Source organism: Aotus nancymaae, unplaced genomic scaffold, assembly GCF_030222135.1.
Source record: "Aotus nancymaae isolate 86718 unplaced genomic scaffold, 86718_ANA_hifiasm-v0.15.2.pri h1tg000036l, whole genome shotgun sequence".
NCBI classification, from domain to species: domain Eukaryota; kingdom Metazoa; phylum Chordata; class Mammalia; order Primates; family Aotidae; genus Aotus; species Aotus nancymaae.
In genome coordinates this window covers 51,067,831-51,356,188 of record NW_026988450.1, presented here as the reverse complement: position 1 = coordinate 51,356,188, position 288,358 = coordinate 51,067,831, and the positions used below count along the sequence as shown (strand labels likewise).

The window sequence follows — 288,358 nt, the reverse complement described above, 5'->3', positions numbered from 1 at the left end:
ATGGAATAACCAGCTGGAACTTTGAACTGTTCATCTTTGCAAGTGGAAGGGGCAGTATTCTATGTGTAGAAGGAAAAATGAAACAAATATTTGGTTAGCAGAGGCAAATATTGGCTGTTCCCCCAACACCTATGCTTTTATTTCCTTGGCACACCAGTACGCCATGCTTTCTTGTTCCTTTGTGTCCGAGTGGGGCCACGCGACTGTGTCCTGTCCAGTAGCATGTATGCTGTCCAACAGGATAGGATGCACTTTCAGCCTTGTATTAGTCCATTTTGCATTGCTATACAGGAATATCTGAGACTTGGTAATTTATAAAGAAAAAAGGATTATTTGGGTCATGGTTCTGCAGTCTGTACAAGAAGCATGGCACCAGCATCAACTTCTGGGGAGGGCCTCAAGAAGCTTGCTTTCTTTTTTTTTTTTTTTTTGAGACAGAGTTTTGCTCTTGTTACCCAGGCTGGAGTGCAATGGCGCGATCTCGGCTCACCGCAACCTCTGCCTCCTGGATTCAGGCAATTCTCCTGCCTCAGTCTCTTGAGTAGCTGGGATTACAGGCACGCGCCACCATGCCCAGCTAATTTTTTGTATTAGTAGAGACAGAGTTTCACCATGTTGACCAGGATGGTCTCGATCTCTTGACCTCGTGATCCACCCGCCTGGGCCTCCCAAAGTGCTGGGATTACAGGCTTGAGCCACCACGCCCGGCCTCAAGAAGCTTTCAATCATAGTGGAAGGCAAAGGGGGAGTAGATGTGTCACATGGCAAGAGAGGAAGAGAGAGCAATGGGAAAGAGATCCTAGACTCTTTTTGTTTTGTTTTGTTTTGTTTGTTAGAGACAGAGTCTCTCTTTGTCATCCTGGCTGGAGTGCAATGGCACAATCATGGCTCACTGCAGCCTCCACCTTCCGGGGTCAAGCAGTCCTCCCATCTCAGCCTCCCAAGTAGTTGGGTCTACAGGTGCACGTCACCACACCTGGCTACACACACACACACACAATTTTTTTTGGAGACAGAGTCTCCCTCTGTCACTCAGGCTGGAGTGCAATGGCATGATCTCAGCTCACTGCAGCCTCCATCTCCCAGGTTCAAGCAGCAATTCTCCGCCTCAGCCCCCTGAGTAGCTGGGATTACGGGTGCATGTCACCACGTTCAGCTAAGTTTTTGTATTTTTAGTAGAGAGGGGTTTCACTGTGTTGGTCGGGCTGGTCTCAAACTCCTGACCTCAAGTGATCTACCCTCCTCGGCCTCCCAAAGTGCTGAGATTATAGGCATGAGCCAGCATGCCTAGCCTACATATATATATATATAATATATATTATATATATATATAAAAAATACATACAGTATATATGAGATAGACCTCACTATGTTGCCTAGGCTGGTCTCTAATTCCTGTGCTCTGATCCTCCTATGCCTCAGCCTCCCAAAGTGCTGGGATTACAGTCATGAGCCACCATGCACTGGCCCCAGACTTTTTTTTAACAACCAGATCTGTGAATTAAAAGGGCAAGAACTCACTCATTATCTCTAGGAGAGCACCAAGCCATTCCTGAGGGATCTGCCCCATGACCCAGACACTTCCTGCCAAGCCCCAACCCCAACCTTAAGGATCAAATTTCATCATGAGATTTGGAGGGAATAAATATCCAAACTATATCAAGCCTGATCCCTAAAACCTCTGGTGCAATCATCACCTGCCAGCAGATGCAAACAGTGCAGTGGAACTCTCCCAGGCTCTAAAAGGCAGCAGAACCACAAGATAGAAGGAGCCTGAAGTCTACTTCATTGAAAGTAATACATCTGTGAAATGCAATGTTATAAAAAGTGGTGTCAGAGATGGGCTGCTGGGGACAGACAACTAAGGCATTTGGAGAATTAGAAACTTTAAATCTTGGCTGGGTGCCATGGCTCACACCTGTAATCCCAGCACTTTGAGAGGCTGAGGCGGGCAGATCAACTCAGGTCAGGAGTTCAAGACCAGCCTGGACAACATGGCAAAACCCCATCTTTACTAAAAATATAAAAATTAGGCCGGGCGCGGTGGCTCATGCCTGTAATCCCAGCACTTTGGGAGGCCGAGGCGGGTGGATCACGAGGTCAAGAGATCGAGACCATCCTGGTCAACATGGTGAAACTCCGTTTCTACTAAAAATACAAAAAATTAGCTGAGCACGGTGGCGTGTGCCTGATCCCAGTTACTCAGGAGGCTGAGGCAGGAGAATTGCCTGAACCCAGAAGGTGGAGGTTGTGGTGAGCCGAGATCACGCCATTGCACTCCAGCCTGGGTAACAAGAGCGAAACTCTGTCTCAAAAAAAAAAAAATTAGTGTTGGGCACCTGTAATCCCAGCTACTGGGAGACTGAGGCAGGAGAATTGCTTGAACCCAAGAGGTGGAGGTTACAGTGAGCCGAGATTGTGCCACTGCACTATAGCCTGGGAGACAAGGGTGAGACTCGGTCTCAAAAAAAATAAATAAAATAAGAAAAACATTAAATATTATTATTGTTAAAACAAGTGCTCTGAATGAAGAGAACCCTCCAAAACAGGCTTTGTGTGAGCAAATGGCTATTTATTCACCCTGGTGTGAGCGGGCTGAGTCTAAAAAGAGAGTCAGCAGTGGGTGGTGGGATAGGAGCTGGTTTTATAGGTTTGGGGTAGGCAGTGGAAATTACAGAAGTTACAGTTTAGGGTGGTTTTTGCAAGCTGGGAGGGGGTCGTAGGGTCTGGAGTCATGAGGTTGAGCAAGGTTGGTTACAAAGTCCAACTGCCTTATTAGTTGAGGGGGGAATAAGGAACAGTAGAAGAATGTCTCAAGTTAATTAGGTGCCCCAGGGGTTGATCATTCTTCCCCTGTTCGTGGTCTTCTAGTTACTTCAGACTTTCTAGTTCCAGGAGCTCATCTGGAGTGTCCGTGCAGGTCACAGAGGTTACCACGGTATAGTCCATGGTGCAGTCAGTCAGCCTTAAAGACCTTACATTCCTGTCTTTTTATATCAGTAATGTAAAGGAAAAAGAAATGAAGAGTAGAGGGCAGTGGAGTATTAGGAAGACCAGCACAGAGGGGTGATGGGGCACTATTTCTCAGGGCTTCTTCAAGCAGGATTGGGGGCGGCGCAGAAACCTAAAAATGGGAAAGAATTTACACTGCTGGGAAATCTCGGGGCAAGGGGTGATACTGTGAGGTTGTTACAAGGAGCATTTGTCGTATTGAATGATTGGTTATCTCTTGTATACAATTTTGTAGGAATTGAGAGATTAATCAGAAAACACAGGGTCCAAATAAGAGAAGGAGAAAGATAGGTATCAGAGGACTAAGGATTGGAAGAAGCCATGATACCCAGTTAGAGAGTGTCCAGCCAGTTCAGCCAGGTCCAGAATAGCCATCTGCCTGATTAGCAAGCTTTTGGGCTCTGTCTTTTAATTTATTGATGGTATCATATACGAGGCCGGACTGGTTTACATAAAAACAACATTCTTCATTTAGAAATAGGCAAAGACCTCCTTTTCCAGCAGTCAGTAAATCAAGACCACTGTGGTTTTGGAGGACAGTTGCAGCTAGGAAATTTACTTGAGCTTGAAGAAGGGATAGTGATTGAGTTAATTGTGCAGTGCTAGCAGAGAAATCATTAGAGAAGCTACGGAAGTGGTAAAGCCTGCTATGCCTGTGCCGAGCGCAGTAGTAATTCCTAACCACAAGTAAGGGGATCAATGGAATGACCCGCTTGTGTCATGTCGGGACCACAAGGGGAACAGGGAGGCTTTTGTCTCCAATGGCAAATTGAATTTTGGGAGTAAGGAAAACTAGGGTACAAGTGCCTGTCCAGTTAGTAGGAAGGCAGATGTAAGAAGAACCACAGAGGGAAAAAGTCCTTGGCTTAGACAGAACTGGAAGTGTAAACTGAAAAGATGAGAAAGTGTTCTGAGGGGGCTGGGGTCTTGTACCCAGATGCCAAGGGAACCAGCAAGGGCTGTGGCGGTTAAAGGTTGTAGTGGGGTTTGTAGGGTAACTGTGGTGGGAGAGCTTTTGTTTTCATGGTGTATGAGGAAGCGTGTGGTATCTATAAGTAACCACTCACTTTCATTAACAAGACTGGGTATGGGCAGAGAATGGGAGCAAGACTAAGAGTGAGTATAAAAGAAAAGAAGAGGACTTTATTGGGGTGGAAGGACTGGAGAGTTCTTTGCCACTGAAGATCATCTAATCACTCTAAAAGAGAGTCGAGGGTAGCAGCCTGGAGATAAAACCACGAAATATTGACTGTAATTGCCTGGAGGAAAAGAGTAAACCAGCAACTTAAACAAAAGCAGGGCATGTAAAAGTAAATGAGTACAGTGAATCTGAGCACAGTTAGACAGAAACTAATAGAAACAGACTTTCAGGCCGGGTGCGGTGGCTCATGCCTATAATCCCAGCACTTTGGGAGGCCAAGATGGGTGGATCACAAGGTCAAGAGATCGAGACCATCCTGGTCAACATGGTGAAACCCCGTCTCTACTAAAAATACAAACATTAGCTGGGCATGGTGGCGCACGCCTGTAGTCCCAGCTACTCGGGAGGCTGAGGCAGGAGAATTGCTTGAACCCAGGAGACGGAGGTTGCGGTGAGCCGAGATCGCGCCATTGCACTCCAACCTGGGTAAGAAGAGCGAAACTCCGTCTCAAAAGAAACAGAGACTTTCTGTGGTGTGGTTTAAGTAGTAAGGGAGATGGCATTAAATAGTGGTGTTAGGAAAAAGATGCCTAATGAAAATAAAAGATATATTAGGTTTATATAGGGTTACTCTTCCACTTTGGGGATGCAGTGAGTTTAAGAGAAGTCAGGGAGAGAACTTGTAACTTCCAGGAGGAGGCAGAGGAGTCAGGCAGATTGTCCAATGGACACAGCATTATCCTGGAATGATGGACCCACTGAGGAGGGTCTTGTAGACGGACAGTGGTTGAGGTGCTATAGATGACCAGGAAGGGTCCTGTCCACCAAGGTTGCAGAGACCGAGGGGTTAGGCTTTTAACCAGGACTGACCTTCCAGCTAGGGTGCCTTCATATGGCCAGGTATCTGGAGTGGGTAAGAGGAAATTAGCAGCCTGGTGGATTTCATGTCTCACCTGTTGGAGGACTGGAAGATAGTCACGATAGTCACCAAGAGGACTGGTGTCTGGAATAAGATTAGGCCAAAGCAGAAAAGTGCAGCCATATAGGAGTTCCAAAGGGCTATACCCTGTGGGTTCTTTAGGAGTGGCTCGAATCCTGAGTCCTCTGCAGTGGATAACTCTGGCTTTGGCTGGGAGGAGAGCAGCCTTAAGGAGAGCCTTTATTAAGGGGGCACTGATAATAGAGGACCCCTGTGTGGTGAAAAAACGTCTTTCTGCCCATATGGCAGCATGGTGGTGTAGAATATGGAAGGTGTGTTTAGAGTTAGTATAGATATTAACATGTAGTCCCTTGGCAAGAGTAAAAGCATGGGTTAAGGCAATCAGTTCAGCTTGCTGAGACGTGGTGGAAGAGGGGAGTGTGGCAGCCTCAATAATAGTTGAGTGGGATACAACAGCATAGCCAGCTTTGGCCGGTGCCAGCCGACTGGGCTTGGAGGAACTGCCTTCAAAGAAGCATGTGTGGTCTGGGTCTGGAATAGGAAAAAGAAAAAGATGGGGAAATGGGGAGGATGCTATATGGATTAGGGAAATGCAGTCATGGGGCTCCAGGTTTGTGTTGGGTATTAAGTGAGAGGCTGGGTTCAAGTCAGGTCCAAGAACACTGGTTACTCTGGGGGTTTCAGTAAAGAGCACATAAAGCCGGAGAAGGCGAGGGGCTGAATGTAAGCGTGTGAGGTGTGAAGAGGGAACTAAACTTTGGAGGTTGTGAGAGCTATAGAGAGTAAGTGGAGCATAGCCTATAATTTTACAGGATTCCAAGAGTAAAACAGCAGTGGCTGCCGCAGCATGCAGACACACTGGCCAACCTAGGACTGTAAGATCAAGTTGTTTAGACAGAAAGGCTATGGGTCGTGGGCCTGGTTCTTGTGTAAGAACTCCAACTGCGCAGCTTTCACTTCTGCCCTGTGTAAGGAGAAGGGTTGGGGGCAGTTGGGAAGCGCCAGCGTGGGAGCTGTTTCTAGGGCTTCTTTCAGAGGATGAAAAGAAGAATGAGGGAAGGATTTAGGGTCTATGGGGTCAGCCAAGTCCCTTTTTGAAAGCTTATAGAGTGGTTTTACCAGTAAGGCAAAGCCTGGTATCCAGGGGCAGAAGTATCCTACCATGCCTAGGAAGGAGAGAGCTGCTGTTTAGTAGAAGGAGTTGGGGTCTGGGAGATCAACTGGACACGGTTAGCTGGGAGAGCGCATGTGTTCTGTTGGAGGATTTTGCCAAGACAGGTGATGGATGGGGAAGAAATTTGGGCTTTGGAAGGGGATACATGATACCCCTTTGAGTATAAATGCTGAAGAAGCAGGAGGGTATCTTACTGGGGAGATTCATAAGAGGGACTGCAAAGAAGAACGTCATCCATGTATTGAATAAGGTGAGAAGCAGATGGACAGAAGGAAAGTAGGTCATGAGAAAGGGCTTGACTAAAGTAGTGAGGGCTGTCTCTGAAGCCTTGGGGCAGAATGGTCCAGGTGAGTGGCTGAGACTGCTGGGTGTCGGGATCAGCCCAGGTGAAGGTGAAAGGAGGCTGAGAGGAGGGGTGTAAAGTGATGGTGAAAAAGGCATCTTTGAGATTAAGAACAGAACGATGGGTTGTAGAAGGGGGTATTGAGGATAGGAGGGTATAAGAGTTGGGTACAACTGGGTGGATGGGAAGTACAATCTGATTAATGAGGTGGAGGTCTTGGACTAGCCTGTAGCATTTGTCTGGTTTTGGACAGGTAGGATAGCGGAATTGTAAGGAGAATTAGTGGGAACTAAAAGGCCATGTTGTATTTGTAGTAAGCGAATAATGACAGGCTTTAGACCCTTTAAGGCTTGTGCTGGGGTGGGGTGCTGGCGCTGGGCAGGATACGAGTGGTTAGGCTTTAAGGGGAAGATGAGGAGTGAGTGACTTGTAGCAAAGGATGGGGAGGTGGTGCCCCACATCCTAGGGTTAAGGTCGGGGACATATGGGGAGCTGTTGAGGGAGGTATGGGTTCAGGGAGGAGGGCGGCAATGAAGTGTGGCTGTAGCCCAGGGAGAGTTAAGGAGGCAGACAATTTTGCTAGGATATCTTGGCCTAACAGGGAAACTGGACAAGTGGGGATAATTAGGAAAGAATGTGGAAAGGCATGCTGGCCTAATTGACACCAGACTTGGGGAGTTTTGAGAGGCCTGGAGGCCTTGCCGTCAATTCCCACAACAGTTATGGAGGCCAAGGAGACAGGTCCTTGAAAAGAAGGGAGCCTACAGTGGGTGGCCCCCATGTTGATTAAGAAGGGGATGGACTTACCGAGTTACCCAAAGTTTGGCGTCCATGATGGTCCCGGGGGCCTCCAAGATGTTTGGGTAGTGTCAGTCTTCAGCCACTAAGCAGAGATCAGGGAAAGAGTCAGCCTGAGGGCTACGGGGTTGGGCTCCTGGAGCCTTAGAGACATCGGTTTGAGTTGGGCAGTCTGACTTCCAGTGGGGTCCCGCACAGATGTGACACGGCTTAGGAGGAATCCCAGGCTGCAGGCATTCCTTGGCCCAGTGGCCAGGTTTTCGACACTTGAAGCAAGGTCTGGAAGGGGTGGCTGGACGCCGCAGTCTGGGCACCTTGAAGTCTTTGTGAGCCTGTGGTGTGGCTGGGGTTTGTCTTACAGCAGAGGCAGCATCTGTAGTTCTGAGAAGTGCTGCCGGAAAGCTGCTTCCCTATTATCGAAGGCGAGGTTGATTAATTCCTGTTGTGGGATTTGAGGGCCAGATTTTAATTTCTGTAGCTTTTTGTAATGTCAGGGGCTGATTAGGTGATAAAATGCATATTAAGCATTCTTCAGGGGTGAGAGTAGAAGGATGAGATTATAGGACTGGATTAAGTATTGGAGCTCTTGTATATATTTAGTAGGATCTGATGAAAAGGAGCCTAACTGTTGGCCAATTTGGGAAAGGCTGGATAAAGAGAAAGGAATGTGCACCCTAACTATGCCTTCAGCTCCAGCCACCTCTTGAAGGGGAAATTGTTGGGTGGGATGGAGGAGTTAGCCGCAGGACTAAACTGCAAGCCAGACCAGGTATGAGGTGGGGAGGTGACAGGAGGGGCATAAGGAGGTGGGTTGTGGGCAGAGGAGGAGGAGGGAGGCTCTGGGGTGGAAGGGGGTTAGGGCCTGGATTGGGGTCTGGTTTGGATGGGTGGGGAGGAGAAAGGTTGGAAGGGTCGATGGACAAGGAGGATTCTAGGTCACCAGCAGAGGCAGGAGGGGTGGGTGGAAGGGAGAGAAGGAAAAGTTGGGACCGGTTGCCTTCAGAGCAGAGATTAGAGAGGGGTTGGAGCGTAAAAGAAATGCCTGGACGTCAGGCACCTCAGACCATTTGCCCATTCATTTTGACAAAAATTGCTTAGGTCTTGCAGAATAGAAAAATTGAAAGTGCTGTTTTCTGGCCATTTGGAACCATTGTCTAATTTGTATTGAGGCCAGGCTGTGTTACAGAAAAAATCAGACATTTAGGTTTCAGATTGGGCAACAGTTGAAGAGGTTTTAGGCTTTTTAGGATGCAGGCTAGAGGCGACACAGAGGAATAGAGGGCGGAATATTGCCCATAGTGAAGGACATAGTGTAGAGACGAGGAGAGAGCAGCTACCAGGGTTTTCAGTAGGCATCCCTGCCTGAATCCTGGGCTGTAACCTCGGTGAGTGATCAAGGCACACATCCCTGCGATTGACCAGACACCAAGGGAAGACTGTCTTCTCAAGCCCATGACCAATGTTGGAGTTTTTGAGCAAGAGGGAGAGACTTGTCTCCTCTGCCTCTACATGGATAAAGAGTGTCTCCTTTGTCTCTACTAGAAGGAGAAAGATTTAAAGGAAAAAAGAGAGAGAGAGAGACTTGTCTCCTTTTCTCTACCTAGAAGGAGAAGGATTTAAAGGAAGAGAGAGAGAAAGAGGGAGAGACTGCTTACCTGATCTGAAGGTGGCATGCTGAGCACGAGCTGCTGGGCTGCTCTGATGTGTTGAGGTCTCAGGTGGGTCTCTTTCCAGAGGGGGAGCAGGGACAAGGGATTGGTCTCCCAAAGGAGTACCCTGTCCTGAGTTTCGGCACCAAATGTTAAAACACACGCTCTGAATGAAGAGATCCCCCCAAAACAGGCTTTGTATGAGCAATATGACTGATTATTCACCCACGTGCAGGCAGGCTGAGTCCAAAAAGAGAGTCAGCAGAGGGTGATGGGATAGGAGCTGGTTTTATAGGTTTGGGTAGGCAGTGGAAAGTTACGGAGGTTACAGTTTAGGGCGGTTTTTGCAAGCAGAGAGGGGGTCATAAGGTCTGGAGTCACAAGGTTGACCAAGGTTGGTTACAAAGTCCAATTGTCTTATCAATTGAGGGGAGAATAAGGAACAATAGAAAATGTCTCAAGTTAATTAGGCGCCCCAGGGGTTGATCATTCTTCCTCTTTTCTTGGTCTTCCAGTTACTTCAGACTTTCTAGTTCCAGGAACTCATCTAAAGTGTCCGTGCAGGTCACAGAGGTTACCACAGTGTAGTCCATGGTGCCGTCAGTCAGCCTAAAAGACCTTACAGTTACTGTCACAATTAGTACTTTCTAATTCTTTCTCTCAGTTACAAAAGGCTGTGCTAATAATGCCATCTATGATTGTGGATGAAATCTTCGTGTGTACCAGCAGGTTTTCCTGTTCTAAACCAAGGATAAATGCTGCCTATGCAGATCACAGACTGGTATCTGTTGCTAGATCAGCACTAAATAGTCTCTCCTACAATTAAAATAATATCTCAAAGCACATGTATTATTGATAGTATGTGGGTAGTGGTGCCTTCATCTATGAAAGACTGTTTTTGCATAATAAAGTTTTTTTCAATAGATGAGTCAAAGAAGTGATTTTTTATTGAGCTTGCTTTGAAAGAGTTTGGTCATTTTCTGTATAATAAATAAGACTTACCATATGCTTTTTTGGAACTCTCTATCTCTGTCCATCACTTTTCATTAAAAATACATCACAAAATGAATAGAGCTGTACATCTTAGCTGTGTTTTGCTTTTACTTAAAAGTAATCTTTTTTTTTTAATGAGACAGTGTCTTCAAAAAAAATTTACATTTAGTTTTTATTTGTTTATTTGGAGACAGGATATAGCTCTGTCACCCAGGCTGGAGTGCCTTGGTGTGAACATAGCTCACAGCAGCCTCGAACTCCTGGGCTCAAGAGATCCTCCCACCTCAGCCTCTACTACAGGCACATATCACCACACTTGGCTAGTTGTTTTATGTTTTTTTTCCTAGAGAGCTCACTGTATTGCCCATACTAGTCTTGAACTCCTGGACTCAAGTAATCCTCCCTCCTTGGCCTCCCAAAGTGCTGGGATGGCAGGCATGACCCACTGCACCTGGCCTAAAAGTTGTCCTTAATGCTACTCACCCATTTAAATTAAACAATATGAAAGTGACCTAAGATCTAAATAAAATGTTCTTAAATTCCCTAATCACTAATAAAAAATAAAATCAAACTTACTAAAATCTAGATGGTAGGAGAGGAAATGAAAGATGTTTGGCATTGGTGAAAGTAGGTATCAATGGGTGCGGGTGTTCCCACCCAAAGATTTCCAAAAAAATCAGTCTTGATTTTTACTTACATTATGAAAACTAAAATGTAATTTTCAATTCTGTCTATGGTTCAAAATATTTCTTGAGTTATGAACCACTCTGAGAGTCTAATGAAAGCTATAAACTTTACTCCCAGAAAAATGCATATAAATACATACATAAAACTTGGCATATGATTAATCGTATTGCCTTGGAAATGTTTTTCCTTCTCTTAGAAAATTATTTAAAAAGTTATCCTTTTTTTATTTGGTTTTTCAAGCAAAAACGAATGACTACTTTTTGAAAATTAAAATAAATTTTAAAATTAAATGAATGTAAATAAGTTAAAATACATTAATTTTAATGTTTAATTAAAATTAAATACAAGTGCACAAAGAGAAAAATAGAACAAAATTTTAATTTTGTTTAATTTTAAAAAATTTTAATTTTGTTTAATTAAAAAAATTTTAATTCTGCTCAAAAGTAATTTCAACAAAACAATACTGACCTTTTGGTTTAATAAGTTGTGGGGTCTTTTAAAAAATAAGACAAATATGTTCCTTACCATAGAATTGACTTTAAGTCTTGCTTTGATGGAAATGAGTGTTGAAACCCTGACTCATGATGGTCTGTGTTAGCATATGGAATCTGTGGTCCAGTGATCAGCTGAGGATGGGCTTGGATTAAGAAGCCCATGCAGAATTGGCCAGGCACAGTGGCTCACGCCTGTAATCCCAGCACTTTGGGAGGCTGAGATGGGTGGATCACCTAAGGTCAGGAGTTCAAGACCAGTCTGACCAATATGGTGAAGCCCCGTCTCTACTAAAAATACGAAAATTAGGCAGGCATGGTGGTGGCGTGTGCCTGTAGTCCCAGCTACTTGGGAGGCTGACACAGGAAAATTGCTTGAACCCAGGAGGTGGAGGTTGCAGTGAGCCGAGATCTCACCACTCCACTCCAGCCTGGGCGACAGAGCAAGACTCCATCTCAAAAAAAAAAAAAAAAAAAAAAAATAGAACACCAGGATCCTCTCCAACTCTTCAAGTTCAATTCCTGTTGTTTCAAGTCAATGAAGTCATTTTTGGCAGTACTGGCATTATTACTGCTGTCTTTGTCAACAGGGAAGGAATTACAGATTCACTTTGCACCTGAAGATTGTTGAAACAGAAGTAACACTGCAAAGTATTCTGAGGGTTTTCAGGTTACCACAGTTTCCTGACTGAAGAGAAATTAAGAAAGTGTCTTAGTCACACTCAATTCCAGCCTGCAGAAGAATCTGCTTCAGTGATTAAAAGATTTGAAGATTTGTCCTTCCAAGTTATTCTTCCAAGTATATGGGCTTGGCCAAAAAAGCTTGTAGTTCTGGGGTTTTTTTTGTTTTGTTTTGTTTTTTTCCAGCAGAAATATGTTTGTCATTCCGGGACCTGAACTGGAAGATTTTATTTTTTCAGTACAACCAAACTATCTGTTTAACAAACCAAGCATTAAATGAACTCCTCCCAGAATGGTTTGGAAAATTGGCATTCCTTTTTCTTTTCTTAAGTATACTCACAAGCGTCTCTTCAAGTTCAATAAGGACTTCATCACCTGTCTTACTCTGTGTGGTTGATGATATTGTGCTACAATTACTTGACGAAACCTCTTGGAAAGATGGTGATTCGAGGATCTGGCTTGGAGGAAGTTGAAGATACTCACAGCAGTAGACAATATGGCTAAGGCTGTTGACAGGATCTTTGACACCAATGCATGCCAGCCAACATACAGAGCTGCTTTCCTGTAAAAGGCAGTGTGGGACAGGCACAGTGGCTCACATCTGTAATCCCAGCACTTTAGGAGGCCAAGGCGGTGTATCACTTGAAGTCAGGAGCTCGAGACCAACCTGGCCAACATGGTGAAATTCCATCTCTACTAAAAGTACAAAAAAAATTAGCCAGGTGTGGTGGCATGTGTCTGTAATCCCAACTACTCGGGAGGCTGAGGCAGGAGAATCGCCTGAACCCAGGAGGCAGAAGTTGCAGTGAGCTGAGATCATGCCACTACACTGCAGCCTGGGTGATGGAGATAGACTCTATCTCAAAAAATAAATAAATAAAATAAAAATTAAAAACTAAAAGGCAGTGTGACTGGATGGGCTGGCCAGTCTCAAAGGGGTGCTTCCCAGGACCTGAGCCGGAGTTTTCTTTCCATCAATGTGTACTTGGCAAAGGCTTTTCACAGTTTTGAAGAAGTTAGTGGTATCTATACTTTCCAAAATGGCCTCAGAAAACATGGTTTTGGTTTTTGTTTAGAGGGCATTGGCAGTATGCAAATAATGCATAAGACCCAGAAAGTCACAAACAAATATTTGTAGTTTTGTTCTTTTCCATGCAGCAGGGAAAGAGTATTACTTTCAGTTATTCAAAGATCTTCTTCAAAACATAAGAAATATTATAAAATTTAAAAATATAAGAAAGGAATATGACACATTTTGAAGCGGGTGACTCCAATGGAGATATTCTGCCTCAGCTTCAAGCCCTCAAAGAGACCAATTTCAAGACATGTGCCTTCACCAACATCTCTCCAATCACATGGAGATTATTTGGCTTGGTAATGGGATAAGAAATCTTATAAGATGTGGCCGGGCGTGTTGACTCATGCCTGTAATCACAACACTTTGGGAGGCCGAGGAGGACAGATCACCTGAGGTCAAGAGTTAGAGACCAGTCTGGCCAACATGGCAAAACCCCATCTCTACTAAAAATACAAAATTAGTGGAGTATGGTGGTGTGTGCTTGTAATCTTAGCTGCTCAGGAAGCTGAGGCAGGAGAATTGCTTGAACCCTGGAGGCAGAGATTGCAAAAAAAAAAAAAAAAGAAAGAAGAGAGAGAGAAAGGAAGAGAGAGAGAGAAAGAAAGAAAGAAATCTTCTAAGATACTTCCAAATAAGGTTCTTGATTTGGGATGAATCCATTTGACAAGATTCTAGTCTTCCCCAAACAGGATCCTTCTCATGAATCCACACTGTCTGAGATATATTTCAGGATATGGAGATGTCAGCTGTTTTTTCAGCTTTGTTGGCGTCAGGTTCTCATTGGCACAATCTTCCCTCATTAGAACCACTAAGAATTTGTACCTGATTGCGTTAGCAATGAAACATAGATCATAGGCCATGAACATTTGGTCATACTGTACTTTCTTTTTTTTCAACATTTTTAAAATTAAGCTAGATCCAACAAAAGCAAAGGCAGACATTTATATTCAAAATAATAGAGTATACTTTATTTAATTTTCATCAATGGTAAACTATCTTAGAAATCTTAACGTGGCAATAGTAACAGTTGTGTATTACCCAACCACACACTTACTTGTCATGTGATAAAGACAATTTAAGTAAGCAGAAAGTCAAATTTGAAAATCTATTCCAGCAAACTGCTCAATTCACTAGTTACCTGTGTAATTAAAGAGCTGATTGCAAAAGCTTGGAAGTCTTTGAATAATCTCTAGAAGTTCCCCACAGTAGTAAACTATATAATGAACTATTATGACCAATTCTGTAGGTTTAGAAAGAATTACACATCTTCTAGTGTGTTACACTTCCAACTACATGAATAAACTATTTTATTATATTTATTATTTTATTTTTTGAGACAGATTCTTGCTCTGTTGCCCAGTCTGGAGTGCAGTTGTGTGATCTCAGTTCACTGCAACCTCTGCCTCCCCGGCCCAAGCTATTCTCCTGCCTCAGCCTCCTGAGTATCCGGGATTACAGGTGCGCACCACCACCCCAGCTAATTCTTCAACAGTCTTGACTTTTCCTACTTACACTTGACTACAGCACTCTGTTAACTTTTCACTCATGTTAGCAGCAGTATCTTAGGCATAATCTTATGTTTTATTCATATTGACTCTGATCTCCTGCAAATAATTCTGTAACCCTGGATAGCTAGTCTTGACCATGTCTTCATCATCAATAAGACATTCTTTTTTTCTGTTCTTTTTTTTTTTTTTTTTTTTGAGACAGAGTCTCACTCTGTCGCCCAGGCTGAAACACAGTGGTATGATATCAACTCACTGCAACCTCTGCCTCCCGGGTTCAAGTGAGTCTCCTGCCTCAGCCTCCCAAGTAGCTGAGATTACAGACACGTGCCACCATGTCTGGCTAATTTTTGTATTTTTAGTAGAGAACAGGTTTCACCATGTTGGCCAGACTGGTCTCGAACGCCTGACCTCAAGTGATCCACCCACCTCAGCCTCCTGAAGTGCTGGAATTACAGGCGTGAGCCACTATGCCCGGCAAAAGACTACTTTTAAAAAGTGTCTTGGCCAGGTGTGGTGGCTCACACCTGTAATTCCAGGACTTCAGGAGGCTGAGGTGGGTGGATAGCTTAAGCCCAGGAATTTGAGACCAGCCTAGGCAACTTGATGAAACCCGTCTCTACTAAAAATACAAAAATTAGCCAGGTGTGGTGGTGCATACCTGTGGCCCCAGCTACTCAGGAGGTTAAGGCAGGACAACCCCTTGAGTCCAGGAGGTCAAGGCTTCGGTGAGCTGAGATCACAGCATTGTACTCCAGCCTAGGCAACAGAGCAATACCCTGTCACACACACATACACACACACAAAAAAGTAGTTTTTGAGGAAAGGGAATCAGTTTATCGAAGAGATATCCGCACCACCCACCCCCATGTTTATTGCAGCATTATCACAATAGTCAAGATAGGGAATCCACCTAAATGTCCATCAACAGATAAAGGGATAAAGAAAATGTGGTATATAGACACAATGGAATACTATTCAGTCGTAAAAAACAAAGATATTCTGTCATTTGCAGCAACATGGATGAGCCTGGAGGACACTATGTTAAGTGAAATAAGTCAGGCACAGAAAGATAAATACCATGTGTTCTCACTCATATGCGGGAGCTAAAAAAAATTGATGAGCCCATAGAAACAGAGAGCAGAACTGTTATTAGAGGATGGGGAGGGTAAAGGAGAGGGGAAGGTAGGGAGAGATTGGTTAACAAGTACAAAATTCCAGATAGAGAAAAGAATTAAGTTCTAGTGATGAATAGCACTGTAGGGTTGGTATGGTTAAGCATAATTTATTTTATTTATTCACTTTAGTTATCATTTGTTTATTATAAAAAAGAGACATGGAAACTATTTACATGATGAAAGGTTTCAGAACTTCAGTGGAATGGGCAGCTTCATGTTGATGTCTTTCAACAGTTACTTATTTCAGCCTACATACTTTCCAAGAAATAATCCGGCCAGGTGTGGTGGCTCATGCCTGTAATCCCAGCACTTGGGAAGGCCAAGGTGGGTGAATCATGACATCAGGAGTTCAAGACCAGCCTGGCCAAGATGGTGAAACCCCATCTCTACTAAAAATACAAAAAAATTACCTGAATGTGGTGGTGGACACCTTGTAATCCAAGCTACATGGGAGCTTGAGGCAGAGAATTGCTTGAACTCGGGAGGCAAAGGTTGCAGTGAGCCAAGATCGTGCTGCTGCACTCCAGCCTGGGCAACAGAGCCAAACTCTGTCTCAAAAAAAAAAAAGAAAAAGAAAAAGTCCTTGGCAGGGCCCAGCATGGTGGCTCATACCTGTAATCCCCGCACTTTGGGAAGCCAAAGGGGTGGCTTGAGCCAAGGAGTTCAAGACCAGCCTGGGCAACACGGTGAAACCCCATCTCTACACAAAATACAAAAATTTACTGAGTGTGGTGACATCCACCTATAGTTCCAGCTACTTGAGAGGCTCAGGTGGGAGTATTGCTTGAGCATGGGAGGTTGAGGCTGCAGTGAGCTGTGATTGTGCCACTGCACTCCTGGCTAGGTGACAGAGTGAGACCAGAAAGAGAAGGAAGGGAGGAATGGAGGGAGGGAGGGAGAGAGGGAGGGGAAAGAAAGTGAAAGAGAGGCTGTTGTAGCTGGAACTACGGCATGCACTACCACACATGGCCGGTTAACAGTAATTTCATATATATCTTCAAAAAGCTAGAGGAGAAGATTTTGGGGCAGGGCACAGTGGCTCATGCCTGTAATCCCAGCACTTTGGGAGGCTGAGGAGGGTGAATCACCTGAGGTCAGGAGTTTGAGACCAGCCTGGCCAATATGGCAAAACCCTATCTCTACAAAAAATACAAAAATTAGCTGGGCATGGTGGTGGGTGCCTGTAATCCCAGCTACTCAGGAGGCTGAGGCAGGAGAATCACTTGAACCCAGGAGGCAGAGGTTGCAGTGAGCCGAGATCATGCCACTGCACTCCAGCCTGGGCAACAGAGCAAGACTCCATCTCAAAAAAAAAAGAAAAAAAAAAAGAGAAGATTTTGAATATTTCCAGTACCAAGAAATGATATATATTTGAGGTGATCTATATGCTCATTATCCTGGTTTGATTGTTACACATTATATACATGTATTGCAATATCACTCTGAACCCATAAATTTATACAGTTATGTGTCAACTAAAAGGAAAAGGAAATAATGAAGGATGCTAAATGCTTGCCCAACCTATCTTGTAGCATTGATGTCAGTATCGATTAGATTACATAATAAGAAAACATCTTGTAACCTCTCGAGAAAAGAAATAGTCTTTGATATTTTCTGTGGTCATCTTGCATAAATCAATAGTTTTTTCTTTGTACTATCGGTCTTATAAGAGCATTGAATAAGCCGAGGAAAATAATCTTATTTATGATGTCCTGCAACTATCCTGTCTTTATCATTTCAATGATTGTAAATTTGTATATTTATAGAAATCAATCCATGGACACTAAAAAGTCATTTTTATTATCAGATGAAATAAACTCTTAAAAGCAAGTGCTGGCTGGCCACGGTGGCTCACACTTGTAATCCCAGCCCTTTGGGAGGCTGAGGTGGGTAGATCACTTGAGCCCAGGAGTTCCAGACCAGCCTGGGCAACATAGTGAACCCTGTCTCTACAAAAAATAATAAAAATTAGCCAGGTGTGGTGGCACCCACCTGTAGTCCAACATACTCGGGAGCTGAGGAAGGTGGATTGCTTGAGCCCAGGAGGATGAGGGTGTAGTGAGCCAAGATTGTGCTACTGTACTCCAGCCTGGGCGAGAGAGAGAGAGAGAGAGAGAGAGAGAGAGAGAGAGAGAGAGAGACCCTGTCTCAAAAAAAAAAAAAAGAAAGTGCTGTTTTCCTGAAATACTTTCACTTAAGAATGTCTTACTCTTTTCAACTTGTCTGGAATGAGTGAATGTAATCTATTGGCAGTGGTTTTACCACAAAAATCAGGCCCAGTGCAGTGGCTCATGCCTGTAATCCCAGCACTTTGGGAGCCCAAAGTGGGTGGATCACGAAGTCAAGAGATCGAGACCATCCTGACCAATGTGGTGAAACCCCATCTCTACTAAAAATACAAAAATCAGCTGGGCATGGCATGTGCCTATAGTCCCAGCTACTCAGGAGGCTGAGGCAGGAGAATTGCTTGAACCCAGGAGGCAGAGGTTGCAGTGAGCCAAAATTGCACCACTGTACTCCAGCCTGGCAATAGAGCAAAACTCCATCTCAAAAAAAAAATAAATAAATGTGCACTCTCAAGTTGCAGTGTTTTAAAATAAACTTAAATTGTTTCATGCTTTCTGAAAATTTTCAATGCTTCCTAAAAATTGTCAGAACAATTTTCCATCAGGAATTTTTTTTAAGTGGGAGAGAACAATAAGTATAAGTAACAGAATATTGCTTCTTTGCAGTCCATATGCCACCAAAATTGTATTCTTAAAGCTTTGCAATTTGTAATTTGCAGATAAGTTTGCATTAATACTGTCTTTCACATAATTTTATGAACTTCAAGTTATATGCAGCTTCCCAAGTGGAAGCTGAATCATTCTAGTGGAAGCTGAATCATTCTCTGGTCAATAGATGAACTCTGATTAATTATTATTAATAAGAAAGCTCTTCACTGCCCATTACCATCATTGGGATCATTCTTTGATTTACAATGAAATATTAGCACATTTTATAAAAGATAATAAAAGACTTTTGTTTTGACAATGTTTTAAAATAGTGACGGTTCCAAAACAAACAAAACTCACATAGGTATACATGACTGACAACAGTTGAAAAAATCAGACACTAAAGGAGAACAATAAAACAAAACTGTATGCACCAAGCCTTGCAAAACTGTGCGGTTGTTGACAGAAACAAATTAGACCACGTGGGGAGTGCAGGCAAAACACCAACTGGAGGACAATGCTAGGTTCACTATCATTTTAGGTGAGATGCTCAGTAATGTCCCTAGTTTTTCTTTGTTTTAAAATTTTGTCTAGATGAAAAATGGGATATTTTTGACCTGGAGCAGTAGCTCACGCCTGTAATCTCAGTACTTTGGGAGGCCAAGGTATCACAAGGTCAGGAGTTTGAAAGCAGCCTGATCAACATGGTGAAGCCCCATCTCTACCGGGCATGGTGGCATGCGCCGGTAATCTCAGGTACTCGGGAGACTGAGACAAGAGAATCACTTGAACCTGGGAGGTGGAGGTTGCAATGAGCTGAGATTGCACCACTACACTACAGCCTAGGCAACAGAGTGAGACTCTTGTCTCAAAAAAAAAACAAACAAATCAAAAACAAAAATGGGATATTTTTATGTTTTCTCAAGGCAAAGAGAACCATGACTTATATTTCATAATTTGCATAGCTTGTTTGAGAGGTGTAATTATGGTTATGCTTCTGGGATGCAGAGCAGGCCCATGGCAATGCCTCCCCAATCTCTACCACTATTCATGCCCCTCCCTACATTGACACCATGCAGTTCTTCCAGAAACCAAATAACCACTTAGGCATAAGCCTGGTTTTTAGCATATGATAGTTTTCTAAAACCTTAAGTACTTTATTATCCCATAGTTGAGAAAAGGGGGTAGTGGTGTTCTCCTTTGAGGTAACAACCAGTTAAGATTTTATTTTGTTTATTTTTTCAGACAGGGTCTCAGTCTGTCGCCCAGGCTGAAGTGCAGTAATATGATCATGGCTTACTGTAGCCTCCACCTCCCAGGCTCAAGTGATCCTCCCACCTCAGCCTCCTGAGTAGCTGGAACTACAGGCACAAGCCACCATACCTGGCTAATTTTTAAATTTTTGTAGGGACAGCGTCGCATTGTTGCCCAGGTTGGTCTTGAACTCCTGGACTCAAGCTGTCTTTCTGCCTTGGCCTCCCAAAACGCTGGGATTACAGGTGTGAGCCACCACGCCTGGCCCAGTAAGATTTTAAAATGTGTTTTCAAGTATATTTGACAATGATTTCAGAGAAAAAAGTGACAAGATTACAAAAGGAACTGGAAAGGATGCGAAGCCTAGTAGCAAAATATCAAGTGTCTTTATTTGCCATGAATGTGCAAATAAGTGACAGGGATATCACAGGGGCCCAGAGAATGGTTTCATGAGCAATTAAGGTAGTCCATGAGGAGTTCAGAACTTCCAAAGATGCCCTGGGGAATACACAAAATACATCGCATGCAAATCAAGGGCTCAAAGTCAATAAAATTGATAATGTGTTACAGTTTATAGAAAAACTGAGGACGGCTGGGCGCGGTGGCTCATTCCTGTAATCCTAGCACTTTGGGAGGTTGAAGCAGGCAGATCACAAGGTCAGGAGTTCTAGACCAGCCTGGCCAATTTGATGAAACCCCATCTGTACTAAAAATACAAAAAAAAAAAAAAAAAAAAAAAAAAAAAAAAATTAGCTGGGCGTGGTGGTGCATGCCTGTAATCCCAGCTACTCAGGAGGCTGAGGCAGGAGAATCGCTTAAAGCCGGGAGGCGGAGGTTGCAGTGAGCTGAGATCGTGCCACTGCACTCCAGCCTGGGCATCAGAGTGAGACTCTGTCTTTAAAAAAAAAAAAACTGAGGACAAGCCAGGCATGGTGGCTCATGTCTGTAATCCCTGCACTTTGGGAGGCTGAGGCGGGCAGATTACCTGAGGTCTGTAGTTCGAAACCAGCCTGGCCAACATGGTGAAACCCTGTCTCTACTAAAAATACAAAAATTAGCCAGGCATGGTGGCAGGCACCTGTAATCGCAGCTACTCAGGAGGCTGAGACAGGAGAATTGCTTGAACCCAGGAGGCGGAGGTTGCAGAGAACTGAGATCACACCATTGCACTCCAGCCTGGGCAACAAGAGCAAAACTCTGTCTCAAAAAAAAAAGAAAAGAAAAGAAAAGAAAAACCGAGGACAGTTGGATGTAGTAGCGCACGCCTGTAATCCCAGAACTTTGGGAGGCTGAAACAGGCAGATTGCTTAAGCCCACGAGTTCAGGATCAGCCTGGACAACATGGCGAACCCCCATGTCTACAAAAAATACCAAAAACTTAGCCAGGTGTGGTGGCATATGCCTGTAGTCCCAGATACTCAGGAGACTGAGGTGGGAGAGTCACCTGAGCCCAGGAGGTTGAGTCTTCAGTGAATGGAAATGTGACATTGTAAGCGGCCACTGCGATTTGCTAATGACACCTCTTTCTAAAATGTTGTGCATGTAGGTGAGGACTAGGAGCACAGTGATATACACTATGTCATATGTTCCCAGGTTCTGAGCAAGAGCTCAAAACCAGGTGGTCTTCCTTGCCTCATAGAGTCTCAGTGACCCTTTGGGCCTGGGCATTCATTTCTTGCACAAATGTTGTGCAATTAGTCTGACCAATAGTGCATGTATAGAGCAACCAAAGTGAAAAGCAGAGATCTTTTTTTTTTTTTTTTGAGATGGAGTCTCGCACTATTGTCCGGGCTGGAGTGCAATGGCGGGATCTCGGCTCACTGCAACCTCTGCCTCCCCGGTTCATGCGATTCTCCTGTCTCAGCCTCCTGAGTAGCTGGGATTACAGGCGCACACCACCACATCCAGCTAACTTTTTGTATTTTTAGTAGAGATGGGGTTTCACCATGTTGGCCAGACTGGTCTCAAACTCCTGACCTCGTGATCCGCCCACCTCGGCCTCCCAGAATACTTGGATTACAGGTGTGAGCCACTGGGCCCAGCCAAGCAGAGATCTTAAAAATAGACTGATGAATAAAAGAATGTTGGCCAGGCGTGATGGCTCATGCCTGTAATCTCAGCACTTTGGGAGGTTGAGGCAGGTGGATCACCTGAGGTCAGGAGTTCAAACCAGCCTGGCCAACATGATAAAATCCTGTCTTAAAAAAAAAAAAGAATCTTTTACAAAAAGTTGACAAACATAGAAAAAGAAAACTAAATTATGAAAGAAACTAAATTATAAAAGAAACGACATTCTGAAAAACAGAATTAAAAGCAACAGAAATATAATTTAGATACTATTTATAATAAATTGTAAATGTTCTTTGCTTGTTATGGTTGGTTTCTATTTGTTGCTATGGTATTCAAGAACATTATAAACATTCAAACTGTATTTAGACTGTCCCCGAATAAAATCTTTTCACCTCAGTAGGACACCCCAAGAAGTCAGGATGGTGGTTACCCATGAGGGTGGCCGTGACTGAAAAGGGGGCATCAAGAGGCCCTCTAGGGTACTGGCGACAGTCTGTTTCACCTTGGGCTTTTTGCATGGATGTGTTCCAATGGTGGCTGCAGTCTCTGCAAACCAGCTCTGAGAGCCAATTGTTTTAATTTTCGGAGATGTATGAATTGGTTGTTAAACATTGCCATCATTCAAAATTAAAGTATAAGGTGAGGCATGGTGGCTCATGCCTATAATCCCAACACTTTGGGAAGCTGAGGCAAGAGAATTGCTTGAGCCCAGAAGTTCAAGATCAGCCTGAGCAACACAGAGAGACCCTATATCTATTAAAATAATTTTTTTTTAAATTAGCTGGATAGGGGGCATGCACCTGTAGCCCCAGCTACTTGGGAGGCTGAAGTGGGAGGATCACTTGAGCCCAGGAGGTTGAGGCTACAGTGAGCTGTGATCATGCCACTGCACTCCAGCCTGGTCTCACAAACAACAAAAAAAGAAAAATTAAAGCATATAAACCTACAATTAAATAAAATATGCTAAAAAAGATATTCAAACCTTCCTGATTATTGATATGAACTACTATATTGAGTATATGTATACTAGATTGAGGTTGTTTATGTGTCTTTTATCTACATGATGGAAATATATAACGTATACAGGTATGTGTTTGTGTGTTACTGCATGTCTCTTCTCAACTTCTTATTCAGTGATGTCACGTTGGTAGTCTGAAATTGGCCATGGTGGGAGTATTTGCACCATAAAAATTGACAAATGCTGCAAGTCAGGGCTTGAGTTATTATTTCCTTGATCTTCTAGACTTAGGAAAGTAATGGAGAAAATGTTAATAATGCAGATTAAACTTTAAAGTATGTCACATCAATAGCTGTTACATTGTAATTAGCACCAAAAAATGAGGCCATGTTCTTCCAGTACTTGCAAACTATTATCCAGTTCAGCAAATAAGTTGCTTACATCATTGACTAATGAGTTGAGTTCAGACATACCTCTTGGTTGTTTCACTTTTATCTTATTAATATAAAGAAAACTATTAACAAATATTTAATTTGAAATTACATTTGTTAGTTGCAGCCTTAGGTTGTCTGAGGATACAAGGAGTTGGCAAAAATCAGTTCTTCTTCATGACTTCATTTCTACCCCTTTGTTTCTGTTCTCTTTTCTGTAATTCTAATTAATGAGATAAAGACTTCATTACTGTATTCTCACATTTCCATCCTCTGTTTATTTGTTCTACTTTCTGAACTATTTCTTCAACTTTATCTCCCAAACCTTATATTAAATTCTTTTTTTTTTGAGACGGAGTTTCGCTCGTTACCCAGGCTGGAGTGCAGTGGCGCGATCTCGGCTCACCGCAACCTCTGCCTCCTGGGTTCAGGCAATTCTCCTGCCTTAGCCTCCTGAGTAGCTGGGACTACAGGCGCGCGCCACCATGCCCAGCTAATTTTTGTATTTTTAGTAGAGACAGGGTTTCACCATGTTGACCAGGATGGTCTCGATCTCTTGACCTCGTGATCCACCCGCCTCGGCTTCCCAAAGTGCTGGGATTACAGGTGTGAGCCACCGCGCCCGGCCTATTAAATTCTTAAAATTTAACAATCATTTAAAGCCAAGTGGTGGATCACTTAAGGTCAGGAGTTCGAGACCAGCCTGGTCAACATGGTGAAACCCCATCTCTACTAAAAATAAAAAAAGCCGGATGTGGTGGTGGATGCCTGTAATCCCAGCTACTCGAGAGGCTGAGGCAGGAGAATCACTTCAACCTGGGAGGCGGAGGTTGCAGTGAGCCAAGATCGCACCACTGCCCTTCAGCTTGGATAACAGTGAGACTCCATCTCAAAAATAAATAAATAAAAATAAAATTGTCTAAATTTCTCTCTTGTTCTTTAATTCAACCATTTTTCCATCTTTCTAGTTTTTAGGGTGCAATTTTTATTTCCCAACTGTTTCTGAATATACAACCGGGTGTTATTTTTAAGTTATCCAATGTTCTCTGAATCATTTGTCTCTTCTTGGGCCAATTTATCTGTTTAATTTGGTCCTTCTCTTTCTTGCTGTAGCCTTTTCTTAATGTCTGGTGATCCTGGGTTGCTCACTGATATTAAAAGTGAGGCAATCAGAAAGCTGATTTATTGGGAGCTTGACAACGTGGATAAGCTTGTGGAATGGAAGGCTTTGATTTCAGATGAGTAATTGGGAGTCAGCCAATTTACTCAGGGACCCCCAAATACTAAAATGTAGAGTTCCTACACTGTCATCTAGTTCTCTCCAGAAAGGCTGGTTTCTTAGAGAAGAGTCTTCCTATTTAATTTAGCCTCAAGTGTAAACATTAGGCACCCTGACATTCTTTGAGCAGAGGAAGGAAAGGTGACTGGCCCACAGGCAGACTCTTGTTTTCAGGAGTCTGGTTCACACTTTACATCTGCCCTATGTTATACTTGTCATTTTTGAGTCTTTGAGTCTTGAATGTCCCTGAGTTTCCACAGGGAAATTAGCCCCCTCCTCAGTTGAAGGCCACACCTGAAATATTCACTATACACTTTCCAGCACTGTGCTGTGTCAGCTACCACTCCATCTTCTGCTTTCTGTCTCCAGAAATGTGGAGGACCTCTCCTATCAGCTCACCATCTTGAACAGAAGGCTCATTTTTTTTTTCTTTTTTTTTAATTTTTAGAGGCAGGGTCTTACTCTGTCACCCAGGCTGGTGTGCAGTGGCACAATCATGGCTCACTGCAGTCTTGACCTCCCAGGCTCAACTGATCCTCCCACCTCAGCCTCCCGAGCAGCTGTGACTATGATGTGGGCGCACCGCTATGCCCAGCTAAATTTTAATTTTTTTTTTGTAGAGACAAGGTCTCACTATGTTGCCCAAACTGATCTCAAACTCCTGGCCTCAAGCAGTCCTTCTGCCTTGGTCTCCCAAAGCACTGTGGTGTTACCGGCGTGAGCTATCACGCCCAGCCTTTATGCTATTTTTTACCTAAATTCTATTTTGTTAGATATTAGGATTGCTCCCAGGCCAGGCGTAGTGGCTCATACCTATAATCCCAGCATATTGGAAGGCCGAGGTGGGTGGATCACTTGAGGTCAGGAGTTCAAGACCAGCCTGGCCAAAATGGTAAAACCTTGTCTCTACTAAAAATATAAAAAATTAACCAGGTGTGGTGGTGGACGCTTGTAATCCCAGCTACTTGTGAGGCTGAGGCAGGAGAATTGCTTGAACCCAGGAGGCGGAGGTTGCAGTACATTGAGATGGCACCAGCCTGGGCAACAGAGTGAGACTCCATATAAATAATAATAATAATAATAAGATTACTCACTTGGCTTTCTTTTAATTTCTTATGACTGCCTGGTGTGAATCTGTCTTTCTGTTTTAAATGTGTCTTTTATATAAACATCTTTCTTTGAATTGAACATAGGTATCTGTGTTTTTAATTAGTAACTGACGATTAATTTTATGTGTAGCTGATTTGGACATAGGGTGTTTGGATATTTGATCAAACATTCTGGGTGTATCTATGAGGATGTTTCTGGTTGAGATTAACATTTGAATTGGTAGACTGGGTAAAGCCAATCACCCTCCTCAGTATGGGTCAGTCTCATCCAATCAGTTGTTGGCCTGAATAACAAAAAGGCTAAGAGGAACACCTGCCATCTGATTGCTTTATCAAGGGCATCATGGGTATGGCTTATGCAGGAAAGACAACTCAGAATCAAAACCTATTGATCCATGCTAAAAGATTTCGCTCTACATTTAAAGACTGGTGTTTACATGTTATACATACTTTTATGTTTTAAGTTAAAATAAAATGTATCTGGTATATCTATGTGTCTTTTTTTTTTCCCAAAAACTCCAAGCTGTAAGCAAGTCTTTTGATTAACAGGCAAACTATCAATCTTGATTGCCTCTGAAAAGATTTCCTATAAAATAGTGAATCATCAACTGCTTTTCGAAAGCTCTAAATCCCTGTTGTCCCAGGCTTGCGCAGTGGGGTCTTTTGCTTTGTGCACTTGATGGAAAGGTGCCTGTCATGGTGGGGGAGCTTTCCTTACCGGCTGACCTGTAGCTCTCCAGCTACAGCTCTCTGTGTTGTACCTGTGAGGAGGTGTGATTTGTTGCCATGAATTTTCACAGAAATTTTTTGTTTCCAGGTGGCGTAGTATCTGAAACGGTCTCCCCACTGCATAAAAGTCCCTGAATCACTGAGCTGATTCATTCCTGTCTTCAGTATCTCAGGTTGTTATTGTTTCAGGTGCTGGAAACTGAAATGTTTTAGGGGCAAAGCAGGTAACCTGCATGAGAAAAGTGGGAGAAAGGGGCCAGGTGTAGTGACTCACGCCTGTAATCCCAGCACGTTGGAAGGCTGAGGCGGGTGGACCACCTGAGGTCAGGAGTTCGAGACCAGTCTGACCAACATGGTGAAACACTCGTCTTTACTAAAAATACAAAAATTAGTTGGGCGTGTTGACGGGTGCCTGCAATCCCAGCTACTCAGGAGGCTGAGACAGGAGAACTGCTTAAACCCGGGAGGCAGAAGTTGCAGTGAGCCAAAATTGCACCACTGCACTCCAGCATGGGCAACAGAGTGAGACGACTTTGTCAAAAAAAGAGAAGTTGCAGAAGATAGAAATGAAAAATAAGAGCAAAATAAAAATTTTGAGAGGTGTGCTTGCTTTGGCAGCACATATACTAAAATTGGAATGATACAGAGAAGATTAGCATGGCCCCTGCGCAAGGATGACATGCAAATTCGTGAAGTGTTCCATATTTATTTACAAAAATTAAAAAAAGAAAGAAAAAAACATTTTGAGAGGCAGTACAAAAATGGCCTTTGAAATTTTGATAATTGACTCAGAAAATATAGTTTTCTAGATAGTAGGTACACAGTCCACTTCAAAGTAAGTTCAAAAATATTCAATGATTTTTTTTTTTTTTGAGATGGAGCCTTGTTCTGTCACCCAGGCTGGAGGGCAGTGCCATAATCTTGGCTCACTGCAACCTCTGCCTCCCGAGTTCAAGCGATTCTCCTGCCTCAACCTCCCAAGTAGCTGAGATTACAGGTGCCTGCCACTATGCCTGGCTAATTTTTTTAGTGGATATGGGGTTTTACCATGTTGGCCAGTCTGGTCTCAAACTTGTGACCTCAAGTGATCCTGCCGCCTTGGCCTCCCAAACTGCCAGGATTACAGGTGTGAGCCACCACACCCGGCCCTCATTGACTTTTTAAATACTGTCTTATACTCTGCAGAAGTCATGAAGATTTTCCATGTGCTTTTGAGAAATTTTCTTGAGAGATTCTTCTCTGCTCATCAGTGAGGAATTAATTTTGAGTGACTTCCGAATCTCTTTGATAAAAAATTGTGTATATTGTTTTCCACTACTCAACTGCATTAGAGCATTAGCATGAAGATTTTTGGCAGAGCAAAAATCGAGTGTATTATGATTATTTAAGTGTTAAAAGTTTTAGAGCAATGTTTCATTTTGTCTACAAAGTCTGCCAAACTCTGGCTAAAACAAAGCAAATAGGCCAGCAGTATAAATTTAGACATCCGTTACATGCCTTTTTTAATGAAACCTATTAGAAGTAGATAATTGAGTAAGAAAATTAGAGTTGTAGTAATAAGAAATTAAAAACTAACTAAAACTCATCAGAACCAAACACCCAGAAAGAGCTCTGCTTTATGATTCAAGCAATCAATAATCAAAAGGTGTAAAAGTTAATTCTCTGATAACGTATATTTTGGGAAGTTATTGAAGTTGCTGAAGGTTAAGGATATTCAAATGATTACAATTTTGAAGGCTGTCTTATGATGTTACCTTTGAACCAGGATGTGATAATGAGGTGGTTTGTCACTAATAGGAAACAGGCAGCAGCATCTAGAAATAAAATTTGGAATAATTGCAAATCAGTTACAACTTGTATAATTCATGGGTAAATTATTAATATTAAAAGTAAAAATATTTGATATTGTAACCTTAAGTAACTAGATAAAATGAAATATAACACATAGTAGGGGACTTTAGTTTTTGACATTTTATAACTTATGTTCACTTAAATAAGACTGTTTTGCCATAAATATTGAGTTTTTGAATGATTATTTTAGGCAATAATCCAACACAGGAAATACAAGATTAGTGTCAAAGTCAAATGCCTACGAGGGTCAGATAGAGGACACAGTAAATGAGGGTGGCCTGGTATGAGAACCCAGAGACAGGGACCAACTGGGAGTGTAAATTCCATTTGAAAGAGGCAGTTGTTGGCCAGGCACACACTTTGGGAGGCTGAGGCGGACGGATCACCTGAGGTTGGGAGTTTGAGATCAGCCTGACCAACATGGAGAAACCACATCTCTACTAAAAAATAAATAAATAAATAAAAAATTAGCCAGGTGTGGTGGCACATGCCTGTAATCTCAGCTACTTGGGAGGCTAAGGCAGGAGAATCACTTGAACCCAGGAGGCAGAGGTTGCAGTGAGCCAAGATTGCTCCATTGCATTCCAGCCTGGGCGACAAGAGTGAAACTCCCTCTTAAATAAATAAATAAAACAAAGTTAGTCTGGGTGCAGTTGTCCTCACCTATAATCCCAGCACTTTGGGAGGTCAAGGCCAAGGGATAATTTGAGGCCAGGAGTTGGAGACCAGCCTGACCAACATGGCGAAACCCCATCTCTACTAAAACTATACAAATTAGCTGGGCATGTTGGCACACTCCTGTATTTCTAGCTACTCAGGAGGTTGAGGCAGATTTCCTGAATCTGGGATGCAGAGGCTACAGTGAGCCGAGATCACACCACTGCACTCTAGCCTGGGTGACAGAGCCAGACTGTGTCTCAAAATAAATAATAAATAGGTCGGATGCGATGGCTCATGCCTGTAATCCCAGCACTTTGGAAGGCCAAGGCAGGCAGATCATTTGAGGTCAGAGTTCGAGTCCAGCCTGGCCAACATGGTGAAACCCCATCGCTACTGAAAATACAAAAATTAGCTGGGCATGGTGATGTACACCTGTAATCCCAGCTGCTCTGGAGGCTGAGGGAAGATAATCACTTGAACTCAGGAGGTGGAGGCTGCAGTGAGCCGAGATTGTACCACTGCATTCTAGCTTGGGCGACAGAGCAAGAGTGTCTCGAAAAATAATAAAAAAGATGAAATAAAATAAGTAAACAAACAAACTCTGCGAAGCCAGCAAAACCCATACTGCCTGGATTCAGTTTGCCGACCATCTCTAGATTACCAGAAGAAGGATGACATTTATATTAATTAAATACCAGGTTATATACATAAAATAAGTATATTTTGCCTGGTGCGGTGGCTCACGCCTGTAATCCTAGCACTTTGGGAGGCCGAGGTGGGTGGATCACCTGAGGTCAGGAGTTCAAGACCAGCCTGGCCATCATGGAGAAACCCCATCTTTTAAAAAAAAAAAAAAAAAAGTATATTTATATTTCAAGTAACTCAGTACAATAGGTACAATCATCTCTACAATGAAATGATGAAATTGAGACTCAGGGAGGTTGGGATACCATTGATAATCACTTCCGTAGGTAGCAAAATGTCTCAAAAGAAAAATAAACAAATCAAGTGATAAAGGGACCACAAATGACCTAGCATAGAACTGCTGTTTAACTGTAGTAGGGGGGAAAATCAGTATGAATTTGAAATACTTGTATGTAAGAGAACACGCTTAGAGAAAACCGCATGAACAATGTAATGTCTCTATTTAGCTTTTCCTTGTGTGATTTGGACGTGGAAAGGCACTCTGCATTTGTGAACCTGGTTTCCAGTTCAAAACACTCAGATTTTACTGAGATGGCCAAGCTCTTCCTCTGAGTTATGACCCTTTGTTTTTCAGCTTTTCTACTCACAATGGAGGTTGGGGGGCATCTCCTGGGATAAGGAGAAGTTACTGCAGGAATTTCCTCTCTCACTGCATTTGAATGCAAAGTTCCACAGGAGGTAGTTTTCAGGACACATTGCTGAGTTGCGTAACACTTAAAATATAGTAGGATGCTCGAACCATATAATTACATTAACAAGTTGAGTTCTTCTTTGTACTTTCTGAATTTCTAGAATGTTCTATATTTGGTATATATTATTTTAAAATCAGAATTAAATGCTACTTTTGAAGTGTAGTAGAAAATAGTAGATAGCACATACATTTCAAACACTAATTGAAGGAATGTAAACGGGTTGGAGAAACAGCTTTCCTGGACAACCTTAGTCATTAAGTGTTCATTCATCCCATGCTTAACTCCTGAGCTCAAACATTTGTGTCCCTATTTAGGCTTCTTGAGTTTCCTGGAATTCCAATGACTGGTCTCTCGGAAGACCCAGTCTGGATGCATTGTCATTTAAAAATAAGTTTCCAGCCTGGGTGCTGTGGCTCATGCCTGTAATCCCAACACTTTGGGAGGCTGAGGCGGGCAGATCACGAGATCAGAAGTTCGAGACCAGCCTGACCATGGCAAAACCCTGTCTCTACTGAAAATACAAAAAGTAGCCAGGTGTGGTGGCAGGCACCTGTAATCTCTGCTACTCAGGAGGCTGAAGCAGGAGAATCTCTTGAACCTGGGAGGCAGAGGTTGCAGTAAGCCAAGATCGTGTCATTGCACTCCAGCCTGAAGGACAGAGTGAGACTCCAGCTCTAAATAAATAAATAAATAAGTTTCCCCTCTTCACAGCCTGGACTCATCCACATGCACTGGCCAGTCTGGGTGTGGAAAATTCCTTCCAAATCTATCATGGTGGAATTCTTTTTCTCCTCTCTGAAACCGCCATCTATTTTCCTCTCTTCTAGTTTAGAAGCCATTCACCGAATTTCTATTATTTTTGTGGTTATCCTTAAATTTTTAAGTAAGCACATGTAACTTGACAAAGTCTAAGTTAATCATCATTGCCGTATCTTTACTTCTCTCTGAAACCATATGAGACTGTAGAGTAAGTTCACTTGAATTATTTCCATTACTGCTCCATAGTTAAGTCTCACTTCTTCTACTTTTCAGTTATGTGGTTTTTATTGTTCTTGTTTTCTATAATCAATACTTGTTGAATTTGCCCAGGTGTTTCCTGATTTTTTTTTTTTTTTTGAGGCAAAGTTTCACTCTTGTTGCCTAGGCTGGAGTGCAGTGGCATGATCTCAGCTCACTGCAACCTCTGCCTCCTGGGTTCAAGTAATTCTCCTCCCTCAGCCTCCTGAGTTGCTGGGATTACAGGCACATGCCCACCATGGCTGGCTAATTTTTATATTTTCAGTAGAGACAGGGGTTTCACCATGTTGGTCAGGCTGGTCTTGAACACTTGACCTTGTGATTCACCTGCCTTGGCCTCCCAAAGTGCTAGGATTACAGGCATGAGCTACCGTGTCCAGCCTGTGTTTCCTGATTTCTTTGTTCATCATTGTTTCTTGAGTGTTATGCTCCCCTGAGTTCAGTGTCCTTCTTCTGAATATACCTCTGTTAGTAGTCCCTACAGTGAGGCTCTCTTGGTGGTGAGCTCTCTCATATGCTTGAAATGTCTATACTTCACTGTTTCTCGACCATGATAGATAGAATGGCAGTTATTTTTTTCTCAGCACTTTGAAGATATTATTCCATTAGTTTTGGTTTGTATTGTTGCTTTTGTTGTCACTCTTTGTAAGTAAATTGTTCTCTAGCTCATACTTTTTGGTGTTTTGAAATTTTTTATAACATGTCAAGGTGCAGAGTTAATTTTATTTATTCTAGGCTGGGTGCAGTGGCTCACCCCTGTAATCCCAGCACTTTGGGAGGCCAAGGCAGGCAGATCACTTGAGGTCAGGAGTTCAAGAGCAGCCTGGCCAATGTGGTGAAACCCCTATGAACCTGCAATCCGAGCTACTCCATAGGGTGAGGCAGGAGAATCGCTTGAACCTAGGAGGTGGTGGTTGCAGTGAGTTGAGATCACACCACTGCACTCCAGCCTGGGCGACAGAGTGAGATTCCATCTCAAAAAGAAAAAAAATTATTCTGCTTGGAATCTAGTGTGAATACAAAATTTCTGTTGTAATTTCATCTTCAGATTCAGCAGGCTTTTACCTGCTGTGCAACCTGAGTTGAAGGTATATTTTTCAGAAACGTGTGTGTGTGTGTGTCTGTGTGTGTGTTTGCTTCTGCCAGAGTCTTGTTGTGTTGTGTTTTGTTGTGTTTAAGACAAAAATTTGCTATGTTGTCTGGGCTGCTAGTGGCTGGTCTCAAACTCCTAGGCTCAAATGATCCTGCTGCCTGAGCCTCTTATATAGAGGGATTACAAGTGCACACCACCATGCTCAGCTCCATGCTCTATATTACTGTCATAGCTTGAAGATTTGCGAATCAGAGAAGTAGAATAAACTGAGCTCCAAACTCATGTGAGGGCAAGCCATAGTGAGAAATTATCAGATGTGACTTTTTAAAATCCCTATCTAAAGACTGAGCTGAAACAGACATGCTTCCTTGTCATCTCCCTGTGTTAGTATGTGGATGTTTTCTAGTTCTTCCCTTCCCTACAGGCATAACCATTCAAAGTTTTTAGCTACAAGCAGGGGTCTCATTTCCAACTCTATGCCTACTCTACTGTCCCCTTGTGGTCATGAAAACCCAAGTGCCCTGATGACCTAGACCGAGGTCAGTACCCACAGCCAAGCTGCTGCAGCCTTAGCCCTGCTGTCTCTAGTTTCCAGCTTCAGCTTTGATTTTGGCCTTTGGATATTTCCCTCGCTTTCTCAGGGGCTCAGCTACACATTTAAAGGGATGTTTGTTGTGTTTTATCCAGCATTTAAAGAAGTTTGTAGCAGGAAGTTTTTTGTTTTGTTTTGTTTTGTTTTGAGATAGAATCTCGCTCTGTCGCCCAGGCTGGAGTGCAGCAGCACGATTTTGGCTCACAGCAAACTCCGCCTCCCAGGTTGAAGCGATTCTCGTGCCTCAGCCTCCTGAGTAGCTGGAATTACAGGCACCTGCCACCACACCTGGCTAATTTTTGTATTTTTAGTACAAAAAAATACATGTTCACCATGTCGGCCAAGCTGGTCTTGAACTCCTAACCTCAAGTGATCCACCCACCTCAGCCTCCCAAAGTGCTGAAATTATAGGCATGAGCCACCGGCCCAGCTGGAAGATTTTTATGTTATCCCCTAATAGTTCTAGAAATGGAAATTCATGCAGGTCTATTCTTTTGTTTTTGTTTTTTTTTTCTCTTTCTCCGTATTCAAGATGTGGGAGTCTTTGGATTTTTCCAAATAAAGACTCCCCTATCTAGAATGTGGACAAGAGTTCCAAATTTGGTTAGCATCCTTCTGACACAATAAATTCCATCACAGATCTCCTGGATTAAATATTTTATTCCACTTACAGTTCATTATAAAGTACAAGAAGTCACCCCAAGAAATAGATTCCAGGGAAAACACCCCAAATTGCAACCATAATAGGATCTGTTGCCCGATGCACTCAACAACTCAACACGTGGAGACACCATGTTACAGCTGAGAAAGAAGTTTCATCCTAGGGCCACTGAACGAGGCAACAAAAGGAAACCTCAGATTCATCTTCCCAAGAAGTTTGGGGCTAGAGTGTTTAAGAGTTTGAGAGTGGGCTGAAGAGTGCAGGGTGAAACTATGGGACAGGGATGAAGAAACTGTATTCTCATGCTGATTTCGTTCTATGGAGGTCTTCAAACTGGCTGGTGTCAGCTGTTTGGCTGGAATTCAGGATCTGTAAAACATCTTAAGCAAATATTATTATTATTTTGTGTGTGTGTGTGAGAGATGGAGTCTCGCTCTGTCACCCAGGTTATAGTGCAGTGGCGCAATCTTGACTTACTGCAACCTCTGCCTCTTGGGTTCAAGTGATTCTCCTTCCTCAGCCTCCTGAGTAGCTGGGATTACAGGTGTGCAGCACCACACCCGGCTAATTTTTTTGTATTTTTAGTAGAAACAGGGTTTCACAATGTTGGTCAGGCTGGTCTCGAACTCCTGACCTTTTGATCCACCCACCTCGGCCTCCCAAAGTTCTGGGATTACACGTGTGAGCCATCGTGCCCAGCCATTTTAAGCAATTCTTAAAAGCCTTATGATTCTGTCAGAGATCCTATCCATAGGAACAATCAGGATGCAATTGGGCAGTATTAGTGCAGCTTGATTCATGCTTAATTATAAATACATTTTGTCTGGCTGGGCTCGGTGGCTCACGCCTGTAATCCCAGCGCTTAGGGAGGATGAGGTGGGCCAATCACCTGAGGTCAGGAGTTTGAGACCAGCCCAGCTAACATGGTGAAACCCTGTCTCTACTAAAAATACGAAAATTAGCCGGGCGTAGTGGCGGGCACCTGTAATCCCAGCTACTCGAGGCTGAGACAGGATTATTGCTTGAACTCGGGAGGTGGAGGTTGCAGTGAGCTGAGATCACGCCACTGCACTCCAGCCTGGGCAACAAAGAGCAAAACTTCATCTCAAAAAAATATATATTGTCCAGAATTTTTATTTGTTTGTTTTTTGGGGGTTTATTTTTGGTTTTGTGTGATTTTATTTTATTTTATTTTATTTTATTTTATTGAGACAGGGACTATCTCTGTTGTCCAGGCTGCAGTGCAGTGGCACAGTCTCAGCTCACTGCAACCTCTGCCTCCCAGGCACAAGCAATCCTCCTGTCTTAGCCTCCTGAGTAGCTGGGACTACAGGCATGTGCCACCACACCGGCTAATTTTTTTATTTTTTTGTAGAGTTGGGGTTTCACCATGTTGCCCAAGCTGGGGTCAAACTCCTGGACTCAAGTGAGTCACCTGCCTCAGCCTTCCAAAGTGCTGGGATTACAGGCGTGAGCCACACAATTTTTGTTAATCCTGTAAGGACAGATTCAAAGTCTCCTTTTATTCTTATTTTTGCAAGTTCATTTAGAATTTAAAAAACAATTTCAGCCAGGCACAGTGACTCATGCCTGTAATTACAACACCCTGGAAGGCTAAGGCAGGAGGATCCCTTGAGCCCAGGAGTTTGAGACCAGCCTGGGCGTTATAGTGAGATCTTGTCTCTACAAAAAATAAACAAGATTAGCCATGTGTGGTGGTGCCCACCTGTGGTCCCAGATATTCAGGGTGGGAGAATCACTTGAATCCAGGGGGTGGAGGCTGCAGTGAGCTGAGATTGCACCACTGCACTCCACCCTGAGCAACAGAGCAAGACCTTGTCTCAAAAAAATAAAAAAATAAAAATCTAATGTAAATGACCCTGATTGAGATTAAATCTCACCCATATTTTAGAGATTCCCAGGCACTGGGGGAGACAACGACTCCTTTTATTGTATCTATTAAAATGAGAGGCAGGCCTAGTTTACAAGGCTGCCTTTAACTCATTGATTTGATTTGCTTTACATTTATTTTGGATGAAATTCACTTCAAAAGCAGGCCTGACAATTCTGATAAAGGGGATTTGGTTGTTGTTGTTGAGGCCAAGAAACATTGCCTTCATTTGGTACACATCAGTTGAAATGACCCAGCTTAGTACTAAAGGAACTGACAAGGAAAAAGATGAGCTTTGATTTTTGTTAAATGAGAAACAGAGGAAAGCAGGAGGAAAATGAGAGAGGATCTCAGGAAAGGGGTGGAAGGTAAACACAGACAGGTTGAAGCTTTGAGATGTATAAGAGTTAAGGACCTGGTTCGGGCGCAGTGGCTCATACCTGTAATCCCAGCACTTTGGGAGACCGAGGCGGGAGGATAACCTGAGGTCAGGAGTTCGAGACCAGCCTGGCCAACATAAGGAAACCTACTAAAAATACAAAAATTAGCTGGTTGTGGTGCTGCGTGCCTGTAGCCCCAGCTACTTGGGAGGCTGAGGAGAATTGCTTGAACCTGGGAGGCGGAGGTTGCAGTGAGCCAAGATCATACCATTGCACTCCAGCCTGGGCCACAGACTCCGTCTCCAAAAAAAAAAAGGGGGAACTGCCTGGAATCAGATGGCACTCTTAAAAGAGGTAACTGAGGCCAGGTGCAGTGGCTTACACCTGTAATCCCAGCACTTTGGGAGGCCAAGGCGAGCAGATCACAAGGTCAGGAGTTCGAGACTAGCCTGGTCAATATGGTGAAACCCCATCTCTACTAAAAATACAAAAATTAGCCAGGCATGGTGGGCACCTGTGGTCCCAGCTATTCAAGAGGCTGAGGTAGGAGAATCGCTTGAACCTGAAAGACAGAGGTTGCAGTGAGCTGAGATCATGCCACTGCACTCCAGCCTGGGCGATAGAGCAAGACTCTGTCTCAAAAAAAAAAAAAAAAAAAAAGAGGTAACTGAATAAAATTTAATAAAGGGACTATTTGAAAAAAAACAACAAGGATTGGTGAAGTTCCCAGGGGCAAAGGCAGTTGCTAGAACCTGAGGAGAACCATAGCAGTGGCCTTCAGTCTGGAATGCACTCTTTGTGAAACACTGGCTCAGCAGGGAGAGCTGGGGGAATGAAAACCTGATCTCTCTCTCCTCCACCCATTGGGCAAACACCACTAGAATCCAGAGGACAAGGGACCCTCACCTATGCAGTCAGGAGAGGTCAGCCTCCCAGGGCAAGAGCAATGTAGAACGGATCTGAAGAGGCAGACAGCACAAGTGGGGCCTGCGCCAGTGGTTGGGGGCTGTGTTAGTATGGGTACAGGGCAAACACATAAAACTTAACACTTGTCGATATCTTCTTTTCATTTTTCACAGTCTTGTTTTCACACTGCTTCCATTAGTGACTTGGCATGTCCATGCAGGACCTTAATGATTGTTGAAAATACACTAGTTGGACTGGGTACGGTGGCTCAAGCCTGTAATCCCAGCACGGTGGGTGGATCACGAGGTCAGGAGTTCAAGACCAGCCTGGCCAACATAATGAAACCCCATCTCTACTAAAATTACAAAAATTAGCCAGGCGTGATGGTGGGCACCTGTAGTCCCAGCTACTTGGGAGGCTGAGGCAGGAGAATGGCTTGAAGATGGGAGATGGAGGTTGCAATGAGCTGAGATAGGGCCACTGCACTCCAGTGTGGGTGACACAGTGAGACTCTGTCTCAAAAAAAAAAAAAAAAAGAAAAGAAAAAAGAAAGAAAATACACTAGTTTTGGAGACTGTCTTCAGAGGATGTAAATGCTCTCTCGATTTTCCACTTGCCCTACCCAGGTATTACTTCTCATGGAAAAATGACAAAAATTAAGCCTATTGCCTGGTCATGTCTAGTATATTATAGTTCACTATATACAGAGAAACCTCTGGGTTGAACTTAAAATATGTAAGGAGGCAGCTTTAGGCTAAGCTTAATTTAACAATGCTGAAGTTCCAAGACTCTAACCCCAAACTGAGATGTTTATATGACCTTCTCAGAAATCAGGAGAGAGAGAAAGATAATAGCCAAATCCCCAGAGAGGCTGGAATTAGCCAGCAAAATAAGGGAGTTCTTTCTGCTTTAACTTTATAAGAAAAGTCACTTTGAAAGGACAAAACTGCTCTTTGTTTTCTATTACTGCTTTCCTCAGCCCTTTTCGGTCTATAAAATTAAACTCCAGGCCAGGCGTGGTGACTCACACCTGTAATCCCAACACTTTAGGAGGCAGAGGTGGGTGAATCACCTGAGGTAAGGAGTTCAAGACCAGCCTGGCCAACATGGTGAAACCACATCTCTACTAAAAATACAGAAACTAGCCGAGCATGGTGGTGCATGCCTGTAGTCCCAACTACTTGGGAGGCTGAGGCAGGGGAATCACTTGAACCCAGGAGGTGGAGCTTGTAGTGAGCGGAGATTGTGCCACTACACTCTAGCCTGGGTGACAGAGTAAAACTCTGTCTCAAAAAAAAAAAAAGAAATCAAACTCCTCTTCTTGGTTCCTTGGAACGATCATTCTATTTTATAAAATGAGGTGTGTTGCCCGATTCCAGAATCATGAATAAAAGCTTATTAAGATCTATAACTAGGCCAGGCACGGTGGTTCACACCTGTGATCCCAGCACTTTGGGAGGCCAAGGCGGGCAGATCAAGAGGTCAAGAGCTCAAGATCATCCTGGCCAACATGGTGAAATCCCGTCTCTACTAAAAATACAAAAATTAGCTGGGCACGGTGGTGCGCCTGTAGTCCCAGCTACTCAAGAGACTGAGGCAGGAGAATCACTTGGACCCTGGAGACAGAGGTTACAGTGAGCCTAGATAACACCACTACACTCCAGCGTGGGCAACAGAGCGAGACTCCATCTCAAAAAAAAGATCTATAACTACGTTGGGCATGGTGGTTCATGCTTATAATCCAAGCACGTTGGGAAGCTGAGGTGGGCAGATTACCTGAGGTCAGGAGTTCGAGACCAGCCTGGCCAACATGGCGAAACCCCATCTCTACTAAAAATACAAAAATTAGCCAGATGAGTGGTGGGCACCTGTAATTCCAGCTACTTGGGGGCTGAGACAGGAATAATTGCTTGAACATGGGAGGCAGAGCTGAGATTGTGCCATTGCACTCCAGCCTGGGTGACAAAAGTGAAACTCTGCCTCAAAAAAAAAAAAAAATCTATAACTAAATTTGTTGCAACTTTGTCTTTCAACAACCCCTTCCAATCTTGTGTCTCCACTTAACTGTTGACCTTCCCTCATTGGGTAGCTATAGAGAAAAGAGAGTAAAACAAGGAGAAGGAAGAAGTAAAGAAAAGATAAGTGTGTGCCTTTTTCCTCTTCTTTTCATCACTGAAATCATACACCACTGATTTTCCTATGCATGGGAACTTCAGAACTTGAGCCAGTTAAAGGGAGGTGCCAGAGCCAACTTTAATCATTGGTTGATTCAATAACCATGACCTGTAATATTATTCTCAGCATTTGACAATGACATTACTCATAATGATTGGTGTCTCTGTGTGAACATGGCTTAGAGACCAAGGCTAGGCTAACGGTCCTTTATAGACTGCACATATAAAACTGATTTTCTAGTCTGTGGAAACAATCACTCAGTCACTTCCCTTTTGCAAAACTCATCATCCACTTCTGATTACAAAACACCAGGTTAGTCTGTCTGCCCTTGTCATTTCCCAGCTAATCACAAGTATGACATTCTGATTCTGCTAAATACCAGGAAAATCAGAAATACAGAAGTCATAGGCTCTGATCACAGTGATGACTATAGGGTTTTACACATTAGGTACTGAAAAACATCTGTTGAATGACTAAATACGTGTTCTTGAGAATTGTGTTTACTACTCCAAGGTAAAAGGATATAGTGATAATATGACAGAATTTAAAAGCAATATTGGCGCCAGGCGCAGTGGCTCACACCTGTAATCCCAACACTTTGGGAGGCAAAAGTGGGCGGATCACCTGAGATTGGGAGTTCAAGACCAGCCTGAACAACATGGAGAAACCCCGTCTCTACTAAAAATACAAAATTAGCCGGGCATGATGGCACATGCCTGTAATCCCAGCTACTCAGAAGGCTGAGGCAGGAGAATCACTTCAACCCAGGAGGCAAAGGTTGCAGTGAGCCGAGATTGCACCATTGCACTCCAGACTGGGCAAGAAGAGCAAAACTCTATCTCAATAAATAAATAAATAAATAAATAAATGCAAGCAATATTGGGATAATTAATAACATTATCTACTTGCAGATGTTGCTGAAGATGGAATGAACTAATACTGTGAAAACTCCCAGTAAAACTTTAAAGCCCTGGCCCTGTGAGGTGGCTCATGCCTGTAATCTCAGCACTTTGGGAGGCGAAGGCAGGTGGATCACCTGAGGTCAGGAGTTTGAGACCAGTCTGGCCAAAATGGTGAAACCCCATCTCTACTAAAACTACAAAAATTAGCTGGGTGTGGTGGCAGGCACCTGTAATCCCAGTTATTCGGGAGGCTGAGGCAAGAGAATCGCTTGAACCCGGGAGGCAGAGGTTGCAATGAGCCAAGATCCTGTCACTGTACTTCAGCCTGGGCAACAGAGTGAGACTCCATCTCAAACAAAACAAAACAAAACAAAACTTTAGCTCTTTTTCTTCAGCAAGGCAGCCAAGTTGCAGACACAGAGATGCAGAGCTTTGTGAAGACCCTCACAGGCAAGAACATCACCCTTGAAGTCGAGCCCAGTGACACCACTGAGAATGTCAAAGCCAAAATTCAAGACAAGGAGGGTATCCCACTTGAGGAGCAGCGTCTGATATTCGCTGGCAGACAGCTGGAGGATGGCGGCACTCACTAAGACTATAACATCCAGAAAGAGTCCACCCTACACCTGGTTCTGCGCCTGTGAGGTGCCATTATTGAGCCTTCCTTCTGCCAGCTCACCCAGAAATACAACTGTGACAAGATGATCTGCCACAAGTGCTGTGCTTCCCTGCACCCCAGTGCTGTCAACTGCTGCAAGAAGTGTGGCCACACCAACAAGCTGTGCCCCAAGAAGAAGGTCAAATAAGCCTCTTCCTTCCTTGAAGGGCAGCCTCCTGCCCAGGCCCCATGGCCCTGGAGCCTCAACAAAGTGTCCCTTTGGCTGACTGGAGCAGCGAAAAAAAAAAAACCACCAAAACCTTAAAGGCCTATACACATGTTAATTAGTATCAGTATATGGGAAATAGATAGTATGGATAACTAGTGCAAAGATTAGAAGTCAAATATTCGTTCTTCCCCAATGGTCCCTAACTGTGTGACCTTGGGAAAGTTACTCAGAGTTGCTCTCTGAGGCTTATTTTTCACACTTGTAAAGTGGGGATATTCATACAGTTATTTTCCTTCCATGTATAGCTCAGAGAGTCATTGCAAAATGCTTCGGGAGTTGTAAAATATGCTGTAGATGTTGATTTTGGTTTGTTTGAGTGATGAGTACCACATGATCCAGTGGACAGAATATCAAGAGGTTACACACTATTACCCCAACAGTGACAATTTAAAAAAATACACTTCTCAGAAAGCATATCATTCTGGGTCAATGCATATGGTTGTTGAATCTGTGGACCACTCAAGGGTAGACATACCACAGCCTGGCTGCCAAAGTGAAATGTTCCAGCCACTGAGGCAGATAGAATTAAATCAACCTCATTGTAAGTATCAGGAAACCCAATCAGCTCTTTCCATGACTTCTAATGGATAGCAAAATAGGAAAATTTGCATTCCTCATGGATTTGATAGTGACAACACTGGACAGAGAATTATGAGCTGGTTTCTAGGCCCAATTGTACTTTCTGACTGTGTGATCACAGACAAATCATTTATCACTGCTTAGCTGTAAAAGAGAATAATGCAATCTACTCTGCAGGACTTTTAGGAGGCTAAAGTAAGTTTGTGCATGAAATGTCATTTTGTAGACTGCAAAACACCAAACAAATGTAGTATTAGTATTCTTCCCAGACACAGGGAGATGTTACTGAGCACTAAAATTTCCTCACACGTAAACAGCAGAAGTAGAGAGAGCGTGGGGGCAGCAGGGCGGCAGGGGGTGGGCAGTACGGAGGTAAAAAGCAAAAGGCCTGGATAATTCACAAACTGGAATAACCAATTCCTGAGTGATACAGACTTGGCCAACCTGGGCCCAATGTAGAGCTCTGGGCCAACTTCAGTGGCTGGAAAATGGGGCCTGTCAGGGAAAATTGAAGGGACTGTTTCTTTTACAGAAAAGATAGATGAGGCTGGGCACAGCAGGTCATGCCTGTAATCCCAGCGCTTTGGGAGGCCAAGGTGGGCGGATCATGAGGTCAGGAGTTCGAGACCAGCCTGACCAACATGGTGAAACCCTGTCTCTACTAAAAATACAAAAATTAGCTGGTTGTGGTGGCATGCACCTGTAGTCCCAGCTACTCAGGAGGCTGAGGCAGGAGAATTGCTTGAACCTGGGAGGCGGAGGTTGCAGTGAGCTGAGATCGCACCACTACACTCCAGCCTGGGCGACAGAGTGAGACTCTGTCTCAAAAAAAAAAAAAAAAGATAGATGAGAGGGAACCTGCGCTTTCCAAGTACAAACAGGCAGCCTTGGCAAATGTGGCCAGCAGCTGTGCGCCATTTCCAGAGAAGAGCCTGACAGGTGGCCAGTGAGGATCTGTTCGGATAGGCAGAGTGGGAGTTTTCTGTACCATACAGCAACTGGGCAGGCCAAAGCCAGCGCTAGAGCTGCTGTGAGCTGGTCACATACTCAGCTGATAGCCCCTGGCAGGCTGAGCGAAGCAGAGGATGCAGTAGCACAGTGTTTGGTCATGCTGAATAAACAGGCTGGCCCCTCAGAGTGAAAGTTTTGTCTCTGTGAGATGGCGCTAAAGATGTCCCCTCAGACAGGGACCTTACTTTGGCAGGTAGCTCACCCCAGAACTAAACTGCACTTTAATCCCTAAATTCATTCCTTGTGACAATTTACTACAGCCTTGCATGACCCTAAATACACAGCAAAATTCTAAGCTGGGCATGGTAGGGCATGTCTGTAATCCCAGCTACTTGGGAGTCTGAGGTGGGAGGGAGTCTAAGGTGGGAGGATCAGAGAGCCCAGGGGTTTGAGTCCAGCCTGGGCAACATAGTGATAATCTCATTCATTCGTTCATTTCTTATCTATTGAGCTGGTACTAGTGAGAGTTACACACTGGTAGAAAAACCAGGGTGAATATCACCTCATTTTTTCCAGGAGGAAGTACACTGAACAAAGACAAGCTTAGTGAATAACTTGGTATAAAGTAGAGGGATGGGAAGCCAAGGCAGGGGGTGGCTTGAGGCCAGGAGTTCAAGACCATTCAGGGCAACATAACAAGACCCTGTCTCTGCAAAAAATAAAAAAATTAATTAGGCTGGATGCGGTGGCTCACACCTATAATCCTGAACTTTGGGAGGCCAAGGTGAGTGAATCGCCCAAGGTCACGAGTTCGAGACCAGCTTGGCCAACATGGCAAAACCCCATCTCTAGTAAAAATATAAAAAGCATTAGCCAGGCATGGTGGTGGGCACCTGTAATCCCAGCTGCTCGGGAGGCCGAGGCAGGAGAATCACTTGAACCTGGGAGGTGGAGGTGGAAGTGAGCAGAGATCATGCCACTGCACTTCAGCCTGGGTGACAGAGCAAGACTCCGTCTCAAAAAAAAAAAAAAAAATATATATATATATATAGCCAAAGCGGTGGCACCCAACTGTAGTTTCAGCTACTCAGGAAACTGAGGCAGGAGGATGGCTTGAACTCAGACAGTGAAGGCTGCAGTAAGCTATGATTGTGCTATGGCACTCCAGTCTGAGCGACAAGAGCAAGACCCTGTCTCAAAATAAAACAATAATAATAATAGAGGAAAAAAGGAGAACTATGAAGAGTGAGCCATGGAGTCAGGGTTAGGAGGCATCTCTCCTAACTGTAGAGGAGAATAACATCATAGAGGAAGTAGCATTGGGGTAAGGGACTGAGGACAGGGAGATTTTGGCAGGGCAACCAACAGCAGGAAGAGTGTTTAGGGCAGTGGCTATAGCATGAATCTTTGTGTGTAAGTGGGTAGTTGATTTTTTATTATTCACAGGTTTTACCATGTCTTTAACAGAAGTGTAGGCTTGTTAAGAACAGTGAGCGTGGCCGGGCGCGGTGGCCCACACCTGTAATCCCAGCACTTTGGGAGGCAGCAGGGCGGGGGGTGGTGGTGCGGATCACAAGGTCAAGGTCAGGAGTTCAAGACCAGCCTGACCAACATGGTGAAACACCATCTCTACTAAAAATAAAAAAATTAAAAAAAAAATAGATGGGCGTGGTGGTGCATGCCTGTAATCCCAGCTATTCAGGAAGCTGAGGCAGGAGAATCACTTGAACCTGGGAGACAGAGGTCAAAGTGAGCCAAGATCACGCCATTGCACTCCAGCCTAAGAGACAGGGAGAGACTCTGTCTCGAAAAAAAAAAAAAGGAAGAGCGAGTATGCACTACACTTCTTTCATGAGCTGTACAGCTCCCAGCACAGTGTTCCCTCCATATCCATGGAATGAATGTCCCATTCTGCCCTGCTTTCCTGCTTCTTGACCATAATTTCTCCTCAGAGACACTGCTCTAACCATATCCTTTGTTTAGGCTTTTATCCGTCCTTCACATGTTCAAATCACATCCATCTTGTGAGGCCACCTTCCTTTTTTTTTTGAGACAGAGTCTTGTTCTGTCACCTAGACTGGAGTGCAGTGGCACAGACTCGGCTCACTGCAGCCTCCACCTCCTGGGCTCAAGTGATTCTCCTCCCTGAGCCTCCAGAGTAGCTGGGATTACAGGCACGTGCCACCACGCCAGGCTAATTGAACCAGTTCGAGACCAGTTGGCCAGCTGGTCTCAAACTTCTGACCTCAAAGTGATCCGCTGGCCTCGACCTCCCAAAGTGCTGGGATTACAGGTGTGAGCCACTGCACCTGGCCAACTGCCTTCCCTTTTTATCTGGGGGATAAAGGACTGAATCTCTTTTGCACACCTATTTATAAAGCTGAATCACATGAAATTGTTGTTTCTGTAGATCAAAAATGGCCAAACATTGGCTATTTTATGAGGTTCAACCTAGTATACTCCCTTTTGCTGACTTGGCGCTTGGTCTTATTTTGTAGTACTTTCTATTACTAGAATAACCATTTCTTTCTTTTCTGGCTTTCTCCCTGCCTCCTACTCCCACCCCCACCAAATGGAAGCCCCATGAGGGCAGGACCTGTGCTCTTATTCTTTGCTGTGATTCTAGCGCCCAGCAAACTGCATGGTACCTGGTAGGAGATGGTTATTTGGATTATTTACAGTTTGAGGCTTTTACAAAGAATGCTGCTATGAACATCTTTTTCTGTGTCTCTTTTGTTCAAGCAATTCTCCTGTCTCAGCCTCTCATGTAGCTGGGATTACAGGTGTGCACCACCTCACCTGGCTAATTTTTGTATTTCAGTAGAGATGAGGCTTTACCATGTTGGCCAGGCTGGTCTTGAACTCCTGACCTCAGGTGATCCGCCCATCTCAGCTTCCCAAAGTGCTGGGATTAAAGGCATGAGCCACCTCACCCATCCTATTTTTTATTTTTATTTATTTATTTATTTTTTTGAGACAGAGTCTCATTCTTATTGCCTAGGCTGGAGTGCAATAGCACAATCTCAGCTCACCGCAAACTCCACCTTCTGGGTTCAAGTGATTCTCCTGCCTCAGCCTCCTGGGTAGCTGGGAGTACAGGCATGTGCCACTATGCCTGGCTAATTTTGTATTTTTAGTACAGACAGTTTCTCCATGTTGGTCAGGCTGGTCTCAAACTCCCAGGTGATCCGCCTACCTCGGCCTCCCAAAGTGTTGAGATTACAGGCGTGAGCCACTGTGCCCAGCCCCTATTTTTTATTTTTAAAAATTGAAAAAAAAAATAGAGATTACGTTGCCCAGGCTGGTCTTGAACTCCTGGGCTTAAGTGTTCCTCCTGCCTCCTCCTTCTCCCAAAGTGCTGGGATTACAGGTGTGAGCGATCATGCCTGGCCCCTCCATTTATTTAGATCAGCTTTAATTTCTCTTTTTTGGGGGGGTTCTTTCTTTCTTTCTTTTTTAGACAGAGTTTCACTCTTGTTGCCCAGGCTGGAGTGCAATGGCGTAATCTCGGCTCACCATAGCCTCCACCTCCCGGGTTCTAGTGATTCTCCTGCCTCAGCCTCCCGAATAGCTGGGATTACAGGCATGTGCCACCATGCTCAGCTAATTTTGTATTTTCAGTAGAGACGAGGTTCCTCCATGTTGGTCTGGCTGATCTCAAACTCTCGACCACAAGTGATCTGCCTGCCTCAGCCTCCCAAAGTGTTAGGATTATAGGCGTGAGCCACCACGCCTGGCCCATCTTTAATTTCTCTTAAGAAAATATCTTTTTGGAATAATATAATTTATTTAAAGGAAGGGAAGATCATTCAGCTTGGGTAGATGTAAGGAGAATCGATATCAGAAAAAGTCTTGGGTTAGTCAAGAAGAATGCCATATGAGCTGAATCTTGGGAAAAAAAATGCAGGAGTAAATTAGGTAAATAGGACGAAAGAGTATTCCAGGCAGAGAAACAACACAGGCAAAGGTATCAAGAAACCACGTGATTTATAACTCTAAGTAGCTGGAAATCATTGATACATAAATGTAAAGGGGAGAGTGGCAGGGGTGACTGATCTAGACAGGAATCACTACTTGGGAAGCACAGAATAGTCTACCAAAAACTTGGGGATGTGGGTAGACCTTCTAGTTGCTGACAGGCTCACCATCTTCAGGTCCTCTGTGCTATCAACCTACTAACCCATGTTACAATGGAATTCAATATAGTTGAAGCTTTTGCTCTCTGTGTAGCTTTTTTTTTTTTTTTTTCTTAAGAGACAGGGTAGGCTGGGCACGGTGGCTCACGCCTATAATCCCAGCACTTTGGGAGGCCGAGGCGGGTGGATCACAAGGTCAAGAGATCTAGACCATCCTGGTCAACATGGTGAAACCCTGTCTCTACTTAACATACAAAAAATAAGCTGAGCATGGTGGCACGCGCTTGTAGTCCCAGCTACTTGGGAGGCTGAGGCAGGAGACTTGATTGAACCCAGGAGGCGGAGATTGCGGTGAGCCGAGATCGCGCAATTGCATTCCAACCTGGGTAACAAGAGCGAAACTCCGTCTCAAAAAAAAAAAAGAGACAAAGTCGGCTGGGCACAGTGGCTCACACCTGTAATCCCAGCACTTTGGGAGGCCAAGGTGGGTGGATCACCAGAGGTCAGGAGTTCGAGACCAGCCTGGCCAACATGGTGAAACCCCGTCTCTACTAAAAATACAAAGATTAGATGGGCATGGTGGTGGGCACCTGTAATCCCAGCTACTTGGGAGGCTGAGGCAGGAGAATCGCTGGAACCCAGGAGGTAGAGGTTGCAGTGAGCGAAGATTGTGCCATTGCACTCCAGCCTGGGTGACAAGAGTGAAACTATGTCTTAAAAAAAAAAAAAAAAAAAAAGAATAGGCCGGGCGTGGTAGCTCACGCCTGTAATTCCAGCACTTTGGGAGGCCGAGGCACGTGGATCACGAGGTCAAGAGATGTAGACCATCTTGGCCAACATAGTGAAATCCCGTCTCTACAAAAAAAAAAAAGAGACAGGGTCTTGCTTGTTCTGCTTCCTGGGCTGGAGTATAGTGGTGCGATCATGGTTCACTGCAGTCTTGATCTCCAGGGCTCAAGCAATTCCCCTGCCTCAGCCTCCCTATTAGTTAGGACTACACATGTGCACCATTATGTCAGGTAATTTTATTTTAATTTTTGTATAGATGGGGTCTGGCTATGTTGCCCAGGCTGGTCTTGACTCCTGGCATCGAGTGTTGGGAATATAGATGTGAGCCACTGCACCCAGCCAATGTGTTGCCTTTTTTGACTTCTCCTGGTGACATTTGAGTACTTTTAGGGCATTCTGGGCCTATATACATACATTTCTGTAGTGGTCGTTTCAGTTGTCATTGACACATCTATGCTCAATTTGTACCATGAGGTGTAGAAGAACATCCGCGAGCTCTTGTCTTTCAGAGCTTCCTTTTTCTTCATGAGGACATCGCATTTGTATTTTCTGAATTCTTGGCTTGGACTTAGTGCTGTTTCATGAATTCCCTCCAGGAAATATCCTTGCTGTGTACAAACAGCCTGCATAGGATGCAAAGCAGGGCCAAGAGAGTGTGCTAGATCTTTAGAGAGGATGCCATCTCAGTCACCAGGGCCCCCCATGTAGATTCCACATTCCGCTTCACTGGTTGTAGTGGGGATCAGTATACGGATCTGAAGAGCAGAATGTGTCCTCCTCCTTCTCTTAGACCCCAAGAGGTGTTTACCAGATTACTCTAATGGATACAACCCAGGAACAGCCAGATGCAAGAGATGTATAGGACTAGGTATGAGAGAAGTGTGAGGAGCTCCCATGCCTTCTGTGGTTGTGCCACTCTCCCAGCACCTCCATGTAGTCAGCAGTCTGGAAGCTCCTCAAAAATGTTTTTTTTTGAAACAGAGTCTCTCACTATCTCACTATTGTCCACGCTGGAGTGCAGTGGTGCGACCTTGGCTTACTGCAACCTCAGCCTCCCAGGCTCAAGCAATTCTCCTGCCTCAGCCTCCAGAGTAGCTGGGATTATAGGCACCTGCCACTATGCCCGGCTAATTGTCTTGTATTTTTAGTACAGACGGGATTTCACTATGTTGGCTAGGATGGTCTCGGACGCCTGACCTCGGGATCCACCCGCCTTGGCCTTCTGAAGTGCTGGAAATACCGGCGTGAGTCACAGTGCCCGGCCCAAAAATGTTTTAAACCTGTGTACAGGCTTTCTGCATCTTTCATTGGTTGTTCTTATATATTAGATATTTAATAGTTCTTAATATTATTTTAAATGGTATTTGTGGTCAGACAAGGTGGCTAGCTCACACCTGTAATCCCAGCACTTTGGGAGGCCAAGGTGAGTGGATCACAAGGTCAGGAGTTCAAGACTAGCCTGGCCAAGATGGTGAAACCCTGCCTCTACTAAAAATACAAAAAAATTAGCTGGGCATGGTGGTGCATGCCTGTAATCCCAGCTACTCAGGAGGCTGAGGCAGAGAATTGCTTGAACCCAGGAGGCAGAGGTTGCAGTGAGCCGAGATCATGACACTGTACTTCAGTCTAGGCAACTGAGCCAGACTCTGCCTCAAAAGAAAAAAAGGTATTTGTTCATTTCCTAATGCTTTTTTTGTATATAAGACAATGAATTTTTGTTGGACATTAACCTAGCTATTAACAGCTTAGCTAGTTAAACAATCCAGGAGCAACCCTTAACTACTTTGAGATGGAGTTGATGGATAAATATCCCTAGCTTCCTCCCTCCTTAGTAGGTTAATTCTCAGGTATGTCCAGGTCTCTCAGAGGGTTCCCAGTGGGATTGGGTTCCAGTTGCCTGTGGTAGTAAAACACTTATCAGTCTGCCTTTTATTTGTTTCTCCTGTCATACATTTCTCCATTCCCACACAGTGCTTCCTGCAATCACCTCCTAAATCAATGATTCACAGCCAAATCCTTGTCTCAAGGTCTGCTTTTGGGAAAACCAAATCTAACATATGGCCTGTTTCAGGGATGGGGTCCTTCAGGTCTGAACACTGAATAAGAGGGGTTCGTTAGCACTCCCCACTGCACTGGGGGAAACTAGACATCAATCCCTGTTGTCTTAGCCCCAAGTACCTGTTAACACCTGCTCTACCGCATCTCACTTTGTATTTCTGGAATTGACAAGCATCCCAAAAGAAAAAGTGGCTCCAAACAGAGGACTCACTTGGGTCTTATTCATCCCTTGGACCTTGGTTTGGTAATCCATCATTTTGTTAGCTTTCTTGTGCCACTGAGCAAATTTGAAGAAATACTTTGCCTAACTTTTCCAGTTGTCCTCAAAGGGAGAATTAGTTAAAATTATTAGAAAAGAGCTCCCCAAGTCTATTTTCTAAGGTTGTATTGCACTTTGACTCTTCAAAGAGCTTCTGCTGACCCCTGCTTATCTCCATTCTCTTATCTGTATTTCCTCACCCCCCACACGTGATGGTCTTTCACAACTCCACGCCTTTACTTGTTTTTCTCTGTTCAAAGTGTGACCCACCAAGATGTTAGAGCCCTGGGAGAGGGAAATTCTTCCTAATATGCCATCTGGGACAACAAAAAGGTAGCAATGCCAAGATGGTTCTCAAAGACTAGATAGGTAGGTTGCCAAGAGGCTGTCTAGAGGGAGCAAACCAACTTTCAACCAGGAGAGAAAGTCTCAGTTCCAGGAAACTAGGAGTGGGTAAATCAAGTTGAAAGCAGGATAAAAGCATTATGAAAAGACCACTAGAGATTTGGAAGAAAGAGAAAAGAGGCAAAGTATGGGCATGGTGTGGTCTGTTGCGGCAATTCTAAAGAGACTAGATTTAAGCCAGATATTCTATTTGTTCAGAACATTCTTGAAAGCTCAGCTTGGCTGGGCGTGGTGGCACACACCTGTCATCCCAGCACTTTGGGAGGTCAAGGTGGGTGAATCACCTGAGGTCAGCAGTTCGAGACCAGCCTGGCCAACATGGTGAAACTCTGTCTCTACTAAAAATATAAAAAATTAGCCGGGCGTTGTGGTACCTGTAATTCCAGCTACTCGGGAGGCTGAGGCAGGAGAATCACTTGAACCCAGGTGGTGGAGGCTGCAGTGAGCTGAGATCATGCCATTGCACTCTAGCCTGGGCAACAAGAGTGAAACTATCTCAAAAAAAAAAAAAAAAAAAAAAGCTCAGCTTAAGTGCTTTTCTTAATTCTCTTGGCTGGAATCACTTCCTCCTTCAACCTCCACAGTACTCTTCTTCCATTTATCATATCATTTTTTTTCCCTGTTGGCTTTGAATAGTCTATTCCTTCTTAATTATTAACTTCCAGATGGCAGCAGTGGTACAGTGGAAAGAACAATGGAATCCACGTCAGAAGACCGGGGTTTCAGTCTCAGCTTCAGGACTTACCTCAGGTGTTTGAGCCCCGGTGTCCTCATCTATACAACAGGGATAATATAATTTACCCTACAGTGTGATTCAAGTATTAAGAGGTATAAGGTGTAAAACTTGAACATAGATGGGAGGCCGAGGTGGGCCAACTGCTTGAGCCCAGGAGATCGAGACCAGCCTGAGCAACATGGCAAAACCCTGCCTCTACAAAAAATACAATAATTAGGACGGGTGCTGTGCCTCATGCCTGTAATCCCAGCACTTTGGGAGGCCGCAGCAGGCAGATCATGAGGTCAAGAGACCGAGACCATCTGGCCAACATGGTGAAACCCCATCTCTACTAAAAATACAAAAATTAACTGGGCTTGGTGGCATGTGCCTGTAGTCCCAGCTACTGGGGAGGCTGAGGCAGGAGAATCACTTGAACCCACAAGGCAGAGGTTGCAATAAGCTGAGATCACGCTACTGCACTCCAGCCTGGGCAACAGAGCGGGACTCCATCTCAAAAAACAAAAACAAAAACAAAAAAATAAACGCCAAAAATTAGTCAGGCATGGTAGCCAGTGCCTGTAGTCCCAGCTACTTGGGAGGCTGAGGCAGAAGAATTGCTTGAGCCTGCCAGGCGAAGGCTGCAGTGAGCTGAGATCATGCCATTGCACCACAGCCTGGGTGATCGGAGTGAAACCCTGCCTCAAAAAAACAAACAAACAAAGAAAACAAAACAATGAAAAAGAAAAAAGAAACAAGTGGAACACCAGACAAATAAATGTTTCCATTTGCTGAGACTACTATGTATATAAACTGCCCTAGATGTCCAACATACATTATCTTATTTAGACCTCACTGTGTAGACAGATCTATTACTGCTGAATATTTAACAAACTAGAAAAAAGATGCAATGATAGGTTAAATCTAACTAATTTTTTTTTTTTTTGAGACGGATTCTCACTCTGTCTCCCAGGATGGAGTGCAGTGGTGAGATCTCGGCTCACTGCAACCTCTGCCTCCAGGGTTCGAGCAAGCAATTCTCCTGTCTCAGCCTCCGGAGTAGCTGGGACTACAGGTTGCACCACCATCCCTGGCTCATTTTTGTATTTTTAGTAGAGACAGGGTTTTATCATGTTGGGCAGGCTGGTCTCAAACTCCTGACCTCAGGTGATCCACCTGCCTCAGCTTCCCAAAGTACTGGGATTACAGGCGTGAATCACTGTACCTGGCCAAATCTAACTAATGTAAATCTAAGTAACGCCACATAGTTAAGTAGCAGAAAAAGGATTCAAATTTAGATCTGGGCCTGGCGCAGAGGCTCATGCCTGTAATGCTAATACTTTGGGAGGCCGAGGCAGGCCAATCACCTGAGGTCAGGAGTTCGAGACCAGCCTGTCCAACATGGTGAAATCGTGTCTCTACTAAAAATACAAAAATTAGCTAGGCGTGGTGATGGTGCCTGTAATCCCAGCTACCCGGGAGGCTGAGGCAGGAGAATCGCTTGAACCCAGGTGGTGGAGGTTGCAGTGAGCCGAGATCTCGGCACTGCACTCCAGCCTGGGTGACAGAGCGAGACTCCGTCTCAAAAAAAAAAATTTTTTTTAGATCTGTTTGGCTTGAAATCTAGCTGTGTCTACTGGTCTACCCTCCTTCCCCAGGGCTCACAGGGACTTCTAATAGTGACCTTGAAATGACTTTTTAGTCTAAACTAATCTGGGCCAATGGTGGAGCTGGCGACCTACAAAAGTGTTCCATTATCTGCCTCAAGGATTACCTGGTCTATCCTGATTTATAAGTAATTTTTCAAATATTTGGCTCAAAAGAACTTCCTAAGCAAAACTGTGTGTGTGTAATTCATTAACATACCACCTCTGTAGAAGGAACTTCATGTTCTCAGTTTTTGGTTTCAAAGAGGTACTCAGTTTTTTAAAGGAGGTCATAGAAACCTTTGAGAAGAAAGCCATGATTTGGTTCCTTAGGAAAAAAACCAAACACATTTATTCGATAATTTTTTTTTGAGATGGAGTCTCGATCAGTTGCCCAGGCTGGAGTGCAGCGGTTCAATCTCAGCTCACCGCAACCTCCCAGGTTCAAGTGATTCTCCTGCCTCAGCCCCCTAAGTAGCTGGGATTACAGGTGTGCAACACCACGCCTGGCTAATTTTCGTACTTTATTAGTAGAGATGGGTTTCATCAAGTTGGCCAGGCTGGTCTCGAACTCCCGACCTCAGGCCTGTTCAAGAATTTTACGTTTTGGGCGGGTGCGGTGGCTCATGCCTGTAATCCCAGCACTTTGGGAGGCTGAGGCAGGCGGATCACCTGAGGTCGGGAGTTCGAGACCAACCTGACCAATATGGAGAAACCCTGTCTCTACTAAACAACAACAACAAAAAACAAACAAACAAACAAAAAAAAACATAGCCGGTAGTGGTGGCGCATGCCTGCAATCCCAGCTACTGGGGAGGCTGAGGCAGGAGAATCGCTTTAACCCGGGAGGTGGAGGTTGCAGTGAGCCGAGATCGCGCCACTGTACTCCAGCCTGGACAACAAGAGATAAACTCCGTCTCAAAAAAAAAAAAAAGAAAAGAAAAAGAATTTTTTGTCCTGATCCCACTAAGTTGACTCCTTTATGGAACAGGTGTACCATCTTTCATTTAAAAGTAATAAAAAACCACGAATCATTTGTATCAGGAAATTAGTGGAAATTTCCACATTTCCTGTGGAAATCTGATGGTGGTGGTGAGGAAACTGGGGAGGCCGGAGTGATAACAGAAGCTGCCACAAAGTCAACTCCACTATCTCTGGAAAGGCCCTTACATAACTACCTTACTTTTCCAATAAAAGGCTATATATATGTCTTGCCCCTTAACTAATTTTACCTTTCCACTTTAAATACAACTGCGGATGAAGGATGAGAAGCAACAAGAAACACCTAAAGGTCCGCCAAATAATTACGGCTGCCCCAGGGAATCCGGGCGAGAGCACGCAAGAGAGCCTCTTCTTTCCCACCTCCTCCGGGACACACGCTTACTCTCCCTCCTGGCGGGCTCGCCCGCCGCCTCCTCCTTTCCTAACACGTGCTCTCCGGAACACTCTGGAGCCATCCCACCCCCGGCGGGGCTGGGCTCGGAAGCCGAACGGACCAATCGGCACGCGCCTTACAGCGTCGTGGCCCGACGACGTTGAGCCGCCCAATCCAGGGGGCCTTACCGCCCGTTTCCCGAAGCCCCGCCTCTCGCCGCCGCGCCCCCGCCCGCCGGTCTCCTCCTCCCTCCTCCTCCTCCTCCTCCCGTTCGCCCCTCCCCCGCCGCTCCGGAGCGGAGCCTGCCAGACGGAGAAACTGGGGCAGAAGTGAAGATGGCGGCGGCGGTGTTGGTGGCGGCGGCGGCGGCGGCTTCTCGCTAGTGACGCGCGGTGCGGGCTCGTTTCCTTCCCGACGTCCCCTAGTCCGGACCCCGTCCGCCGCCGGGACCAGACTGTCCCCTTAGCCCGCAGCCGGCAGCCACCCGTCTCCTTCTCGACCGGGCGCCCCTCTCCCGACGCCCGGCTGCGCGCCTCAGGTCCCGGCCGCCAGCCTCGCACTCCGCGCTGTCGCCGGGGGAGCGGGTGGCGTGTGGATTCGCCCTCCTGCCCGCCCCTCCGGGCCGCGGACACACGCCCGGCAGGGAGGCGGCTGCGGCCCCTGCGTATTTGCTTCCCTCCATTTGGGGACTGGGAGGCGGCGGCGGCTGTGGGTTTTGGGGAGGGGTAGGGGGCTGGGGGGCGGGCGAGAGCGGGAGGGGGCCGCCCTCGGGAGGAGGACGAGAAGGAAAGCACCATGACGTCCATCCATTTCGTGGTTCACCCGCTGCCGGGCACCGAGGACCAGCTCAATGACAGGTAATAGGGCTGGCGGGTCGGCGGGCGCGGGGGAGGGGCGCCCTTCCTTCCCTCCCCTCCCCCACGGGCCGCGTCGGGCGGGTGCGGGTGTTTACGCGCCGGCCGGCTAGCTAGGGTGGGGTGCGGGGGTCCTTACTGCCTCCTGCTAGGCTCCTTCCGGGGCAAACTTCTGGTCCCGGGGGCAGGGGGTCGCGGGGGGAGCGCGGTGTAGACCGGACCCGCGTTGTAGACCGGAGAGCGCACTGTAAACCCCCTCCCCCCTCCCTCGAGGAGCAGCGTTGAACTCGGCGGAGATGGGGGGGCGGTTTCTGGCTCCCGGGGGGCAGGCTGTAATTACTGCCCGGCCCAGGCTCGAGGAATCCATATTAGTCAAAGTTGAATTGAGACAGACAATGCGGATGGGGGATGGTGGAGGTAAAAAGAGAGGGAAGAGGGGAAGTGGGGCAAAGGGCCCTGGGGTAGGCTGGGCTGGGCTGGTCCGGGCCGCCGGCAGCTGTGTCCGGTGGGGTGGTCTGGACCTGGGGATCCCGGGGTGGGGCGGGGGGTAGAAGCAGATTCCCGGCAGATCGCTGGGGGCGGGCGGGAGGTGATGGTTGTGGGGAGGGAGTGAGGGAGGAAGCGCCATGATTATTGTTATTATTATTAAATTTGAGCCCCTGCAGTGAGGTTTGCCTGCCCCGGGAGGGAATGGATTCTAGCGGGGGTGGGGAAGTGGATTGGATTCCCTTTGCTCTCCTCCTGAAATGGTGCTGGCAGCTCCAGCTACCAGCCCCTGTGGTGCGAGCTTTTTTGTTTCCTTTTCTATTCTAATGATAGTGTTTTCCTGAGTTGTAATTTGACAGCTGAAAACCGTGCGTAGAGTGTCAAAGGAAAAACTCTTACGTTTGCAGTTCGCAATGCTGCTTTTCTTAACACGCTGTAAATTTCTGGGTTGGGCTTGCTATGGGCGGAGGATGAATTATGATTTTATTTTTTGTCTTTTATAAGAAGGCTGTTTTGGTTTGGATTTCTCCCTTTCTTCCTCCACTATTCCTTGCCAGTTTAGATTGAATTGCAGTGCCGCATGCTCTCAGGGAACTGAGATAAGGCAGGAAAAGTTCCTTCACTGTTGCAAAACAGACTCAGGAGGTTGAGGGAGGCCTCCATTAAAGCGTGTCTTAGAATCTAAGACTCAGATCTAATGATGAAATGTTTACAGGATCAGAAAGTGGAGCATTTTACGTCTTCCTCTCCCCGAGTACTTCACTGCTCTCTACATTTCTTTTGCGAATAGAAGTTAGATATAATTTTTGCTAAGTGACCGGGTCACTTAAGTTGCATGATGCCCTGTTGTCATGCGCTTCCCGGAGGAAGAGGCCTAACTTGCTGCTAAGATACTGACCTCTGTCTCCGTATGTCTGACCGCCTCAAGTGGAGCAGACAGCTTTTAAATCCAGAGCTTGCGGGTTAGTTTCTGCACTGGGTTTGGATTTGCTAATCTTTGCTGTAGCCACATTGTGTTGAACACGTTTGGGAACCTTTTGAAATACTGAAAATACTAAACACTCCAGTTGTCACATGGTTCCTTTAAATACTGAATTAACTTTTATTTAACATTTTGTTAATGTGGTTCTTACTCCGACTTTACTTCATTAAAGATCTTTTGGGGACATTAACAAAAATTTTTGGTAAAATTTAGAAACAGGCTAGCAGTGAGGATAGCTTTACGGTCATTAATGGAACCATGTTGGTAGTGCTTGTCTTGTAACTTAGAAAATTGCACCAGAGAGGAGAGAAGTAGGGCATGTTTTCTTTATTAGTCCTAACTTTTATGTACCAAGAATCCTGACTGGCTTACTCAGTTGGCTGTGCATGCCAAAACCTATTTTGCAGTTGTGTTGGGCACTTTGATCCATTTTTGAGCATTCCTTTTGCTTCAGCTATTTGAGAAGTTTACAAGTAATGTATCTTTTTAAATGCTAATTCTTTTTCCATTCCTAGTATAAACAATCAGCTTTGTTTGATTCTTGTGTTATTATACAACATTAAAAATATTTAGATCATTGCGACTTTTCATTTCATGAAATTAGGAAAAAGTTAAGTGGACTTGAGTCATAACATGTGCATCAAGGTGGCAGGTAATTGAAAAATAGAAAGGTGCTGTAGGTGAAATTATAAGGACCTATGTGGTTGTATCTAGTAGTAGCGGTAAACATGTCTTGCCTGTTGAGATTTGTGAAGTCAGCGTTTAAGATAGTCACACACTCTTAGTTTTGAAGTAGTTGATTTGTGGCAGGAGCTGTTCTGTGTCTCCCTTTCAAAAGGAAAGATTCTTTTTGCATGTCTAGTTGCAAAGCAATAGGATGAACCTATCACTGGAGAAGAATCTGTTTCCAAAAGAAATTGATTTTCTGAAACCTCTTAATTAACTAGAATAAGCATATTTTCATCTAAAGATAAAAACTTTACCAAGTTTTAGTAAGCAGTAAAAAAGAGACTGCTACTGTAGCTTGACTTTTATTATGAGAAATATATGAGAGTCACAAATGAAATGATAAATGATAGGTATGAAAAGGGTGTAAATAGATATACTTTATATTTCACACTAAAAGTAGTAAGACAGGCAGAATGGTACTGCAAATAAATTGCTCAGTTGAAGAAAACTTCTGGTCCTCAAAACATTAGTGTTTTCTTCTCCAAGTAAGTTTTCTTTCTTTACCCACATCCTGTTAAAAAGTCAAATATTTTGTTCAGCATAATAGCCTGATGTCTCAAGTGTCTAAAATGTGCAAAGCATAAAAAACTATCTATTTTTTTCATAATTTGTGTTTTCAAACTTGCCAATAATGAATAATAATGATGATGCCTGAATGAAGTTGACGAAGAGAGGTGGAAAGAAAAGGATGTTGGCTGTGACTTCCCAGAATGATTACAAGGTCCCTGGCACAGAATGCTGGGCCCTCAAGCAAATATTCATTGAGCTGATTGAAACTACTCGGTGTTGAGATACTTTGGACATTTTGATTTCCTTTCCAATGAATTTCTTGAGTTAGTACTATGTTCCTGCTTAAAACATTGTCTCAGAGAAACAGCAAAACAATACAAAGAATGTGGTTCTGCATGTCGAACTTGAGGGGGGAGCTGGAAAGGCCTGCTCACTAATAGCCTGGATAGTGCCTCTCTAATGAGCTGAAAAAATAGGCCCAGAGATTTACAGCATTTATCCAGGGGTACAGCTGCTGAGAGATAACTGAGGTCCACATGATGGACTTCTGACTTTTTTTTTTTTTTTCTCCAAGTCCAGGGCTCCTTTCCATTTCATGTGGCTTGTATTCCAGAATGGTTCTGCTGTCTCAGACATCCCAGCCTTCAGGCAGCCACCTGTCTTATAGTTTTGATTCGATTCTCCCCTCAACTGCTCTCTCCAGGGCTCCATTATGCCTTTTTTTTTCCCCCAGAGGCTGAGTCTCTTAACCTTTTCCTGCTACTAGGTTAGGAGAGGTCTTGAGGTGATGTGGTTATGGCATTTATTGTCCTTGTTCTGAATTATTCCTCAAGATGCAGGTTAGTTACAATACAAACCAGTTCTCTTATTGCTTGTCTGTATGTGGAATTTTCCTGTGAGCTTTGCCTTTTGGCATTACAATGTATTGTGCAATCATAAACAGTCTTTATTGAGATTGTTGTATCAAAAGGATTTTTCTCTAGTGAGTTTCCCTTTCAGGTGCTGTAACACAAGTTAAGATACTATAGATAGAAGTTTGAAACTCTGTGCTGGTAGCCTAGTCATTTTACCTCTTAAAACCCCCACATCGGCCGGGCGCGGTGGCTTACGCCTGTAATCCCAGCACTTTGGGAGGCCGAGGCGGGTGGATCACGAGGTCAAGAGATCGAGACCATCCTGGTCAACGTGGTGAAACCCCGTCTCTACTAAAAATACAAAAAATTAGCTGGGCATGGTGGCGCGTGCCGGTAATCCCAGCTACTCAGGAGGCTGAGGCAGGAGAATTGCCTGAACCCAGGAGGTGGAGGTTGCGGTGAGCCGAGATTGTGCCATTGCACTCCAGCCTGGGTAACAAGAGCGAAACTGTCTCAAAAAAAAAAAAAACAAAAAAAAACAAAAAACCCACATCAATCCGTGAATTAGGTGTAGCACTCGCCTCAAGATCAGGGAGGAACAGTTGAGACAGTGAATGGGAAAGATCAATATTATAATGTGGATTCTGTGGAAAACATTCGAAGAGATGGTTACTTTTAACTTTTTATGTGTTGCTTGGTTTCCAGATAGCAAAGCAGGAACTCAAAAGAATTGTCCTAGAATATCCTTAGCATTACAGCAGAATTGACTCTTAATTCTAGATTAGTACTTCTCATCTTGGTGTGATTTTGCACCCTCCACACCCAACCCCCTCCCCATATTGGTCAGTGTCTGGAGACTTTTTTTTTAATTGTTGCACTTGGGACATTGCTACTGGCCTCTAGTGGATGGAGGCCAGAGATGCTGCTAAACATCCTATAATGCACAGGATAGCCCCCGCAACAAAGAATTATGGGGTCTAAAATATCAGTTGTGGTAAGGTAGAGGAAGCCTGTTCCAGATGATCTTAAGTGCATTTAGTTATAAAAATAAGTGAAAATGACTTTCACTAAGAATATTTCAAGCAATATGCATTTTTTTTCTTGAGACGCAGTTTTGCTCTGTCGCCCAGGCTGGAGGCAGTGGCCCATATCTGCTCAGTGCAACCTCTGCCTCCTGGATTCTCCCTCCTCAGCCTCCCGAGTAGCTGGAATTAAAAGACGTGCACCACCATGTCCGGCTAATTTTTGTATTTTTGGTAGAGATGGGGTTTTGTCATGTTGGCTAGGCTGGTCTTGAAGCTGACCTCAAGTGATAGCCTGCCTTGGCCTCCCAAAGTACAGGGATTACTGGCGTGAGCCACTGCACCTGGCTGCAATATACATTCTTAATTTTTAAAACTTAACTGTTTAAGGTTAAGGCCTGGCCAGTGGCTCACACTTGTAATTCCAACACTTGGGAGGCCAAGGTAGGTGGATCACTTGAGTTCAGCAAGATCAGCCTGGCCAACATGGCGAAAACCCATATCTACTAAAAATACAAAAATTAGCCGAATGTGGTGGTGGACACCTATAATCCCAGCTACTCAGGAGGCTGAGGCAGGAGAATTGCTTGAGCCCATCAGGCAGAGGTTGCAGTGAGCCGAGATCACGCCACTGCACTCCAGCCTGGGCGACAGAGCGAGACTCTCTCAAAAAAAAAAAATTAATTTATTAAGATTAATTAAAATTAAATAAAAATTTAAGTCATTTCATCTGTAACTAGGCACATTTTAAGTGCTCTGTAGCCCCACGTAGCTACTCACTATCACATTGGACAGTGCAGATACAGAGCAGTGTCATCATCACTGAAAGTTTCATTGGATAGTGTTGATGTAGAAAGTGCATTTCTGCACAGATCTTGGCATTTAGTGAGTGTTCATTATGTTTATTAAGAACTTTTAGGTTTTAAAGACTCAGGTATATCTTCACTCCCTCAGTAGGAGCCAGAAAATATGCCAGGGATTATAGGAAGCAGAACAAAGGTTGTGGTGAGTAGAGGTTATAATAGTTGAAAGCTGCTTGAAATTTCATTGTGCTGCACCAAAAACCAAAATAAAATATCAACGAACACCCCCACCCACAAGCATTAGGTTGTGTGGGATAGAGCATCATATCACCAAATCAATGGGAAATCTCACTATTTCATTATTGAGATTGTTACCTAAAAACAGTACTAAATTCCTTATGCTGGGTATGGTGGCTCACGCCTGTAATCCCAGCACTTTGGGAGGCTGAGGTGGACGGATCATCTGAGATCAGAAGTTTGAGACTAGCCTGGTCAACATGGCGAAACCCCTCTCTACTACTATATGCCTGTAGTTTGCAGCTGCTCAGGAGGCTGAGGCAGGAGAATTGCTTGAACTTCGGAGGCTGAGGTTGCAGTGAGTTGAGATTGCACCACTGCTTTCCAGCTTGGGTAACAGAGCGAGACTCCATCAAAACAAACAACAGACAAAAAAAAACCCAATACTAGATTTACTGTATTGGAAAAGTACAGTCTTGCCTAACTAAAATGTTTAAATGCATTTGCTTAAGGAAAGTAAGATTCAAAACAGTGTGTAGAATAGCCAAACAAAATAAAAAATCAAAACAAAGGCAGAGCAATTTTATAAATCAGGAAATCTGTGACTGAATCATAGGCCTAGGAATAAACAGACACTTGTGAAGAAAATTACAGGATACACAGGAATACAACTGGAATAATGGATGAAATTAGGAAAGGTCAGGTTTTTGCCCCCTAACAATTAGACTGTTAGGTTATTTAGGAAATAGTCTCTAAAGGAAAATTTAATTGCTGAAAAATGTTGAGTGACACAGAAGTAGGTCTTAAAAGGTAGATTAAAGGGACAAATTTTATGTTGCAGGAGGATATAGTTCACGTCTCCCCTCCCCCATTTTATTATACATACTTCTCTTTTTTTTCTTTTTGAGATGGAGTCTCGCTCTGTCACCCAGGCTGGTGTGCAATAGTGCGATCTCGGCTCACTGCAACCTCCGCCTCCCTGGTTCAAATGATTCTCCTGCCTCAGCCTCCTGAGTAGCTGGATTACAGGCGCGCGTTACCATTCCCAGCTAATTTTTGTATTTTTAGTAGAGATGGGGTTTCACCATGTTAGTCAGGCTGGTCTTGAACTCCTGACCTCGTGATCCACCTGTGCCGACCTCCCAAAGTGCTGGGATTGCAGGCTTGAGCCACCGCACCTGGCAGTATCATATATATATTTCTAAATAAGAAAACAGACTCTGGTTAGCATCCACATTTCTGTCCTTCTGACTCCTTGGCATTCTGGTCAAATGAAAATAACCTCTTTTCTTGACTCACTGTAGTTATGAATTGTTGATTTATTTTTAGAATTGATTTTTAAGTTTTCCCCTGAGTATTATTTTTGAGCTTTTTGTTTTGGAAAATTTTAAGCATATACAAGAGTAGAGAGAATAGTATAATGAACAACCATATACCCATCACCCAGTCCCAACAGTTGGCAATTCATGGCCAATCTGATTTCAACCCTCTCTCCATTTATTCTCCTCTATCCGGTAATTTAACTGCTATGTCTTCACTATGTATCTCAAAATATGTAGCCTTAAAAAAACATGAAAAATACCTTAATAACAGTGTTGTCAAGATTTTCCTGTTGTCTCATAAATGCTTATTTTTGATTGACAATTTTTATAATTTTACTCAATAAAGCTGATTGGGTTCTAACATGTTGAAAATGTTTACATTCATAGAATAAGAGAAAATTGTTTGGATTGTAACCTTAAGGGGCTGGATCACATTGGGGAATTATTCAGTTCCTTAAAGCTCAGTGCTATAGCTTTTTTTTTTTTGAGACGGAGTGTCACTCTTGTTGCCCAGGCTAGATTTCAGTGGTGCGATCTTGGCTCACTGCAATCTCCACCTCCTGGGTTCAAGCGATTTTCCTGCCTCAGCCTCCCAAGTAGCTGAGATTACAGTCATGCACCACCACGCCTGGCTAATTTTGTATTTTTAGTAGAGACAGGGTTTCTTCATGTTGGTCAGGCTAGTGTTGAACTCCTGATGTCAGGTGATTCGCCTGCCTTGGCCTCTCATAGTGTTGGGATTACAGGCGTGAGCCACAGCACCTGGCCTCAGTGCCATAACTTTTTTTTTTTTGTTGAGATGGAGTTTCTCTCTTGTTGCCCAGGCTCGAGTGCAGTGGCACAATCTTGACTGACCACAACCTCTGTCTCCATTGTTCAAGTGATTCTCATGCCTCAGCTTCCTGAGTAGCAGGGATTAAAGGCATGTGCTACCATGCTTGGCTAATTTTGTGTTTTTAGTAGAGATAGGGTTTCTCCATGTTGGTCAGGCTAGTCACCTCAGGTGATCCGCCTGCCTAAGCCTCCCAAAGTGCTGGGATTACAGGCCTGAGCCACTGTGCCTGGCCTGTGCTATAACTTCTTAACCTCCGGTATGACAGCATTTTGTCAGCAGTCACTTGTGATTGTTAGGTAATGATGATAAGATAGGATTCTTGAAATTAAGTGATTTTCCATGGGGTCACATTGAGAAGTAAGATTGTCATGTGAAAAGTTTGCAACATTCTTATAAACTAATTGGAAGTAAGATATAATCTATTGAACTTGGCTGTAAGAAATTATTCTCTGAGATCGTATTTCTTACTACTTTCTTGAGGCAATCAGTGTAGTGGTAACAAAACGCCTTCAAAATGAGAATTGCGATAAATTCTTAGATAACCATGGTTTGTAACGTCATTTTGTCAGGATATTAAAGAAGGTGTTAATATTTAATGTTATTTGACTTGTAAATGCACCATTTATGTTACTTGCACAGCTAAAGTACTGTATTGGTTCATTTCTGATAGTATTATTCACTTAATAAAATGTCTTTGACTTTATTCTTATTTTCATCTTTATTGAGTTATATTTTACATTCAGTAAGATTAACTCATTTTAGGTGTACAGTTTGATGAATTTTGGCAAATGTGTACTGTTGTGTAACCACTACCACAGTCAAGGTATGGAACATTTTCATCACCCCAAAAAGTTACCTGGTGTCCCTTTGTATTTTCAGTCACTTCCCCCTAGGTCCTGGCTACCTAGCAACCACTGTTCTGCTTCCTCTCACTGTAATATTTTCCTTTTTGAATTTCACAGAAATGGAATTATGTGTCTGGTTTCTTCCGCTTAGAACAGTGCTTTTGCAACAGATCTGTGTTGCAGCATGTAGTAGTTTCTTCTTTTATATTAAAAGTAGTATTTCACTGCTTGAACTTGGGAGGCAGAGGTTGCAGTGAGCCAAGATCGCGCCATTGCTCTCCATCCTGGGCAACAGAGTGAGACTCTGTCTCAAAACAAGCAAAAGTAGTATTTATTGCGTGACTGTACCACAATTTTTAAATCTATTTTCTAGCTGATGTGAAATTGGGTCATTTGCTCTTTCTAGCTGTTCTCTATCTTGATTTTTTTTCTTGTTATTTTAATTTTTTTTTTTTTTTTGAGACAGGCTCTTGTGCTGTTGCTGAGGCTGGAGTACAATACAGTGGTGTGAACATGGCTCACTGCAGCCTTGACCTGGGTTCAAGGGGTCCTGCTACCTCAGCCTCCTGAGTATCTGGGACTACAGGCTTGCATTACCACACCTGGCTAATTTTTAAATTTTTTGTAGAGATGGGGTCTCTCTGTGTTGCCCAGGCTGGTCTCGAACTCCTGGGCTCAAGCAGTTCTACTGTCTCAGCCTCCTCAAGGTGCTGGGATTATAGGCGTCAGCCACTGGCCCGGACTTATTTATTTGAAATTAGAGTCTTGCTGTATTGCCCAGACTGGTCTTAGACTCCTGACCCCAAGCTGTCTTCCCACTTTAGCCTCCCAAAGTGCTGGGATTATAGGCATGAGACACTATGCCTGACCTGAAATTTTTCCTGACTTTAATTTGTTACAATATTTTTCATAAGGAAAAGTCCACTGATAATAAAAACCTAGATTTTTCTTGACAGCAAATTTTTGTGTTAATTAAAAAACATATTAGTATATGTAAAAAGATTATATTTTAGAATTCCATTAAATGTAATGGTTGTGTTCTAGATTGCTAGTTGTAAAGATTACGATAGTGGCTAGTCTTCAAAGTACTATGAGAATGGATCAATAGATAAGTTTTTATTTTCTTCCCCATGAGTTCGGGCCCCTTTTCTGTGATATAGGGGAAGTGTTGAGAACGTATTGTTTCAAGAAATTGGCTCTGCCCCAGGATGAATCTGCTGTTCCAGGATTCAGGCGATGAGGTGTTCCAGGTCTTTACTTGAATTCAGATACCAGGTCTACCTCACAGACAACTTGGAACTCCAGAGATGGCTTTACTTAAGTGTCTCCAAGACTCTTGCTTAGGGGCATGGTGGAAATTCATTTGGGTGTTTTTCTGTGACAGCTTCCTGGTTATGAAGTGAGAAGTGGAGGACAATCGTTTTGTAAGCTTAAGAAAAGCTAAATTTGAGATTAGTTAATTTGATGGAAGAAGCTAAGGAAGCACAGACAATATGGTAGGGTTGTTTTAATTTCTAAATGATGAAAACTGTTTTATATGGAAGGTTTTGGGGAGAGGGGTATTAGGGTTTTTCAGCTGATTATCTGTTCTCTTATGTTGTAATATTGGCTTTGTTTCTTGTCCAGAATTTGAATTTGTCCAGTTACTGCTTTGTATCATCACCTGCCTCTAGAAATCCTACTTTAACTCTTTTAAGGAAGCAGCACCAATCAAACAATTTTTATGAAATTGTGGGCAAGTCTAGCTTTTTTTTTTTTTTTTTTTTTGGTGAGACGGAGTCTTGCTGTGTCACCCAGGCTGGAGTGCAGTGGCATGATTTTGGCTCACTGCAACCTCTGCCTCGTGGGTTCAGGTGATTCTCCTGCCTCAGCCTCCCCAGTAGCTGGGATTAGAGACGCACACCACTATGCCCGCCTATTTTTGTATTTTTAGTAGAGACGGGGTTTCTCCATGTTGGCCAGACTGGTCTCGATCTCCTGACCTCCTGATACACCCACCTTGGCCTCCCAAAGTGCTGGGATTACAGGCGTGAGCCATGCGCCCGGCCTGCGAGTCTGGTTTAAACATTCATTCTCTCTCTCTTTTTTTCCTTTTTTTTTTTTTTGAGACAGGGTCTTGCTGTGTCACTCAGGCTGGAGTGCAGTGACACCATATTGGCTCACTGCAGTCTCAATCTCCCAGGCTCAAGTAGTACTCCCACTTCAGCTTCCCTAGTAGCTGGGACTACAGGTGTGTGCCACCACACCTGGCTAATTTTTGTGTTTTCTATAGAGACAGGGTTTCCCCATGTTGCCCAGGCTGGTCTCAAACTCTGAGACTTAAGTGATTCTCCTGGCTCAGCCTCCCAAAGTGCTGGGATTACAGGCATGAGCTACCATGCCTAGCTGAACATTCATTCTCTTACTATGCTTTTATTTTTAGTGATGTTTAAACCTGTCTTCATCTTCAGGAAATCCATCGATGTTTTCTTTAAGTGTTTTTTTCTGTTTATCAGGTGTTCTGATTATTATAATTTTTTTGAGACGGAGTCTAGCTCTGTTGCCGAGGCTGGAGTGCAGTGGTGTGATTTTGGCTGACTGCAACCTCTGCCTCCTGGGTTCAAGCGATTCTCCAGCTGGGATTACAGGTGCCTGCTACCACACCCTGCTAATTTTTGTATTTTTAGTAGAGACGGGGTTTCACTGTGTAGGCTAGGCTGGTCTCGATCTCTTGACCTTGTGATCTGCCTGCCTTGGTCTTCCAAAGTGCTGGGATTACAAGGGTGAGCCACTGTGCCTGGCCTGGTGTTCTGATTATTATTTGTAGATTAGAGAATAGTTGAGTGGGAAGGGGTATGGGCAGTGAGGCCTTTTGTTTCCTTAGTTGTTCTTTGGGTGAAGTGCTTTTTTTTTTTTTTTTTTGCCTCCGTAGTTGCCAGTAGGAGGCCGAACCCAAATTGCTACTACATGAAATGATTCCTCGTAGGATTCTGTCACTGCCTAGGCGATGCAGAAACAGAAATTAGTGATTTCTGTTGTGTAGGTTGGCAGGCCATGGTTTGCAGGTCAAAGATGACATGTGGGCTGATTTTGTTGGCATCTGCTCATCTTTCTGCCACTTTTGAGAGCTACTAAAGAGTACATATGATACTTGCATTCAGAGACAGGAGTCAGTACTGTAGTTCAGTACAGGAATTAGCAGCCACGCCATACCATCCTTGAATGTTTCTGGTTTCATGAAATTCTAGAGTGGCAGAGACTCGACGACAGTTGGTATTTTGCTTTTCTCTATGGGGTCTTTCTGCTCTTAGAGGGCTCTGGGACTGTAAAAAGCATCAGTTGACATGAAGATTCAGTTTTTGTCTTCATTTGGTCAATATTAAGACATTCTGAGAGGTGACAGCATTTTTTTGGGATTGAGGAATGATGTGTTTAAGCCTTTTTTTTTTTTTTAAAGTAGAAGGTTTTTCTGACAGTTGAATTGAAATTGAATGAGTAACATAACCTAACCAAATTGTACTAAAGTAATTTATTGTGGTGGCTTTTCCAGTTAGGAGGTCTCTTGATTTAAAGCAGTACTTCTTAGGGATGAACTGTCATCATCAGGATCACCAAAGCTTGAAGACCACTGTGTAAAAAGGCTCTTACCCTCTTTTCTTTGTCTTAACATTAATTGATGGCAGCAAATAGGGCCACACTTGCCAGTTCTTCACTGGCCAGCATTGTCTTGATCTCTTGACCTTGTGTTCTGTCTGCCTTGGCCTGTGCTGGGATTACAGGCTTGAACCACCATGCCCAGCTGTCATTGGTATTTTGATAGAGATTGCATTGAATGTATAGATTGCTTTGGGTAGTATGGACTTTTAACAATACTGATTCTTCTAATCCATGAACATGGAATATTTGGAAAAGGGTTTTTGCGTTATGGAATGACTCAGAGGGAGAAAGAACTGTGAATCTATGATTGTCTGTGATTTCTTTTACTTAATGAACGGGAAAAAAAATTAACAAGGAAAGTGGTAAAAAGATTTTTATTCTTTAACTCAATTCAACAGATATTTTGCCAGCTAACCTGTGTATACATTGGAATACGAAGATGGTTGGCCTCTGCCTTCATGATGGAGCTTTCAGTTTAATGAGGAGACAGACTTTTAAAGAAAGAATTAAGTGCCAATTGATAATACAAGTGATAAAGAAGAAGGATCTAATGGTTGCTTAGGAAGGACTTTCAAGACAAGATTGCAGGGTGTGGGGACTGGTTTATCCTCTTCAGTTCTCCCGAGCCTGATGAATTTTGGTTTATAGGCATTGATGGAGGGACGATGGGATACCTGCACCTTGCAGAGAGTCTGTTTGCTCATTGTGCACAGGCTGGGATTGACTCTGTGGCCTCTTCAAATGCAGCTAGCTAGCACAGAGATACTTAATGAGACCAAGCATTGTCTCTTTGACATTGTCTTTATTTGAAATACTTAGTTTCAGCTGGGCGCGGTGGCTCATGCCTGTAATCCCAGCACTTTGGGAGGCCGAGGTGGTAGATCATGAGGTCAGGAGTTCAAGACCAGCCTGACCAACATGGTGAAACCCCGTCTCTACTACAGATACAAAAATTAGCTGGGCATGTTGGCTTGCGCCTATAATCCCAGCTACTCAGGAGACTGAGACAGGAGAATTGCTTGAACCCGGGAGGTGGAGTTGCGATCTCACCACTGCACCCCAGCCTGGGCGACAGAGAAGACTCCATCTCAAAAAAAAAGTCTATAAAAAAAAGTTAAAAAAAAAAAGACTTAGTTTCTTTTTTTTAATTTTAAGTTTTAAAACTTATATTTTAGAGACAGGGTCTTGCTCTGGTTGCCCAGGCAAGGGTGCAGTGGCACAGTCATAGTTCACTGCAGCCTTGAACTCCTGGGCTCAAGGGATTCTCCTGCCTCAGCCTCCAGAGTAGGTAGTACTCTTATGCATACTATGCCCAGCTAATTTTATTTTTTTGGTAGAGATGGTCTGGCTATGTTATTGAGGCTGGTCTGAAGCTTCTGGCCTCACGTGATCCTCCTACCTCAGCCTCCCAAAGTACTGGGATTACAGATGTCAACCACTGTGCCTGGCAAAAGCACTTAATTAAAAAAAATTTTTTTTCCTTTTTTTTTCTCAGCGTGAAAAAATACTTAATTTTATAAAATGCCCTGCCAGTAAATATTTTCAAGATTATTTATGTTTATATATATTTATGTGATATAACTATTTTAATGGATATAGAATTTCTTATCATACTTAGGCTTCTAAGACCCCCAAGGTGAGATGAAATAGATAAAAATATATTTTTGAGGCTGGGCGCCGTGTCTCATTCTGTAATCCCAGCACTTCGGGAGACTGAGGCAGGCGGATCACAAGGTCAGGAGTTCGAGACCATCTTGGCCAACATGGTGAAACCCCGGCTCTACTAAAAATACAAAAAAATTGACCGGGTACGGTGGCTCATGCCTGTAATCGCAGCACTTTGGGAGGCCGAGGCAGGCAGATCACTTGAGGTCAGGAGTTAGAGATGAGCCTGGCTAACACTGTGAAACCCTGTCTCCTAGAAATACAAAAATTAGCTGGGCATGGTTGTGGGAGCCTGTAATTCTAGCTACTCTGGAGGCTGAGGCCAGAGAACTGCTTGAACCTGGCAGGCAGAGGTTGCAGTGAGTGAGCCGAGATTGTGCCACTGCACTCCATCCTGGGCGACAAAGCAAGACTCAAATTCAAAAAAAAAAAAAAAAAAAAATCCAAAAAATTAGCTGGGTGTGGTGGGAGGTGCCAGCGATTCCAGCTATTTGGGAGGCTGAGGCAAGAGAACTGCTTGAACCTGGGAGTTGGAGGTTGCAGTGAGCCGAGATTGTGCCACTGCACTCCATCCTGGACGACAGAGCAAGACTTGGTCTCCGAAAAAAAAAAAAAAAATCCAAAAAATGAGCTGGATGTGGTGGCGAATGCCTGTAATCCCAGCTACTCGGGAGGCTGAGGCAGGAGAATCGCTTGAACCAGGGAGCCGGAGGTTGCAGTGAGCTGAGATTGCGCCACCGCACTCCAGCCTTGGCAACGGAGCGAGACTCAGTCTCAAAAAATAATAATAAATAATAATAATAATAATAATAATCAGAACTTAGATGTATCTGTTAAGCCCTTTAAGTTTTGTAATAAATTTATCTATCTTTGGAAAGTTTGTTTTATGATCTTGACACTCATTTTCGAGTATTACAATTCCTACAGCATTTGAAGAGTGATACTGTGTGCTTACCACAAACAGGCTCTATGGGAGAGAGCTCTGAGAACCGGAAAGACTAGAATTGGAGTTAAAAGGCTTGGTCATTCCACTAACCAGTCACATAGTCATTTTCATGCAGTGAGTTTCAGTTTACTCATTTGTAAGATGAAGAAGTGTATTTAATGTCTGAAAGTTCATGTCAGCCTTGAATCTGTGACTGTAGCACTATAGATACTGTTTGATGAGTTACATTTAATATACATTGGCCAGTTCTGCCATTTTAAGGTTTGATTTTTATTTCCTGCCTCAATCCTGCTTTTTGACTTTTTTTTTGTACTTGTTCTAATAGGTATTTAGGAGTTGTGGACAAAAAATAGAGCTTTCTAAATATTTGCTATTTGGTTAGTGTAACCGAAGAGGAGCTCTTAAAAAACATCCCCAGCTCTTCTGTATTGCTCCTCCACCCTTTCCCCCTTTATTTTATTTTGTTTTGTTTTATTGTATTTTATTTTTGACATGGAGTTTTGCTCTTTCGCCCAGGCTGGAGTGCAGTGATGCGATTTTGGCTTACTGCGACCTCCACGTCCCGGGTTCAAGTGATTCTCGTGCTGTCGCCTCCCAAGTAGCTGGGATTACAGGCATTCACCACCATGCCTGACTAATATTTGTATTTTTAGTAGAAACAGAGTTTCACCATGTTGGCCAGGCTGGTCTCGGACTCCTGATCTCAGGTGATCTGCCCGCTTCGGCCTCCCAAAGCGCTGGGATTACAGACGTGGGCCACTGCGCCTGCCCCCCCTCTTATTTTAATCTGCTATGACTGATGCATTTAATTTACCATGAATTTAGTCCAGTTATATTTTCTTCTGATTATGCTTTCTATATAAATTGGGTGGGGAAGGCTTCATATGGGATACAGTTAATTGAAATATGTGTGGTAAAGCGAAAGTGCATAGATGGTGGTGTATCACCTTCTGAGTTTGAAAGTGTTTACCTTTGATTTCTAATGGATTAAGAGTGTTGCTATTGTTTTTGGGAAGGCTGTGTAGGAGGTCCTAGTACTGCCAAGTGCTCAATGAGAAACTTTTTAACTTATGTTTTCCAGGAAACCTGTTATTCTATATATTAGACTGCAATAGATACTACCTGGTGACTTGACACTGCTGAATAGAATGTCATTTTTGAGATACTCATCAAAACTTTACACCAAGGAGGATTTTAGGATGTTTTTTGAGATGAAGTTTTGCTCTGTCACCCAGGCTGTAGTGTAGCACGATCTCAGCTCACTGCAATCTCTGTCTCCTGGGTTCAAGCGATTCTCCTGCCTCAGTCTCCCAAGTAGCTGGGACTACAGGTACCCGCCACCACACCTGGCTAATTTTTAGTATGTTTAGTAGATACGAGGTTTCACCATATTGGCCAGACTGGTCTCAAACTCCTGACCTCAGGTGATCTACCCGCCTTGGCCTCCCAAAGTGCTGGGATTACAGGCATGAACCACTGAGCCTGACTTACTTTATAGCTGAGGAAACTGAGGGCTGGAGTGCTTAGATGACCAGTTAAGTGGCAAAGACTCCAACCTACATTAACTTAGCTTTATTGCTATTCCTTTGGAAAGGGTAGAGGAAGTTACTTGTTTTTTCTACATGTGTGTATGTAATTATATATTGATATGAACACACACTGTGTTTATGTATATGTGCATTTGTGTATATATGTAATTATAAATATGAACATACTGTTTGTGTATATGTATGTAAAAGGGTGTGTGTATATATGTGTGAAGTCATTAAAAGAGTGTTTAATTGTTCAGCAGGATTTGGGGGCTTCTGTTTATTGCCTGTCAGTTCTAGTCTTGGGTGTCTGGTGGTGGTGTTTAGCTTATGAAAAAAAGACAATTAATTATAGGACAGTGTGACAAGTACAGTGAAAGGGGAAAGTTCAGGATTCTTCGCTAGAAGCACCAGTTCAGTCTTGGACAGGGAAAAGCCTACGTGAAGAAGTGTTGAAAATGAGAATTGGAATAGTGAATGAACAGGAGGTAGGCTGAGGCCTGGTACAGGGAGCTGTGGGATGTAGGACAAGATGTTAAGAACTGGAAGAACTCCCTGGCAGAAGGAACAGCACACGTGAAGACCCTAAGGTGGGAGAGTGCTGGGTATTTGAGGAACTAAAAGACGCCCAGAATGCTTAGACTAATGAGTACATAGAGTTTCAAATCAGTTGAATAATTTTCTTGTAGAAAAGGATACCTTGTTAATTATCTTCAGTAATGATTTTGGTAATATCATGATCAAGTAAATTTGATGTGCTAGGCCATACATTGGCCATAACTGGTTAATTTAGTTGGTTAGGCATAGAGTAATGGAACTAATGCACTAAGGGGTGTGAATTCCATCTTCCATGTAGGCAAGTTGCTTGATTTCATGGCTACAAAGAATGTACTTCACCTCTCTCCAGCCAAGTTGTTGGTGTTTGCTATTATTAATGAGGACAACCAAGCTCGAATGGATGATTCAGTTGAAATGCCTCACTGCTGTTGGGAAAGAGACTGCAAATCTTTCGGATAGACCAGTAGTATCATGGAGATGAAGTAAAGACAATGTGTTTTTCTATCTAAGAGATGAAAAACTCTTATGATATTAACTGTGGTAAAGACTAAAGTTGCATAAGGAGTGCTAAAACAAAATGAGAGTGTACTTGCCTCTGGGTTATGGTTGATTACTTTTGATATTTCTTAATATGGTTTTGTATTTTATGTACTTCTGTATATGAGTATATGTTATTTTAATAACAAAAAGAATTAATTCCAGCTGGGCGCAGTGGCTCACGCCTGTAATCCCAGCATTTTGGGAGGCCGAGGTGAGTGGATCACTGAGGTCAGTAGTTCAAGACCGGCCTGGCCAATGTGGTGAAACCCCATCTCTACTAAAAATACAAAAAATTATGTGGGTGTGGTGGCAGGTGCCTGTAATCCCAGCTACTCGGGAGGCTGAGGCAGGAGAATTAAGGCAGGAGAAATTGCTTGAACCCAGGGAGGCAGAGGTTGCAGTGAGCTGAGATTGCACCATTGCATTCCAGCCTGGGTGACAAGAGTGAGAGAGAGAGAGTGAGACTTTGTCTCAAATTAAAAAGAAAAAAGAAAAAGAATAGTGATTTAGTTTCATTTAAAATATATTTTCCTCTAGAAACTTTTTTTTTTTTTTTTTTTAAAGGCAGAGTCTCATTGCCCAGGCTGGAGTGCAGTGGTAGGATCTTGGTTCACTGCAACCTCCTCCTCCCAGGTTCAAGTGATTCTTGTGCCTCAGCCTCCTGAGTAGCTGGGACTCCAGGTGTGTGCCAACATGCCCAGCTAATTTTTTTATTTTTAGTAGAGACAACATTTGACCGTGTTGGTCAGACTGGTCTTGAATTCCTGGCCTCAAGTGATCCGCCTGCCTCAGCCTCCCAAAGTGCTGGGATTACGGGTATGAGCCTCCATGCCTGGCCCTAGAAACTTCTTAAAGGAGGTATGATTTTTTGTTTGTTTGTTTTGAGATAGAGTCTTGCTCTGTTGCCCAGGCTGGGGTGCGGTGGCATAATCTTGGCTCACTGCAACCTCTGCCTCTCGGGTTCAAGCGATTCTCCTGCCTTAGCCTCCTGAGTAGCTGGGACTACAGGTGTGTGCCACAATGCCTAGCTAATATTTGTATTTTTAGTACAGATGGTGTTTCACCATGTTGACCAGACTGGTCTTGAACTGTAGACTGCAGTTGATCTGCCTGCCTCGGCCTTCTAAAGTGCTGGGATTATAGGTGTGAGCTACCTCGCCCGGCAGGTATATAATACTTTGTGTAAGACTAATGAGGGATTATTTTATTGATTTATTATTTTAAAAACTTTGTTTTGAGCTTTGATATTAAACCAAATCCAATGGGACCAGTTGCAGGGGCATAATTTGTGGCTCATGCTTATAGAATATTTGTTCACATCCTTGCCCCAAAGGAATGTATGATGAAAGCCTTTTTTTGGGCTTTGGTCCATAATTTGTTTTCCTTTTTCTTTCTTTCTTTTTTTTTTTTTTTTTTGAGATGGAGTTTCGCTCTTGTTAACCAGGCTGGAGTGCAATGGCGCGATCTCAGCTCAACGCAGCCTCCGCCTCCTGGGTTCAGGCAATTCTCCTGCCTCAGCCTCCTGAGTAGCTGGGATTACAGGCACACGCCACCATGCCCAGCTAATTTTTTGTATTTTTAGTAGAGACGGGGTTTCACCACGTTGACCAGGATGGTCTCGATCTCTTGACCTCGTGATCCACCCGCCTCGGCCTCCCAAAGTGCTGGGATTACAGGCATGAGCCACCGCGCCCGGCTTTTTTTTTTTTTTTTTTTGTAGAGACAGTCTCATTCTGTCAGCCAGGTTAGAGTGCAGTGGTGCATCTCAGCTCACTGAGGCCTTCACCTTCTGGGCTCAAGCAGTTCTCCCACAGCCTTTCAAGTAGCTGAGATTATAGGTGTGTGCCACCACACCTGTCTAATTTTTGTACTTTTTGTATAATAGAGACAAAGTTTTGCCATGTTTGCCCAGGCTGGCCTGGAACTCTGGAACTCCTGAGCTCAAGCGATCTGCCCATCTTGGCCTCCTGAAGTGTTGGGATTACAGGTGTGAGCCACCACACCTGGCCCTTATTGTTTCCATTTTTACATTCAGAATTAATTCAGGGAGAAGATAACTTGTAAAAAAAATTGTGGTAAAATTTAAAATTTAAGCCCCCTCTTTTTTTCTACTAAATTGACCAGAATTTTCATTATAATTTAAATATAAATGAAGATTCCCACAAGGCATTTTTTAAAAATTGACTTAAAATTTCATTCCTTCATTGTTAGTCAACAAATATTTACTGAGGGCTTGTTTTGGGCCAGACACTTGGACTACATCAGTCAGGAAAACAGGCAAAAATGTGAAGCTCACATTCTAGTGACATGATTTTGCCTGAAACGCTTTTGAAATATGTGGTGTTTAATTTTCATACATTTTATCTATTTGAAGTGGCTTATTAAAAATTGTAATCAGTTAAAAATGATAGGAAGGCCACTGAACTACTATTGTTTGTACTATCCTTAAGTGATTTATTACAGGTTCTTATCTTTGGTGCAGTGCAGTGCTTCTCTTTAAACTTGCTCTTCAGTTTGTGCCTGTGAGTGTCATCTGAGCGAACTGGGAGGAGACCTCTTTGATAACAGGCTCTTTGTTGCCTTTACATCCTTAGTACCTGACGTACATTAGCATATGTCTCTATTAAATTAATTGGAACTTCAAAACTAAGCTGAATGTTTTATTTTTATAAAAATTAGTTCTTATCACTATATTCTGATCTTTAGAATATAAAGAATGAATCAAGTGTTTGGAATTTTTTTTTTTTGGTATGTAATAGTCCTGATAACATTGAAAGATAGCACATTATACTTCACCCTTCCTTTTTTTTTCTGTGTTTCCTTTGGGAGGCCTTCATTAAATGGAGATCCTTGACTGTGTGGTTGTGTGTGTGTGTATATGTGTGTATGTGTAGTTTTAGTGAGATTTTTATTTATTTTTGTTTTTTTTTTCTCCCGTATTGTAAACATTTTCAAACATGCAGAAGAATTGAAAGAACCAACAGTGAATTATCTGGATAACCTTTTAGAAGGTAGATAATACCTTCTAGATTCATTAAGTTTTTTTTTTTTTTAAGTGAAAACAAGTTTATTAAGAGGGTAAAAGAATAGAGAATGGCTATTCCGTAGGCAGAGCAGTCTCCAAAGGCTGCTGATTGCTAATTTTTATGATTATTTCTTGATTATATGTTAAACAGTAGCATATACCCTAGTAAATAATACAACTGACAGGCCAACTCTCAACAATCACAACCGGTAACAAATACTGATAGAATGTTATTTCCTGAATAGTAGGGATTATTCATGAGTTTTTCTGGGAAAGGGGTAGGCAGTTACCCTGAACTAAGCGTTCCTCCCCTTTTTAGATCATATAGGGTAACTTCCAGATGTTGCCTTGGCATATTGGCATATGTAAACTGTCATGGCGCTGTTGGGATTGTAGCAGTGAGGACTACCAGAAGTCACTCACATCACCCTTTTGGTTTTGAGTATTTTTTTTTTTTTTTTTTTTTGAGACTTGGTCTGTCACCAGGCTGGAATGCAGTGGTGCCGTCTCAGCTCACTGCAACCTTTGCCTCCCAGATTCAAGCGATTCTCCTGCTTCAGCCTTCCAAGTAGCTGGGACTGTGCATGCCACCATGCCCAGCTAATTTTTGTATTTTTAGTAGAAACTGGGTTTCACCATGTTGGCCAGGATAGTCTCGATATCTTGACCTTGTGATCCTCCCAAAGTACTGGGATTACAGGTAAGCCCCACCACTTCTGGCCAGTTTTGGTGGCTTTTAGCCGGCTTCTTAACTGTAACCTGCTTTATCATTAAGGTCTTTATGACCTGTATCTTTTGCTGACCTCCTGTCTCATCCTGTGATGTAGAATGCCTAACCATCTGGGAATGCGGCCTACTAGGTCTTAGCCTTATTTTAACCAGCTTCTAAAATTCAAGATGGATTTGCTCTGGTTTGAACGCTTCTGACATATTTCTCCCCTCTCTTTTATAAGAAAACCTATTTAATCTTAAGGATTGTAGAGGGATGAAGATGTATCTTTTGTAACTTCTTGGCTGAATAAGGGTGACGATATGCCTGACTTATTAACATTTTGCTATATTTGCGAAATACGTGTGTATGTAAATAACTTTGAATTATTTGAAAGTTGCAGTCATTGTAATACTTTGTTTTTAAATACATGTGCTTATATCTTCTAAATATGAACCTTTTTCTCATTTTTCTATATAACCACTTTACCATTATCACACTTTGTAGGAAATTAACAAAAATTCCCTAATATCATCTTATACTCAATGTATTTTCATTTTTCTCCAACTGTTCTCAAAATGTCTATGTATAATGATGGGAATTTGCTTATTTAAGGTTTGAGATGGAGTCTCGCTCTTTTGACCAGGCTGGAGTGGAGTGGTATAATCTCAGCTCACTGCAACTTCTGTCCCCACGGGTTCAAGTGATTCTCCTGCTTCAGCCTCACAAGCAGCTGGGATTACAGGTGCACGCCACCATGCTTGGCTGATTTTTGTATTTTTAGTAGAGATGGGGTTTTGCTATGTTGGCCAGGCTGGTCTTGACCTCAGGTGATCCACCCGCCTCGGCCTCGCAAAGTGCTGGGATTACAAGCGTGAGCCACTGCACCCGGCCCAGTTTTCTTTTCTTTGAGATGGGGTCTTGCTTTGTTGCCCAGGATGGAGTGCAGTGGCACCATCACCATACACTGCAGTGTCAACCTCCCAGGCTCAAATGATTCTCCTAACTTAGCCTCCCAAGTAGAGACGGGGTCTCACTATGTTGCCCAGGGCTGATCTTAAACTCCTGGGCTCTAGGGATTCTCCTGTCTCGGCCTCCCATAGCATTGAGATTATAGGTGTGAGCCACCACTCCCGGCCTCGATTTTCATTGTCTTTTAATTGGTCTGTGTATTTGTTTGTCACTGACGTATATATATGTATTGATGAATTTCTCAACATTGCTTTCTCTAGACTTCATGAAGTCTTGCACCCTTTGCAAGATTTGCAATTTCATTTTGCAAACATTTTGCATTGGACTACGTGGTATTGTCAGATTAACATTCTATGACTAACAGTGGCTTGGCTTCAAAAGATTTGGAAGCTGTAGGCCAGGTTGTGCACTTATTAAATTTATAGGGATGTTTGGAAACCATTTTTCTAAGAAATTGATGGTTGGTGAGGGTTTTGGCCTTGTCAGCTTTTGTTTCCTTATGCAGTCTCCTGATCCCAGGGATGGGGAAATAACATTCTGTCACTATGCGTTACCGGGTGTGATTGTTGAGAGTTAGCCTGTCAGTTGTATTATTTACTAGGGTATATAAAAATGTGGCTTTTTTAAAATTTTATTTTTATTTTTGAGACGGAGTCTTGCTTTTGCTGAGGCTGATGTGCAGTGGCACAGTCTAGGCTCAGTCTCCTGAGTAGCTAGGATTACAGGCGCCTGCCACCATGCCAGGCTAATTTTTTTATTTTTAGTAGAGACAGGGTTTCACCATGTTGGCCAGTTGGTTTTGAACTCCTGACCTCAAGTGATCCCACCTGCCTCAGCCTCCCAAAGTACTGGGATTACAGGCGTGAGATACCATGCCCGGCCCAAAGTGTTGCTTCCTGATGCTACATAAGGATTAGCTTTTATTTTGAGTAAAGATTTACTATTCAGATGAGTCTATGGTTAAATACATTTGTAAATAAGTATTTGAAAAAAATGTTGAAGGAAGTTCGTAGATGTAAATTAATAGAAAGTTTTTGTTTTTTAAAAAATCCTTAATAGGAAGGAAATTTGTTTTTTAAATGTAGTACAATAAAAGGTAGATGGTAAGGAAGATAGTAAAGATGCAGCATAAATGAGGCATTAGTCGTATACCAGTGGAGCCAGGGCCCAAGAAAATGTTGAGGTTCTCTCTTTGTTCATCATCCCGATTTTTTATTGCTGAGTAATAAACCAACCCAAACTTAATGGGTAAAACAACAATCATATATTATTATCCCACACTTCTGGGAATTGACAGTACTTGCCATGTGGTTCTTACTCTGTGTTTCTCATGCAGTTGCAGTCAAATGGTAGCTGGAGTCATCTAGAAGGCTTCTTCACTTGAAGACTCAAACAGCTGGGTTCTGCAATAGCTGGGGTTCCTCAGGCATCCCTATGTGTGTAGTCTCTTTAACATGGAGACTTCAATTAGCCGGAGTCCTTAACATGGCAGCTCAGGGATTCAAAGGCTTGCCTCCCAAGAAATAAAACCAGGCTGCAATTCCTTTTTATGACCTAGCCTTAAAGGTTTGCAGCGTCACTTCTGCCTCATTATCTTTGTGAGAAGCAAGTCATGAGGCTAGCTTATATACGAGGAAGAGTAATTAGACTCTACCTCTTGATGGGAGAAGTATCAAATAATTTATGGATTTCTTTTAAACCACTGTGATCATTAAGAAAAATGATAATAGTAAAGCATAATATTTAGAAAGAGGTTTGGGTAGTAAGAATGTTTTAGAAAAGACTGATATCATGTATTTGAAAACAAACTATAAAGACTTAACATTTATGGCATTGGACAGAATAATGCATATTATGGAAGTGTAACTACTAATGCAATTTCCAGAGAGTGATGGACTCGACAGTTGAACAATTCAGCATCACAGAGGCCTCTCAAAAACATCTAGGTCAGAATCACAAGGCAAGTCAATATAAATGTGTTCCTTTGACATCACTAGTATTACTCATATAGTCAGGTGATTGATTAGGTGCATTGTTTAGGAAATGTGAAACATTTGATGTATTCTGAGATTGAAATGTAAGCTAGTGATTAATTCTTTATTATGACTATTCAGATTCAGTGTATATTTTCTATGAAATAGTATTTTGTAGAAACTACTCAGGATTTTTAGTCTATAAGCATGATGTTTGGGTGTTCATATGCATATGTGAGATGTGTCACCCTCAAACTTTGTTAAGATGTCATCAGCATGTTACCCTTGTGGTATGGAAAAAAAGAAAAAGGAACTACTTGGCTTCACGAAGCATCCATTTAATTAGAAGCTTTAGGGCTGAGTGTTTTCTATTTTCACAGCTACATCTGCCCTGAAATACTACTATTGTCTATAGGACTGAGTGTTTTCTATTTTCAGAGATACATCTGCCCTGAAATACTACTATTGTGTATATCATGCCTGCTGTGTGTCAGGCATTTTACTGGGGACTTGGTATGTTGTGGCACTCTATTTAATCTTAATGTCACATATTTTGTTTCTAATCAAAATGGGCCTTATATCTGAAAGCCTTTTTACTTATAAGACCGAGGATATGAGATCAGATAGTTTTTAAGGGTCTGCCAAGGTCTAACATTCAGAGAGGAAGATTTAAGAAGTTCTGGATGGGAAAGATGGTAGAAATGTTAGTGAAATGTCAAATTAAGTAGAATCATTTTTTAGACTTTCTTGAAGCCAAACAAAAACAATGGCTAAAAAATTACAAAGCTCAGTGTATCGCAGAGGAACTTTTTTTCTTTCCTTTTTTTTTTTTTGAGAGAGAGTCTCACTCTGTTGCCCAGGCTGGAGTGCAGTGGTGTGATCTCAGCTCACTGTGACCTCTGCTCTCCAGGTTCAAGCAATACTCATGCCTCAGCCTCCCAAGTAGCTGGGGTTACAGGTGCAGGCTAACACGCCCAGCTAATTTTTGTATTTTTAGCAGAGGCGGGGTTTCGGGTTTCACTGTTGCCCAGGCTGGTCTCAAACTCCTGGGCTCAAGTGATCCGTCTGCTTTGGCCTCCCAAAGTGCTGGGATTACAGGCATGAGCCACTGTGCCTGACCAGGAACTTAATCATGGTCTGACATAAATGTTGGGGAATCTTTTACATTAGAGATATTTTAAAAACCTAATGGACTATGAGTTTTATAATTGATACAGAAGTCTTCTTTGTGTAATTATGTGGAGCACTGGTAAAAATAAAAAAATTATGTGGAGCATTGTAGTAAATCACTGTTTTGTGGAGGTCTCCTTATGGAGATTGAGGAATGTAAGTTTCTGGGCTAGAATTATATGAGGCTGATCAGGTAAATCAGGAAGTTTGCACATTTTAAGTGTTATTTTTAGGATTGTTACTCCTTACTATGCATGAAGCACTGTGTTTTCCAAACATTATTTTATTTAATATCCTGACAGTGCTGTTGGGGAAATTTGAGTTGAAGGAGATAGTGTGGTTCCCATGCTGTACAGCTGTGTAGTGGTGAGTCTCTAAGTACAGGTCTTTAGTCATTAGGCCACATCAACAGGACCTGCTGCTGAGACTCATGGGCAGTTTTATATGAACTAAAGTTTTAAATATTTGTAGATAAAAACAAAATGTCATAGTAAAGGACTGCACTCCAGTCTTTAAAAATAGTACATTAACTGTAACCTTTTGTCTACCTGAAATTTTTTTTAAAATGGTATCAAAATTTTCATCTGTTGGCAGAGGACAGGATCATTATCACATATCTTTTCTTCATTCTTGTGTGGGATTTGATGGAGGAGAGGAGACCATGTATAAAGTGACAGTCTCCATGCTCTTTTTTTTTTTTTTTTTTTTGAAACAGAGTCTTGCTCTCTCACCCTGGCTGGAGTGCAGTGGTGTGATCTCAGCTCACTGCAACCTCCTCCTCCCGGGTTCAAGCGATTCTCCTGCCTCAGCCTCCCAGGTTGCTAGGATTACAGGCCTGTGCTGCCACACCCAACTGATTTTTATATTTTCAGTAGAGACAGAGTTTCATCATGTTAGCCAGGCTGGTCTCGAACTCCTGACCTCAGGTGATCCACTGGCGGTGGTCACCCAGAGTGTTGGGATTACAGGTTTGAGCCACTGCGCCTGGCCTCCGTGCTCATTTGAATGTTGAAAAAGGGACCACGGTTCATTTTTGGAGCCAGTATGCCAGTACCTATTTATGAAGCTTTTACTTCTCTGTCCTAACATGCTAGGGTGTGAGATGGTGGGCTTTACACATTGTATTAGAATCAGTACCATAGTGACACTGAATTGTATCTTTTTTTGTTTGTTTGTTTGGAGATGGAGTTTCACTCTTGTTGCCCAGGCTGGAGTGCAATGGTGTGATCTCAGCTCACTGCAACCTCCACCTCCCGGGTTCAAGTGATTCTTCTGCCTCAGCCTCCCAGGTAGCTAAGATTACAGGCATGTGCTACCATGCCCAGCTAATTTTGTATTTTTATTAGAGACTGGGTTTCTCCACGTTGGTCAGGCTGGTCTTGAACTGCTAACCTCAGGTGATCCACCCACCTCAGCCTCCGAAAGTGCTGGGATTATAGGCGTGAGCCACCGCGTCCAGCCTTGTTTCTATCTTTTATGTGTTTGGGTGGAAAAGATTGTGAACAGTTGATCTCTGGTTTTGTATAATATTATAGCATCTTTAGTCAATCCACACAGTACGTACTTTGTACTAAATACCTGGAAGTGCAAAAAGTTAAGTCATAGGCCTTACTCTTAAGGGTAAGTTTACTATAAAGTTGGGAAAATAAAAATGTAAGCGGTAGAATAGCAGTATCAGAGTTGACAGTTCAAAGCAGTAGATGATTAATTGTAAATTGAATGGAATTAGCTGGGTACAGTAGCTTGTTCCTATAGTCCCAGCTACTGGGAAGGCTGAGGCAGAAGGATCACTGGAATCCAGGAGTTTGAGGCTGTAGTGCACCATAATCGTGTCTGAATAGCTACTACATTCCAGCCTAAGCAACATAGTGAGACCCTGTCTCAAAAAAAAAAAAAAAAAAAAAAAGAAAGCGAGTCGAAATTCTGGAAGAGGTCAAAAGAAGAAGTGCTCCCTGGACTGTGGTACCTTAACTATACTTTTTGTAGATATTTTTGATACGTCACTTGGATGGGATAGAGGTAATTCTAAATATAATTGGGAGAAGTTGAGATAACCAGGATTTTGATAGATGCCATGCTTCACATTATTTTTACAGTAAATATGAAATACAGAACAGTTTATACATTAACTTCAGTTATGTCCAGGTGTTGTAATGAGTTAGTTATGAGATTTATTTTGAATGTCTTTCAGTGCTTATTTTTTAATGGGGTGTAATGATTGATATTTGGATTCACCTTTGATCTCTTCATCCAAAGTGGTACTGATCACAAATAGTAGCAATTGTAATAACGGCAGTTCTGCATCCTCAAATTCCTTTTTATGAGTCCCATTTAACAGTTTTTCTTTCAGTCAGAAATAGTAACGGAAGAAACAGCAGGAGCAGCTAACATTTTGTACTAGGCTCTGTGTTAAGCAAATTATGTCTTATAATACCTGTCAATGAAAATGTCTAAGTAAACTTTGCCATCATAGAAATGAATTTGTTTCAAATTATTTTTTGTATGTGTTGAAGGACTCAGTAACCCTTTCTTGGTCAGATTAAAACTCTTGATTTAGTTTAAAGGTCAGGCCTTTAGGACCTGATTGTTATGGTTTAGAGTTTTTCGTGCTTGTCTGGTCAAACCAAAAACTCAAGAAATAGTAAGAGTTTAGAGAAATAAGGTCAAGAACCTTTTAGACTTGCTGGTTTCAGGTAGAACTTGCAACTCCTTTGCAGCTCAGCAGAGTTCTTTGGTTTTTAAAGAGATTTTTGTCCCTAAATTTGTGTGTGTATGTGTGCTTTATTTTGGTCTTTGCTCTTCTTCACCCCAAACTCATGTCTTCCATCTGCTGTTTACCCATTTCTTCTACTCTTGACTGAAGCATTGTATTATATTTTCATGCCTTCTGTCTTACATAGTGCTATGCTTCCTTTTAGAGCATTTTGGGGCTTCTCAGTGGCTTCATGGAGCCTGGGGACCCTGTAGCAATGGGCTGTCCACCTCTATTTGTTGATGTCCGCAATTCAGATTTTTTGTTTTTCTTTCTTTCTTTTTTTTTCAGACAAGGTCTTGCTTTGTCACTAGGGTGGAATACAGTGGCACAGTCATGCCCACTGCAACCTCAACCTCCAAGGCCAAAAAGCAATACTCTACATCAGCCTCACAAGTAGCTATGACTATAGGCGTGTACCACTATGCCCAGCATAATTTTTAAATGTTTTGTAGATGTGGGGTCTCATTGTGTTGCCCGCATTGGCATCAAACTCATGGATTCTGTGTTCCTCCTGCTTTGGTCTCCCTAAGTGCTGGGATTACAGGCATAAACCATCGTGCCCAGCCGCAATTCAGGTTTTTAAGGCACTCCTGAGGATTTCTGTTGATGTATACTAACCTTTAATTGAAAGGTGATTAAAATTGCCCTGTATACATTTGAAACACAAATAGTACCTTTAATATTCTATCACCTTTGAAGAAAAGATGAGAATCATTGCTATAAAGTTGGTTGGACCAGTGAATGAGTCTATGTACAGTACCTTCTTCATCCAAAAAGGCAGGATTGATATATATATTTTTTTCACTTAACCATTTTAGTGACATGTTAAGGAATTTTGGATCGAGTTTTGATTGTTTAAAAAGTTTTGTGTTGTTTTCAAAAAGGCTTGTTCCTACTCTGTTTTTGGTATGCCATTTTTGTTGTTGTTGTTTATTTAAGTAGAAATGGGGTTTCACCATGTTGGTCAGGATGGTCTCAATGGTGATCCGCCCACCTTGGCTTCCCAAAGTGCTGGGATTACAGGTATTATCAGCCAATGGGATTATAGGCATGAGCCTCTGTCCCCGGCCAGGTTTATTAAGATGAAAGCAAATTTATTTTTTGGTTGTACGTTGTATTGGCTAGATATAAGATTTCTGGTTGGGAATAATTTTTCCTCAAAATTTTGAAGGCATTGTATCATTGTTTCATGCTTCCAGTATTCTGAGGAGTTCATTGCTATTTTGATTCTTCTGCTTGACATCCCCCAACCCTGTGCCTTACGACCTGTGCTCCAAGATATTTTAGGGTCTTCTTTCAGTCCCTGGTGTTGAGAAATTTCACACTGATGTACTTTGATGTAGGTCCTTTACTCATTCATTGTGTTTTGGGTCCACATACTTAATGGGTCCCTTTATTCTGGAAGCTCATGTCATTCAGGAAATTTTCTTATGTTATTTCTTTAATACTTTTCTTTCTCCATTCATTTTATTATTTTTCTCTTTTTGGAATTTCTGGTGGTTGGATATGTGACATTTTCGTAGCTACTCTGATTTTCTTACCTTTTCTCCCCTGTTTTCCGTCAGACCAACTTCTTAAAAAATATTCTGTTAAATATATATATATTTTTCTTGTTGGACTTGTTTCCCTAAAGAGGAATCCTGGCTGGTAAGAGTGTGGCTGCAAGCATTCTGGGATGGGGGCTGATTACTCTTTTCAATAGACAGTTTTCACTTTTCCTTCTGGTCTCTGACTCCTTTCTCCCTCCCACCCCAATTCTGAGTGTATTCCCAGGCTGTCATTCTGGTTCAATTTTGCTAAGCAGGAAATGTTTAGCCTCTTGAAAAGGAGCAGTCTTCTTTCTAGAGGGTGGGGAGCTAGGGGTTTAAATGCTCCGTATGCTAATTTTTAACAGTTTTCCTGTTTTGCTTTACCTTCAGGCTTCAGAGGAATGTGATGCCTCCAATTACTAAAAATTGACTTGTTCATTTCTGGCTTCTCCCTACCATGTAGGGTTTAGGTTTAAAAGTTTTCTCTTGCCATGAAGTCATTGGTCACTTGTCTGTCAGCTTTCCAGATTCCAAAATTTGTTGAATGCACTAGCCTTCTCTCTTGCTGTTTTTGTCCTTGTAACTTTAAAATTCATTTGTTGTCTTTCAAAATTTGTCATTTTAGTGGAATTGCAGGAGGTATTTGAGATGTACATACATTTAACTAGAAGTTTACATGCATGAAAATCATTCCTTTTTTCTCTAAATATACTTCTCCATACCCAGTGTGATTTTTTTTTTTTTTTTTTAATGCGATTCTTTAGCTCACACACTTTTCTCACAATCTCTGCTCATGTATCTGTGGTTCTTGGCTGTGGTCCTGTTGTTTGCTCTCAAGGAGAGGCTTGAAGCCTGCTATTGACTTTGTAATAACTCTACATTTTCCTCCTGAAAATGAATATCCCAGGATATGCACGTTTAATAACTAACTTAACAAAATACACTCAAGGCTTACTCAAGATTTAATTTTGCAAGGCTTCTGTTGATCTTCAGGCTTTAAAAAATTCTTCTAAAGTCAATGTAATTAGAGTTTGTGTTTTGTTTCCTTTTTTGTGTGTGTGTGTGTCTCCCCCTCTACCCTAGTGTTTCTTATTTCTTTTTTTGAAATGTTTTTCTACTTACTTTGCTTTTACAAGTAGATTGTAAACTACTTGAGATGTGTGGATTCGAATCAGTGGTTCTCAGCTTTCCTTTTTTCCTGAGGGGTAGCCTTCCTGAAGGGTAGGTTACACTGGATTCTGTAACTGTGGCCCCCTATTAAGGGTGGTATTCCCAAGTACGTAGAGAAGCCCCCTCCACAGGTGATTCTGTTGGTCTCCTCTACCTCACCTCCTCCCCTGCCATATTTTATAGTTCATTTTATTTCTTGTAAGCCTTATAGGGCATTCAGAAAGTATTTGTTAACTGAATTGGACCTTTGGTAGGTTGTGGCATGATGGCAAGGATAGAGGGAAGGTTTTACCTCATGCCTTCTTTTCCACTTTCCTCTTAGTAGTTACAGGTAAATCACTTAACCTCTGTAGTCACTTGTTTTCTCAAAAGTAAATCAAGGAGACTATTATATCAGAGACTCACTATTAAATGAAATATCTGTATGTTTCTTTTCTCTGAGATCAAAAAAGTTAAGAAATACTGAATTAAGTACAATTCTCTGCTGGTACCATTTTCTAAGAAAGTCTTCACAGTCCATGATTAGTGAGAAAAAGGTTTTATTTTAGATTATGTCTTTCTTGATTTTTTAAATTTAAAAACCATCTTTTCTTAAGTAAAATATTAGTACTAGTAGTTGTTCTTTTCTGAATCTCACTTGGAAAAATGGAAAGTTGGCAAAATTATATTTGTTTTTATAATTTGAAGGAAGTTTTACTTATCTGTTAAATTCAGAAGTCAGAGATACATGCTTTATGCCTTAAAGAAAATCTGCAACTCCTCACTTTGGGGTAGGTTTCTGTATATTCATTAGAGAAAGGTTGTTAATGTTCTTTGTCAGCGTTTCTGCCTTTATTGATATTTTGTCTGCTTGAACTGTCAGTATCTGATAGAAGCTGATGTGGTTTGGCTGCGTCCCCACCCAAATCTCATCTTGAATTGTGATCCCCATAATCCCCACATGTCAAGGGAGGGTGCGGTTTGAGGTGATTGGATCATGGGGTGGTTTCCCCCATACTGTTGTGATAGTAAGTTCTCAGGAGATGTGATGTTTTGTTTGTTTGTTTGAGACAAGGTACCACTCTGTCACCCAGGCTGGCCTCCTATGCTCAAGTGATTCTCATGCCTCAGCCTTCCCAGTAGCTGGGATTATAGGCGCATACCACCATGCCTGGCTGATTTTTGTATTTTTTATAGAAACAGGGTTTCACCATGTTGACCATGCTGGTCTTGAGCTTGTGGCCTCAAGTGATTCACCTGCCTCTTCCTCCCAGAGTGCTGGGATTACAGGCTTGAGCCACCATGCTGGCCAAGATCTGATGGTTTTACAAGGCAGTTTTCTCTGTTGTTTGCTCTCTGTCTCCAGCTGCTACATAAGACCTGCCTCTTCCCCTTCTGTCATGATTGTAAGTTTCCTGAAGCTTCCCCAGCTGTGTGGAACTATGAGTCAGTTAAACCTGTTTTCTTTATAAATTGCCCAGTCTTGGTATGTCTTTATAGCAATGTGCAAACAGACTAATACAGAAGTATATGTTAAATTTCTCTGCTGAGCATGATGGCGCTTGCCTGTAGTCCCAGCTATTTGGGAGGCTGAGGTGGAAGGATCATTTAAGACCAGCCTGGGCAACATAGGGAGATCTCATGTCCAAAAAAAAAAAAAACGTTAAATTTTTCATCAGAGTTGACAGCTTCTCAAATGGTCAGTTTTTGGTGTTATATGCATTGTTGAGGCTGCGGTATTAGAAACATTCAGATTTTCATTATTCACATTATTCAATGTTTGTTGTGGTTTGTTCCTTTTATTGTTACATAGTCTCTATCTTTTTTTTTTTTTTTTGAGACATTTCGCTCTTACCCAGGTGGAATGCAATGGTGTGATCTCGGCTCAGCTCAATCTCTGCCTCCCGGGTTCAAGAGATTCTCCTGCCTCAGCCTCCTGAGTAGCTGGGGATTATAGGCATGTGCTACTATGCCCAGCTAATTTTGTATTTTTAGTAGAGACAGGGTTTTTCCATGTTGGTCAGGCTGGTCTTGAACTCTTGACCTCAGGTGATCTGTCTGCCTTGGCCTCCCAAAGTGCTGGGATTATAGGTGTCAGCCCCTGCACCTGGCCCTATGGTCTCTATCCCTATTAATGCTGTCTTATTCGCTACTGATACCTGACGTTTTCCCCTTAATCTTTGAATTTTTTTTTTTTTTTTTTTGAGATGGAGCCTGGCTCTGTCACCCAGGCTAGAGTGCAGTGGTGTGATCTTGGCTCACTGCAACCTCCACCTCCTGGGTTCAAGCGATTCTCCAGCCTCAGCCTCCCAAGTAGCTGGGATTACAGGTGCCTGCCACCACACCCAGCTAATTTTTATGCATCCAGCTAATTTATATATTTTTAGTAGAGGTGGGGTTTCACTGTGTTGGCCAGGCTGGTCTTGAACTCCTGACCTTGTGACCACCTACCTTGGCCTCCCAAAGTGCTGGGATTACAAGTGTGAGCCACCCACTGCGCCTGGCCAATCTTTGACTTTTAATATGTGAGATGAATCTATTTGAATCAGAAGATTTATTTCTGCTATCTGAATTTCATATTTTCTGATCCATTTTCTTTGCTTTTTTTTTGATCCTAACTTTGTTGCCCAGGCTGGAGTGGCGTAATCATGGTGTAACACCATGCACAGCTAATTTTTGTATTTTTAGTAGGGATGGAGTTTCACCATGTTGGTCAGGCTGGTCTTGAACTCCTGACTTCAAGTTATCTGCCTGCCTTGGCCTCACAAAGTGCTGGGATTATGGGCATGAGCCCCTGCGCCCAACCTCTTTGCTGTTTTTTTTCTCTTCTGTTAGATGGTTAGTTTTCTGCATTCCTTTTTTTCCCTCCCTCTTTTGATTTGAAAGTCATAGACTATATTTCCATTATTTTAGTGGTTACTATTAAATTTTTCAGTTATAAAGTTTTCTACTAAAACTGTGGGCCTAACTGGCTTCTAAGATGAACCCAGCTCTGACACCCAGTCTCTTACTCTATTTTTCTTGTGTGGAGATGTTCATTTTGCATTTCATCTCAGCTTTGTCTTTTGGTTTTCTCTTTTTGACAGTTGACTTTCATAGCTACATAGTTAGAGTAGGCAAGTTTTCCTCAGCGTGAACTCAATGCACCATCTCTATTTCAGCCATTCTTTCACTCTACTCGTTTGCATATCTGCATATAATATTCAGTAAATACTTTGTTAAAAAGTATTTTGTACTTTTTTTGTTTTAGTTTTACTCACTTTTTTTTCAGCTTTTGATGGAAAGGAGAGAAAGTGGAGGTAACAGGACCACCCACATCTGTAGTTTTTTCACTGACCGTCCACAATCAGGGTTGTTGGGGTGGTCAGGGTAAGAAGGAGGTATAGAGAATTTAGTCTGGGACAAAGGAACTGTATAGCGCAAGTGTGAATTGACGGTATTTATTGATAACATTCTAATAAGACTTCCTCCATTTTGTTAGGTTTATTTTCTGTTTTGTTTGTACACAGTGAAGTATTAAACAGATGCCAGTTATTTTTGTGGGAAACAGGAGGGCTATACTATTGTGTTTGTAGCTATGATGATGGTGACTGAGTTTTGCATACATTTGCGCTAGTGGTTAATTTCTAGGGCAGTTAGAGATGGTGGCAGTTACAAAGAGCATCTGGCTGGAGATGAGTTTAATGTTTGCATATACCCCTACTCACTCCTCCACCATCTTCCCCTTTCAGAAACCCGAAGAGAGGAAGTAGCTGATTATACAAAAAAAAACTTGTTATGCCTTGAGAGGGAGGTATCTCTGTGACTAGTAAGTGATTTCCAGGCATTTTTTAAAAAAGCATGGAAAAAAAGACAGCAGTTTTGGGGAAGATAATTAGGGACTGGAAGATAGGCAGCTCTTCTTCGTAGTCCTTCCCAAAGTTAACTCTCTTACTGTCATATCCATGCACTATCTAAAAGACCAAGTTGTCCCCGCCACCGCCCTGCATCTACTGGAAGAAGGTAAGAGTGGACGCTGAGATGGGATGAGATGTTACTTGGTCAGTAATATTAGTCCGTAAACTGGGAACCGCCTGTTGGGGAGTCAGTGTACATTGAGTTATTAGGTTGGTGCAAAAGTAATTGCGGTTCTTGCATTTTTTTTTTTTTTTTTTTCCCCCTCCTTTTTTTTCCCTTTTCTTTTTCTTGAGACGGAGTTTCATTCTTGTTGTCCAGGCTAGAGTGCAGTGGTGTGATCTCAGCTCACTGCAACCTCCCCCTCCTGGGTTAAGGTGATCCTTCCACTTCAGTCTTCCAAGTAGCTGGAATTACAGGCGTGCGTCACGACTTCCAGCTAATTTTTTTATTTTTAGTAGACACAGGGTTTCACCATGCTGGTCGGGCTGGTCTTGATCTCCTGACCTCAAGTGATCCGCCAGCCTCCACCTCCCAAAGTGCTGGGATTACAGGCGTGAGCCACCGTGCTTTGCCTGGTTCTTCCAATTTTAACGGCAAAACCGCAATTACTTTTGTACCAACCTAATATTTATTTTAAGACAAAGAACTGGAAGCATTTGCTGGTGAATCATTGAAGGCTAAAACCAAGCCTTTGTTATTATGGTAGTTGTGATACCACACAAAGAGGAATCATTTGTGCTCCATAGTGATAAAACATAATATTAGAGTCCTTAAATTTGGCTGTGGCTGTTTTTAAATTTTGATGACATTTGTTTGACTCCTTTGGTTTAGATACCTGAAGGAAGGGTTTATAGATTAGAGATCCATTAGAGTGCATTGAAGTAGGTGCAGATTTCAAAGAGCCATTTTATACAGCTCTCAGACCCATTCTGATTATGCAGATCTGTAGGTTTTCAGTTAAAAATGAGGTTGTTAGGTGGTTCGATTATACAGCTCAGTTGATTAGTCTGGCTTATGAGAATAAAGATGCCCAGTAGAGTCTGCTTATATTGGAGAAGGAAAAACAATACTGAAATCTATTGCTGTCTCCTAAAACAAGGTGCTTTTGAATCATAAAGATCTTTTATTTTCCCACTTAAAGGAATAAAAATGCCTACTGCTGTATTATTTGGGTTTAAAACATGATTGGCTCTAGGTATTTTACATTTTTTAACAATATGATTTTAGGCACAGTAGATTTTTATTCTCTTTAAAAAATCCTTTTAGGCTGGGGCACGGTGGCTCACGCCTGTAATCCCTGGAGGCCGAGGCGGGTGGATCACGAGGTCAAGAGCTCGAGACCATCCTGGTCAACATGGTGAAACCCCGTCTCTACTAAAAATACAAAAAATTAGTTGAGCATGGTGGCGTGTGCCTGTAATCCCAGCTACTCAGGAGGCTGAGACAAGAGAATTGCCTGAACCCGGGAGGCGGAGGTTGTGGTGAGCCAAGATCGCGCCATTGCACTCCAGCCTGGGTAATAAGAGTGAAACTCCGTCTCCAAAAAAAAAAAAAAAAAAAAAAAAAAAAAAATCCTTTTAGTTGATTCACAGTAAGAAAAGTGGGAAACCATTTTTAGACGAGGAGAAAAGACAGGAAAAGTTTGTCACTGTTGAGCTCTACCTTTTGGAGGAGGTTTTTATGTTCTAGATAATACTCTCTTGGGTTGCGGGGTAGAGAGATGACTAAGACATGCTCTGTTTCAGGAACCTTAGCTCTCAAACCAGTGTCCTCTGGTTCCCCAAGATCTTACTAGCCTAGCGACTGTTCCATGTTTAGCTTTAATTTTGGACGCATAAGATTAAGCATAAACAGGCTTTTTCATTGTAGGGTTTATTGGAGGCTTAATAAAGGTGTATGAATTGTGAATTTCTAAGGAGGGCTGTCCTAAGCGACAGTCCCCAAACTTGAAATAGTATGCTTATTTAATATCTCCCTAAATGGACTCCTACTTTTGTGAATATTTTAATCCTGTGTAAATTTGTGGTGTTTTAGAGTAATGAGTTCCAAACCTAGTTGAGCCATCAGAATTACTTCGGATGCGTAGACATGTTTTTTTTTTTTTTAATTTTTAAGTTGGTAATATGTTCATGTGATCTAAAAATAAAAAATTGTAAACTGGCACACAACGAAAAGCCTCCGTACCTCTTCTGTTTCCTGGCCTTCTACTTACCTTCCTCATAGGTGATTAGTGTTATTCCTTCCAGAGATATTTCATGCATGTACCAATATTTATTTAGTCAGAATATAAACTTTTGATTTATTTAGAGATTTCTGGTATTTAGAGATTTCTGATTTAGTACGTTTAAATGGGGCCTAAGAATATGTCCTTTTAATTCTTCCACAGGGATTTCTATGATGAGCTAGATTTAGGCATTCTTATTTTAGAGGGTACACATTACTTTTGCATGTGATGTTACCTATTTCTTAAAACAACTTTATGAAACAGATATATTTTTGACAGAAGTGGAAACATGAGAGCAAGAAATGTTAAATGACGTATCCAAGGTTACACAGTGTCAGAGCTGGAAGTCAAAACCCAGGGCTTTTGAGTGTCTAGGTTAGGACCAGGCTGGCACGAATATTGCCTTTTCATGAAAGCTACAATGCTGATGATTGCCAAAACCAAAGAAGAAATTTAATGTGTATGTTTATATCCAATTATTCCTTTTCTGGTAAGCATTAGGTGTTAGAACATTTTATTGTATTATTTGTCATTGGAAAATGTCCAGTGATCAGACTTTCTGTAATTTTCATGTTAAGGCACTTCACCCGTTAGATTTCTGTTACCAGTGTAAGGCACTCAGCCAGACTCTGCACTATAATAGGCTTTTATCTGTAATTTTGCTTCCTGATGAGCTCTCCTTCCCTTTCCTATTGCTTCCAGCTTCCTTTGGTCCCTGCAGCACATTTCCCTAACATCAACCCAGATAAAATAAACCACAGAGGAGGGAGAGAGACAGGAGAAAGAAGATTATTTTCTTAGGGGAGAGTACTGGGAGAGTATCCCACAACTATAAAGTACTGAGTGACTTCCCTGTTTGTCTGGTAAACTCTTTCTGGGGCTAATTCTCAGAGTTTCAAAAATTCCTCAAACTCTTAACAGCACCATTTTAATTGTAATGTAGCCTGCAGGGGGATTATTTTTCAAGACAGCATTTCTTTGGTGTGTTTTATAAAACCTACTCTGCGAATACAGGTCACATAGCAGAATGTTTTAAAGCCACTTTTAATTTTTTATTTATTTTATTTTTATTTTTTGAGACATCTCACTCTTGCCCACACTGGAGAGCCAGTGGCATAATCTTGGCTCACTGAAACCTCCATCACGCAGGTTTAAGTGATTCTCATGCCTCAGCCTCCCAAGTAGCTGGGATCACAGACGTGTACCACTACCCCTGGCTAATTTTTGTATTTTTTGTAGAGATGGGTTTTTGCCATGTTACCCAGGCTGGTCTTGAATTCCTGGCCTCAAGTGGTCTGCCCGCCTCGGCCTCCCAAAGTGCTGAGATTACAGGCGTGAGCCATTGTGCCTGGCCAAAAATTATTTTTTAAACATTTAAAAATTTCAAAAGAAAGGCTTTAAAAAAGTCTCATCCACCATTTTGAAGCACTGTAAAACTTAGAGCTAAGACATGAATGTCCCTGTATTCAGCCCCCCATCCGTATGAATAAGCATTTACTATCTGTCAGGTATTGGGGATTTTGCAATTAATAAAACATGATTCTTGCCACCTTAGAGTTTGTTGGGCAGTGAGAGAGATACTTGTATATTTCATTATACAAGCAGTTTGAGTATAAGAAATACTATTGAGATTGGGAGCGGCAGCTTATGCCTGTAATCCTAGCACTTTGGGAGGCCAAGGTGGGCAGATCACAAGGTCAGGAGATCGAGACCATCCAGGCCAACACGGTGAAACCCTGTCTCTACTAAAAGCACAAAAAAAATTAGCTGGGCGTGGTGGCGCACACCTGTAGTCTCAGCTATTCGGGAGGCTGAGGTAGGAGAATCACTTGAACCCGAGAAGTGGAGGTTGCAGTGAGCTAAGATCACGCCACTGCACTCCAGCCTGGGCAACAAGAGCGAGACTGTCTGAAAGAAAGAGAGAGAGAGAGAGAAGAAAGAAAGAAGGAAAGAGGGAGGGAGGGAAGGAAGGAAGGAAAAGAAAAGAAAAAGAACGCTGTTGGGAAGTATGCACTAGGTATATTGGAATTCAGAGAAATGCCTAGTTTAGCCTGGAGTAAAGGGTGAATTAAGGTTTCCCACAGTTCATTTCACTGTAGGCTTGAGACTAGTAGCTACGCGTACAGAAGGCAGTAATGATGTAGTTATTCTATCAATCTGTCTAATATCTGTCACCTACCTACCTGTTTTCTTTTTTCTGACAGTGCCATTCAGAAGGGATATGGGTATTCTAAGGGCAAGGGAATAGGTATGTAAACAAAGAGAACAGAGTAGTTTGTGAGTATAATTTAGTTAGGGAATTGTGTTTGGAGTACAGGCTGCATCTGGAAGAGAAAGAGAGATGTGATTAGAGTGACAGTAGTGACAAGAAGAGAAAAAACTCTGAAATAAAAACTCATGTATAAGAAACAAAGAGTTATAGTGTGTTTACAGATTTCCTTTTCCAAGAATTCCCAGACTTGGCTGTCATTCCCTGGATCCTCAAGTTCCTAGCAGATCTTAGGAATCAAATTGGACCCTATTTAGTTTGAGAACCACTTCAAACCAGAACTTGGCAGAGTTGAAGTAGCAATATAGTGAGCTATCCAAGGATGAAAAATACAGTTGAGTAATATTGATGATGGCTGCTATTTATTGAACACTTAAGTGCCTGCTCTTTCCAAGGTACATTACAAAATTATCTCAAGTCCTTACAGCAACACTACCAGACAAGTGGTATTTCTATCCTCATTTAATAGATTAAGAAACCTTTCATGCCTCTGGGGTGTTAAAATAAGCCCTATCAAAGTTTCAAAGCCAGTTAACAGTAGAGATGGAATCAAACCCAGGTTTCTGTGACACTACAGCATACTCTTCCCACCTCACCAAGCTGATCCCTCACAAGAGGGTAGGTGTGGTGCTTGGGACTGATGAGATGGCAGCTTAGGATATAAAATGACCATTTCAAAGGCAGCAAAACTGCGATTTCATCTTTGATATTAATAAAATGGCAACAAGAAGCCATCTCAGTAAATCTCGTACAACGAATCTCCAGAATCTGATGGCATAAAGATCTTTGATCAGGAATATAACCCCCTGATTGTCTTGTTTCTCTAGAGAAATCAGATTTCATTATAGATATTTTATTTCAGTTTACAGTTCTTTCTCAAGGACTGAATAGCTTACCAGATAGCAGTATTTATACTATGAAGTACATCAGCTATCTCATGAGATGTTTGATTTGTATGTAGAGTTAAAATTGAATTTGTAATAATTTGAATACATTATCTGCATTTGGCAGATGCTTTAAGGAATGAAGTCGCAGGTATTCGGAATGTGGATGGTCTACGGGTAAAGAAAGCCAAGTATATTCTCTTGAAATTTTGGTCAGATGAGACACTTTTTTGGTCAGGAGCTCTGAAGAAGTGTTTTGGTCCTATCTGCTAGCATAATTTGAAATTCTCGTATGTATGTATGTATAGTCTTACTGTTAAGCAAATGAAATTAGATAAGACAGAAGGACTTATGAAATTATTAAGAATAATTAGTGTATAAGGGCCATATCTTGAATCTTTTCTTAGCATGAAAAGAATGTTTGGCATGTGTATTCTTTCCCCTTTCCTGTCTCGAATGGAGCTGGAAATGACATGATTGATTTTGATTTAAAGGAACATGACTTTGTGTGTGTGTGTGTGTGCGCGCGCGCGCGCGTGTGCATTCGTTCAGCATTTTGTTTTTCAGAGATGTGTTTATCTTTCAAATGGCCCCAGTAGTTTGGGATTTTGGTCTCCTTTTCACTTACTTAGGAAAAGTGTTATTTGTGATACAATATAGGAATTTCTAATAAGTATTTTTCAGGTTAGAGGAAGAAACTGGTTGTGGGTATAAATTTTAAAAAAGTTTAGCTGATGAAATGACGATGAATACAATGTAATTTTTCTCTAGTTTGCAGAGCATTTTTCTTTGCAAACTAGAGAAACGTGTCTCTGTTTAATAGAAATCTTTTGACAGTTTCAACTGAAAATGATGCTAAGGGGAATAGTTAGAAGTAGTTCACATTAAAAAAATTATATCACTTTATGAAGTTAACAATATTTAGAAATTTCGTTTTCTTTTTGAATGCATTTTGAAGGTGAATATTCTTATTTAGGATAATGTGAATGCATTATATATAAACTGGCATTTATCGTCTTCATAAGCATTAATAAAAGTGTAAGCAGCCAGGCATGGTGGCTCACACCTGTAATCCCAGCACTTTGGGAGGCCAAGGTGGGTGGATCACCTGAGGTCAGGAGTTTGCAACCAGCCTGACCAAGATGGAGAAACCCTGTCTCTACTAAAAATTCAAAAAATGGCAGAAGAATCACCTTGAACCTGGGAGGTGGAGGTTGCAGTGAGCCGAGATCACGCCATTGCACTCCAGCCTGGGCAACAGGAGCGAAAATAAAATAAAATGAAATAAATAAGTAAAAGTGTAAGTCCTCCTTACAAACTATGATTCAAGAAGCCAACAGATGGAACTTACTTCACAAAAACCATCTTTTGTTTTTTGTCTTTTGTATAATTTGGGGTCAGTTAACACAAGAGTAAAGTCAGTCAGATGTTTGCTACTTGCCACAGATTTATTTGGGTAGGCAGTAAGTGAGAAAAGTGAGACCGCTGTTCTTAGAAGTTGTTGAGCCAAGTTTAAAGAAACAAAATGTGATTTAAGGCTTGTGACTGAGTAAAGGTTATTAGGAATCAGTGTACAAGCTGAAATCTGAATTTTAAGACTGTGATCAGATTACTTTTCACCAAGGAAATAACCTTGTTCAGTGTGTGGAGGAGTAATTAATTCTTATGTGTCAAACCCAGATGCCTATAGCTGCTAGGCTCTGTGTCCAGGATGGAGTGCAGTGGGTATCATAGCTCAATTTCACTTTAAACTCCTGGACTCAAAAGATCCTTCTGCCTCAGCCTCCTGAGTTGCTGGGATTACAGACAGACATGAACCATCATACCCAGCTGCTACACTATTTTATAATTTAAACAGATTCAGGGACTGGGCGTGGTGGCTCACATCTGTAATCCCAGCACTTTGGGAGGCTGAGGTGGGCAGATCACTTGAGGGCAGGAGTTGGAGACCAGCCTGGCCAACAAGGTGAAACCCCATCTCTTCTAAGAATACAAAAATTAGCCAGACATGGTGGCGGGCACCTATAATCCCAGCTACTCAAGAGGCTGAGGCAGGAGAATCGCTTGAACCCGGGAGGCAGAGGTTGCAGTGAGCTGAGATCACGCCACTGCACTCCACCCTGGGTGACAGAGTGAGACTCCCTGACTCGTCTCAAAAAAAAAAACAGCAACAACAAAACCAGAATCAGGTATGGACAAACAGTGTATTCAAAGTGCAGAATTAGACCAATGGATTTTTGTAACAGTATGAAAAATTCATTGAGAGGGTTTCAGATTTAACATTGTAACTTACTCTTGAGAAACTATGACTTGTTGAGTTTTGGTGTAGTATCAGAGAATATCCAATGCTGGGCGTGGTGGTATGCATCTATAGTCTTAGCTACTGGGGAGGCTGAGGTGGGAGGCTCACTTGAGTTCAGGAGTTTGAGGCATGAGCAACATAGTTAGACCTTGTCTTTAAACAAACAAAAAAAGGATATTCATAATTTAATGTGGAGAAGGGAGAACTCTCATATGCTGTTGGTGGGAATGTAAATTAGTACAGCCATTATGGAAAACAGTATGGAGGTTCCTCAAAAAACTAAAAATAGAACTACCATATGATCCAGCAATCCCACTGCTGGGTATATGTCCAAAAGAATTAAAATCAGTATATTTAAGAGATGTTTATCACAGCACTAGTCGCAATAGCCAAGATAGGGAATCAACTTAAGTGTCCCCTCAGCAGATGACTGGATTTTTAAAAAGGGGTGTATATATACTATTCAGCCATAAAAAAATAATGAAATCTTGTCATTTGCAACAATATGGATGAGCCTTGAGGACATCGTATTAAGTGAAATAAGCCAGGCACAGAAAGACAGAAGCATGTTGTCATTCATATATGGGAGCTAAAAAAAAGTTGATCTCTAAGAGGTGTAGAGTAAAAAGAATGGTGGTTACTAAAGGCTGGGAAAGGTAGCAGGGAAGGTAGGATGAAGAGAGGTTGGTTAACCAGTACACAAATACAGTAATAAGGAATAAGTTCTAAAGTTCAGTAGCACTGTATGTTAACTGTAGTTATCAATAATTTATTGTATATTTCAAAATAGCTTGAAGAGAAGATTTGGAAGTTTCTTGTCACAAATGATAAATGTTTGAGGTGATATCCTGATTACCTGATTTTACTATTGCACATTGTATACATGTATCAAAATATCACATGTACCCCCTAAATATATCTATCAGTTAAAAAGAATATCCATAATTTAAGAAGCATTTAAAAGGTATATAAGTAGGAGGTTATTTTGGTTGGCGTTTGTGGCTGTTTAAGTAAGAAGAATGAACTGCTACTAATTCCGCCCCCCCCTCCCCCCAGCCCATTGATTTAGTCTTGGTCACTTTACTGGCACTGTGCATTTACAGTATGGCAATTCTCAGAGTATGGTCTGTGGACCTTGGGGCTCTCCAAGACTCTTACAGGGCCTCTGAGGTCAAAACTGTCTTTATAATAAAATTGAGACTTTTTCAACATTTTGACATCTGTGCTGTGGTTTAAAAGCAGTGGTGGGTAAAATACTGCCTTTTTGACAGAAATCAAAGCAGTGGCACCAAACTGTACAACTAATTGTCATTATATTCTTTGTGTTTCTTGTAGGGGGAAAAAGCCAGTTTCACTTCAGAGTGTTCTTGATGAAACAGTAAAAGTTATTAACTTTATTAAATCTTTACCTTTGAGCATAAGATCATTTTAAAAGAACTTTGGCATTTGTTTTAGTTGTACGCTGAACAAGCCCCTTTCTTCATGGAAACCATTTTTATTTGAGACTGACAAATAATAGTTATTCAGACTTGGATATTTAACAGACATTTCCTGAAATTGAACAAGTAAGCGTGTTACTTTAAGGAAAACAATGAAGTTACTTGTTTATAGTGGTAAATTTGAGCTTCCAAGCACATTTTAGGATTTTGGGAAAGTTGTACCCATTGCTGGAAGTTTGACACTGTAGATTGATAGTAACATTAGCAAATGTGATTTTTGATTATTTGTGTTAGTCAGTAAATCAATGTTTTCCAAATGACCAGTGTACACTGGTTCTGATGGCAAAATCATGCTTGAGTTATTCAAAGTTCATTGATAGCTTTCAGATTTCCACATTGCTCTCAACCTTTAAGAAATCACTTGTTGGCCGGGCGCGGTGGCTCAAGCCTGTAATCCCAGCACTTTGGGAGGCCGAGGCGGGTGGATCACGAGGTCAAGAGATCGAGACCATCCTGGTCAACATGGTGAAACCCCGTCTCTACTAATACAAAAAATTAGCTGGGCACGGTGGCGCGTGCCTATAATCCCAGCTACTCAGGAGGCTGAGGCAGGAGAATTGCCTGAACCCAGGAGGCGGAGATTGCGGTGAGCCGCGATCGCGCCATTGCGCTCCAGCCTGGGTATCAAGAGCGAAACTCCGTCTCAAAAAAAAAAAAAAAAGAAATCACTTGTTGAATTTTGGTATAATATCAAAGAATAATATCTGTGGTTATCAGAAAATGATATTAGAAAATACCTCACTTTTCCCATAACTTTTATATCTAGGGCCAGCTTTTCTTCATATACTTGATATACCAAAACAATATACTGTGATAGAGTAAAGGCAGAAGCAGATCAGAGAATCAAATTTGTATGAAGCCTGATAATAAAGAGATTTGCAAAAATGTAAAACAGTCCCCCTGTTAGATATTTTTGGGAAAATTTTTTATAGGAAGGTAATTTGTGTCAGTATGTAATGAGTTTATTTTTAAAATATTCAGAAATTTTATGGGTTAACTTTAGTGTTATAAGCATCGACAGATATAACCCACATAAACAAAAGCTTTTTGTGGTTCTTAGTAGTTCAAGAGTATAAGGTGGTCCTGATATTTAATAAGCTTGAGAATCAAACATTATAAGGGGTGAAGAAAGGAAGGTGCTGAGGAAACTGTTTTAAAAGAATATTGTATGTATTTTCCATCACAACCAAAGGTTAGGGTTTACTTTCAGAGAAAACTCTCCTAGACTGGGCATGATGACTGACTGAAGCTAGCCCAGGCTCTCAATTTGCTGGGGGTGGCGCTGGAGTGGGAATGTGCCTTCTAGATGCTGGCACTAGTAAATGATCATCAGAAAGGTCCCAAAGTTTATATAGCTTTTTCCCCCAGCTATCGTGGCTGGCAGGTGGGACCACCACGTGATAGTTTGGATTTATTGGTAGCAGTTATAACGTGAAACAGTTGGCATGAGAAGAAGCATTTAAGAAGTGGCAGTGTTTATGGTATGATGCAAGAGTTGTGTAAAAGAACTGTGTGAAAATTGAGGACTGACTGCCTGTATACTTAGGAAAGTGCATAATTTAACCGAGGACGATGTTTTGTGGTTAGAGAAAGGTTGTCTTGTTAGAGAGGTGCTTGTCTCTGCCATCTATGTAGTACACAGTAGTTGTGCCCCGCCCCGCCCCCCAAAAAAAGGCATGGGCAAGACCACCACTCTAAGACTTAGGCTTTAAGATTTAGATGGTTTGCCTTTGGAGAAGTGCCAGAAATTAGATTCCTACAATATTTCTTTTTCTACCAGAATATATCTGGTCACAGATTTTAAGACTTTTTGTACAGGAGTCTATGATTTAGCGTTGTAGGTAGCCTTCACTGACTGTATCTGTTGGTTCTTTGCATGAATTATTAAGCCCTTTACTTCAAAATAGAATTATATACATATGGAAAAGTTTTATTCCATGAGTGGATGTCCAGAGTTGGGGTGGGGTCACTTTAAAGGCAGTTTCCTAATATGATTTATTGAGTTACTTAGTGTTTTTTTTCCTTCCATGTTAAGTGACCTTTTAAGAGTTTTATGGGCAACTATCTTAAAAGAAATCTGTATATTCACACTGTTCACATGTCTAATTTGAGATTGAAGACCTGGAGAGTTAGTTTTGCTGAGATTAAAATCTGGAACATTTTCTGCTTCTGAAATGAGTTGTGTCCCAGTAATGTACTTTCTTCATTGTTGGAACTGTATCCAGAAAAGCAGAGGGGTAAGGAAAGACTTGGCAAGTTGTATTCTGTCTTTGCTTAGAGTCTGTGAAGACAGTTCAGATAGAAACACAAATGACTAGATAGAAGAAAGCATTTGTAGACTTCTGTAGAAAAGAAATTACAACTACCAGGAAAAGTTTGTGGAAGAGGTGACATTTGAACTGGGTGGGAAACAAGTGGAACGAGACTGGAGGAAATGCACTGGTGGCAGATGATGCCACTTTTGCCATTAAGAAGATTGTTGAGAATCATGAAACATGGGTAGGTGTTCCTTGTCTAACAGTTCCAGGTATGAGGAAACCATCACCTTGTAGAGAATGGGATGTCAGGAATATTTTTCTGTCTTTGAGAATTGAGGCCTTATAGGATTTTTTTTTTTTTTTTAGAAATTCAGCAAGAAAGGATCCGTCAGGTTTAATGCAGTTTAGGGGTATTTGTCTGAACATGCAGATTTGTTCTATGTCAGAGGTAGGCAGAGAATTATGAAACTGAAGAACTTGTATTAAGTGCTGTTGCCAGTTCAGGATCAGTGAGAAGATAAATTATCTTTGAAATTGTAATGTTAAATTTGGGGAGAATGAGACTGAAATTATAGGGGATTTCAGGTATAGCAATTATACATGTTAGCTTTTAGCAAGTACCATTACACTATTTTCCTGTCTCTGTTAACATCAGTTTGGTATTACCTTAACTTTGTTGCTTTAAAGAAAAATTTCAGCCTCCAGATCTGTAAAATGATCTATACATTTAAAGGAATGAAATAGTTTATTTAATCAGAATATAGAATAAATGTAGAGAGTAGAAGTGTAGAGTACTAAGGTTTGTCAGAAGCTTTTTGCTAACCTGTTCATTGTGTGTTACAACTACCTCACAAAAGTTCACCTGTGTGAGGTTATTTTCCTTTTTTTTTTTTGAGACACAGTTTCACTCTGTCACCCAGGCTGGAGTGCAGTGGTCCCATCTCGGCTCACTGATACTGGCTCTCCACCCACCTCCCACCCGCTACCCGGGTTCAAGTGATTCTTCTGCCTCAGCCTTCCGAGTAGCTGAGACTACAGGTGTGCACCACCATGCCTGGATAACTTTTGTATTTTTAGTAGAAGCAGGGTTTCGCCATGTTGATCAGGCTGGTCTTGAACTCCTGACCTCAGGTAACCTGCCCACCTCCGTCTCCCAAAGTGCTGGGGTTACAAGCATGAGCCACCACCCCTAGCCAATGAGGTTATTTTCTAAGTTGTGCTGTACTCTTAAAATTGTTTTTCATAACCATATGTAAAGATTTGTTCTGAAATAGAGTTTGGTGAGCTTTAGTGTGAGTTTGTTTTAAAGAGAGGATAAACTTGTTACTATTGCCTATGTAGTATTGCTTATAGTAAACGTTGTATGAAAATCCTTTAAAGTGGGTGAGTCTCTATTAATTATATAGAATAATTAGCAAAATAAAATAATTTTTCTTTTGGCTATAGGAAGGGAACAGCATGGATAGTTCAGCAAATTTAAACAAATGTTATGACTGGCCTGCAGTGATTCTGTGATTTGCCTGTCTACTGAGGACTCTATAATGTAAAAGAGAATCAAGTATTCTTATAGTTTACTTTTTTGGGGGTGAAGATTTATTTGTCACTGTTTTCTAGATTCATATAAACTAATTTGTAGGGCCCAGTTTAGTCAGGATAAGTGTCTTGAGATTTGAAAGGATGATACATTTTGTGTAAATCTATGGACTGAATTTAAGAGTTTTAAAAAATTTGGTATTTGGGGAAGCATTTTAAATGTCTATAAAATGCATTTGAAAGTTTCAAATGGGTACAATAAAAATTGAATATGATAGTAAGTGCTATTTCTCTGTAAACATGACATATATATCTTCCATTGATACACTTGCTTTTCATGCATTCATAAGGATTTTAGGACTGAGGCTGGGCACCATGACTCATGCCTGTAATCCCAGCATTTTGGGAGGCCAAGACAAATGGATCCCTTGAGCTTAGGAGTTTAAGACTATACTGGGCAACATAGCAAAAACCTGTCTCTACAAAAAATACAAAAATTAGCTGAGTGTGATGGTGCATGCCTGTAGTTCTATTTATTCAGGAGGCAAGGCAGGAAGATAGATTGAGCCTGGGAGGTTGAGGCTGTAGTGAGCGGTAATTGCACCACTGCACTCTAACCTGGGCAACTGAGTGAGACCCAGTCTCAAAAAAGACAAAAAATAAGAATTTCAGGCATTAGAATTTTCAGAACCAGAGATAACTAAAACAGTTCTTCACAGAGATGAGAACTTGAGACCTAGTGGACTTTTAGTGAGCCCAGGTAGTGGTAGATGAGCTGGGAGTAAACCCCAGATTTCTTACTATTCGGTGGCATTGTTTCCAGTACAAATTGATGTGCATTTCAAATGTGTATTTCAGGTGTGGTTATGAGTCTCACCAGGACTTGTAAGATTAGAAAATTTAATTGATAGCAGTAACCATTTACTGTGTCTCCCCAGTAGCCTGAAATTAGCTGTTGAATTCTTGAGTTTAAATATTTTTTAGCATTCTGATCTCCTCAAAGCTTATTTTAGTTTTACAAATATATATTTGGAATGGTATTTGGAGCCATGGAAACGTTTAATTCTTAATAGCAGGCATTGTCCAGTTTTGAGAAAGGCCTTGACACTTTTTGTTTCTCTCCCAGTACTATATATTTTGTGACAGCTCTGGAGACAGTTTTGAGCTACTAACAAAGGAATGGAAATGAACGAGTTTAGTTGCATGCCAGTGAACAAGTTATCTTCTGAAAGTGTCCTACTATGGTTTTTGCAAAGTAAAACTTCTCTTAGCCCTTTCTAACACTGGCTCTACCCTGGTGAGAAGTTTTTGTGAATTACTCATAGTAAATGTGGACCCAGGAAAGTGAGAGTTCCTGCTGCTTCTTAGGGTATTCTAAAAGCTGCTTTTACTCTCCAGAGCAGACCCACCTTTGTTTATCTTCTCCCTATTTTCTAGTTAGCCTCCTCTCAGAGCTCATGGGTTCAACAGTGCATTATTCTTAAAGTGTTTTATCTTGGAACACAGAAGTGTGCTTTTTAAGTGGGCAAACTGGAATTCTTTGAAAAAGCTTATTAGCTTTCTTGGACCAATGAAAACATGTTTTGTTAATGCAAGTAAATGCAAAACTGGGCTACAAAAATGAAAATTTATTTTATTTGGGGTCAAATCACACATGATCAGATGCTGTTCTTTAGGAGTGAGAGTAAGATCACCAGTTAAGTATCGACCTCTTCAGAGAGAAATAAAATATGACTGCATTTGAAAGTTACTTTAGGCTGGGGGCAGTGGCTCATACCTGTAATCCCAGCACTTAGGGAGGCCAAGGCAGGCGGATCTCTTGAGGTCAGGAGTTTGAGACCAGCCTGGCCCAAATAGCAAAACCCCATCTCTACTAAAATACAAAAATTAGCCAGGTGTGGTGGTGAGCGCCTGTAATACCAGCGACCCAAGAGTCTGAGGCATGAGAATCACTTGAACCCAAGACATGGAGGTTGCAGTGAGCAGAGATTGCGCCACTGCACTCCAGCCTGGGCAATGGGGCGAGACTCCTTCCTTACTTTAGCTACTGAAGTACTCTGTTAGTTTAGCTACAAGTTAATTTAGCTACTGAATGCAATTTGGTATTAGTTACTGTGTGCCTTTGAAAGATGCTCTTCACTAGGAGGATAGAACTTACAGGGTAAAGTTAAAGAACAGTTGACTCGTAATTGAATCTCTTACTGAAATAATTAGGTTATTTTCCCATAGATTATATAGGCTTTGTGGCAGTTTTTAAGTCCTAAACTGGCTCTAACGTGTCATTTATTTTTGGAGTATGTATAACATTTTCCTCTGTTAGTATAAATGATTTAAATTTGATTTTACTCATTTTTTTACTCTAAACTGGCTCTAACATGTCATTTATTTTTGGAATATGTATAACATTTTCCTCTGTTAGTACAAATGATTGAAATTTGATTTGATTCATTTTTGTTACTCTTTAGAGAGCAGAATTCATGGACTTTTCTATTGATTTAATATTCTAATTTTTCCCATTGCTTCCTAAAATTCTCAGTTTACTTTTACAAGAATTATTTCTGAAAAATGTTTTAAAAGATCAGATCAGGCAGTACTTTTCTTTTGATAACTTAATAGAATTGAACTCTTAAAATCTCTACATTTGATTACATCTTTACATTGCAAAATGACTTTCTTAGGTTGACAAAGTACCTAGCTTATTTTAGGTATTATCGTGTTTTATATTCAAGACTGTTTTCTTAAGAGAAACAACAAAATCATAACAGAAAATACAAGTTATTATCTCTTTGTTATGTAGCCCTTTCAGATTTTAAAAAATCTGTTCAATACTGTTTTAAATACTATTAAAAGTGAGTGTTATCCTTACTTTATATAGATAAGGACATTGATGCTCTGGTTTATTCAGTTTTGGGTTATAAGACCATTCAAGAACTTGAGATGGTGCCTTAAGTCAATTAGACTTTCTATTTTCATTTCATAGTATCCATGTGCACTCAAGAATCTCTTGGCATGGATAACAGTTTTTTTTTTTTTCTTTTGTTTTTAAACAGATGAGCCTTTGGTTGGGCATTGGTTCAGGTACCAGCTTTACTGCTACTTTTTCTATAAACTCTAGAAGCTTCAGTTTTCTCACCTGGGATTATTGGGAAAATGGGATTAGTATGATTGTTATTGTTACTGAGGTTGCAAATGGAGGGCGGGGTGAGGGAAGGGAATTGTAGAGTCTGCTCCTGATCTTTTTGGGGCAAAAATGAAAGAATATGAAAAACATTCTTACCATAGCAATTGTTTTGTGTACTACTATTGGAAATTACCAACATAATGGTACAAGTACCTGTCAGAATTGCTTTGTTTACAAAAGATCTATACATGTTGTTTGTTAATGTTTTGTTTTGTTTTAAAGATTACGGGAAGTTTCTGAGAAGCTGAACAAATATAATTTGAACAGGTAAGAATTTTAAAATATTTTAAATCTTCTGACAAAGAACAATTTTTCTTTACTAAGAAAAATCTCATATTTAGCTGGTAGTCTGATGTGATTAAGATTAATGTGATTATTAGACTAAGAATCTTTTAACCTATCAACTTTTTATGAGTTAGGCTTACTTGAATTATAGATTGCATTTATACTGGTTTTTTAAAAAATCTGGCATACAGGGAGATACTATAAATGATTATGGAGATGCTATTTTTCAATTATTGCTTTAAAATAAATATTAGTTTAAAAGAGAGGTTTTGCCAACTATTTTTGTATAGTTGCATTTAAGAGTAAACCTAATGATGTATTTACCATTTAAAAAATAATTTTACTTACTTTTTCTTTTTTTTTTTTAATCTCCCAGCCACCCCCCTTTAAATGTATTGGAACAGGCTACTATTAAACAGTGTGTGGTGGGACCAAATCATGCTGCCTTTCTTCTTGAGGTAAATTATTCACTCTAAGATAGAGAAATGAAAAATAAACAGTTAAAATAGAATTATGTTTCATTGTATTTCTTCCTTTATCCCAGGAAAACAGCAGTTACTCTAAAGAGTTATTTTGAAGATCTCCCAGTTCTGTTTCTTCCTCTGACCCAGAGAAAGCTTACATGATTTACCAGAGCATGAAACTAATTAGTAACAGAATGGGGGAGGCTCCCAAATCCAGTCATTTTCTTACTCTGAATTTTGTGAGATTAAGATGTTGTAAATTATTTTCTGCTGGTTTCTTGATAATGTATGTGTTGCATATTTCCCCAACTCAGGTGTGAGCACCTTTTGGAAGGGAGTTTATTTTCTTCTCAATTGACAGTGATGGGCACAGAATCTGTTTGTTGAGTAAATTCAAATTTTAATGCACATTTTTACTTGAAGAATTTCTTCTCTTTTCTTTGCTTTTAGGATGGTAGAGTTTGCAGGATTGGTTTTTCAGTACAGCCAGACAGATTGGAATTGGGTAAACCTGATAATAATGATGGGTAAGATATTATGTTCTTTCTATTTAATATGTATTTAGCTCTTAGGTATTAAACTTGTGTTTTGATTTTGGTAACCCTCAACCTAAAGCATCACAGAAAATTAGATGCTTTTATTTTATTTTATTTTATTTTAAGACAGAGTTTCGCTCTGTCACCTAGTCTGGAGGGCAATGGTGTGATCGATCTCAGATCACTGCAACCTCCCCCTCCTGGATTCAAGCGATTCTCCTGCCTTAGCTCCTGATTGGCTGGGGTCACAGGTGCCCGCCACCACACTCGGCTAATTTTTGTATGTTTAGTAGAGACAGGGTTTCACCATGTTGACCAAGCTAGTCTTGAACTCCTGACCTCAGGTGATCCACCCTCCTTGGCCACCCAAAGTGCTGGGATTACAGGCATGAGCCACCTTGCCCAGCATTAGATGCTTTTAAAACAGAGCGAAACTATTAATTTCTAGTTTCATTTTAATTTTTATTCAAGCAGTGATTCACAGCCAAAGTAGTAACATTAAAAGTAGCAGGGAAGCCAGTAATCGCTTAACAGAAACAGGTTACCAGAAGAATGATATTACATGTTTGGTAGGTACCAAGTCAAGTCTACTCTTTAACTGAAATCATTTTATAGATCATTTCCAAATTAAGCAATGCAATTTGAAATAACAAGGATTTAAAAAATATTGGTCTTCAAAAATTTACCTCTTGTTTTCCGCCAGGTCAAAGTTGAACAGCAACTCGGGAGCAGGGAGGACGTCAAGGCCTGGTAGGACAAGCGACTCCCCGTGGTTTCTCTCAGGTTCTGAGACTCTGGGCAGGCTGGCAGGCAACACCTTGGGGTAAGTTGTGGCCAGTTGAAGGCACCATCTTATGGAGATGGTCTGTACCTGTGAATGCTCTCAGTCTGAATGATCATCTTCAATATTATATCTAGTGATGAAGTAGGGAAATTCTCCTGAACTCTGGGTAGGAGCTCATATTGCGCAGGGTGAGCCACCATGATAAAAATAACCCACACAGGCTAATTACAATTAATCTAGGCTCTTGACCTTTTAAAAATGTGCATATTCTTTACCTGTGTTTATAATGTCACTTATGCCATTTATTTCTTTTTCCTTCCGTCCGTCTGTTTTGCACTTGTTGCCCAGGCTGGAGTGCAGTGGCATGATCTCGGCTCACCATAACCTCCGCCTCCTGGGTTCAAGTGATTCTTCTGCCTCAGCCTCCCAAGTAGCTGGGATTACAGGCATGTGCCACCACGCCCCACTAATTTTGTATTTTTAGAGAGCTGGGTTTCTCCATGTTGGTCAGGCTGGTCTTGAACTCCTGACCTCAAGTGATTCATCCATCCCAAAGTGCTGGGATTGCAGGCATGAGCCACCACATCTGGCCTGTCATTTATTTCATTTAAAATTTTAAATGATTTTATCTTTGGTTATCTCTTACAACTTCTCTTGGGTAAAAGAAAGCCTAACATTTATTTATTTCTGGCATCCAAATCTGGTAGTTCTTTCTGAATCAATTTAATGAAGTTTGTGAATCATGTAATTAAACCTTATTTATTTTATTATTTTTTTGTAGAGATAGGGTCTTGCTCTTTTGCCCAGGCTGGTCTTAGGTCTCTCAGAGTTTTGGGATTACACCTGTGAGTTATTGCAGTCAGCCACTTTTATCTAAAGTTTATATACTGTTAAATTGAAGAAACCATATACAAATTTCAAGCCAGATGCTTTTATTCATTTTATACCTTGATTCTTGAATGGCCAGATTTTCTGTAAATACCCAGTTAATGATTAGATTATTCTACTTCAGTCGGGATATGTGTTCAAAGGTTGATCACAGAAAGCTGGAAGCAATTTAACTAGTTTCAAAATATAATTAAATAGAGGAAGAAGCAGTGGTTTTTTTTGGTTTGTTTGTTTTTTGTTTTCCCCTATCTCCATACCGCAAATTGGTATGTAAAGTAAAAGTTAGATTTGAAAATTGGGCCTGGGTCGGGAGACCAAGGTGTGTGGATGATTTCTTGAGTCCCAGAGTCTAAGACCAGCCTGGGCAACGTGGCAAAATGCCATTTCTACTAAAAATACAAAAAAGTAGCTGAATGTGGTAGCACACGCCTGTAGTCCTAGCTACTCAGGAGGCTGAGGTGGGAGGATCACCTGAGCCCAGGAAGTTGAGGCTGCAGTGAGCCATCATAATACCAGTGTACATCATCCTGGGCAATGGGAATGAGAGACCCTATCTAAAAAAAAAAAAAGGGCTAGGGGGTTGGGGGGAAATCCCAAAATGATTACTTTCTTGCTTTTGTGTTTTCATGCTGAACTAAATTTATTTTGGAATGTGAGGAAAGTTATTTAGTTGAGTATATTCTTTATATATTAGTATATTTAGTATATTCTATACTAAATAAAGCTCTTGTCTTTATTAAAATGTTATATATGCTCTTTTAATGGTCTTAGGCACACAGTGTATGAAAATTCTGAAAGTAGCATGTAATAACAAATGAAATTTTATTTCATGTGATAGGAAAAATTTTGATTATATTTATTTAAGAATAATTATTACCTGTTATTGCCAAATAGTACCTTTCTTAAAGATGAACTCTTTTTTTGTTGTTTAGTTCAAGGATTGGTAAAGTGTAGCCTGCATGCCAAATCCAGCCACCCTTGTTTTGATTGAAAGACAGCCATACTTACTGTCTGTTGTAACTATAGTTACTTTGTACTATAACAGCAGAGATGAGTAGTTGGGACAGATAAATAGTTTAGCCCCAAAGCCTAAACTATTTCTGATTTGGTCTTTTACAGTAAAAGTCTGCAGATCCCAGGTTTTGTTTATTAGTTTATATACTGGCATTTGTTCCTAATCTCATCTCTGTTTATTTTTTTATTTTTTATTTTTATTTTTTGAGATGGAGTATCACCACTGGTGTGCTGTGGTGTGATCTTGGGTCACTGCAACCTCCGCCTCCTGGGTTCAAGCGATTCTTCTTCCTCAGCCTCCCGAGTAGCTGGGATTACAGGTGTATGCCACCATGCCCGGCTAAATTTTGTATTTTTACTGTAGAGATGGGTTTTTGCCATGTTGGCCAGGTTGGTCTCAAACTCCTGACCTTGGATGAGCCACTGCGCCTGGCCTACTCTATTTTTAAATTTAACTTTTCATTCTGAAATAATTTGACCTTAAAAAAAGTTTACAAAAATAGCACAAAGAATTTTTGCATGCGTTGCACCCAACTTTCCTATATGTTAACATTTTACCTTTACATAACCATATTATCAAAACAAAGAAATTAACATTGATCATTGCTTAATATACAGACTTCATTTAAATCTCTCCTGTTGCCCACTAATACCCTTTCTTTTGTCCAGGATTCATTCCAGGATCCCAGTTGCATTGGGTTGTCCTGCTGCTGCTGCTGCTGCCTTTTTTTTTTTTTTTAAATAGAAATAGGATCTTACTGGGTTGCCCAGGCCTGAGTGCAGTGGTACAATGATAACTCCTTGTAACCTTGAACTCCTGGACTTAACGCCTCCCGCCTCAGCCTCCCAAGTGGCGAGGACTACAATCTGGCTAACTTTTTAAATTTTTTTGTAGCTAATTTTTGAGTTTTCTGTAGAGACAGGGTCTCTCAGTATGTTGCCCAGGCAGCCATTCTTCTTTAGTTACCTCTAATCTGGGCCAGACCCTCAGTCTTTATCTTTCTAGACCCTGATGAGTTTGAAATGTTTGGATTTGTCTGTCGTTTCTCGTGATTAAACTTAAGTGATACAGTTTTTGCAAGAATATCAGCGCACTGTATCAGGTGGCATGTGATGTTACTGTGTTTTATTATTGGAAAGGAGGTTTCCTGTGATTAGTTAAGATGGTGTGTACCTGTTTCTCTTTTCCCATTTTTCATTAATATGTATTTCGTGGGGAGATACTACGTGACTCTGCAAATATCCCATTTCCTGTTATACTTTTACTCACTGAGTTTAGCATTTATTGATGATTCCTTTTTTGTCTGAATCAGTTGTTACTGTGGTGTTGGCCAAATGGTGATTTTTTTTTTTAATTCACATTATTTCTTTTACATTTATTAATTGGAATTTGACTGTAAGGAAGAACTTTCCCCCATTTCTTTGTTTACTTTGTTATTATTATTATCTATTTTGAGACAGTGTCCCTCTGTTGCCCAGGCTGGAGTGCAGTGGCCCAATCTCAGCTCACTGCAACCTCTGCCTCCTGAGTTCAAGCAATTCTCATGCCTCAGACTCCTGAGTAGCTGTAATTACAGGTGTGCACCACCACTCTTGGCTAATTTTTGTATTCTTAGAGTCAGGATTTCATTATGTTGGGCAGGGTGGTCTTGAACTCCTGACCTCACCTGCCTCAGCCTCCCAAAGTGCTGGGATTACAGGTGTGAGCCACCACTCCTGGCCTTATTTATTTTTTATTCTGTTTTATTTCTTTTTCTCTTATCATGGTTATTTGTTTTGTTCTCTGGTTTATAACCAGTTTCTCTTATTATGTTGCTCAAATTGTCTTAGATTTAAATCGTCTTAAAACTTGGAAATAACCAATTACGATAGAATCTGTGGCAGAATGACTAAAGTAGAATGGTAGAATTTTGTGACTTTAATAAAAATATACAACAAATATAATAAAGGAGTATAGTTGAGTTTGAATAAAACCTCTGTAGACCTACTCTGAAGAAGATTAGGGCTAATTTTAAGACTTTAAAAGGCGGACAGAATCATTAGTTTTCTAAGTCCCCTTACCCATTGCTATACTCCCCCTAACTTGTGCCTCTGTTCTCTCTGCCACAACAGACTGTGTAAGCATTCTTTAAGCATTAGGTCCATGATTGCAGTACTGAAAAATGTCATAGTGCCTACTGACCAACTTGATGCCAGTCATTTGTTTACTTTTATTTGAGTTTGCAGATGTTTACAAAATGTAAGCATTTAAATTCTGATTCTCTTAGGCTGTATGAAAATTCTTTACAATTTGTTGAAGGTGAAATTGCGATCAAGTTATTTTGTAAATCAAATTTATTTTAGAGTCACACACATTTTCTTTTATAATGTTATTCCTTGATTTGTACAGTGCTCTTTTTTTCCATTTCTGTGTTAATTACACTCAACTTTAAAGAAGCTTGCAATTTATAACATATATTAAAGAATCTGGGACAGGCAAATCTTGAGTCCTCAAAGGGGAGTCTTTAAACCACAAATTTGCCAAATATAATCCAATAAAAAAGAGACTGTCCTCAGGGACCTTGGTCCCCACTCCCATCCTGCAGTGTCCAGGCCTGCTCACTTTTGCTGCTGGGAGTTGTCTTGGATCAAGTAGTGAGTAGTCTCTTTGAAAGCCACATTTGAAAGAGTTTGGGATTATTGGTACTACTTTTTTTGTTTATTTATTTATTTTTTTTGAGATGGAGTCTCACTCTGTTCCCCAGGCTGAAGTGCAGTGGTGTGATCTCAGCTCACTTCAACTTCTGCCTCCTGGGTTCAAGCGATTCTTCTGTCTCAGCCTCCTGAGTAGCTGGGATTATAGGCATGTGCCACCATGCCCAGCTAATTTTTTAATTAGCTGATGGGGTTTCACCATGTTGGCCAGACTGGTCTTGAGCTCCTGACCTTGTGATCCACCTGCCTCCATCACCCAAAGTGCTGGGATTACAGGCATGAGCCACCGTGCCCAGCCATTGGTACTGTTTCTTTTAAGTGTGTGTGTGTGTTTTTTTTTTTTTTTTTGAGAGTTAGGGTCTCCGTCTATTGCCCAGGCTGGAGTGCAATAATGTGATCTTGACTCATTGCAGCCTTGACTTCCTGGCCTCAAGTGTTCCTCCAACCTCAGCCTCCCAAATAACTGGGATTACAGGCCTGCCCTACCACACCCTGCTAAGTTTTGTATTTTTTGTAGAGCAGGGTTTTGCCATGTTGATCAGGCTGGTCTTGAACTCCTGACCTCAAGCAATCTGCCTGCCTTGACTTCCCAGAGTGCTAAGATTACAGGCATGAGCCACCATGCCTCGCCAGCGTGGATAATTGAGAATTGATTATTTATTTTGACTGATTATTTTTAGGAATACATACTGGTTAATTTAATTTTTTTTTTGTTTTCTCAATGATTTTGCTAATTGTCAGATTTGTGTGCTAAAGATTTCTAGCTGCTACTCTTTTCTCTCTTTAATAATTAAGTTTATCCTTCAAGGTATTTAAAAAATCTCCTAGGTAGTTTTGTTAAACTCATTTTAAACCAGCTTAAGGGTAAGAGCACCAGATTTATTTGAGAAACAGAAGGAAGTTTATTCGTGTTTAATAAATAGTAAAATGAAAATGGATCTGTTAGTATCAAAAGTTCCTATTCTGCTACTTGTGACCATTGAACAATGATGATAGATATAAGCTGCTTTTCATTGATTTGAGCTATCATATTCCTTTAGGGTTTAATCTGAGCTACTAGTACATGAATTGAAATGTATAATTTTACTTGCAAATAGTTGAAGCTCCCCTTCAGATGGGTAAGATGATTAGTAAGTAGCAGGATTCTGACACACTGGATTCCCCAGTTCCAAAAGAGGCAGTTGGTAAACTGGTTTTTGCTACAGGAGAATACAGGGCCATGGTTGGCAAATTCAAATCCTTGTGCCCCTCAAATCTGGATTGTGTACTATCTTTTATCTGAAATGTTGGGACTAATTGATATTTTCATGGAAATAAATATACATATATACACAGTTACATACATCATTCAAATGTTTGTGTGGACACATATGTATTCACATTTTAAAAACTATTTTAGGACAGGGTTATTTATTTATTTAGAGACAGGATGTGGCTCTTGTCACCTGGGTTGAAATGTAGTGGCATGATTTTGGCTCACTGCAACCTCCACCTCCTGGGCTCAAGCCATCCTCCTACCTCAGCTTCCCAAGTAGCTGAGACTACAGGTATGCGCCACCATGCCCGGCTAATCGTTTGTATTTTTTTGTAGAGACTGGGTTTCGACAGTTGCCCAGGCTGTTCTTAAATTCCTAAGCTCAAGATCTGCCCACGTTAATCTCCGAAAGTGTTGGGATTACAGGCTTGAGCCCAGCCTGCAGTTCTAGATTGACAAAAATATTTCAAACATTGTACTGAGAGTTCCCATGTACCCCATGTCTAGTTTCCATGATTATTAAAATCTTGTATTAGTATGGTACATTTGTTACAGTTAATGAATATTGATACTAAAGTTGTCCATAGGTTATTCACATTTCCTTAGTTTTTCGTAATGTCCTTTTTCTCTTCTAAGATCCCATCCAGGATTCCACATTTTATTTAGTCACCATTTCTCATTAGGTTCCTCTTGACTGTGACAGTTTCTCAGACTTTTCCTTGTTTTTGATGATACATACACATTTTAAACCAGCCAACTATGTGGACAGGACTTGGCCCATGGGCTTTAAGTTTGCAGGCTATGAACTAATTCCATACTAGGTGAGATATATATCTTAGTTCATTTTGAGTCATTCTGTGTACCTTGAGAACTATATGAAGGTATCAAAATTGTAGGATTAATTTGATAAGCATACCACAGAAAGTAAAAGGTTTTCCCAGTATTTTTTAGTTTAATATTAAAAATTCTAGCTCAAACTGTAATTATAGATAAAAGGAATCAACTGATTTCAGTACTATCTTGTGACCACTAATAAACCTCTATTAGAATATGCTTAGTTTAACACATTAATCTTTATAGTTAGTGAGCTGATTAGAGGAATGTTCAGGGGAGACTGAAATTTGGGGACTGGTTGGTTGGTTTGGATTCTGATAGGAGAAAATACTGCACAGCAGGCCAGAGTGGGAATACCTGGTATTCTCTGTGGTAACAGGTGAATGGAGAAACCTGAGAGATATTTTAACGGTTGTCTTTAAACTCAATCAAGGGCTTGTGTAGCAGAGATTGTAAACTGGCAGCTGCTGGTGGTGTAATGGATTAAATCAGCAGTGCTTAAAGAAAAGAAATTGAGTGTTTTTAGATAGGCAGATAGTCTCTTCTCTTCCTTGTTACCTTGGCTTCCCTTGTTTACTTAGGTTATCTACTTCTCATGGAGATTTGAGTTTGAGATGCCTGTGAGGTCTGCCCAGGAGCAGATATGTGCTTGGATATTATTTCTCATCAGGCTTGTAATAGTATTTGCTTGTGGAAGAAAAATGGTGATGTATTTCTTAGTGAAAATATTGAGTCTTCTCTTTTATCTGTGATGGCCATATAATTTATTGTCTGAACAGGGATATTTTTGAGTGAAATTAATAATTAGGCTTAGCCAGTAGACTTAAGCTGGCATATATAGTTAGCATAATTATATCTTTTTAAGAGTCTTTAGTGTGATTTTTCTTGTTTTCGCGTTGAAATAATTTATGTATTTAGCTCTTGAATGCCTGAAGATTAATTTTTCCTGAAAGACTTAGTTTTTAAAACTCATAGGAAACTATGCTGATTTAATAATTGAGGTTTTTTTTTTTCCCCCAAGATGGAGTCTTGTTCTGTTACCCAGGCTGGAGTGCAGTGGCATGATCTCAGCTCACTGCAACCTCCGCCTCCTGGGTTCAAGTGATTTTCCTGCTTCAGCTTCCCCAGGTAGCTGGGATTACAGGCACCCACCACTATGCCTGGCTAATTTTTGTATTTTTAGTAGAGATGGATTTTCACCATGTTGGCCAGGGTGGTCCCAAACTCCTGACCTAAAGTGCTTTGTCCACCTCAGTCTCCTAAAGTGCTAGGATTACAGGTGTGAGTCACTGTCCAGGCCAATAGTTGATTTTTAATTTAAAAAAATTAAAAAAATTTTTTTTAGAGACAAGGTCTCACTCTGTCACCCAGCCTTCAGTGCAGTAGTGTGTTCATAGCTCACTGCAGCCTCAAATTCCTGGGCTCAGGCAATTCTCCTGGCTTAGCCTTTTAAGTAGCTGGGACTACAGGTAGACAAGTAGTTGATTAGTAGTTGATTTTATTCCCTATCTATGTTTCATTGGTTCTATGTTTTCTGATGCATAATTGTCTTAATATATAACTTGAAAAGAAAACATGTCTGCTTTCTAGAGTAGTGCTTTCTTTACTACAACTTCACTTTTAAATGGATTTAAAAGTTTTTATTTTAATTGTAAAACCATAAGATTTACCCTTATAACCATTTATAAGTATACAGTTTAGTAGTGTTAAATATGTCCAAACTGTTGTGAAACAGCTTTCTAGAACTTTTTCATCTTGTAAAGTTGGAACTCTCTACCCGTTAAATAACTACTATTCTTTTTTTCTCTCCCCCTAGTACCTGGCAGACATCAATTCTACTTTGTTTCTGTGAATTTCTACTTAAGATGACTCATATAAGTGGAATCATTGAGTATTTGTTTTTTGTGTTTTGTTTTTTGGTGACAGGCTTATTTCAGTTCTGAATATTATTGTCATATTCTGAAAGTTCATCCATGTTGTATAGCATGTGATAGGATTTCTTTCCTTTTAAACGCTGAATAATATTCTATTGTATATATGTACCACATTTTGTTGAACATTTGGGTTGCTTCTACCTCTTGACTGTTGTGAATGCATGGATGTGCAAGTTTTTAAGACCCTGCTTTCAGTTCTTTTGAATATATACCAGAAGTGCAGTTGCTGGGTCATAGTTCTATTTTTAATGTTTTGAGGAATCTCCATATTGTTTTCCAAAAGTGGTTGTGCCATTTTACAGTCCCACCAACAGTGCACATGGATTCCAGTTTCTGCATACACTGACACTTGTAATTTTTTTTTTTTGATAGTAGCCATCCTAATCAGTATCGATTGATATCTCGTTTGGTTTGGATTTCTCTGATGATTAATGATGTTAAACATCTTGTCATAAGCTTGTTGGCCATTTTTGTATCATGTTTGGAGAAATGTTATTTCAAGTCATTTCAAGTCCTTTGCCCATATTTTAATCAGGTTATTTATTTCTTTTTGGTTGAGTTGTAGGAGTTATTTATATATTCTAGATGCTATCCTCTTATTAGATATATGATTTGCAAATATTTTCTCTTATTCTGTAGTCTGTTGATTGTGTCCTTTGATACACAAAGTTTTAAAGTTTGATGTAGTGCCATTCGTTTATTTTTGCTTTTGTTACCTGTTTTCCTTTAGCGTCATATCTAAGCAATAATCACCAAGTCCATGAAGCTTTTCCCTTACGTTTTCTTGTAGGAGTTTTATAGTTTTAGGCCTTATGTTAAGGTCTTTAATTCATTTTGAGTTAGTTTTTGTGTATAATATAAAGATTCCTGTTCATTCTTTTGCATGTTGATATCCAGTTTTCCCAGCTCCACTTGTTGAAGAGACTATTTTTTTCCCCCTTGAATGGTCTTAGCACCTAAGATATTATTTCTGGGTTCCATTTTGTTTCATTGGTCTTTTTTGTCATTATGCCCATACCACACTGTTTTGAATACTTTAGCTTTGTTTTCTGCTTTGAAATAGTGAAATGTGAAGTGTGACTCCTTCAACTTAGTTCTTTTTCAAAACTGTTTTGGCTATCTGGGCTTGCCTGAGATTCCATGTGAACTCTTAGGACAAACTTTTCAATTTTTTTTTTTTTTTTTCAAAGACAGGGTTTTGCTCTGTTACCCTGGAGTGCAGTAGCACAGGCATGGATGGCTCACTGAAGCCTTGGCCTACAGGGCTGAAGCATTCTGCCTGCCTTAGTCTCTGGTGGAGCTGGGACCACAGGCACGTGCCACCATGCCTGGCTAATGATTTGATTTTTTCTGTAGAGACAGGGTCTCGCTGTGTTGCCAGGGCTGTTCTGGAACTCCTGGGCTCAAGCGATCCTCCCACCTTGGCCTCCCAAAGTGCTGGGATTACAGATGTGAGCCACCATGCCCAGCCAGTTTTTTTACTGGTTAAAAAAGAAAAGCCACTGAGATTTTAATGGGGATTGTGTTGAATGCTTTGGGTAGTATAGGCATCTTAGCAGTATTCAGTCTTTCAATTTATGAACCCCAGATATCTTTCTTATCTGTGTCTTCTTTAAATTTCTGTCAGCAACGTTTTTTTTAGTTTTCAGTGTATAAGTCTTAGGTTTTATTCTGAAGTGTTTTATTTTTGATGCTACTGTAAGGGTCACTTGTTTTCTTTTCCTTTTCCTCCTTCTCCTCTCCTCTCCCTTTCCCTTTCTGTCACCTTTCTCATTTTGCTCTTCTGTCTCCCCTCTTCCCTCCCCTTTTCCCCTCTTGTCTTACCTCTTTGAGACAGGTCTTGCTCTGTAGCCAGGGCCTGAGTGCAGTGGCACAATCACTGCTCACTGCAAACTCCACCTCCTGGACTCAAGCCATTCTCCCACTTCAGCCTCTGCTGGCACTACAGGTTCGTGCCACCATGGCTGGCTAATTTTTTATTTTGTGTGGAGATGAGGTCTTGCCATGTTGCCTAGGCTCATCATGACCTCTGGGCTCAAGTTAATCCTCCTGCCTGGGCCTTCCAATGTGTTGGGATTACAGGTGTGAGCCACCATGCCCAGCCTGGAGTGTTTTTTAAATTTCCTTTTCTTGTTAATGTAATGTACTCGTAATGAAACCCCTTGTTTTTCATCTGACATATGAATCGTTATTTAAACATGACATTTATTAGCTGAAATAAATGCTGTTTCATACTGCAGCCTTGAGGATGCACTATATTGCTTTTCTCCAAAGTTATCTTGGGCAGTTCTTAGGCTATAGATACAGATACTGCATAAACATGAATTGGTAGTGTGCATCAGCAAGTACAGAACAAAAGGTTGACAACAGCTTTTCTAGGTTTATTTTTTTATTTTACTGAAGAAACTATTTAAACAGTTTTTTTTTTTAGCCAGAGATAGGGCTTTTCCAGTCAAGTAAGAGGAGAAACCACAGAAGTTTGATGTATACTGATTTGAGAATTGTTATTGGTTAATGTATTCCAAACTTTTTTAAGAGTAGGGGAGGGAGAGAGATCCAAGATGGCTGATCACTAGCAGCTCGGGCATGTAGTTCCCAGTGAAAGCGCAGAGAACGAGAGGACGCCACACTTTCAGACGAATATTTGTTGCTCACGGACCAGGAGATTCCCAGTGGAGGAGCCCCATGGGTCGCCAGAGCGTCTCTTGTGGCTGGCGCGGTGGTTTTGCTGGCGCCTTAGTGCAGCAGTTCTAGGTGCAGAGTCCGGAGGTTCCCGGGCAGAAAAGCACCATCAATCTTAACACCGCTGTTTTGGCTGGCGCAGTGGATTGCTCAGATTTCGGCGCTGGGAATCAAAAGTTGGACGTCCACTCAGAGACCTAGTTAGAAAGTCGGTAATTACAAAGACGACAGAGGGATAAATATATAATGAAGAGAAGAAACCAGCCTAAAAAGGCAGAGAATACTCAAAATCAGAATGCCTCTCCCTCTACAGGGGATCGCAATGGAACAAGGCTTAATGGAGAACGAGTGTGTTCCAATAACAGAAGCAGGCTTCAAAATGTGGGTGATAAGAAACTTCTCTGAATTAAAAGAACTTGTTCTAACCCAATGCAAAGAAACTAAGAACCTTGAAAAAAGGTTTGATGAAATGCTCATGAGAATGGACAATTTAGAGAGGAATATAAGTGAATTGATGGAGCTGAAAAACACAACACGAGAACTTCGCGAAGTATGCACAAGTTTAAACAATCGAATTGATCAAGCAGAAGAAAGGATATCAGAAGTCGAGGACCAGCTCAGTGAAATGAAACGAGAAGACAAGATTAGAGAAAAAAGGATAAAAAGGAATGAGCAAAGTCTCCAGGAAATATAGAACTATGTGAAAAGAGCTAATTTACATATGATAGGTGTACCTGAATGTGACGAAGAGAATGAATCCAAGTTGGAAAATACTCTTCAGGATATCATTCAGGAAAACTTTCCCAACCTGGCAAGGCAGGGTAATATTCAACTCCAGGTAATACAGAGAACACCACAAAGATATTCTTCAAGAAGACCAACCCCAAGGCACATAATTGCCAGATTTATTAGGGTTGAAATGAAGAAGAAAATACTAAGGGCAGCCAGAGAGAAAGGTCAGGTTACCCATAAAGGGAAACCTATCAGACTTACAGCAGATCTCTCAGCAGAAACCCTGCAAGCCAGAAAAGAGTGGGGACCAATATTTAATATCCTTAAAGAAAAGAACTTTCAACCCAGAATTTCCTATCCAGCCAAACTAAGCTTTATGTGCGAAGGAAAAATTAAATCTTTTGCGAACAAACAAGTACTTAGAGAGTTCACCACCACCAGGTCTGCTTTACAAGAGCTTCTGAAAGAAGCACTATACATATAAAGGAACAACCAATATCAGCCTTTCCAAAAATATATCAAAAAGCAAAGAGCATTAACACAATGAAAAATGTACACCAACTAATGGACAAAACAGCCAGCTAGCATCAAATGGCAGTATTAAACTTATATATATTCTAATTGGATAAAAAGCCAAAACCCGTTGGTATGCTGCATCCAGACCCATCTCACATGCAGCAATACACAAAGACTCAAAACAAAGAGAAGGAGGAAGATTTACCATCCAAACAGAGAGTAAAAATAAACAAATAAACAAAAAGCAGGAGATGGAATTCTCGCCTCTGATAAAGTAGACTTTAAAGCAACAAAGATCAAAAGAGGCAAAGAAGGACATTACATAATGGCAAAAGGATCAGTGTAACAAGAAGAGCTAATGATTCTATAGATCAACCAGACAGAAAATTAACAAGAACGTCCAGGACTTGAACTCAGACCTGGAACAAGTAAACTTAATGAACATTTATAGAACTCTCCACTTCAAATACACAAAACATACATTACCACCTCACACCTATTCCAAAAGTGACTACATAATTGGAAGTAAATCACTCCTCAGTAATCGCATAGCATTTCATAGGTTTAAATGAAATATTGGTTAGCTGCTTGTTTGTTATTTTCTTCCCTTATTCCTTTCTGTCTATATCGTTAAGTATAATTATTGGTATAAAAGTGGTTTTCAATACCCATTACTAAATTGCATTCTAGCCTGGGCAAGAAAGCAATACTCCCATTCTCTCTCTCTCTCTTCCTTTTTCTTCCTCTTCTTCATTCTTTTTTTTCTTTCTAAAAAAAAAAAAAAAAGAGTAGGGGAACAGTTAATCAAATTGAAATGAAGTCTGTTTGCATTGGGAGTTTGAAGGTTTCAGCCTTAGGTGAGTATAGTAAGAATTGAGAGTAAAATACCTCTTTCTAGGTCAAATGATCTCCCAGTATTAGATTCATTTTGAAGATTACAGATTCTACCCTAATTGCAAAAGCTGTGTGACCATTTTCTTTAAGATGTGATTAAGTGCAGAAGGCAAATCATTTTATGGTTATCTAGATGATTTATTTGATTTGAATTTTCTTAATGTTTGGGCAGTAAGTGAAGACGTAGATGTCATACCCTTTCTAATTTTTTTCTTGTAAGAAAAAATTAACATATTTAAATAGCAGCTTTCTCTTGGACAAGGTGGTTGATAGTGCTGAATATTAATACAATTCTATCTTAGCAAAATGAATGTTCTGTTTCATGTGAAGCACTTGAATTCTAAACTCTGAGTTTTACTTTCTGTGTAACAACATTGGTAGTTAAGTCTCATAGGTCTTTCATGCAAAGGTAAGATGTGTTTATTTTATAGTTGTGATTTGGCTTTAAGAAATTATTTTTCCCAGCAATTTGGGAGTCCGAGGTGGGCCGATCACCTAAGGTTGGGAGTTCGAGAACAGCCTGACCAATATGGTGAAAATCTGTCTCTACTGAAAATACAAAAATTATCTGGGCTGTGGTGGTGTGCCTGTAATCCCAGCTACTCAGGAGGCTGAGGCGGGAGAATCACATGAACCTGGGAGGAGAGGTTGCAGTGAGCCAAGATCATGCCACTGTACTCCAGCCTAGACAACAGAGTAAGACCTGTCTCAAAAAAAAAAATAATAATAATTTTTAAGGATGCAAAAGTGTGATGTTTATCTTTATAAAAAGCAAAGTTATATTTAAGCATTAAAAAATTGGATTGGGCATGGTAGTACATAGCGGTAATCCCGGCTAGTCGGGAGGCTGAGATGGGAGGATTGCTTAAACCCAGAGGTTTTGAGACTAGCCTGGGCAGCATAGCAAGACCTCATCCCAAAAACATAAAAAAATTGAGACAATTGTCAGGTATGCTGGTGCATGTCTATAGTCCCTAGCTACTCAGGTGGCTGAGGCAGGAGGATCACTTCAGCCCAGGAATTCTAGGCTGTAGTGTATTTTGTTTGTACTTGTGAATAATCACTGCTTTCCAGCCTGGGTGACATACCAAGAGCCCATTTCTTTAAAAAAAAGAAAAACAAAACGATTATTATTTTAAAGCTCAGTTCTATTACCTTATTCTTTGTCAAAACACTATATAACATGTTATGTCATTAGACAAATAACTTTATCTTGGATTAAAATAATAATGAGACCCAAGCAATCAGAATGATTATTTAAAAAGCTAATTTTATAAATTCTTTAATATTTAGTAGCCGCTGGAGTTCTGGAGTGGGCGGAAGCGGTGGAGGATCCTCTGGTAGGTCGTCAGCTGGAGCTCGAGATTCCCGCCGACAGACTCGAGTTATTCGAACAGGACGGGATCGAGGGTCTGGGCTTTTGGGCAGTCAGCCCCAACCAGTTATTCCAGCATCTGTCATTCCAGAGGAGCTGATTTCACAGGTATGTATCTTGTAGAATACTTAATGTCAGATAACAGGACAAGGTGAGGTTTTACTGAATATGGTGGGGTGTAGTCATGACTCATATCATGAATTCGGAAATACTGTTTTTCTAGGAAGCTGAATTTTTTTTTTTTTTTTGGAGAAGGAGTCTCACTCTGCCACCCAGGCTGAAGTACAGTGGCATGATCTTGGCTCACTGCAACAACCACCTCCTGAGTTCAAGCGATTCTTGTGCCTCAGCCTCCCGAGTAGCTGGAATTACGGGTACACGCCACTATGCCTGGCTATTTTTTTTTTCTTTTGAGATAGAGTCTCCCTCTGTTGCCCAGCCTGGAGTGCAGTGGTGCGATCTTGGCTCGCTGCAACCTTCGCCTCCTGGATTCAAGTGATTCTCCTACCTCAGCTTCCTGAGTATCTGGGATTACAGGTGCACGCCACTATGCCCAGCTAATTTATTTGTATTTCTTTGTATTTTTAGTAGAGACGGAGTTTTACCTTGTTAGTCAGGCTTGTCTTGAACCCCTGACCTCGTGATCTGCCCACCTTGGCCTCTCAAAGTGCTAGGATTACAGGTGTGAGCCACCATGGCTGGTGGTAATTTTCGTATTTTTTCGTAGAGATGAGATTTTGCCATGTTGGCCAGGTTGGTCTTGAACTGCTGACCTCAGGTGATCCGCCTGCTTTGGCCTACTGAAGTGCTGGAATTATAGGCTTGAGCCACCATGCCTGGTCCTAGAAAGCTGATTTTGATAAAGAATTTAATCAAAAGAAAATTACCATCGTACTTCTTTTTATTTTTTATTTCAGGCCCAAGTTGTTTTACAAGGCAAATCCAGAAGTGTCATTATTCGAGAACTTCAGCGAACAAATCTTGATGTGAACCTCGCTGTAAATAATTTACTTAGCCGGGATGACGAAGATGGAGATGATGGGGATGATACAGCCAGTGAATCTTATTTGCCTGGAGGTTGGTGGTTCACTGTCATGTTTCTCATTTCTGAGGTGTTCTTTTGACTGGGGAATGGAATTTAAAGTACAATAGACTTTTCTGTGTATTCTTTTCAAGGTGGTAGATATTTTTCACTGTAGAGCTGCTTGATTTGATTGTAAAGTTTCTTTTAAGGGAAAAATGAGGAAGTATTTTCACACAGTGGATTTGTGCTTGTTCCCAGTAAAGACATGGTTGCATTTGCATAGCTTTATAACTGGGTGACACATGCCTCTAGAGTATTGTTTTTTGATGCCCTTATTACTGAAAATACATAATAACTGAACTACATTTAGATTTTGACTGTCTCTGTGATGTCACAAGTGTTATATCTTAATGAGTGATCTATCTTTCTTGTGATTATGTAGTAAATAGCTCAGACTGCATTTATGCATTTGATGTTCTTTAAACTCTTTGTTAATTTAGGTTGTTGTTTTTCCTCAGGTGATGTGAGTCTGTAGTTTTAATGTATTTTAATTTTCAGAGATCTTTCAGTAGTCTGCAGATGCTCTTTGTATATATGCTTCAGTGATTTTATTTCTGTTTATAGAGGATCTTATGTCTCTCCTTGATGCTGACATTCATTCTGCCCACCCAAGTGTCATTATTGATGCAGATGCCATGTTTTCTGAAGACATTAGCTATTTTGGTTACCCTTCTTTTCGTCGTTCATCGCTTTCCAGGCTAGGCTCATCTCGAGGTAATTTTGCATTTATTTATTTTGATCACAGGCTAGCTGCATGGAAAGATAGTGGTAGAATCTACTTAGGTATCTGAACTTCTAATGTTACAGTTATTATTAGTTTTTTATGGATATTTTGGCATTGAAACTAATTATTTTTTATTTTGAAGAGCCACAGTAGTATTTTAGAGTTGATCTTATTTACATTGTGGAATTGATGTCAAGGACTATGACTTTACCTAACTGTATTTTTAATAAGAATATGGATTCTGAACTAAAAGCAGAATTCTACTTCACAGTGACATGCAGCATTCAGAAAACAAGTCTTAGTTTATTTGTTTAAAATAAGTGATCTGTTTATTTTAAATCCTGGTTAGATAAAATACTGAAATATGAAAAAACTTACTAGAATGTGTTTGGGATCAATATTAAATGTATAGAAATGTTTAGTTTATTAAAATGCTTTTTTATTTTTTTTATTTTTATTTTTTTTGAGATGGATTCTCACTCTGTTGCCCAGGAAGGAGTGCACTGGTGCTATCTTGGCTCACTGCAGCCTCCGCCTCCTGGGTTCAAGAGATTCTCCTGCCTCAGCCTCCTGAATAGCTGAAATTACAGACGCCCACTACAATGCCTAGCAACTTTTTGTATTTGTAGTAGAGACAGGGTTTCACCATGTTAGCCAGGCTGGTCTCAAACTCCTGACCTCAGGTGATCCATCTGCTTCAGCCTCCCAAAGTTCTGGGATTACAGGCATGAGTCACTGCACCCCGCCTAAAATGTTAGTTTCAAAAGTTTGAAATCCTTAAAGTACATGGTAGAGATTAGAAAAATTTTGAAATAATTAATCCTGCCTTTCTCTCTCTATGTTTGTGTATAGCTTGCTTACATTATAGTTGTCAATATTTTTACTTTCCAGAATGTAAAACTACTTGATTCAGATAACAGAAATTACCTGTATTTACTGATCTTTAAACCGGAAAATATGCCATGTTATATTAAGTGCTTACTGTATATACTTAGTACTTAGAAATAGAGTTTTAAAATAACAGATCTTTGGTGATCTTTTAATATATGGAATGCACTATGTAATAGCTTTATGAATTTAAAAATAAATTTATACTTTACTGCCTTAAATGTATCAAGTAATATATTTTCAAATATTCCATATAAATAACTCCTTTAAATCCCCCCCCCCCCGCCCTCCGCTGCTTTTTTTTTTTTGAGATGGAGTTTCACTCTTGTTGCCCTGGCTGGAGTGCAGTGGCGTGATCTCAGCTCACTGCAACCTCTGCCTCCCGGGTCTAAGCAATTTTCCTGCCTCAGCCTCCCAGGTAACTTGGATTACAGGTGTTCACTGCCATGCCTGGCTAATTTTGTATTTTTAGTAGAGACGGGGTTACTCCATGTTGGTCAGGCTGGTCTGGAACTCCTGACCTCGTGATCCACCCACCTTGGCCTCCCAAAGTGCTGAGATTACAGGCATGAGCCACCACACCTAGCCAAATGTCTCTTTTTCTATGTTCATCCTACATAGGCATTACTTTTAGTTTCAACCATATGAAATAGCTAATACTTGGCCAAACTTTTGGCCTATATATATGGCAGTTTTGTATGGTTCAGTTATTGTTTCTAATCCTTATTTATCCTAGTCTTAGAAAGTTTATTTTGGTTACTTTATTTAAAAAGCAATGTATGAGCAACTTGGAAAAAAACTGGCTTTTTTTTATAGGCCAGTAGCCACAGGAAGCATTTTGGTAAGGAAATCATTTTATAAAGATTTTTTTTTTTTCTAAACAGCCTGTTTGGTTCCTCAAAAAAATTTATATAAGACTTATTTGTAAAAATCCATTCTATAAAATTACTCTAAATAAAGGCTTGGATTTTTAAAAATTTTATAATTAGCTTATATTAATGGATTCATAGTTTAACCTTTTTAGGTTTTTTTCTATGTGTACATTTTTTGAGTTTGCTTATATGCCTGACGTGGAAGTTCTAAATTTATGTGCTTTTTAAACCTACCAGTAGACAAATAAGGAGTGTATATTTTCTAATATATAAATTGAGTTCATAGTAAGCATTTCTCATGAAAGCCAATAATTTAAAACCCTTAGAAAAACATAAATATAGTTCAAAATAAAGCAGTTCCACTCTAAAAACATGTAGTTGAAATATAGAAAAGTCTGCCTCTAATTTTTTAAAATACTAGGTTATAATTTCATACATTCACTTGAAAGGGGTTGATGTTTTGAATGTTGCATGTCAGCCTTATATACATTTACATAAATTTTTATGAGTAGATAAACTGCTGTTAGTTGCATCCTGAAGGGTCTTTACTAGAGAGTGGCTTACTTTTATCCCACTGGTGTGACCCAATTGCATACCAGTTCTCCTTCTTCCCTTAGAGAGAGACTCTGAGCTGTTGCGTGAACGTGAATCCGTTTTACGTTTACGTGAACGAAGGTGGCTTGATGGAGCCTCATTTGATAATGAAAGGGGCTCTACCAGCAAGGAAGGAGAGCCAAACCTGGATAAGAAGAATACACCTGTTCAAAGTCCAGTATCTCTAGGAGAAGATTTGCAGTGGTGGCCTGATAAGGTATTTGGAAAAAATTCACAGCACTTCCATTTAAATGGGTCCCTGACAACCCCTCCCTTCAAGGTTTCCATTTTATTTATTCTGGTTTTTGTACTATCACTCAATGAAAAACACAAACATAAAACAGTATTTTTGCTTTGTTTTAAAATATAAATAGAATATATCTTTAATTGGCCCTCCGTGAGTCATCTCAGTGAGATGTATTCAGTGGTGCAATGTGTCTTACTACTTGATGAAGTAAATCAGAGAAATTAGGATGGTAGTTCTAGATAACACATCAGCATTTTATTCCAGTACTTCTTTTCTGGTAATAATTACTCCAGTGAAGTGATGTTACATTCCTTGGTAGAAATTTCTTTTGTCAAATTTATGAAGTCAGGTGGACACCAGTTTCTGCAGGGCATGTTTTTGGTCATCGATACAGCATGTATATCATGACAAGATTAGGGATCTATGTTTCTTTGATTAGTTAACTATGCCATTTAATGGCATTGAGTTCTGACAGATCCTTTGTGGTGAATGCTATAGGAGACAAGCTGACTGAACAGAAGTGGGCTAGGGGAGTTAGGCTGTGCATCCTGAGGAATAGTGCAATGACTGGATTGTAGAAAGCATCTATGATTTAGTAATTGATTTGAATCTTTGAAAATACATCACTGCTGTCTATGGCCATACCACCCTGAACGCAAAAAAAAAAAACCAAAAAACAACATCACTGCCATAAGTGAAACAGAGTTGATGCATTCTGTTGATGGTTGTGTATGTAATTGATAGTTCGTCTTCAGAGGCTCTTATTGGAACCCATATGTTTTTCACTTGTATTTTAGTGTGTCTCTTCTTATTTCCAGAACCATGTGGGTAGGAAATTTTCTAAAGCAGAAATAAACTAAAAGTACATGGGAACTTTGAGACCCTACTAGCAGATAAAGAGAGTCTGATATGGATTTCTTTTCTTTCTTTGATTTTGAACTTGAATTTGAGATATTGAAGGGATATATTATTTAACTTTCCAAATTTATGTTTCCATAGTTACTGTGAGTCTTGTAGTAGTTCATTTATTTTCCTCTGCATTCAGCTCATGCAGCAAGCTTAAATGCAAGAAGGAACATGAATTTTAATCAGTCTCTTTGGAAGCAAAAGGTTATTCTGTTTTCTTTGGCAGCTGCCATACTTTCCCTGAATTGCATTCTCTTAATTATTTCCCTAAAACTAGAAATGTCCAGAGTTCTACTTTTACTTCATGTGGTAGGGAGTGATTTAAACCAATGGGCTTTTACTTTTTTTTTTTTTTTTTCTGTTGGTACATCATTTACTGTTTCCTATTTCTCTTGCCTGGATCATGTTAGAGCTATGTGAATTTCATATTGGCTGGAAGTAAAAGAGGACTGTTGAAGAATTATGTTTAAATAGGGCCATCACATTACTAATCTATACTTCTTTATCATGTATTATTTTTGATTAATGAAAATATTTCTGAATAGTACAAGTTTAGCAAGCTTTTTCCCTAGTCATTGTACCCTCTGTTAGATTTAACTAGTGCTTGTTGTCCTGACTAAAAATATGGTAGATATGTTTTTAAGTACACCTTGTTTTTAGAGACAGTTTTAAGTACATCGTCAAATCTTGGCACTGTATAGAGTTTTAGTGCATCATTTCCTTGGGTTTGTTTAGACACCGAGTGAATGGAAGAAGAGTGGTATATGAAACAAAGTATATTCTACTTATATTCTTTTTACAGTCTTTAAATTTAAGCACCAAATTTAAAACAGCAACATCGAAAAAACATTTTTTACTAGCACATGATTGAAATCTAGAAATTCATACTTGAATTCTGGGCAAGAAAATAGCTTAAGCCTTTAATTAAACTGTTAAGCATTAGCATAGTGATCAGTAAATGCCATTAGGTGCTTGTTTTCAGGGCTGAGTGATATAAAAGAATGCAGAGAGCTATTAAAGGGAAACAAGACCTTGTTTTTAAGAAACTTTAGGAAAACAAAATATTATACAGGGACACATGATAAATACCATGTGAAGAAACTGGCAATATGTGAGACCTATATAGGTTTCCCAAAATTAGGGGTAGTGGTTCCTGAGGAGCACAAGGTTTTAGGGGAAGGCTTGATAGGGAATAGAGATAGGTAGGTAGAGAATGCAGGGAATAGGGTGTCAGGATGCACTTGGTATTTACCACTGGTGGGAGGACGTACCAGCACCAGATGAGAATGGTCTGCCTAGAATAGGGGCTTGTCTAATGAGGGGTCCAGTAGGAATTCCCAGCTCAGAACAGTTTGAATGTCATGCTCAGACTAACTGGGAAACCAGAGCAGTTAAAGAGCATGCATCTATCATTTTATCTCCTTCATACAATAGACATTGCTGCTGATTGCCTAGTTCCTGGCTATTTTTGGGTGCTATATTAATCACGAGATTGGATATTGAGCCTGTCTTATGAAACTTTTGAGGTTTAGTGCAGGAGAAAGGTGATGATTAGTCATCCAAAGTAATATTCTTAAAAGGTGGCTTTCTTTATATTCTTGATTGGGGTTTTCTTTTTTAAAAAATTTGTGGTAACTGTTGCATTATTTTGACTGAAAGAGTTATTTCTACCTTCTCAACATTATCAGGCTGCTAAAGGATAGTCTTAATTTTGTACACAATAGTAAACTTGGAATATAGCTGGAAAAGACCTTTTGGCTTGCTTCTGATTCATTCATTTTTATAGATAAGCAAACTTCTTGTCTTTGCTTATTTCATATGGCTTGTAAACGGCAGATTCAGCAATGAAGTTACTTTTTAAATATGGAAAGAAGTAGTAGCTTTTTTTTTAAGGAGTGGGGATAATCAAAATATGCATCCTAGAATTTCAGAAATGACCTAATACAACACTCTTATATGTTGTGTGGTTGTTAGTGTCCATAGTAATTTTCATTCTGCCTTTTGTTAGGGTACAAGATTAATTCTGTTGGTAGATAAACTAGATTAGTACCTACTTTCCCAGCATCCGTTTAGAGGTACAGCTAGTTCTTCAAAATTTTACTTTTTTGTTTTGAGATGGAGTTTTTTTGTTGCCCAGGCTTAAGTGTAGTGATGTGATCTCGTTTCACTGTAACCTCCGTGTCTCGGGATTCAAGTGATTGAATGTGATCTTGTGATTCAAGTGATCTTGTGCCTCAGCCTCCCAATAGCTGGGATTACAGGCAACGTCCACCGTGCCCGGCTAATTTTTTGTTTTTTTAATAGAGATGGGGTTTCACCATGTTAACCAGGCTTGTCACCATCTCCTGACCTCAGATGATCCACCCGCCTTGGCCTCCCAAAGTGTTGGGATTACAGGTGTGAGCCATGGCGCCCGCAGTTTTACCATTTTGTAAGCTAATAGAATTCTTTTAATGGTAGAATGTTCTCTTTTCTTTAAGGTTTTGTGGTATAGTCTTGAACTGAAAATATTTGAGGTAACTGTAAAATACAAATATTTCCCAAAATTAGTCTTTGAGTTAAATATCAAAACTAATATAATATAAAAGCATAATTAAAAGTTATCATAGGGATCTTGAAAGCTCCATAAAGACAGAAGTGAGGGTCATTCAGTCATTGTTAATTTAGAAACCTTAATGAAATATAAGTCATGTGTTAGGCCTTTTGTTAGATGTTAGGGTGAGAGAGTTTGTAGGAAGAAGAAAAATAATGTTTATCTGTTTGAATGAGTACCATAGTAGAGTCCATACATACATGCATAATAGCTACGCAGTAGCACCTGAGGCATTAGGAAATCGCAGGAGGCTGCACAGAATGATTACAAAGAGTGTGGACTCTGAAGTGAAACTGCTGGATTTCCTATCCTAACCCTTCCACTATCTAGTTGTGTGACCTTGATCAAGTTCTTTAACTTTTCTCTGCCTTGGTTTTCTCATAAGATAGAGATAGTAATAGTTTTTACATTATTGGTTTGTTATGACATTTAAATGAATTAGTATATATAAAGTGCAAGGTCCTATCCTATAAAGAGAGAACAAGGCCATTCCTGCAGGTCATGGGAGGGTGAGAGAGCCCAGTTGGGTATTTCCAAGTAGGTTCTTGTGGCAATTGCATTTTATGTGCCAGGTTCTCTGTTAGTAGTGAATTGGGCCCAGACCAAAAAGATACAGATCATGCCTGACCCCTTGTCTGACTGGTCTAGAATGAATGCAAGTTATGAAAACATTTTATTACAGTAATAATTTAGTGCAATAGGAAGTTAAGGGCAGTCTATATGTACCAAAGTGAGAAGGGGAGGGAGTGCCTAAACCTGTGCGCTAAGTCCAAAGTCGTGATGTTCACAGTCCAACTAGCCAAGTTTATACTGGTTTCTGAAAGTTTTTGCACCAAAACATCAACTTTCTTATTATGCTGTCTGTACTCCCTAGAATCCATCTTTTCTCTCTTCAGTACTCTCTCCTCCCATACTCCACCCACTTATCTCTCCCCCTCCCTTTATTCACCCTTCTCTAGCTATTCTTTCCATCCTTCCATCCATCCACCTATCCATCTAACCATCTATTGCATCTGCTGATTTTTAATGTTTTTCTGGCTTATGTGACTGCTCGTTTTATTTTGTATTTCTGGAATTGCTTTGATAATTCAGTTACTTTGATGAGAAGAAGTAATCTTTCAATTAGGTGGTTCTATAACATGGCCCCATTTTTACTTCTCAATCATTTTTGCAATTTATTTTTCCTAGATTAGAAATGTAATAATATGCTGTTGAATGTCTACATGTAAATTATAATTATATATGTGTTTATACCAATCTACTTCCAACAATAATCTAAACCAAACACATTTTATAAGGCCCAAGCTAGACAAAGACACCAGAGGAAAAGAATACCATAGGCTAATAATATATTTGAATATTGATACAGAAGTCCTCAAAAAAAAATTAGGAAACTGAATTCAATATATATCAAAAAGATTATACATCATGACCAGGTGGAATTTATTCCTGGCATTTAAGTCTGGCTTTATATATACACATTAATCATTGTGATAGATCATGTTAGCAGTATGAAACCTGAAAATCACATGAACACCTTGATTGATGCAGAAAAAGCATTTGAAAAAGTTGAGCATTCTTTCTTAATAAAAACTCTTTTAACAGTTTAGATGTGGAAGGAAAGCTCCTCAATTTAATGGAGTCCATATGTGAAAAAACGCACAGCTAACAATCAACAGGAAGCAACTCAGAGCTTTTCCACTAACTTTTTTTTTTTTTTTTTTTTTTTGTAGCTGAGACTATAGGTGTGTGCCACCACGCCCGGCTAATTTTTTGTATTTTTGGTAGAGATGGTGTTTCACTGTGTTAGCCAGGATGGTCTCAATCTCCTGACCTCTTGATCTACGCACCTTGGCCCCCAAAGTGCTGGGATTACAGGTGTGTGCCACTGCGCCTGGCCACTTTTCCACTAACATTTAATGCAAGGCAGGGATGCCTACTCTTGCCAGTTCTATTCAGCATAGTACTAGAAATACTAATGATCATCAAACAAGAAAAAGAAATAAAAGACATCCAGACTGAAAAGGAAGAAGTACAGTTGTCTCTATTTGCAGATGACATGATCCTATATGTAGACCCGCCCCCCACCAAAATTCCATTAAAAAAACCTGTTAGAACTGTTAAATTCAGTAAAGTTGCAGGCTACAAGGTCAGCATACAAAAATCAGTAGTATTCCTATACATAAAATAGCAGCCTAGCTAAAAAAGAAATGAAGAAAATAAATCTTTTCCAGGTACTGTGGCTTATGCTTGTTATCTCAGCACTTTGGGAGGCTGAAGTGGGAGGATCACTTGAGCCCAGGGAGCTTCATGGATGGGAAGAATTAGTATTTTTAAACCTAGTCATACTACCCAAAGTAATGTGCAGATTTATATGTAATCACTATCAGAATTCCAGTGGCATTCTTCACAGAAATAGAAAAGGAATCCTAAAATTTGTAAAGAACCATAAAATACCCCAAATTGTGAAAGCAATAATGGGAAAGTTGGAGGCGCCATATTTCTTGATTTAAAATAATATTACAAAGCTATAAGCAATCAAAACCATATGGTACTGGCATAAAAACAGAAACATAGACCAATGGAACAGAATAGAGAGCCCAGAAATAAATTCAAACATGTATTACTGACTAATTTTTGACAAGGGCCCCAATGGGGAAAAGATAGTCTCTTCAATAAGTGGTACTGGGAAAGTTGGATTCTCACATGTAAACTTGGATTCTTATCTTAGACAATACAAAAATCAACTCAGAACAGACAAAAGACCTGGATGTAAAATATGAAACCATAAACACCATAAGAAAATATAAGAAAAGCTTCTTGATGTTGCTCATGGCAGTGATTTTTTTGGATTTCACACCAAAAACTCAGACGTCAAAAGCAAGAATAAGTAAATGGAACTACATGAAATGAAAAGCCTTTGTATATAGTAAAAAACAACCAGTAAAATAAAAAGGCACCCTATAAACTGAAAAAATATTTGTAAACAATGCATCTGATAAGGAGTTAATATTCAGAATTTATAAGAACACTTGAAGTCAATAGCAGAAAAATAACCTGGTTAAAAAATGGGTAAGGACCTTAAAAGAGGTTTCTCCAAAGAAGACATAAAAATGGCTAATAGATTTTTGAAAAGGCGCTTAATGTCAGTAATTGTCAGGGAAATGCAAATTAAAACCACTTTAGGATGGTTGTTATCAAAAAGACAAGAGATAGCAAATGCTGCAAGGGTACAGAGAAAAGAGAACCCTTGTATGCTGTTGGAAATGTAGATTGGTTCGGCTACTATGGAAAACTGTATGAGGTCAGGAGTTCGAGACTAGCCTGGCCAACATGGTGAAACCTTGTATCTACTAAAAATACAAAAATTAGCTGGGCATGATAGCATGCACTGGTAATCCCAGCTACTTGGAGGCTGAGGTGGGAGAATCGCTGGAACCTGGGAGGCATAGGTTGCAGTGAGCCAGGATTGCTCCACTGCACTCCACCATGGGGGAGAGAGTGAGATTGTGTCTTCCTGCTAAAAAAAAGCAAACATTAATATTCCTTACTGTTCTGGATCTTTTGTACCTAGTCCAGAAGAAACAGTAAGTAGATTTATTCCCACCAGCCTTTTATATTGTAGGGTTGTATGTTACTCTGTTTCTTTGAATGGTGTTGAGAGGAAATGGATCTATTTCATTTGACCCCATGTTTAAGCTCTTTGGAGCAACCTCCTTGTTGGAACCAGCTGATCAGACTTGCTGCTTATGTTGCTTCACCTTCTTTGTGCTTTCCACACTGAGGAGAATGAAGGCAGAGGATTCTAAAAGTGAAGTTGACTGGGGAAGGTCTTTGTTTTTATTGACATCTGGAAACTTCCAGGATTAACTAGATATGTCACAAATGTAATTTAATACAAAGTAAGAACAGAATGAAAAATGACCATAAAAAGGAAAAGAACCTGGGCATAAAAAGCGTATGGAAAAGTGGATAGGCAGAGAGAAATGCAGTGTGAATAGACACAGCTGGCCAAATCGCACAGTGTATCCTGTAGTTGCCATCCATTCCAGTCATAACATGCAGTACATTGTATTTAGTCACAGGAGTTGGGGCTGCTGCCTAATGATAAAATTGGTATTTGCTCATAGTAAAAAAAAAAGTGAAAACCAAGTTTTATGGGACAAAATTTAGCAATAGAGAGGCTGACTTTTTCAAAATATAGATTAGTAAACATAGGTGTGGCCAGTTAATAGACTTGGTGTTGCTGGGCCAAGTGTTTTTTCAAAGCTTTGGCCGCTATGTTATGTCTTGAATTTTTAATACTTTGCCTCGCCCTTTGGGGAAGGATTTCTAGTTAAATTTATGACCCATTTATGTTAGACCGTTGCACATTTACTGATTCAACCTCTTTTTGTTGAAAAGTAGAGCTACAAACTACTGTTAAGGAAATGTGCATAGCCACTTTCTCTAGTTGAGTTGAGCAAGTGTCAGCTTGCTCAGAAGCAGCAATTAATATTTCATAAAAACAATAAAAGTGTTGTTTTCTATGACTTATGAAATGAGTGAGCTAAAATACTGTCCTGTGTATGTATTTGATTGTTTTGTATTTCCCTATGTATAATACATTTCTTTTATGTGGATAAATCTGAAGCAGGCAAGAAGTAGTAGGTGATTTTTTTTTCTTCTTCTTGTGGTGGTAGTTGTGCTGTTCATTGTCATTTGTCCATAGTAGGTTTTCAGGGCCTCTGGGAGTTTAATTGGCTCATTCAGGCCTTATCGCCCTGGGGAACGTTGGCCTATCTGAAAGATAAAGTCAGGTCACTTCCAAGAGGGCCTCATTGACCGTGCACCATGGTCTTGTTATTGGGATGGTTGTTCAGGATTGTGCTGCTCTAGTAAGGCATTTACCCAAAGAAGCTGGAGTTAAGATTCGTTTGTTCATTCAACAGTTGGTCACTGTGTTCTTGCTTTGTGCCATATACCAAGCTGGCATATGGTAATATAGTCGTGAGTATGATACTGGCTTTTCCACAAGAAATTCAGTGGGGAACACAAACATTCACGGAGAATACAATGTGATCACAGTGTGACCAGCGCTAGACTGAAAGTGTGAATAAAGTGCTGTAGGGGTTCAGAATGGGAAATTACAAATACTGCCTGAGAGATTTGGCAAAGGCATCACAGAGGAGATGGCATTTAAGCAGCATTTTTAAGGTGAAGTGGGCATTGACCAAGACACAAAGGTATTCCAAACATATTAGGTGTGGGCCTAGAGTAACGAAAGATCATGATGTGTTTGAGGAACAACGAAAAATTCAGTTGCTGCTATGTGATGGGGAGTAGGAGAAGAGGTGGGATGGAGATGACTGGACAATTTGCCAAGCAAGGAGTTAGGATATTGTTTTGCAGTAATTAAGAAGCCAGCAGAGTCCTCAGAGAAGTGATTTGATGTGATTGATGGGGTTTTGTTTTGTTGTATTTGGTTAGTTTTAAGGAGGTGAACATTACTGGCATGATGGGAGAAAGATAAAAACAGGAAAAATTGAAAGTCAGTTATGAGAATGCTAACGATTGTTCAAGGAAATTCTGAGGATCTCAACCAAAGCAGGGGTATGGGGAAAGAGAAGAGTCTGAGAGGAATTTGAGACCAGTGTAGACATGGGAACCTGGAGCACCCCTCAACTCTTCTTTTCCGCTCATCAATCGATTCGATTGTCATGTCTCCCATTACCGGATGGGTGATGATGTTATTCATAGAGATAGGGACTACAGGAAGGCAAAGCTTTGCAGGAGATGGTGATTGCTCTTTAAGACAGCTGTAGGTAAGTCTGGAGATAATGAAATTTACCCATTTAAAAGCATGATGCTGTAGTGGATGCAGTCACTGAGGCTGGAAGGTGAAGCACAGTTTGAATACAGGGACAAGGAATCTGTGGCAGGGAGTGCATGGCAGTGCCAGGGAGTTGGAAAAATGATGATGGAGTCATGAGGGCAGGTGGAAGACAAGTAGAGAATGGTGACATGTGAAATGGGGAGAGGATGGGTTCCAGAACAGATAATGAACAGAGGCAAATTATTTGACAAGCATAAAGAAGAGATGCACTGATTAAGTACATTGGGCATTGATTTGGGAGTTGGAAAAAAGATTGTAACCGTCATTGAAAACTGGCAAGATGAAACATAGGCCAGGCAATAATTCACTTTACTACTTTGGACTGAAGGAGAGATGAGTTTAGTTTGGATGGTTGTTGGGGGACAGGAGAAGGAGTTGCATCCAATGTGTGTGTGGGTTATCTTTAAATAGGGGAGGAAGACCCTTTTTCTCTCAGATGGGGAGAAGGAAGGAGATAAGAATGGTGCTTTCATTAAGCACATCTAGAGCTAGGAATATTGAGGAAGTCTGTGCCTGAGAACTATCATTTTCTGGGTGAGTCAAAGATGAAGTTAGGGGAGGAGATTAGTCATAGTCGAATTTAATTGTGCACTTTGCACTGGTCTCTGTGCTGTGTACTTTATACAGCTGACCCTTGAACTGTGAGGGGATTAGGAGCACCCACACTCCTCATGCAGTTGAAATCCACGTAACTTACGACTCCTCCAAAACTTAAACTCCTTTTAGCCTCCCCGTTGACTGGGAGCCTTACTCACAACATAAAGTTAACATATTTTGTTATGTTATATGTAGTATATACTGTATTTGTACAATAAAGAAGAAAATGTTATTAAGAAAATCATAAGGAAAAGAACATATATTTAGTATTCATTAAGTGGAAGTGGATTGCCATTAAGATCTTCATTCTTCACATTGAATAGTCTGAGGGAAGGGGATGAAAGAGTTAGAGGAGGAGGAGTCACTTTTGCTGTCTTAAGGATGGCAGAGGCTGAAGGAAACCCATGTATAAGCAGATCCTAACAGTTCAAACCCATATTGTTCAAGGGTCAACTATATATGTTACTCCATTTGGTTTTCACCCTGCACTCCCCTTTCCCTCACCATGTTTTGCATTATCATAATACCCATTTTAGAGATGAAGAAATGGTTTCAGAGAAATGTATAATTTACCGGAAGTCACGTACTTAAATGTTGGATCTAGGTTTTGGACTCAGTCTGATTCCGTTATAATTAATTCTTAACCAAAGGATTGAGAAGAGAATATGAAGTAGAAAGGTAAAATTTGATGTAGCTTCTATGGAGAAAGTCAATATCGGTTTGTAGATCTCCATGGTAAAGGTAAAGGAAGAGTTGCTAACTTCGAGAATTCCAAATTTGGTCTCTTTTCCATCCCCCAATAAAAGTGACTTGAAAATCAGGTTAACTGGTACCGATAAAATAGAATTATTACTTTTTTATATTTCTATTATTTATAAAATAGAATTATATTCTTTTTTTATAAAATAGAATTATTACTTTTTATTATTAACGATAAAATTATAATTATTACTATTTCTGTACAGCATTGAGGCATAACCTGTTATTATTGTGTTATTTTAATAAATCTTGTAGACTTTATAAGCTTTAGCTGAGCACTATAACCCATCTGACTAAATAAGATTGGATTTTGGTAGAAAATCAGAAAGACACCATTTGTTTATCATACCCTGGAGCCAGAATCCCAAAGAGAGTAGAGAAGTGCTGTGTATAGACCAATAGCATTTTTGCAACCTAAAATCTGTTGTTGGTAATTTTTGCTGTGAGATTTCTGGGTAGCTTGTGCTCTGATGTTTGGTTTTATGTTAAAGAAAATTATTATTTATTTACATTTATTGGTCAAGCTTTTTATAATTTAATTGTATTCCAACTCACTGCATGTATATCACATAAAAGTGAATGAATTACCTTAAATATGGGCAATTGTTTCCATAGCTTGAAAGAGCTTACAGCAAAAGAGTCTTCTGATTTGATGTTTTTCTCTGCTTTAGCTCCTTAATTTGTTTTTCTTTTCCCTTCACTCATTCAGCACATTGATTTAGCACCTACTTGTATGCTAAATTCTTAAGTTACAGTGATAAGACAAAGCTAATACTTGAGTGAGATAGTCTGTAAACAAATAAACATGTCAAGTTGTGAAGTGCTGTGAGTTAAAAAGAAAGTAGTGTAAGGAACTGAATGTGAGAGTGGTACTTCTGTACATAGTGTCATCAGAGAAACTCTCTTGAGGGAGTGTCACCTGAGACAGTAACACAGGCAGAGGGAACAACAGGGACAGGATCCTAGGGTAGGGTCGTAGTGGACATGGTACAAGAACAGGAAGAAGGCCAGTGTGAACGGAGGTGAGTGAGTTAATGGAGGGAGCCAGTGCCACCTTAATTGAACACCTTGTAGGCCATGCTAAAAACTTCGGATAGTTGTGGTTTATGTGTTCACATACTTAATCTAGATCTGATGAAATGATTAAAGTGGCAGTGTTTGTATCATTAGATTTGGCAGTTTTTATATTTATAGCATTGTATTTTACTTTGTAGGATGGAACAAAATTCATCTGTATTGGGGCTCTATATTCTGAACTTTTGGCTGTCAGCAGTAAAGGAGAACTTTATCAGTGGAAATGGAGTGAATCTGAGCCTTACAGAAATGCCCAGGTATTTTGTTTTATGAAGTCTTGCATTAAATAGCTCTACATATCAACAAATAAAATAGTAATCATTTTTCTTATGCTTTCAAAGAATCCTTCATTACATCATCCACGAGCAACATTTTTGGGGTTAACCAATGAAAAGATAGTCCTCCTGTCTGCAAATAGCATAAGAGCAACTGTAGCCACAGAAAATAACAAGGTATGAAATGCTTTGCATTGATACACATTTCATGCTTTAATTTTCTTTTTTAAACATTTTTTTTTTTTTGCTCCTTTTCCATCTTTTAATTTTCTCTCTTTCTGTCTTAACATGAATACAAAGCGTCTCAAGCCTTAATAATCTAATGTTTATTTTTGTTGGCTAGTTTATACTGTAACTATAAAAATAGCTTTCTGCTTTAAGGAGAGGCAAAAATATTCAAGAAAATTGCTAAGAAAAGATGTTGAGAAGCTAGGAAATACAGATTGAGAAAGTATGAATATTGTGTCTCAAATTATCAGTTTGGCTTTAAAATCACTAAATTTTTTTTGGTGGTGGGGGTGGTTATTTTTGTATTTTTAAGACAGGATCTTGCTTTGTTGCCCAGGCGGAAGGGCAGTGGTGTGATCATAGCTCATGCAGCCTTGAACTCAAGCCTTCTGAGTAGCTAGTTCTGAGGCACACACCACCATGCCTGGCTGATTTTTAAAACTTTTTCGTAGAGGCGGAGTCTCACTGTGTTGCTCAGGCTAGTCTCAAACTCCTGGCCCCAAGTGATCCTCCCTCTTTGGCCTACCAAAGTGCTGGGATTACAGGCTTTTGACACCTGGCCTAAAGTCACTAAATTCTTTAAAAAATTGTTGGAGCAAATGTTTACTCCTAACCTTAAAGATGGCCTTAGATACTCATTTCAGTAACTGCTGTTTTGATTTGTGTTAAGAAGGTGTTTTAGTTTCTAGTTTTACTAAGAACCTCTCTGAATTACTTATTTTTACAGCATTTAGCTCAAAACATTTTAAAACTCCAAAGTACGTATGTCTTGTCCTAGTTGTTGTTACCACAATCCTTTTGGAAAGATGGCTTGATTTTATTTAAAGTTGTAATATTTTATTCTTTAGGTTGCTACATGGGTGGATGAAACTTTAAGTTCTGTGGCTTCTAAATTAGAGCACACTGCACAGACATACTCTGAACTTCAAGGAGAGCGGATAGTTTCTTTACATTGCTGTGCCCTTTATACCTGCGCTCAGCTGGAGAACAATTTATATTGGTGGTGAGTCTATAGGGAGGAGGAATTTATCAGCGAATGCTTGTATATGTGTAGAGAGGTGCTTTGAATAGTGGAATACCAACATGAGAAAGTCAATTAAAAGCTAATGCCTGTGGAAGGGAAATTTGACTTTCGAACAAAGTAACATTTTGAAAAACTTGTACAGAGTTAAATTTATAAAAGTAATACTTAGTGAATATAATTAATACATTTTATAAAAGTATAAAGTAGAAACAAAAGTCATTTAGAATCCTACCACCCAAAGATAACTACTATTAACATTTGGGTATTTTATATCTTTTTTCCTCTACCTAAACATGTACTTTGCTTTTACATTTTTGAAAGTATAGGTTATAGAGTGTTTTCTTCATTTCATTGTATGAATATTCTCTACCTTATTTAATTATAGCTTTACTGTTAGAAGGTGACCTTACATTTTTTCTTTGTTGTGTTTTAAGGAGTTAACAAATTTGCATTTTGGAAATAATATACAGGGCAGTTTCCTAATGAAATATAATTATTTGGAAGAAAATATATCAGTTAGGACCAGGCACAGCGGCTTACGTGTGTAATCCTAACACTTTGAAAGGCCAAGGCCAAAGGATCCCTTGAGCCCAGGAGTTTGAGACCAGCCTGGGCAATATAGTGAGACCTAGTCTCTACAAAAAATACAAAAATTAACTGGGTATGGTGGTGGGTACCTGTAGTCCCACTTACTTGGAAGGCTGAGGCAGGAGGATCTCTTGAGCCCAGGAGGTAGAGCTGAGATCGGCCACCTGCTCTGTAACCTGGGCAACAGAGCAAGGCCCTGTCTCAAAAAGAAAAAAAAAAAAATCAATTGATGAATTTTCCATAAAATTTAATTATAAATGTTTAATAAAGGCAGATCCAGTTATTAATAATTAAGATGAAGTTGTACATATTAATACTTTCCTGAGGCGAAAATACTGGAGAAATACCAGAAATGCTTAACTGTTAATATGTTTAATTTCAGATTTATGTAATGAACTGTTTTACTGCTTATTTGACGAATTTATGTTTTTTGTTTTCAGGGGTGTAGTACCTTTTAGTCAAAGGAAGAAAATGTTAGAGAAAGCTAGAGCAAAAAACAAAAAGCCTAAATCCAGTGCTGGTATTTCATCGATGCCAAACATCACTGTTGGTACCCAGGTAAGTGATTAGAATTAAGCCTATCTTGGCTGGGCATGGTGGCTCCCACCTATAACCGTAGCACTTCAGAAGGTCGAGGTAGGTGGATTTGCCTGAGCTCAGGCATTCAAGACGAGCCTGGACAACACATTGAAACCCCATCCCTACTAAAATACAAAAAATTAGCTGGGAGTTGCAGTGTGTACCTGTAGTCCCAGCTACTCTGGAGGCTGAGGCAGGAGAATTGCTTGAACCCAGGATGGGGAGGTTGCAGTGAGCTGAGATCACACCACTGTACTCCAGCCTGGGCAACAGGGCAAGACTCTTGTCTACAAAAAGGAAAGAAAGGAATAGTTAACCCTGTTTTAAGGGGACCTCATTTCTCTTCAGAATCACTTTCTTCCTTTGTAAGCAATTTTGCAGATGAGCATCATTTGAAGACTTGGTTTCCAGTAACATGTATGTGTCACGTCATTTTTTCTTCACTCAGTAGTTAAGTAATACTGTATAGATTGTGGTCCAGTGTCAATAAGTTTCCCTATGGGGCAAGATTCTTTGGGATTTTTTTTTTTTTTTGAGGTGGAGTCTTGCTCTGTCTCCCAGGCTGGAGTGCAGTGGCGCAGCCTCAGCTCACTGCAACCTCTACCTCCTGGGTTCAAGTGATTCTCCTACCTCAGCCTCCTGAGTAGCTAGGATTACAGCTGTGTGCCACCACACCCAGCTCATGTTTCTATTGTTAGTAGAGACGGGGCTTACCGTGTTGGCCAGGCTGGTCTTGAACTCCTGACGTTAGGTGATCCACCCGCCTTGGCCTCCTAAAGTGCTGTGATTACAGGTGTGAGCCACCACTCCCTGCCAGTTCCCTGGTTTTAAGAATGACTTGGTACTTTTAAATGCAGAATCTAGAATCTCTTACCTGAAATGTTTAAGTTTGTTTGGTGGTAGGGCCAGGTACTGTTGTGTTTAACAAACATTCCATGTGATTCTTAAGGACTAAATAGTTTGAAAGATACTGCTCTCTGGGGATATTGTCAGCATGAGGCAGACAGCTTTGTCAAATCCCCATTTTTTAACTCTGGGATGATTTTAGGCATCTATAGGTACTGTTTTCTGGAAGCTGATATTCTTAAAATGTCAGTGGTTCTCTAAGTACGGTCCATATACGCCTGCCTTTTCAGCCCTTTCAGGGAATCTGAAAATTTCCTTCTTTTTTCTATTACATATTTGTGTCAGGCTGAATTAGCTTCCTATATGCTTTTGTCAGAATAAGGTATCAACAGATTGAATGCAGAAGCATATGTGAGAATACAGCTGTCTTCTATTAAGTCTGACATTAAGAGATTTGCTAAAATGTAAATGATGTTATTTTTCTCATGCTGTTTTTTTTGAAAATCTATTTTTCATAAAATTGTTCATATGAACATGGGGTTTTATTACTGTTAAATATTTAAAACTTTCTCAATTTCAAATAATATGCTTGATTTACTCAGTTTTAATTTACTAATTATTAAAACTATGACCTATATAAACGTAAGGTTTTTGGGATATACAGTAATTTTTTTTTTTTTGAAGGAAAGTTTGCATTGTTTTAGTTATTTTTGTGTACAGAAAACTCAACAGTGTACATTTAACCCAGTTTAGTGGCAAGTTCTTTAGCCTTTGCCTTTTCGAGCTTGCCAATGCAAGCCACAGACTTGGCACCCAGGACATTGCCTCCCTAGTGTCTGCGGATCTCATCATATCTGTTGTTGTAATTGGTCCTGATAGCTTCCACCAGCTTAGCCAAAGCATCTTTGTCTTCCTGTGTAAAGGCGACAGTGCTGCAGGTCTTCCTGTGGACTAGACGTCCCAGTCTTGCCTTTCCCTTGATAATGCAGTAAGGGACTCCCATTTTACGACACAGGGCAGGCAAGAAGACAACCAGCTCAATGGGATCCACGTCGTGTGCAGTCACCACCAGCTGAGCTTTCTGGTTCTCCACCAAGGTGGTGATGGTGTTAACTCCTGCTCAAAGGACAGGTGGTCTCTTAGTGGGGACGTCCCCTTTGCCAGCAGCTTTCTTCTCCGCCCGGACCAACAGCCTCTGCTTCTTCTCTTGATTTCTTTCTGGTCTATACTTGTGGGCCAGCTTAAGTAGCTTGAGTAGCTGTTTGGCGGTCCAGGGCCTGGGTGAACTGGTTAATTGCAGGAGGCACTTTCAGCCGCTTACAGAGGATGGCTCTCTGCCGCTGCAACCTGATATAGCGGGGCCATTTCACAAAGTGGGTGAGGTCTCTTTTGGGCTGGATGTCCTGTCCAATGCCAAAATTCTTAGGGTTTTTCTCAAACAGAGGATTCACCACTTTCTTGGCCTCCTGCTTCTTCATGACAGCAGGGGCCGGAGCCACCTTCTTCCCCTTGGCCTTCTTTCCTTGTAGCATCTTGGGCGGTGGGAGGAGAAGGGATATGAGTAATTCTTAATATTGAAACAAGGGTCCGGGCACAGTGGCTCACGCCTGTCATCCCAGCACTTTGGGAGGCCAAGGTGGGTGGATCACTTGAGGTCAGGCGTTTAAGACCAGCCTGGCCAACATGGCGAAACCCACTGTCTCCTAAAGATACAAAAATTAGCCAGATGTGGTAGCACATGCCTGTAGTCTCAGCTACTCGGGAGGCTAAGGCAGGTGAATCACTTTAACCTGGGAGGCAGAGGTTGCAGTGGGCCAAGATTGTGACACTGCACTCCAGCTTGGGTGACAGAGACAGACCTTTGTCTCAAAAAAAAAAAATAAATAAAAAAAAGTGAAAAGAGGCCTTGAGATCAGTAAGTCTGAGAACTGTTTTTATACTTCTAATTCATTACATTGTTGTTGAGGTTTATCTTCTGGGTAAAACTTAATGCTTATAATCATTTTAGCAAATGCCGTTAATGAATGTTTAAAAACTTAATAATCCTTAAAAGTTAGACAAAATGATAGTTTTAAATTACAGAATGTGGTGTTGATTTCTTCATCTGACACTTTCAGTTCAGGTTTTTTTTCTCATTACAAGTTAGTAAAATGTACCAGTTTATTCTCTTTCTTCATGATACCTTTTTTGGGGTCTTACTCATGGTTTTCTTCTGCCTGTTGGTCTTCCAATCAGAACATTTTTAGCGATTACCCACTATTTTGAACATTATTGATCAGGCTTGTATTAGTTTCTTTGGACAGGGTCTGCTCTCTTTTGCTCCCCCTGCTCCCACCCCTTTCTCATCCTGCTACTCAGGTACTAGCAGGATGTTGCAGCAGCTGCCGTATCAGCAGGTAGGATGGCATTACTGTAGGCAGGGAGAGCAGAAAAAATACTTTAAAGATGCTCTGAAGAAAAGCTTTAAATAAAAGTTTGGCACCAAATTGCTGCAAGATAGCATATTAAAATACCTGGTGTAGAACCAAGTTTGTGGGTTTTTTTTTTGAGACTGAGTTTCGCTCTTGTTACCCAGGCTGGAGTGCAATGGCGCGATCTCAGCTCACCGCAACCTCCACCTCCTGGGTTCAAGCAATTCTCCTGCCTCAGCCTCCCAAGTAGCTGGGACTACAGGCATGCACCACCACACCCAGCTAATTTTTTTTTGTATTTTTAATAGAGACAGGGTTTCACCATGTTGACCAGTATGGTCTCGATCTCTTGACCTCGTGATAAGTTTGTGTTTTAAACCCATAGAATACTGGAGGTTGAGGGCAGTTACAGATGCAGATCAAGGAAAATATTCATGTCTTAACATCAAAAAGAACTGTTGGTGTTCAGCTGCGTCTGCATTTATAGGTCATCTTAAGAACTATTCATTTTATGTCACAAAGTTACAGTTAATGATACACAACTATTCTTTGATAGAACTGTACCTCTAAGCCAATGTTTCCAGTTCCTGCACTTCTCAGATGTACCACCACCATCATCTTATGTTTCTTACATTTAATTATAAGCCACTTAATTTAATTAATTACATTTAATTATATGAAAATCATGATGTTCATATACATGTCTGGTCATTTGTCACATAGTAAGAGGGTATTGGAGACATCAAAAGTTATCTCTAGAAATTATGTTCTTATCTAAGATGGAGGTTTTGTTGGTAGGTTTGACAGTGCCATCTTGAAGGCCATTGGTTTTCAGAGTATGACCTGAGGTTAGTCCCTGATAGTGAGAGGTGTTTTTTTTCCTCTCCATAGGTTATTTACTCCTGAACCCAGTTAAACTTCTAACTCTAATGTCTATATATTCTTTTTTAATTTAAAAGAAAAATTATCTGTGAAACCTTCTGGCCAGTAGGAAACAATAGTCTTCTGGGAGAAAGAAACATCTATAGAGATGAAGTTATAGAGCCTATCATGAATTAAGGAAAAAAGCTATTCCAAATTGTGGGAAACAGACAAGAAGTATAGTTGTTTTATTAGCCCCTTTTAGTTTCTTCTCTGCTATTTCTGCTCTGCTTTTTTTTTTTTTTAAGATGGAGTCTCACTCTGTCACCAGGTTCGAGTGCAGTGGCATGATCTCGGCTCACTGCAACCTCTGCCTCCTGGGTTGAGGTGATTCTTCTGCCTCAGCCTCAGTTGTTGGGACTACAGGCACACGCCATCATGCCTGGCTAATTTTTTTATTTGTAGTAGGGATGGGGTTCACCATGTTGTCCAGGATGGTCTCAATCTCTTGACCTTGTGATCTGCCTGCCTCAGCCTCCCAAAGTGCTGGGATTACAGGTGTGAGCCACTGTGCCTGGCCTGTTCTGTTTTTTTAATAGCAGAAAGGTTGGGATATTTGCTGTATGAAAATTTAAGGTTAATGCTAAATTTTTAGCAAACATGTTGAAATTATTCCTGTTCCCTAATATTAGAAAAACATTTTCTTAAGACCTTTAAGGTGATGCTTTTTTGGCCTTATTGATTGTGTAAATAAGATTATATTGGGAAACCTAGGACGCCCAGTGCTTTTATGTATTTCATCCATTTGAAATAAATATTATATATTTTTTAAAGTTATGTCATCTTGATGGCAATTTTCTTTTGTTTTCTAGGTCTGCTTGAGAAATAATCCTCTTTATCATGCTGGAGCAGTTGCATTTTCAATTAGTGCTGGGATTCCTAAAGTTGGTGTCTTAATGGAGTCAGTTTGGAATATGAATGACAGCTGTAGATTTCAACTTAGATCTCCTGAAAGCTTGAAAAACATGGAAAAAGCTAGCAAAACTACTGAAGCTAAGTAAGTACTATACCTTAACTAATCTTGCTTTTATACCAGTTCCTTGTTTGCTCTGCATATGAATGGGAATAATCAAAGAAGACTTAGAGGTGTGTAGTGAAGTTGTAAACTCCTGACATGATAGGGTCTTGTTAAGATTCCTAGGAAATTTGAAAGGAATTGCTAAATTTTACTGTTTGTAACATGGCTAATATTTTAATATTAATAGTTGATTTTGATGGCCAGATGACAATGTAGTGTTCTCTTTTGATGTCCTTGTTTAAGATTGTATCCTTTGCAGGTGTTTTTGTGACAGTAATAATATGTTTCAGCCTTACTATTAAGCCAATATTCTCCTCTCTCCTTGTGTAATCATCTTAACTTCTACCTAACATCCTGCCTCCATCTTGATACTGAAAAGAGTTTTACAGGTTAATGTACTGGAGAGGGCAATAGCTATAAAGAATTTGTAAATGTTTTTTGGGTTGAAGGGATATGTGAATAGAAATACCACTGAGTTTTGTATAGCCCCACATTCTGGGGCTGGCTTATTGTTTGGAGTGTGATACAGAGATCTTAACACCTGCGCTTTTAGAAAAATCTACTCATCTTTAAAAATAATGATTTGTACTATAATTTGGTTGTTTGGTACATGAATTTTAAAAGTTTAGTAAAATTTTTAAATAACTATTTTTCGTAATCTTAGAAAAATAGGTGACCAGTATAGATATGTAGAATTGTAGTGATAACATGTTCCAGAAATAACATTTAAAACGTCGATGTATTTTTTTTTTCCTAAATGTATTCAGGCGTTGAAAAATGATAGGGATTTTACTATACATAGAGATATTTAAAGTTCTAAAATTTTTTGGTTTACTTTCCATGTATACTCAGATGTTATCATTATAAATTTTATAAGTTTACTGCTGTTATTCCTCTTAGTGTTAAAAGTGCAAACTTAAATGTAGAAACAGTGATTACTGTTAAGTTAAATGTAATTTTTAACAAACCAAAGCTATTGAACTTCATACCTAATTAAGGTTTTGCTTTCAGTTTTAGTGTTCTTTCTCTGTCTTGTCTTTTTAAAAAAGATTTATAGATTTTTCTCCTAATTACATTGAATTTTGTACTAAAAAGTAACAAAACGTTTTCCTTGTGAGCTTTATAAAGAACATTTGAAATAATTTTGATGTGTACAAATATAAACAAGATTAGAATATGCTATTTAAAGCCTGTGATTTATGAACTTTTTTAAAGATCTTCCTTGAAATCAGCCATTTCTATTAGCAAAAGAGCTAAGTGAAATTAAATGTTAAGAACATATAGTCATTTTCATGTCAGTAGTACCCGTGTTTGCTAGTCATTGAAATGCATTCACTTTAAAGATATGCTAGTGATTAGTCAGTATTGGCTTCTCCCCACCATCACAGGATTTGTAGAGCAGCCAGGAGTATTCACTGTGTGCTTATACTGAGCACTACTGTTAAGATGCCAATGAAAATCATACCGGTTTTCTTTTGGATTATTTCTAAACTCAGGTGAAATTTCTGGTGAGAGTAATAAGAAACGAAAGGGTTAAGATGATAGTCCAGATTATAATAGATATAGAAATAACAGATTTGTGAGTAATCAGTGTCTTTTCTGATTAAAAACATCTGCCTTTAATGAATAAAAATATTTATTATGTTTTTACTATCTGTAGAATGCTGTTTAGTTGCTGTAGTTATTTTCTTAGAGTATTAAATAACTCATTAAAGAGGGCTAATTTTTTAATCTTGTCACTGGATGGTTTAAGAATAAATTTTTATAAATCATTGTGAGTAGTGTTTCTTCTTTGAGCTCTAAGAAATTAATGGTCCAATAGGATTTTACTTACTTGCCTTTACCTTCAGTTAAGTTGTCATGCCCAAATCTTAGCAGTATGGAACTTGTTTGCTCAAAAGGCTTTGATAAAGCTGTGTTGATAAATTAAGTGTAAATGTTGTTGTTATTTCTAGATAAAGCTTATCTGAATTATTGTCTCAAGTGTTGACAGCCTTTATGTTTTTTCTTCCCATATTAAACCACTGTTTGAAAGCATATATTGTGTACCTTTTTTCCTTGAGTCTTAAAAATACACAGTGAAAAAAAAATTAATATAAATACACAATTTAAAGTTTTTAATATTCATTCTAAGAAAAAAACTTGTCTAAAAAAATACTAGTTTCTATTATTTCATTTCCCTAATTATAAGGAGAATCTTATTTCTTATCTCAGGCCTGAAAGTAAACAGGAGCCAGTGAAAACAGAAATGGGTCCTCCACCGTCTCCAGCATCCACATGTAGTGATGCGTCCTCGATTGCCAGCAGTGCATCAATGCCATATAGTAAGTTTTATTTGTTGTACACATTAGTCAAAAATAAGGTTTCAGTCAGACAACTGTGTTTAGTTTGTTTCTGATTTAAAACAACTCATATCATTTTTTATATCTTTTTGTATAATTTGTATTTCTACTTCTGTGATTTCTTTGCATAACTTTCTTTGAATAGAAAGATGGCATTTACAGTGTTGACTATTTCCGTTGTTTCTCAGAATTCAGAGTTTTATAAAAGAGAAATTCATTATAGTAATGGAAATAATTGCCACTAGCCAATCTGTCAACTCACTTTTGTTGAGACTCTTATTATTGTAAATTGATTATGTCTTGGTCACAACTTTTGCTGAAAATCTGTAGAATTTATAAACCTAGACGTACTACCACACTATGGATAGAAATAATTTTTCTAAAAGTTCCTTAAAATAAATTTTATAGTGTAAACTTTTAATAGTTATGTGATAGTTTTAACAACAGTCTGGCAGATCTTCCTTTTTAAACTTCAGTCAGATAACCCTAATTTTGAGAGTACAAAATACATTTTACCCTATTGCTTTCCACTTATTTATAATAGTGTTAATACAATTAAACATGAATGGTTATAGCTATTCTTCACTGTGAATTTATTCGAAGTACAGATTGATCAGAAACCTCCATAAAGCAGTAGCGTAGGAAGTTTTTGAGAAACTTCACTTATGTATCCCTTTAAAGGTAATTTTTCTTATAAATTTAGATGAAATCTGTCAAGTCTCTTTTACATTTTCTTTTTGGTATTTACCATTTTGTTGTTGTCTAAGAACGACGACGGTCAACCCCTGCACCGAAAGAAGAGGAAAAGGTCAATGAAGAGCAGTGGTCTCTTCGGGAAGTGGTTTTTGTGGAAGATGTCAAGAATGTTCCTGTTGGCAAGGTTTGTTCAAAATAGCTAATGAGAATTAATTAATAACAGAACTGTATTGATGTTAGTTTTCCAAGGATTTGTGGTTGATATCTGAGTCCTTTCTTCAGGGCTGTTTTATTTACCATCTTCAGTGGTATCTTTAGTTGTATCCCTGCATCCGATGCAGGTCTGTCTTTGTCCCTGATACACGAAGAGATTATGCCTCTCCTTGAGCACTTATGATGATATGTTGCTTTTTTTAAAAAAAATATTATTTGGGAATAATTTTAGATTTGTAGAAAAGTTGCACAGAGATACATTACTTTTTGATATAGCCCATTCTTTGGATTTGTTAGACAGTTCTAATTGAGGTCATCTTCCATTACATTTAAAATTCTTCCTTAGTACCAAAAAATCTTACTACAAATCACCTTCCACTTTTTGTCTTCATGAAGAAAGTTTTGCCTTCTATGAAACCATCAGTTTTAATGCCATTAATTTCACTCTTCTACTGACACATATTTAAAATGTACCTGCAGTTGCAGAATATCTGCAAAGAAGGTTTTTGTGATTACTCAGTAGTTTCTGAAATGTGATAGTCTTTCATTTATACTTAAAAGGAAAGAACAGATACACCAGATTCTGCAGCTTACAAAGGTCTTTCTCGTTTACTGTTTCATTTGATTCTCAAAATAGACCTGTAGTTTATGGGTAGGTGTTTTTTAAGATACTGCCGTAAAATCAAAAGCATCAAGTAGCAGAAGTGGGACCCAGATTTGTCCTGGTTTTAAATTCTGTGCTTGTCTTTCTGTGTGTTACTGACCCTATCCCTGTGTTGACCATGTAGTAGCCACTAGCTGTATATGTGGCTGTTTAAATTTGTTAAAATTAAATAACTGTAAAAAGTCAGCTCTTTAGTCACATTAGCTTCATTTCAAGTGCTCAGTAGCCACTTATGGCTAATGGCTGCCATATTGGACACTGCCAATGTAACACATTGCCATTGTCAAGAAAGTTCTGTCAGACAGAAAGCTGCTTTAATATAATTAAGAGAGGAAGGAGATGGGAAGATTTCATGGGCTGTATACTTAAGTTTTTCAGTTGATTGCTGAAAACATTTGCAGACTGTAATCACTGGCTTTGTGGGTCAGTTTTCTCCAGCATATGAGTCTTGGATATAGACGTCAATAGCAAAGCTTTGGTGAGTCTGTCTAGGTTAATTTTTATAACTTGGTGATCATTGAAGAAACGTACAAAGAATTGGATTCCTTTAATGTTAAATTAGTTCAGCAAATAGAATTTGCGTGTTGATTTTATATAAGCTAATGTTAATGTTCATTGAATTTGCCTGTACTTCCAGGTGCTGAAAGTGGATGGTGCCTATGTTGCTGTAAAATTCCCAGGAACATCCAGTAATACAAATTGTCAGAGCAGCTCTGGTCCAGATGCTGACCCTTCCTCTCTCCTACAGGATTGTAGGTTACTTAGAATTGATGAACTGCAGGTAAGTGTAAAGAAGTCATTCAGCAGATGAATATTGGGACGGACTCCTTGAGTTTATTATGGGGATTTGAAAAGCAAAATTCCTTTTGTGTCATGCAGGTTGTCAAAACTGGTGGAACACCAAAGGTTCCCGACTGTTTCCAAAGGACTCCTAAGAAGCTTTGTATACCTGAAAAAACAGAAATATTAGCAGTGAATGTAGACTCCAAAGGTAAATTTTGTAACTTTTTCAGCTGGCATATTGTGTATTTCATTAATACTTGTTCAGGAAATGGGAATATGAGAAAATAATTCAAGGCATTGGCATTTTTTGGTTCCCTATCTGTAACATTATGGAATGGCGTGTATCTGTTTGACTTGACTTAAAGTGTGACCAGAGAAGTTAACTTTTAAAATATGGTAGATGTTTATTACAGATAAGATATATAGCATTTTTTCTTCTCATTTATGTGCTTCTGAAGGTGTTCATGCTGTTCTGAAGACTGGAAATTGGGTCCGGTACTGTATCTTTGATCTTGCTACAGGAAAAGCAGAACAGGAAAATAATTTTCCTACAAGCAGCATTGCTTTCCTTGGTCAGAATGAGAGGAATGTAGCCATTTTCACTGCTGGACAGGTAGAGGCTCGTTTTTGCTTTTGAAAAGTGATGACAACACTGGCATTTTTGTGAAGTTAGGGGATCTGGCTCTGGTTAGCTTGATAATAAATTATTCAGAAGTTTAGAATATTCAGCACATTTTAATACAAAGTCTCTTATTTGATTATTATTACTAAAATCTAATTTGGAAACATGCGTGTCGTAAAAATGGGATACATTTTTTTTTATTAGGAGTCAAACTATACCATTTTTCCATTATTACAGGAATCTCCCATTATTCTTCGAGATGGAAATGGTACTATCTACCCAATGGCCAAAGATTGCATGGGAGGAATAAGGGATCCTGATTGGCTTGATCTTCCACCTATTAGTAGTCTTGGAATGGGTGTGCATTCTTTAATAAATCTTCCTGCTAATTCAACAATCAAAAAGAAAGCTGCTATTATCATCATGGCTGTAGAGGTAATTTGAGTTTTGAAACTACTGGACATTTTAATTCAGAAAACACCACTAAATAATCTTGAATAGATCTTGTAAAAATCTTGAATAGATCATTCATTGCCCCTTTCTTCCCTAAAAGATCTAATAGTCTATTAGGACAACATAGACAAGTAAATCAGTGATTATGGTGTAATTGAAGTGTTTGAGCAAGGTGTGCACATGTTGTAGGAGCACAACAAAGGGGAGAGAGATAAATCATACTGTGACTGTACAGAAGACTTCCTTAAAGAGATGATATCTGGACAGATCAAATGTGGGTCCCCTAGACACAGGGATGGAGTTGGGAGGTGTCATCCCAGGGACCAAGAGCAACCTTTGTGAATCTTACTAATAAGTTGGGAGAAAGTGTACTTTGTTTTGATATGACCAGAATTCTGGTAGGTGTCCTCTGGGTCAGTGAGTAGCAACTGAAAAGGCTGGAGACAAGGCATTAAGGTGTTTGTGTGCTCACCTAATGTTACCTAAACTTTAGCCAGAAAGCTAGGAGGAGGAGGATTATAAGCCAGTGAATGATATGCTTCTGATTTTTTAAAAAAGATTAGCAGTGGCTGATGGGTGTTTAGACATCAGTTGATAGAGATCGAAGTTTAGAGATCAGATAAAAAGGCTAATGTAGGCTGGGCATGGTGGCTCACACCTGTAATCCCAGCACTTTGGGAGGCGGAGGTGGGCAGATCACCTGAGGTCAGGAGTTCGAGACCAGCCTGGCCAACATGGTGAAGCCCTGTCTCCACTAAAAATACAAAAATTAGCCGGGCATGGTGGCATATGCCTGTAATTCCAGCTACTCAGGAGGCTGAGGCAGGAGAATCACTTGAACCTGGGAGGCAGAGGTTGCAGTGAGCTGAGATTGCACCACTGCACTCCAACCTGGGCAAACAGAGTATGACTCCGTCTCAAAATAAATAAATAAGTAAATAAATAATTAAGGCAATAATCCCGGTTAGAAACAAAGTAAACATCACTTTTGGAAATGTGGAAGGAGGGGATGGATTTAAGAGATCTTAAGGAAATAGAAGCTATAAAGCTTGGTAACTGGATTTTAGCAGTGAATGAAAAGAATAAGCTGATTTGGGCATGATTGATGGTAGAGAGGAAATATAGGAGCGGGGAACAAATAGGATAAGGGAAAAGGATGAATTTAGTTTTTTGTTTTGTTTTGTTTTGTTTTGTTTTTGAGACAGTCTCGCTCTGTCGCCAGGTGCCAGGCTGGAGTGCAGTGGCGTGATCTCTGCTCACTGCAACCTCCGCCTCCCAGGTTCAAGCAGTTCTCCTGCCTCAGCCTCCCGAGTAGCTGGGACTACAGATGCGCGCCAGCACACCCAGCTAATTTTTATATTTTAGTAGAGACGTGGTTTCACTATGTTGGCCAGGATGGTCTCTATCTCTCGACCTCGTGATCTTCCTGCCTTGGCCTCCCAAAGTGCTGGGATTACAGGCGTGAGCCACTGCGCCTGGCGGATGAATTTAGTTTTAAACATGTTGTGGTTTGTTGTAGTTGAGTATTTGTTAGATGTGGAGACAATGCATTAGCAGCTGTTGGAACAGTTTAAGTTGAGATTGACCTGATATCACTTAACATTTTAAAAGAATCACTTAGGATGTACTGAGAGTATTAGTGTGAATGTGAGTAAGTAGGAGTGCCAGTTAAGAGCTTATTATAATAATCCAAGTGGGAGATGATAGTGACTTAGCCCAGAGGGTGGAGATATGAGTGAATTGTGACTAGATTCTAGATACATAGTCATGTGTTGCTTAATGACAAGGATACATTCTGAGAAATACATTGTTAGGTGATGTCATTATTGTACAAACATCATAGAGTGTACTTACATGAACCGAGATAGTAAAGCCTATTGCTCCTAGGGCACAAACCTATATAATATATTTCTGTACTGGATACTGTAGGCATTTGTAATGTAGTGATAAGTATTTGTGTACATAAACATATATCTAAACTTAGAAAAGGTATAGTAAAAATACAGTTTAAAGGATAAAAAGGTGCACTTGTATAGGGCATTTAGCACAAATGAAACTTTGAAGATTGGAAGTTGCTCTGGGTAAGTCAGTGAGTGAGTGGTAAGTGAATGTGAAGGCTTATGCTATTACTGTACACTTCAGCTACACTAAAATTATTTTTTAACCTTTTGACTTGTTTGTAATAATAATTCACTTAAAACATGTTGTACACAGTTGGGCACAGTGGATCATACCTGTAATCTCAGCACTTTGGTAAGCAAAAGTGGGCAGATCATTTGAGGCCAGGAGTTCGAGGCCATCCTGGGCAACACAGCGAAATCCTGTCTCTACAAAAAATACGTAAGTTAGCTGGACGTGGTTGCACCTGTAATCCCAGCTACTCAAGAGGCTCAGTCACAAGAATCGCTTGAACCTGAGAGGTGGAGGTGGAGGTTGCAATGAGCCGAGATCATGCCACTGCACTCTAGCCGGATGACAAGAGTGAGATCCTGTCTTTAAAAAAACAAAATAAAAAACAGACACATTGTGCAGCTGTATAAAAAATACTTTCTTTATATCCTTAAGATACTTTTTTGGGGGCAGATGTTTATTTTCTTTTGGAAATAAAAAACTTTTAGGCTTGGGGGTACATGTGAAGTTTTACTGCAAAGTAAACTCATGCACAGGGCTTTTTGTACAGATTATTTCATCACCCAGGTATTAAGCACCTTTTTCTATTCTTAAAATTTAACTTTTTAAAAAATGTATAATTTACAATGCCTTCTGTAATATCTCCTGAAGGACCTGCCTTAGGCTGTTTTAGTTAACTTAAAAAAAAAAATAGAAGTAGTACATTCTAAAATAACCAAAGAAAGTACAGTAAATACTTTAGAAACCAGTAACCTAGTTTTTTAAATCATTATCAAATTTTTATATGATTGGCAGTGTGGTAGGTTGGTTTATACCAGCACTGCCACAAACACATGGATAATGTGTTGCAGTATGATTTAACGACAGCTACAATGTCACTAGGCAGTAGGAACTTTTCAGCTCCATTATAATCTTAGACCACAGTCGTATATCTGGTCTATCACTGACTATAATTTTTTTAATGCAGCACATGACTGTACTAGATTTTTAAGGTAAAACTAATGGATTTTCTAGTGGCTAAATGTAGGATATCAAATAGATGAAGCAAGAGGGTGAAAGGTTTTGGAAAAATGAAGTTGTCATTTATTGAGTTGAAGACTGTAGAGGTGAAGAAGATTCAATGAGAGTGGTTTTAGACATGTGAAGTTTAAGATGTCTCTTCTGATAGAAGAAGTGAGTATGAAGAAATTCTGATAAATATGTCTCTACTGATAGAAGAAGTGAAGGTGAAGGTTTAGGAGTTTGGTTTTAGACAAGTGAAGATATCTGACAGACAAATTCCTGAACCAAGAGGAGGTAGTTAGTAGAAAGCTAGATGTGTAAATCTGACCAAGAGAGAAAGGATCAAGCTGGAGAAATTTACTTAGGAGTTGTTTTTTAGAGGAATTATATTGAACAAGATTATGGAGGTTGTGAGGAGGAAAGGTCCAAGGACTAAGCCTTGAGAACAGTCCCAGCATTTAAATTTCAGGGTGATAGAGTAACCAGCATAGGAGATTGAGAAGGAACATCTACAGGGTTGGAAGAAAGCTGGAATGAGTTGCGTCCTGGAAGCCAAATGAAGAGCATGTGTCAAGCAGGATGCAGGGATCAACTGTGTCAAATGATGCAGTAGGTCAGTGAAGTGAATACTGAATATTGACTGTTGGATTTGGCTCCATTTAGGTCATTGTTGATTAAAGCATCATTAGAGTGAACTTAGGAGAAAATGAGAGGTGAGAAACTGAAGATAAATACAACTTTTTGGAGCAATTTTTCCATAAAGGATGGAATTGCAACTTAATATGGGAGCATATTCACCCTCCATTAGGTTGGAGGTGAGAAGTACTTTTTAGAACTGCATCTAAAATAGACTGAATCCAGGTGCTTATGAGCACTATCTGTAAGCTTTTATTTAGAGACCCAGACTCATTCTTAGTTTAGCTTTGCTTATAACCTACTGCACTAGTGGTTTCAAACTATAAGGAGGTGATGATACAGAGGTAGTGGTAGTCTGAACTTGATGCCTAGAAATAGCGTTCATATCATTTTAGAATTCTTGATTGGTTACCAGCATTGAAAAATCACAGGATTTATATATAAAATCCAGATTTTCAGTTGCTCTCAAAAAATTAGAACTGGTGTAATTGGGCCTTGTAATCTATATCCCAAAAACATTAGTCTGGTCTTTCCAATTCATTGCAGTCCTCACTACTTAGAGTTTGTTGCTCCAAGTCCTAGTGATGTCATTTAATATACAGCTTCTGTTATCTTTTTTTACACACAGCCTCCCTCCCTCATTTACATTACTTCAAGTGTTGACATTTGATTCTGTGATCTCTTTGTCAGCATCTGACAGGTAGAGTCATCGTCCCGCAGGTAGGGATGAGGTGTGACATCATTAGTCTTTGCACCTCAGTGACTAGGGCCTACCACACAGTAAACCCACGAGAAATTTTTTAGTGAACTCTGACAGTGTGGCAATTCCTCAAGGATCTAGAACTAGAAATACCATTTGACCCAGCAATCCCACTACTGGGTACATACCCAAAGGATTATAAAACATTAGGACAATGGACACATATTTATTGTGGCATTCTTCACAATAGCAAAGACTTGGAACCAACCCAAGTGTCCATCAGTGATAGACTGGATAAAGAAGATGTGACACATATACACCATGGAATACTATGCAGCCATAGAAAAGGATGAGCTCATGTCCTTTGCAGGCACATGGATGAAGCTGGAAACCATCATTCTCAGCAAACTGACACAAGAACAGAAAACCAAACACTGCATGTTCTCATGCAGTGTTGAACAGTGAGAACACATGGACACAAGGCAGGGAACATCACACACCAGGGCCTGTCGGGGGGTTGCGGGGGCTAAGAGAGGGATAGCAGGGGGTTGGGCGATTGGGGAGGGATAGCATTAGGAGAAATACTTAATGTAGGTGACCTGGGGGGATGGATGCAGCAAACCACCATGGCATGTGTATACCTATGTGATAAACCTGCGTGATCTGCACATGTACCCCAGAACTTAAAGTATAATTAAAAAAAAAAAAAAGAATAAGTGACAGATACAATATACAGTGATGCAGAGTGAACTTTTCTGTTTGTAATACAACTAAATACTACTGATACCCTCAGTGTGAGAGCCCATCTACTACAGTCTAACAGGTTGGAGATGAGAGTTTAGTGTAGAGTAGCTGCTTCTAACTAAATAACTGGCTATTGCTTGAAACTCTAGTGTACATTACAGCAGTGTACACCAAAATTTCTTGATTTTACTTGCCCTTTGGAAGTACTCTGCTCTTTGTTCTTCAGGGAGACTTTGACATTTTCTCTCAACATATTATGTATAAATTTCCCTATGTTTTGGCAAGTTTAGAATTAAGCTCCTCATGAACTGGAGCTTGCTATTGATGAGGTTACTTCAGAGCCATCGTTAGTTCCATAATCAAAGTGGCCTATTTCACATGTGGTTGGTACTGAAAATAGTTGTTTAGGTGTGTTTTCTTGTGTGGACATCTCCTCCACCCACTCTAAAGTTGGGGAGAGGGGAGAGTTTATTTTGACAGTTTTGCAGAAGGTGGCAAGTTGTTCAAATGCAGTTTTTTTTTCCTTTATATTCCCACATGCTCTTTCCCACCTGCTTTTTTCTAGTTACAGTTAAAATGAACAACTTTGTTTTATAAAACTAAAGCTTTATATTCAGTTCATTAAATACTCCATAACTATAGTTTTTCCATTCTGAAAGAATGAACTTCTTGGTATCTTCATGATCTTTGTCAGATAGTTAATGATCTGTTCTATAAATACTTATCAATACCACCGTGTCTTTGGTAATTAAATTACACCTGTCATGATTCCTGCAGACTTAAAGGTTTTGGTTTTAATATAACCTTTAAAAGCCTAAGAGGTGTGTGCGTGGCTCACGCCTGTAATCCCAGCACTTTGGGACGCTGAGGTGGGGGCATCACTTGAGCCCAGGAGTTTGAGACCAGACTGGGCAACATGGCCAGACTCTGTCTCTACAAAAAGTCAGTTTGCTGTGGTGGTGCATGCCAGTGGTCTCAGCTACATGGGAGGCTGAGATGGGAGGATTACTTGAACCCAGGAGGTCAGTGCTGTAGTGAGCTTTGTTCACATCACTGCACTGTAACCTGGACAACAGAGTGAGAGTCTGTCTCACACACACACACAAAAACCTAAGAAGGTGAGAGTAAGCCTGGAATAAAATTTATATCCTTTGCTTAATTGGCTATCATTATTAATAGGGTTCTAATGAGACAGTTATATAACATGAAAAAAAAACCCAGGGATTGACAAACTGGCTCGAAGGCCAAATCCAACCACTCATAATCATTTATGCATTGTATGTGGCTGCTTTCCTGTTTTAGTGGCAGAATTGAGTTAGTTGAAAAAGCTAGAAATATTGTCCTTAACAGAAAGTTTACCCTCTGATCTCTATTCCTGTCGATTGTATGTTCTGCATAAGCGTACCCTTAAGTTCTGTTGCTTTTGGTAGGCCACCTGAAATTATCTCTACTTATTTGCAAATCTGATTATATATTATTGGGTTGGCTCTGAGAAATTTTTAATATATGTAATGTGCTACTCAAATTCATTGAGGTTTTCTCCCTCTAATTTGTCTGAGCACAGAAACAAACTTTAATGCAACACATTCTGCGCTGTGACTATGAGGCCTGTCGACAATATCTAATGAATCTTGAGCAAGCAGTTGTTTTAGAGCAGAATCTACAGATGCTACAGACGTTCATCAGCCACAGATGTGATGGAAATCGAAATATTTTGCATGCTTGTGTTTCAGTTTGCTTTCCAACCAGCAATAAAGAAACTAAAGAAGAAGAGGGTGAGATTAAGAACTGTATAGCAAGGTCTTTGAAAGGAGTTTTTAGACAATTTTGAAAATGTAATAATTGTTAAAGAAAAGCAAATCGCTATAAAGAATTTGTGTGTGCTTTTTTTTTACTTTCTCAGACAGTAAAGATGAATATGTAACAAGTAAAATTGTTCACCAGTGTGTTTTTATTGTCTTTAATACTATTCTGTATGATATATACGAATTGGATTTGTAATGCTAAATGAACTTTACTTATTTTGTAATTGCAGATGACTTTTACTACATGGGAATTATTTAGCATGTTAAGCCAAGTTACATTGAGGCAACTTTTATCTAAATTTTCAGAATGTAGATGAGAAAAATCACTTAGTGAAGTGTTACATGTTTTTGGAAAGTAAACAAGCTTTTTTGCCATAAAGTTTTTAATTGGCTAAATGAAGGGAGAAATTGAAAACAAAGTGTAAATATGTAATTGATAATGTTTTTTCTTATTTTGAATTTGCTGATGGTATTCTGGTAGCTACATTTTTGAATAGTGCTTTGCAGGTTTCTGACCTTTATGTCATTATCATTGAATCAGTAAGGATTATACGTAGTATATAAACTAAGACTGAAATACTGGTAAGTAGGTCTTTTTCTATTTTAATAGTTAAAGCTAAATTTCAGTCTTTTTATTAATGACCTTTGGAGATTGAAAAGTAAGGCAGAATAAGGAAATAAATCACATATGAAAGATCATATAGTTCAATCTGTCTTAAGTGCTTGTTGCTCTAAGGAGGAAAAATTGAACAATTGGTTTTCTAGTATGTGAATTAGAGTACTATATATAGAGAGAGATTAATGTTTAGTGGACTGTAAATACTCAGCATATTAGTTTTGAAACTTAAATTGATCTTAATTTTTTCTCTTATTTTTCAGAAGCGGAGCGTTCTGAAAGAAACACATTTGCAGAAAGGCTTTCTGCTGTTGAGGCCATTGCAAATGCAATATCAGTCGTTTCAAGTAATGGCCCAGGTAATCGGGCTGGATCATCAAGTAGCCGAAGGTAATGTGATTTTTACCAGGAAACTTTAATTGGAGGAAAAAACCAAGTACAGAAAGCAGTGTATCTCTTACCTGTCATATACATGAATTGGTGGGTCCTTTTTTATTTCATTTTTGTTCCTCCCAATAACACCCTGGCAAAAACAAACTCTAATTTGTTATCAGATTAAGTGTAGAGCTGAGACATTTAAAAAATTTGAGATAATTTAGATAAGTAATTTAAATTTGTTTCTTTCAGTTTGTTCTAAATTCATTATTCTTGCTTCCTAGGAAGTTATTTTCTTTAGTTGGAGAACAAGTAGTATAATAATTGAAGGAACCTCAATCTTTTATTTCAGACTGCTTATTTAGGTCAGTTTCTCAGACATCTTAATGATCTGGGAAAAAAATGAAAGGCTGATGTGTATTATGGATGTTTGGTGTTTAAATTTTCAGGCTGAATTTTGGGATGGACAAACTTTTATAACACATTAAAAATTGCTAGCTATTTGACTAGATAATGAATATGAAGAATTCAGGATATAGTTTTCTTTCTGTAGGAAAAAGCACATTTATTGTCTGACAAGATCGTTAATGGAAGCACTGCTCAGTATGTGCTAATGTGGTAGGTTGTAAAGTCTACTTAAAATGAAGATTCTCCTTGCCTATTTTCTGTTCCATAGTTATCTATTCCTTTAAAAATGTGTTTTCTTAAATTGGCGACAGGAAGGCTACCAAGTTGATTGATCCAAGTTGATACTTTCCCAGGTTCAAAAATATCCTGAAGTGAGATTTATCAAAAAGTATTCATGGGTGACCAAATTATAATTTAAAACAGTGCAAAAACGTTATGTAGACTAAACAAAATGGAAATTACCACCAGTTTATTTATTCAGGACTATAGGGAGACAGAGTGTTTGCTCTAAAGTGGAAAACAAATTCTTCATGAAGAAATTAGTGTCTGAATTATTTCAGGTATTTCATTTCCTCAGGGAAATTACAGGTGCAAATCAAGTTGGACTCTGATATGGTTGGTCCAATGCCAGTGCTGCCATCTTTTTTTCATGTCAGGATTATTTTGAAGGCAAAGACTAAAAGGAGCTTCAAGAGTGGGTGATGCGTTGCTCACAGAAATAATTTGCAGAGTAAGCTCCTTTGAGGAATTTGCCGAAGATTTCACTGCAGTGCTCTTAACCAGTTCAAACTCAGGGCTTCCGGTTGGACAGATGAAAGCACAGGAGTCTTATTATCCACGCCGGGCAGTAGGAAGTCCACAGACTGCTTCATTGAAGTGAAACCTTCCTCTAGCCTCCAATGGATTTTCTAGGCGATGCCCCTTGATGAGTATGCAGGCTGGGATTCCTGAGCTGTAAGCTCAAAACTGATGCGATTTCAATATTGAATGGAATACTGTTAAATGCCTTCAGATGATGATGATTTGACTCAGAAGTTTTATTATGTGACTCAATAGTTCCTGAGTACAAAGGGCAGATTTAGTGGAAAGCTTGATTGATGCATCTGATTGCAGGTGTATGTACTCTAGAGATTGTTAATCTGGAAGACACATGACCTTCGCTTTTTTGTCACAGTGTTATGTTTGAACATGACTGGATTCTAAGGCTTCTGTAGCATGGATATAACGTGCTTACAAAGAGGAAATTACATCATCCTTGAATTCTTCCATATTGTCAGAAAATACGATGACTCCAGGCAAGCCTATACGAAGAAATGTCAAAACTCTGAATCTTAGCAGCCAAGGTGGTATCTCCTCAGTATTGTCCTCAGCCACTGAGGATACAGGTGAATCTTCATGAATTGTGTACAACATCTTGAAGAATAATTTTCTTTTTTTGTTTTTTGTTTTTTGTTTTTTAAGAATCTATATGAGGAGCTGGGCATTGTACTTAAAAATGTTCCCAAGACCTAATGAAGAAAAGAGGTTAAGGACAATTTTAAAAATGACAAGGAATGGCCCCCTCATTTAATATTGAATTGACTACATCACAACAACAAAGTTGGGAGTTTGCAAGTTCAAGATGAGACTATGGTCTCAATTTATCTTCATTTATTCTTAATCTGCTTTAAGCTAGAAGTTGGAGAATAGTTCACATATGTTTTTTGTTTGGCCTGCGCAATGTTAGAATTTTTTTCTTTTAATTTGAATGCCTTTAGATAAGCATGTGTGCCTCCAGCTTGTCACTACCCCCATTTCTTACACCTGACTGCACTTAATTATTTTACCTTTCCGACCCACTAGCCATTGAGTTTGTGACTCTGGTGTAAGCATTCTTGATAAGGCCAAAACATGCATTTATTTTCAAGTTATTTGCAGTGTCTCCCAATTATTGCTGATTTTTTTTTTTTTTTTTTTGTACTTTGAGTGAGACACATTAGGATACCAGGTGTCTGTTGAGCTTAATTAAAATCGTATAGGAGCATCACAGTGTGAACAGTCACCATGGTGTGTACTGTTACTGGTAAGGAGTCTTCCATTTCCTCTGGGTGATGTCTTTGGACAGGGAAGTGACCTGGACTGAAACAATCACTGTGCCATGCTCCCTCCACATTATAAAAGCTCTTAAACTCAAGTTTCTAAATTGGAAAAAAGAAGACATTGATACTATAAAAGAGTTAACTGTAGTTACTTTTTAATAGTGAATACTATAATGGCAAACGTATTATTTGAGACAGTAACATTTACATTGCAGAATCTTCTAGAGTGTTTTTATTCTAAAAAATACATCAATAATAAGCCTTATAAAATAGATAAGTTCCTGAACATAGTCTCTAAAAGTAATTTTTTTGTGAATGCTTTTTTAAAAAAAAGTTCCTTATAAAATTAAAAATGTATTGATATGGAAAAACACATTTATCCTCAATTAAATAATAATTGCAATTAGAGATTTAAACATTAATAAAACCTTTGAAATTATTTATAGATGTATTACGCTTATCTAGTAAGGTGTTAGATCTCTCACATCAGAATGTCATGTCTTTGAGATTCATTCTACATGGGAGAATGAAGTCCCCTATGTGTTGTCTGGCCCTCAAAATGAAGTTTTTATCCATTTACAAGTGCTAAAATTGTGGCTGAATGAAGGGATTTGCCTTTTGTCCTCTCTCTTAAATCATTGTTAGTTCTAAATGTATTAATTTTGTAGCTGTTGTAAGATTTTATTCAAAGTAAAGTATAGCTTTTCATACAGGTAGTTACCAGTTCCCTGAACAAGTTCTGTGTTTGTGATTATTTCTTTTTCTTTTTAGTGATGTGTACACCTATACAGTATTTTTTTTATAGCAGGAGGAAAAAAAAATCATGCCCACACATTAATCTAACAACACATTTTATAAACTCTAGTTTCATTCATTAATTTCTTTGAGATGCAAGTTGTACTGTTAAAAAATTCTTTTTTTTTTGTATAAAAATTTAAATTGGTCTTTGTTTTAAAACTACTCATTGTGTGGATATTAGTTCAGTTGCTTTTGAGATTATAAAAGGGATTTAGTGTTGAACAATACTGGTTTTGTGCTAACCAGTATGATTGCTGATGTCTACTATTAAACTTAATTCTTAACTGATTACAAACGGGGGATAGAAACTTTTTTGTTTTAATGTTTAGCTGTTCTTTTATCTGAACTGTATGAAAGATTATTTCTAATCTTACTTCACCGCAGCTTTCGTTCCCTTTGCTTAAGTTTGTGTGGGAGCTTAATATAGTGATTTTAGTGCTGAACGGTGTACTAGGAGCCCCCAGTTTTATTTCTCACTGACTTATTCTGTGATTCCAGAATTGGCATTTGTACTTCACATCCCTTGCCTGGAGTGCTTGCTTGTAGGACATACTTTCATCTTCTCAGATGAGAAGTTACACCATTTTATTGTGTGTAGATGTGGTAGTGAGCTCTGATTTTGTTCATGTTCTTTTAGTTTGAGATTACGGGAAATGATGAGACGTTCCTTGAGAGCAGCTGGTTTGGGTAGACATGAAGCTGGAGCTTCATCCAGTGACCACCAGGATCCAGTTTCACCCCCCATAGCTCCCCCTAGTTGGGTTCCTGACCCTCCTGCGATGGATCCTGGTAAGATCTATTATTTGATTTCATTTAGCATTTAACAAAAAGAGCAGGTCATGAAAGGAAATAATTTTAACATTTTAAAGGGATATTTAGAAATTTGAAATATTTGAAAGTATAGTACAATGAATATTATAACTAGTTATAAAATTAGATTTAAGGTATTTGTATTTTAAAAATTAAAATTCCAGAACTCTTGTCAGGTATTCCACTTTTAATGAAATATTTATTTCTATACCAGTAAGAAGCTCAGTTATTCCTTTATTAGTAATATATCGAGATAAATCAATAGATTTGCCTAGTGTATTCCTTCTCCTATAGTTTGGAAAAGAAGTTTCCACTTAAACTCTATCCAATTTGACCTTTGGCTTGCAGAGAAAAGCCTAAAGGCCAGTTAAGAGAGCATGTTAGGAATATGTTGCCTATAATGATATACATCCTACTGTTCTGTTTACTGAAAGATGGTGACATTGATTTTATCCTGGCCCCCGCTGTGGGATCTCTTACCACAGCAGCGACCGGTACTGGTCAAGGACCAAGCACCTCCACAATTCCAGGTAAGAATCTGTACTCTTTGTCTGCCTAGTCACCTGGAAGAAAAAAGGACACACTTTGGATGTAGGGTTCTGCAGATCTACATTTTATCTCAAGGAGACTTTTCTTTGCTTGAGAAACATCTAATTCTTTGGATTACCTTCTGTATGTCAGTTCAAATATGTGGTGTCTATGTATATATAATTCAGAAATCAGATGAGATTTGTAAAATGTTGTTCATAGGTTTAAATTCTTCATGATGAAGTTAATTTATTACTGATGCTAGAATATTGTTTTGGTAGCTTATGTGCCTGATATATTATTCCAGAATATTCTTTAAAAAAATTCTAACTGCTTTTTGCACTACAATAGGCAGTGTGCCCCATTGTCTATGTGCTCATGTGCCCCATAGGCAGAGTAGCCCAGAATATTCTTTTACTCTGTCTTCTTCATTCTTGTTTTGTACCAAATGGATATGCTTAATTACAGGTCCTTCCGCAGAGCCATCTGTAGTAGAATCCAAGGATCGAAAGGCGAACGCTCATTTTATATTAAAATTGTTATGTGACAGTGTGGTCCTCCAGCCCTATCTACGAGAACTTCTTTCTGCCAAGTAAGAGGATTTGATATGTTTTTCATATGAAGATTTAGCTTAGCTTAGCTTTTACTGTTAAAGTTTATCTTCTTACACTGTATGGACAACAGTTAAGTAAATTTAAAGTGATTTATCAGAATCCAACATGATACTCCCTCTACTACTAAGCTCTGTTCAGTGAAAGAGGCTGTTGCAACATCATGTAGTGTACATTAAATGACTATAAATTGGCTTTTATGTTAGCTTGATCGAGGGTGTATATTTATATGTTAAAGACTAAAACAAAATTTAGTTTTTCGTTTTATCGTGAACATTTATAATCAGGAAGGAAAATAGTAATTAATATTTTCACATATAATTTTTCTTATTTTAGAGATGCAAGAGGGATGACCCCATTTATGTCAGCTGTAAGTGGCCGAGCTTATCCTGCTGCAATTACCATCTTAGAAACTGCTCAGAAAATTGCAAAAGGTAATTACAGATCCTAATGAGTTACATATTTTTCAATTTCTGTATACATATTATCATAATTATTCAGACTGAATTTCCGTATATGTAAATGATACAGTTGATTGGAAATGATCAAGATTTGTGTGTATGAAATTCATGTGTTTATACTTTTTTCAAGTGTACTGTGTCTTCTAACTTTCCATAAAAAATAGCTGATATAAATTTTTTGATTTAAAAATAAATTTTCCATAATGAACAGTGTAAAATCTTTGGAAAATAAAGGTGGATTACTGATAGAACTTCTTGGTACTTAATTGGCGTTAAGCAATATCATTTTATAGAATAATAGGGAGATGTCTTGTTGTTACTTATGACTTAGAATTCCTGCTAAATAGAAAACATTAAGGATTGTTAGTTCTTACCATCCAGCCTTTGGAAGATTAAAGTAGTTATCTTTTTAAAACACTAATAGTTTATGATATGATCTGTAATTTGCTAAATAGAGCCAGGACTTGAATCTTAACTGCCTGAAACAGAACTAAGGATTCAGGTGGCTGATGTATAGTGTGTTTGTATTGTCATCATATGCGGGTATGATATTATTATGCTTTACTTTATATTGTTCCCAAATTGGTTAGATTTATTTGCATGCTGTCTCTGTATAATACTTTTTAAAACTGCATCTAATTTCTGTTTATATATATATATATAGTGTATACACTTAAAGCCTTTCTATTTGAAGATAATGGATGGCTAATTAAGTCCTTTCCTGAGAGATGAACTGCTATGTTCTTACTTTTTTAGCTGAAGTATCCTCAAGTGAAAAAGAGGAAGACGTATTCATGGGAATGGTTTGCCCATCAGGTACCAACCCTGATGACTCTCCTTTATATGTCTTATGTTGTAATGACACTTGCAGTTTTACATGGACTGGAGCGGAGCATATTAACCAGGTAAATTATTTTTACATTTTCCTGTATTAATCATATCTTTGTGTCTTTTTTCCCTATGACTATCACTAGACTTTCAGTGTTCAGCTTTGGAATCATTAGGTCTGATATAAAGAAAGTTGATTTAATTCCTAAGTAAATGAGGCAAAAGAGCTGATTGCTCAGTTAAATTTGGCATATCATGAAAATGTTCACTGGGTAGTATCTGATCCACAAATCTTGATATAGATGTTATAACTATAAAGTCTTTTTGGGGATGATATATTTTTTTCTGTTTGCATACAATTATAAACTGTGTATTTGTTGTAGTTCTTTATAACGCCTAGTTTTCCAAAGCACATAATTTTGTTTGTTGAGATTGAATTGTTTCAGAAAATATCAGAAATAATTATGATGATGAGATATATGCATACTTTTAATTATTCCTTTAAAAGTACACTCTTAATTTTAGGATATTTTTGAGTGTCGAACTTGTGGCTTGCTGGAATCACTTTGTTGTTGTACAGAATGTGCAAGGGTTTGTCATAAAGGTCATGATTGCAAGTGAGTACAATTCTAGTTTTTTTTAGTTTAATACCATAAACTGTTTAGATTTATATTGCTGTAATGAAATAATCTATACTAAGCTATGTGTTAATTCAGAAAGCGTGAGATTACATTTCCCTTGTTTAAGTCAGTTTGTGGATATGTGATTCTTGATTTCAAGTATACTTTGAAATGTTTGATTTCTTTGCTAGTTCTAATGTAGCCCTCCTTAAATAAAAGTAAGTGATTATACATCGTAACTAGGATCAGATTAGTCTTTTGAGAAATAGATCTACAGAATGTTTCCTGAGTGTATTATGCAGCGAATTCTCAGGCCCCTCTAGTAGGGTATACTAGGAAAAAATTGCCATAGGCCTTGAGGGAGTCAAGGTGAATGTTTGAACTGTGTCTTACTTACACTAAATGCAACAGTCTTTCATTCAGCAACAGTTAACCACAGCTAGTTCTGTTGGTTTTCACAAACCTAAGAAGCAACGAAATACCCTAGCACTAACATCTGGGATGTTTTAGGATTATGGATAGGGACATCAGTATATATGACTACAAATGTTATAATTAATAGAGAATTAGTCTGTAAAAACCATCTACCATGCCATTAAGTAATTGTGTAGGACAAGTGAAAAATTTTAATGGATATTGCATTGCTTATTTATAATTTTTGTTAAGAGAATTCTGGTTGTTATTTTTGTCTTCCTTATTTTAAGCATCTAAAAGTATAATAATCTGTTTATTATTGATTTTTTGCCAAGTGTACTAGATGCCAGGGTGGTCATGAATAGTCCTGACAGTGTTCACAGTCCTATGAGAGACCACAAGCAAGAAATATCTGCCAGTAGGGTTACAGGGCTCATTAGATGCATGCAGGAGGACCACTTGAACTTCATTTGAGTTCGTGAAGAGATTCCAAAAGTGACTATACCTGAGTCTTAGAGTACCTCTTCTCATGAGAATGAGAAGTTGCTTTATAGACGCCATTACTACTGAGTGATCCTTTTTGTTATATAAGCTTTGACAGTTATACTTTGCATTTAGAAATTAACAAGGGCTCTCTCTAGTTTCAGTGATTTATACCTTCATAATGTCAACATAAACCATTGTATATTTTAAAAATTCAGTTTTTCTACTTGTGTATGAATTCTCCGTAGACTCAAACGGACATCACCAACAGCCTACTGTGATTGTTGGGAGAAATGTAAATGTAAAACTCTAATTGCTGGACAGAAATCTGCTCGTCTTGATCTACTTTATCGCCTGCTCACTGCTACTAATCTGGTCACTCTGCCAAACAGCAGGCAAGTAGGATTTTTAGGACAATTTACAGTAAGTTAAAAAAGCGCAGCACAGTGGAGTAACTTTTCAGCCTCCCTTCTCACAGCAGTGTTCTATTTTGCAGGGGAGAGCACCTCTTACTATTCTTAGTACAGACAGTCGCAAGGCAGACAGTGGAGCATTGCCAGTACAGGCCACCTCGCATCAGGGAAGATCGTAACCGAAAAACAGCCAGTCCTGAAGGTGAGTAAATTAGACATTTGTGACACTTGTGGGAAGCAATATGTTTTATTTTTGTTTTGCTCATTTATTTCTTTTTCATTTTAGATTCAGATATGCCTGATCACGATTTAGAGCCTCCAAGATTTGCCCAGCTTGCATTGGAGCGTGTTCTACAGGACTGGAATGCCTTGAAATCTATGATTATGTTTGGGTCACAGGAGAATAAAGACCCGTATGTATTCATTAAAACCTTTTTAAATTTATGTATTTCCTATGTTAGTGTAGACTTTTTACAGTTCATTCTGTCTTTCCTTCCTCCTCAAGTCTTAGTGCCAGCAGTAGAATAGGCCATCTTTTGCCAGAAGAGCAAGTATACCTCAATCAGCAAAGTGGCACAATTCGGCTGGACTGTTTCACTCATTGCCTTATAGTTAAGTGTACAGCAGATATTTTGGTAAGTTCTTTGAATGTGTATTACAAGTACATGAAAAGTATGTTTTTCAAGTACTCTTCTTTGCTGTGAAAGTAGAAAAGAATTTAAACCTTAAGTCCCAGTGCTAATGAGGTTATGGTAATAACACACTCAGATAGGAATGGGGTGGCATTGCATTACTTCCTCTCTGGAAAACAAATTGGCAATGTCAAATGTTATAAAACTTATCAATGCCTTCAGAACCTGTCATAAAGAAATAATTTACAATATGAGAAAAATAAACGCATGTTACAGAATAATGTAAAATTTAAAAACAAATACTTCATCAGCTCGATAATAGTGGACTCTTGAATCAAATTATAGCCTGACCACTTACTGGAACATGATGAAACAATTTAAAAATAAACCTTATTGTAAATAACATTTAAAAAAAAACAAACTGAAAATTGGGTGTTCTCTGTAGTTAATATTTATACAAGAAACTGTGCACAGAAAAGAGACTAGAAAGTAATGGTTCCGTGAGGGAGATGTGATTATGAATTTATTTACATAAATATTTGAATCTGCTTTGCTGTTTTGGAAAGTACCCTAGAGTAAGTTAAATATATTCTGATTTGATGTAGTTGGTATTGTTCATCTAAATATTAGTTGATATATATATGGGACTACGGGACAAAAAATAAGAAATCATACATTTAGGACTCACTGTATTGGTAGGTATATTTCATAAATAGACCTTATAAATGTTTTGGTTAAATTTGTTTTGAGATTTTAATTTGAAATGTTAATACTGAAAAAGTGTTAGCACTTACAGCTTTATGAATTTCTGAGCATCTTATGAAATATCTTAACATTAATAGAGTTATAATTTTTAAAGCTTTTAGATACTCTACTAGGTACACTAGTGAAAGAACTCCAAAACAAATATACACCTGGACGTAGAGAAGAAGCTATTGCTGTGACAATGAGGTTTCTACGTTCAGTGGCAAGAGTTTTTGTCATTCTGAGTGTGGAAATGGCTTCATCCAAAAAGAAAAAGTAAGGCATCCTTTTTGATTTTGGCTTGGATACCATGTTTCACAGTTTTTGTGATAGTGATTTATGCATATGAAAAGATAGATTGTTACATTTCTCTTTTTGTTCTAGCAACTTTATTCCACAACCAATTGGAAAATGCAAGCGTGTATTCCAAGCATTGCTACCTTATGCTGTGGAAGAATTGTGCAACGTGGCAGAGTCACTGATTGTTCCTGTAAGAATGGGGATTGCTCGTCCAACTGCACCATTTACTCTGGCTAGTACTAGCATAGATGCCATGCAAGGCAGTGAAGAATTATTTTCAGTGGAACCACTGCCACCACGACCATCATCTGATCAGTCTAGCAGGTAAACTGCTACCAGCTAACAGATTCCAGTTAATTCTCTCTCTGGAAATGTCATGTTTGGCTTACTAAAACCTTTGCATAAGCACTCAGGTGGTGTACATGATCATTTGTGTAATATAAAATAACCAGAAAGCTGGAATTTTAAATATTTTTCTGCAACAGCTGTATTATCAAGGACAGGGCTAAAATGACTCCATGATAAATGTTTCTGATTATAAGATTATTTGTTCTTAAATCTCATTTATCTTTTCTATTTGTTTGCTAGTTTCCCCAATTACACTGTAAGCTTGTTGAATCAGGATGTTGAGAAACTAGAACTTTAATATGTATGAAAATGACTTGGAACTCTTATTAAAATATAGATTCCCATTCTGGAGGTCTGGAGGTGGGGCCTTCAACTTCATATGTCTTTCAAGTTCTTAGGTGATGCCAGTTCTGCTGGTTTAGGGGCCATCGGCCATCCTTTTCAGTAGTAATGCTCTAGATCTTTGGTAAATATTTAGTATATTTTGTTTTTCAAGTCTGATTTTATTACCATGTGCATGTGTAAATGTTTTAATAAGGACCTTTAGGATCTAAAGACCCTTTTCTGGAAAACATTTCTGTTAATAAGGATGGCCTGCTTTAGTATTTGGGATAGTTCCCAACTTGTCATCCCTGGATTTGATCTGGGTTGGTGTTGAGTATCTGCTCTCACCATTCTCTAGGCCAGTATAAGTGTCCCAACTTTTCCTTTAATGTCAGGTGTCCCTTTAATCTACATCCAGTTTTGTCTGACAGAGCTCTTCCATAGTATCCTTGATACTGATATACCTCCAGGACTTGTTGAAAACTGTTATAAATCAAGCTGTATATCCTCAGATTTGTCAAATCCTATGCCATTATTAAATTATTCTGCTAGTGAGATCTGCTTGGATATATCATGTTCCTAATCTTGATACCCTGTGAGGAACTCATAATTACTTAAATGGTATTACTTTGTGAATTCTTAGTATTCCTCCCTTGATCTTGTTCTAGAACGTAAAAAATTGATGGCTATTGAACAGATTTTGGGGTCATCTCATTTCTAAACACTGCCCATGAAACTGTTCCTACTAAGTTTCAAGATTTTGTGTCATCTTGTTCTTAGTCTCATTATTAAAGTGTTATATACTCTTAAACTCTCTTTATTCCACTCCCTTTGCTTGGTTCTTGAGGCAATTTCCTAAATCTTTGAGAAGGAGATCTCATGTGATAATTAAGAATTAGTGCTGTTTTCTTCAATTGTTAAAAGTTCTTTATTATAGTATAGTACATTCTTACCCATAAAAGGTGTATTTTGACTGGTGTTTCAAGGATGTCTTAAGTTTAAAAACACAGACTTGACTGTTTTCTGGGATATCACTTGTGTTGGATTATAGATGGTGTATTTCATCCCATTGAGAGTGAAGTCTTATAGTAGTTTTGCTTTTTCTGTTGCTTCTTTCCACCTTTTAAAAATGTTCGTATTAATTCTTAGTAAATAATTTGTTTCTACTTTATTTCCATGTCTCTCATATAACAGTAACTAACAATTACTGAAATTTTATTGTGTACTAGGAACTTTTCTAAGCATTAGGGACACATTACCTGTTTTAATTTTCCCAATAAGTTATAGGTAACCACTATCATTCTAGTTTGTAAAATGAGGAAACTATGGCTCAGAGAAGTTAGGTAACTTCTCCAATGTAACACAGCTAATTAAAGTTTAGATATGGGACTTCAGTCTTGACAGATACTTTCTTTTTTTATTTTTTATTTTTTTGTATTCTGAATAGTAGATGGCAGAGTAGGGAGGAAGACTGCTTGGTGCTTGCTGATAGCATTGAGTCACCACACAGTTAACCAACTTTATAGTGTAGACTACAGTCCTGAACTCTCTAGAATGCAGACTTGTAGTTAGAAGTTCTGAAAATAGACCTTTTTTCTTTCTGCATCCATTCATGACTGAGATAGGGAAGTCTCTTGAGGTGTGATTTTCTGTTTCACTCCCTAATGGTGTTGCGCTTTTAAGATTTATGTTTAGCTTTATATATGTTAGGGGGACAGAAGAGGAGATTCCTGTGATGACTTCCTATCCTTTGCTTAGCCTCCAGACTCTCATGTGAAATCTGTGGTTTCTTGAAGCCCTTGTAGCCCAAGAGACATCAGTAGGTGCCTTTGGGATAAATGGTGGCACTATTCTTTCCAAGCTTTATATAGTATAATTGTTTCTCTTTATCACCAGCATAGCTGTACTTTTTTTTTTTTTTTTTTTTTAATATCTAGCATATGTAGATGTTCCTTAACAAGAGGCATTTCTCTGTACAATTAGTCTAACAAATTGCTGGAACTAGAAGTCCCCAAAACTTAGAAGTATGATATCAGGGCCTTTTAGACTAGGTTTTCAGGACTGTTGTGATTCATTGTGCCAGCAAGTCTGTTGGGAAGAAAGTTGAAGACACACAGGTAATTGGGGAGTTACACAGGTTGAGTATGCTGCAAAACTTCAAACTTTCTGAGCACCAACATGAGGCTCAGAGGAAATGTTTATTGGATCATTTTGGATTTCGGGATTGAAGATGCTCAGTTGATAAATGTATGTAATGCAGATACTCCAAAAAAATTAAAAAAAAAAAATCAAAACACTTCTGGTCCCAGCCATTCAGGTAAGGGATGTTCAACTGTAATGTGTTTTATGTATTGGTATTTTTAAATAACTTTTAAAAAATGGTATGTAGAGATTGGGTCTTGCTGTGTTGCCCAGGTTGATCTTAAATTCCTGTCCTCAAGCAATCCTCCCACCTCAGCCTCCCAAGGCATTGGGATTACAGGCATCAGCCACTATACCCAGCCTGCATTGGTAGTATTCTACATATTAAATGCATAACTTCTTAAAGTAACCACTTTGAGGGGACTATAGTTTTTGTGGGTGTTTGTGCCAGGATGTTTGTTTTAAAAAAAGAAATATTCATTAGTTATGGCTTCACACAGTGCTAACTTTTATGTTTTAATATTGAAATCTCTTTAGTGGTTGGAAATACCCTTTTTTATTTCTATAGATTTTCTGTTAGCCTTTCCCACTCTTGTAATTCATGATCTCTGTTTTACCAGTTACTTATAGTTCTAGTGTTGAACACCATATTGAGACCTTTAATCTGTTTGTTTGAAGGCATGGTGTTTCAGTTGACTCTAAGGTATAATTGGCTTCTTATTTCTCATAGCAACTGAGGTTAGGAAAGAACCCATCAGTGCAATCACTTAAAGGTCTTTTGACTTCAGCATCTTTTTACCCTCCCATTTCTTAATCTATAAATAATAGGTGACATGGTTATTTAGCCACCAATTTCAGATCTCTGGTCTGCATTTTAAGCTATTTTCTGGTTCTCCCTTTCCTTTTATAATCCAGTCAACTGTCTTTTCTTGGTTGTTTCCAAGTCAGGTGTTCAGGGAAGTGAAACTTTTGCCACTTTGCCTTTGGTTATGACTCTGTCTTAAAATCATACTTTTGAACTGATGTTTTTCCCCACACACATCAGCAAATCATTAGTTAAGAAGCTCATGCAAAGTAGAAATCATATCGGATCTCTTAAAGGTTAGATCACTTGCATTAAACACTTTATGTTAATGCACAAATGATGCTATCAGAGCCTTTGGAAACTGAGAACTGCTGGTGGAGGAGGAAAAATCTCCCTGTAGAATTTTTCAATGGGATGGACTCATACAAATATGTGCATAAACACGGATTTGAAATGACTTTAAAAGAAAAAGCATATTCTGAGATTTATGTTTTCTGATTTACTATAGATAAGTATTGATGGTTTCTAAGAATTCCCAGATTTAAAATCAGATCCTAGCAAGTGTCTCACATGTAATAAATGAGTTAAATAAAAGTATGTGTTGCCTATCTGAACTGTGGCAGCAGTATACTCACAAGTTCCTGATTGTTTACAGCTCCAGTCAGTCTCAGTCATCCTACATCATCAGGAATCCACAGCAGAGGCGCATCAGCCAGTCACAGCCTGTTCGGGGCAGAGATGAAGAACAGGATGATATTGTTTCAGCAGATGTGGAAGAGGTGGTTTTAACTGTTTTAATTGTGGTAGATTAAAAAAGCTTTTATTTTGTGGGAAAGGAAGAGTAGTCACTAGAAGCTATATTAATAGTAGCTTGAGATTATTATATGCGTTTGCATCCAGTTTGTAGATGTTTGTTGTATATTCTCATTTGTGGTTTTACATAGTAAAATTATTTTAATAATTTGTGACTTACTGGATTTTAGGAAATTGGACACAAACTTGTCTTTACCTAAGGATTGAGAGTGAAGATACTCTTTGTTAACAGCAAAGATATTCTTTTTTTTTTTTTTTTAAGACAGAGTCTCACTCTGTCACCCAGGCTAGAGTGCAGTGGCGTGATCTTGGCTCACAGCAACCTCCGCCTCCTGGGTCCAAGTGATTGTCCTGCCTCAGCCTCCTGAGTAGCTGGGATTACAGGTGTGCAGCCCCACGCCTGGCTGATTTTTGTATTTTTAGTAGAGATGGGGTTTCACCATTTGATCAGGCTGGTCTCGAACTCCTGACCTCATGATCTGCCTCCAAAAGTGTTGGGATTACAGGTGTGAGCCATCACACCCGGCCAAGATACTCTTAATGTTAGAAAAATTTAGTAGTTTTGTGCAATGCATTTGAAAGAGGATACTATATATTTATGAAGTAAATTTTATCATGGCCACAGTATATAAAAATTTAACTCTCCTCCCTGCCTCCAGTATAATTTTTAAACTTCTAATTTGAGTGTTTTGTATGTTCAGTAATAAACTTTGGGACCTGTGGATATAATTTCTGACAGCAAATTGTCACTAACAAATGAAGATTTTCAAGACTGCTTGGTGTATATGATTTAGAATTCTCTGTAGTTAGGGATCTTTGCATTTTACTTAACTAGTTTCTTTGGGGGAACACTGGTAGAGATACAGGTTTGTTATGTACTTTGATTGTCTACAAATAAGATTCTGGATTTAGGTTGAGGTGGTGGAGGGTGTGGCTGGAGAAGAGGATCATCATGATGAACAGGAAGAACATGGGGAAGAAAATGCTGAGGCAGAGGGACAACATGATGAGCATGATGAAGACGGTATGCAGGTTATTTGAGAAATTACTCTGTATGAGTAAATCAGGTACTTTTAAAACAGAGAAACCTCTTTTGAATGTATAGTGAAATGGTCAACTTAGTTTCTGCCAAGCGTTTCTGTAGCATCTGTTTCAAAATTTTAGGAGCTATATAAATACATATATAAAATGATTTCCCTTTTTCCTTTTTGTTTAAGTCACTTTCCTAAAAGACTTTTTAAAAAAAATTGTAGTCGCATTATGAAACATTTGGAAATAAGAGAAAAGGAAAATAAATCACCCTTAATTACACCTAGGTGCAATGATTTGTATATTTACTTTCAGTCCTCCCCTGCACTGCCCTGTTGTGATAGTCTGTTGACTACCATAATTTCCCTAGTCATTCTTCAAAGGTTGAGTAGTTACTTATTTTTATTGTAGTTATCCCTTCTCTCTCACACCATTCCTCTTCTCCCCAACTCCCACCCACCATGGCTTCTTAGTTCCCACCCTTATGATATTCTGGCATAACAGACCCTGTTTTAAATCATAGTAGTTTGTGCTTTTTTCTTATTTAAATATATTTTTTAGGGAGTGATATGGAGCTGGACTTACTAGCAGCAGCTGAAACAGAAAGTGATAGTGAAAGTAACCATAGCAACCAAGATAATGCTAGTGGGCGCAGAAGTGTTGTCACTGCAGCAACTGCTGGTTCAGAAGCAGGTATGTCACCTTATCCCGACAACTTTCTTGGTTATGCTAAGGCTGTGTGAGTATGCAGCATGGATTGGTTCATGCTTTGTGTGATATATACAAGGGTGGCTAAGCATTTTTATAACTTCATCTTTGTTCTCTGGATATTAGTAAAGAAAGTATTATTTTAATAATTCTTACCCCAGCTTTTCTGGCTATTAAATAATGAATGGATTTTAAAGTTCATTTAAAAGGTTTTGATTTTCTTTTCTTTCTTTTTGTTTTTTTGAATTGGGTATCACTCTGTCACTTAGGCTGGATATTCCAGTGGTGCAGTCAGAGCTCTTTGCAGCCTTGAACTCCTGAGTTCCTACCTCAGCCTCCTGAGTAGCTGGGACTACAGGTGCAAGCCACCACATCGGGCTAATTTTTTTTTTTTTTTAAAGAGATGTGATCTTGCTGTGTTGCCCAGACTGGTCTTGAGCTCCTGAGCTCCAGCAGTCATCCTACCTCAGCCTCCTCAGTTGTTGGAATTATAGGCATGTGCCACCACACTCAACCAAAAGTTATTTTCTAATAAAAACTATTTTAGTGGTGAGTTTTGTGGATTATTGAATACAATCTGGCATTCTGTTTAATATGTATGCTTTCCTGAATGAGGAGGGTACATTGTAATTATTATTAACAAAAACAATGTTTTTGGTTTTAAAAATAAAAATTTTAGGAGCAAGCAGTGTTCCTGCCTTCTTTTCTGAAGATGATTCTCAATCAAATGACTCAAGTGATTCTGATAGCAGTAGTAGTCAGAGTGATGACATAGAACAGGAGACCTTTATGCTCGATGAACCATTAGAAAGAACCACAAATAGCTCTCATGCCAATGGTGCTGCCCAAGCTCCCCGTTCAATGCAGTGGGCTGTCCGCAACACCCAGCATCAGCGAGCAGCGAGTACAGCCCCTTCCAGTACATCTACACCAGCAGGCAAGTCTGAAAACTTGGTATTCCTAAGAATACTTAAATAGATTTTTTAAATTATGCATGCTTATCTAGGGAGCAAATTAGTTTTGACAGTTCCTCGTTGTTTTATTGAGTTTCAAATATAAAAATGAGGCGCTTATGATAATAGCAGGGTTTCCCAGTCTTTGCATTATTGCAGCTTTGGGCTGGATAACTGTGGAAGACTATCTTATGCATTGTGGAATGTTAAGCAGCATTCTTAGCCTACACCCAATAGATGCCAATAAAACCCATCTCAGCCTTCTTCCCCTCCCCTTGGCTCCCACAGTTGTGATAACCAAAAATATCTGCAGATACTGCCAAATGTATACCCCCTTTGGCAGGGTAGGGTGGTGGTGTGGGGATCAGATTTCCCCTGGTTGAGAACTTTATATTAATTCTTGTCCTCTCAATACCCCTCTCCCCAAAATAGTGTGGTTTAGGCAAAGTTTTTGACTCCGCTACCACAATTGACCATTTAGATTTACATAAGTATGTACAATGCGAGAGAAGCACAATTAGCGCTTGACGTTAGCTCATTGTGGTTGTCCTTTTTTCCTTATAGCAAGTTCAGCGGGTTTGATTTATATTGATCCTTCAAACTTACGCCGGAGTGGTACCATCAGTACAAGTGCCGCAGCTGCAGCAGCTGCTTTGGAGGCTAGCAACGCCAGCAGCTACCTAACATCTGCAAGCAGTTTAGCCAGGGCTTACAGCATTGTCATTAGACAAATCTCGGACTTGATGGGCCTTATTCCTAAGTATAATCACCTAGTATACTCTCAGATTCCAGCAGCTGTGAAATTGACTTACCAAGATGCAGTAAACTTACAGGTATGAACCCACTGTGAAGTTTCTCATTCCAGTATATTTTTTTGGCTGTCAATTCTGAGAATTCCAGTATTAGGGGAATTAAATGTTAAACGTTTAAATGTTGATATACTGCTGCTATATCGAATTTAGTTCTATTTGAATAGTTTTAACTATTTTAGTTTGGTCTTCATAGAACTATGTAGAAGAAAAGCTTATTCCCACTTGGAACTGGATGGTCAGTATTATGGATTCTACTGAAGCTCAATTACGTTATGGTTCTGCATTAGCATCTGCTGGTGATCCTGGGCATCCAAATCATCCTCTTCACGCTTCTCAGAATTCAGCGAGAAGAGAGAGGATGACTGCGCGAGAAGAAGCTAGCTTACGAACACTTGAAGGCAGACGGTATGAAATTCTTAGTATATACGGAACATCCCTAACTTACAATGGATCCCCACCTTATAATCTTTTTTGACTTTTTTTTGGGAGTATTAAATACATTTAGACTTACGATGAGTTTATCAGGACATAACCACATCTTCACTCGAGGAGTATCTATACTTACGTATTTAGATAGAGAACCTCTATATCCTGGAAGTTTAAAGCTTTTTAATTGCTATTATGTAAGACCTCATCTTATTGTGAGAAAGAAATGACTTGCTTGCATTACTTAAATTGTTGAAGCATAATAGGCTGGTTATCATGCAAGCTATTTTTTCCCCCCCAAGACAGAGTTTCACTCTTGTCCCCTAGGCTGGAGTGCAGTGGCGCAATCTCGGCTCACTGCAACCTCTGCCTCCTGGTTTCAAGCAATTCTCTTGCCTCAGCCTCCTGAGTAGCTGGGATTACAGGCGCCCGCCACCATGCCTGGCTAGTTTTTGTATTTTCGGTAGAGATGAGGTTTCACCATGTTGACCAGGCTAGTCTCAAACTCCTGACCTCAGGTGATCCACCCATCTTGGCCTAGGTGTGAGCCACCATGCCCGGCTCTCCAAGCTATTTTTAAGAATCCATTTACATCATAGGAATCTGATACTAAAGACTTTTCATTTTTGAAGTTGTTAGTCTATGTCTTTGTCTCATCCCCAAGACCGCGCCCCACCCCCCACTCCTCTTAGAAAGTTAATTTGACTATGATTGGATATAGATGTACTTTGTACTCAGGAGGGGGAAAGTATGTGTGATTACCAGTGCTGCTCTTTCATTTCTCAATTCACATTTCTTTTTTTCTGCCTCCCCTATCCTGTTGAGTTATAATTAAAATATGTATCTATGTTTTTGTTATGTTCTTTTTATTCAGTTATAAAGTGATCTTTTTCAGGAGTAGGTATCAGCGCAAACACTGAACATAAGAGCAACAACAGTAATGTAGTAAAAGTGCTTCATACCTAAAGGCAAAATCCAAGGATTTGGTTCTAGCTCTGCCTCAGGATAAATACTTTTGTTAACTGTGGGTGGATCATACAGTGAGGAAAGACAAGGGTCTAGGAGATTACTTGGAAAGCAAGACAGTGATAGGCAGAGGTAATAGTTACTAAAGTAGGGCAGTGATGACCAAAAGGAGGGGTGATAAGCACTGAAATCATAAACAGAATTTAGGGCCTTGTTGAGGGATTAAGTAGGAGGGGGCATCGTTTATATTTAGACCTTGATTCTGAATAACTAATAGGAAAATTAAAGAGAAAAACCTAGGATAGTGTAATGGACAAACTTGCTTTTGAACATGTATGTGAGAACCGGGCAAAAAAATTTGGTAGAAATATCAAGTATACAGCATTGAGTGTTTGGCAAAGATAACTGTACTAGAGATAGAGATTTGAGAGGTAGCAGCTTTCCTATCCTAGAAAGCCTGCTTCACAAAGAGACAAAAGCCTTATCTTTGTTAGGCTGTAGTTCTTATCCCAGAGAACACAGAATTCTGATAACAGGTCTTGATTGGTGGCAGTGTTCTCTCTCCTTTCTCTCTGTCAGCTTTAATGTAATGATTCACATATTTCATATAATTTACCCATTTAAAGTGTCTAGTTCCATAGTTTTTTAGTCCTATATAACCTTCATCACAATGAATTTTGGAATGTTTTAATCCTGTCTACAGGAAACCTGTTAGCAGTCATTCTTCATGTTCCCCTCCTTCTCCTCCCTAAGCAACCATTAATCTTTTTTCCCTCTCAGTGGATTCTGGATATTTTATGTAAATGGAATTATACAGTATGTGGTCTTTTGTGACTGGGTTTTTTAACTTAGCATAATGATTTTCAGGTTCATATAGATGTATGAAGTAGCATACATCAGTACTTGATTCTTTTTCATTTCTGAGTAATATTTCATGGTATGAGTATACTATATTTTGTTTATCCATTCATCAGTTGGACATTGTTTCCACCTTTCCACTGTTATACATAGTGCTCCTATGAACTTTTGTATATAGATTTTTGTGTAGATGTGTGTTTTCAGTTGTCTTGAATATATACCTGGTTATGGAATTGTTGAGTCACACAGTAACTCTATTTGTAACCCTTTGAAGAACTGGCAATACTGTTTTCCAAAGAGGAAAACATTCCATTAGCAGTGTATGTATGAGAGTTTTTGTTTTTCCACATCTTCACCAGCACTTGTTATTATTTGTCTTTTGTTACAACCATCCCAGTGGGTGTGACCTAGTATCTCATTGTGGCTTTGATTTGCATTTCCCTAATGGTCAATGATGCTGAACATCTTTTCATGTGCTAACTGGCCGTTCATATATCTTCTTTGGAGAAATGTGTATTTGGATCCTTAGACTGAGTTTCGTTCTTATTGCCCAGGCTGGAATGCAAAGGTGTGATCTTGGGTCACTGCAGCCTCTGCCTCCCGGGCTCAAGTGATTCTCCTGCCTCAGCCTCCGGAGTAGCTGGTATTACAGGCACCCGTCACCACGCCTAGCTAATTTTTTGGTACTTTTAATAGAGACAGGGTTTCATCATGTTGGCCAGGCTGGTCTTAAACTCCTGACCTCAAGTGATCCATCCACCTTGGCCTCCCAAAATGCTGGGATTACACACATGAGCCACCATGCCTGGCCTCGCCCATATTTTAAATTGGCTTGTCTTTTAAAATCGAGGTGTATGAGTTCTTTATCCTGCATATAAGCCCATTATCAAATACGTAATTTGGGAAGATTTTGTCCCATTCTCTGGAATATCTTTTCACTTTCTTGATGGTATGCTTGAAAGTACAATTTTAATTTTCATAAAGTCCAGTTATATCTGGGTTTCTTTCTTTTGATTTTTGAGACAGAGTCTCAGTCTGTTGCCCAGGCTGGAATGCAGTGGTATGATCCTGGCTCATTGCACCCTCCACCTCCCAGGTTCAAGCAGTTTTGCCTTAGCCTCCTAAGTAGCTGGAATTACAGGCGCCTGCCACCACACCCAGCTAATTTTTGTATCTTTAAGAGAGACATAGTTTCACCATATTTATTGCCCAGGCTATCTGTTTTCTTGTGTTGCTTGTGCTTTTGGTGTCATTTTAGTAAAGTGATTCTCAAAGTATGATCCCTACAACAGCACCATCAACCTCACCTAAGAGCTATTTAGAAATGCAAATTTGGGGGCTTTACCCCAGACCTACTAAAACTCTGGGGATTAGGCCAGTGGTCTGTTTTAATAAGCCCTCCAGGTGATTTTGAAGGACGCTAAAGATGGAGAATCACTGTCTACAGGGAAGGAGTTCCTTTTGCCATTCCAAAGGATATTGGAATTCCTTTTCTATACAAAGTATAAGACTGTAAATCATGCACAGTGGTTATATTTCTAAAGCTGAGTGACAGGCTTAATTACTTTCTATTTATGAATATTCTCAGCTCCTAATTTTGCATATGTATGATAGTAGTAAATTTCATATTTGTGTTGTTCTTCCAATAAACATTTTTTTTATGTTCTTATAGACGTGCCACCTTGCTTAGCGCCCGTCAAGGAATGATGTCTGCACGAGGAGACTTCCTAAATTATGCTCTGTCTCTAATGCGGTCTCATAATGATGAGCATTCTGATGTTCTTCCAGTTTTGGATGTTTGCTCTTTGAAGCATGTGGCGTATGTTTTTCAAGCCCTTATATACTGGATTAAGGCAATGAATCAGCAGACAACATTGGATACACCTCAACTAGAACGCAAAAGGTATCCATGCTTGCCATGAGGTTGATTTAAGAAATACTTGCTTGGTATGATCTCCTTTAGTACATTGTCAGATTTGGGGGTAAGGAGAATAGCATTGCAAAAGAGACATAGTACACGACCATTTCACGTAGGAAAGTAAAGTTTAGCCAACCTTTCACATTGCCACTCTTCACTTAAAATGGGAAACCTAAGAATCCAGTTAAACTTCATGCTTGAGATAGTTTAATCTGATTATTCTATCTTTTCATTTTTTCCTTTTTTTTTTTTTTCTTTTTTGTGTGTGTGTGACAGAGTTAGCTATCTTGTTGCCCAGGCTGGAGTACAATGGCGTGATCTTGGCTCACCACAACCTCCACCTCCTGGGTTCAAGCGATTCTCCTGCCTCAGCCTCCCAAGTAGCTAGGATTACAGTCATGTGCCACCATGCCCGGCTCATTTTGTATTTTTAGTAGAAATGGGGTTTCACCATGTTGATCAGGCTGATCTCAAACTCCCAACCTCAGATGATCCACTTGCCTTGGCCTCCCAAAGCGTTGGGATTACAGGCATGAGCCACAGCGCCTGGCCCTCCCCCGCTCTTTTTTTTAATAAAAGAAACAGGGTCTCACTCTGTTTCCCAGGCTGGAATATGATGCAATCAAAGCTCACTGCAACCTTGAACTCTTGGGTTCAAGTGATCCTCCTGCCTTAGTTTTTCCAGTAGATAGGGCCTAAAGGCATATGCCACCATGCCTGGCTAATTTCTTAATGGTTTGAAGAGACAGTGTCTCATGATGCCCTGGCTGGCCTTGAACTCCTGGCCTCAAGTGATCCTCCTGCCTTAGCCTCCCAAAATATTGGGATTATAGGCATGAGTTACCGTGCCCAGCCCATGTTTTCTGTTAGAGTTTGTGTAGGCACTCATTATTTCTTGGGTGATTTGCTTTTTCTTCTATTGAGTCCATTTTGTAATAATAGTACATAAACCTGTTCACTCTACCATTTCCCAGATTCTGAAACTATACTGAAATGTTTGAAATTGATTAGATACGTTAGTGATCTTTTTAGTGAGTTTTTGCTTCTATTTCCCCTGACTTTTGCTCCAGTTCATATTATACAAATACTTGGTTTAAATGACTCACTTGTCTTTTTAAAGGACGCGAGAACTCTTGGAACTGGGTATTGATAATGAAGATTCAGAACATGAAAATGATGATGACACCAATCAAAGTTAGTGCACAGAAAATCTGCTAATCCAAGAAATGGCTGCCTCAGTAGTTCCCCTTCAAGCTTTTTAACTTCATTATTTTCTGTCTGGGTGGGAATTTCTCTTTTCTTCTCTATGTCTCATTTCTTACATTTTCTGTCCATTTTTGATTACACATTCTTGCATTATACATTTTAAAACTAAGGATGTATTAAAGAAATGTTATAAACTTTCCAACAGTATTTTTAAAATCTATCTCTTCTTGTATTTGTCTTAGTTTTATGTTTACCTTTACTCTTAATGTACTCTTATTACATTTAATAAAATCTTAGCAAAACCTTTAATATTGATGCAAAATAGATTTAGCCAAGAAAATGAGAATTACCAGTTATAACTTCCAGATATTAGAACTCTAGCAATTAATGCAATGAAAAGAGAAAATATCCCAACTCCAGACTTTTCTCCAAAAGTTTTAATACCACAACACTTCTGAGTCTAGTGAAGTTTATTTGTGGGTTTCATTTATTTCAGCTGGTGCCAAATAATGCATTTTCCAGTTTCTTATTATCAACTAGTACTTTTATTAGGCCTATAGAAAGACAATTGACCTAATTGCTACTTCTTGAGAACCCAGCCATAGCTTACTGCTATTTATATGCAAACAAGGCACTGCCAAAGTTTTATTCCATTAAGGAGAGTTGGTGCTAGTGTGCTGACTTACTGTTGAGATATGTAAGTTGCTCAGACGTTACTCTCTGCTTAGCAAATGCTCAGATTTCAGCTCCTGATCATCTCCTCTGGAGTTGTCAGTGAGTTGGGTCCTGAATATACTCATTAATCTAACTGTATTTGGGTGGTGGGTATCTCAGGAGATAAAGAGGAGGATATAGGAAACCTCTGTCTAATACAAAAGGGCACAATATTGTTAAATGCTGATCTTTATTTTGCATTTTTTATTGTAACATACACATAACATAAAATTTGCACGTAATATAAAACTTAACCATTGTAACCATATTAAACTGTCATATTTACTTTGAAAAAATAACAAAATTTTGGACTATTAACTTGTTTTTGAGTGGCATTACAATTTTATAAAAGAGGTTAATAGGAATTTTGGATTGAGCAGATTAGAGGTCTGTTATCCAAATTTAGTAATTAAATAATTTTCCTAAGAAACAAAAATTTTATCTTTTTATGTTTAGGTGCTACTTTGAATGATAAGGATGATGACTCTCTTCCTGCAGAAACTGGCCAAAACCATCCGTTTTTCCGACGTTCAGACTCCATGACATTCCTTGGGTGTATACCCCCAAATCCATTTGAAGTACCTCTGGCTGAAGCCATCCCCTTGGCTGATCAGCCACATCTGCTGCAGGTGAATTAAACAAATTAGTCTTAAGGTTTTTTTCTAATTTTTTTCTTTAAGTATTCAATGTAACTAGAATATTTCTGTTAAAATTCCAGCCAAATGCTAGAAAAGAGGATCTTTTTGGCCGTCCAAGTCAGGGTCTTTATTCTTCATCTGCCAGTAGTGGGAAATGTTTAATGGAGGTTACAGTGGATAGAAACTGCCTAGAGGTAAGACAGTAAAAGTTTTTGTAATATATTATTTATTAAGGACAACTTGTTCCAGCATACAGATTTTTAGAAATGCACTAATTCAGAGTATTATATTTTCTGATATAATAGAAGTGTCAGAAATCCTGCCTTGTGATATAATAGGAAGAATTCCAACACTGTCATTAACTTGCTGTCAGATTACTTCATCCATAAAATAGCAGCCTCCTTATGTGCTTTGTCCGTTTCACAGAGCTGATTGTTGTATGTGGCAGAAAATTTAAATTTTCATGTGTAATAAAAATATATAGATGACATTTGTAATTTTGGCTATAACTTGCTGAACTAATTTTACTCAAGACTGTAGATAAATAAAGTAACATTAATAACAATACCTAATATTTGTTGACTAATTCTGTCTCCTGGGCATTGGTCTCCATCTTTATAACGATGTTTGGTAGAATGCATTATCACCCTAATTTTATGGGTAAGAAATTGAGTCTTGAAGAGAGTAAATAAATTTTATGTGGGAATGTTTGTGTCACATAACTAGTTAAGCGGTAGATCTAGTTTTGATCTGATTTGGGAGCCTAAGATTAAATGCTTCTGTTTGTCCACTAAAAAAGTAGTAAAACACTAAAAAGCAGGTTTAGAAGACATGTAGTTGAATAGGATTTTTTTATTATCTCAGTGATAAGGAGAATGCACTACTGAAAATATTAAAAATATATGAGACTTAAGTACCACCAATATTATCAGGATTCCTTTAAAAGTTCTCTGAAGTTCCAAGGCAAGAAGTTAATTAATTTATTTTTTATTATTATTTAAATTTTTTGAGACAAAGAGTCTTGTTCTGTCACCCAGGCTGGAGTGCAGTGGCACAATCTTGGCTCACTTCAAGCTCCACCTTCTGGGTTCAAGTAATTCTCCTGCCTAGTCTCCCAAGTAGCTAAGAGTACAGGTGCCTGCCACCATGCATGGCTAATTATTTTGTATTTTTAGTAGAGATGGGGTTTCACCATGTTGGCCAGGCTGGTTTCCGACTCCTGACCTCAAGCAATTCGCCCACCTTGGCCATCCAAAGTGCTAGGATTATAGGAGCAAGCCACTGTGCCCAGCCAAGTGAAATTAAAAAAAAAAAAAAAGGTCGGGTGGCAGGGGGGCTCACGCCTGTAATCCTAGCACTTTGGGAGGCTGAGGTGGGCGGATCACAAGGTCAGGAGTTTGAGACTACCCTGGCCAACATGGTGAAACCCCATCTCTAATAAAACTATAAAAAACATTAGCTAGGAGTGGCGGCAGGCACCTGTAATCCCAGCTACTTGGGAGGCTGAGGCAGGAGAATCGCTTGAACTCCGGAGGTGGAGGTTGCAGTGAGCCGAGACTGCACCACTGCACTCCAGCCTGGGTAACAGAGCGAGACTCCATCTCAAAAAAAAAAAGTTATCTGAGGTTGGTTTAGTAAATGCATTAGAATTGGTGGTCAGCCAGGGCCATCAGACAAAAGAACCACTGAAGCTCCAGAAAGTGAAAAAAAAAAAAACTTGCATATGATTCCTATATTACTAAGTTGAGGACAAAATCTAATTAGTTTTTTCCCCCTTAATTTGTAACTTTTAAATGTAAATATTCATAGGTTCTTCCAACAAAAATGTCTTATGCTGCCAATCTGAAAAATGTAATGAACATGCAAAACCGGCAAAAAAAAGAAGGGGAAGAGCAGCCTGTGCTACCAGAAGAAGCTGAGAGTTCAAAACCAGGGCCATCTGCTCATGATCTTGCTGCACAATTAAAAAGTAGCTTACTAGCAGAAATAGGACTTACCGAAAGTGAAGGGCCACCTCTTACATCTTTCAGGTATTTGCTAAGATCCTTTGTTTTTATTGTTCAATACAGAGTTAAAGTATATATATATATATATCCATGTCTAGTTACCATTTATAGACTTGCTATTGTCAGCTCAGCTAAGGGGAAATTGAATAATTAGAAAGAGTAGAACTTTGTAGATTTGTGATTCACACTTATCTGTGCTCCTTTGCCAAGGTTGTAATTCTCTTATAAGAGGTAGGTTCTTTGCTTATCTAATAAAAATTTGTTAGTTTATACTGTGGTTCTGTATGATTTTACTCTATATTTTTTGGTTACATGGTATAATAATTTTTTTGCTTAGATTTGAGCTAACACACTAGTTTTGAAAATAAGATACATTTTATATACATTGTCTTATATAAATGTATCTTAAAAATAAGATAGATTTTATATACATTGTCTAACAATCATATAAGGCAGGGGAGAATTGTGGACTTGGGTGGCCCAACCTTCCTAGAAGCAATATGGATTGAATTGAGATGGTTAGAATGTGCAGAAACCGATTGGAGAGAATTAGAGGTAGGGAGGCCAGTTAGAAAGCTGTTTGTTATTATTAATAGTTTCAGTTAGTTGAAGGAAAGGTGCTGAGGCGGAATGTTGGCTTTGGGGATAGAAAGGACAACATGGAAAGGAAGAGAAACTTAAGATGGACTTGATCACTTTGAAGGAACAGAAGGAAGAAAAAATTCTGCTTTAAGTCTGGGCAGTAGGGAGAGAGGTGGTACTACTAAAAAAGAAATCAGGAGAACTATCATTGTGGTGAGGAAACCATATGAAATGTTATCCATGCTGAAGTTGAATTGAACATCACTGATGTGAATATGTTTGAAAAAGGGAAATTGGTTCATGTTGAAAGTTTGAACTAGAGGTGGATTTGGGAGTCAGCTAGATGGAGATGGACATTGGACTTTAAGGAGAGGAGGGAAAATGAAAGATGAAGATCAAACGTAGCCCAGGGATTTTTTCATATGTAGAAGACAGAAGGAATAAGGGAGGAAAAATACTAAGTTCTGCAGGGAACTAGCTCTGAAAAAGTTCTGTAGTAGACAGGACACAGTTTAAAGAAGTCAAGAACTCAGAATATTAAAAAAAAAAAAAGTAAGTTACTACTGTTGTACAAAAACCAGTCAGTCTTTGAAATTGGCTAAATTATTCCCCCCACCCAAACTTCTTACAGGCCACAGTGTAGCTTTATGGGAATGGTTATTTCCCACGATATGCTCCTAGGACGTTGGCGCCTTTCTTTAGAATTGTTCGGCAGGGTATTCATGGAAGATGTTGGAGCAGAACCTGGATCGGTATGTATTTTGTGCACTTTAAATTCCATTCTGTTTGATAAGCACATATTTCAGAGAATAATCTGTAATGCTTTTCTTTTTTTTTTTTTAAAGATCCTAACTGAATTGGGTGGTTTTGAGGTAAAAGAATCAAAGTTCCGTAGAGAAATGGAGAAACTGAGAAACCAGCAGTCAAGAGATTTATCACTAGAGGTAAAGGTATTTAGATTTTCTTATACTATACCTATAGTATGCTATTTATATAAATTTTAAAACATGCAAAATAATAATAGCTTTGCTTAGGGGTATGTACTTACAGTTAAAAATTTAAAGAAAATAAATGTTAACCACCAAGCTTTTTTTTAATGTAACCACCAAATTTAGAATACTGGTTTTCTCTGGCAGTTTGGTTTCCTAGCATCCTCTATGAATTTTTTTTTGTTTCAGTTTTTAAGTATCATTATGCATGCACTAAATAAAACCTTCTTTGATGTGTTTAATTCCATTGAGACTATTATTCATATTGATGCTCAAATTATGTCTTCTTTGGCTAGTGGAAGTCTTGAGTCAATTTTGATTCCTGAGTACTTTTGACATGACCCCAATAATTTTTGATAACTTTCTTACTTTCTGGTATGTTTCATCTTGTGCATTTTTTGTCACAGACCTTAATTCAGCCATTTATTCAAGTAGCCCTGACTCCTTTTAGTAGGAAATTGTGTTTTGAGATTACAGTCTGTGCTCTAGGGTTGCATGTTGCTACTGGGTTGATCGGTATCTAGGCCTTTTTAATTGATACAGTTTGGAAATGCACTTTAATTTGTTCTTTTTTTTTTTTTGAATCAAGTAAGAAATTAATATTGATACTCCCAATTCAGATCCAAGATTTAATCGGACCACAGGGTGGTGGTTGTTATTTTTGCTGCTTTTTTTTTTTTTTTTTTTTTTTTGGAGACAGAGTCTTGCTCTGTCACCCAGGCTATAGCACAGTAGCATGATACTGGCTCATTCCAACCTTCACCTCCCAGGTTCAAGCAAGACTCCTGCCTCAGCCTCCTGAGTAGCTGGGATTATAGGTGCCCACCACCATTCCTGGCTAATTTTTGTATTTTTAGTAGAGACAGGGTTTTACCATGTTGGCCAGGCTGGTGTCCTGACCTCAAGAGATCCACCTGCCTTGGCCTCCCACCTGGCCTTGCTTCTTAGATCTTTATCTCCTTTCTTTCAAACTGAATATCCAACTTAACAACATTAATCAAATTACTCATTTGGTTTAATGCCCAACATACACAGAAGCAGTCTTAGAATTACATCACTAGAATCTGAGTTGGAAGCATCGCTTGAGTCCAGGAATTCAAGGACAGCCTGGGCACCATAGTGTGAGAGACTCTGTCCCTTAAAAAGAATTATAACATCAACACTACCACTAACAAAATAGTTATTCAAAGTAGTTTATTTGTGGATTTTTGTCCTTAGATCATATGCAGTTAGAGATACACCATTAAATAATTTTGTTTTAAAGTCACTTGAAGTAATTCTTTGTGTGATTTTGCTACCAGCTCTATATAATTAGGGCCTTTTGTTTCATTTTGTCTTCAGATTTTAGGGATTCCTTTTTTGGTTTTATTTTGTAAGCAATATAAAATATCTACAGTGTGGCAAAGTGAACTCTACTAGAATGGATATAAGTCTAGTTGCCATTCTGTCTTTTACCATTTTTTCAAAGTTTATTTCCTTCCCTCCCTTTTAAAAAATATAAGCATATTATGTATCAATTACATACCACCTCTCACCTACCCAAACATACTATATATTTTATCCCATCTTGCTTTTCCCAGTTAATAGTATATCCCAGAGAAAATGTGAGATGTTGTTACCTTCCTTTTATAGCTGCTTAGTATACTGCAGCCTGGGTTGTTATCCCAGGTTTGTAGCCAGTCCCTTACTGACTAGGTATTTGAGCTTGTTTCCAGTGTTTTGCTGTTACAGATAATGTGATGAATGGCCTTGTGGGTTTTTTTGGCTAGTGTGTCCCTGAGATAGATACTTAGACATGGAATTGCTGGGTCAAAGAGCATGTGCATATAATTTTGCTAGACATTGACGAATACTTTTGCATGGTGGTTGCATAATTTTGCATTTTCACTATCAATGTGAGAATGCCTGATTCCTCACAGTCTTGCCAGCACTTGTTGAATTTCTAGATTTTTGCTAATCTGATAAGTAAGTAATAGCACCTCAGTATAGTTTTAATTTGAATTTATCTTATTTTGAGCAAAGTTAAACATTATTTCATATATTTAGGATAGTTATATTTAACTCAGTTAATACGTTTTGCTCATTTTTTCTAAGTTGGCTTTCTCTTAGATTTCAGAGGCTCTTAATGTAGCTGTAGGTGATAGACACACTCATTAATGAATATGTGTCTTTGTGAGAGAAGGTGCAAACAGTTTTTCCAGTTTGGTTAATTCCCCTGCAGCCTCCTGCCCACTTAACTTGTCATCAAGGAATTCATTTGTGTTTTTTTCTAGTTTTTTTTTTTTTTTTTTTTTTTATAACATCCCTGACCATTTGGTATTTTGGTATATCCCACAATTGAACAGATTATTGTTTTCCAGTAGACCTTTGAAAGCAAGTGTTAGAATTGCATTAAATTCTGTTCTGATTTAATTTGTAAGACAGTCTTGTGTGCTTTAAAGTGTTGTATTTGGTAATGGATAAGCTTCTGAGAACTTCGATTACTTTGTAGTTAAACTCAAGAAAAAGCTAAAACTAGATTTTCAGATTTTACATAGAAAAATTCAAGCTATCTTCCAACATTGAATTTATTACTTCTTGACATGCTTTAATAGGTTGATCGGGATCGAGATCTTCTCATTCAACAGACTATGAGGCAGCTTAATAATCACTTTGGTCGAAGATGTGCTACTACACCAATGGCTGTACACAGAGTAAAAGTCACATTTAAGGATGAGCCAGGAGAGGGCAGTGGTGTAGCACGAAGTTTTTATACAGCCATTGCACAAGCATTTTTGTCAAATGAAAAATTGCCAAATCTAGAATGTATCCAAAATGCCAACAAAGGCACCCATACAAGTAAGTACTCTACACATAACAAGCGTCATAAAAATTATTTCCTTGTTCATCAACCAACAGTGGTAATCATGGATTATTATATGTGTGAGTGTATAAATTTACATTTTAAAATAATTTTATTCTAGATTGATTTAATCTTGTTTATTCTAATTGACAGCAATTTGATCTTTTACAGACACATTTATTTTGATAAATGTTTATGATTATGCTAGTTAGTTTTTCATCTCAATTGTTACATGTTGTGGGGGGAGGTGGGTAAGAGGTTGTAAGATACATGGTGATATAAAAATTCACCAAGCAAATCGATTTGCAGCATTTCTTTTACTTCAATATTTAACTCACACAGATATTTGAGAAAAAAGATGCTATTCTAAGAGCAGTGGTATTCAAATTACGATTTCCAAACTTGCTACTGGTCCCCAGTGAGATAAGGACTTGGCAACCAAATGTAAATCAACTGTGTCATGAAGCTCACTGTTAAGCAAGACTTTAAAAAAAAAAGTCCTGGTGCAAGCTTATTACCTCACTGAGGATCAGCTAAGGGTTAGGAACCTTAGCTAAGTTTTAAGATTACAGTGAGCCAAATTTAAAATTTGTGAATGTTACAAAAGGCTTAGGAGATGATAACTGGTGATTCACATCGAGTAGGAACAGAAGTTATCAGACTTGTAGGTGGATAGAGGCTGAATGAGTTGTAGAAAGGATTGAGGGTGAAAAAACGCCAAGCGTTCCTAGGTTTTCATCAATTTCACCATTTCACTTTCTATAATACTACAATGAAAAGAAATTTGGAGATGTGAATGAGGAAACTGGGAAACTAACATTTCAAAAGTATCTTTTTTGTGCACTTGTTGGAAACCATACTCTAGCTTGGGCTTAGGAATTTTAAAATAATAATAGGTAATATTCTGGCGGCCTTTAATACTTTCATGCCAAAAACTAAGAACAGAGGATATTTAAATGACTCTAATCATGTAAGAAATTTCAGGATTATTTATAGTGACACTATCATAACCTCAGTTGCTATATATTATTTCACAGCTTTGACATGACAAGGAAGAAAATTCATTAACAAATACTGAGTGAACATCTATTATGTGCCAGGTACATTCTACACAATCACTTCTAACCCTTAAAACCATAGGGAGAGAAAGGTGTTAGCAACACAGATGCTAGGGAAGGATAATCTTTAGCTGTCATTTTTTTTTTTACATTTGTGTTATTTTTTTGCATTGACTTTGAAATTTAAGGTAGTTGCATTTGCATTCATCTAAATAAAGTACATTTCTCATTTTCTTCTAGGTTTGATGCAAAGATTAAGGAACCGAGGAGAGAGAGATCGGGAAAGGGAGAGAGAAAGGGAAATGAGGAGGAGCAGTGGCTTGAGAGCAGGTTCTCGGAGGGACCGGGATAGGTAAATTTTGTATCTTTTATTCAATACCACCTGTTTGAATGAATTGGAGATAGGCCTGTAAATGAAAGAATCTTAATTACGGATTTTTTAGAAAAGTAAAGTTTTAATTTTGAACTTATGTGTAGTAACTAAGAATAAAATGCAATAACTAAGAATAGTCTTTTAACTAATATTCTGCTTTAAAAACCTAAAGGCAGTTGAAATTGTATTGAAATTATATTCATTTTAAATTTATCTGACTCAAGTTCCTAATTGTTTGAAGTTTTTTACTCATATCATTCTCTCCTAAATTTATCTTAAAATTCTTAATTTTTCAGGCCAGGTGTGGTGGCTCATGCCTGTAATCCCAGCACTTTGGGAGGCCGAGGCGTGTGAATCATCTGAGGTCAGGAGTTCAAGACCAGCCTGACCAACATGGTGAAACCCCGTCTCTACTAAAAATACAAAATTAGCCAGGTGTGGTGGTGCATGCCTGTAATCCCAGCTACTTGGGAGGCTGAGGCAGGAGACTCCTTTGAACTTGCGAGACGGAGGTTGCAGTGACCTGCGATCATGCCATTGCACTCCAGCCTGGGTAATAAGAGCGAAACTCTGTCTCAAAAACATAAAACAAAACAAAATCTTAATTTTGGCAGATTGTGCTGTTTAAATCTTTGAAGTTTTCTTGTTAGAATGGGTTGCACTTTACTTTTGACTAAGATTTCCAGATTTGTGTGTGGACTCTTGATATCTGATATATTAAGGTCCTATTCCCTTACAATAAAATTTCTAAATTAAATAACAAGATCTAGATAATCTTTATTTCCCAACGATAATGTCTTAGCATTCTACCATCTTAGTACCATAACTTATTAACTTATATGCTCTAGTTTTCTAACTTTTTTACTAGTCGTGCTAATATTTTTACTTGGTAGTCAAAGGAAGTGAAGTCATAATAGCTTTCTTTCTCTTACAGAGACTTTAGAAGACAGCTTTCCATTGACACTAGGCCCTTTAGACCAGCCTCTGAAGGGAATCCTAGCGATGATCCTGAACCTTTGCCAGCACATCGACAGGCACTTGGAGAGAGGCTTTATCCTCGTGTACAAGCAATGCAACCAGTGCGTACTGTGTACTTAGTCACCTCTTAACTGGCTGTGATATTTTTTTTGATTTTGAATTAAAGATGGTGTTTAAAAAAAAATTGTCAGCTACTGGCAAAACCACATGGTTGAGGACTGTTTTTAGTTCTGCAGTAAGAAGGAAGCTTAGGAGGGAATAAGGCAGTGTTTACTGGAGGATAACTGTATAGCTTGAATTTTTATTTTTCTCCACCCACCTTAGGTTGGGACCCATTCTACCTTCCTTGCATGCTAAAGAATTTGCTGTGCATTATATTTATTTGTATCTTTATTTGAACAAATTATTACTACTTTTGGAGTAGACTTTATCTGTTAGCAAGCTATAGTTGGAACACATTAATGCTGCTTAGTATTGCAGGGAGAATTGTATTTTGAATGTTCGAGAGTTTTCCTTTATACAGTATGAAACACAAATTAGTTATGTTTTTTGTCTTTATGCATAACAGTGTGTATATTTTTTATAGCAAAAGAATAATAGAGAAAACTATTATTTCTTGCAGTAAGTCATCAGCCTTAAACATAGGTATCTTTTTCTCTTCCCTACCCCCTTCTTTTTTTCTACCCTAAATAAAAGATATTTCTGGCTCTCTAATGAAGAAGAAAAAAAAAAGAAGTTACGTATATGTATGTTTAACTCAGAGATTTAAAACTTTAAAAAAAAAAAAAAACTTGTCATACAAATATTATAAGTAGCCTTAACAAGATTGTGGTAGTGCATGGACTGTTTATTCCCTGCCAGAGTTCTCTATAATTGATCTTCCAGTTTCATAAAAGACCTTACTGGTTCTGAAATTTTTGTATTTGTTACCCAAGTTTCTTATATTTTTTTCTTTTTATTTTTTTAAAATAAAAGATTATAGATGTAATTAGACAAGAGGTTTTAGAGAGTAGTCAAATAACATTTGTTCATCATTTATAGGCATTTGCAAGTAAAATCACTGGCATGCTGTTGGAATTATCCCCAGCTCAACTGCTTCTCCTTCTAGCAAGTGAAGATTCTCTGAGAGCAAGAGTGGATGAGGCCATGGAACTCATTATTGCACATGGACGGTGTGTACAATTGGGGAGGCATTTCAGTTTAAACGTCAACTACTTATTTTCATTATGTGGGTGCCATCATATCTTAAAATTTATATCATAAAGTGTAAGACTTTAAATGTAGTTTTACTGTAAAAAAATTTTTTAACGTATTTTTAAATGATTGCTTAAATTCTGTTAGTAAGACAGCTTAGTTTCTTCTCATGTATTAGAAAGGTAGGGTTTTAGTAGTTACAGGTTATTTAGAAATTACTTGAAAGAAGGACATCTCAAATTCACTTATCAGAATACCCTCATGGCAAAGGCCACATTATACCTGAGTTCTTGTCATAACTATGAATTTCTTTTAGGCGTCCTGATTTATCTTAAAAATTCATGCAAGTTTTTGCTTTCTGTTCTGTAAAGTATGAATTTAATATAAAATCTAAAAAATATCTAACATTACATATCCCTTTTTCTAAGGTGATAGGTAAAAGTGACTTTAGGAAGATAAGGCTGGTCACAGTGGCTTGCGCCTGTAACCCAGCACTTTGGGAGGTCAAGGCGAGCAGATCACCTGAGGTCAGGAGTTCAAGACCAGCCTGGCCAACATGGCAAAACCCTGTCTCTACTAAAAAAATAAAAAAAATTAGCTGGGCGTAGTGGCAGGCACCTGTAATCCCAGCTACTCAGGAGGCTGAGGCAGGGAGAATTGCTTGAACCCGGGAGATGGAGGTTGTAGTGAGCTGAGCTGAGCCATGCCACTGCACTCCAGCCTGGGTGACAGAGCGAGACTGTCTCAAAAAAAAGGAAAGTGGCCACATTTATGCTATAGCTTCTATCCTGGGGCTACTTTGATACCCAGTTTCCAAGTGTTTATTATTTTAGATGAAAATTTGTATTTTTTTCTTCCTAATCATGATTTTGAGTTAGGAATTTAGAGTAGATACAGTCCTAGAGATGTATAAGCTGGTAGGCTGGGCACTAGAGCTAAACAGCCACTTCCACAGCCTTTTAATGGTCCAAGCCAAAGACTGTTGAGAGAAATGTGTTTTATTTGCTTTGCTCCTACTTTTCTTCTCTGGATTTTATGTACTGTCTGTTTATTCTTCTGCCCTGTCTCTGGAGCTACAGCACACTGGTATAGCTTATTCCATTATAGAAAATTCAAGAACAATGTGCATTGGTAAAAAGATTTTGGTGAATATATGTAAGAGTTGCATATTTAGTCATGTTTTCTGTTGAATGCAACCAGTATACAATATTGACGGCTTTCACCTGGCTTTATGGAGTAAACAGTGAATTTATTAGTATTCTAGAATCATTAAATTCACTAGAGAATTTTATTCCTATTGCATTGCTTTCTGAACATTTTTCTGTTCCTCTACATTGCTCCCTCTGAGCATTGTAGAAGTGTTCCAGCACCCCATGAAGACTACATTCATTTAGTCAGGTAGCCTTTAGTCCATTATCTTGAATCATACATGTAGCATCTAGTAACAGACTTTTTTAAAGATTTGCATTACCAACTTCTCTACTCCTACTGCATTAGTACTAGTGGGTGCATTGGGTATTTATTGACTTCAAAACTTGAATGTATTTTCTCCTTTTAAATTTAAATTATACACTAAATTCTAGAAGTCTCCATTATCTGGAATGTGAAAGGCTTTTTGTTTTTAGGGAAAATGGAGCTGATAGTATCCTGGATCTTGGATTAATAGACTCCTCAGAAAAGGTACAGGTAAGGAACATTTTGTTTATGTGCCAATAATCACAGAATTTAAATTATAAGAAAATTTAAAGGGGGTGAAAGCTGAATTTCTGAAGAAACTATGTCTTTATAAATAAAATGAATGTTTACAGTACAGAGACAGAAGCAAAGACAGGCCGGGTGCGGTGGCTCAAGCCTGTAATCCCAGCACTTTGGGAGGCCGAGGCGGGTGGATCACGAAGTCAAGAGATCGAGACCATCCTGGTCAACATGGTGAAACCCCGTCTCTACTAACACAAAACATTAGCTGGGCATGGTGGCGCGTGCCTGTAATCCCAGCTACTCAGGAGGCTGAGGCAGGAGAATTGCCTGAACCCAGGAGGCGGAGGTTGCGGTGAGCCAAGATCGCGCCATTGCACTCCAGCCTGGGTAACGAGCGAAACTCCGTCTCAAAAAAAAAAAAAAAAGAAGCAAAGACAAATATATTGGTGTCATGCATAGAATCAAATAGTAAGATTGGCTTAGTTAGGCCTCAGTATAATCCCACTCATTGGTTAGCATCCATTTGAGCACAGCCTAAATTAAGCTTTACTTTGGAAATGTAACAAATTGAAGAGCAGAGAGGAAAAGACTATAGACTCCTAGGAGTCATTCTTTAAAGAAGTTGCTGGTGCCAACATTGCAAAAACAAGTGACATATAGTGTAAGGGAGGCTTTTTAGTTGGCATTGAAACAGTTGCACATAGAAGATGAGACTTCAATTGGAACCTAACTAGGTTGATTGCCTACCAAATTCACATTAATTTAATAAGACTCAGAGCTTTCACAACTAAGTCATTCACAATGTCTAGATACACTCTAAAATTATTCAGCATACAAAGAGCCTGGAAAGACTGACCCACCTCTCCCAGGAAAAGAACCAATAGATGGTCCATGAGATGACTGACTTGTTGGGATTATCAAAGACTGTATCCCATGTTCTGCAAGATGAAGGTGAACACTAGTGAATGGAAAGATAGAGGTTCTCAGCAGACACATTGGAACTTCAAGAGAGAACAAAGGGATATTTTTAGAATTAAAAGTGCAACGTTTGAAAGAAAAAAAATCACAGGATGGGTGAGTAGCTGAATGAAGGTGTCAGGAAAGTGTCAGTCAGCTTGAAGATAGATGGAAATTACCCCTTCTGAAGAAAAGATAGGAGAAAATATTTAAAACAAAAGGACCGTTTCAGGGAGACCTGTGGGGCAGCTTCAAATGATCTAACATTTATGTCACTACTCAGGGGAATAGAAGAAACTGCTATAGAAAAAATATTTGAAGAAATAAATCATGGCTGAACACTTCCTAAATTTGGTAAAAAACATAGATTTCCAGATTCAAGAGTCAGTGAACTCAACAGAATAAACTGAAAGAAAACCATGTCCAGATACATTATAATCAGAGTTCTGTAAAATAAATAAATATTCCTGAAAGCAGCCAAAGAATGGTTCTTTACCTATAGGGAAACAGTGATTTGAAAGACGGTGGATTTCTCACTAGAAAGTATGGAGGCCAAAATGCAAACTCATCAAAGTGATGAAAGAATTCTGTATCAAGTGGAAAGAAGCTTACCCGAGTTTCATTAAATGCCTTTATTTTAACAATAGAGAGACGTTAAAGGCTTAATAATACACAAGCTTTGTAAGTCACATTCTGAAAGAGCAAATTAAGAGTTTATTTACCTTTAATTTTGTTACACACATACATTTCAATATTTATGTTGCTCTTCCTACCTGATTTGATTTGAATGATTTCAGAGGACCATTTAATACTTTTTGTTTTTTCAATGAATCTTGAGGCTTACTCTCTGATATTCTCTGTTAGCAGGAAAACCGAAAGCGTCATGGCTCCAGTCGAAGTGTAGTAGATATGGATTTAGATGATACAGACGATGGTGATGACAATGCCCCTTTGTTTTACCAACCTGGAAAAAGAGGATTTTATACTCCAAGGCCTGGCAAGAACACAGAAGCAAGGTTGAATTGTTTCAGAAACATTGGCAGGTAAAAGAACTCTAATCTTGTGTTTGAATTTTTAAAAAGATTTCAACTTATGATATTTTCTAAAATATATTTGTTTTAAAATGTATGTAGGCTGGGTATGGTGGCTCACATCTGTAATTTCAGCACTTTGGGAGACCAAGGCAGGAGGATCACCTGAGCCCAGGAGTTGGAGACCTGCCTGGGCAACATGGCAAAACCCCATCTCTACTAAAAATGCAAAAAAAATTAGCCAGCATGGTGGTGCGCACCTGTGGTCTCAGATACTTGAGAGGCTGGGGTAGAGCCCAGGGAGGTTGGAGCCACCGTGACTGTGCCACTGCACTTCAGCCTGGGTGACAGAGTGAGACCCTGTCTCAAAAACAAAACACTCTCAGCCTGGTGTTCCTGTTTTTTTTTTTTTTTTTAAAGTATATATGCTGTACTTTATACTGGATAGAAATGGGGCTGTAGAGAACTTCTCAAAATATTAATATGTATATTTATGTGTGGGGGGCATATTATTCTAGAATTATTTAAATCTTATTTCTCTGTCTTTATTTTTAGGATTCTTGGACTATGTCTGTTACAGAATGAACTATGTCCTATCACATTGAATAGACATGTAATTAAAGTATTGCTTGGTAGAAAAGTAAGTGATTTTGATGAACCCAGTTGCATTCACAATTGCAAAAATCTTCTTTTATAAAATAATCAAAATGTTAGCATACTGTTCGTAGCATTCATGTACTATTAAATCTTAAAGCATTGCAGCCATTGCAAATAACTGTAAAACATTTAATTAAACAATTATGGTCAATAAAAATAATAAATTACTGAGACAGGAAAAGACTGTGGGGAGATGGCATAGCAGAGTGGATAACACAGGTGGCATTGGAGGTCTGACAGGCCTACATCCTGTTGCAAACAAATATGTTGACATTTCTGCCATGCTTCCCAATTTGTAAATTGGTAAAAAACACAACATTGTAAACACCTGGCAAATAGTAAATGCTCAGTAAATTGTAGGTAGTAGCATTGAAAAGAGCCTTCCAGGCCAAACACAGTGGCTCATGCCTGACACCTGTAATCCCAACACTTTGGGAGGCCAAGGCAGAAGGATCTCTTGAGCTCAGGAGTTTGAGACCAACCTGGGCAACATATGAGACCCTGTCTCTACCAGAAATTTTAAAAGTTAGCTGAATGTGGTGGCATGCATCTGTGGTCCCAGCTACACTTGGGAGACTGAGGTGGGAGGATCCGCTTGAGCCCAGGAGTTTGAGGCTTCCATGGGGCATGATTGCACCACTGCACTCCAGCCTGGCTGACAGAGGGAGACCCTATCTCAAAAAAAAAAAAAAAACATTTCAACTTCAAAAATACATATAAGAAGCACATGGGAGTAGCCAAAGAATGTAAGCAGTACAATACAGCATGCTCAATACTGATCTCTGGGTGATGGAATTAACTTCTTTATGTGTTTTGATAGTTTGATAGCCTGCACTTCCCTTTGTGATGGCAGGGGGAAAAGAAAAACCGTTTGCTCTAAATTAATATACAATGCTAATTTCTCAGCTTTTGATTTAAAACAGAACTGCCTACATTCCTAAAAATATTTGGAGAAATTATGTGACACAAAATAAATGGAATAGACAAACTTGGGTTTTTTTTTTTTTTTTTTTTAACACTCTGTTACCCAGGCTGGAATGCAGTGGCGTGATCTTGGCTCACTGCAACCTATGCTTCCCAGGTTCAAGTGATTCTCATACCTTAATCTCCTGAGTAGCTGGGATTAAGTTCTTAACTATCATCGATAGGTTCTTGGAAACTGCAACTTTAATTGAAATGATGTATAATGAAACCCATTTTTTCTTATCAACATTCTAATGAAATGTTATTTGAGAACTTGCTGTTTGTCATGTCAAAGTTGCAGCTAAGAACCTATCAACAGCTTCTTTTTTTGAGATGGAGTCCCACTCCGTTGCCCATGCTGGAGTGTAGTGGTGTGATCTCAGCTCACTGTAAACCTCATCTCCTAGGTTCAAGCAGTTCTCCTGTCAGCCTCCCAAGTAGCTGGGACTACGGGCGCATATAACCACACCTAGCTAATTTTTGTATTTTTAGTAGAGATGGAGTTTCACCATGTTGACCAGGCTGTTCTTGAACTCCTGACTTCAAATGATTCCTCCACCTCGGCCTCCCAAAATGCTGGGATTACAGGTGTGAGTCATCACGTCACTGAGGCTTTGAGGATTTATTTTATAGTCTTTTTCCAGAGGTACATGTCACACATTTGATAAATAAGCATTGTATTAAAGCTTAGTCTCCTAATCTCTTTAATCAGACCTACTGATGAGTAATTTCTATTAGTACAAGAATATGATGTTTTTCTTTTCAACTCTGACCCTATTAAATTCTTAATGTGTTTGGCTAAAGTGTTCTTCTTTAAAGAACTAGACTCAAAGCTTGACAACATAAAATTTTTGATCTATTGAGTCTTCAGCAGGAGTTAGTAACAGCTCATGAATCAGATAGACTCAGGTTTAACTCAATAAAGTGACCTTGGGGGCAAGTTACTAAATTTCCTTGAGCATCAGATTTATCATCTGGATTTAATTATATTATGTTATTATCAAGAATAAGGTATATATTAAGTTCACAGCCAGCTGCTCCTATAATTAGTGTTTGATAAGTAGTGCAAAGTTTTGCGGTTGTAGAACTTAAAACTATTATGCTTTCGTTTTGTTTTTTCAAAATATAACACTTATACTTTGAAAAGCAAATATTGTCAGAGCCAAAAATGTATTAAACGTACCTCCTTAAACAGTAATATACCCAGTGGGAAATTTATTAGCATATCTTCAAATTAGATAAAATTCTGTATCATATTATTTTAATTTACTAATTAATTGAACGAAGATGTTGTTCCTTTCATAACTGAGTCTCATATGATTACTTTTTTAGGTCAATTGGCATGATTTTGCTTTTTTTGACCCTGTAATGTATGAGAGTTTGCGGCAACTAATCCTTGCTTCTCAGAGTTCAGATGCTGATGCTGTTTTCTCAGCAATGGATTTGGCATTTGCAATTGACCTATGTAAAGAAGAAGGTGGAGGACAGGTAAAGCAAATATATACTTTTCTGAATCTGGCAAGAGAATTTGGCTAAACTGCTGTGCTTGTCTTATGTATAGATAGTTTAGTTAGGGACTGAAAGAGATGAATGTGTGTATACATAGAAGAAATAGATACTGTAGTAGATAAAGATGGATCAAGAGTTAGTGAGACAGACTGAGGTAGAAGGGCTTGTACTTTCTTTTGGCCTAAAATGTTTCCATCTCTTAGATTATGGTTAAATAAAGAATTGTCTTTATATTTTAAAATTTTAGGAACTAGTTTTACACTGTTGATATTTTACTGCTTTGACAAAATTGCCTTTAAATAGCACTGGTAAATTTTTCACAGGTTGAACTCATTCCTAATGGTGTAAATATACCCGTCACTCCCCAGAATGTGTATGAGTATGTGCGGAAATACGCAGAACACAGAATGTTGGTAGTTGCAGAACAGCCCTTACATGTAAGTGTTTTCTTTAAAGTGTTGTATGATCTGATGAAGCTATCTGTGTATTAATGTGTGGTAAACTAGCAAAGTGTATTCAGCTTGTTTATAAAAGGCCAAGTTTTTTAAACCAAAATGAATTTATTTACCATGTAAATTACACCTAAATTTAAGAATCCAAACCAAGTACTTTTTGATAATACTACTTGGAATAATACTTTTTGATAATACTACTTGGAATAATACTTTTTGATAATACTACTTGGAAAAACCATGTCATGGTGAGAAAGTAGTTTTGGCAAACAAAAGTGTGGAAAAGGGGCTTGTGGTACCAAAATGACTGTTTTAGGGTCCTGTTTTAGTGGTAGTTAGTGAGACAGACTGAGAGGTACAAAGGCTTTGCTTTTTTGTACTAAAATGTTTCCATCTCTTAGATTCTGGTCAGATAGTCCTTTGTCCTTCTGTGTTAGTGGTAGGACCCTAAAATAATCATTTTGTTACCACAAATACCTTTGTTTCTTTTTTTTTTTTTTCTTTTTTGTTCTTTTTTTTTTTTTTAACCAAAGCTACTATGGGTAACCTGCTAAAAGAACTCACAGGACCCAGAAGCAGTTGTACTTAATAGTTATTGTTTATTGTAGCAAAAGGACCCACAGCAGGAAGAAAAACATTAGGCAGCAGAGGAATCCAGGTGCAGGCTTTCAGAGTTCTCTCTCAAGGAGGGGCATGAGCTATTTCAGAGAATGCACTTCTTCCACCAGTGAGATGTATCGTCATGTATATATTATTTGTGCTTAGGGAAGCCCACTTTGGAGTCAGAGCTCTGTGTTCATTGGAGGCTAGTTCCATGGGCATTTTCTGACTGCACAGCCAGCCATGATTACTGAAATTCCAGAATCCCTGAAGAAAGCATATATTCATCTTGAACTGTATTGTTTGCACAAATAGTCTAGGTAGTCTGATACAGCATGGTTCGTAGCTCCGCCAGCCCTGTCAGTTAGTAATATTAGAACATTCCAAAAAGCAAGTTCTCAGACACTAGCCAATGCCAACCCCAACCCTAAAGTCAGACCCTTCTAAAGAGTAACATCAATCCTACTATGTTAATTTGTTCGCCATCCAGAGTAAAATGTTTTTTTGTTTTTCTTGAAATAAATCTTGCTCTGTCACCAGGCTGGAGTGCAGTGGTGTGATCTTGGCTCACTGCAACCTCCACCTCCTGGGTTCAGTTCTCCTGCCTCAGCCTCCTGAATAGCTGGGGCTACAGGCGCACGCCTCCACACCCAGCCAATTTCTGTGTTTTTAGTAGAGACAGGGTTTCACCATGTTGGTCAGGATAGTCTCTTAACCTCGTGATCTGCCCACCTCGGGCTCCCAAAGTGCTGGGATTACATGTGTGAGCCACTGCGCCCGGCTGGTAAAATGTTTATTTAGATTTATGACTGGTGGTGGTGAGTGTTTCTGATTCTTGTGCTACAATAATTTTGTAGTCTTTGGAGTCATACTGTCAAAGTTCAGATCATGGCTCTACCACCCTCTAGCTGTATGATGTTACCAAATTAAGTTTTTTGTGCCTTGATTCCCTCCTTTTCAAAATGAGGATAAGATTAAATTGAATTAGATAAGATACTCAGAACAATTCCTGACACATGGTAATTTCTCAGTAAGCCTCTAGCTTTTGGGTTTGTGTCTGGGAGATTTATTGTTGTCACTGTATCTTTCCTAAGATGCTGACAGGATAGCACTTTTGACAGATTGAAGCTATTCTTAATGACTAGCCTGTTTGTTATTAACATAATTTTAAAAATTATTTGTTAGCCACTGGTATATAATACTACTTCACTTTTGAACCTATAGCTTTATTCACTATGCCTTTCCTCCCCACTTCCTGTCTCTCTTTTGAATCTTAAAAAATACAGGACTGAATTTTGTTTGCTCTCTGGTTTAAAATGGGAACTAACATTCTTAGAAAAGACTGCTAAAATTAGTTAATTGTGCTTTAATATAAATGTTACATGGAAAATGAAGTATTGTTTCTGAAATTCTCTAGGCAATGAGGAAAGGTCTACTAGATGTGCTTCCAAAAAATTCATTAGAAGATTTAACGGCAGAAGATTTTAGGCTTCTGGTAAATGGCTGCGGTGAAGTCAATGTGCAAATGCTGATCAGTTTTACCTCCTTCAATGATGAATCAGGTAGGACATTTTAAAAAATGTTGAAAGAATGAACTATATAGATAGGTCAGTCAGCATTTTCTGAGTTTCTGCTTCTTAGACCTATTTATAGGGCTTGGGAATTTGGTATTATTTAAGCATTAAAAAAATTTTTTTACATTGTTTTAAAAGATGTTTGAACTAAATAGTATTTTGATGGCTTAGTATTAGGTTATTAACTCTTCTTACTGCTTAATTTTTCTAGGTTTCAAAAAATAGGAATACAAACAAAAATTTTTCGTGGTGAACAACTGTGTAAAAAAGGATTTGTATATACTAATTAAGCAAAAGGAATCCCTGGCCGGGCGCGGTGGCTCACACCTGTAATCCCAGCACTTTGGGAGGCCGAGGTGGGCGGATCACAGGGCAGGAGATTGAGACCATCCTGGCCAACATGGTGAAACCCCATCTCTACTAAAAATATAAAAATTAGCTGGGCATGGTGGTGCGTGCCTTTAGTCCCAGCTACTCGGGAGGCTGAGGCAGGAGAATCACTTGAACCCAGCAGGCAGAGGTTGCAGTGAGCCGAGATCACGTCACTGCACTCCAGCCTGGCAACAGAGTGAGACTCCATCTCACAAAAGAAAAAGGAATACATATGACAACTCCCGGCTTTTCTGATTCATGTTGCTTAAACTCCCTAATGAAAGAATTTGTATGATGATTGCTTTATAGAGCTGGACCCAAATCATACTTCTAAAAACACAGTAGCACACAAACACGTGGAGAATCTAGGAGGAATAAGGAGTGGTAATGATAATTCTCTTGGAAGAAAAACCTTTATCTCCAGTGTTTGGCTGCAGTTCTTTCTTTTGAAAGTCCTATGGTCTAGGAATAGGCTTTTTAGCTGTGACTATACATTAGAAGCTCCAAGAAGTTCTCTGAAAGCATTATACCTATAGTCTAAGATTATTATGTACACAAAGGTACAGTTTTTTTTTTTTCTTTATTTTTCCTATTTTGTAAGCAGCTTTAGCCAAATTATATATTGTAATAGTTTTTGTGTTACTTGTAATACAGTTTTTAATACTAGTAAGAATTTGTCTCATGTACAAACCAAAAATTTAGGAAGGAAAACAAAGTATCCAAAGAAACTGCCTAAGGTCTTGCCACTCCAAGTGTGATCCTCAGATCAGCAGCATGGGCATCATCTGAAATCATTTTAGATATGCAGAATCTCTGGTCTCCCCTCTCTGCATTCCCTACCCAGTGAATGAATGAGAATCTTCATTTCTTGAGGTCCTAAGAATAATGACATACAGATAAGATTAAAGTCATGTGAATATCAATTTTGAGGCAGGTGGTTTGTCTTGTTTTGGTCATATTGAGTCAGGATTGACTAATGAACTACAGAGGTTTTACATTATGCAAATACTGTTAATTTCCTTTATTAGGAATTAGACCCCCCCAGTTTTAATGTTTTAATCTTGTATCCTATAAGATTAATAATATTTTATAGATAATAACTGATACAGTATATTTTATTTACATTTTTCATTCTTAGGAGAAAATGCTGAGAAACTTCTTCAGTTCAAGCGTTGGTTCTGGTCAATAGTAGAGAAGATGAGCATGACAGAACGACAAGATCTTGTAAGTTCACGAGATTTGTAGAAGGAAATATAAAACTTAAAAATACCATGTATGATGGCCTTTTGTTATGGTTGGTCATTTTAATTTTGGGTAGAGCAATTTTAGAAGGTCACAAATAAGGAAGTTCTTGTTTTTCTACTCTATAACAATATCTGAAGTATTACTAAATCTCTAAGCAGTGAAGTACATTTAGCTGTTAATATGCTATCTAGTCCCAGAAGATACCAGTTTATTGTTGCAACATGGCTTTTTATCTTTCTTGATTGTACTGCTTACATATGTTTCTCCCTGTATACATCCTTAATCCTTTTGACTAATCTTGATTGTTCTCTGCATACTAAGAGGAGAGTAGCTTGTGATATGTGGGTATTAAGTCTTTCAAAATGTTATTAGTAAAGAGTCCCAGCTAACTTAGAATTATAGATAACAGTAGCTTTGATCTTAGTGGAAAGTCTACCGAGTCAGTGGAACTTATGTCCACCCTCAAGTAAAACCATAACCAAATCATCCTTGCCATTAATCTTGAAAGGCATTATGCTGCAGACTTTCTTGTGGAAATTTGAAGGACGTTCCTTATCAAGAAAACCCTGGAGGATCCTTTTATACTCTTACTCTTCATGGTTCCTGGAACATTTCCCTGTCTGACCAGCCTTAGTTCTAAACTAGACCACTCATGGAAAAAAATGATCAGATTTCTAGATACATCCTTCATTTTATTTGAATAAGGGGAAATCGTTACTTGTGCAGGAAAGAACAAAACTTGCAGATTCCCAGTTACCTTCATTTAGGGAGGAGCTTATTTTGGGGGTGGAGGGGCACGCATGCTTTTAGCACTCCTGAATCTTTACATGGCTGTGAGAGAGCCTTCTCATATTTCTCTGCTATGGCAAGACAGGTTTGTTCAGCAGTTGTAGCTGCCACCTAGTTCATTTCTCAGCTTTTAGCTACCCTGGTAATTTTGACTTAGGTTGTTCCCCAGGTGAGTTTGATATAATTGGTCAGTATTTGACTTCCCCAGTCTTGTGGCTATTGAAGTTCCCACTAGTACCAATACCATACCTGTCCCTGTTGGTTTCAGGATCATCTTAATAGCTTAAAAGTTCCACCACCTTTAGTCTTTAGATTCAGGGCACCGTGTTTCCTTAAGACAAGGCCCATATCAAGTCTGTAAGAACCACCAAAAACAGAAATAGAAATGATTGGCTGTCCGGTATAACTTCTAAGTTATCTGTTTTATTCTATTCCCTAGTTTTAATTTTCTGCTGTTTTTAAACCCGTATTTCCTCAGTCCCGTCAGCCAACTTAAATCTCATGGCAGTTTCTGCCTTCTACTGAAAGAAAAATTTGTTAGTCACTCAATCTTAGAAAAAAGAAAATCTCCTATAAAGAAAGACTTCACAATTTCTTGCCAACACCTTTAATTTGTGAGTCTTAAACTCTTTTTGAAAATCTATGTTTAGGGTATAAGTAGTATATCATGGTATTATCTTGCTCCCCCTTACCCTTCTCTTTTGGGAAATTCTTCACGTATTGTTGGTTTTATCCTGTTCCATCTAGAGGACTTAAGTATGGGGTTTCTGAAACAGCTCTCCCGTGAATTAATCCTGCAAAGTTTATTTCCCTCCTGGAGCGTATCTTCTTCCATCTTCTTGGAGATCCAGCAGTGAGGTCATCTACCCTGGTTAACCACATTCATCCTTGGAGAAACACTTTACATTAAGCTTGTTTCTTATCTATGAAATGAGTGGTTTGCATCAGCTTCATCTCTAGAGTACCTCTTTTGTATTTCTTTTCAGATTTTATAGATCCTGATACTTTTCTTTTTCTGTCCCTTTATATAGAATTCTAGATGAGCTTTCCCATACGAGGTTTCCTAGTTATTCTAGGAAATTGGATATACTTCACTGTTAAGTTGTGCATTATAAAGGGATTAGATTTAAAAAAAAGATACAGACACTGAGGAATGATTCGTATATATGAACGGATGGATTGATGAGGAATGTTTCATGTTGAGCAAAATATTTCAGGGAGACATATCCTTGGTTATATTTAAGTTAAAAAGTATAAGTTATTAATAACATTTACTGAGCATCATTTAAACTGTATTGCACCAAGTTTTATTACAGATAAAACTTAGTGTTTATATGGCTTATTCCATGAATTCTGATGCATAGATGTTCCCCAATAATAACTATTATAAAGTGATTCTGTATCACAACATAGCAGTAAATATTTGCTTGCTTTATTATTTGCTCCTTAATGTAAAATAACTTTTTAAGATAACCTGTGTGAACTTTTGTTGGGCAGCCTTGTGCCTTTTTTCCACTAATAGACACTTTATGGAATTCAGCTTCCAGAAAGGCTCTTAGAAACCATTTAGTCCCACAGCCTCATGTTACAGGTGAAAATCCTGAGGCTCTGAGATAGTAGAGGGGAAAAAAATGACTTTCTAACTCTAGACTTACTCCCTTGAGGAGAAAAGTAAAAAAAAAAAAACAAAAAACAAACAAACAAAAAAAACTGTGTTGAGGTATGAATCATCCCTTTCCATTTATAACTCAGTTTAAAATAATATCTCCTTTTAGGTTTTAACATAATAATAGGGCTCTGTATATATCGTCAGAGTTAAAAGTTAAATATTAACCTGTTAAATTCCTGTTTAGGTTTACTTTTGGACATCAAGCCCATCATTGCCAGCCAGTGAAGAAGGATTTCAGCCTATGCCCTCAATCACAATAAGACCACCAGATGACCAACATCTTCCTACTGCAAATACTTGCATTTCTCGACTTTATGTCCCACTTTATTCCTCTAAACAGATTCTCAAACAGAAATTGTTACTCGCCATTAAGACCAAGAATTTTGGTTTTGTGTAGAGTATAAAAAGTGTGTATTGCTGTGTAATATTACTAGCTAATTTTGTAGATTTTTTTCCATTTGTCTATAAAAGTTTATGGAAGTTAATGCTGTCATAGCCCCCGTCCTCCCGGTGGTACCTTAAAGAGATAAAATGCAAACATTCCTTGCTGAGTTTATAGCTTAAAGGCCTGAGGAGCACTAGCAACATTTGGCTATATTGGTTTGCTAGTCAACAACTTCTGGGTCTAACCCCAGCCAAAGATGACAGCAGAACAACATAATTTACACTGTGATTTATCTTTTTGCTGAGGGGGGAAAAATGTAAATGTTCTGAAAATTCACTGCTGCCTTTGTGGAAAGTGTTTCGGCAAAGGTTCTTGTATAGAGGGAATAGGGAATTTCAAAATAAAAAATTAAGTATGTTCTGTGTTTTCATTTTAACTTTTTTTATGGTGTTTAATTTGTGGTTGGCTGCAATTGTGTATCCTGTATATGGAACTTGTAAAAAAGTTCTCGACATTCAGATCTTAAGAGATGAAATCACTTTTACCTATAAAAACCACTTTTATTGCGGTTTATTTTGACTGCATTGAGCTCTAGGATATTAAATGATATCACTAATATTTTGCATGTAATTTGCTCATTTGAGTGAGGGCACTTTTTTTTGTACATATGATGGGGCCAATGCACAATACTTTATCACAATCAATCTTTTCTTTGTATCCCTTTTTCAATGAGCAGTCAGTCAAGGGGTTACTGCACTTCAGTTCTAACTAGACATTTGTACTAAGGTATTTCAGTTATGTAAACTCAGCCTGGGCACTTTCTGATAACTGTAAAATGTTTTATAAGATTATGATTATTGAAGATACATTTTGGAAAATTTTAAATGTTCGTGAGCAGCTTAACTACTTTTGTATCTAGCCTTTTTTAAGTATCTTGTTACATTTACTTTTTTAAATAAATAAATTACAAAAGTAATGTCAAGTAATATTGAAGAAACAGTTTTTATTTATGTAGTTGTACATTTTTAAACTATGGGCAATACAATGACATGGTTATATGCATAAAAATTTTTGATTTAAAGAACTGGAAGTTTATATACACCTGGACTATAAGAAAAAGAAGAAAATCAGTCCACATTTTACAGTTAGCAGAGAATCCTGAATGGCACTGGCCTGGCCACCTTTTCTTTTTACAAATGGGGGAAGTGAAGTGTGACCCCTACTTGGCATAGGAAGTTAACTTACTTACACTTAACAACTGACAGGTTCTTTTTTTGATGACCCATTAATTATGTAGTCTAGGATTAATATCCCAAAATTACTGTGGTTTAAGTAGCTTTATTCAGTGGCATAACAACACTGTTTTCTTTACTAAGTCTTCAATGAAGGGACTTAAAACAGTCACTTTATATGTTAAAAATGAGGAGAGCAATTCTCTGGAATCTCTCTTACCTTTCAGTTCCTTTGTAGGACTTCTGGCCTTGAGGATAGTCTTCATGTTCAAAGGCACTATGATTTTATTATATAGCTTTCTTCAGAAGACTGAACCACATGATATTCTCAGCCCTGTTAACACTAAAAATATTTAAAATTTAATGATAGTAGTGACTCATTGTATTACTTAAAACTTATATAACACGCTGTATTAGATCTGTGTGTAAATTAGCCAAAGGTTATTTCACAAAGCGAGACATTGGATTTTATGTCTAAATGCTATTTCTGAATAAATGAAATAGTAATTAGATCAAGAGCTGATTAGCATCAATGTGTTTGAAAGATATACAATTTATCTATCACTTTAACCTTTGTATGCACATAATGGGATTGATAAAATATTAAATGAGAACAAACTAGATATGATTAGGACATTTGAAACCCTAATTGTGAATTTATTTTTAATAGTTACTGAAATAATGAAAATATTTAAAATAATGCACATGTCTTAAGTCTTCCTAAATCAAGATTTTGGTTTAAAAAAACTTTAGTAATATTAAAAGATTTTTTTTTAAGTAATCATAAAACGGTTCTAAATGTAAAATAAAGACATGTAAAATAAAGTTCTCTTTTGGTCTTGTTTAGTGTTTAAACCTAACAATTGAATACAAATTTAGGAAGAGAAGACCAAGAATGAACTTTACTGAATGTTTTCAGAGTTTGCTGCTACCATTTTTTTCACCTAAATCATCTGAATACGAGACTGTACAGTATAATGGATAACTGGGGCAGACGTGGGAGGGTATTTTAAAAGAATGATTTGACTATTTAGTAGCTGCCCTCAAACAACATCCCTCCCATAAAGATAATATTTTTATATGTTAAAGGTAGTCATCAATTCCTATGTTTAAACTCAAATTGAGACACTCACCTTGAGGCAGTAGTTCCCATGCTTCTGTATGCTGTAAGATTCAGTTGTAGAGTTTGTTAGTGCAGTTTCTTAAGCATTCCTCATCATCTTGCTCCCTTTCTGCTTCAGTCTGGTAGAGGCCACAAATCTTCATTCAGATCATCCCAGGTGATTCTGAAACACTGCTCAAAGAACATTCCTTTTTATTTACAAATATAAATGCCCTGTTGAAAGCTCCTGAGAGCCAAACCTTTCCTACTTACAACCTATGAAAAAGTACATCTATTGATAAACTAGTCCTAAATTGGATTCTTCCTCCTGATGAGGGGCTGGTTGGAAGTGCCTTCAATAGTGAATGAAAATATTTTTACTTTTTACATCAATCTATATAAGTAGGCATGAACATAGATTCAAAACCATTTGATAACCACAGAAGTGATATCTGTATGAAAAACAATAAAAATGTATTTAAAACGTGGCTTTTAAATTTACCTCAAGGTATCTTGGATTAAGCAAAATATCTTCTTACCTCTTAAAATTCAAAAAACACTTGACTGAAAATGAAGTTCCTCTAAAATACTATTATTATAGTACTTACTATGTGCCATACTTTTTTTTTGAGAAAGAGTCTCACTCTGTCACCCAGGCTGGGGAGTGCAGTGGTGCGATCTTGGCTCACTGCAACCTCTGCCTTCTGGGTTCAAGCAATTCTGCCTCAGCCTCTGGAGTAGCTGGAACTACAGGTGCATGCCACCATGCCTGGCTAATTTTTTGTGTTTTTAGTAGAGACAGGGTTTCACCATGTTAGCCCAGGATAACCAGGATGGTCTCAATCTCCCAACCTCGTGATCCACCCGCCTTGGCCTCCCAAAGTGCTGGGATTACAAGCGTGAGCCACTGTGCCTGGCCACAGTTTGTTGAGTGTTCCACATGTATTATCTCATTTGACCCCATGAGAAAGAGACTATTAATGATCCTCAAGAGAAATGGAGTCACAGGTTAAACAACTTGCGCAAAGTTACACATCTAGTTAGTGCTCAAGTGATTTACACCTCTAGGCATTCTGGAGCCTCTATATACTACACGTAGCGCTATACTATTCTGTGAAAGGTATGATTATAAGTGAGTTGGTCATAGAATAATCAAATATTCCAATGAAAGTCCTGGCTGCATTATGAAAAGGCAATAATTCATCTATTTTTGCTAATTATTTCTAAAAAAACATTTTTGTCCTGCATAATTTTCCTCAAGGATAACAGTTTGAACTCTGAAGACCTGTCTGAAATCAACCATGGTACTTAAAATGAAAAGCCTAACTTTTTAAGTTTTCTCATAAGGTATAAAGAGCTGCTTGCTCCAAAAGAGCAGATAGATGTTTCATGGGTAAAGTAAAATAACTCAATTTCCTGAATCTTTTTCAGACGCTATTTCTGGCAGCTAAACTTTAAATCAATAGTTTCCACTGCTATAGGCTGACTTTGATACAAGTAGGATCTCCAGGAAAAAGACTACCAGGCCATGTATTTGTACCTGAAATGCTGTCTTCAATGGGGAAGATGAAATTTGACTATTTATGATGTTTAAATGCATTGTCATTCTCTGGCAAGCTTATAGCATGGTTCTGGTTAGATGTGTTTTGAGTTAGCCTTAAGAAAGTTATCTGTAAACGAAGTGCCTCAGCCTCCCAGGTAGCCAACTACATTTTTACATGCTCAGTTTTGTCTAATGAAATCACAGGCATTGTTACCACCTATAGAAATGGAAGGCTTATGTGATGATCACTTTTAATATATTTACTCTTTAGTAACTTTATGGAACAAATATCTAAATTTGTGTTTTCTTAAAAATTCTGCCCACATAAAAACAGTCATAGTGATCCTCAGCTATTAAAACTGTTGGGGTATGGAGGAGTGAGCGAAAATAAAATAATCATAATACCCTCAAAATATAGGCACTCAAGTCCAAGTACAGTGATTAAAAGGAGAGAGTTTGATTCCTGGAGGTTTTGATCATCAGGTTTCTGCTTTAACACAGACCAGAGTAGCAAAATTAAGACTAAGGAAGCTAGAAAACATTCAAAAAGCACAACATAAGCCATTTAATATAGAAACATTTGGTTAGCACCAGGTCTAGAAGTCTGAATACTGCAACGTGCCTCCTACGTGACATGCCAGCATCCTTACCCAATTCAAAAAAACAGTACTCAAGGCTAACATTTACTTGAGGTCAGGATAGGTACCCACTAAAAACTGTTCTATATACTCTGGAATAAAGTGGAGAAGCACGCATTTAAAAAGATATGTCTGATGTTGAAAAAGTTTAAGATGTTAAATTCCATAACCTGAAATACAGGACCTTGAACAAAGCACTCTTGTTTTGTTTTTCCAGACACAGATGGAGTTTCGCTGTCATCCAGGCTGGAGTGCAGTGGCGCAATCTTGGCTCACTGCAACCTCCGCCTCCGGGTTCAAACAATTCTCCTGCCTCAGCCTCCCGAGTAGCTGGGACTACAGGCGCCTGCCACCATGTCCAGCTAATTTTTGTGTTTTTAGTAGAGACAGGTGACCTTGTGATCTGCCTCGGCCTCCCAAAGTGCTGGGATTACAGGCGTGAGCTACTGTGCCTGGCCCTCACTCATATTTTTTTAATGCAAGAATTTAATTCTAAAAGATGCCAAATATCTGGAACCACTATATTACCTATAATAAATGAGGTAGTAAACCACTATATAGAAAAGCTATGGTCCTTGACTTGGATGAGAAGTAATGTAAGTTTTCTTGATCACATGAACTTCTTGGAAGCGCTGCAACATATTCTCTTATTTTTAAAATAAAACTTAAGCAGATCTTGGGACACCCGTTTAAGGGAGGCAGAAAGTTGCCAATATTAAGGTACAGCAACTAAAGTATTTAAGTGATCTAAGAAAGTGAAAAAGGACTAAGGTTTTTGTGCAATTTTTTGTCATTCTGTACTTTCTCCTACTGCTAATGCCCTAAACCAATAGAAGTTGATTGCAGTAACAAGAGGACCGCTGCCTGCCCTCCTACAGCTATGACTTTACCCTGAATGCTTCACAGATATTCCAACTCTCACCACCCTTGGTCCATCCATGTACTATCTGAAACTATTTTACGTGCTCATCATCTGACTTCTAGTGACCCTCCACGATAACAGAGGCTATCAGAAACTCTATCCTTGTTCACTTCTCTCAAGCCCAGTGTGTACAACAGTGCCTCATGAAAACTCATTTATGAATCAGTAAGTTATCTAGTTACCATGTCAGAAACATGGAATCATTCAATTCCCTCTTTACCCCTACATTCTTATTCACCACCAAGCCCTATAGTTAAATACTGAACTCTTGAATTCATTTACTTCTCTCCACATCCACTGTCATGACCTAACTTTGTCACCACCTTTTACCTAGATTGTATCAACAGCTTACAAACTGGTTTCTGTTTATTGTTTTGCTCTTTTAATATGTAGAGGCACAACAATTTCTAAAATGCATATTAACCATTTTACTCACCTTTTTAAAATACAAGATTAAGTTCAAATTCAACAAGGCCCTTCATGATTGGAATCCTGCTTTACCGCTTTATCTTTACCTGCTACCTTGTTATACTGAAAGACTTGCAGTCCCTTGGTGGGTTATGACCTCTGTCACCTTGAAGCCTGTATAAATACTGCTCCCTCTGACCTTACTGCCCACTCTCTATGACCCCTCTTGGAATGATTAGTTCCTATTAATAATTCAGAATCCGGTTTGTCCACCTCTTTGAGGTGCTCTCCTTGACCTGCCCTCCACCTTGACAAAACTGTTTTACTCTTTCTTTGTACTCCCTCTGAACAATGTATCTGCTTGATTTCCCCTTCTCCTCTTAAGTGTAAAAACGGTCTCAATTACCTTTTCCTCTCCAGTGCCCAGTAGAATGTTAAATTTATTGAAGGATCAAATGACCAACTTCAACACAATTTAGGAACATACTGTTGTAACCTGTTGATTTTATCTCACCTGGAACTCTGCACCTTTGAAATGTTGTCTTATTATCCAACTCTATGACCCAAAACTACTGTCCTTCCAGTGCTCACACTTATAATGGGTAAAAGAAAGTTGTCTCCCTTCTTCTGCATTTAGCCTATACATATTAGCAACTTATTCTGAAATAGTTAAGTGGGAAATGTTCTTTGTACTGCACTTGAAATATTTTTTAAAAATCTGTATTGCTTGCTGATTCTTTTGCAAAAACTGCTTTACTTATTATTCATTTGAAGGGTTGCTAAGTATGGCTTTCAGGTTGTCAGAGCTGGATCAGATCTATGGCCAAGCCAATCACTTCTGGACCACATTACTAGAAACCCTCAGTTGGATCCCATGAGAATCATGATCTTGACATGCCCAAAACAACTCACTGTTTTCCTACTAAGTAAGACTTCATTGGCAAAAGGCACTGCTAACTGCCTAGTCTCTGGATTAGAAGCTTGTCATCCTAGACTCCTCTCTCTACCCTATACTCCATATCCAACGACTGATCAAGTCATCTTGAGTACATTTACTTAACTCACATGCATGCATTCTTCTTGCATTTTCCACTACCACTGCCTTACTTCAAGCTTGCTTTATCCTGCACTTGGCCTATTCCAATTAGCTCTAAACTAATCTACCTCCAACATTTTCGCCTTCCTTCACACTGGAGTCCTTCCTGAATTATAAATGAATGACTCATTAAATATAGACCTGTTTAGCTGTTTTCTTTTTTTTTTTTTTTTTCATTATTTTTCCCATTGTTTAGCCGTTTTCAAACTAGGGTTCAGGATCTACCAACTTTTCACAAGCATCTTATTTTGATTCTTTATATACATGCAGCATCTTGAATTACCTGGTTGACCATTTATGATGGCACTGATGTCAAGCAATAGAAAAAAACAGAGTGGAATATGTAAATGACACATTTGTTCCTTATGAAAGGCAACTGATAAAAAGAGTTGTAGAAAAAATTATCTATCCCATGGCTAGAATACAAAAGAACATGCTTCATTAATGGTCACTGTAAAATTCACACTCATGCAATATAGTTTCAGCAAAACAACATTATCATCCATTGCTTTTGGTTGTAAATTGGAATTTTACCATTTCTATACTCTTGTTTGTATTTAATTTATTAATCTACTTTTGATTGTGTAAAGCTCCAAGAATAAGGAGTTTATTACTGGTCTTAGGTTTGTACATACTTAAGTAACAATACAGTGGCTGTGAAAGTTTTTTTTATTTAAAAGCCATGGTGGCTGTAAGGCTGGTCGCCTTCCTGGGAGCTCGGACATGCCCACCCCCTTCCCCATCTAGAAACCACGTCACCACTCCACTCCCACTTCTGCACTCGGCACGCAAATCTGTAGCTCTGCACTCAGCACCTAGTGTGCCGTTAAACTCCCCCATGCCCACTTCTGCACTCAGCACACAAATCTGCACTCAACACTAGCCTCTGCACTCAGCACCTAGCCAACTGTTGAAAAACCCTGCCAAAATTTAAAAGAAGCCCTGCCAGAACCTGCCCAATATCATTGTGCCCCGTCCAGGTCCCACTCCCCCTGGGCGGCCCGCTTACTGGAAATCCTGCCTACCTGCCAATGGTAGCTTGCCCCCGCCCACGTCCTGCTTCCCCACAACCAATCAGAACACCTCCACTCCCTATAAAACCCCACGCCCAAGAGGAGTCAAGTGCGACTTCTCCGGCCCCTCCTGTCGGACTGCAGAACCTCGCCCAGGAGCTGATTAAATTTCTTTATTTCAATAACTGGCCTCAGTTGCCTCATTCGAACCTTGCTTGCTTCATTTAAACCTTACAAGTGGTGCCAAAACATGGGAGGAGTTGTAAGACCCCTGCTGGAGGGAACTGACTCCTCCACCCAAAACCGGACCAGGAAGTTGCTCCGCCACAAGGTAAAACTTCTGCTGCCCATAGCCTCTCCTGCCACCTGCTCCGAGGACTCCCTGTCTGTAATTGCTGCCGTGTCAGGGACTCCTTTCCGCCGTGGGTCCGGGACCCCGGCTTTCTGCCGAGGGCCCCGGCTCTGTTCCAAGGACCTAAGCATGAGGAGACAACCCTACACTCTTTTCTTCTCCCCATAAGGGGTATCTCAGGGTCAGGAATCTGAGGGAGATGTCCCCACCTTCCTGAACCCTCCAGCTTCAGGTTGGAAGTTCCAGGAGCTTCCCGTTAGCCTCCGGTGCTCAGTGGCGTGACACTGAGTCGCCCTTCCGATCATCTCCGCCGCGGCGGCCGAGGCTTGGGTAGTCAGATATCCCGTTTGTCAACCCAGGCCCTGCCCGAGAGCGGATAAGTAAGCAGCAAATTCAGATTCGGCTGTATTCTCAGCTCCTGTTTCTGCTCCTGTCTCCTAACTCTCTCTCTCTCTCTCAAGATGGCGGCCGTTTCCTGCTCCTAACTCTCTCTCTCCCTCTCTCAAGATGGTGGCCGTTTCCTGCTCCTAACTCTCTCTCTCTCCCTCTTTCAAAATAGCGGCTGTTTCCTGCTTAATGGAGTAACTGTACTTTCAGTTTCTTTTCCTACCCACAGCACGAGTGAGTGAATGAGTTTGTTTATGTGTAGTCCCACAGCCTAACAGCTACGGGCCTTGTGTGGGCCTCAACCCACGGTTCCACGGGGACGTCATAAGGCATAATGGTGATTCACCTCTGGACTGAAAGTTCTGAGGTAACCAGGCCTGGGGGTTATACGGGTACACCTTAGCCAAGACGCCCTGAAACATCCCTTTGGGGATGTGGCCGGGAAGGCATCAGACTGGTCTCTCATCTGGGGGGCACCCATCCCTCGTCCATCAATCCTATATGTGGTTCTGTCTTTATTGTAGATTCACCAGTTTTGTTAAACTCCTGTTAGCCGATGTACAGTGGTTTAGACCTGCTTCCCTTAAAGTAGCAGATATTCTACAGTGGGTAACAGACCACTGGCTGCAGGGAACCTTTACTGAATTCAGGCCCCTAGAAATAACTCTGCTCTCTTTTTTCCTCCTATTCTTCTTCTACCACTGAGGTCTCATTTCTATGTGGCAGATAACTCTAGCCCTGTCTCTTTTTATCTTCTTCCTTATTATAATCTTTACAGCCTGTTAAGTTCTCTCAGCCACCCCCTCTGGGAAAGGAATACTTCTGCCCGTGTTGGGTGTAATATCTGTTCATATCCCTCTGACTACCCCACAAAAGCCATCTATGGGTAATCAGGAGTCCTGCCTAGACCCCAAGTCACCATTAGAATGCCTAGTCCAAAATCTACCCAAACTGGGCCTCTCCATAAAAAAGAAAAGGCTACTCTTCCTCTCCACCATGGCCTGGCCACAGTGCTCTCTAGACAACCAGTCTAAGTGGCCTCCAGAGGGTACGCTCGACTTCAATGTTCTAACAGATCTAGATAATTTTTGCCAGAAAAACGGCAAGTGGTCGGAAGTCCCCTATGTCCAGGCTTTCTGGTATCTGCGATCCCGACCCACCCTCTGCTCTTCTTGTTCCTCCACCCAGGTCCTGTTAGCCAAAACCCCGCCTTTGCCCTCAGCCCCGCCCGACTCTGCACTCTCCAAAAACCCGGAAGACTTGTCCTGCCCCGCCCACTTTACCGACCCTCCTCCTTATGCGGGGTCTCAACTCCCTCTTCCCTCTTCTCCTTCTCCTCCCCAAAGCCCTAATATGACTTCCCCCATCAGTGCTCGTACCCGCTCTCACGACCCCCCCACTCCTCTGCCCTTTGCGTGAGGTAGCCAGGGCTGAGGGAGTTGTACGAGTGCACGTTCCGTTTTATCTCTCTGGCCTATCGGCTATCAAAAAGAGCCTAGGGTCTTTCTCCACTAACTCGACCGTCTACACCAAAGAATTCCACTATCTTACCCAGGCATATGACCTAACCTGGCATGACATGTATGTAATCCTATCCTCCACCCTCACCCCAGATGAGTGGGACCGGATCCTTACAGCAGCCCGGGCATACGCTGATCAGGTACACCTAACTAACAACCAGATGCCAGTGGGGGCAGTGGTGGTCCCCAAGGCCAACCCTAATTGGGACTATCAGACTGGTCAAGATGGCTGCCGCCGCCAAGACCAAATGCTACAGTGCCTCCTAGCAGGCATGCAAAGCGCAGCCCACAAGGTAGTTAATTATGACAAGTTTTCATCAGGGACCTGATGAAAACCCAGCCGCCTTCCTTTACTGATTAACTAATGCTATGATCTTCCATACCCGGCTGGATCCAGCCTCCTTAGAGTGGACTATAGTCCTAGCCACCCACTTCATCTCCCAGTCAGGGCTGATATAGGAAAGAAACTTAAAAAGGCTGAGGAGGGCCCCCAAACTCCCATATGGGACCTGGTAAACATGGCATTTAAGGTTTATAATGGCCACGAGGAAATGGTTGAGGCCACCCGACAGGCCCATTTACAGCAGAAGGTAAGCCTCCAAATCCAAGCTCTTGTAGCAGCCCTGAGGCCAGCAGCCCACCAGGCGCCTGGTCGGGGGGGTCCATCAAAACCCGGAGCTCTGCCTGGGCACTGCTTCAAGTGCAGTCAGGAAGGACACTGGGCACGTCAGTGTCCATGTCCCTGACCACCTACCAAGCCCTGTCCAGACTGCAAGCGGCTGGGACATTGGCACGACGAGTGCCAGTCCTGGACTACGGGCTCACCCCCAACACCTCTATGTGAGGGGCAGGCTGGTCCACAGGAAGCAATCCCTTCACCTGAACTTCTCGGCCTTCTGGACGACTGACACAGCCCAGACTCGAGGACCCCCATCACCCTTGCCGAGCCCAGGGTAACGCTGCAGGTGGCGGGTAAGTCCATTTCCTTCTTAGTGGATACAGGTGCTACCTATTCTGTACTGCCTTCCTACTCCAGGCCTAGCATATCTTCCCAGGTTTCAGTTATGGGAATTGATGGAAAGCCTTCCTGCCCTAATCAAACTCATCCTTTAGCCTGTGTCCTCAAAGGACACCCCTTTTCTCACTCTTTACTAATCACGCCCTCATGCCCAGTTCCCGTTAGGACGAGATATTCTCCAGACTGTGGGGGCCACTCTCCCACTTACTGGCCTCCCATACTCAAACCCATCACCCACTCACCTCCTACTGCCCCTCCTAACCGACCCTACGCCCGGTCTCAACCCCTCGCCTCAACCCCCATCCCTTGAGATGAAGGTGACTGTTGATGATGGTGGTGGTAATGAAGGTAATTAAGATGATGCTGCTGATGGTAATGGTGATGATGGTGATGATGAAGGTGATGATGAAGGTGTGATAAAAGTAATGAAACTGATGATAGCGAAGTGATGGTAATGGTGATGACGGTGAGGGTGATGATGAAGTTGATAATGAAGGTGATGGTAGTGATGATTATGTTGTAGGTGATGATGGAGGCGATGGTGATGGTGAAAGTTGTGATGACCATAATGAAGGCTATGGTAATGGTGATGATGGTGAAGGTGATGATGCTGAAGGTGGTGATGATAAAGGTTGTGGTGATGACAGTGATGATAATAAGGGTGATAATGAAGGTACAACAACCCCGAACTTTTCTCTTGGTTAACACTAGTCGAAGCCATAAACTTCACTAATTGCTTTTTATGTGCCTCCCTTAACAAACCCCCCTTAGCCGCAGTTCCCCTCTGGACCGGGTTCAACCTGTCACGATCATCTATGGGGCCTGACACCACCCTAACGGGTATCCCGCTGTTCAAGGTACACTCCCAAAAGCTCTTTCTCTGCTACAGAATGGCCAACAGCTCCAGCTGCAACACAACTGCAAAAGTAAAATCCACCCTTTATGCGCCTCCAGGAGGATACTTTTAGTGTAATGGAACCCTAACCAAAGTTATAAATGCCTCCCTCCCCTCCCTCTGTGTGCCCGTTACTCTAGTCCTGCAGTTAAAGGTATACGGGCAAGCTGAGCTCCTATCTCTCCTTACGCCTTCCCCTGCTCGCTGAAACAAATGAGCTGTCTTCTTCCCAATAGTAGTCGGCCTCTCCTTAGCATCCTCTTTAGCGGCTGCTGGAATAGGAGGCGGAGTGATGGGCTACAGTGTCACTTCAGCCGCTCAACTGGAAGACAAGCTCCGTGTGGCCACTGAAGTGTCAGCTGCCTCCCTGGCCTCCCTCCAGCAACGAATCACGTCACTGGCCCAGGTAACTCTCCAAAACCGACGGGCCCTTGACCTACTAACAGCAGAAAAAGGAGGTACCTGTCTGTTTCTTCAGGAACAGTGCTGCTACTATATCAATGAATCAGGCCTGGCAGAAGAGAACGTCAACACTCTTCACCGCCTCCAGGAAAATCTCCGCAAAAAGCAAAATACATCAGTCTCGCCTCTCAGCTGGTGGCAATCTCCCATACTTACCTGGTTAACCCCCATCATCACTCCCATTATCATAATTTGTCTTCTCTTAATGGTAGCCCCTTTTTTCCTCAGGTTTTTACAGGCCCGCATAAGGGAAATTTCCAGGGTGGCCGTAAATCAGATGCTGCTTCACCCCTGTGTCCGACTCCCAACCGAGGCACCAGCCAACTGATCCATCCTCCTCACTCCGCCCCTATTCAGCAGGAAGTAGCCAGAAAGAAGCAGCACCCTATATCATCAAAAGGGTCAGAATGTAAGGCCGGTCGCCTTGCCAGGAGCTCGGACATGCCCACCCCCCTCCCCACCTAGAAACCACGTCACCACTCCACTCCCACTTCTGCACTCAGCATGCAAATCTGTAGTTCTGCACTCAGCACCTAGCCCGCTGTTAAACTCCCCCACACCCACTTCTGCACTTAGCATGCAAATCTGCACTCAACACTAGCCTCTGCACTCAGCACCTAGCCAACTGTTGAAAAACCCCACCAAAATTTAAAAGAAGCCCCGCCAGAACCTGCCCAATAGCATTTTGCCCCATCCAGGTCCCACTCCCCCTGGGCGGCTCGCTCACTGGAAATCTCACCTACCTGCCAATGGCAGCTTGCCCCCGCCCATGTCCTGCTTCCCCACAACCAATCAGAATGCCTCCACTCCCTATAAAACCCCACAACCAAGAGGAGTCAAGTGTGACTTCTCCGGCCCCTCCTGTCGGACCGCAGAACCTCACCCAGGAGCTGATTAAATTTCTTTATTTCAATAACTGGCCTCAGTTGCCTCATTCGAACCTTGCTTGCTTCATTTAAACCTTACAGTGGCTCACACTTGTAATTTCAACACTTTGGGAGGCCGAGGCAGGCGGATCACTTGAGGTCAGGAATTTGAGACCAGCCTGGCCAACATGGTAAAACACCACCTCTACAAAAATACAAAAATTAGCTGTACAAGGTGGCGCGTGCCTGTAGTTTCAGCTACTCAGAAGAGGAGGCTGAGGCAGGAGAACCCCTTGAATCTGGGAGGCAGAGACTGCAGTAGAGATGATGCCACTGCACTCCAGCCTGGGCAACTGAGTTGAAACTCTGTCTCAAAAAAAAAAAGTGGAGGGGGTTGAGACATCAAGTTTGAGAAATTAGGATTTTTTCAGTGAATGACATACAATTAAGACACCAGTTGCTTGAAATTACGTATTTTCTATACAAAATGCTAGCTTGTCTTCTTAGGTGATCACTACACAAATCTAAGTGGAATGGATGCTGGACCAGTTACTATGGCTGCATAACAAATTATCCCAAAATTGGTGGCTTAAAACAACCATTTGTTATGCTCGTGGATTCTGTGGGTTAGGAACTTGGACAGAACACAGGATGGTATTTTCCTGCTCCATAATGTCTGGGGGTTCCAACTGGAAGGTATGACAGCTAGGAGGTGGATTCCTCTGAAGGCTCATTCATTCACACATCTGAGGTTGATGTCAGCTGTTGGCTGGTGCTTCAGCTGCTTTTCACGTGGGTTTCCCATGTAGTCTGTATGAGCTAGTTTTTGTTAAATGACTTCACTGTTGTGCAAACACTATAGAGTCTGTTTACACAAACCTAGATGGTACTGCCTACTACACACCTAGGCTGGGTATATGGTATAGCCTATTGCTCCAAGGCTACAAATTTGTACAGCATGTTACTGTACTGAATATTGTAGGCAATTGTAACACAAGAGTATTTGTGTATCTAAGCACAGAAAGGTACAGTAAAAATATGATATAAAAAGTTAAAAAAAGGCACACTTGTATAACAAGGGCACTTACTATGAATGGAGATTGCAGGACTGGAAGTTGCTTTAAGTGAGTCAGTGATTGAATGTAAAGGTTTAGAGTATTACTGCACACTCCTGTAGATGTTATAAATACTGTATGCTTAGGTACATGAAACTTATAAAAATATTTTTCTTTCTTCAATAAATTAACCTCACCTTACTGTAACTTTTTTACAAACTTTTAAATTTTTTTAAAGTTTTTTTGACTTTTGTAATAACAGCTTAAAACAGTGTATAGCTGCACAAAATTTTCTTTCTTTATATCCTTATTCTATAAACTCTTCTATTTTTAAAAATAATTTACTTTTTAAACTGTTTTGTTTAAAACTAAGATACACACACATTAGTCTGTGCCTACACAGGGTCGGGATCATCAATATTACTGTTTTCCACCTCCACATCTTGTCCCACTGAAGGGTCTCCAGGGCAATAAGTACATGAAGCTATCATTTCCTATAATTGCCACACCTTCTTCTGGAATGCCTCCTGAAGGACCTGCCTAAAGCTATTTTACAGTTACTGATTTTTTTTTATATATATAAGTAGGAGTATACACTAAAATAGTGATAACTGTACTAAATACATAAATCAGTAATATAGATTATCACTATCAAGTATTATGTAGTGTACACAATTATATGAGCTATACTTAATACACTGACAACACAGATTTGTTTACAGTGGCATCACCACAAACATGAGTAATGCGTTGTGCTGTGACTATAATGTCACTAGGTGATAGGAACTTTTCAGCTTCATTATAATCTTATGGGAGCACTGCCATATATGGAGTCCATCATTGACCAAAGTGTTATGTGGCACCTGACTGTATCCTACTTGTTAGAAGTTAGTATCGATGGCCCATATGCAAAGGGAAGTGCATTAGATGCCACCTTCTAGTGGGAGGTGTATCCAAGTTCTGGAACAGCATATGATACCAGAAATACTGCTGTGGCCATTTTTGGAAAATATAATTTTCCATAAAGGCCACATGAAGATGTAGAATCCTCCTACTCCTTGAGCTCTTTCAGTTACACATTTAATTCTTTTTTTATTTGCTCTCCCAATAACTTTGAATATCCTGGGGGAAACTCATACTGCCTATACTATTCTAAGTATTGTGATGTGCTTTTGCTATGTTATTTAAGAATATTCAATTCTGCCATAGAAATTGAGAGAAACTAAGTATGGGAGCAAACAGCTCATTAGACATAATGAAATTTGTAAGATGTATAAAGTATAAACAGTAAATAATTATGCTGTGAGGCATGTTAAAAATAGGATGAATGTATTCAACATAGTATTGGAAGTTCTGGCTAGGGCAATCAGGCAAGAAAAGAAATAAAGGGTATTTAATTAGGAAAAGAGGAAGTCAAATTGTCTCTATTTGCAGATGACATGATTGTTTAATTTAGAGACCCCATCGTCTCATCCCAAAATCTCCTTAAGCTGATAAGCAACTTCAGCAAAGTCTTAGGATACAAAATCAATGTGCAAAAATCACAGGCATTCCTATACACCAATAACGGACAGAGAGCCAAATCATGAGTGAACTCCCATTCACAATTGCTACAAAGAGAATAAACTACCTAGGAATACAACTAACAAGGGATGTGAAATATCTCTTCAAGGAAAATTACAAACCACTGCTCAAGGAAACAAGAGAGAACACAAAGAGATGGAAAAACATTCCATGCTCATTGTTAGGAAGAATCTATACCATCAAAATAGCCATACTGCCCAAAGTAATGTATAGATTCAATGCTGTCCCCATCAAGCTACCACTGACTTTCTTCACAGAACTGGAAAAAAACACCTTAAATTTCATATAAAACCAAAAAAGAGCCTGCATAGCTAAGACAATCCTAAGGAAAAACAACAACAACAAAAAAAAATACAAAAAAACAAAGCTACAGGCATCATGCTACCTGCCTTCAAACTATCATATTTTTACTGTACAGTAATCAAAACAGCATGGTACTGGTAACAACAGATATATAAACCAATGGAACAGAACAGAGGCCTCAGAAATAACACTACACATCTACAACCATCTGATCTTTGACAAACCTGACAAAACAAGTAATGGGGAAAGGATTCCCTATTTAATAAATGGTGTTAGGAAAACTAGCTAGCCATATGCAGAAAGCTGAAACTGGATCCCTGCCTTACACCTTATACAAAAATTAACTCAAGACAGATTAAAGATTTAAATGTAAGACCTAAAACCGTAACAACCCTAGAAGAAAACCTAGGCAATACCATTCAGGAGATAGACATGGGCAAGAACTTCATGACTACAACACCACAAGCAATGACAACAAAAGCCAAAATAGACAAATGGGATTTAATTAAACTAAAGAGCTTCTGCACAGCAAAAAAGACAATCATTAGAGTGAACAGGAAACCTACAGAATGGGAGAGAATTTTTGCAATCTATGCATCTGACAAAGGGCTAATATTCAGAATCCACAAAGAACTTAAATAAATTTACAAGAAAAAAATAATCCCATCAAAAAGTGGGCTAGGGATATGAACAGACACTTCTCATAAGGAGACATTTATGCAGCCAACAAACATAAGAAAAAAAACATCATCATCACTGGTCATTAGAGAAATGCAAATCAAAATCACAATGAGATACCATCCCACACCACTTAAAATGGTGATCATTAAAAATCAAGAGACAACAGATGCTGGAGAGGATGTGAAGAAATAGGAACACTTTTACACTGTTGGTGGGAGTGTAAATTAGTTCAACCATTGTGGAAGACAGTGTGGCGATTCCTCAAGGACCTAGAAACAGAAATTCGATTTGACCCAGCAATCTCATCACTGGGTATATACCCAAAGGATTATACATCGTTCTATTATAAAGACACATGCACATGTATATTCATTGCAGCATTGTTTACAATAGCAAAGATGTGGAACCAACCCAAATGCCCATCGATGATACACTGGATAAAGAAAATGTGTCACATATACACCATGAAATACTTTGCAGCCATAAAAAAGGATGAGTTCACGTCCTTTGCAGGGTCATGGATAAAGCTGGAAAGCATTCTCAGCAAACTGACACAAGAAGAGTAAACCAAACACCGCATGTTCTCACTCATAAGTGAGAGTTGAACAATGAGAACACATGGACACAGGGAGGGGAACATCACACACCAGGGCCTGTTGGAGGGTGGAGGGCTAGGGGAGGGATAGCATTAGGAGAAATACCTAATGTAGATGACAGGGTGATGGATGCAGCAAATCACCATGGCACATGTATAACTATGTAACAAACCTGCACGTTCTGCACATGTACCCCAGAACTTAAAGTATAATAAAAAAAAGGATGAATGGAACATATATGTATTGAACATACACAAAAATAATGGAACACATGAGAATTTCATTTTTAGATTAAAAGGTCTGGAAGGACCAAGTAAATCTTTTTTTTTTTTTTTGAGACAGAGTTTTGCTCTTGTTGCCCAGGCTGGAGTGCAATGGCGCAACCTTGGCTCACCACAACCTCTGTCTCCTGGATTCAAGCAATTCTCCTGCCTCAGCCTCCTGAGTAGATGGGATTACAGGCTACTGCACCACCACGCCCAGCTAATTTTGTATTTTTAGTAGAGACAGGGTTTATCCATGTTGGTCAGGGTAGTCTTGAACTCCTGACCTCAGGTGATCTGCTAGCCTTGGCCTCTCAAAAAGCTGGGATTACAGGCATGAGCCACCATGCCCGGCCCCAAGTAAATCTTAAATATTCATAAGGTAATGACCATATTACCACCAGACTGACAACTGTTATCCCTAAATCAGCCACTCACTGGTGAGATCCATTCTGGCCCCACATGTGCTCTGTCCAAGAAACACAGATAATATCCATAGCTGCTCAGCAGTTAATTTACAGCAAGTTATAGCTGGGGTCAGGTTCCTGCAGTTCTCCAAAAGAAAAGTGTGTGCTGACTACACCTTCTATCTGCTGAGCACCCTTGCTCATCCTCACTATGGTCCTCGTAACTACACCACCGATGAGGAAGGCTGATATATCAAACAGTACGTGAACAGTAACATTTAGATTCAGATGGTATAATCCTTCCACTCTCTCCCCTCCCCACATCCTATCCAAAATATGTTAGTTCACTCCATTTCTTTCCCCTTGCAGTAATGTTTTAAAATGATTTAATAGAATACAGCTTGTGTGCTTGTTTGGCACATAACTGGTACTCATTTTGTGAAGTGGCAGCTAAGAAGACTCTGGTTGATAGAAAGCCCAAGGAAGGAGGCAAGATTGAGAACAACTGTATTAATTTGAAGGTGGCAGGGCAGGATGGGTCAGTGGTGTAATTTAAGATTAAAAAGCATATTCCAGCTGGGCGCATTGGCTCACACCTGTAATTCCAACACTTAGGGAGGCCAAGGTGGGTGGATCACCTGAGGTGTCAGGAGTCCAGCCTGGCCAACATGGTGAAACCCCATCTCTACTAAAAAATACAAAAATTAGCCAGGTGTGGTGGCAGCCGCTTGTAATCCCAGCTACTCTGGAGGCTGAGGCAGGAGAATTGCTTGAACCCAGGAGGTGGAGGCTGCAGTGAGCCGAGATCACACCACTACACTCCAGCCTGAGCAAGAGAGCGGGACTCAGTCAAAAAAAAAAAATAAATAAATACAAAAAAAAAAAAAAATATATATATATATATATATATATATATACCCACTTAGTAAATTAATGAAAGCCTAGTGTGAACAGGATGTGCAATGAGGCTAAGATTCTAGATTTGATGGGCAACCAATCAATGAAATAAGACACACCTGTAAAGTTGGGAGGCTAAAGATACAATTAATGTGTTCTTGACTAAAGAAAGGAGCGTGCTACTTTATCTCAGAACTCTGTTCTTAAGGACCAAGAATGCATTTTCCATTTGAAAACTGCAGTTTGGTTCCACCATACCCTGACTACTACAGTAGTTTTCCCTGTCCTTTCATTTTCCTCTTATTACTTTATTGTATGTAAAGTAACTATATTAGTCACAATGTAACTGTATAAAATTAAATGTGTAACTGCAAGATTTCTAGGAGTAACAGGATTCTACATCTTCATATAGTCTTTATGGCATATTGTATATGCCATAGTTATAATGCATAAAAGCGTATTGGATTTTTTAACCAAATGGCCAATGGTTTCTTCTGATCCACACCAGATGAAGAGAGGATGGGGGAGAAAATATGGTTCTGTGAAAAGACTCCCTTCTCCATTAGTGGCATGCTCATTCAGGTCTTATCTTTATATTCTAGTAAGTTATTTTGCTCTGTTTTAACCCCCCACCCCCCACCAAAAAAAAAAAAAGCCACACACAAAACAACATAACAGTTTTTGCATATCTCCTTCAGTTGAAGAATTGTAATGTGTTTCATTTATAATTGTAAAGCCAAGCACTTTTTTTTTGAGATGGAGTTTTGTTCTTGTCAAGGCTGGAGTGCAATGGCGCAATCTTGGCTCACTACCACCTCCACCTGCCTGATTCAAGGGATTCTCCTGCCTCCACCTCTCAAAAAGCTGGGATTACAGGTATGTACAACCACGCCCTGCTTATTATATTTTCAGTAGAGATGGGGTTTTGACATGTTGGTTAGGCTGGTCTCAAACTCCTGGCTTTAGGTGACCCACTGGCTTTGTCCTCCCAAAGTGCTGGGATTACAGGCATGAGCCACCATGCCCGGCCCCAAGTAAATCTTAAATATTCATAAGGTAATGATGATGTTACTGCCAGACTGACAATGTTATCCCTAAATCAGCCACTCACTGGTGAGATCCATTCTGGCCCGACGTGTGCTCTGTCCAAGAAACACAGATAATATCCATAGCTGCTTAGCAGTTAATTTATGGCAAGTTATAGCTGGGGTCAGGTTCCTGCAGTTCTCCAAAAGAAAAGTGTGTGCTGACTACACCTTCTATCTGCTGAGCACCCTTGCTCATCCTCACTATGGTCCTCGTAATTACACCACTGGCGGGGAAGGTTGATGCATCAAATAATACATGGACAGTAACATTAAGGTTCAAATGGTATAATCCTTCCACTCTCTCCCCTCCCCACACCCTACCCAAAATATGTTAGTTCACTCCATCTCTTTCACCTTGTGGTAATGTTTTAAAATGATCCAATAGGATACAGCTTGTGTTCTTGTTTGGCACAGAACTAGTACCCATTTTGTGAAGTGGCAGCTAAGAAGACTCTGGTCAACAGAAAGCCCGAGGAAGGAGACAAGATTGAGAACAACTATCACATCAATTTGAAGGATGCAGGGGAGGATGAGTCTGTGGTGCAGTTTAAGATTAAAAGCCGGGTGCAGTGGCTCACACCTGTAATCCCAGCACTTTGGGAGGCCAAGGTGGGCAGATCACCTGAGGTCAGGAGTTTGAGATCAGCCTGGCCAACATGGTGAAACCCCATCTCTACTAAAAAATACAAAAATTAGCCAGATGTGGTGGCAGGCGCCTGTAATCCTAGCTACTTGGGAGGCTGAGACAGGAGAATCACTTGAACCTGGGAGGCAGAGGCTACAGTGAGCCAAAATCCAGCCACTGCACTCCAGCCTGAGCAACAAAATGAGACTCCGTCTCAAAGAAAAAAAGAAGACATATACCACTTAGTAAATTAATGAAAGCTTATTGTGAACAGGGTTTGGCAATGAGGCTGATGAGTTTCTAGATTTAATGGGCAGCCAATCAATGAAATAGACACACCTGTAAAGTTGGAGATGGTGGCTAAAGATACCATGGGTTCCAAAGACAGGACATCTTGACTATAAAAGGAGTCTGCTACTTTATTCTACCAAAGGGCAATTTTGTAACTCTTTTGTACATAGCTGTTACATGTAAGGCAATCTTTCAGCAGTGATACATTATTCTTAAAAAATCCTAGTTTTCAAGTCAAATGTCTTGTTTAAATAAACTTATTTAAAAAGAAAATAAATTGATTTAGTAAACTGTGACTCTAGGCATCTCAATTTGATATGAGCTTTTTGAACTCAGCCATCTGAGTTTCATGACCCTCTGGGATGGCCTGCCCCGTAATGTACTTGGAAGCTACCATTGCATCAAGGTAACTTCTCACCCCAGTAAGTGTTTTACAAGTAATATATTATCAAATTCGCACAACCTTATGAGGAAGGAATTATTGTTCTTATCCTGTAAATGAGAAAGCTGAGTCTCAGAGAAGTGGCCCAAGGTAGCATAGCTAATAAGCGAGGGAACATGATGCCCGAAACACAATTATTGTTTGATGACTTTAAATGAATCTGCTGATTATTTGCCACGTGGCCTATAGTAAATCGAGACTCAATGGCCTCACAGAATTTATGTGGCTATTAAAGTTCACAGATGAAAAAAATTTCACTCAGCATTTGACCCCTAGAGAGTCTTTCTTAAAGCAAAGACTCTCTACCCCCACTCTATTGGGAGGGTTGAGAAAGAGCTTTCAGCATTTTCAACGCTTAAAGTGAGACCTTGATCCCATTTACCATCCTTCAGCCAGCCACAAAACAGGTGCCTGCTGTTTGGGTCATAACAAAATCCGGTCAATCTTTCAGCTTCAAGCTACTTCAACAAATCTCTCTTCCACTTTACTTTTGTTAGACTAAACTATTTTCTCTCTTTCTTTCTGTAGTAGTTTTCTTTAGCTAGTCCCCCTGCGAGAAGGGCATTACTAACTGAACTGCCATCACCAGTAGTCACTGCCACGACGTGACGCAGAGGACGGTCATGGCCGGAGACCCTGGAGGCTACGACTTCGGAGCGGGATAACCTGAACAGCCTGACTCGGTTCCTCACCCGCACTGCGAGGAGAGTCGCTGGATCTACCCGGGGATTCAATTAGTTCATTTCCACAAGGTGAATTCCCTCACCTTCTACAGTGCCCGGCCCTCAGGAAGATTAGTATCAATCAATATCACTAAAAACTTAGTTTGTTGAAACAATTGCACAGAGGTTTCAAAATATTTTCCTGACGTCAGTAACGTGCCCCTCTCCCTCGCCCGCATTCACACACGCATACACTTTACCCCCTGCCACTTTCCCTTTTCGGTTGCTTACACACGAAACCAGGCAGTCCTTTCCCTCGCGAAGCGTCCGGCGGTGTGGCGGCCCCGTCCCGGCGCTTCCCACAGCAACAGTGCGTTCCCTTCGCCTCCCGCAGTCTCTCAGGACAGGCCGGGCTAACGCAAAGTACAGTGTTCTTGAGGCATCACGAGTGCGAGCTGGGGAATCTCGAGCCGGCCTACAGGACACCTCCCGCACCAGTGGGCGGGAGCCCGCAGAGGCCGAGGCGAGGTGGGGCGGGCGCTTGGAGAGGACAAGCGGAGGAGGCGGGGCCCAGAGGCTCCTGAGGAATCCTCAGTGGGCAGGCGGGAGGCGGGGCCGATGGGGTGAGGTGGGGCTAGCTGGAGTAGGCGGGGCCGTCCAGAGCAGTGGGCGTCCCTCAGTGGAAAAACGGGCGAGTGACTGGGCCGTGCAGTACAGTAAGGCGGCACCGGCGGAGGCAGAGAGATTTCCTTAGGCCGCAGGCGGGGTAAGCGGGGCTGGCCGAGGTGGGCGGAGCTTCGAGGCGAGGGAGGCGGGGCCGCCGAGGCGGGGAGAATCCCTTTGGCCGCAGGGGGGAAGGCAGGGCTGGCTGAGGTAGGCGGAGCCCCGAGGCGAGGGAGCCGGGGCCGGCCGAAGCGGGGAGAATTCCTTAGGTCGCAGGCGGGGAGGTAGGGCCAGCCGAGGTGGGGAGGATCCCTTAGGCCGTAGGCGGGGAGGTGGGGCTGGCAGAGGTAGCCGGAGCCCCGATGCGGGGGAGGCGGGGCCGGCCGAAGCCGGGAAAATCCTTTAGGTCGTAGGCGGGGAGGCAGGGGGCCGGCCAAGGCGGGGAGGATCCCTTAGGCCTCAGGCGGGGAGGCGGGGCTGGCAGAGGTAGGCGGAGCCCCAAGGCAGGGAAGGCGGGGCCGGCCGAGGCGGGGAGGATCCCTTAGGCCTCAGGCGGGGAGGCGGGGCTGGCAGAGGTAGGCGGAGCCCCAAGGCAGGGAAGGCGGGGCCAGCCGAGGCGGGGAGAATCCCTATGGCCGCAGATGGGGAGGCGGGGCTGGCTGAGGCTGGCGTAGTCCCGAGACGGGGGAGGCGGGGCCGGGTCGGCGCAGGGAGAGTCCCTCAATGGGCAGGCGAGAAAGCAGGGCCGGGGCGGGGCTGACCGGGTCCCTAGAGTTAGGGGCTGGGCGGACCCAGCGGACAAGCGGGCCACTTGGGTCCTGTCGTAGTTGGAGGTGGCCTGCGGAGCTCAGTTTCCTCAGCGCCTGTAGCTTCGGCGGAGTCTGCGCGATGGGCGACCCAGAAAGGCCGGAAGCGGCCAGGCTGGATCAGGATGAGGTAAATGTCGCTGTCGCTTCATCCCCCGCCCCGCAGTAACGCCCGCCCATTAGATTGCAAGTGGCACACCGCTGTAGGAAATGTTATTCGCCGCGGTCAGAACAGGCCTCTCCTCCAGCCCTCGCCGCAGCCTGGCTTCGTCGTTGCGAGCGCCGGGGAGGCTGTGCCCGGGGAGGGCGGAGGAAGGAGCCCACTTTGGGTTTGCGTCCCGCTCCGCTGCTCTGCCCTAGAGCCAGCCAAGGACGACGCTTGGAGGCCTCAGGCCGGGTGAGGCTTGCCCCTGCCTTTATCCGCTTCACACTCTCCCACCCTCCTTCCCTGTTTTGGAGCCCTGGCCAGGGAAACTGAGGCAAGGAAAGACGACTGGCGGCCGTGCTGGAGAGATGCATACCGTTTCAGATGGTGACAAGGAGTTGGAGAACGCGTGTGGAAATTGACACAGGTGGATGGGGTGAAGATGACGGGCAGAAGGGGACACGAAATCCTCATGACCTCCTCCCAGTGAAAAAATCAGGGTAGGAGGCCAGTTTTGCTCAGGCCCGGCTCCTTAACTAACTGAATCTTTGGGGTGTCACTTTCTTCCTTTATACAGTGGAAGTGATACTTCACAGAGGATTAAATAAAATGCTTTATGCAAAGTGCCACGAAAGTTAGAGGTGCTTAGTAAGCCCAAGTTGTTCGTCCTCTCCACAGATCTTGTGCTGATAAAAGTACCAAAAGTAAATAGACCAGGATTTGTTAGACTGTAGGACTGTATGGTAGTTTAAACTGTTGCTGTATAATTTTCAAATACTATCATTTTGGAAATACTTCTAAGCCTTTTGTTAACAAAAGTGTTTTTTATACTGCTGAAACCGGTTTCTGCGTGTGATATCTTTGATTTAATGCTGTGAAGATTTGGAGGAAACAAACGTTTCCACCCCAAGAGAGTCATGCTTGGCCCTACATTTCTTTAGAAAGTTGTAGATTCCAGGTTTGAGATTTTATTTTATTTGACTTGATTTTTGTAAGCATTTAGTAACTAAACTGTAAATATCCCTCAAGCTTTTTCTTCCTGTTTTGAAATAAATGCATTTATTGTCAACTTCCCCACTCAAAGGGGAAAATTGAGACTGCTGTTTGTGCTGATGGCACCAGCAGTGATTCAGCCTTAACACCTAGAAGTTAAGTGTTAGTTATTACTCCTATCTCAGTGATACAGACCCAGACAGAATTTTAGATTCAGAATGAATTATAGTGAGCAGCTGATCCAAAAGTTTTTAACTTGAGATGCTAGGATGCCTTAAGCACTTTGTTTTTCTAGATGCCAGAGTGCATAATAGGAGGCCTGCATCAGAGTCACTTGGAGTATTTTGTAAAAAACGTAAATTGCTGGACCCACACCCCAAACATAGTGAATCAAAATCTCTTGAGCTCTGCATTTTTAACAAGTACTTCAGGTGATCCTGGTATGCATATTAAAACGAACAAACAAAACCCTACTGTCTTAAAGTGTCCACAGATAGGCTAGAAGTGGCTTTATAAATCTCCCGAAGTGGTGTGTAGATTGTATATGTGCAGATGTGAATCTCCTGAGAAAGGGCACCATAGTTTTTGTCAGTTTCTCAGAGTTAACTATTGCTAATCTAATTCGTAGTCTATTTTCAAGATAAAGTTTAGGCCAAAAAACACTAAATGACATGCACAGGATTCAGTAGAGGAGCTGAATTTAAAACCAAGTTCTTGCACCTGGGCCGGCATCCCATTTGTTTTGTCAGATTTTGTGAGAATGGAAGAATGAAAATGGTACTTAGAAATAGTGTATGACTATGACAACATGCAGATATTTTACAGAAGTAGAAGAGACATAAAGGCAAAGAAACAGAAGTGATGGAATTGGGGCTGAATGAGAGGTAAGAGCCATGTATGATGCCAGTTTAGATTGGGACATCGTAAGTGCTTGCTGGGGAATCTTGACCTAAATTTTCCTGACATGCCCAGGCATGTCTTCCAACTAGGTGACCAGAAATTGAGTCAGTCAGAAACTGGAAGTACCATTCTGGAAAATACAGTAGAATGTCACTAAGGAATGCCTACTACTAAACTTTATTTCAAATTCTCATCACTTTACACCTGTGCACCTACAATAATTTGGATGTTTCTCTATCTCCTATCTTACCTGCCATTTAATCCTAACTACTATTGCCAAGTTAATCCTTCATTAGACCAGTGCCTCCGTGTCACTGACCCTGCGCCCCCAAAAAAACTCCCAAAAGGGTCTCAATTCCTACAAAAAAGCCTGGCCAACGCCTCAGGCTGGCAAAGTCTTGTTGAAGCTGGTTTTTTTCATGCTAACTGCCACATCTTAATTCAGATTCTCATTTCCATCTTTGAAATTGGTTCCTTAGTTGCTAGGAAAATCTGGATTTTTATCGAATTAATCCTATACATGGGTTTCTGATGAGTCTTCCTAATGCCACCACTATTCATGTTAATTCCCATTCAGAAACTCTCCATGACTGTCTATACCCCCAAATCTGTGGGGTACAGATTTTCAAACTGTACCCTGCAATGAATGCCAGCACCTGGGGTTGGGGGCAAATGGGGAGAACTGGAGTATGAGCCTTCCAGACCTCCAATATTTGAAAATCTTTGGCCACAAAATTAATTCCTAACTTCTTAGTCTGCTTTATCTTAAGAGTCTGGATCCTTTGCTTTAGCCAAATCACATTATTCCTACTTTTGCTTTTCCTTGACCTGCATCCATTTCAGTTGATTTTAATCTCAGCTGGCTCCTCTTCTTTCATCTGCCCTTTAAATACCGGCATTCTCTAAGGCTGGATCCTCAGTTGTCTTGCTGCTCTATATGTTCTCCCTGAATAATCACATCCATTCCCTTGGCAACCACTAATGGGAGCTCCATCAGTCCTGTGGTATAGTGTTTTATATATATATTTATATATATATATATATATTTTTTTTTTTTTTTTTTGACACGGAGTTTCACTCTTGTTACCCAGACTGGAGTACAATGGCACGATCTCGGCTCACCGCAACCTCTGCCTCCTGAGTTCAAGCAATTCTCCTGCCTCAGCCTCCCGAGTAGCTGGGACTACAGGCACATGCCACCACGCCCAGCTAATTTTTTGTATTTTTAGTAGAGACGGGATTTCACCATGTTGACCAGGATGGTCTTGATCTCTTGACCTCATGATCCACCTGCCTCAGCCTCCCAAAGTGCTGGGATTTCAGGCGTGAGCCACCGCGCCTGGCCTAGTGTTATATTTTTAACTGCTCATGGGACATTACTGAATTCATTATCTTTTTTAGTGACCTAGTCGACTTTGTAATGATACTGTGTAACTTTGTTGTCGTTTGGGTTGGTGGGAGGAGTTAAATTAAACTTCTTTAAACATCGAATGTGAGAAGCAAGATTTTTGTCTGATTTATTCATTTATTCTCCAGGTACTGAGCACTTTCTGTGTGCCTTTTAGTTCTTGTTATCACCCAAGTTACTGGAGCTAGCATCAAGGGCAACTCTTCTTTGTCCCCTTGTCCCGAATCCAAATTTTTAGCAAGAATAATTCATTCTACTTCTGAATATCTCTTAAATCAGTTTTTTGTGTGTTTCTAGTTCAGGCAAGAGATGGGTAGTACAATAATCTTTTCATTGTTCTGTCTGCCTCCAATTTCTGTTCTAATCTAGCCATGTTTCTACAAAAGTGATTTTAAAACACAGATCTGATTATGTTATTTGCCTGATTAAAAATTTTCAGTGGCTCCCAATAGCATACATGTTAGAGGTGTTAGATGCCAAAGTGTTTTATATCAGAGACCACTTTGACCTCTGAAATTAAAAAAAAATCAGATTACTACTAAACAATTTTGCTCCTTAATTAACCCTGTAAAATATATAGATACCCATGGGCTTTAGAATTTCTATAGTAGGCTGCTCTCTCATACACCCATATATTTATTTTTGTTTTATTTTGTTTTTTGAGACGGAGTCTTGCTCTGTTGCCCAGGCTGGAGTGCAGTGATCTTGGTTCATTGCAACCTCTGCCTCCTGGGTTCAAGCAATCCTCTTACCTCAGCCTCCCAAGTAGCTGGAATTACAAGCATGTGCCACCACCCCAAGCTAATTTTTTGTATTTTTAGTAGAGATGGGGTTTCACCATGTTGGCCAGGCTGGTCTCAGACTCCTGACCTCAAGTGATCACTGCCTACCTCAGCTTTCCAAAGTGCTGGGATTACAAGTATGAGCCACCACACCTGGCCAGCCACTGCATTCAGCGGCACTGATATATTTCTGTTTCCACTGGAAGCTGGGCAAAGTGGCTCATGCCTGTAATCCCAGTGCTTCGGGAGGCTGCTGCAGGAGGATGGCTTGAGGCCAGGAGTTCAAGACCAGCCTAGGCAACATAGCGAGACCCCATCTATACAAAAATTAAAAAAAAAAAAAAGTTAACTAGGTATAGTGTCATGTGTCAGTAGTCCCAGCTACTCTGGAGGCTGAGGTAGGAAGTTACCTAGAGCCCTAGACTTTGAAGCTGCAGTGAGCTATGATCACACCACTGCACTCCAGTCTGGGCAAAAGAGCAAAACCCTGTCTCTTAAAAAAAAAAGAAAAATATTGAAACTAGAAAGTGTAGGTGATACATTATGGTGTGGAATATTCAAAACACTTGGGGCTTCAATCAGCCAAGTCTAAAAAAACAAAAAGCTTTGACCTTATGGCAGAAGATTAGTAAAAATAAATATAAATGTATGTGTTTAGGCTGGGCGCGGTGGCTCATGCCCATAATCTTAGCACTTTGGGAGGCTGAGGTGGGCAAATCACCTGAGGTTAGGGGTTTGAGACTAGCCTGGCCAACATGGCGAAACCCCATCTCTACGAAAAATACATAAGTTAACTGGGTGTGGTGGCATACTCCTGAAATCCCTGCTACTTGGGAGGCTGAGGCAGGAGAATTACTTGAACCCAGGAGGCAGAGGTTGCAGTGAGCTGAGATTATGCCACTGCACTTTAGCCTGGGTGACAGAGCAAGACTCAAAAAAAAAAATTACGTGTTTAAGTCACATTGTTTTCTTATGATTCCTACTGTTAGCCAATTTTCAACTACCTGTTTGGATCACTTTGAATAATAAGGTCTCTAATGTATTATTGCCACTATAAAATTGTTTTTTCAATTTTGTTTGGTTTTAGAAAAAAAATTATAAGCTTGGTTCAATTCTGAAAAATCCATACAAATGGTTACAAGTTTTTTGTTTTTTTAAACTGCCTATTTTTCACTCTCATGGTATTCTTCAGTTAAGCAGAGGTACCCAGAGAAACTTTCATCTGAGGTCATCTAAAAAAAAAAAAGGAAAGAAAGATAACCTGGAAACACAAGTTTATGCATTGGTGATTTGCTGATTTCCTTTCTGTACAGTAGAAAACATCTGTTTCAGTTATTTTTATTACTATTTTAAAAGGATGAAAACATTTAAAAGTGAAATTTTCTCCTGGTGATCATGACATTAGGGAGATCACAGAGTTCTTCAGAGCACATTTGGAAAAACCACTGGGAACTGTTCTCTGCTGCCTTTTAGGTTTCATCTCCTCCCATTGCCCCCCACATACCGTGAAGTCCAGACTTAGAAAATTACTTCTAGTTCTTTAAAAATATCACATGCCATCATATCTTTTTTTTTTTTTTTAAACAGAGTTTTGCTCTTGTTACCCAGGCTGAAGTGCAATGGCGCCATCTTGGCTCACTGCAACCTTCACCTCCTGGGTTCAAGCAATTCTCCTGCCTCAGCCTCCCAAGTAGCTGGGATTACAGATGCCCACGACCATGCCCAGCTAATTTTTGTGTTTTTATTAGAGACAGGTTTTCGCCATGTTGGCCGGGCTGGTCTCGAACTCCTGATCTCAGGTGATCGGCCTGCGTCAGCCTCCTAAAGTGCTGGATTACAGGCGTGAGCCACCACGCCTGGCCACCATCATATCTTTTTTCATGTTGTTTTTTTCTTCTAAAATATGGGCTCTTAGATCAGGTCCACAGAGGGTACCCTGGAGAGCCTAGAGTTTCAAGATGCATGAACTTTCTGAAATTGTATTTAAATGCATGTTTATGCACGTATCTAAGCGCTATGAAATAATATGTTATCTCTAGCCCAGCTCAAAGGTTGATGTTGGTTAACCTCCTTCTCTTCACGTTGCAAAATCCTTTGGAATACACTCCTAATCCAGCTTTTCCTCTTGACAGTCTACAGGTTATCAGGATAGAAAAGGAAAAGGTATATACAAATGTGACTTCCATTCTAATTTAAAGGTACTAGTCTTCAGCAGATCAATTATTTATTATCATTTAAAAGCTTCATTCATTGTCAGGGCTTTTGGTGCTAAAGAGTGACTACTTGTGGTGTCCTTCCCAACTTTCAATAACAAAAGTGTTGAAGTTCCAACTTTCATACTTTCAGTATATCCCAAATTTCAGTAACAAAAATAGCAAAGGCCAGAAGTTTGAGACCAGCCTAGGCAACACAGCATGACCCCATCTCTACAAAAAATTAAAAAATTCACCAGGAGGGATGACGTGCACACGTAGTGCTTGCTACTTGGGAAGCTGAGACAGGTGGATCGCTTGTGCACAGGAGTTTGAGGCTGCAGTGATCTATGATCACACTACTGCACGCTAACCTGGGTGACAGAGCAAGACCCAGTCTTAAAAAAATTGCTCAGGTATTTGTGCAATGGGTACCAACTACGTGCCAGGTACTGTGCTAGGCACAAGGGATTCTACAAGGGTGAAGATGGTTTTTACTTTCAAGAAGCATGGGAAACTATAGACAATTAACAGGGAATTAAATTGCAGTGAACTATGTATTTATATCTAGAACCTAAACCAGGCCTTTGGGTGATGTGAAGAGGGGGAAACGTGATTGATTTTAGTGGTTATTAGGTTGTCTCACTGATATATTGTGGTCCTCTGTTAAATTTAAATTTTCTAAAGGTACCTAGAAATCTGAGCACAGGAAGAAGAGAAATTAGCAGCCCATTTACTTAGCTAACAGGCTAGATAATAGTACTATGCTCTGGGAACATCACAACAAATGAAAATTGATTCCTCTTCTCCAGAGCTCAAGTGCTGTATCTGAGGAAGCCCAAACCTTTAAACAAGTAGTTAAAATCAAGACAATCCGTACTGTGATGGCAGTAGGTATAAAGCATGCAAGCCCCCCTGTATTTGCATAACCTTATGCTTATATTTTGGGCTTTCTTCTTGATAAGCCTTAGCCTCCTCCGCTATAATGCTTGCTTTGGAGAGGTGACAGTGGGTGGAGGCAGGAGTATGGAACATAACCGGCCTGTCACAGTGGAGGGAGACAGTTTGGGTTAGCAGTCTAGAATTTATATGTGTTCTAATCCTGATTCATACATAGTTTAGCTTATTTGTATGGATTTTGTTTATACTCGTTCTCATGCATATGCAACTCTTCTGATCCTCTTCTGATGTTCCTACTATTTAAAAAATATATATGTGGCACAATTTACTCTTAGAGTGTCATCATGTTTTGAAGCAGTATGAATATAGGTATGTGTTTCTCACTTTATTCACAAAGCTTTGAGACAGCCCATGGTGAGATCATCTGCAGTAATGTTAAAATGTAGATACCAGTAACAAATTGGAATACTGGAAGGTTAAAATGAACAAAGATTAAGTTGTAGATGATGGGTTTTCAGATAAGTATTATAGTATTTCAGTGAAAATTGGAAAGAAAGTCATAAAGTAGTTTATACCAGTAGCTTATTCATTCCAGCATTCTATATCAGAGAGGCTCTAAGGGACATTTTGTTTACAAACTTAGAAATTTGCCCATCGTGACATTTATGGGTCTAGCTTTGTACTTATCCTCAAACTAGCAATAATTACAATAAATTTTTGAGTGCTTATTATATACCAGGCTTTGTTTAAAGTGCTTTTAATCATTGGAATAAACCTATGAGGCAGGAATTATTTTACAGCTGAGGAAACTGAGGGTCAGAGAAGTTCAGCAACTTCCTGTGGTCTCACACACACTTCTAACAGTATTAGCTACCAGGTAATGGTAAGGATTCAACCCAATACTGTCTCCCTGACTTCCCTAGATGAATGTTTAGGTATGAATGAAGAGGAAATGTCTATATAAAAAGGCCGTTTGTGCTTTATTTTTCAAAGAGATCATCTTCAGATACGAACGAAAATGAAATAAAGTCAAATGAAGAGCCACTTCTAAGAAAGAGTTCTCGCCGGTTTGTCATCTTCCCAATCCAGTACCCCGATATTTGGAAAATGTATAAACAGGCACAGGCTTCCTTCTGGACAGCAGAAGAGGTATGTGGCATGGTCTTCATGAGCATTCATGTCCAATAGTGCAGTGTTCCCTTCTTGTTTTACAGGATATTGAAAAACTTTAACTTATACATTGCAGAAGATCAGTTGTAGAAGTTAAGTTTTGGAATTACTGAGACTAAATATGATGTTCTCAATGTTTTAGTTTAGATTACTATCTATAAACAAGTTTTCTGCTGCAACAATGGCATCTAATTCTGCCAGATTTTTATTTCCAATATATTTTAGAATCTTTTATTTTCTTTTGAAACGGAATATCGTTCTGTCACCCAGGCTGAAGTGCAGTGGCACAATCTCAGCTCACTGCAAACTCCGCCTCATGGGTTCAAGGGATTCTCCTGCCTTGCCTTCCAAATAGCTGGGACTACGGGTGTGTGCCACCATACCCGGCTAATTTTTTGTATTTGTAGTAGAGACACAGTTTCACCATGTTGGCCGTGATGGTCTTGATCTCCTGGCCTCATGATCCGCCCACTTCAGCCTTCCAAAGTGCTGGGATTACAGGCGTGAGCCACCGCATCTGACCCTATTTTAGAACATGTTCTATTTTTAAACACACTTTTAGTTTAGTATGGCCAAGTAAGGCTAGTCTGACTGGTCTTATCAGCAGAATAAGTAAAATTGCAGCTGTAGTCAAAAAATGAGTGAAAGCTGTAGCAACCCTGCTTTCAATTGAGAGACTTACCTGATTGTAGAAAAGTAGCTGCCCCGTGAAGAGTTTGATCTTCTAGGCAGTGGAATTCATAGTGCTGCTCCCAATTTGGCCGTGCCCTCAGCTACATCAAATTTGACAGATTTGCCACTAATAGATCAGCTGTAGAATGCTTTTTGTTAATTCCACCTAGGAAATCATTTACAGAACACAGCAAACTAGAAAATATTTGCTGGTTGATAAGGACAGTGGTCATGGAAATGATTGCCCTGTAGTCTAACTGAACAAATAGTTCTTGTCTTCATCTTTAAATATGAGGGATAATACCTGTATAGCACTCTTGTTCTCTACAGGTATAGAACACTCTTGTTCTGTATCTGTATATGTTGTATATGTATCTCTATAGATAGATGTATCTATTTGGATAGATATATTTGAATCTATATTTTTCAAGAAATTAATTCTATAAATGTAAACACATGCTAAGAATGCAGGCTGTGGGGTCAGACTGCCTAGGTACAAATCCTGTTCCACTACTTACTAATTGTGGAACTGGGAAAGTTTCTTAATCTCTCTGTGTATCCTCATCAGTAAATTAGGCTAATTGTACTTGTCTATTTGGGTTGTGAGGATTATGAGATGTTTACAATGGTAGTTGGCACTTAGTAAGCACTAAATAAATGTAAACTATTATTTTATATACAGAAAGGGAGAAGATTTAACCTTTCTAGGTTAAATCAGAAGGCACAATGTTCAAAGCTTCTATTACACTAATTTTACCCACTTACCCATCTTTGTTACATTGGAGTGTTACATTGTCAACATCTTTGTTATATTATAGTTGACATATGGAGCAAAAAACCAACCACACAGAAACACCCTATATTTTCATACTGGATCATAATGCTTGACACACCTGACTGTCCCTAACTGTCTGTGGTTTTTAGAAAGTTTTTTTGTTAGATATGGTTCAGAGAGCAAGTGGAATACACAGGTGGCTTTTTTATTTATCATGTTAAAAAGGTACTTATGATTCTTAGGATTCTTGAGATTCATTTGGAAATTAACTTGCATCTTTTAGCAAAGGTAATATATGATCTATAACAAAGAAACATTAATTTTTGAAAACTGAAATTTGGTACATGTTTTGTAGGTAACATAGGAAGATTCAAATACATATTTTGAAGATAAGCCAAACACATTTTTAGTTTTACATATTTTTCATTTAAACAAATTATGTAAGTTACCATTTAATCAGCTTAAACGGTTGAGCTTAACTCTTAAATATGACTGATCAACAGAAACCCTGATAAAAAGACAGTATGTCTGGAGTTTGGGACTTTTTTCTTTAAAGCCACTCAGACAATTATGATAATTGTCTAGTTTGGAATCAGTATTTAAATAATGAAATTGAGAATTTGCTCAAATAAGAAAAAGCTAGGCATGAAGGGAATATGACCAATGTAGTATAAGTAAAATTTATAAGACCTTTGAAGCTGAGTGTTCAAAGAGATGATTTTAATATTTAAGAGGAAGCATATTACAATATTAACATTTAATATCAAGTATATAATACATAAGAGGCTGGGTATGGTGGCTCACGCCTGTAATCCCAGCACTTTAGATGCCAAGGTGGGCAGATCACTTGAGGTCAGGAGTTCAAGACCAACCTGGACATCATGGTAAAACCCTGTCTCTACTAAAAATACAAAAATTAGCCAGGCATGGTGGCAGGTGCCTGTAATCCCAGCTACTCAGGACGTTGAGGCAGGAGAATAGCTTGAGCCCAGGTGGTAGAGGCTGCAGTGAGCCAAGATCATGCCACTGTATTCTAGCCTGGGCAACAGAGTGAGACTGTCTCAAAAAATAAAAATAAAAAAAGTGGAGGGTTATAATATATAAGAACAAAGAAAGAAGATGTCCTTCAGTTAAACCTGAGTTGAGCTTTTAATAGAACAGAACTTGATTTTTAGGTTGCATGTTTTAAAAGATGAAGACAAATATTTCCTCCACCCTGCTCTGTTGTATCCCCAGTGCTTAGCACAGTGTCTGATGTGCAGTAAGTGCTTAGCAAACAAAGAATAAATTAATGGGAAAAAGGGTTTTAGAAAATAACACGTGATTAAAAGGATGGGACATTAGTCTTTTTTGGGGAGGTCAAAGAGATTGAGGCTTTTTTAGAGTAAAAAAAAGAAGGGCAAAAGATAAGGACAATTACATATTTCAAATGTTTATGAAGATAATTATGAAAAATATTTAAAATATTTTTTCTGACAAAATTGAAGTAGGATAGTTTCTCTGATCCTTTCTTGGGCGGAAACTGGAGTATGGGCCCTGGAGCTAGCTGGCTGCTTCAGTGCTGGCAGAGGCAAACTCCACTCACTTGAACTCATTGTGCTCAACCCCTTGAGGGAGGGAGCGTGCATGTGAGCAGGTACAGGAGCTTGGGCGAGTGCTTTTGGGCACTGGCAGGAGGAAAACTCCATGCCGGCCCGACCCCATGGCAGCATCTGTGCAGAGTACCCGCAACCCTTGAAACCCTAGAAGGAACATGTTATAGTCAACCCTCTTTTAGCTTTTCCTGTCCGAGGATGGCTTAAGTTTTAACAGCTCAGTGTGCCCTCTGCCTTTTCACATGAAGCATTTGCTCTCTACCAGCTAGGACAGAGGGTCAGTGTGACAACCTTTGGCATCTGCATCTGTGGCATCCAAGCTCTTGTTCAGCATCCAGGAAAAATCAGGTCACATGAACAAATCGAAGGGTGGTGAATACAGAGGATTTTTTTGCCAATGAAAGTGGCTCTTAGTGGGAAGGGGAGCTGGAAAGGGAATGGAGTGGAAAGATAATCTTCCCCTGGAGTTTGGCCATCCCTGGCTGACTCCTCTCCAAAGCAATGCTGTCAAGCTGTTCCTCTGAAGTTAAGTTGCTTCTCTCTGAGGTCCAACCATAGTCTCTGACTTCCAGCTGCCTCTCCTCTTCTCTCCTCTTCTCTGCTAGCAGAACCTGGAGTTTTTATGGGCCCAGAATGCGGGAGAAGGGCGGGCCATGGGTGGTTTTGGAAAAGACAACATTCGAATGGGAAAATAGGTGTTAGACTTTCTGCCCAGCTCAATGAGGAAACAGAGACCGGAGTGAGGAAATTAAAAGCCAATTTATTCGGCTCCCGGGCGAGGTTCTATGGTCCGAGAAGGGGCCAGAGAAGTCGCCCTTCTCTTCTTGGGGCATGGGGTTTTATAGGGAGTAGAAGTGGCTGATTGACTGCGGGGGAAACAAAGACAAGGTAGTTCTATTGGGTGTTAAAAGACTGGGGACGGGCGAGGTGAACAAAGCGGGGGCATTTCCATTGGGTATGAAGGGAGTGAGCACGGACGAGGGGCTGGCCGAGGATGTACGGGGGAGCTACCATAGGGCAGGCTCTTGGCAGGCCTTTTCAAAATTTATGGCAGGTGCAGGACTGAGATTGGAATGCGGACATGGGCAAGGGGAGCCTGCGTGGAGAGGGCAAATGCTGAGCAATGTGCTCAGTATGATGATGTAGTTTTTAGGCACGGAGAGAGAAGGGCATGTCCATTCAGCTCCCAAGGAGGCACCGGCCTTACAATAGGAATGCATGTTCTCACTTTGGGCTGTAGTTCCAGGATTGAGGGTGGAGCCCTAGCTGAGGACCACCTTCTTCTGCCCAGAATTTCCCTGCCTCCTGTCCCTATTAAAATGATATCTACATATGCTGTCTGGTGGTGTTTGGAGTTGGGGCCTTGGGAGGTAATTAGGTCATGTGGGTGGAGCCCTCATGAATAGGATTAGTGCCCTTATAAGAAGAGACATGAGAGATATGAATCTCTCTCTCTCTGGCTCTGCTATGTGAGGATACAGCAAGAAGGTGGCCATCTGTAAACCAGGAAGAGGACTTCACCAAGAACCCAACCATGCTGGCATCCTGATCTTGGGCTTCCAGTTTCCAGAAATGTTTCTTTTAAAAAAAGGATGTTGTTTAAGCAACTCAGTCTGTGGTAATTTGTTATAGCCCCCAGAACTGACTAAGACAAGGTACATTTAAGAACTATTTTTGGCTGGATGCAGTGGCTCAGGCCTGTACTCCCAGCACTTTGAGAGGCCAAGGCAGGCCGATCACTTGAGCTCACTAGTTTGAAACCAGCCTGGGCAACATTGCAAAACCCTGTCACTACCAAAAATATAAAAAATCAGCCAGGCATGGTACTGTGTGCCTGTGGTTCCACTTGTTCCTTTGGTGGCTGAGGTGGGAGGATTGCTTGAGCCCAGGAGGCAGAGGTTACAGTGAGCTGAGATTGTGCCACTGCATTCCAAACTGGGTGACAGAGTGAAACTCCATCTCAAAAATTTTAAAAAAAGACAAATTTTAAATTGTACGTTTCACCAAATTCTAAAGTACATCTCCCTTAATTCCAAGGACTAATTCTAATGAACATTTTCACAAATATTTCCATTCCCAATGGAAGCCATCCCTATAAAGTGTTTTAAAAAACAGTTTGTTGGCCACCTCTGGTGGCTCAGCCTGTAATCCCAACACTTTGACAGGCCAAGGTGGGAGGCTTGCTTGAGGCCAGGAGATTGAAACCAGTCTGGGCAACATAGTGAGACCCTGTCTCTTTAACAAAAAACAAAACAGAAACAAAACAAAACTCAGGTTGTTACCTGCCTGGCATTACTTCTGGATATAAAAGTAGATTACCTGGTAGTAAAGTAGCAGCTACAGTTGGTTAATAGGTGCCTAATTATCTATCTAACACCATAGCAAATATTATATAAAATGTTAAAGCAATGACTGTTGAGAAGCATTAGTTTATTCACTTCAGTGACTTCTTGACTAGTTTTTACTCTCCCTCCACCTCTTTTAGTCCTTCTTTCATTTGCTCCAGTGCCACTAGATTATGTTAATTTTAATATTTTTAAAGTGCATCTTGGCCAACTTAATTAGCCAGAAAATTCAATTCTGTTATAATTTTTTAAAGGTGTTACTGTGTATGTTTAAGGTATAGGGCATGATGTTATAAGATATATATATAGTAAAATGGTTACCATAGTGTAACAAATTAACATTTCCTTTGCCTCACATAGTTAGCTATTTCTCCCTCCCCCACCAAGAGTAGCTATAATCTACTCATTTAACAAACATCCTGAATACAATACACTATTATTAACATAATGTTTTTGTTTTATTTCTTTGCTATGCTAACATCTTTCTTTTTCTATAGTTTACTGGTAGCGGCATATTCCTACTTAACTTTACAATGGAAGTTAGTTTCCTAAACACATTGAGAAGAACTTAACTCCAAATGAAAATTTTTGAAAATCTTTTAATTCCAGGTGGACTTATCAAAGGATCTCCCTCACTGGAACAAGCTTAAAGCAGATGAGAAGTATTTCATCTCTCACATCTTAGCCTTTTTTGCAGCCAGTGATGGAATTGTAAATGAAAATTTGGTAAGGTTTTTGTTTGATTTAACTTTTGTTCTCCTTTAGCAGTTAAATGGTGATAATGCCAGTAAGACTATTAAATTGAGGCAGAGAAAAGATGTCTAAAAAATGAACTAGATGAAGCTTAACTCTTTAAATGTTTTTCTGATGAATTGATTATCCTTTGACCAGAAAACTATTATGAAACCAAGCATAAACATACCAGTCAAAACTACTTACAATGCATTAACATGAGTTTGATTTTTACCCTCAGATGGTAAGTTTAATAGAGAACCTGCACCTTAATAACCTTTGGAGCTCTGTAATAGAACACTGGGTTCTGGCTCCCCGTTTTAAAACTTGATTATGATTGATCAGAAGGCATAATTTCTTCTTAAAAAGAAAGATAAGAACTTTCATCATGAACTTGAAGAGGCTTTAAGATCCCTCTACTGTCACAAAAAAAATGACTTTAGATCAGTTCTACAAAGCAAAGCATTGTTTTCGGTAGATGTTCTAAAATGTATTTGGTTCTATAGGCAGTATCTCCACCTAACAGGTCAATTTATTTAATGCTTAGGAATATATTATGCAACTAATTTACCATGGAGGATTGATGGATAGACAGTATTGCCTAGGATGCTGCTTAAAATAATCCCTAAGGTCTTCCTGACCTGTTTGTTACATGACAGCCAGTTTTTAAGTGATAATGCTGATGTCCAGATCCTGATTTGCAGTGTTTAACGAAAGCCTATAGAACTGGATATATCTGTTTCCCTTATCTTCTTAGGTGGAGCGCTTTAGTCAGGAGGTGCAGGTTCCAGAGGCTCGCTGTTTCTATGGCTTTCAAATTCTCATCGAGAATGTTCACTCAGAGATGTACAGTTTGCTAATAGACACTTACATCAGAGATCCCAAGAAAAGGTATTATTGTTGGGATTTTATTTACAAAATATTGCTTATTGCTTGGTTATGTTCAGAGCAGAATTTATTCCAAAACTCAGTGCTAAGGAAAGATTATTGAAGTATGGAAGTTTCTGAGCATAATATTTTCCATTGCTTAATAATGTGTTGGGTTTAAAAAAAAAACTTGTTATAGAACCAGTTAACCTTTAGGTATTTTATCTTTAAGAACTGTTCAATAGCATCTTCTGTTTAGAAATTGAATATTCAAATTTAGCTGGTTTTGTGTGAGACCAAATCTAAACCAATAATTTGAGTTTTATTTGTATTTTATGGCAAGAAATAAATGTAAATAAAAAATTACAAATGCAGAAAAACTACAGATCTTGTAGCATACCATAGAGTTACAATTATTATCTCTGAGTAAACTATTACAGTGTAGTCCAATTAGGAAAAACAAGTGAATAACTCTGCTATTCATTCTTTTGTTTTTATAGGGAATTTTTATTTAATGCCATTGAAACCATGCCATATGTTAAGAAAAAAGCAGATTGGGCCTTGCGATGGATAGCAGATAGAAAATCTACTTTTGGTATGTGGTTCTAATTTATATATGATCAGATTTGCCTCAGGTGATAGGATGGTATTTTATGTGGTGTGACTATCCAGTACTAATCAAAAAGTTACAGCATGGAAAAGGAGTACAAGTGTCTCAAATGCATCTTTATCAAAATCATTATTCCTAATGATTAATTAGAAACTGGTGGTAAAGTAAAGCTGTTATCTATTCTACTTAATAAGTTGGAAGTTGAAAAGTTAAGATGTTAGCACATAATGACAGTTAAATAGGAGTCAGTCACATAGAATCTAACAAGATAATATTATAGCAATCCACAGTTTGTACCTGCTTTTAAGTTTATTTTAGGAATTTTTTTTTTTTTTTTGAGACAGAGGCTCACTCTGCTACCCAGGCTGGAATGCAGTGACTGATCTTGGCTCAGTGCATCCCAGGTTCAAGCAATTCTCCCTGCCTCAGCCTCCTGAGTAGCTGAGATTACAGACACCTGCCACCACGCCTGGCTACTTTTTGTATTTTTTAGTAGAGATGAGGGTTTCACCATGTTGGGCAGCCTGGTCTTGAACTTCTCACCTCAGGTGGTCTGCCTGCCTTGGCCTCCCAACGTGCTGGGATTACAGGTGTGAGCCACCTCACCTGGCCTATTTTAGGAATTAAAAGCAAGTGAAATCTTAACATTTTTCGGGAAACAATCTAGTTTCTCAAAAAGATTAGTGTGGTCAACCAGGACAGAAAACAATTTGTAATAGCAGGCTTATTTTTCATAGGTAAGCTAAATGCAAATACCCTTCTGGTGAGTTGAGATCCCATAGCATTTTTTTAAGGAAGTGTATTGTATTATGTCTCATACATAGTAGTTGCTCAATAAATACTAAATCTAATTAAAATATTTATGTATTTGATTTGGCTGGCTCTAAGTACCCATTTCATTCGTATCTATTTTTAATTGTTGTTCTTTATTTTCTGGTTTTATATGTTGTGTGGGGAAGCAAGTCTCAAAATTTTTGGTCTCAGGCCCCTTTGTGCTCTTAAAAATTATTGAAAGCTCCAGAGTGCCTTTATTTGGGTAGGTTATAGCTATTGATATTTCTGCATTAGAAATTAACATTGAGAAAATTTAAAAATATTTATTAGTACATTCTAAGATAGCAGTAATTAACCCATTACATTTTAATACAGATAGCATTTTTCTATACGTTTCTATATTTTCCAAAAAAAAGAGTAGCATGCTTTTAAATTTCTATAAATCTTTTAAAGTCTGACTTAATAGAAAACAGTGGGAGTACCATATCTGCCTTTGCATTCAATTTGTTGCAGTGTATATATATGTAGTATATGCCTCATTTAAATATATATTATAGTTAGAAAAGGAAGGAATATTTTGTTAAGCTTTTCAAATTATTATGGATATGTCATATATCTTCTAGAAAATACTATTGTAAAGCATGAGAGACTGGTAGTTAAAACATGTGAATAACCCCTTAATGCTATTATGAAAATAGTTTTGACCTCACAGATCTCCTGGGTCTGTGGATCTCTCAGGGACTCCTGGACCACACCCAAGAACCAGTGATGTAGTCTGTATATGGGCCAGCATGTAGTATATCAGGGATGAAACAGATATGTTTGCCTGCTTGCCTTCAGTTCATTTCAAGAATGAGAACAGCAGCCAGGCTTGGTGGCTCATGCCTGTAATCCCAGTGCTTTGGGAGGCTGAGGCAGGATGATCACTTGAGGCCAGCAGTTTAAGACCAGTCTGGGCAACAAAGGAAGACCCCAATCTCTACAACAAATTTAAAAATTAGCCAGGTGTGATGGCATGCATGTGTAGACCCTGTTACTTGGGAGGCTGAGGGAGGAGGACCACTTAAGCCCAGCAGTTTGAGGCTGCAGTGAGCTATGATCCACTGTGCTCCAGCCTGGGTGACAGAGCAAGACCTAGACTCTAAAAAAATTTTCTCAACAATTTGGGAGGCCGAGGCAGGCGGATCACAAGGTCAAGAGATCAAAACCATCCTGGCCAACATGGTGAAACCCCATCTCTACTAAAAAGACAAAAATTAGCTGGGCGTGGTGGCATGCATCTGTAGTCCCAGCTACTCAGGAGGCTGAGGCAGGAGAATTGCTTGAACCCGGGAGGCGGAGGTTGCAGTGAGCCGAGGTAGCGCCACTGCACTCCAGCCTGGCACCTGGCGACAGAGTGAGACTCTGTCTCAAAAAAAAAATTTTTTTTCTTTAAAAAAAGGAACGAGGAGGCCGGGCGTGGTGGCTCAAGCCTGTAATCCCAGCACTTTGGGAGGCCGAGGCGGGTGGATCACGAGGTCAAGAGATCGAGACCATCCTGGTCAACATGGTGAAACCCCGTCTCTACTAATACAAAAAATTAGCTGGGCATGGTGGCGCGTGCCTGTAATCCCAGCTACTCAGGAGGCTGAGGTAGGAGAATTGCCTGAACCCAGGAGGCGGAGGTTGCGATGAGCCGAGATCGCGCCATTGCACTCCAGCCTGGGTAACAAGAGCGAAACGCCATCTCAAAAAAAAAAAAAAAAAAAGGAACGAGGAAGGCACTGGTTCTCAATATATATATAATTCAACTGGAGAATTTGTGGAAAAAAACAATTAAGTAACCTGCCAAAGGTAATGTGAGAGGCCCAGGTGGAACTGAGGAATCTGCATTTTGTATTCAGCTGATTCCCTCACAAGGAGCTTCAGAAACGCTTTGGGAAATGCTGGCTTTAGAGAAAAAAGAAGGGAAAAGGCAGGGTGTTCCATATACACTGAAAATATTAGTATGGATAGATAGTGATGGAAAATGATGAGCAGGCCCACGCAAAGCATGTATTTCATGAACTACCCAAGAAAGACAACCCAGAAATAGAGAAAACAGAGAAGGCTGGCAGTCACCACGTAACTACACGAGGACACCAGCTAGGTTATCTGTATTGCTTAATCTCAAGGCAAACCCCATTTGGGGTTCAAATTTAGGGTCTCAGAGGAAAGAACATGTTCTAAAATTGCGGAGGGGGAGTTGAATGGGTGGAGAGTGGAACAGGGAAAGGGAAAAGAGTGAATAGTGCATTGTAGACTCTCCTTTTTGGGAGTGGAGCTAAAAGACAATAACCTGGAAATATATATCGCCTTGCTTTGCCGCACACTGCTGCTTTCCTTTAACCAGCTGAGGACGTGCTGTTTTATGAACTGATTGGACCACCTGCACCGTTAGTAGCTGTAAGTTGACAAGGGCAGTTCTTTCATCTAGCTCAGGGTTTTCCCTGACATTTCTGATGACCTTCTTAGTGCTTTTTGCACTAAGATCCAGCATAGCAACTATTCTTTCCTTATATCCAGACTCTTACAAGCCTGTATTTTGAGCTAAAGAGAAACTAAGAATATTTTTTAAAACATCATTAGTTTGTCTGAAGTTTACATTATACAGAGATTCAATTCCTATAGAGCTAAAATTTTCCTAATTATATATCTGCATAGTTTTTTAAAAAATTGAGATATCCTGTTTAATTTTTTTTGAAACGGAGTCTTGCTTTGTTGCCCAGACTTGAGTACAGTGGTGCAGTCTCAGGTCACTGCAACTTCCACGTCCCAGGTTCAAGTGATTCTCCTGCCTTAGCCTCCCGAGTAGCTGGCATTATAGGCCCCCGCTACCATGGCTGGCTAATTTTTGTATTTTTAGTAGAGATGGGGTTTTACTATATTGGCCAGGCTGGTCTTGAACTCCTGACCTCATGATCCACCCACCTTGGCCTCCCAAAGTGCTGGGATTATGGGCATGAGCCACTGCACCTGGCCCATCCTGTTTAATTTTTAAAATATCTTTAAAGAACTTTAAAACATATATAGATTAAATCTTAATATATGTAATGAAATTTCATTTCAAGGCTTAAAGAAGTATTAGTCACACAGTCTTAGTACATTGCCATCATAGAGGTCAGCTGTATCTTAAAAATATATCCTACTTTCCCTTCTCTAAAATGAATCTTAAGGCCTTTACATTCACTGTAGTTTTTAGGAAAAATGTTCTGAAAGCCTCTTTTTATTTCACTTATCTTCTCAAAAAATTGCAAAATGTACCACTTATAATCCTTTAATCTCCAAAAAAGAATAGCCTTCTATAACTATTTTCATTCTTTAGTATTCATAAGAATGTATAGAATGGCTGCAATACCAATTTTCCACTGGGCGTAGTGGTTTGTGCCTGTAATCCCAGCTACTCGTGAGGCTGAGATGAGAGGATGGCTTGAGCCAAGAGTTCAAACCAGCCAGGGCAACGTAGAGAGACCTTAGCTCTAAAAAAATAAAAAAATTAGTCAGGCATGGTGATGCACGCCTATAGTCCCAGCTATGTCAGAGGCTGAGGTGAGAGCATTGTTTGAGCCCAAGAGTTTGAGACTATTTGAACCATTAATGCACCACTGCACTACAGCCTGGGTGACAAGAGTAAGACCCCACACTCTCTCTAATAAAAATATAAATATCAATTTTTCTTTTATTTACATATTTGTATTTAATTATAGTCTACTTCCCTTACAGATAATTAGCCATATGATGTTACCTTAATGCCAATGAAAAATGTATCAATAACTATCAGTTATCCTAATAGTAAGATAAAAGATACTAAGTTTTATGTTAAACTAATGACAAGTCTCTATCTTAAGAATAGTGATGATGATGATGATGATGACGATGATGACGATGACAACGATTTTTGAGATAGGGGCTCACTCTGTCGCCAGGTGGAGTGCAGTGGTGTGATCATAGTGCACTGCAGCCTTGACCTCCTGGGCTCAAGCATTCCTCCCACATCAGCCTCCCGGGTAGCTGTGACTACAGGTGTGCACCACCACACCCAGCTAATTTTTAAATTTTTTGTAGAGAACGGGGTTTTGCTATGTTGCCCAGGCTGGTCTCTAACTCCTGCATTCAAGTGATCCTCCTACCTCGGCCTACCAAAGTGCTGGTATTACAGATGTGAGCCACTGCAGCACTTGGCCTAGAATGGATTTTAATGTCTTCCATCATCTAGTACTTACATAGGTTCCATTGAGTCAGTTTAGGACTCGTTTATTGACTTCTTTATGTTTGGTCCTGTGACATGTACTGAGATATAAACTGTGATGTCATCTATAAAAAAGGTCTGTAATGCACTCAAGCACTCAGCTGCCTTTATGTCACAGTTTTATAGACCAAACCTTTCTCCTTAGACATACATAATACTTTTCTCAAGCATATGCAGTGTGGTGACATAAGCACTTTGTGAATGACCTTTTGGGTTAGACCTCTGATCATCCTGGTAATGTTAGAGATAGGATGCCACTGTAGACAATTTATTAATAGGAGATGGACCTCTACAAAGTCCTTGCCTAACCTTTAACATTGACCCTTTTATATTTAGCAGAAAACAGTATTTTTGCTTATGTTATGGGGACTTTTTATCTAACAGCTATATTTATTATCCTCAGTTGGCTTTATCTTTTTCTAATTGCAAATGCATGCCAATGGTTTTTGAAATGTCTACAGATAGTCTCTAAGATACCATAGGTTTCTAAAAATGTAAACTTAAGCAACCTCTCCTCCTTTCAGAGGAAGACATTTGCCATAAAGTCTACCTTCTATTCTCCAGTCCAGTATACACACACATATGTATACATACTGCACACATATGCATGTACCTGCACTCACAGTCATGTGTGGTGCACATGTAAATCACCTCTTGTTTTGAGTATGGAAGGCCATTCTTTGTCCAGGCACCAAGACCTATAGGAGTTCATTGTCTGACAGAGGATTTGAGGGAGGCATACCTTTCTGCTCCAGTAGGTGGAGGTGGCAAATTTTCTCCTATGGAGATCTTTGGCTATGGCACTAACTTGTGTATTTTGTTTCTTTGCAAAACAGTCATGGTGTTTATTGTTTATATATATATATGTGCAAAATTTGCAGTATGTGATATTTCAAAAACTGAAACTATTTTATGTCTCCCAGGGGAAAGAGTGGTGGCCTTCGCTGCTGTAGAAGGAGTTTTCTTCTCAGGATCTTTTGCTGCTATATTCTGGCTAAAGAAAAGAGGTCTTATGCCAGGACTCACTTTTTCCAATGAACTCATCAGCAGAGATGAAGTAAGGAATGGAATGTTTTTCTAGTTATATTTGTATTCATATTTGATGTTCATCTATTTTTCTTTCCTTCTTTCTTTCTTTTTATTTGAGACAGGGTCTCACTGTGTCACCCAGGCTGGAGTACAGTGGCACTATCATGGCTCACTGCCACCTTGAGTTCCCTGGGCTCAAGCACTCCTCCCCTCAGCCTCTTGTGTTGATGGGACTACAGGCATTCTCCACTATAACTGGCCTAATTTTTTTTTTTGAGACAGAGTCTAGCTCTGTTGCCCAGGCTGGAGTACAGTGGCGTGATTTTGGCTCACTGCAACCTCCAACTTTTGGTTCAAGTGATTCTCCTGCCTCAGCCTCCTGAGTAGCTGGGACTACAGATGCATGCCACCACGCCTGGCTAATTTTTTGTATTTTTAGTAGAGATGGAGTTTCACCGTGTTAGCCAGGATGGGCTCGATCTCCTAACCTCATGATCTGCCTGCCTCGGCCTCCCAAAGTGCTGGGATTACAGGTGCGAGCCACTGCACCTGGCCTACCTGGCCTAATTTTTATTTATTTATTTTATTTTTTTTTATTTTAGAGATGAAGTTTCACCTTGTTGCCCAGGCTGGTTCTGAACTACTGGGCTCAAGTGATTTGCCTGCCTCAGCCTCCCAAAGTGCAGGGATTACAGACACGAACCACTGTGCCCCTCCCATTTATTTTTCTTTCTCCTGAAAAATGCTGTGGTGACATACGTATTGTGGTAAATAAAATAGGTAGTCACGTCTTCTTGCTTTTAAGACACTGCATTTTCCTCCGCTGTCTCTTACCATTTTTCCTCAGTCTCCTGGTCATTCTTAATATCAGTATCCTCCTAGGTTCCCGCTCTGGCCTGTACATGCCCTCCTGGCTGATCTTATTTACTCCCATGGAATTAGCTACCATCTAAACGCTCATAACTCCCAAAACTTTCCCTTTGTCCCAGATATTCTTTCCTAAGTTCCAAAACAATGTATGCTAGTACATGTTAGACATTTTCCCCTTGAAGTTCCCCGAGGTATCTCAAACCTATTCCTTCAGAAATCAAACTCATCATCTTTCTCCAAAAATTTGTTGTTCCTTCTGTTTTCCCTGTTTCACTGAGTGTCTTTACCCTTCTTTCCAGTTAACTAATTTGAAATCTAGGAGTCATTTTAGATTGCTTCTTTTCTTTTTCAGCCACATCCAATAAGCAGCTAAACCTGGTCTCCCTCTGCCTGCTATACCCTTTTCATCTTTCTTACCATCTTTTTTTTTTTAAGCTTTCTTGGATTACGTTCTCAGAAGAGACATCCCAGAACTTTCCTGATCAATTAGGTGAAAGTGTCCACTCTTTCCTTTGTGTATCCATTTGAAACCTGAACCTGTCTGTGTCTTAGAGTCCACAGCCTGTATTGTACTTCTTATTTCTCTCCTCTGCTAGACCTTAAGCTCCTTAGTGCAGGTACCTTGTCTTATTTATCTTTCTAGTCTTAGTGTTTTTGGCTATTTTAGCCATTCAGTTTACATTTATTGCCTGTGCTAATCCTTAACTTCTCTGAACCTTGGTTTCTTTAACTATGTAATTTAACTGTTTTGTTAGAATGCAATGAAATAGTGTATATGGATGTATTTTTTAAATGCCATAAAAGCTTCATATAATTACTTTTTGCTTTGTCATGTTTTTAAATTTCTAATAACTTTTATTAGAAATGTCATATAGGATTATTATAGAGAGTTGAGAGAATAAAAAGATTAATCTCAACACAGAATCACATTTACTGTTTTGTTAAAATATTTCTTTCTTTCTAGACTTTTTTCTATATTTAATTCTATTTAGATATATAAACATTTTAATCATTCATGTTTTAGGAGTTGAGATGTTCTTTTTCCACTTGGCAAAATACTGCAATCATTTTTCTATGACATTAGCATCTTTTGAAAATAATAGTTTTGTTAAATATATAATATTCTAATGAATGAATCATTTATTTGCTGACCCTGTCTCACTGTAGCTTCGACCTCCTGGACTCAAGCAGTCCTCCCACCTCAGCTCCTAAGTAGCTGAAGTACATGTGTTTAATTAACCACCACATCTAGCTAATTTAAAAAAAAAGTTTTTTGTAGACCCAGGGTCTCACTGTGTTGCTCAGGCTGGTCTGGAACTCCTGGGCCCACGTGATTTGCCCACCTTGGCCTCCCAAAGTGCTGGGATTACAGGCATGATCCCCCGTGCCCAGCCTTCCAGATTAACTTTTGAATTAAAAACAATTCCATTTAGGCATTTGACCTCCATGCCCCCTTGGGACTCTTCCGAGCATACTTTCCTTTCTTTTCTGCTCTAAAACCTTTTAAAATAAATTCTCTCTCTCTTTCTGTAATAGATTGCCTGTCACTTTTAATCAACACTTTAACAGCTTTCAGCCTTGATGGTAATTTCTTCTTTCTTCCTTTTTTTTTTTTTTTTGAGACGGAGTTTCGCTTTTGTTACCCAGGATGGAGTGCAATGGCGCGATCTCGGCTCACCGCAACCTCCGCCTCCTGGGTTCAGGCAATTCTCCTGCCTCAGCCTCCTGAGTAGCTGGGATTACAGGCACGCGCCACCATGCCCAGCTAATTTTTTGTATTTTTAGTAGAGACGAGGTTTCACCATGTTGACCAGGATGGTCTCAATCTCTTGACCTCGTGATCCACCCGCCTCGGCCTCCCAAAGTGCTGGGATTACAGACGTGAGCCACCGCACCCGGCCCCTTTCTTCCTTTTTTTTTGAAGCGGGGTCTCACTGTCACCCAGGCTAGAGTCCAATGGCATGATCTCTGCTCACTGCAACCTTGACTTCCCAGTTTCAAGTGATCTTCCTGCCTCAGCCTCCTGAGTAGCTGGGACTACGGGCATGGGCCACCATGCCTGGCTAATTTTTGTATTTTTTGTAGAGATGGGGTTTTGCCACATTGCCCAGGTTGGTCTTGAATTTCTGAGCTCAAGGAATCTGCCGACTTCAGCCTACCAAAGTGCTGTACTACAGACATGAGCCACCACGCCCGGCCTGGAAATTCCATCTTTCTATATCTGACCTCTCTCTTTTTTTATTTTGAATTTTTTAAATTTTCTTTTTTTTTTTTTTTTTTGATATTCAGCTCTATACTATCTATTTTGTGTTTTGTAGTCCTGATTATTGTAGGTTGACTCTCCTTGGCCTATTCTTCAGTTACTTAACATTCTGTATTATTTATTGTATTTGTATAACCGTACTTGGGTTTTTCACAAGTTTATTTTCATTTTTGACTGAGTTATCTGTAAGATTCTGTTTTATATGGCTTCAGGTGATATTCATCATTGTTCAGTTTCCATTTTCTTATTCATTTATTGGTTTTTTTTTTTTTGTAGAGACTGGGTTTTGCCCTGTTGCCCAGGCTGGTCTTGAACTCCTGGACTCAAGCAATCTGCCCACCTTGACCTCCCAAAGTGCTGAGATTACAGGCATGAGCCATCAAGCACCACCTTAGTTTCCATTTTGATTGCAACTGGATTCATTTTTATGAACCTTTCTTATTTAACTATAAATGTTGTATTTTTGAAATCTGAGTTCCATCTATTATTTAAATACTGCTTTTTAAATCATTCCTTAATTATTTCTGAAATTTAAAAAATGAATTTTCATTTCAGGCTTTCTTACTTTATTTTCCTTTCCAAAATGTTTTTATTTGCAGATTTTGTTCATAAATTAATTTTTCTATAATGTTGATGAATTAAGATTTGCTGCCATTGAAAATTTTATTATAGATTATTGTATTGGCATTTAATGAAATTCGAAGGAAGGAAGTTCCTAGTCCTATTGACCCCTCTTCCATTTCCCAGAAGTTCTGTGTTATATCCCTAGAACCACGTTATACGATGCTTGACCCATCATTGTGTGCCAAGTAGCTGATTAAAATTTATTTGACAATGACATTTTTCTTCTCTTTTAGGGACTTCACTGTGATTTTGCTTGCCTGATGTTTCAATACTTAGTAAATAAACCTTCAGAAGAAAGGGTCAGGGAGATCATTGTTGATGCTGTCAAAATTGAGCAGGTAAACCAGGAAGTTTTTGTAATTAGCACATCTCTCTTTCTTTGATGTTCATACCACTATTATATTGACTCATATGAAGTTGTCATTTTGTCGATCAACAAAAATACCAGCAATTTTATATGGTCAGTCTGACAATACCAATACATGATATATTACAATTATTATGTCAGTTTATACTTTGCTTTATTAAGTCAGTCTTTATTATATATTAAGATTTTATATATACTAAAACCTGTTTCAGGGCTGCTTTTCTGTCTTATTGCTCTCTGTCAAATTTTATGCCATAACCAGCTAATTATAGTAGCTTTATATTTTTATATTTTTAGTGACTGGAGAACAGTGATGAGTTTTTATTTGTTTTGTATTTTTAATAACATAGCAAGGTACCTAGCTTGAAGCATACACAAATTTTTATAGAATGAATAAGTAAGTTAATGAATAGTAACAATTAAGATAGAGTATGTAAAGATTTCTTACTAGAAAGAGCTAGATGCTCTACTTAGGATGTGTTTTTATCATTCTAAAATTACTCTTTTTTTTTAATAGCGCTTAGTTTAACAGGCATAGTTTGTATATTGGAAGAGGAAAAAAGCATAACAGGCACTTTGGTATCTTTAATAATTTTGTCAACTAAATCCAAGTGATTATTTTTATTTTTCCTCTATTAACACTTTACCACTGTAGTCTTTCAGTATGGTTGGAATTCATTTTATCTCCCAACCCCCAAATCTGCTTCTTTCTTTTTTCTCATTTTGTTAAGTTTTTCTCTCTTTTCTAGCTCCCTTCCATAGTTATGTTCTTCATGATGATCATCTTTGAATCTTTCTCTAGATATTTTAGAACAAACTATCTCCCTTTTTCTATTGAGAAAGCATACCAATCCAAGTCTCATATCTGCTACTTTAAGAAATCCAGTAATTTGGTAGTTCGTTTCCATTTATTTTGGCTCTTTGAAAGCATGAAAAACTGTCAATAGTAATACTGCAAACAGTTTTAAACATATGGACATTATTTGCCACATTGAAAGAATTTATTCTAGTATATTTTCCTTGGACAAAATCAGTGTCTTAGAAATAAAACGAAAGTTCTCTTTGTATTTGGAAGATATATATTTATAGTTTTGTTTGCACTTTATTCTGTTTTTGTTTTCATCCAGGAGTTTTTAACAGAAGCCTTGCCAGTTGGCCTCATTGGAATGAATTGCATTTTGATGAAACAGTACATTGAGTTTGTAGCTGACAGATTACTTGTGGAACTTGGATTTTCAAAGGTAAGGTGTTTAAAAATGTATTACTACTAGTTAAAATATTATAGGAAGGCAAGGACCCTAAAATATATTTTACTGAAAGCATTTGCAGCATACTATTCTATTTTTTAAATGTCCATGACAGAGACTTGTTTCATATGAACAAGGTTTTGCAAAATCCTTTGAAATTTAAAATTAGTAACAGAAGCAGGAGGCTGGTAAATATTAGAACTAATAAGTTCAATAAATTATTTTTTAATAATTGCAGCTATATATTTAATAAAATTATTTTCAAGGAATTAGATTTAATATCCTTATTTATATTCACCCTCATATAAATCCCCATGTGTCTATATTGTAGTTTGGGAGTTAATACTTTTAAATAGGGAATAATTATTAGGAAGACATTAACTGTCATAATGTAACCTTTTGAACAGAATTATCCAAGTTATTTTTGTCATTTAACAAAGATAATGTACCAGAATTTCATCACGACATATGGTTTTTTCATTACTTAAGACATGGAGCCTGCTGCCACACTATCTGGGTTTGAATCCTGGGTTCCACTACTTTCTAGCTATATGACTGACCTTTGGCAAGTTACTTAACCTCTATCTGAATTTCCTCACCTATATAATAGAGATAGTAATATTTACTACAAAGGATTGTTGATGAGTTGATACACCTAAAGCAGTTAAAATAATATTAGGCACATACCAAATTCACACTAGATGATCACTTTATACTTACGTGAAACACAGAAATTCACTATGTACTAAACCATGGTAATTAGAAATTATAGACTTTGATTTCTTGTCATGAAAATGTAAGTTTAAATTGTCTTTAGTGAGAATCCTTATGAAATCTATGATGCTGTGGTAAATCTTTACCTATCTTGCTAATGTTGTATTAGCAGATATAGCAGAATTATATTATGATAACCACCCAAGTACTTAATGAGTCAGGTGGGGCGAAGGTTTTTTTGGTAAGATAAACTACATTTTAATGTTTGAGTTGCAAGATCCTCTTTGTGTTTACTAATTAATGAGAAATAATTAGAGTATAACTATATTAATATAATATCTTAAACTTATAAACTATGTATATTAAAAGAAATGGTGCTTGTTCATAACTTTTACCAATATGTTTGTTATTAGAAAATTAATTTGCTTATTTAAGTCTTACAGTGAATTCATTATTCTTTAACCCATTACCATATACTCACATCCAAACATTTATGTTCTGTGGTCTATTAGAAAACCATTGACACTTGGGTCTAATTTTCCTTTTGGGAACTAGCTAACTGGAGGTATGTAAAACGTGCTGCCTCCTGCAGAAGAAGATCTAATTACAATGTAAAACTTTGTTTTTCCACAGGCTTCGAAATATCTGAGTAAATTCTAAAAAGCAGAAATTATAGAGGCCTTAAATTTTTGATGCAATAAAAGTAAAAATTTATTTAAAAATTGCCAAAAAGCTTCATCTACTTAGAGATTAAAAATATATCCTTTAGGCCAGGCACGGTGACTCATACCTGTAATTCTAGAACTTTGGGAGACTGAGGTGGAAGAGTCTAGGAGTTTGAGACCAGCCTGGGCAACATGGTGAAACCCTATTTCTACAAAAAATTAGCCAGGCGTGGTGGCATGCCTATAGTCCCAGTTACTTGGGAGGCTGAGCTGGGAAGATGACTTGAGCCCGGGAGGCAGAGGTTGCAGTGAGCTGAGATTGTGCCACGGCACTCCAACATGGGCAACAGAGTAGAGACCCTTACTCTCTCGCGCGCACGCTCTCTTGCTCTCTCTCTATCTCTCTCTCTCTCTCTCTCTCTCTCTCTCTCTCTCTCTCTATATATATATATATATATATATATATATATGTATCTCCCAACCTCGTGATCCGCCCACGTTGTCCTCCCAAAGTGCTGGGATTACAGGTGTGAGCCACCACGCCCGGCCTAGAGTACTTCTGTGTGTCAAAAACAAGCCACTTGGCCAGGCACGGTGGCTGACACCTGTAATCCCAGCACTTTGGGAGGCTGAGGCTGAGGCTGGTGGATCACCTGAGGTCAGCAGTTCGAGACCAGCCTGGCCAACATGGTAAAACCTCGTCTCTACTAAAAATACAGAAATTGGCTTTTTTTGTGTGTGTGTGGTGGAGTTGTCTGTAATCCCAGCTACTCGGGAGGCTGAAGCAAGAGAATCGCTTGCACCCAGGAGGCGGAGGTTGCAATGAGCCGAGATTGTGCCATTGCACTCCAGCCTGGGCAACAAAAGTGAAATTTCATCTCAAAAAAAAAAACAAAAAAAAAACAAGCCACTTAATTTAGTTTGATCTTGGTTACCTTGTCCATGCCATGAATGGCTTAGATTCAATTTTTTGAAAAGTCTTCAGTTCTAAAATGCAGTGAGTCTATGGCTATCGGTTCAGTGTCTTTCACTGTATCTTGCTGTGTATTACAACTCCAATTTTACCTCACTTTTTACACACAATTTCTGATGGGGAATTTCACAGAATTTCATTCAGCCACACACAGCATTTGACATTTTTTTTTTTGAAAAAGGATATATAGATATTTAAAGCTTTATTTAAAGATGTAAATCACATAGCATGCAATTCACCCATTTAAAATGTACAATTCAGTAGTTCTTACTGTAGTCACAGAGTTGTGCAACCATCATAACAACCTATTTTAGAACATTTTTATCACCCCGAAAAGAAACTCTGTCCCTATTAGCAGTCACTCACTCCCCTTTCCTCCCCTTAACCGCTTTGCCTTAGGCAATCGCTAATCTAATTTTTGTGTCTACAGATTTGCCTATTCTGTATATTCTGTTTTATACAAATGGAATCATATAGTATGTGGCCTTTTGTGGTTCTCTTCTTTCCTTAGTGTAACATTTTCATGGTGTATACATGTTGTAGCATGTATCAGTGCTTTATTCCTTTATATGACCAAATAATATTCCACTGTATGGATATATCAAATGTTATTTATCCATTCAGTGGGCATTTAGGTTGTTTCCACTTTTGAGCTATTGTGAGTAATGCTACTATGAGCGTTCATGTGAGGCGAACGTGATAACCACTACACTACGGAAACCACCTTCTATGAGTGTTCATGTACAGATTTTTGTGTGGACATGTTTTCACTTCCCTTGGGTATATAACTAGGCATGAAATTGCTGTGTCATATGGTAACTCCATGTTTAATCATTAGAAGAACTACCAGACTGTTTTCTAAACCAGCTGCACAATTTTATATTCCTACCAATGTATGAGGGTTCCAATTTCTCCACATCCTCACCAACACTTACTAGCTGTTTTTAAAAAAATGATAGCCATCCGAGTAGGTGTGAAGTAGTATCTCATTGTGATCCTGATTTGCATGTCTGTAGTAGATAATGATGTTGAACATCTTTTCATTTTGTATATTTTTTTAAAAGAAGTATCAGTTTGTCTGTTTAAACACTGCCCATATTTAAAATTGAGTTACTTGAATATATGTTTATCTGTGGTGTTCATATTTTTTGTTGGGATACTCCTAAATTGAGAAATCTTCTTTTGTTACTCCTTGTGATTCACTGAAATATCCTACAGCTGTATCCCCAAGTCTGCTTCTTGAAAATTTTTTTTTTTTTTTTGAGATGGAGTCTTGCTCTGTTGCCCAGTCTACAGTACAATGGCGCAAACTTGGCTCACTGCAGCCTCCACCTCTCAGGTTCAAGCAATTCTCCTGCCTCAGCCTCCTAAGTAGCTTGGATTACAGGCACCTGCTACCATGCCCAGCTAATTTATGTATTTTTAATAGAGATGGGATTTCACCATGTTGGACAGGCTGGTCTTGAACTCCTGACCTCAGGTGATCCACTCACCTGGTCCTCTCAAAGTGCTGGGATTACAGGCGTGAGCCACTGTGCCCGGCCTTGCTTCTTGAATTCTGAAGCAGTAAAAAGCTTCTTGTCAGCATAGTCCCACTTTTTATTTGGAGACATCTGGTCACTATGAATAACATTTATTCTATCTTCCCTGATCATGGTCCCTTAATGTCGATTTGTGATGATCTGTTCTCTTATGAACTAAGAAGCATATTTAGAACCACAGTAGATTGTTGCTAATTTAACATTTTGTAGTATCATGTGTGTGTGATTATCTATTAGTAGTACCTATAAAAAATGCTCATAGTTTCTATGGTGTATTGGCTATATCAAGCTGCAAGAACAGTTTCAACTGTTTAGTATTAAATATTTTATTTCCTGAAATAGTTGTTTTTTCTATTTGTTAGAATACCAGAGATGCTAGTATAGTTTCTTGAGGAGGTTAGTAGTTGATGTTGATCATCTTAAAATTTGTCACCCTTGAGTGCCTCCCAAGTCTTAGGGGAATGATGTGATCTTAAAGCTGACTAGACAGGTTTTGAGTAACCTGACCTCTGTTTTTGTCATCTTTGCTCTTCTTGTGGAATGTAATTTGATCTCTTCGGAATATCTAATAACATTTGTTTCCTTTTCAGTTTTTTCAGGCAGAAAATCCTTTTGATTTTATGGAAAACATTTCTTTAGAAGGAAAAACAAATTTCTTTGAGAAACGAGTTTCAGAGTATCAGCGTTTTGCAGTTATGGCAGAAACCACAGACAACGTCTTCACTTTGGATGCAGATTTTTAAAAACCTCTCATTTTAAAATTCTATAAACTTGTCATTGATAAATAATAGTCTACTTTCCTCTGCTTTAAAAAAAAACTTAGAAGTATATTCTTTAAAGAACTGGGGATTTGCTCTAAAGGAAATCCAAAACCTATTCCAAACAGTTTCCATTTATATAATTTTCCTGTTTAACAAGAATGTGACCTAAACGCTTTTGTCTTGTCACTGAAATATAAGATGGCATTATGTAGTTAAGAGCATGGGTGAGGGGCCAGACATGAGTTTAAGGTTCTGTCGTTACTCCAGTGTGTGATCCTTGGCAGGTCAGTTAATCTTGGTAAACCTCAGTGTACTTGTCTTTAAAATGGGAGTAATAGTGGGTCCTAAGTTCATAGAGTGGATATGAGGGTTAGGATGCAAAAATAAATGCTTAACCAACACTACTACTGTTACACCACTACTGATTATCATGTTGTTGGTAATATTAATTGCAGTGATGTTGTAATAAAACACTCTCATTTCCTTAAAGTAATTGTGATTCTAGGTCCTAGGATCTAGAATTAGATCTTTGTGTTTTTAATGCTTAGGGGAAGAATATAAGTATCTCCTTAAAAAGAACATAATTTTCATTAACACAAGAATAAGTTCTTTGAATTCCTCAGTATGTAGTAAAGAAAATGTAGTTCTTAGTTGCTTCGGGAAGCCTACTTATGGAGTGGAAACCAGGAGGTTATCCTGGTAGTTGACTTTGTAAGCAAAATGATTCTTCTTTAGAAATTAAAAATATAACTATTGCCAGATTTAGCCCTGGAATGTTCAGAATCAGGCTAGAGTAGCATGTTCCAAAGAATATTCTAGGAGCTGTTAGCCCCTCTAGATATTTTGTGGGGAAAAAAGGGATTCTGTGTTCAGATGAGTTTGGGAAATGCTGAATACTTCATTCTTCTTGAGCAAGTACAGTCATTACATCAAAGACTGAGCAATTCAGTGCCACATAAATTTTTCTCACCCTGCATATCCCCAACATACTTAACACAGCTGTTTTTCACCTGTTAACATCTCATTCAGCTAGTGTTCCTCAGAACAAAGGTTGGACAAAGCTGGCCTAGAACCATTTATATGTAGAGGAAGGGCTCATGGACTAAGAAAGGGAGAGCACACGGTAGGGATTATTGAATCATTTCAAATTTGTGCCAGGCTGAATAGTGTACCAGCAATTGACTTTGGCTGTGTTTCTTTATGCTTTTAAAACTCTTTCGAGCTGTTATATGAGATAGTTTTATTTTGTTTTTTGTTTGTTTGTGATGGAGTCTTGCTCTGTCACCAGGCTGGAGTGCAGTGGTGTGATCTCTGCTCACTGCAACCTCCACCTCCTGGGTTCAAGCAATTCTTCTGCCTCAGCCTCCCAAGTAGCTGGAAGTACAGGCGCCTACCACTATGCCCAGCTAATTTTTGTGTTTTTAGTAGAGACAGGGTTTCACCATGTTGGCCAGGATGGTCTCAATCTCTTGACCTCGTGATCCACCCACCTCAGCCTCCCAGCACTTGGGATTACAGGTGTGAGCCACCATGCCCAGCCAAGAGATAGTTCTTTTAATGTGACTATGCTACATGAAAGCCAATGGTGGGGGAAATGGAGGACCCTCTAGAAGAGACTGAGGAAAGGCCGGGAACGAAGGTTTTTGAGAAGTCTGCCCCTGTTTATTTTTATAAGTATCAAGAGGTAGCCTGAGCCTAGTTAGAGTTAAACCTGTCTTTGGATGAAGAAGTGTTGATACGGAAATACTGGATTTTTAATATATTAGTTTATGATTTGGTATTCCATATACCCCTTCAGGTAGGTGTTTCCCGCTCCCAAAAAACTGTACTTTATACAATTCTGGATGCTAAAACTTAGAGATTTTCTCCTTGCAAAAATTTTGGCTCCATCCTTTCCATAACAATCTAATCAAAACTGGGAGTTCTCAAGTGAATGCAAAAGGAGCAGGCTTTAACTTTTATTCGTTAGAGAGACTGTCAGAAACTTGAGCTCTTTTGGCCCATGATAATACCATTTATTTTTGCATTGCTTCACAGTTTGCCAAGTGTTTTTACATCATCTCATTTGATCTCAAAACAGCTTGACAGAGCAACTGTTATTGAAATATTACAGATGGAAAGAATGAGGCTCAGGGAAGTTAAATGACTTGGCCAAGATCTGCTCATCGTCACTGTCTGTACAGTATTTTCTTTAGAGGTGGTAATGTCTTATATTTAGTCCTTTGCTATCTATGTTGATTTACTTTTGTCTATTTCCTCATTCATTGAATATGCTTTAAATATATAAGTTAAAGTATCAAAATATAGAGAAATATTTGAACTATATTCAGGTAATATGTTTAAAGATATTTATATATTACCATACAAAAACTAAACATTTAAAACTGATAATATATATGATAACATCAGAATGAAAGAAAAAAGTTGTACAGTGTATATTCCTTTGTTTTGAATCCAAATCTTTTTCATAGGTAATGACAAATGCCTTAATGTGAAGCTTATTTATAATAGCAGTAAACCTAACTGGATTTGGATGAAGAAGTTTCAATACTGAAATACTGGATTTTTAATGCACTGGTTTATTATTTGGTATATCCTTTTCCAGGCCTCCAGGTTGCACATTTATTTATTATGTTTAATACTTTGGTTCTTAGTTCTTAAAGAATCAAGAAGATGTGGAATCTTTTTAAAATATTATGTTGCAGGTAAAGAAAAAAATTAAGAGTGTGTTATTGTGTTTACAACTGTTTTCTCTTTTTTACAGCACTTCTATTTAAATCATTGCTATAATAGTTAAAGTTAAGTTCATTATTTAGGAATCTGAAAGCTTGTAGTTCTATGATAGATTGCATTTATTAAAAATGTTTCATTGTAGTACATAGAAATATGGCCAGGAAGGACTTGAGAAGATAGTTTGATCCATTGCTTTTAGACAGGACTGGGTTTTGCTGTCCAATTTTATACAATAATAGTTTTTCTTACAATGTAAGCTGGCCCCAGTCTTGTCTTGATATTAATATATGAAATTTTACAGTTGTCTCCTTGTCTCATTTAGGAACATCCAGATTTTTCTGCTTTTTCTGTTGCCATTTTTGTGCATGAACAAAGTGATTATTGAGAAAATGTAGCCGTTTGCATATTTAAAAATAAATCATTTTGCATTTTACACTTAAATATGCTAACATTACTGTCATAGAATTCCCAAATTTCATTTGTGGATATTAAGCTAAGGGCTAATGTCAGGAGCTGATTTTTAATGATAAAGCTGTAGATGTGCTAAATGAAAGCCAAATTAGTCCTACAATTAGGTATTATGTTTTTAAACGAAGTTGAATGGATTGTTTAGTGGACTTGGGAAATCATCTTCAGCAGAATCTGGATGAGTGGCACAGAATTCTAATCTCTGTTTCCCACCGTTTCCCTTTAAGTGGTCTGCTCCTTTGTAAACAGCTAAAGATTTGAATGAGAATCTAATATTCCTGAGGCATTATGAAGAAAGGATTTAATCTCTTCTATTTGGGGCTTAATCCCATTAAAGAAAATGTAAGTGAAAATGGAAGGCTGGAGAGTGATTGCTTTCTGTACAGTTAAATGAGGTCACGATATTCTTATGTACTTTGTTTTACAACTGTGTTTTCATTTTTTCAAAGGTACGGTCGTTTAGCAAAGCTATTTACTATTTACTGTGTACATAGAAAGCTTTATTATGTGTGGTATATCTAATTTTTTTTTTCTGAAATACATTATGGTCAATTAAGTCTACCCTGTGTGTACAGAATTTGTTTTTTTTCCAAATAAATGAGTTGTTTTCTTATTTTTTTAGTTTAGTATGTTGAAATAAACTATCGTAGCTTCATCATTTTGTGTATTTTCTTTTTGAGGAAGGTTTCTTTATAAGTGCAAGGGCTACCCTAATAAAGGAATGTATGTATTTGCTGTTTGTGTCTGCAGATAAATGCATACTTGTATTGTTTGTTCAATTATTGCCCCAACCACAGTTTTTACATTAAATGAGACCCCCAGTTCTCTCACCTGTCTTTCTCTCCCTATCCATAAGCCTCTCTTCATGTCTCTTTGTTTCCAGCTGAGATTCCACAAACCATATTACCAGTTGTAGCACTCATATCAGTACCCTCAATGCTGTTTCTTATCTGCTTTTTACCATGCATAGAACAATTTAGAAAAATCCCCAAGTCTGTTTTGAATGAAACAACTTAGTTTTTCCAGTATTTGCAACCTAGCAGCCAGATGAAATGCTGCCAGAGAAAAAGTCATACAAGGCAATTGGATTCTCTACGAATTCATGATTACCCTATCTCAGTACTATCTGGTAATGCTACTACAGTTTCCTGGTAAAGTTGACCTCCATTGTGCACAATTGCTTTTTCATACTTTCTCTCTCTACCTTTACCCTCGTTTCACAAAGAGGTGACCATATCTTTTACTTTGTGGACTTTACACACATAGAGATATTCTCAGAGTTAGTAGAAAAATTTGACAGTATAGGAGCCCCAAATCTAGAACCTAAGAACTTGCCAGTAGATATAAATTCCTATATATGATTTCTGCTGTGGAGTCGTTACAATCAGGGACTGATTGAAAATGTCTGGGAGTAACAGCCATTTAGTTCTGGGAACTGCTGCTCCCACTCCCACCACGTGGTTTTCCCAGGGCTGCCAGTACTAGTAAGTACTCCATCTGTCTGGGCACAGGGTTAAGCATGTGATCCAGGCTGGGCCAGGTCCTTACTTAGTTTTTCTAATTGAAACTGAAGAAGGAGAACCACTTTTTTCTAATGACAAAGCTAGAGAGAGTCCTAGTTCTAAACTCCTATGAGGCCCAACTGTATTCTTATTCTTTGCATAGTTTTGTTTTCAAGGTAATAAATGCCACTTTTGGCCTAAGATAGGTCAAATTATGCTTCTTGATTTGCACCTAAAAGGATTCTAGTTAAAACAGAAATTGGTTCCTGGAAGCAAAAAAAAAAAAAAAGTAATTGGAAATAATCAGGGTATTTATGTGAGTATCGGGCTCAGCAAGAACAGATGGCAATTCAAGTTAGGATAATTCAAAAGAAGTTTGGCAAAAAGACAGTTTAGAGTAGGGAATAGTGTAGTACATGGGGCTACCAATTAATTACAGGCTGTTACCACCCCTGCATTCAAGGAGTTAAGTTTGAGGGAGCAGTTAAACCAGGGGGAGGGAATTGTGGATAAGATGTGGTCTTCATTTAGAGGGAGACAGCAAGCCTAAGGCAACTTGGCCGAGAAGGAACCAGAAAATACTCTCATTTTCTTCCTCTTGCCTCCTATCTCCTTCAATGGCTCCCCATTAGCCAAAACCAACTAGGAACAAGAGGGCAAGGGAGCTTGACGTTATCCTTAACAGATCAGCCTCCAGGTGCAGGGTGGAGAGTGGATCCAGAGGACATATGAAAGACATGTCAAAAACAGTGTTGGAAATTATTAGTGAGTTCCTTAATTATACGAAAGAGATGAACTCAGGAAAGAATTGGTGAGTTTGTAGGAAAAACCAAAAGGAAATCAAAAGACTCCAGAAATTAAATGTCCTGCAGGGCTGAAAAAGCAGGCTGATTGTAAACCCCCAAAGTGAGATTTGGGATTGAGAAAAATTCTTGAGATAAGAATGCAGTAAGACAATCTTGGCAAAGGTAAGAAGAGGGATGTGAAAAGGTAATGTAGGCCTCCGGAGAAGGTGGGATGATGGAAAGCACAGGTGATGGGCTTGACCTCAGACATTCCTCTATTGCATCAGGAGAGAAACTAGGCAAGGTGGTTGGATGGTGATGGGGTATCTCTGTAGTTTAGTGAAGGGGCATTGTAAATGCTTTGTTTGTTGACTTGATTTCTCTGTGAAAGAGATGATAAGGTCACCTCCTCTGGAAGTAAGAGTAGGGGCAGTGAGGGGAGGTATGAAGAAGCAATTGTGGAGGATGAAGATCATAGTAGATTCAGTTTGCTTTATTGTATGGTTTTTCTCTAGCAACATTTGCTGCTAGGATGCAAATATATAAAAACTGGATTGTTGCTTTCACAATGGGATTTTCCTGGATTTTTCTATGTATGGTAAAATGCAGATGAGGAACAGAGTTAAGGCTATTCATAGGAATGCCACTACTAGTAATATGATAGACTCTGGAATCTTAGCTGGATAGAGAGACATGAAGAGAGGCTCATGGATTTGGAGAAAGTAGATGAGTGAGAAGACTTGGGGTCTTGATTAGGTCTAAGAACTGTGGTGGGGGGCGTAGGTGAACAAGTGCTCTTGAAGGGGAGGAGATTGTGGTCAGAATGAGGTGCTAGAATTGGTGGTTCAGAACATGGTAAGTGTGGGAGAAGGCGGCTGGGGTTTGATGTTGGGGAAGCAGGTTGGCTCATTGGTGATGAGAACATCAGGGAGCTGAGAGTCCAGGGTTTTACATCTTGGGTGGATCTTGAGAGCCAAGTTTTAAGTCTTCAGTGAAAGAGATGTACTGTCGAGAGGACAAGATGAGGAGTAGGAGAGGGAGGTATACCTGAGTTGTGAGTCTTAAAAGAGCAGGACTGTGGCAAAAGAATGGAGTGTCCATGGTCTGGAGATGTCAGTGGGGATCAAAAAAGGACCCCAGCCCAACTTTTCCCACATACCCAAGAGGTCCATGGGGTGTGAGAAAAGAAAAGCTTTCCTTTCAAAGGCAACATGGGAAGAATTCCCAGGGCAATGCCCTGTTTCAGGTAACATAAGGCCCTCAGAGGGAGGCCCTGACTGACTGATTTTGGAGCAGGGGTTACCAAAGGTTCAGGGCCAGCATTTGGGAGGGATAGACAAGTGAGTCTGGGTTAGGAATGGGAACATGTACAGCACTGTGGGGACTATTGTGAGGTGACCGTAGATAGCTGGGGGTGATACTGACTTGTTAAAACTGGCTGAGTTGAGGTACACTTGGAGCGCAATGAAGATCCACCATGTGAAGGAGAGTTGTCCTGGTTTTATGGGACCTTGCTAGGTGACGTGTTTATGGCAGGATAGCACTTACTGTGTATCTGGGCTTTCTGCATCCTGTGCCAACTCTCACAACCACATCTCCTGTTCTCTGATCATTTCTCCAGGTTAGCATGTTCACACATCATAGAAAAGAAGGGGTGACAAGCATCCTCCAGTTGCCTACTCAGTTGTCTGAGTAATGGGCAAAGGCTGTGTTCTTGATAGTCTCTTATCAATAGTGATAATGTCCAAGTTCTGACAGTAAAGTGTATGCTTCACCGTTTCTTGAAGATTTCTCAGTAAATTAATAAATAGGCATACTTTAGAGTTTACAAGGTGATTTTGCAGTCATGCCATTGTAATCATTTCATTGGGTCACCAATTTTATGAGAAATGGTTGTCCATGATATCACTATTATGATGATAATAATGATATTTGGGACTTGAGGCTCAGAGAAGTTAAGTTCCTTGTCCAAAGTCACACAACTAGTAAGTGGTAAAGGCATGACCCCAACCTAGGCATCGTGTTTTAAATCCCATCATCTTTTCACTGAATGCACCCAAATTTCTATTCTGACAGCTGGCAGAAGCCAAGACAATTTTTGGTGGGATATGATCCCTTTGACCTACACACCCTCCATAACACACTCCATTGGCAGGTGTCAATTTAGAGCTTCATTTGTCCATCTCAAGGTCATGCTCCATGGCTTGCTGAGAATTGTGTTTGAGCATCACTTCATGACTGGATTGGCAATAATGTTTGAAGACATCAAGACTGCAAGGGCAGATGACACTTGTTTGCTAATTACATTTGGAAAATCTTCTTGGAAAAGTTTTTTTTTTTTTTTTTTTTGAGAATGGAGTCTTGCTCTGGTTGCCCAGTCTGGAGTGCAGTAGTGCGATCTTGGCTTACTGATCCCAGCTATCTGCCTCCCAAGTTCAAGCGATTCTCCTACCTCAACCTGCCAAGCAGCTGGGATTACAGACACATGCCACCAAGCCCAGCTAATTTTTGTATTTTTAGTAGAGACGGGGTTTCACCATGTTGGCCAGGCTGGTCTCAAGTAATCTGATCAGCCTGACCTCAAGTAATCTGCCCACCTCAGCTTCCCAAAGTGCTGGGGTTACAGGCATGTTTTAAGTAAAAAGGTAACTTAAAAGCATTAAGAAAAGAAATAGTACAGGTGAAACTCATAATGGCATGTCCGGCCAGTGGCTGCATATGACAAATTTTGGAAACCTGAGAACACATCATGTGGTCTACCGTATAAAATGTTAGATGCTGCTCAAAGAGTTTAGAGGAGTTTTCCAAGAAGTCTTGCCCAGAACTCAGGGCAATAAAGTGGTGAAAAATAAAGATATGCTTGCTTCAATTTACTTAAATTCCAGACTGACATGTTTTGGATTTGTGTCCCCGCCAAAATCTCATGTTGAATTGTAATCCCCACTGTTAGAGGAGGGGCCTGGTGGAAGGAAATTGGATTATGGGGGCAGACGTCCCCCTTGCTGTTCTCGAGATAGTGAGTTCTCGCGAGATCTGATTGAAAGTGTGTAGCACTTCCCGCTTTGCTCTCTTCCTCCTACTCCAGGCTTATAAGACATGTCTGCTTCCCCTTCACCTTCCGCTGTGATTGAAAGTTTCCTGAGGCCTCCCCAGCCATGCTACCTGCACAGCCTGAGGAACTGTGAGTCAATTAAACCTCTTTTCTTTATAAATTAACCAGTGTCAGGTATTTCTTTTTCTTTTTGAGACGGAGTCCTGCTCTGTCACCCAGGCTAGAGTGCAGTGGTATGATTTCGGCTCACTGCAACCTCTGCCTTTTGGGTTCAAGCTCGGGTATTTCTTTATAGCAGTACAAGAACGGACTAATAATACACAGACCATAGGCAGCACCTGTTTCTAATTCCTGCAGTCTGTTGATTTGGTTCTGTTGGAGCCGAAAGTCTCAGAGAACTTGGACTGCCCTTCATACTGTTCTCCAAGAGACAGAGTCTAACTAGCTAAAGGAAACATCCAGATACATCTCTGAGGAAAGAGACTGGTAAAAAATTATTCCAAGCGTATCTTTTGTGTGATAAAATTCATCAACTACTCATTTCCAGGGACTCAGCTTTGTCAATGGGCACCAGAGTTCAATATAGATAATTTTTTTCCACCTCCAGATTTTTCCCTGCTCCTGCCTTCTCTGCTGGCTAGTCTGTGTGTGCTCATGGCTCTCCGTATTTGTGACTGCTATGGCACATGGCATACTGAAATCGTAATTGAACTGCTTTAAAGTAGGGCCATCCTCTTTACATTTTTATTGTCCTGCATGACTTGTAGCTGGTGCTCGGTATTTCTTCAATGAATGAATGGATAAAGTGACAATTATAATTAGTTGAATCAAGAAGTCTGGTGTCATATAATCATAATAAGCTAGTGTTTAGAAACTATCATTTATAGAGCACATGTAACTCAGATTCTTACATGTTATCTCATTTAGTGCTCTTAATCCTATTGGGAAAGTACTTTTTCCTCCTTCCCTCCAAAATATTTTTTGTTTTCTAAGTGCCAGGCACTGTGTTAGGTGCTGGAGATAAAACCATGAACAACACAGGCACAATGTCTGCCCTCAGAGTAGGGTCAACACATAAACGAGAAAAGGAAATAAAACATTTTTCTCATTTTCGAGATGACTTTCAGAGAGGTTCTGCTCCTTGTTTAAAGTGATACAGATAGAACCAGACTTCTTTCCCAGTTCTGATACCAAAGCTTATACTTTCCCCATAATCCCCCAGTCAGCTCTAATGGGCACAGAGTTCCAACCCATCTCACAGGGCTGTTGGCCTGGGATGGGGATGGTGAGAGCTGGTGGTTGCAGGAGTGATCTTGCTCCAGGGGAGAAGCCAGCAGAGGTGAGGGTCAGACACTGCAGCAGCTGGTAGGCAACGCTATTGCAGTCAGTGGGGAATTTAGTGGGCAGAGCTGATGGGATAATTTAGCAAAGCTAATTGCATCTGATTCTCCTAGACGGAGAAATAGCTTTAGCATTTTGCCAGCTGCTACCACTGTAGAACTCAGTCAGTAGCCCCCATGTGCCCAGCATGGGGTGGGGAGAAAGCCAACAGAAGCTGCCATGGCCTTCTGCCTTCCCTGGCGCCAGGAGAAGCAAAAGGCAGGGCAGATGAGGGGATAGGAGAGACACTGTGCCAAGTCCCTTTCCTCACCAGACAGGCCAGAGCCGTGACTGGCTGCTCCCCTGGTCCCCAGTATCCATCTCTGGCCTTGGCCTTCCTGTGGGTAGCACCTGCTTCTGAAAATGACAGAAATGTCTTGCCTGAGGGCTTGTCCCCTGACTTCCTCATGGTGGAGCCCTTGAACCACTGGTTTCTCAGATCAGAGCCTGCTCCTTCACGGAGGGGACTGAGGATGCAGATTTTAAAGACGGAAGATTCTGTTTCCAGAGGAACTTGGTGTATGGCAAGAGAGATGCCTTTGGACACAGAAGATATATGGGCTCAGCCCTGGCCCTTTAGAATGGCAAACTCCCAGCAGGAGCCTTTGGAGGAATTTTCCTGGCTGGCTGTACAAAGATGAAAGTCTAGGGGATGGCATGAAGGGGAAACCCTGCATTTTGGTACCAACTGAAAGAGGAAGAGCCTCTTCCCATAAACGGATCCCAAGCAGTTATGAAACAACCGAAAAAAACCACACATCTTTTCTAAGTATCAGGTAGCTTGGACTAGTCACGAATACCTGTGACTTTGATATTTGCTAATCCACCAGTTGGGTGGAGAGGGGAGGGTCAGAAATGTCAGAAAGACAGCACTTCTCCTCCAGCCTGTTCTGAGAAGAGCTGGAGACAGATGGGATGGACTAGCACTTGTCTGTTGTTCCAGGATGGGTCACATGAGGTCCTTTGGCCCTGGGTATATGGAGTTGCCCTTCTCAGTCTGAGGAGGGCTGTATCTCTGGTCAGGACAAGATGGGGGTATTTGAACAATTGGGTCTGGAGAGCAGGTTTCCTGGGAGATGGGGGTCATGAGATGCTGCATCCTATGAAACCTAAATCTATCTTGACCCAGGTAACTCACTGTCAACCCATGCACAGTGCCTCGAGATGTGGGACAATGCACTGTGAGATGTGGAAGAGCACAAGCTTTAAGGCCAAACTGCTTGGGTTCAAATCCTGGCTTTCCACTTGCTGGCCAGGTGACTGGCAAATTAGTTGTCTTTGTGCCTGGAGTTTATTATCTGTGAAAGAACAGTAGTATGAACTTCTTGTGTTGTATAAATATGTGGAACACTTCAAATAGCACCTAGCACACAATAAACACTCAGTAATTGAAGGTACTATCTCAAAACTTCTATTTAGTACTAAAATTTTAACTCTATGCTGGAACATTTCCATTAGCTTAGAGGGACCTTAAAATCAATAAGTCTTCTAAGGCCGAGCTAATGGCTTCCTGCTATATCACCTTTAACAATCTCTTCATTGTGTAGGTTTTCAGTCCCATCTTGCAGACTGGCTGTACCCATTTTTAGCATCAATTTCTAAGTGTTCTTAGTATCTAGCATTGTAGTTGGCTGGGAAATATATTCTTGTGTTTCCTTAACAAACGAGATAGCTTTACTCTGCTGACAGCATTAGGAGCAATTGACATTCCATTCACCTTAATTATCTGTGTAAGTTTAACATCCTTTGTTGCTGTTATCATGAACATTTTCATTTTAAGGCTAATGAACAAATCACAAGGCCTAATAAGGAATAATTTGTATTTCATTCTACAAATGGCAAGTCAAATAACTTTAGCAGCACAGTATGTCACTGCTCGGAAAAGTCCCCGGCCCCGGTAGATCTCATCCTGCTGTCCCCTCAACCGGATTGATGGCTCGAGTGTGCAGACTTGTTGCCCCTCTGTCTTTAAAGCCTCTCCTTGCAATGTGTAGAATTCAGACTGGTTATCACTTGCAGTACGGAGCTCAATTTGAGACTACTCACGAATTTGGGCGATGGTGGCTCAACCAAAGTCTCTATGCATAGGCTCTCCTCAGAGAGAACCAACCCAGGGGAAGGAGACAGACCTGAGGGGGGTGTACCCTAAGTGATGGGATGGGGCATGGATGCCATTATACAGACCTTCCCAGGTAGAACCGAAGGTGGAGCTTCAAAGAGTAGTTTTACAAAACCTTGTCTGTGCTGGGCACAAAGCACAAAGAGGGCAACACAAAAGGGAAAGGGTCATTCTTCTCTCCAGACCAACTCTGTAATTGACCTCCGTGCCTGGCAGAGCAGCAGAGGAGGATGAGGTAGAAGCAGTGCATATATATACATATATATGTATGTATGTGTGTGTGTATATATACACACATGTATACGTATATATATATGCACACACATATACATATAACTTTGTACATATCCATGATTCTTCCCTGGGATAAATTGGGTCAGGAATCCAGAATTTTGAAGCTGCCCTGTGGGTGGAGAGGTATCTATATATACTCCTGTGTGTGTGCATATATATACACATATGCATGTGTGTGTGTGTGTGTGTATATACACACATACACAGGCCTTTTTTAAAAAAAATAGAAACTTTCTTTTTACTAAAACTGTAGATACATTCTAAAACCTTTTTTTTGGCCTGACGGGAAGAATTTTTATTTTTATTTTTTTGACCATACATTGATTTATTCACATATCAGATACTTTTAGCTGTCTACCAAAGCCATTCCAAGCCCTTACCCACTTCCAATGTTAGAAGTTGGGAAAGCCACATACTTGGTTTCCCAGACTCCCATGCTCAAAATGACCAAGTGGCCCAGTTTAGCTAATGAAACAAAAAAATGTCTATTGGAGTCTCGCGGAGAAATATTTTTCCTCGTTAAGGGTGAGGCTTGTGAAAAGAATGTCTCTGCCAGGCATACCCCATTGTGCCTCTGCCTTCAAACAGTTCTGTATGGATATGATCCTTAGAACAGTGGCAGCAATCTTGGGACCGTGAGACAGCTAGCATGAGGAGGAATCAGAGAGCCAAGATTCTGATCATGGAAGAGGAGAAGGAAAAAGAAGCTTGGTACTTGAATATACTGTTACATGGCTGTACCAGCCTTGAAACCTCCTATCACCCATTTTCTGTCCCATGAAATAGTAAATAACAAAATTACCTAAGCCACTCCTACTCATGGCTTCAATTACTTATAAGAAATGCATCTTAATTAATTAATTTATTTTTTATTATACTTTAAGTTCTGGGGTACATGTGCAGGACACACAGGTGTGTTACATAGGTATACACGTGCCATGGTGGTTTGCTGCATCCATCAACCTGTCATCTACATTAGGTACTTTTCCTAATGCTATCCCTCCCCATCCCTCCACCCAACTGATAGGCCCTGGTGTGTGATGTTCCCCTCCCTGTGTACATTGTGTTCTCATTGTTCAAATCCTACTTAGAAGTAAGAACATGCAGTGTTTAGTTTTCTGTTCCTGTGTTAGTTTGCTAAGAATGATGGTTTCCAGCTTCATCCATATCCCTGCAAAGGACATGAACTCATCTGTTTTTATGGCTGCAAGAAATACATCTTAAACAGCCTCTACTATTTTGTTTCCTTGAGATATGGTCTCACTCTGTCACCCAGGCTTAAGTGCAGTGGTGCAATCTCAGCTCACTGCAACCTCTCCCTCCTGGGTTCAAGTGATTCTCCTGCCTCAGCCTCCCAAATAGCTGGAATTATAGGTGCTCACCACCACACCCAGCTAATTTTTATATTTTTTCAGTAGAGACAGGATTTCACCATGTTGTCCAGGCTGGTCTAGAACTCCCGACCTTAAGTGATCCACCTGCCTCAGCCTCCCGAAGTACTGGGATTACAGGGGTGAGACACTGTGCCTGGCCCCTATTTATTTATTTAGAGACAGGGTCTTACTCTGTCACCCAGGCCAGAGTGCAGTGGCATAATCATAGCTCATTGCCTCCTTGACCTCCTGGGCTCAAGCAGTCCTCCCACCTCAGCTTCCCAAGTAGCTGAGACTACAGGCATGCGCCACCACACCCTGCTAATTTTCTAAATTTTTTTTGGTAGAGACAGAGTTTCTCTATGTTGACCAGTTTCAAACTGGTCAACAGAGCTTCTCTATGTTGACCAGTTTCTCTATGTTGAGTGATTTCAAACTCCTGGCCTCAAGTGATCCTCCTGCCTCGGCCTCCCAAAGTTCTAGGATTACAGGTATAAGCCACTGTGCTTGGCCCAACCTCATTTTAAAACAATTCAAAGTGAGTTCATTATTTCTTCCTTCTCATTCTGTGTCCCTCACCCATAGGGTGGTTTCAATACTCCTATTCTGATTACATTCCTTACACAACATTTAAAACTGTAAATGGACTCACATATCCACTTCTCAGCAATGCTGGGATCCTTCATGTACATTCATTTCCCAGCCCTCATTGGGCATGGCTTTTCTGTATTTCAGCAGATGGGACAAGGTGGTCCTGAGTAGTCAGGTGCCTTCCTGGTGTCCTTATCCCTGACGGTGGTGAGGTCACAGAAGAAGGTGTCCAAGACATTCCTGGCTTCTGCCATTGGGTTGCCCAGCCTGCTTATCATTTTAGGACCATGCCTTAGCACCCTTCTTACCTAGGGAGGAGTGCTACTGTCTTTTAACTGAGACCAAGTTTAGAAATGCTTAATGTTCAAACTAGAATCTTTGTCCTGGAGACAGTATATCAGATATCATGCCTAGAATACAAAGAACTCTGTGGCTCCTGAAGATTGGAAGACAGCTGGAATTGTTTTCCCTTCTGCAGATATGTTTGAACTGAACAAAATGTTTGATTGTATTACTCCTGCATGGCTGATTTCCTGTTGTGTTGTAGCTAATATTCAAGTTTCCTGTGACTGGAATAAATTACAGAGCTTATTCTAACCTGTAGCTCACACTTTTCACAAACAGCCCATCAGAAGATGGTGGGACCATCTGCTTATGCAGGCAGATTAAGGAGTGGGAAGAGGCAGACAGGTTAAGAAATGCCCCCTTCCTGGCTTTAGGGTTTTGTAACTGAGGAGGGCATGAAAGGAGGGGCACAGGCTCAATTGGAGGTATTGCCAGGTATGCTAGGCTGAGACCAGGATTCAAAGTGTGTGGTGTGTGGAAAAGAGTACCAGGTTGTGAGTGGTAAACCTGGTATAAAGAGTGGTAAAATGGAAAGATGAAATACTTCAGTCAGAAGAAGAATCTCACTTCCACTATTTATTAGCCATGTGACCTTATTTGAGTTACTTAAGCCCCTCTGAACCTCAGTATTCTTATCTGTAAAATGGGAATATATATTGATCTGTGGTTTGAAGGAGTTGCAGTGTAGACAAGAGTCTGGATCTGAGTTGAGTGTAGAAAGGAAAGAGTGCTGAGAGAGAGAGGAGAGGCATTAAATCCCAGTTTGTGGTTGGGCTAGTCTTGGTGGGTTTTAATCCTGTGGTCAGCCCAGGCTATCCTGAAAGCTGTTACTCTTGGGGTGCCAACTGACAATCTAGTGCCACTTGTATGCTTATTTTATAAGAGAAGGAGACTAAAGTCCCAAAAAGGCAAGAACCTTGCCCAAGTCCATATAGAGCAGTAACTGGAACTAGAACTAGGTCATCAGCTTTAACTTTAAATCCTGCTTGATGACTTGGCTTTTAAAACTTGTTCTCAGCTGGGCATGATGGTTCAAGCCTATAATCCCAACACTTTGGGAAGCCAAGGCAGGAGGATCACTTGAGGCCAGGAGTTCAACATCAGCCTAGACAACGCAGGAAGACCCTGACTCTACAAAAAAAAAATTTTTTTGAGATGGAGTCTGGCTCTGTTGCCAGGCTGACGTGCAGTGGCACGATCTCGGCTCACTGCAACCTCTGCCTCCTGGATTCAAGTGGTTCCCCTGCCTCAGCCTCCCAAGTAGTTGGGATTATGGGTAACTGCCACCACACCCAGCTAATTTTTGTATTTTTAGTAGAGACAGGGTTTCACCATGTTGGCCTGGATGGGCTAAATCTCCTGACCTCATGATCCACCTGCCTCAGCCTCTCAAAGCACTGGGAATACAGGCATGAGCCACTGCGCCCAAACAAAAATTATTAACATGTGTGGTGGTGTACACCTGTGGTCCCACCTACTCAGGAGGCTAAAGTTGAAGGATTGCTTGGGCCCAGGAGGTCAAGGCTGCAGTGAGCCATGGTTATACCACTGCATTCCACCCTTATTGACAGAGCAAGACCCTGTCTCAAAACATAAAAAAGTAAATAAATACTCTTAGCCTCAGGCAAGCCATGGGTAAAATGAGGTTAAAATGAATAAATTATAGGCCATTTCCAGTCTCTGTGCCTTTCCCTTCTCCTTACCCTCTGAACCTCCTCAGATACGAGTTTTACTCATAGTTGATGACATAGTTTGACTATATGACCCTGCCAAATCTCATGGTGAATTGTAATCCCCAATGTTGGAGGTGGGGCCTGGTGGGCAGTGTTTGGGTCATGGGGCAGATCCCTCATGGCTTGGTGCTGTCCTCCCGACAGTGAGTGAGTTCTCACAAGATCTGGTTGTTGTAAAGTGTGACACCTCTGCTTTCCCCAACTCTCTCTTGCTTCTGCTCCCACCATGTGCTGTGCATGTTCCTGCTTTGCCTTCTGTGACTTAAAGCTCCCAGAGGACTCCCTAGAAGCTGAGCAGGTGCCAGCACCATGCTTCCTGTACAGCCTGTAGAACAGTGAGCCAAATAAACTTCTTTTTAAAATAAATTACCCAGTCTCAGGTATTTCTTTATAGCAGCACAAGAATGACCTAACACAGACAGTTGGTACTGCGAGTGGGATATTGCTATAAAGATACCTGAAAATGTGGAAGAAGCTTTGGAACTGGGTAAAAGGAAGAAGGTGGAAGGATTTGGAGGGATCAGAAGACAGGAATATGAGGGAGAGTCTGGAATTTCTTAGAGACTGGTTAAATCATTGTGACCAAAATGCTAATAGTGATATGGACAGTGAAGTCCGGGTTGCTGAGGTCTCAGATGGAAATGAAGATCTTATTGGGAACTGGAGCAAAGGTCACCCTTGTTATGCCTTAGCAAAGAATTTGGATGTATTGTGTCCATGTCCGAGGGACCTATGGAAGTCTGAACTTGAGAGTGATGACCTAGAGTATCTGGTGGAGGAAATTTCTAAGCAGCAAAGTATTCAAGATGTGACCTGGCTGCTTCTAACAGTCTACATTCAGATGTGGCAGCAAATAAATGACTTAAAGTTAGAATTTGTATTTAAAAGGGAAGCAGAGAATAAAGGTATGGAAAATTTGCAGCCTGGACGTAAGGTAGAAAAGAGAAGCCTGTTTTCAGGGGAAGAATCCAAGCAGGCTGTGGAGCAACCACTTGCTAGAGAGATTTGCATAACTAAGAAAGAGCCAAGTAATGATAGCCAAGACAATGGGAAAAAAGGCCTTGAGTGCATTTTGGAGCTCTCAGAGGCAGCCCCTCCCACCACAGGCTCAAAGGCATAGGAAAAAATGATTTTGTGGGCCAGGCCCAGGGCCCTGTTGCTCTGTGCAGGCTCAGGACACTGTTCCCTACACCCAGGCAGCTCCAGCTCCAGCCACTATTCAAAGGGTACAACTTGGCCTCTGCTCCAGCTCCAGAGGGTGCAAGCGGTAAGTCTTGGCAGCTTCCACATTATGTTAAGCCTGTAGATACACAAAATGCAAGAGTGAAGAAGGCTTGGAAACTTCCCCCTAGATTTCAGAGGATGTATGAGAAAGCCTGGGTACCCAGGCAGAAGCCTGCTGTATGGGCACAGCCCTTACAGATAACCTCTACTGGAGCAGTGCAGAGAGGAAATGTGGGGTTGGAGGCCCTACACAGAGTCCCCAGTGGGGCACTGCCGAGTGGAGTGGTGTGAAAAAGGCCACTGTCCTCCAGGTCCCGGAATGGTGGATCCACCAGCAGCTTGCACTCTGCACCTGGAAAAACCACAGGCACCCAACTTCAACCCATGAAAGCAGCCATGGAGGGCAGACCTCGCAGAGACACAGGCCGGAGTGGAGCTGCCTCAGGCCTTGGGAGCCCATTTGTTGCAGCAATCTGCCCTGGATCTGGGACATGGAGTCAAAGTGAGGGACTGTGTTAAAGAAACTTCTCTTCCTGGGTCTGCAAGAGGCATAGTTTCAAATGCAGGAATTTCCCTTGAGCACCTCCTCCATGCCTCCATCTGGACACCAGAGGGGATTCAAATGCAGGAATTTCCTGGATCCCTGCCTCTTTAAGCACCTCCTCCACGTGGGCCAGGTAAAATTCTTTGTCTAATCTTCCTGCTCCTGCAGGAAAGCCAGGTGGGGCTCTTTGGTCTCAAATTCCCACCAAAAGCTCTGGGAGGAGGGGCCTCTGTGACTCAGCGTTGTGGAACAAATAGCCAATCGGGTATCAGAGTCAAAGATCAATCACTCCAGAGGACGTTTGAAAGAACTCCTCTCATTGGGCAAGAACATGAATGGGGAGGGAATAACTCAAGGGTTAAAACTTCAGCTGTGCCTACCTGAAAGGATTTCCCTCTCTGGGTTCGCCTCCCACGACAGTGTGGGATAGGTGTCTTCTTTCTCTCTGTGTGTAATAAATTACTCTCCTGCAAAACTCTTTGGGTCGACGATATTTATTCCAACGGTAAACCCACTGTGCCTCCAGGGCCCCTTTCCCCATTCTCCTGGGTTAGAGAGGCCAAGAACTTAAAAGCACTGGGTAACCCCTGGTAACAAAAGGAGATTATTTTGGATCTTTAAGATTTAATGATTGCCTGGTTGGGTCTTGAACTTCCACAGGGCCTTTCATTCCTTTCTTTTGGCCAAATTTTCCCTTTTGGAATGGGAATGTTTACCCAATGCCTGTACCTGCATTGTATCTTGGAAGTAAATAACTTGCTTTTGATTTTACAAGATCATGGATGGAAGGGACTTGCCTTGTCTCAGATGAGACTTCGGACTTTTGAGTTCATGCTGGAATGAGTTAACACCTTGGGGTACTCTTGGGAAGGCATGATTATGTTTTGCACTATGAGAAGCATATGAGATTTGAGGGGCCAGGGGCAGAATGATATAGTTTGAATATATGTCCCTGCCAAATCTCATGTTGAATTGTAATCCCCGATGTTGGAGGTGGGGCCTGGTAAGAGGTGTTTGGCTCATGGGGGCAGATCTCTCATGACTTGGTGCTGTCCTCTTGATAGTGAGTCCTCATGACATCTGGTTGTTATAAAGTGTGCCACCTCCCCCAACCCCCTTGCTCCTGCTCCTACTATGTAATGTGCAAGTTGTCACTTTACCTTTTGCCATGAGTAAAAACTCCCTGTGGCCTCCCCAGAAACTGAGCAGATGCCAGCACCATGCTTCCTGTGAAGGGCCAATTATACTTTTTTTTTTTTTTTTTTTTTTTACACGGAGTTTTGCTCTTGTTGCCCAGGCTGGAGTGCAATGGCACGATCTTCGGTCATTGCAACCTTTGCCTCCTGGGTTCAAGTGATTCTCCTGCCTCAGCCTACCGAGTAGCTGGGATTACAGGTGTGTGCCACCATGCCCAGCTAATTTTGTATTTTTTAGTAGAGACGGGGTTTCTCCATGTTGGTCAGACTGGTCTCGAACTTCCGACCTCAGGTGATCTGCCTGCCTCGGCCTCCCAAAGTTCTGGGATTACAGGCGTGAGCCACCATGCCTGCCTAAATTTCTTTTTTTATAAGTTACCCAGCCTCAAGTATTTCTTTATAGCAACACAAGAATGGCCTAATACTCAATGGTGGGAGACTGAAAGCTTTCCCACTCAACTCAGGAACAAGACAAGGAAGCCTCCTTTCTTTACTGCTAATCAACATTGTACTGGAAGTTCCAGTGAGTGCAGTTAAGCTACTAAATAAATAAATAAATAAATAAATAAAAAGAAGACATCCAAATTGGAAAGGAAGAAGTAAAATGATCTATATTCACAGATGACAATCTGACATATAGATATGAAGTTTAAAACTTGCTCAGAGTAAGGTATAAATGACTGATAAATTTGCTTTCAAATCAAGGCAGTAAATTCTGCATGTGAAGTTTATTGTATCAATCTGCTGATATAAACTTTTCTTATTCTTAACGTTCCCATGGGCGCTGAAATCAGTCTGCATGGAGTAACCTGCCCTACCTCCATTGTCACAGACTGCCTCCTACCAGGCTCCTTCTCTTTGTCTCCAGCTTCTTTTGATCTTCTTTCACCTATTTAAAGGAAGGATGCTCTGTATCAGTGGTTTTTAAAGTGTGGTACCCAGACCAGCAGCATCAGCATCACCGTGGAACTTGTGAGAATGCAATTTCTGAGGCCTTGGCCCAGCTGAGTCAGAAACCCTGGGTCAGGGCCCACAGACCTGTATTTTGATAAGCCTTCCATGTGGTTCTGATGCACACTAGGGCTGGAGAACCAGTGAACTGTGGAATGAAAAAAAGCCTGAAATTTATGCCTGTCCAAGGAAGTTAGAATATTAACTGAATAATAGCTGGAAATAAGTCAGCAGCAATACAATTAAACACATTACAGAGAATACTACCCCTGACTTAGCTTGGTATTTTGGCAAGGGCTGCCTTCTGGGCTGTTGCCCTGCCCCCTGCCTCTCTAGCCCTCTCTCTGGGTTCCTGTCTCTCTCAGCTCACCCTTTAGACCTTCTTCCTCTTCCCTACTTCATGCCCTCTGGCTTTTCCTCAGGCTAAGGCAGATACCAACTCCCTTCAAGTTGGTAACACCATTGTGTAGACAGCTCCTTATCGCTGGTCAGGCCAGGCCATCCTTTAGGCTGTGTTACTCTGCCTATTACCTCCCATACCACCCTCACTTTTCATTCCAGGGCTCTGAAGTTTTGGGGACTCAGCTTCTGAAGATTTTGTTCTCTCTTGAAAGCTCATAAAGACAATTGTGTTAGTTTCCTTCACTAAGGATGGTTCCTTTGTGTCTTCTTTCTCATCGGACAACTTAACACATTTTCTTCATTCTACCCACAGAACAAAGCCATGGCACCTTGTTTGTCTGCCTCATTCATTTGTTCAAGGGTCCTTTCATGACTGACCTTATTCTGATCACAAGGCATATATATGGAAGTTGCAAGTGTCCTCAGCTTGGTCCTGTTTGCAAAGACCAGCTTTTCACTTGGCAGCCAGGTGGACACTTTTGTCACCTTAATCCCAGCTACTCGGGAGGCTGAGGCAGGAGAATTGCCTGAACCCAGGAGGCGGAGGTTGCGGTGAGCCGAGATCGCGCCATTGCACTCCAGCCTGGGTAACAAGAGCGAAACTCCGTCTCAAAAAAAAAAAAAAAAGAAAAAAGAAAACTTCAGCAGCAAGACCCTTTTCAAAGATTTTTCCTGCTACCAGAAACAACTTGTTTGAGGACAGGGGCCAAGGTAACCATTGGTGTGCAGATGTTCATCTTCAATCTTATCATGGGAATTAAAATGTTTTCAATTTTTGGTCATATGAGCCAGCTGGGTGGTTTATTACTGTTAGACAGTATTTGTCAAAGCTTGGGCCTTGGTTCACTGCTTGGAAGCACCTGAGGGTGCTTGCTAGCAGATAACCAGGCCTCACCTCACATCTGCTTAGTCAGACTTTCCAGAAATGAGCCCAGAATTTGCACTTGCATATTCAGAGGGAATTTCAAGATGGTTCTATGCAACCCAAGGTTGGAGTAGGTGCTGGATTGGTTTTCAGTCAGAATTTGCCCCAGATAAGCCCTAACCCATGCAATGTGAGTCATGTTATAACCAGGTTCAACGGTTTTCGTAAGAGCTCCCATTGTATACACGCTGCTTCTTGGCTGAATGTCAGGAATCAAGGCTGCATCTGTCTGTGGGCGCACATGAAGGACTGCTACAGTTGTTCTCCTACATTTCCTGTTCATGCTCTCACCTGATCAGGTGACATCCCCCAGCCTTAGGCATTTTATGAGACCGAGAGAGGCTGCCTCAGGGACCAGTCCATCAGGCACAGCTGCTGCAGGGATCTGCTACTATCTCCTCTGGCTTTCCTGGCCACTGTCTTCCATTCATAGAACAGCCTGAGAGACCCAAGTGGTACCTTGTGTTGTGCCTCATAAGAACAGTGTCCAGGTTAAGGTGTCATCTCCTAGTCCTAGACTCAATGCAAAGTTGGGGAGGATAGTCCCATCTCTAACTTTGTACCTCATTCATCTCCAGGGTTCCAAAGCAGTATCTCAAGTGGCCAGAGTTGTACACATTCCCTTATGAAAACAATTCTTCCAGTATCTGCCTCAAATTTTTATTCAGAGGTTCAAAAATAATCCAGGGGGCTGGATATGCATGTACACAAACACATACACACCCCTTAGGCCTACCACCCTGGGCAAATAAACACCTGGAAGAGGTCCCAGCCCACAAGTTTTTCAAAGAGCCAGATTCTAGACTCCAGTCTGGACTGGACTAGGATTTCCTGGGACACTCAGTTTATTGGAGTCCTTCAGGGCAGGAACAGAAAGACTTTGACTTTAGGTTTTCCAGTCCATTGTTCAGTGGTGTAGCCAGGACTCCATTAGCCACAGAGATTGCCCTCCTTCCCGTACCTCCTCCTTGCAATAATACACAGAAGTACCTTTGCTTTGCAAGCTCAGTTCCACCCATAAAGGTAGACTATGGAGTTCTGAGCACTGGGAGCTTCTCTGAAACCCTTTGTGTGCTGAAGTTTGGGCCACCAAAGAAGAGACATCGTTTTGGAATCATTCTGTGGCTAGCAGCAAGAGTTTGAAAGGAACTTCCCCAAAATGTGAAATACAACTTAAAATGTAGTTATAAGAATTCACATTCATCTCAAAAGCCAAATGCGTTGGGATATGTTTCTGTCTCAGAAACATATCTGTCTCTGTGTTTTTTTCATTCTGTCTCTGTGTTTTTTTCAACTTGATATGGTTTGGTTCTTCTTCAACTTGGTAACACTTGGTTCTTTAGCCCTGGGAGAATTACCAAATTGATGGAGAGAATCATCCTATCACAGACTGGACCAGAAGCCTGCCTGCCTCTCATGGAGCTCGTGCCTGAGAGAACACCAAGCAGAGCTTCAGCTTGGCTGCCTAGGGCTGGACAGAGGTTATTACCACATGAGCGTTGCTATTGTCTTTCTTGTTGAGTGGAAAAGGAAAACTGTGGTTTTCCCTGACTGTTTACTCTTAATACTTTGTTAGCACTAGGACAGGCAGAGTGGAGTGGCTCTAAAATGGATGTAATTGGGGTTTAATTTCAAGATGTCCCAATACAATGACCAACAGGTACCAAAACGAGTGTAAGACTGATTTCTTCATTTACACAGAAAATTGTGTGGAAGTGTTCCATATTGTTGAGCCCTTTAGCCAGTTTAAGGAAATAGAGGATTGGAATGGAACAAGGAGAAAGCATGAACAAATTTCTTTGGAGAGAAATGCTGTCTGGTTGTAAGCCCCACTCCCCTCCAGCAAGAGGTGAGGGCTACCCCCATTTCAAGCCTGGTGAGGGGGCTGCCATGGGACCCCCTGGAGAGCTGACATGTGCTCCCCGCAGTTGAGAACACAGGCGACCTGTGAGAACTCACATGTGGTGGCAACAGGTGTTGTGCTGGGGTGGACTTGCAGCAATTCCCACATACAAGAAAAAGAGCTGGCCTGGACCTGTC

At 40.1% G+C, this 288,358-nt stretch overlaps 2 protein-coding genes, 1 long non-coding RNA gene, 2 other non-coding genes and 2 pseudogenes across 23 annotated transcripts; 5 read left to right on the top strand and 2 right to left on the bottom strand.

The window, feature by feature from the left end:
- The first annotated feature begins 26,816 nt into the window (after positions 1-26,816).
- Positions 26,817-26,923, top strand: LOC135278109 (U6 spliceosomal RNA). The gene has a single exon (XR_010345668.1). It is a non-coding gene; the product is annotated as a U6 spliceosomal RNA (small nuclear RNA).
- A 10,257-nt stretch (positions 26,924-37,180) lies between these two features.
- LOC105719650 (ubiquitin-like) lies at positions 37,181-40,545 on the top strand (annotated as a pseudogene).
- A 5,681-nt stretch (positions 40,546-46,226) lies between these two features.
- LOC105719643 (epididymal secretory protein E3-beta-like) lies at positions 46,227-47,763 on the bottom strand (annotated as a pseudogene).
- Positions 47,764-53,909: 6,146 nt separating this feature from the next.
- On the top strand, positions 53,910-209,139 carry UBR5 (ubiquitin protein ligase E3 component n-recognin 5). Of its 8 annotated transcripts, none has more exons than XM_021675740.2 (59): positions 53,910-54,396; positions 105,444-105,488; positions 105,883-105,964; positions 106,421-106,497; positions 107,210-107,329; positions 122,027-122,216; positions 123,026-123,185; positions 123,757-123,906; positions 126,276-126,487; positions 138,462-138,578; positions 138,663-138,773; positions 139,673-139,827; positions 140,877-140,994; positions 146,006-146,190; positions 148,426-148,535; positions 149,321-149,433; positions 150,764-150,907; positions 151,006-151,117; positions 151,368-151,522; positions 151,769-151,966; positions 158,761-158,971; positions 159,881-160,007; positions 163,914-164,065; positions 164,521-164,616; positions 165,083-165,206; positions 165,562-165,659; positions 166,443-166,591; positions 167,040-167,131; positions 168,280-168,426; positions 168,528-168,646; positions 168,731-168,857; positions 168,950-169,079; positions 169,936-170,096; positions 170,205-170,444; positions 174,395-174,518; positions 175,465-175,576; positions 176,143-176,274; positions 176,969-177,226; positions 177,807-178,075; positions 178,248-178,459; positions 181,977-182,207; positions 183,343-183,416; positions 184,599-184,771; positions 184,861-184,974; positions 186,590-186,810; positions 188,000-188,120; positions 188,214-188,312; positions 190,952-191,195; positions 192,498-192,609; positions 193,565-193,709; positions 194,650-194,780; positions 196,428-196,488; positions 198,325-198,500; positions 199,044-199,128; positions 201,441-201,596; positions 201,941-202,054; positions 204,087-204,231; positions 205,754-205,839; positions 208,503-209,139. In XM_021675740.2, the coding sequence occupies exons 1-59, from the start codon at positions 54,335-54,337 to the stop codon at positions 208,713-208,715; spliced, it is 8,397 nt and encodes a 2,798-aa protein (XP_021531415.1). In that variant the 5' UTR covers positions 53,910-54,334; the 3' UTR covers positions 208,716-209,139. The 8 variants fall into 8 exon arrangements, with proteins under 8 accessions (XP_021531415.1, XP_021531414.1, XP_021531417.1 ...); XM_021675739.2 differs by having other exon boundaries at positions 198,322-198,500; XM_021675742.2 differs by having other exon boundaries at positions 54,281-54,396; positions 126,294-126,487.
- LOC135278190 (small nucleolar RNA U13) lies at positions 78,762-78,864 on the top strand. Its single transcript, XR_010345741.1, has one exon. It is a non-coding gene; the product is annotated as a small nucleolar RNA U13 (small nucleolar RNA).
- LOC105719679 (uncharacterized) lies at positions 202,263-231,529 on the bottom strand. Of its 4 annotated transcripts, none has more exons than XR_010345596.1 (5): positions 231,343-231,529; positions 211,069-211,229; positions 210,156-210,278; positions 206,899-207,004; positions 202,263-203,026 (listed from the first exon to the last, which is right to left on the bottom strand). It is a non-coding gene; the product is annotated as an uncharacterized LOC105719679 (long non-coding RNA). The 4 variants fall into 4 exon arrangements; XR_010345597.1 differs by having other exon boundaries at positions 202,264-202,936; XR_010345595.1 differs by lacking the exon at positions 202,263-203,026 and adding an exon at positions 204,812-205,491.
- Positions 231,530-231,983: 454 nt separating this feature from the next.
- RRM2B (ribonucleotide reductase regulatory TP53 inducible subunit M2B) lies at positions 231,984-268,557 on the top strand. 9 transcript variants are annotated; one of them, XM_012455861.2, is made up of 10 exons: positions 231,984-231,998; positions 232,542-232,650; positions 240,834-240,989; positions 247,007-247,123; positions 247,887-248,020; positions 248,497-248,591; positions 254,571-254,704; positions 258,667-258,771; positions 259,928-260,041; positions 264,531-268,557. In XM_012455861.2, the coding sequence occupies exons 2-10, from the start codon at positions 232,603-232,605 to the stop codon at positions 264,681-264,683; spliced, it is 1,056 nt and encodes a 351-aa protein (XP_012311284.1). In that variant the 5' UTR covers positions 231,984-231,998; positions 232,542-232,602; the 3' UTR covers positions 264,684-268,557. The 9 variants fall into 9 exon arrangements, with proteins under 9 accessions (XP_012311284.1, XP_012311283.2, XP_012311282.2 ...); XM_012455865.3 differs by lacking the exons at positions 231,984-231,998; positions 232,542-232,650 and adding exons at positions 232,981-233,165; positions 234,484-234,542; XM_064384461.1 differs by lacking the exons at positions 231,984-231,998; positions 232,542-232,650 and adding exons at positions 232,981-233,165; positions 234,473-234,542.
- Positions 268,558-288,358: the final 19,801 nt, after the last annotated feature.

Bases quoted from the DNA above. Each gene is read 5' to 3' on its own strand.
- UBR5 (XM_064384462.1), top strand. From the start codon at position 54,335: ATGACGTCCATCCATTTCGTGGTTCACCCGCTGCCGGGCACCGAGGAC. The intron at 138,579-138,662 runs GTATTTTGTTTT...ATGCTTTCAAAG, and splicing joins AGCCTTACAGAAATGCCCAG to AATCCTTCATTACATCATCC. The intron at 150,908-151,005 runs GTAAGTGTAAAG...TGTGTCATGCAG, and splicing joins TTAGAATTGATGAACTGCAG to GTTGTCAAAACTGGTGGAAC.
- RRM2B (XM_012455861.2), top strand. From the start codon at position 232,603: ATGGGCGACCCAGAAAGGCCGGAAGCGGCCAGGCTGGATCAGGATGAG. The intron at 232,651-240,833 runs GTAAATGTCGCT...TATTTTTCAAAG, and splicing joins CCAGGCTGGATCAGGATGAG to AGATCATCTTCAGATACGAA. The intron at 258,772-259,927 runs GTAAACCAGGAA...GTTTTCATCCAG, and splicing joins ATGCTGTCAAAATTGAGCAG to GAGTTTTTAACAGAAGCCTT.